Source organism: Pempheris klunzingeri, chromosome 13 (assembly GCF_042242105.1).
Source record: "Pempheris klunzingeri isolate RE-2024b chromosome 13, fPemKlu1.hap1, whole genome shotgun sequence".
In the NCBI taxonomy this organism is placed as follows: Eukaryota; Metazoa; Chordata; class Actinopteri; order Acropomatiformes; family Pempheridae; genus Pempheris; species Pempheris klunzingeri.
This window is the reverse complement of record NC_092024.1, coordinates 11,072,226-11,329,975: the sequence shown is the minus strand read 5'-3', so window position 1 is coordinate 11,329,975 and position 257,750 is coordinate 11,072,226. Positions and strand designations below refer to the sequence as shown.

Genomic DNA, 257,750 nt, shown 5'->3' with positions numbered 1-257,750 from the left:
ATATATCGTATTGTTTTGGTTATTAGCTAATGCTAGTGGCATGGTTCTAGGGATGTCGATCTATTGGTCGGTCGGTCCACTAGTTTGGTCCTGCCTGAAACATCTCAACAGCCACTGAATGGATTACCATTAAAATTTAGTGTCATCATGAGGTTGAAGTGTTTTAACTGAAATATCTCAGCAATCATTGCCATGGAATAGAGTACAGATATCCATGATACCCAGAGGATTACTTGTACATGCTTTTACACCCTGACCTTTCATCTGACATTATCCGGTCAAAATTTCTCTTTGTCAAATTAGTATGCTAACACGCTTAACTCAGACTATAAAGATTGTACCAACCAAACAACAACATGCTAGCATTACGAGCTTGATAGCATGCTGATGTCTTAGTCTTGTTATTATTTACATTTTTACTTTTTTTGATGCACCTGCAGTTTGGACATAGTGTTTTGGCCTCTTTGGAGCACTATTAGTTGTCTCATGTTACTGTTAAAAGAGCTGATGGCTGGCCCATTTTAGCACACGATGCTGATTGGCATTCATCCTGTAATATGACTAGACCTTGCACCAGTGTTTTGTAATTGTTTGTAATTGCCCCTTTTTCATATTTTGCTTATATTCTGTCTATACCATACTTAAGTATCCAATAACAATGTGCACAAAAATATGTTATTGTGGCTTTTCAAATCTAGTGCTCAAGGCCACTTTTCTGATTATTGTCTCTTTTTTTGCATATTACTTTCCTCTGCTCCTTCTGCCTCATTTATTTTAATATGTTGAAATGCCACTGCGGTTGTTTAGCTGAAACTGTCACCTCAGCAAATGCTTCATTAGAAGTCTCAACTCAATGACTGCACTCCAGCTACCATAACAGAACAGCACTGTGGTATAAGACTCTTGGGAGTGTTTCTTTCTGTGTGTGTGTGTGTGTGTGTGTGTGTGTGTGTGTGTGTGTGAGAGACAGAGAGAGAGAGAGAGAGAGACATAGAGTGGCTGACAAATTATCCTACTGACACCCTCATTATCTAAATAGCACCATTTGGACTAGAATTTAATTCAGCCACCATGTTATGCGACAGTTGAAAGTAATTTTGACAAGTATCGCAGTGTTATGCTCTACAGGAAAAGCATGTCCCATGGCCTTTTTCCATTTCCAGTTATACAGACATGCATTATTACCACAGATTGTGTGAATCTGTGAAAGATGATAAATTATAGTACAAACAATCATTTGCAATCTTCTTCAATTTGTAGTATATTTACTGTGTGTGTGTGTGTGTGTGTGTGTGTGTGTGTGTGTGTGAGTGAGTGTGTCAGTAAATGTCAGCTAAATGCAGCACAGAAAGGCATTGCATAATGTATTATAGTGTACACTCCCCTCCAAAAGTATTGGAACAGTGAGGCCAGTTCCTTTATTTTTGCTGTAGACTGAAAACATTTGGGTTTGACATCAAAAGATGAATATGAGACAAGAGATCAACATTTCAGCTTTTATTTCCAGGTATTTACATCTGGATGCGATACATAACTTAGAAGATAGCATTATTTGAAATGGAACACCAAATTTTTAGGCGAGCAAAAGTATTGGAACAGATAGACTTAAAATACATTAACGTGAAAAGACTTAATATTTAGTTGCAAATGCTTTGCTTGCAATAACTGCATCAAGCCTGTGATCCATTGACATCACCAAACTTTTGCATTCTGCTTTTGTGATGCTTTTCCAGGCTTTCACCGCAGCCTCTTTCAGTTGTGGTTTGTTTTGGGGGGTTTCTCCCTTCAGTCTGCTCTTTAGCAGGTAAAATGCATGCTCTATAGGGTTGAAGTCTGGAGATTGACTTGGCCAGTCTAAAACCTCCCACTTCTTGCCCCTGATGAACTCCTTTGTTGTTTTGGCAGTGTGTTTTGAATCATTATCTTGCTGCACCATGAAGGATCTCCCAATCAATTTGGTTGCATCTTTCTTTAAATTGGCAGACAAAATGTCTCTGTAGACTTCTGAGTTCATTTTGCTGCGGCCATCATGTGTTACATCATCAATGAAGATGAATGAGCCCATCCCAGAAGAAGCCATGCAAGCCCAAGCCATGACATTACCTCCACTGTGTTTCACAGATGAGCTTGTATGTTTGGGATCATGAGCAGATCCTCTCTTTCTCCAAACTTTAGCCTTTCCATCACTTTGGTAAAGGTTCATCTTTGTCTCATCAGTCCATAAAACTTTGTCCCAGAATTTTTAGGCTTGTCTCTGGACTTTTTGGCAAATTCCAGCCTGGCCTTCCTATTCTTCTTGCTAATGAGTGGTTTGCATCTTCTGGTGTGGCCTCTGTACTTTTGTTCATGAAGTCTTCTGCGAACAGTAGACTGTGACACCTTCTCTCCTGCTCTCTGGAGGTTGATGCTGATGTCACCAACAGTTGTTTTAGGGTCTTTCTTTACAGCTCTCACAATGTCTCTGTCATCAACTGCTGCTGTTTTCCTTGGTCTACCCGTTCGACATCTGTTACTTAGTACACCAGTGGTTTCTTTCTTCTTCAGGACATTCCAAATGGTTGTACTGGCTATGGCCAATGTTTGTGCAATGACTCTGATTAATTTTCCATCTTCTCTCAGCTTCACAATTGCTTGTTTTTCACCCATGGACAGCTCTCTGGTTTTCATGTTGGTCACACCTCTAACTATAAATGCAGTCTGCACAGGCAAAACCCAAATCTGAAACTGAACGTAGACATTCAGCGCTATTTATTGTTTGAAAAATCAATGTAATAGGACACACCAGGGCAACAAAACACACCTGTCAGTCACATGTTCCAATACTTTTGCTCACATGAAAAATGGGTGGGTTCAAACAAAAGGTGCTATCTTCTAAGTTGTGTATCAGATCCAGATGTAAATACCTGGAAATAAAAGCTGAAATGTTGATCTCTTGTCTCATATTCATCTTTTGAGGTCAACCCCAAATGTTTTCAGTCTACAGCAAAAAAAAGGAATTGGCCTCACTGTTCCAATACTTTTGGAGGGGAGTGTATATAATACATTACAGCGAGGAGAATTATTTAATTAATCTAATGCACTTTACAGATTGCTACTATATGAATCACACTGCTATGTTCTTATAGTGATGTTTAAAAAAATGGTGATCACACCTTAAACATATTCTAACATCAAAATATGTCTTTGCTAACATTAGATCATATGGTTATTTTGTGTGTTTTCATGTTGAAGTGGGAGAGTTGATTTAAGTGGGAAAAAAATACAAGCTTGTAATAGCTTATAAAATTAGACCAATTGCTTTTGATGCATTGAATATAACATTTATTGATAACTATATATGTTTACTGTTTGATTAATATTACCATTTATCCTATTGTTATTTTTATAGCTGCTTCTCTCTACTCTGTGTATACAAGACAGCTGTAGTCTCGAGGAGGGATCCCTATTCTGTTGCTCTTGAAAAAGTTTTGGTTTAGTTTTTTACCTGTTAAAGTGTTGATGATGCTGCTGGTTTAATTTGAAGAAATCTGCAATGTGTGTATCATTGTTGATGTTGATTTGGGCAAAAACAAAATTACTGAAAAATCAAAAAGCAATATTCCAAAATTGTTAAATAAGGATTTAGCCACATACATATGGTCCTCAATTCAACTAGTAATACATTGCTGTCAATAATGGTTTTAAGGCTTTTATTATAAAACCAAAAGAGCCTGTACATTACGCATAGTATAATTGTCATTCTTGTAATTAATACTATTCAATAAGACTTAAAATTATTACTCTTATTTATACAGCTATAAATAAATATCATTAATAGATATAAGATTGAGCCAAACTGGCCCTGCAAATATTTATATTCACAGAATACAGTCCGCAGAGCAGGTTAGGGGAGGCCAGTCAGCTCTTGGTTTGGGTGCGTGCGAGGAACGGGACTGAACGTGGCAACTTTTTCAAGAAAGTAAATAACACTTTCCACCCTTTTTATTTGCAAGATCCATAAAAGTTCTCATTTTCCCCTCTGAATTGAAGTATCAGAGACAGGGATGCATCTTCAGAGTGAAGGTTAAAGTTCAGGACAATACTGTACTTCCTGCCTTCCTCGTAGAGAGTCCATGTGGACCGAACATCCCACCACACCTCCTGTGTGGGCAATGGAGGAAGATGAGCAGACAGGGCTTCGAGACAGGTTAAAAGAGGCTATTAGCAGAGCTGAGCCACATCATGCCAAAGGAATGGAGACAGCGCCGTTTGCTCGGCTGCGGCTTCGAGTGTGGACACTGGACTCTGTGAGCTCCTCGCCGTGGTCCTCTGATTTCTTGTCTGCGATGTTGGCCAGAAAACGAAGTGTGACCGAGTCCCACTCCTCTGGCAGCAGCAGGAGCAAGAAGCCTAGGCAGATGATGCAGGTGGCTGCCAGGCGCACCACGCTGAAGATCACCTCATGTTTCAAAACATCTACGGCTACAGCAGGTGAAAGAAAGGCAGGAACGAAAGAGAGAGCCAAAGACCAGGACAGGGAAGGAGGGTGGGGGAGAAACAAAAACAAACTGAGATTAATTACATAAAGTAAGATAAACCACAGGACACTGCGGCTGTAGGGGATGAGTGTAGCAAATGCGGTTTATAATCAGCACAAGTGATCCACTTTATCCCTTGTGTCTTTGCGGTCTGGGGCCCAGGGACAAGTTGCCGTAACCCACTGACCTTCATACAGTCCATTGTGGTTAAAGAAAAGAACTCGTCTGCAGGCATTTAGTGTCGCCTTGGCAACCTGATCCTCCCTCAGCGAGAGAATAGTTGCAGGGTCTGTTAAGGCACATTGATGATTGGGTTTCGAGGACGAAAGTGGCAGACTTGCTGTGTAATCTGTTTGCTACAGTGGCCCCAAGTGCTGACCTCTCAATACAAAACCACACTATGTGTGTCCATTCACTCACATTTTCAAAATCATGTTAATTTATGTTTATGTTAATTGAACCAATAAATAATTACCAGTAAAATGGGGGTAATACTTGAATTGCATAAAGAAACCCTACCTGCATTCCCCGGCACACTGAGCAGTGTTCCTATGGAGATGAGAATGGGGTATGTGAGCACCACGCCAACATGGACCAAGATGTTAAACACTGTAAAAACATGAAAGAGATTGAAAACACTGAAACAGAAATCAATTAGAGCTGAAACGATTAGTTTTGGGAGAACTGGCAATTGTTTAATGTACATTTTTCCAGTAAACATGCAAAAAATTCACCAGCTTCTAAAATGTGAGAACTATAATATATACAGTGGGGCAAAAAAGTATTTAGTCAGCCACCAATTGTGCAAGTTCTCCCACTGAAAAAGATGAGAGAGGCCTGTAATTTTCATCATAGGTATACCTCAACTATGAGAGACAAAATGAGAAAAAAAAATCCAGAAAATCACATATGCCCTTTGTTGGCAATGACAGAGGTCAAACATTTTCTGTAAGTCTTCACAAGGTTTTCACACACTGTTGCTGGTATTTTGGCCCATTCCTCTATGCAGATCTCCTCTAGAGCAGTGATGTTTGGGGCTGTCGCTGGGCAACACGGACTTTCAACTCCCTCCAAAGATTTTCTATGGGGTTGAGATCTGGAGACTGGCTAGGCCACTCCAGGACCTTGAAATGCTTCTTACGAAGCCACTCCTTTGTTGCCCGGGCGGTGTGTTTGCGATCATTGTCATGCTGAAAGACCCAGCCACGTTTCATCTTCAATGCCCTTGTTGATGGAAGGAGGTTTTCACTCAAAATCTCACGATACATGGCCCCATTCATTCTTTCCTTTACACGGATCAGTCGTCCTGGTCCCTTTGCAGAAAAACAGCCCCAAAGCATGATGTTTCCACCCCCATGCTTCACAGTAGGTATGGTGTTCTTTGGATGCAACTCAGCATTCTTTCTCCTCCAAACATGACAAGTTGAGTTTTTACCAAAAAGTTCTATTTTGGTTTCATCTGACCATATGACATTCTCCCAATCCTCTTCTGGATCATCCAAATGCTCTCTAGCAAACTTCAGACAGGCCTGGACATGTACTGGCTTAAGCAGGGGGACACGTCTGGCACTGCAGGATTTGAGTCCCTGGCGGCGTAGTGGGTTACTGATGGTAGCCTTTGTTACTTTGGTCCCAGCTCTCTGCAGGTCATTCACTAGGTCCCCCCGTGTGGTTCTGGGATTTTTGCTCACCGTTCTTGTGATCATTTGGACCCCATGGGGTGAGATCTTGCGTGACCAAATACTTATTTTACTGAGGAATTTACCAATTAATTCATTTAAAATCCTACAATGTGATTTCCTGGATTCTTTCCCCCCATTCTGTCTCTCATAGTTGAAGTGTACCTATGATGAAAATTACAGGCCTCTCTCATCTTTTTAAGTGGGAGAATTTGCACAATTGGTGGCTGACTAAATACTTTTTTGCCCCACTGTATGTATAATAATATAATATATATGTATATCAGGATGTGCATATATATGTATATATATATATATACGTGTGTGTGTGTGTGTGTGTATATATATATATATATATATCAGGATGTGCATGCACTCTCACCCAGCCACAGTCCTGCCAGTCCACACAGGTATCCCCAGGGCAGTGAGGACAGTGAACCCCAGTGCTCTACCTTGGTGAAGTAGAGAATGAGTGGCACACAGGAGATGAAGATGAGATTGAAGAAGCCCATGGTGGAAAGGAAGTGGGCCACTTCTCCGAGGTTTGCGCTGCCCAGGAACATCTTGAACAGCACCTGAATGGTGAGGAGACATCTTTTACACCTGTGACTATACAAGTATCCACACTCAGTGCAAAGCCAATCACAAAAATGGTTCAACCGATAGTGTGTTTCGTTGTCTAACCTTGTAAAGAGCTGATGTTGAGGCTGAGCCCACAGCTAATGCCACGCCCACAAAAGAATCACCATGGAAGCCGTCAGCATAAGCCATCATGACTATACCTGTGATGGCCATTATGGCTGCCACAATCTGCAGGTAGAGATTCAGACCCATCAGTGGCATTAGTACAAAGTACAAAAAAAAGTCTTATTTAGTTTTATCATTGTTGGTGTTTTCATACAGACCCGAACACCCATGAACCGATCCTTCAGAACAATCCAGGACAAGAGAAAGACAAAGGCCTTGTGGCAGCAGTAGAGGGCAGAGACATCAGTGGCGGTTAGCTTCTTCAAGGCCAGGAGGTACAGGTAGTTGGTCAGTGTCCACAGGATTGAGAAAGGTGCCGTTCTCTTTACAAACAGCTTGAGGGTCATCCCATCCTCCCCAAACAGCTTGCTGCACTCCCTGTTAGAGAGAAGGGTAGAGAAAGCTATACGAACTTGTTTTTCCTCATGGAACATTGTCTTTGTTTGTCAGTTGCATAGGTGCCTGGTTCATCGGCAAGATCTCTTGGAGCCACTAGTGAAGCATTAATGGTAAACTGGCTTACTGTGAAAAGTCTTGATCTATTTGGCTTGTTCAAGTGGGATTATTACTTTATTTTGCTTAACATATTGGTATCTGACTTCACCAACACATCTGTAAATGCCAATTATAGAATTAGCATTTTTATTCCATAGCAGTGACAATACAGCAAAAAGCTTTCTATTGTCCGTCTGCTATAGCTCAGTAGAAACAGTAACACTGGCAAGCACACGTAAAAATGTTTGCAAAAGGTTCCCAGACATCAGATTGGAAAGACACTGTAATTTTCTTAAGTAAATGTTTTGTAAAATCTTTATTTGACTTAAATTTTAGTGGTAGTTTACCTGAATTTCTGTATGGGGGTCTGCTTCTCCCGTGTGATAACTACATGTCCAGAGTAGTATATGGGGAAGAAGAAGATGTTCCAGTTGCTGCTGAACCAGGAGATGAAGAAGGGACAGGAGAACGACTGGAAGGTCAGCTTCACCACCTGCGTGGTACCCACCCAGGAGGAGGAGACACACAGCACCATCAGCAGACCACCCAGCACCTTCAGAGCTGTGTTGGTACATGTCTGATAGGACCGGCTCTCTCCGCTGGTCTCGCTGCCTGGTGTCTCTGCATGAGACTCTGAACCGTCCTCTCCTGATGGGAGAGAATAGGAGAAGAGACAATAAAAGAATATGATTTGTAGAATCAGACATTCTGATGTTCAGATATTCATTGTTTCCATAGAGGATGAATTCTACACAACCCAACAACAATGAAGTTGCCATTTCTGGCTTTTAGTTTAACCTCCTGACAACCTCCAGATGAACTGGAAACTGGTCCAGCCCAGTGGCTTCACCTGAGAATCAACTGATTTTTCCACCATGCCACCATGTGGTTCACATTTGTGATTGTAATTTAATATGCCAAGAGTTCTCATGAATTTTTATACTTTGATGGCTCCTTAACTTTTCATGTAGTGCCTTAATTGGAAAAAAAGCAATTTGTCCAGTGTAAAAGTTAAGATGGTGAGCATAGTACACACTATAGACTACCTGCTTCATTAGCAGGTTAGCATTGTTATTGTGACCATGTTAGCAAGCCAAGTTCAAAGCCCCGCTAACACAGCTGTGCATACAGGAAGTACAGCCTCCCAACCTTGTTCCTAAATCGTTTATTGCAGGGGTGTCCACACTGCGGCCCGTGGTCCAATTTTCATTTGCCCGCAGGAAATTCTAAAAATGTATTGTACTACGGCCCACTAGTGATGTGTGGATCAATCCTGAAATATCGATACCTCCGATACCGGATCTTTATGCTCTAAAATCGATTCTCAAATCAAAATATCGATAGTTTTGATACTTCAGTCATTTGAGGTAATGTATATCCTTAACAGGAACACGGTGAAAAGTAACTAAACTATTGAGACCTTGTCTAAATGACACGCGGTTGGTGGGAACTCTCTCAGTCAGTCAGTCAGTCTGTGTATTGTTCCTTAACAAACACCTGTGAATGAGGGAACAACAGTGTCAATGTTGGATGCTGTGTTATTTACATGTTCAGTATTTTCATGTTAACATGTCCATGTAACATGAATTAAGACGCAAGTTTGCATCTTTATAGTGGTTCTTCATAATTAAAGAAGAATTTATTTTAATGTTTTTATAATTGTACTCATTTTCTTTTTTTCAGAGAAACACCATTTTCACATATTTTGTATGATTGTGTCCTCCGTTTGGTTTTTCTATTGTTGTATTAACTCGGCTATATTGTAAATGAGGCTGCTACCTCAATATACTTCAGAGTTTAAAATAAATAAATAAATAAACAAATTACTCTGCCTTATATTCTTATGGAAGCTATGATTTGAAATACACTTCTTTTTTTAGATTTAAAAGACAAATTAGGTGTAGTCGCATAAAATATAGGTATCGGTATCGGTGTCGCCGATACCAGCCTGAATTTTACTCAGTATCGGATCGGAAAGGAAATCAGTGGTATCGAACATCACTACGCCCCACACATGGAACTTGCGCTGGACTGTATTGTACTTCTTAGTCTCACCGCTAGGTGGAGTAACTGTCTTGAACGAGGCAGCTTCTCTATAAAATAAGTAATCGAAGAAGAAATTTGCTACAGGTGACCCAAAATGGCAGAATTAAGGAAACGTAAGAGAGCAAGTGAGTGTAGAAAGTTTCGGACGCGGTGTGCGATGAGAGCACAGCTAGTAACTAATGACGATCACTCTTGCATTACGGAGGAGCTGCTTGATCTTAGCAGTCTAAAGAGCACCACGACGGGTGAGGATGTTTTTGAAGCTGTGCCAGGTGCAGTTGGCATGATGGGACTTAAATGGGACGAGCTGTGTGGAGGTACGACGGATGGGGCTCCAGCTGGGACAGGCGAATGCAAAGGAATCTACGGTGTCTGCCGAGGGGCAAGAAAGTGGAGGTAAGGCTGTTAATTCGAGCACCAGGGCTCTAGCACAGACTATTTCAAGCTTCCCTCTCTGATGCTGATGCTGATGCTGGTGCTGATGCTGGTGCTGATGCTGATGCTGATGCTGATGCTGATGCTGATGCTGATGCTGGTGCTGGTGCTGGTGCTGGTGCTGATGCTGATGGCCCAGCCCTTTGTATGTTTTTCTGTATGTGGCCCTCAGTGAAAAAAGTTTGGACACCCCTGGTTTATAGCAACCAAACTTCACATATTCTGTATGGTTTGTATTGGACAGCATACAGTAAGGTGTAGCTTGTGTCTCCCTGGCTGGGGTCCAGCACATAAGCATTTATTGATCAATGGCACTTAGAGATCACTACCACCGTTTGCATTTCTTGCTGTAAAGGCACTAATGCATAAGGTAAGGCTTTGTTAAAAATGTGTTGGCCTAGCATTGTGGCTGTGCATGTCATAAATAGCTTTGTCGCCTCATGATGCAGCACGTACTGTACACCCATTGTAGTCAGGTGTGCACAGAAACCTGATGCCCAGAAAGCAAGAGTAAACCTAACCACATGACTTTCCACAAGAAAGTCATGTCAACCTTGGCAGCAACTGTTTTGACTGTTGGTGCATTCCTGCTTTGAAAGTATTTCCTTTGGGCTCATGGGAACATGAAAACAAGTATTTTAAGGAGTAACTGAGAAACAGGTACATAAATATAGATGGTCAGATACACTGATAGACAGAGAGGACCTATTTTTATTCTTCTGCTAGTGACGCATGGTTGATCTGGCACAGTGCCTTAATGGATTGCAGTAGTGAATAGCTATAGCTGGACCTTTACTGTGCTGTATATTATGTGAAGTGCTGTGTGTGTGTGTGTGTGTGTGTGTGAGTGTGTGAGTGAGTGAGTGAGTGAGTGAGTGAGTGAGAGAGTGAGAGAGAGAGACAGAGAGAGAGAGCATTTTGTGAGAGCTCAGATCCGTACTTTAACTTTCAACAGTGTGATCAATTTACACCAGGGCAGGAATAAAAGATGACATGTGCTGAATGTTTGCTGCCTGTGCTGTCTTTGCTAGATCAGCATGTGAAGCTCTGCCATTTCCACCATGGCTACAGACGCTAAAGTCCTGCGAGCTCTGGAACTTACCCGTGGTATCTCCCCTCTACAGTAGCTGGGCATCTCAGGGGTGCTCATTATTGCATCTAATAGTCTTTTGTTATCTGCATGGGACCTCCGCAGGAAGCCCTGTAATGGGTCTACAAGTAGTGTCACTGACACTGTCTAATGAAAGTGGATTGTACCCACGAGTAAATTCTAAAACTTTTCAAGACAAAGTGGGTTCATAAGTGTAGTTTCCACAGCCTCGCTGGCACCGAAAGAAAATATCAAAGCTAAATGATGGCTGTAACTGTTATATCCGAGAAAGAATGGTGAATATAAAGATGCATATTAAAGCCATGTCAGTGCAAAAGAAGTAGTCAGATCCTTTACTTAGGTAAAAAAGTACATCACCATGATGTAAAGATGTCCCATTGCAAGTAAAAGTCTCACATTTACAGTAAGTAAAAGTACAGAAGTATCATCAGCTTAAAGTACACTGCAGAATATTTGCTCCTATGACTAATATTATCATATTTTACCTTATTAGGTTGTTAGAACTGATGTATCAATGCAAGTAGCATTAAACTGTAATGTCACTGGTCATGTTGAAACTTGTTTTAACTATTTTATATGCAGTCAGGCAGTTCAGTCCAACTTGAGATAAATCTGAGGGACTTTTCTATAACCTTTGCTTTTTGTGGTCTCAAACAGTTTTTTTTTAAATAAAACCATATGAGAAGTTGGAAGTGAAATGCATATGATGTGTTTTTTAATGTAAAATCTCCATCTGAAAAGTGGCCAGTAATCTGTCCGATAAATGTAAGGTAGTAAAAAGTACAATATTTTGCTCTGAATGAGTAGAAGTATAAGATAGCATACAATGGAAATACTCAAGTCAAGTACAAGTACCTAATAACTGTGATTAAGTACAGTTCTTGAGTAAATGTAATTAGTTACCCTCCACCACTGCGGCAGTGCAGCACTGGCCTCGAGTCATTTAGTATTTTGACCCAAGAGACCAAAAAACCTTCAACCATAGTCCTCCAAACCACCACCACCTCAAAAAAAACCTCTCTCTCAGATAAAATGTTTCACCTTTCAGTATATCCCAGCTGGGAACAGATCTACAGTTAGTGGTGAAAGCAAAATGCTCAACAACGATACCAATCTTTTCTACGGGATCATCCAGGGATTTGGTCTAATTGTGTTCTGTCACAACAAGGATTCTTAATCAAGCTAATGAGCCTGGCGGTTGCTAACTGGGAAACGGAGATCTGATGTTTCTGCAAGAGGGAAGCAGGTTTTTTAATTCTTTATGCCTGCTTCGGCTCACCCAACAAGCAAGATGGTTCGTGTTTCGTAGCACAGACAAAACTTAAAGCTTTTAGTGTTGGATACGGGCTCTTCTGTCCTGCGGTAGAAGCCACAACAGGCTGATCTGGTGCCAAGATGCAGTAATATTATAACTCTACTATTCCCTTGTCTCATAAAAGCAGCTCTCGTGGCCAAAATTGTACTCTCATAACAGAGAGTCTTGTTGCTGACTAGTATTGCTGCTAAAAAATTGCAAAGGAAACAATAATCCCCGACGTACAGACAGTCAGCACAGTATTGTAGTGAAATACTTCACTAAAGCAGAAAAAGTGCTAATCAAGGTCGATTTCAGCCAGCTCAGAGTAAGTGTATTTGTCTGGAAAATTGCTCAAATTGAAGAGTAGTAGTCTTATTACTGCATAATTATGGACCCAGGGGTGTTTCTTTTACATAAAAATGATTCATTTAGCTTCTAAAGGTTTTTGTTGTTATAGTATCATCACATAAAAGTAGGAATGAATGCCTTAACATTAAAATATCCCCTCTCCACAAATGCATTAACCATTAGTTTGAGTATCCGCTTAAAGTACGTCAAGTACAAAATTTGAAGATGAGACAAGCTCCTTTCCACCTATATCAAACACAAATGCACAGAATTGATACTTTTAAGGTTACGTGTAGGCTATACAATGCAAATCAATACTGTATTTAACTTTTTAGAATTTGAATAATGTTTAAACTCATACATGGAATCAGCTGACGTGCTTACTATGGCTAGAAAGAGGTGTATTTGAAAGCATTAACATCATACCATTTCATTAAAGCAATCACAGTGCTGCATAGGATCATTCACTACTGGCACCCATTAACAGAGTGTATCCAGTCTGTGTGACGCAGTACGCTGCTCGAACCTCACATTTCAATCTATCCTATGTTTTATTTCCCGCCACTGACGCTGCATGCCAGTGACATTGATGGATGGACCTCATGGATGGAATCCAATATGAAGCTCACAGTCAAGGCTGCATCGTTAAGGCAGGTCAAACAACGTCTGGTCTTTATCTAAATTAGGTCAAAAGATGTGGCATGGTTGTGATGATAGGTAGAGGGATTTAGGTGAAAGCTTTTAGGGATGAGAATGCTCAAGAATGCGAAGTAGAAATGCTCACTTAGACGAAGGACGAACAGGTTAACAGATGTGAAAGCAGCTGACTTGGGCCTGTTTGGGTTTTTTTGTACATCAGTGCTGGGCCACACAGGGCAGCCAAAAACAACCGAGCACATGCTGCTGCTACAACTACACTTCCTGTCAGCGCATTTAGCTTCTCAACTCTGCCAGCAGTAAACTGAAATGATACAAATGTGTTTTTTACTTCACCCAAAGGAAAACTGCTCAAAGGTCCTGGTGAAAAGAAGCTCAGTTCAGTAGTTGGTCTTTACTGGTATTATCGTTGATTTTAATTTCTTTTATCATGTGTTCAAAGTGAATGCAGCACACCCCTGACTTCAGTAGAACACACCCACATCGCTGTATTTAATATGAGTACCTGTACACTCTATATGCCACTTTGGTGTATCTGATGCCTGATGGGAAATAATATGTTGTCTGCTGTAAAAATGTCAAAAAATAAATCAAATAAAAGTTTTAGGAAAGCCAATATGAGCCAATGCTGGCAGTAACTAATTTCATGCTAACACATACACAAGTATACACAGTTTAGAATCAAGTGGGCCTCTCTGATTCTTTTGGTTTACCTTCAGAGATGGGGCAGGTCAGGACCTGTGTGCTGTAGGAGCTGAGAGGAGCCACTCGGGCTGAGTGCTTCTTCATCCTCCACTGGGGGCACAACACACTGTCCTTCCTTTGGGATGTGTGTGTATGTGTGTGTGTGAGTGTGTAAGTGTGCCTGGGTTGCTGCTAAAGCTGCACGCTCAGCAGCTCCTCCTGCTAGGTCCGTGCATCCTCAGACTTCTGACTCCTCCGCTTCTTCTTCTGCTCTTGATTGCCTCCCCCTCCTCCTCCCAGATCTCTGTCAACTCCTCTGTCTTCTTCCCAGCACTCCAGTCCTGTCTCTCCGCTCCTCACCGGCCCAGCACTCTGTTACTGGTGCTCTCTCCCTGTCTTTGTCTGTCTGTCTGGATAGTGACACAGCTCAGTAGAGATAGCTCAGTGGAAGTGCAGTGAAGTGGAGACTCTACTGTTGCACTGTCATGCCGGGATCCAGCGCTGCCACTGTCTCCAAGGGAGACTGAGATTCAAGTGTGTGTGGCATGGCGCAATCACTCCCCTCATCTCTTTCTGTCCTCCCCCTCCTCGTTTCTGCCTGTCTCTCTCACTTTTCCCCTCCTCTTCCTTTGCTCCGCAAATCAGCAGCTTTGTTTGGAAGGTAACCAAGCAGCCCAGGCTAATTATGCTGCGTTAGCTGCTGCCCCCTCCTTTTCTCCTTCCTCCTCCCCTCTCTTTTCTACCTGACCACGCTCTTCTCACTCCTTCCTCTCTCTCTATACCTCTGTCATTCAATGACTCTCTCTCTTCTTGGCACATCTCCTGCTCTTCACTACTCCTTGAGAGTGGGATTATTAGTACAGCCCTCTCCTGTTGCTTTCACCACTGCAACATTAATCAATGGTGCTATGAAAAAGGCATAACTGTCACAAAGTTTCAAAATGTATAATATAAACTCTGTCATCCACTGAAGCCATCCAAGTGATCCTAGACATCTAGAATAAGGGGTAAGGAGGCCTGTGCCCACACAGCACTTACACCACTATTACACATGTTCACTTCACTGCAGTGATCTGCCACTCAGATGTTACATCCATCTTCGAAAGACAGCATGAAGGATACAGCAATACAAACCCACTCAAGCATTTTTGGAAGTTTCTTAAACATTTTTCTCCTGGGAATTTGCCTTTTACATAGCAAATACTGCTCTTAAGCTAAATATGGGATGTTTGTGCATAATTGGACTATTTGGGGGGAATATGGTACTATTTATTCAACAAAATCTATCTGGTGGCTGGGAGTAAGACAAAAAGTACATAAAAAAGCTCCTCTAAGCTTGGAATATTTCTTGTGAACAATATTTCAATCTAGCAGCATCTGGATCACCTAGAACATTTAAGTGCTGCCTACCATGTCAACAACATGACATTGTCAAATGTTGAGACCTGTAAGTAGCTGTTATAGCCACAAGGCTTCTTGTTAATTACTCCGGTAACACAGGTAACAAATCATTTTTCCTGTACATGACAATAATAAATGGTTACACACCTAGATTTGGAGGAGAAGGCTCTGTTTTATGGGGGACCTCTTTAAGTATCTGAACAGCAAAAATGATTGTGCTAAAAAAACCAATAAACATACATGGCATATAAATCAATCAACAATACCAGGAAATTGTGCAAAAGTGTCCTGTGTTGGTTGAGCGAGCTGCAGAGGCAAACAGCGTTGGCATGAGCGAATCAGCAAAGTAATAGTGAGAAGTGTCACATTGCGTTGGCAGCGCTGAGCACACCCAATATGATAATATGACGTTACTAGTTAGCTGATAGCCACAGAGCTGTGAATGAGCCAGTGACTGGAAGGCAGGAATAAATCAGCTGATCCCAATCAGCTAATGCAGATGCAGCTTCAGTGCTCTGTCTGAACAAATGCTATGAATCATACTTACTGTGAGCAGTTTCAGTGCTTCTTCACTTTAAACTTAAATCTTCTGCACATGCACAACGGATAATTGAGTGTTTTACATTTAATGTTTACGTTGTGATAACTTTAATAAAAGATTTCAATACTTTTTCCATCACTGTTGTATAATCGGGGAAAACCCTCTCATCTCAGCTGCCACTGTGGACCTGAGAAGGGTCAGTCTGGGCCATGTGAGCAACCCTTGGGACTGTGGTCAGGAGTTTCCATTTCAAGGAAGCCCTCTGGCCACTCTATCTCTAGCTGTGGTTTATCCACCTGACGCTTTAATGGACCTGAATATTGCTTGGGCCTCGACATCAATGACACATCAGTATCTAGCATATGCGGTCAGACACAATGTAATATAATCTTAATATAACCTATGCTATGCAACGCTCACCGTCTCACCAGTAAAATCAATAGTAGCCAAGCCAGTAAAGGAAGAGCTATGACCTGAGAAAGCACGCCATGCAGCTAGTGCACTGACTCTTTATCTAAGTTGGCTTGTTAGGAATACTAAACAAGAGCTATTTTGAAGTCATGTTTGCTCCAGGATTTCTGTCATTATATCAGTATCACCCTGAGCCCCTCCCTTCCTGTCTGTCTCTACTCTCATCAGCCAAGGTTCTGGGACGTCTATAGAGTGCACAGCAGATCAGAGTGCTTCTCTGCTCATTCTTCAGGCTCAGAGAGACAGAACAGTTATTGTTTGGCTGTTTGTCACAATGGAAAATTGCAGGGCCATTCCAGTAACACCATGGCAATATATTTGTTTGAATGCAGAATTCAATATTGAGGAGACGTTTTGAAAGCAACTCTCTGTTGTCATTTTTCAGGGCAATGCCACGGTGCGAGCTCACTTATTTCCCATGGTCACTCAGTGTGACAGAATGAGTGCAGCACTAATGCGAATGCATTAAGTGACGCCGTGAGAATGAGGTTTGATTAAAATGTTTGTGCATTAAGGGTGTGATGCTAGCATGGCTGAAACAAATGTTAGATCAGGTGTAAGCAGGGGATGAGCTGGGGGTGTGGATCCCCTGAGACAAGGAGGGTTAAACTTAAAAATAGCCCTGCTGATGAGCGGAGCCAACAGCTAGACAGGGAGGGGACAGAGAAACCGCCCCGTCAGCAGAGCCCAGGATGCTAATCGCTATCAGATTAAGAGAAATACCTGGAGCACGGGCGCTACAGGAGGCCACCATTCAATTTCAAATATTAGACCAAGGGCTCAAAGTGACTGTTCATTTCTCTGTAGCGTATATTTATATTGTTTATGCATAGGTAACTTTAGCATAACAAGTTGCATGTTCATTGTCAGCTCACAAATGGTGTGATTTGTAAGTTTCCCTTTAAGTCAGCCGCTGAAAAGGCCAGCAGACCAAGTTTCTTCCTCACCACCAATTTTGCAGCACAAGGGCATCATATCTCACACCAAATATCTGACACTTCTTAGTATAACACTAGATATCAACTGCGCCACAAACTATAGTTCTAAAATGATCATAAGGTTGAAACAATACTTCCCTAAACAGTTTCAAAAAACACCAAACATCATCACCATCTATAACCTAGATGGGTGCATCTAATTAACAAGAAAATTAGTGGATATAGCACAATGGTACTATTGCATGCCAGATCAAAGCATGAAATAGTACAACATCCTCTCTCTTTACCTCCATAGCAACCGTTGGGCACCATTGCATGAGTGCACTGACGCATTCAACCAATTCAGGTGCTTTTGTTATTTAGATTAACCATTGCTCCTCGGTTTATGGTGGAAGCTCTTTTGTTTTTAGCCTCATTACATCTCAGAGAGGACGAGGAGCACAGAAGGAGGATGAGAGATGATTTCATCTGATTTAAGTTGTAGTATGGACCGGACAAACCAGTAACTAGTAATCTAGTTAAATGACCGTTAAGGATGGTTGTGTTTCACTGGACATCAGTTCATCAATTCAAGGCAATGTAGGTGGAACATTGGAAAAGGAGGACACCTTGTGGTGAATTGGATGGATTGCATAGACAGAGACATGAGGACAGATGTTCCTACATGTTCCTATACACAGACTATTTACTCAGACCTTTCACCAGCTAACTCACTCACTTCTCACTCATCCTGGTGTTGTCTTGTTCAACCACCAGTTGAAGGGAGAGGAATTTTGACAGGGACATTATTGGCCAGATTAGCCTGTTAGGGCCCCCCAGGGCAAGAGTACCTTAAAATATTTTTCCATATTGGAGTTCAGAACTGCTGACCTGTACTTATGCTACTGTGCTACTGTTCATATGGTGTAGAACTGTGAGTCAGATGACTACATATTTTCATCATTTGCTCAGGTACAAACCAGTACTCCTCTTGTGGAATACTCCCTGGCCCTACCTTTGTTAGTTTGATTAAACACAACTTTCTTTATGGATATGTCCACTGTGAACACAATTTAAACTAAAAATAAGTTCCAAAATTTCAACATATTTGCAATTATTTAAATGACCTAAAAACAGTTGACACACATTCAGCCTCGGCTTTTGGGGCCCCTGAGTGGCCTTGGTACAGTTGCCCGCTGCACCCTGTTCTGCAAAGACAACTTCTTCAGTAACTATATAACCTATCCAAATGTTGCATACCACTATGGGTACATGGAATTATACATTTTTCAGTAATGTGAGTGAAATAACCCTTTATCATAGCCCTGGAAACATAGCGTAGCAAGTATAAAATTATACAGTATTAATACGTTAAATGTTTTGGTTTTTTTTAGAATCAAAGTTGTTTTTTGAATTCAATGAACTGTGGAGTGAACATGAATTTGTCTTTTTATTCTGATTCATACACTGAGGTAGTTATTGGATTAATTCAATACGGAGATTTACTTTTGGGCATTTCACTGGAGGATGTGGAGGGTCACTTTGTTATTGTTGTTGGATTTACAGACCACAAGGGGGCAGTGTTGATCTGCTGACAAGACTGTTGGTGCATGATGGAAAGACCATTACAAACCTTTCACACACTGTGCCTTGTGTTATGTAATATTACCTTTGGATTACAGAAAATTCCTCACAGGGAAAAGCAAATGTGAAAGAGACTCACTGTGGCGAGCCAAAAGTATTCCTTCACCTGACATGCAATACTACAACATGTGACCAGTGGCACAGTGGCATTACTGCAGGTCAGCAGTTCTATAACTCCAGTGGAGAAATATTGCACCCAATACTTGCATGGTATTTCTGCTCATTCCCAGGAGGATGTGAGACTAATAGCACTCCAGGAGTCATTCAGGCAAAGCTCATATCCCATTCGACTCAAGGCTGGTTAAAAATAGCCTTGAGTGAGCAGGCATGGGAGCGGGACAGTCCAAAATAAGAGCATGTACGTACAGGATGTTTGAAGCAATGTTCGAGAAAGAAAGTGAAAGTTACCCTACTGATAACGCTGGGAATAAATCATTTCAAAGCATCATCAGTAATCAGAGCAAGCATAGGAGGATTCAAAGGCATATCTGTTTTCTTCTTTTTTTTTTTGTCTCTCCAGACTTTCTCTGTAGTCTAAAGTACACATAATCATACAGCACATTGTGATAAATGGTTGTATTTCAGGCCCTTCCTTCATAGTTTTCCTCTGAGTGCTCGTGTTTACTGTTGCCTTGCTGTGAATCCAGCGGTTAACAGCACAGGCACAGTGCTGAGCAGGGCTGCCACTACAAGTACCTGTCATTTCTCCTGCACTATACCTATTTACCCAGCAGGGAGCATGTCTGCACTACAGACTTGCCTTTTTCTAAATTATCTATTCAAAACAAGACACACAGCAAATTATTGGTTTTCCAGGAGATGCTGAGAAAGCATTTAGTGCACACACCATTGCTGGCTGCTGCCGAGCGGGTGCTGTCAGAATGTGCTTTTCTTTTTCTGATTTAGACTCTGTCACATTTCACTTTTTCTCTTTGGCACATTTTTGTAGTCACATTAAGTGATGCAATATTGCACCTTGCTTGTTTAGAACTGCATTTACTTTCTTACTGTCATATCTTATTACTGCATATACGCCGTTATATGATAACTGCTCTGTATGTATTAGAGCCCAGACCCCGTCACCAAATGTAGTCCACAATCCCCCTTAGAGGCATCTTCTAATTCAAGGCAGATGGCAAGTGGCAATAATAAACTGGCACCAGAATCTTACTAAATATATCATCACCCCATAGGCTTGGCAGGATGAGCCTACTGTTCTATTTACGTGCTCCTTTGTCTTAACCTTTATGGAAAATTATACTTAACAGACTGAAGGATGTGCGATTCTCAACTTAGACTTTACCAAATGTGTAAACAAAGCAAAGGAAAATAATGTGGTGCTTTCAGACGGCAAGCAATGTTTATAAAAAGTTTATAAAAAGCATTTTCACATCATTGTTCCTGAGAATGTTCAAATACATTTAAGAAGAAGTTGGGTGAACAATTTAGTCCGGCTCCTTTACAGCGACAGCATGTTTAATAGCTGTGCAAGCAGGAAAAATGGTGACAAGTACGCTGCCCTGAGGAATACCGTCTGTTGACTGGCATGCACAAAAATCAGTTGATGGATAGACGGAGAAACACAGGGCTACAGATGGCATATTTTATCAGAGAAATGGGAAATGTCTCTCAAATCAAATCACACCTCCGCTTGCAGATACACTGGTTTTTATGAGCTTGGTATGGATACTATTAGAATCCACACCTGCTTCCTATACCTGAAATCACATCACAACACACCATCTTTTATTTTCCTCTGCTAGAGTGTGGCGTTGGCAAGGAGATGGAACAGACAGGGGCCTGAGCAGTATACTGGGAACCTTGGCTGCAAATAACCATTATTTTCGATATCAATAATTCTGCTAGTTATGTTCTTTATTTATCATTTAGCCTTGTGTTGTATTCGAAGGTCTTGTTTTGTCCAACAAACAGTCCAAAACAGAGATGTGCAGTTAACTGTCATTTATAGCAAAGAAAAGTTGCAAATTCACACGTGAGAAGCTGCAAACAGTGAATTGTTGGCAGTTTGCTTGAAAAATTCCAAAAACAATTAATCAGTTATCAGAATCGTTGGAAATGTTTTTCCTGTCAATAAACTTATAGATGAAATGACTTACATTAAAACATATCTCATGATATACATTGACATTCGCATAGCGTGTCTTGAAATTCATGCATTAATAAAAAAAGCAAACATTTAGAATATTAACTTTAAAAAAAACAATGAACAGCAGTGGACTATGTGTCAGTACTGAAATGATCCATCCTATCTTTGATTGTGGCTTTGTTTTCAACTGGCTTCTGTGTTGGAAAAAAATGTAAACCTTTTACAATATTAGAGGTCTTGATTTGATTTATTGTCACATATGGTATCAGAGCCACAAATCTTGTGTATGTCAAACATGATATAAAATGTTCCCTTGAACTGCTACACTTGCTCAGTCTGTTTTCACTTTAAACCTTTGGGTGTCCCTCGCTCACCAAGTGCTCTTACAATAGATGAATTTGGACGAGTTAATATACTCTCAAATGAAAGTATGAGATTGCATTCATGGTTAATCTACTGCGACTGACACCCCTGATAAACAGGAGGCAGTTAAGGAGAGACAGGCTCATTTCTTTTTCCTCAGCCTCTATCTGAAAACCCATCGAGGTGCGAGAGCTCGCCCCAAAGAGCCTCAGCTGGAACTGCTCTTGATCGAATGAGGTCCAGTCTGCATGCACACATTTCCTTTGAGACTTAAAACAAGTTTGTCAGAGTAATGAATTATGTCACAGAGTACAAGGGTTGAGTAGTAGATATGCAAAGGAACATCATAACACTGGGAGTGCATCTCTTTTCCAGATGTGTATCTCTAAGGCATGACTTTGTAGTTGAGCTTTTATGTAACAGCCAGAGGAAGACATTAGGGAGCTTACGTGACATGTCCAATTCATTTGGGGTGAAGTGCATCACCATCTGAAACATAAAAGACTCACAGATAGATGACCACTTACAGTTCTGGGTGATTTATTCAAGATCCCCTCTTTTAATATAGAACGATGTCAGTTACGTAACACAGAGGTGAGATCCTGTGACTATAATGCTACAAACCATCATCATTACCATAAAGCTGTTTATAAAACCCCTAATTGGCCGTGCACAGAGCGTTGCAATGGTTGTTCTTTTCCCCTAAACTGTCTCGCGCTGGCAATACTGGCAATACTTTTACAGAAGTGGAGGGCAAGATTTAAAAAATCATCCCTGACCAAAGTGCATCATCAGCTTTCTCCTCCAATCCCAGTCATTGTCTCTGTGTCAGCAAAAATCCTATATTGCTCTACCAATCAAAACCACATTGACAAATGAAAATTACAGAGCAGCTTAGCGTATAGAAGCACTGCTATAGCTCAAGCATGTCGGGAGATGTGTGGCAATATTCACATGCGTCACGGGAAGAGCTGCTGTATTTGTCCTTTGAGAGATTGATTGTTTTAATCAAACATTTGAAAGTCATGTGAAGCTGCCATGTAAGTGATTGTTTGAGTTCACCAACATGAGTGTTTAATGTGGACAACATTAGGTTACAGTGTAAACAATTAACTTTGAAATTGAATTAGAAAATGCCAGCATAATTTGTGCATGACACTTTGCTGTTTAATTTCATAGCCTGATGGTGTTGGATTTGTTTCTCTTTCTCTCTCTCTCTCTCTCTCTCTCTCTCTCTCTCTCTCTCTCTCCCTCTCTCTAATGTTGTGTCTCTGAGATGGATGGGCCAGCATCACCCAGCCTCCAGCTGATATTGGCAGTGATTGACATCATGCTGCTCCATAATAGCCGTAATTAAAACCCAATTAGCTGAGTTTACAATAGCGGATTTTGCCACTGCCTAATTAAAATGAAAACTAATTTGCATGGACAGAAGATTCGTGCTTTGTTTCCTGATCCACAAGCCGCTGCCACCGCAATTACTGCATTTTTATTTTCGGTACTGGTGTAAAATCCCTTGACATTCATATTTCTATCACAATATTCTCATAAAATTGTGGTCTCTTTAATTCATGCGATGGAACACCTGGCAAAGAAAGGCGTGACATTGTCGCATCATCTGCTGATCCATCAGCATACTTTGTTTTCTTTTCACTCACTTCTATGACTGGAGTAGCCCGGGTGGTAGCCGTAGTAGCCGGTGATCCTCAGAATCCGGTCCTCTATGTCGTGCACCCCGTTGGCTGTCACTTTGGGGCTGCTGTCCATGAACACAGCGCAGCTGCCACCGGTCGGCGTCGCCTTGCCCGGCAAGTGCGTGCTCTTCAGGGGCTCCAGCCGGATGCAAGCCTCGTCTCCACTCTCCAAAACACTCTCGGTGCTTATCATTGTAGGTCCGAGCGAGCAGTGATCGGAAGAGACAGGGGATGAGCCCTGATCACCATGCGAGAAGACCCTCAGGGCTGCATCAACAATTAGCAACAAGAGGAGGACATCCAAATCCACATTCACATTCCTTCAGTGATGCTCCCGGACGCAGAGCAAGGTTATCAAAGTCCAGGAGCATGGCAGACATGAAACACTAGGGGGCGTGTCACTACTATCACATGCCTCGATTTAGATTAAATCAAGGGGAAACAAACTTGGCTGTGAGGAGTCAACGACGTGTATTACAGCCATCATAAAAACAAAATGTATGGCACGTCTAAAATATCCAGTCACATAAAATCTCTGTGGTTTCATTATGAGCCCCTTTTATTCTCTATAATATCCCTGTAATATTCTATACTGTGATCCATAAATCATCACTGAGACAGTTAAGTGGCATTTTTTAATCTTTTAGGGTAGCAGTTGTACCTCTGTGATATTCCTGTAATATTTTGAAGTGAGCTTTATTGATCTAAAATAATCTTCAGTGAGCTACCTTTTGCCTCCAAAAATCAATCATTGGAGGACAGTCAGAAAATAAGTGTCTACGTCTGCAGCTGTTTTTAGGACAGAAACATCAATAAAGACACAGATGAATAAATCTTAACTTAACTCATTTAACCCCACTCAGAAATATCAGAAAATATCACAAAGAATGTATTTTTAAGACGCTGTTTTTAGCATCCAGTCACTGCTCCTTCTCTGGTCTGTGGTATTTGTAGCCAATGCTTTGGACCCCTCAGTGATGCTTCTACTTGTTGTTAACAATAAATGATGTGCCAGAGAGTTAAATGTGGAACAGGTTTGTCTCACACTGGTTCACAGCTATTGCCTCCCCTCTACGTTTGAATGAGTAGTGTTGTTTTTATTATCTTCACTTTAACTGTTTCCTGTAATATAGCTTACAGATTATGAAGTTTGTGCACAGTGTTGTATGTCATACTGAATAATGTTTTTTTCTTATCATTTTTAAGCGCTTATGAATTTTATTCTAAAATAAAACCCAGAACAATCTCTTTTTCTCTTCCCTCTCTTTTCCTTGGCCACTGGTTCTCGGTCTGGCTCTTGGAAGCCCCACTTGACTGGATCCCCCAGCTTGCAGATGCTGCACAAAAAAAAAAGAAAAAAATCTGAAAACTGGGCTCCAAATCCACTAACTCAAGATGCAGTATTTCAGTGTCTCTCCGATATGCCTCTTTCCAAGTCCTCCACTCTCTGTGTGAAATCGATTCCCAGTGTGTGGAGAATTTGCGCCCCTGTTGGCATTGTTGTGCAGACACATGCTGGGGTTTATGATGCCCTTGGACGCCAGAAGTGCTTCCTCCCCCTCTCTTACTTTACTAAACCAATCTCCACCTCATGTTCTTTTGTTTCACTTTGTTTGTGCTCCAAAGCACTTATCTCACACATTCAGTTCAGGGACAGCTTTGTGGATGCAACAATAAAATGCCAATGCCCAGAAAGTTTCTCCACGCCTTTTGGGAATTGTTAATTTATTATTGGACACTTTCTTACAAGTCTGTGCAGCTACAGTCCAAAAAAAGTTTTCCTCAATCGCCCACTTTTGTTGTGGTTCTTTATAGTTTATGCAATACAAAATGTAAACAGCTACATTAGTAGAATGTGGGTTGATTGCTTTATTTCATGCCTGAGGTACTTGTCTAAGTCATTGTTTTCTATCAGCTGCTAATGCATCAAAGAAGAATTCAGCTCAAAGGGAAATTTGCTCCCTGACAGCAGAGGGCTCATTAGAAGTCTGTGCATCCATAACCCACATTAAGAAAACATTTTATGCACGAGCTGTGATAATGCAAGTTGTGGCTTTTTAGATTTCTTTTTAAATGCACAAATACAGCACTGTAGTGCATCAGTGTCATCATCATAAAGTGATCTCCAGACAAATCATTCCATCCTTGGAGCAATATCTTAGAGGCCCTTATGACAGGAAGAGTCTAGTATCTTTTTTTAATATCATCTCTAATTGTCCCCCAGCCATGAGGATGGAATGAGTCTGACTCCAGTCTCAATCTCAGACAACATGATTAGCAATCAGAGCGTCCCCAGACACATATCCTCTGTGCTTGATGAATATTGCCTCACCTTTTCCTCTTCTAACCTCTGCTATTTCAAGACAATATGTCAAAGGACCTGAGATTCAAACTCCAATTATCAGGTTCATTAGGCCCTCAAACATGTTGTATTTTTTTGTGGTGTAACGTTTGGCTCTCCGTTTCTTTCCAGCAGTGCTTTTCTGTGCAGCTTGTACAGTAAATGTGTGTTCTATTTTTAGATCACGGTTCTGATTTTGATACTGAGTGATGATGTATTTTTGGAGATTAATCAAATTATGGTTTGTCCATAACCGGCTCATTCTAATAGCTCATTGACTTTTCTCCTCAGTGCTTGTGGTAGACATCCAACTATAAAACATAATCCTTTGTCTAAGTGGAGTAAAAGGACACACTGAGGAGACAATATGTCCCATGTGACTCCATCCCAGGCCAACCCCAGTGCAGCAGCACCCCCCACGGAGGCTCAGCAAGTCACCTTAGAGATCAGTGACCGACTCCCCAGCCACCTGCTGTATAAATATTCAATGTGCACTAAAGATAACCTGGCCCGTGCAGCAAGGAGAGAGAGAAAGAGTGCTGTTCAGCAGGAGAAGGGGTTGTCATTTGAATATAGTGAGCTCAACCGTGGCTGCATGGCGTGTTGGCCTGCAAAGGTCACGTTTGAAAGCCTGGTAAATATTTCATAACTTTGATCAGCAGGTCTCAGCGTTAATGTATGGCCTTAATTAGAGCGAGATACAGGAATGTGAGTACAATGAAGAATAAATAATCCTATCAGGGCTCATTTACAGGATAAATAATACATTTTTAGCCAAAGAATGTATCACGATGCCAGAAAAAAATGTACATTTGTATATTTCTCTTCTCTACTCTCTACAGTAGAGGCCATTCTCCTGCACAACAACTGAGAGTGTTGATTTTACTTTCTCTCTCTATCCATTGTGGCTGTGCACAAGATAAAATATCATAATGTCCTTTGAAGCCTCATATGACCTTTCTTTGTTGTCTCCATGCAAAGAAACCTGCTTATGAAGTCTCACAGAGCACTGAAAGGCCTATAGGATTTCCTCTCCGTCTCTCTTCAGAAACAAAAGTTGATTTGCCTCGAGGAGCTAATTGGCAAACAAGTCCACTTGCTCTCTTTTAAGGATGCCAGTCTGCATATAAATAAAATATACAATGACCAGACTGCATTTTTAAAAATAGACGATCCACAGAGCTTAGCCTCTCATCCTGCCAATTCACTCCCTGCTATGTTTGAACATGCTTGTTTGAACATGCTTTTAGTGGAGAACAGTTAAATACTGTATGTGCAACAACCAAACTGACAAACTCACTGTCACATGTATTGTACATCAGACCCAGGAGGCAATTAGCCTGAATATGACATAACTGCTACATACAAGTGGAAGTGTTTTTGCACATAAAATTTTCATAAGCAACAGTCTAGGTGTCCACTTTTCTGAAGGTTAGCATCTCCACATGTGGCCATGTATGTGGCATGTACACATGATTAAATGCTGCCTGACAGGGGACTAAAAACATCAGCAAAATGGACGCCTAAACATTTGGCCAATACATGAGACGGCACTTAACCTCTAACCTTATACTATGGTTAAAGAGCAATCAATATACCAATCCAAATGATTGTGGCTATTACCGTAAGTCACTCCATCTCATAATTAGGAGACTGCCAAGAAGAGGCTTGGGTTTATAGAATACTAAATGAGCTCTTTAGATATTATACAGATTTTTTTTGTTCTTAGTCATTCCTGTATAATTCTCTGCTCTGCATATATTATTTCAAGTTAGTTGAATGCAGAGGGGAAGAACAGGTTGAAAGGCAACAACAATCATTAAAAATCCCCACTTGACATAGAAATACTCTATGATACGATTTTTCCACAAAAAACGTAAATACAGAGTATGACACCTACTCTCTTCTACCAGTTGAAAACTGGAGAATCTATGAATATCTAAATATAACTCATTAAAAGTTTCACTACTGGAACCAAGAAAAGTCCATATATGTGCTGTAGGCTTAAAGGATTCCACATCACATGCATCACCCAGGATTGGCTACTAGTTGTGATGTCACAAAATCAATCCTCGTAATATGTCATCTTAAACTCAGCACAGAGAAACGTCCCCCCTTTAGCAGATGAACGTGAAAACAAGCTTTCAGCGTCAAACTGTGCACATACGCAGTATCATTCTGCACATGGAGGGGGTTTTAAGTTGTAAGATACTTCAGTGTATAAATGTGTCCATTAGGGCTTGGCTGAATGCTTTCCTGTTCATTAGGGCACACTGTTTATCAAAAATTAATTGACCTGATAATTCTTCGTAACCCTTAACATAAGTTCTGAGCATCAGTGAAAAGCACATCACAGCAGCATCACACCCTTGTGCATCATAGTGCTATTTTCTCTATGATATCTATACATCCCTTATGCGATGCCACATGTGTAATCAAATTATTCTGATGCATGATGGTGTTTTTGTTCTCATTTTATAAAAGTAGACAAAGACTGTGTTCCTTTGGGTGAACTTAACTAAACTCACCTGCTGACTCTGCGAGGCGACTGCTGGAGATTTATGGCCTCTTGAGATAACAGAGTTAAATCCCTCAGCGTGGCTTTTCTGCATGCTTCACCCCTCCTCACTGCAGTCAGGATGATGGATTGGGCCGCTGGTGTGAGGGGGCTGAGCTGCAAATGCTCGACGACAACAGCAGGGACAAGACATTTAGTGTGATTGACCAGGTGAGATTGTTGGTAATGGTCACATCGATATTAGTTTAGGGTCTGTCTCCCCTCTAACCTGCTCTGAATTTAGATTATTTCAGGATGTTTATTGTAACAGATGCTGTTCAACAGATTGCATCTACATATGTTTTATTTCAATTGCACCTCTGGGGTGGTGACAGGAACATGACTGTATATAATAATAAACAAACATGTATATGCCGTTTTGAAATACAGCAGAAAATCTGGTTCTGCTCTCTCATATGGCACCCTTTATAAAGGGTTGGTAAATTTAATGGTTTTAGCAATGGAAAATAACTCATCTATCTATGCTTTGTAGATCACTGATGAGCCATTAAGAAGAACAAGTTTTGGGTTGCTAGACTGTGAAAAATCCCCTTGGTTTTTCGCTTCGTGCTTTTACAAATGTTGATAAATTAGTAATGAAAATTTTTATTTCTAACAACCTCAAAACTCTCCAAATTGGCTTGTAAACGATCTGTAAAGCCTCACTAGAGGATTTTGAACCAATAGCAAAACCACAAGTTACAAATTATCACACCTTTTGCAAAGAAGAAGTTTATGAGACACATTAGCTAATCAGCACTAAACACAAACACATGGACCAAAGTGGTGGACCAGCCACTACATCCTATGATCAGGATCAGTGGGACTTCAACCCCACAGCCAGGTAGTCAAATGAGTATAACTTGACAGACAATCATTTAGGAAAACAACCACACCCGAATGCACAGCACCCTTTGAACTACAGCTGACCTCGCTGTGGGTGGTTAGTTTTTGTTTTATTTTGTGACGTTAACACTGTAGTATCCTCCACCCGGAGCACTATATCAGCTCCTTTACAGTCGAGTTGACGGTCAGTTGATGGGTGTCTCTGTTCTGCTCCACAGGCAGATTAATGGTCCTATTGAACTCTCAGCCTAAAGCCACTCTCCCCACAGCTCATTAAGTACGATCTAATACGGGGGGGATATCAGCCAGGAGGGTCAATTCTCAGAGTCAAGAGACGCACGCTGACACTGGGAATTCAAGGTCGAATTGACTGAGATCTATTAAGGGATTTGGAGATTCTCCACAGAGCCCTCTGTACAAGTCCCTGTCATTTGTCCTTTAATAGAAGAGGCTGCCATTGTTCTAGCTGATTTGTCTCCAGTGGCCGGTACCCAGGGTGAAGTGGTGGAGGCGCGTGGCTGAGCACACAGCCTAGTGGGTCAGAACCAGTGTTGCTGTAAATCACCTTCTCCCTGCATCTCCATCCTTTACACTATGTCCACTTTCATTCATTAAACTCTGGTTATTTATGGCTCCTCACACACTGAACCACTGACCCAGGCAATAAATGTAATCAGGAAGCACTAGTCAGCAAACACCACCTAAATACTGTAATAAAGCAGCATTTTGGGGTAAAAGCTTTAGAATGGTGCAATAGTTCATATTTACCTTATTTAGTTTCATATACTGCTGTCTTGCTCAGAATTTGATGAGAAAATCAATACCGCTTACATCAGTACAGTAAAGGTGAAAACTGCAGTCGGCAATTGATTAGCTTAGCACAAAGACTAGTAACATGGGGAAACAGCTAGACTGGCACTAGCATGGTAACTTCCTGCATTCTGCTCAATCTGAAAATAAGCGTTAAAGGTGCTGTCTTTGCAAGCTGCTGGCTGTAGCTTCTTATTTAACATACCGACATGAGATGTTCTCATCTAAATCAAGGCAAGAAAGCGTAAAAGTGTATTTCCCAAAATGTCAAACTGTCCCAGTTTTCTATCTGTGTGAATGTTGTCAAAATTGGCATTTACAGTCCAGGGTTCCTGGATTTCAGTTTTTTAAAAATATTGATTTTCATTTCCTCTGATCCTGTGCATCCTTAGGTCCAGTTTGATTAAACCACTAGTTCATCAAAATGGTAAGAGTGCAGGGTCACACTAGTCACCATCTCAGCAGAGAGGGGTTTACTGAGAATCAATGCTCGCTGATAGTTTAGTCCCTAAGGAGTTTTTAGTAACGGGGAACTGACCAATGACACTAAGTGACCAACGCTGATGAGGTTATTGATAGATCATTTGCTCTGGCTGTGTGCAGTGCATGTGCAGCATTGATTATGTTCCACGCCTAGATAGTCAATGTGTAAACTACCACTTGAGTTCCAGCTCTGGTTTACCCTCACTACCTCATATCTACCAGGCAATATTTAAGGGAATATTACTTTAACATCTTGTTGTTGTTGCCCTCAAAGAAAGTCTTTAATCACTGAAGTACAAATGCTGACATTTAAAGAGAAAAGGTGAATCTGAAACCTTTACAATAGAATTTACTGACACAGTGTATAAACTTTACACTATTTCACAGTAAATGTCAGAAAATGGATGTAGCACAAATATGGAGAGCTCTTGAACACAGCTAGAATCTCTAATTCAAGCTGAATGAATAATAGATTGTAAGGTTTGTTTCTTGTTTCCTGCTGAACAGCATTCACACTATTGTTATCCAGTTCTTTATTATTATTGATGTGAATGCTGAGTGCATTCACAACATATGTTCGTCTACACCCGGAATTCTTTATTAGTGTGAATGCTGTTCAGCAGCATTACTCCACATTACCACTACATTACTATTATCAAACTTTTCAAGACAAATATCATCTAACACATGTTATTACATTAACTTTGTTCAATTTTTTTTGTCTCAGTTAAGAGGGGCAGAACTATGGTATAAAAAATAATTGTGAGCTGCTAAGAACATGTGTGACAGATGTGGCGTTTTACAAAAACAAATGGCTGCACGCAGCCTTGCAGAGTTCATACATCCAACTAATGTGAGATGGATTGATTACAGCAAACATTTGGCCTTCGTGAACACACTGGGATAACAATAATAAAGGTTGTCTCATTGTCTCATCACTATATTGGTCAAGCTTTGGGTGAAGTCAATGAGGTGATGCTGCTTGTCCTTGAACAAACCAAGTAGATCCCTCCTCACCTTGAGACTCCAGATCAGACACAGTCCTCATCCATTGATCAATGTCCACCCCAGTGATCCTCCCATGCATGGCAGTTACATCCAAGAGCTCCTCAGTGACAGAGAGGTCCGCCTTCACGCCTCTTATATGAATGGATACATGTGCTGTATCTGTGTTATCTGTGCTTTCATCAACAGCTGAAGAAAAAGCCAATTAACTGCATGTCTCTTAGGCCAGCTGCATTGCCAGATTTTCTGCTAGTTCCTTAACTCGATCTGCGATGGTGTTTCCTGACAAACTGACATTTTAAAAATCTGGAGCTGGTCGGGGCACACCTGCTCAAACACCTTTTGCATGCACCGCTTCAAAAATGCACCCTCTGAAAACAATTAGATTTCTTCAGCCACAATAAAGCTAGCTTTTACTGCTACATAATTTTTGACTTCATTCAGCAGACAGCATTCCCATGGCTCAGCACTGTTCTGGTCCCAGATACAGTAAGCTGCTGCTGATTGGCTGGTTGGACCCCCAGCAGTTTGGATTACTACTACTAGTGCTGCATTCATAGTACTACAGCTAGTACTACTGTTACCTGTACTACTACTAGACAGAGACAGAGATACAGATTGAGGAGAGCAACAACTACACCACTGATAGTTTCAGTAAGTGTTGTTTCATGATTATTTAATATGACCAGTGAATGGGAGAAATCTTCAAATTCTGAGCCTTTTAGGGTGACACAGTTCAGCTTCCAGTTCTGCCAAGTTAACATTTCTGCTACTGTCCTTTGTAACTGTTGATAAATTCAAACCTTCTGCTGTTTCAGGGTTCGTTAACCATTCAAATCTACCTCTTTTTCTCACACACGTCTAAGGACATGATTCTATTCAACTTTGATTGTGCCATTTATGCTTTTTAGATTTTTTCATATTGCGCTGTATTAAACATTTCTTTCTATCTGTCTCCCTATTTTGAGTCCTGTTCAACCTATTCCACTGTTTTTGAATTTAATTTTCTATGTATTTCTATAGCCCAGCTTTTGGTTCTTCTTAAACACATCCTGTTTCCTTATAGTCAGTTAAATCTTGGTGCTATATTTACCCTCTCTTCCTACACGATGTTATGCTGTTTGCCATCATTTTACAGCTGTTACCAGAGTGCCACCCTCTGGTCAGTCTGCTAATCACACAACCAGGAATGTTCCCACAGGCACTGAAATACACTGAGCAGCACACAGAGCGGACCTGCTGTTCAGTGAGCTTGCACACAAATGTTTAAATTGAAGGAAAAGCAGAGTGAGTCGTGTCTTGTTATGGTCTGGTGTGTTTTGAACTTATTTTGGACTGAATATATTCTTAATGATGTAGATATTCTCAGCTGGGTTGAGTTGCACATTACAGAAGGACCATCAAAGGAAAACTCAGCCAGTTTGTGTGATGTTTCTCTTAACTGCATTCATTTGCACTAATCATAGATATGAATTATTAAATTCAATGTCCACTTATGTAAGTTACATCAATGCATATATACATATATTCACAGATGTTTTACTGTTTTTTTTATGTAGGTTATGTTTTCTATGGATGTTTTGATGCCAGGAAATGCCTGCCTCTAGAGGGACACAAGAGTCATTTTATTGCCTAAAACTAAAACTGGTGGCTTCTAACAGATCCTAGTTTTGCCTTATCAGGTCTTCCAAACACTCACTGTCTTTTGTAAATTCTTGTCTTTTCTTTTGTTTCTTGACTTTATATATTCAAACATGACACTTTAATCACTTCAAGAGTAAGGCGCAGCATGAGAGAAACAGCAATGAGAAATGAATATCTTTTTTTCCTCTGTTAAGTGTGATTATTATTCATGAGAATCCTTTGTTCAGAATCCAAGAGAAATACTGCTTAAAATAGCATAACTGCCTTAATAAAAACACCTTTGTCTGTATCTTTGTACAAATGACTTGGTGCCTTTCTGTTGCAAACACCCATTATTTTAGGTATTTGCCATTGTCTAATTAGACATGTTATTTTGTCAACACTGAATATCTCAAAGAAGTGTGATATACACTACTATGCTGAGTTATTATGACTGGACTTAAATGTAGTAAATAAGGCTCACTCGACTGTCTCAGAGATGTGAAGAGGTACAGTGCAGAATGCACAGGCAGCTCTGTGCACGATCTCTCATGACCAGCAGTGTGAGAGGCAGCTTCCTTACAGTCGAGACTCAGGGAACACATGCCCATTTAAATCTGGTCATACTTGACTTTATTATTAATGCCTACTTTCAATAATCATGCAATCCCTCCTTTAACAGTACAAAGAGGAAGAATCGTGATGCTACTGAAAACTCAGTGTGGGTAAATGATCAACTCTGCAGGACATTGCTTCACAAGTTGTTGTTTTTTCAACAATAGTACAACAGCCAGTGTTACTGAAGTCTATGCCACCTTTATCATGCAGCAAAGAAATGTTCCTATGACACAAATAAAACATGCAAGTCAAGTGAAGGTCAATTTTCATTCAAGGTCATTCTTTTAAAACAACTTAATGCAGAATAGCAAATACACTCTATAAGACAGACAACATAGTGCATTTATACTTCCCTTGGGGGATTTAGATTTAAAGCTTTCATTTTTCATTTTATGAACTGGAATCAAAGTTGCATAAAGGATGCATAAAACATGGTATTAAAGATTGGATTTAAGTGAAATTCCTGTTCTGTTCCTCGAATAAGCATCTTCCTCGGGCTTCTTCAATCACACATTAAGGAGTCAGCAGTATTTCTTTCTCAGAGATGTGCAAGTATTTACTACCAGCTGAATGTTCAATTTTACTAAATTAACTATGAACCCCGTGGCCTTACATTCAGAGGCAGATCTGACTTATCTGACTTGCATATCCAGAAAGAAAAGTCACTCCTCAGCCTGCAGTGTCAGTATTTACTGTGAGTTGACCAGACTTCCTTTTGCATGCCAAAAGTTATCACATTGGCACCTCATGAAAACACAATTTACGAGCTGAACAAGTAAGTTGCTCCAACTGCAGTGCGAGACGGCATTTCCCAGCCACTTTCTGGGAATGGAGATTAGAAGTAATTTCAGATGTTACAGGTGATTGCCAAGTCTCAAAGCGCCTTACTGAGTCCAAACCCAAGTTTCTGTAGTCAGTCAGTGAGAGCAAATCTGTCTATAAAGCATGCTACATGGGGAGCACACTGATCAGCTCAGAATGATCAATATTACTTCTGACAGACTGGGACAGTTGCATGTAATATATCTGTGTGGCTGTAAAAATGGCCCAGAAACACTTTATAAAATGGTCATTTGAGATAAATTATATAATCATATAATTGAGTAAAATGTACCCAAATGAGAGGCCGCAATTATCCAACATAGCACAATTTCTCAAATCTCATTTGGTGATTTATGTGTGACGCATTTGGACTGTAAATACATGTTCACATGATGGATGACATTCAGTCTGCTGACCTCATTTATGTCCTTCAGTTCATGAATATGCAGAGACTACATACCACTTGTCAAAATGTCTTTCTTTGATTGGCACCATTGATTTCCCCATTGCATTGTGAGTCTCACAAAACAACACAAATATAATATGATATAGAATATAATAAGCTACAGTATGTAAATGTTCATGTTTCTTAAAGCTTCAGAAATGTCTTACGTCCAATATGACCATTCTCTTCAACTCTAATAGTCTCAAGACTATTATTTACGCAACATTTCTTTCTGAATAGCATGTTATTAGTGCTTTTTTTCCCCCGACCGGTTCTTGAACAGTTTGTGAACTGCTGAACTTAGAGATGTCTGCTGTCCCTGCTGGGTCATTCTTAATTCTGTTAATAAAGTAGACATTGATGATGAATGTTTATTCCATTTATTGAAAATGTGTTGAGAGAAATGCTTCACCGATCTGATAAGACTGACTTCACAGCTGCTGGCTCTCAAAGGCTTTGAAGCTATTGAATTCATTATACTACTGAGGTCACATGGATTATGTGTCTGAGACAGATGCATGTGATACAATATTCTTGATTTTTATGAGAATTATAAACATGTCACTGAAGCATTTGTGGAGATTTTGTTCTAAATAAAAACACACAAACTATAACATCAGGTACACAGAGATATTCAGTATTCCTATTTTATCTCATGTGTTCCAAATTTCAACCTTATTTTAATTCATTAGCTTTAAAGTCTTACAGGACAGTGGATGGTGTACTGTAACAGATGTTTCTCATTCTGATGTCCAGTTCCAGTGTTTCCCATTTTCTGCTTTCTATTCAAGTTACACACACACACACACACACACACACACACACACACACACAAAAACAAATTATGATTGCTGTTATTTAAACTGACAGCAGAAAACAGACCAAGAACAAGTGCCAAATTGCATAATTTTCTGAGCCAGTTCATGGCACTTATTTCACATATCTGAAGTGATTTGCTCTTGGCTTGTACGCACCACATCATTTCACATACCATGTGCTTTGGACAAGACAATGAGTACTCTCATCTCTTCCCTGCTCTACTTCCCTCAACTTCCATCTCATTTCCACAGCATGAGATAAATATGCATTAAATGTCAATTGTGTCTGTTTTGTGGGTGTAGAACATGCACAGAAACAGTAACAGTGAAGATCAGTTCCACTGTGCCTCTTCACTCTAAAATCCAATTTGTTCATTTCATTTTGACGATTCATACAGTAGCACTGTACTGGCTATTAGATGTAAAACTCAGCAGCATGAGCAACATACTATATGTAATGAGTATTTATTTCCCATGCACTCATATCTGATGTCTCACAGCTGTTCAACATCTGCAGATTTGTGTTTCCTGCCCAGAGTAAAAAGGTCTGTCGATTCATGAGCACATTTCCCATGCTTGCGTGCTCAGCCTGATCCTGTTGCTTCCATGCTATGTGCCTCGTCTCAGAGGCCTGTAATCTGATCCCAGACCCGACAGGGTGCACAACAAAGATCTTGTAGCTCACCATCCACAGTGCCACAAGGCACTCTGCCTAATAGTTATGAGACAAGCCGGCCCCTCTCGCAGCTGCAAATCCCTTGTCACTGTAGACAGAGGATGAACAGCAGTGTGCAGGCTCCTCAAGTTAAGTTGGCATTTCCTCCAGTGGCCTCTTCACATTGATAAGAGCAGTCACAGGAGACACAGGGGGAAGAGTGCGGAGAGGAAGGGAGCACCAGTGTAATTGCTGATATCACGTGAGTGTGTAAAAACCACTCGCCAGAACCCATTTGTCAGAGTTTATCTGTAGAGAGCTGGGACAGAGGTGGGGGAAGGGGGTGGGGGTGGGTGTCCCATGAGATGGCGAGCCCCTTACCCTTCTAACCTCGCCCCCGGCAGAGTCATAAAGCTGCTGGGTATCTCTGCGGTGAAAGTGGACAAAGTCACGACAGAAAAGACACAGATTCAGTCTGGTCACAGTGTGGGAACATGTCCTCTCAGGAAGAAACAGGAATAATAAGAAGAGGAAGAAAACCATGGGGAAGAAGAGAAGGGGGAGGGGGGAATCACTTGTAACTGCACCATCAAAGGCGGTAGATGTGGGACTGCTCCTTCCCCTCAGTTCCCCTACTTAGGAGTCAGGGAACCCCCTTTGGCTTGAGTCCTAGCGTTGAATTCCAAATAATGGCCCATTTGGTCTCCTGTCATACCAGGCCATCCCGCATACACACTGCGGCATGTTATGACCACATTGTCACAGTTCCCCATAAATCACCAGCATTCGTCCTCTGTGTGATTAATCTTTTCATCTACAACATGCTGGCTGCGCAGGTGCCTGTGGGATGTTGTTTCTTTACAGCCAGGTGTAGTCAAGTGCGAGTGGAGAAACCCCAGAGGTTAGACGGTGGAACATTAGAGCAGAGTGGCAATTGTTCAGTTCCAAAATATGTCAAAATGATGGATGAGGTCAGTAGTAAGTGCTTGCTTTGTATGTTGGGAGAATACAGGATCAAGTGTAAAGAAAAGACTGTGATTTCTCTCTGATCACAGGCAAGATCCCTGTTGACTGTCAAGTTTACATTCATTCTGCCAAATTATGAAATCCTCCCTGTTGTATCCAGTTAATGTCATTCGTCAGGTGTTTTGTCTGTATATAAAGCTCTAGTGTGTCACTCACTGTTTCTTCTGAAGTTGTACATTAGCATCAGTTTGAGAATAAGGGTCAAAGCCACATAAAGTCACTCTATGACCCGTTTGTAATGACAGCTAGCACAAATAATCAAAACTACTCCTGACATCCTCCATTTCAACTCACGGCACTAAATTCACACACCAAAAATTTGGTCACATTGTTAGTATGTGAATCTACTTATTTGGGCAATTTTTACCGCTGATGCAGAAAGTATATGTTCGTAAGTGGTAACCGCCAAGTTCACATAACACCACATTTGTGCATTTCAGGATTTTGACTTTGGATTTTGACGTCAAAATATGTTGTTTGTGAGGAACAAACACCATCTATAATCAAACCTGTGGTCCTTGTTTCTGTTCTGCATTGGTTGAATTAAAAGCAGGAGATACAGCAGCAGTGCAGTTGTTCATTGTTGATAACTTAATAAGGTATGAGAGTTGGTAATGTGGCTTTTACTATAAACCTAACCATGATCAGTCTAACTAATGAGGGAGCAGTTCTGTGTCTGATGTGAACATGCATACCATTCTAGCAATCCTGCTGATATGAAAGCCCTCAGTGCTTCCTGAACACAGCCTTCAAACCCTCATCGGCACCACTTTGTCATCTCCGTCTGTGTGTGTGTGTGTGTGTATGTGTGTGTGCTTGCATGTGTGTGTGTGTGTGTGTGTGTGTCCACCATCGAGCCACCACTAGCCTCCTTTTAATCCCAGGTCATTCAGGTCTACTTAAACAAGGAGACGCAGAATGTAAACACAGCCTTATTAACACTGCCAGACTCAGTAATCTTCCTCAGTAACCTTCAACCGTGTCTCAGGCTTTAGCCTCAGATGTGCATTTTGCTCATTATAGCACAGTACAGCAATTGTAGTTTATAAGGCTCACTCAACATTTTTCTACATTTGATTAATTTTATTTTTAATTGACACTTCACACTGCACTGAGATAAAACCGTCATCAAAAAATGTAAATATTTGTATTTCCAAAGGGATTTGAATGACTAATGATTGGTGAAGAGAAAGTTGTAGTGTATTTACAAGCTGTTCAAAAGAATGTAACCAAAGGCCTTCTTTGTGCACAGATGATGGTAAGGGTTGCAAATAGATTATTTTGCTTATAACTCCAAACATTATTTGTAAAATGTCCAGATGTTCCCTGATGTTCTGCTGAAAATGTTGACTGTTCTCAGGATCACATGGTCATTTTCTATCTGTTTGTAATGCACACCTGTTGTCACACTACCGAGGACCGCACAGCTCCTAAAAGTGAAAAGACTACTGCACACACTAAGCATTGCATTCACTTTTACATTGTCAAACTCCAGTTTTAAAAAAAAGTATAAAATAAAATAAAATTGTGAGGAATAGTGCAGACAAACAGATTTATTTGTCCCAAAAGGGTTGCTATGTTTCAGCTTCAGGGATTCAGTGTCTTGCTCAAAGACACTTCAGGAGGTAAATTTCATGTTAAATTGAGACCTTTAACCTTGTTGCTTTGGTTGAGGGATGATCTTTCTAACCACTAGGCCATCCAAGATCCTTGTTGCCTAAACAATTTCATACCAAAAACCTTATCTTGGACGATGGCACAGCAACTTGGACATTTAACAGGCACCCTTATAAGCCTTATATCTCATCCCTTTGCTCAGCCGCCTCAGGATAGTCGGTCTCATCTCCACTGGGAGCTCCTGTTCCTCCTCTTACTGATCTGTTTACAGACCACGACCAAACACCCGGTGACTGGCCCACAGTTCGTCTCTGTCTGTTTATGCTGTAAGCCAGAGAATGCACGTCAGAACAGAGCCACAGGAGCCAAGGGGTTGGGCTCTAGGGAAGCCAAAGCCAGGGCCTGAGGGAGCTGCAGGTGCATGAGGCGGAGCTTAATAGTCTGAGGATTCATGGAAAGTACCAACTCCAGATGCATGATGAGAAGAGTGGACCAGTCTCTCCAGTCTGGCCGCCATGATTCCTCTTCCTGCCAGAAGTCAGGGGTCAAACTCTACATCAACACTGGGAACAAAATAGTGAAGAAAATATCTCCAGTCCACCTACAAAAGCCAGCTAGCCAGCGCTTGTCCATCTTAATTTGGAATTGCCAGAACATGACGTTTTTATCAAATCTTGTTTGTGTTTTTCCATGAGAAAGTTGGGAGCTCTTGGACCAGCTCCATGTGCTCACAGCTCTGTACCTAAAGCAGTGCCTCCCACATAAAGCGCTCCTTCGTCATGTGATCGGGCTCAGGGACAGCCACCCTTCCCATGGTGCTCATGTTCCTCCCCTGTCCCCGGGGGGCCAGGTTTGACCGACTGAGGGAGGGAGACAGAAACAGAGTCGATGCGACAGCACAAGAGCGAGACAGAAAAAAGAGACATCTGCTTCTCATCTCGATGGGAAAATTCCCTCGATCCCGGAGATTAGGATGGAGTCCCCCAGACAGAGCACGCTGGCTCCTCCGAGGCTCACCATTTGTAAGCCGGCTCCCTCAGGCCTTGTTGGCTTTAATCCAGAGTAACTCATTTGACTGAGTGAAACTCTGCTTGCAACGCAGTGACTTACCCCCAACAAGCCATATGCAAATACAAAATCATAATATCAGTGATCAACTGTTTCAATGTATGGAACATGCAGCTGGTCTCATTTTGTGCTATTCTTGTAATTCAGGAAACAAAACTTGAATATGGGTTTATTGTGTGTCATGCTGTCTCGGCCTCGTCATCCTGCAGTCGTTTCTCTTGTTACCATGATGCCCGGGGGTGCTGCTCTGTTTATTTTCTCCTGATTAGCACTGCACATTTTCACTCCTTCACAGCTCGGGGTGTTGGGAGTCAGTTCGTGGTCTGCGTTCATTCAACACCACTTCTTTCCACTATGGTGGACACCTTCCAACCCCACCCCCACCCAATGCCAGATCTGCTCCTGGACACCCACACAAGACCCACATTCTGCCTTTGTTGATCTTACCGCTGAAATTGTCAAACACCAGCTCTCAATCATTTTCCCAAACTAATCATTGAGGAGATGAAAAGCATTTGCGTTTTGTTTTGTGTAGTCCAAAAGCAGTCACGCCTGTAATCACACTTGATATTTCTTGGATGTCACGGTCTTACAGACAGGATGGATGTCCTGTTCTTCATCAGAGATTCATACTGGAAGGACCTCACAGTTGATTTCTTAAGAAAAGAGTCTCGGCTGTGCTACAGATCCTTCAGCTGAGCATGAAATCTCTGGCAAATATAATATAATAAAGGAATTGAAAGGTCTTGTGGTGAAATTTAGGAGCCGTGAATAACATGGCATCAGTGATCACCTTTTATTTGAATATGGAATCCAGCTTACACATCACTGAAATGTGATCACTACATCAGTAAGAACGCAGTACTTCATGTCTGTATACTTTATGTTGTAATTATCTTCAATCATTTCCAAATATTTGAGGGATGTGTGTGGATTAGTTTTCCTGCCCCGTGTAGCTGATATCGGAAACTGTAGAGGAAGAGAAGAAGTACTTCTAACTGCAGGGCGGACAGGCTCCTCCTTTCTCACAGCCTCAACCTCACCATCCTGGAACTTGTGTATTTATTTGATTATTTTCTTAAATGGTAATGGAAAATTAAGCTTCAGCCAATGTCACTGAAAATGTTTCCTTTGCAAATTGAAAGTCATACTGATTTTGTCACGGAAAACCAAATGAGAATACCATTTAGGATGCACTGGACTTCTCTTTATCTTTTGCATTTGCTTAAACTTCAGTCCGGCTGTTTTATCCACCCTGGTGGTCCTCATTTATCTGTCCCCTCTGGGCACAGCTCCATCTGGGACTGGTTGTCTCCACCATCTCACTGGCAGCAACACTTGAGACCATACACTTAATCGCAGTAAAACAACAAACATACACATTGTCTTGAATAATGAAATCTCCTGCCCCAGCAAGTGCACGGTAGCCACAGAGCAGAGAAGAGCACAGACATTTAGTTTGAAGCGAAATGAATTACCCGATGATCATAAATGGCGCTGCTGCCAAATTCCCATCAGTCGGCAGTGTAATTTATTATTTCAAGTTATTAACTTTCCCCAGCTCTTTGACCTCCACCCACCCTCTCCCTGCTCTGCTCCCATTTTCTTGTCCCTTGTTCTACAAGCTATAGCTATTTGAGCAAATGTATTTATCTACACATAAATAAATCTGTGTGCACAATTTTGCTTGGCTGCGGTTTGTGTAAATACTTGCGCACAGATGAACTTCACCCAACACTTGCTCAGGCCATGGCCTACTTCTGTACTTTTCTTCCTAGGGCTCCTCTACTGACCATCGACTTCACCACCATAACTTGAAGCCACTGCCTTTCAAATTTGTTTCTGTGGGATATGATTATTTGAGAAGAGCTGCTGAATTGTCGCTATTTTAAAGATCAGCCTTGTATAATCATAATTATCAATCCTCATGTTCAGGACCCAAGCATAATTAAATACCAGGTATGACACATTATGTAGTGACCTTTAGGGGCACTAATAAGTAGATATTGTTACCTTTAAACAGAATCAGGGTAGCTTCACTGTTTCAGGTCTTTATGCTAAGCTAAGCTCACCTCTGCTGTCGCCACAAAAATATCGCACAAACATAAAAGTGGTGTTGATCTTCTCATCTAGAGAAGAAAGCAAATAAGTGCAAGTGACAATATATTCTTTTGAAAAAGTGATAAACGTGCTGTGTTTGAATACGATTATGCTGCATTCGAGAGCAACGGCACCAATCATTACAACATGTTCATTTCTGTTCGTGTATAGGCATAGATCTTGTTCATTGTTAATTTTTGCTTATAAAAACTTTTAATGCACAGACTGTATAAAAGAAGTAGACGTAGCTTTCGGGTCTGAAAAAAGAACCCAATACAGAAGTGCCATAAACCTGCAATCTTTCTAATGGCCAGCAGGGGACGACTTTCCTGGCTCGTAAAAGTAGACCAAATGAATGGAAGTTTATGAGAAAATGGCCCGACTTATTTATTACCTCAGTGAACTCTTTTCTAAAAGAGAAAAGAGAAAAGTTTATGGATTCAGTCACTAGTTTCAAGTCTTCTCCAATATATTTAGTAAATGAACCCATTTAGAGTAAAACAGACAATAAAGCAGAGTATGCTTTAGGCCTGGACTACTTTGTGACTAACCAATCATAGGTGGGCCTTTGGGGATGTGAGTGTTTAAATGGCGTACATCAATTTTGGCTACAAAAAACTAACCAAAACACCAAACTCGAGGCTTCAAAACGGTAGTCCATAAACCAATGGGTGATGTCACGATGGCTGAATCCAGTTTATTAATCTATGGTTTAATGGTATCTTTATACTAATTGCACAAGTGTTACATGGCAACTATCAGTTAACTCAGGTTTACTTTATGAATGTGGCTGATGTGTGTATTTTTTGAGGAAACCTTTTAAAACTGTTACACACAGCACCCGAGGGAGGATAAACTAATTTGAGGTTTAAAAAAAACACTCAGTACCCTGAAAAAATATACAGCAGCACTCAAGGGTGATTGCACTCCAGTAAATCTCGCTGCCTGATTGAGTTCATGTTTACTTAAGTGTCTCTCATTTCTAGGAATAAATCTAATCTCACTGCCAATCGATCTTAGTGCAACATTTACCATTAAAGGTATAGTCCATTAGCCTCTGCCTCCTTTATCTCTTTTAACAACATGTCAGAGGGCTAAAAACTCCTGCAAGTTTACATGGAAGCATGTTTACAGAGAAAACTGGCGATTGGTGCAGTACACCTGCTGGAGCTCACTGAAGTGAACATTATATTTACGTTAAACGTAATTTTGGGGTTATAACTTGAGGAGAATGTTATAACATGAGAGGGATGTTAAAAACATCTCATTTATCTGTTTAATGGCCCTGGCTGAACCACCACCAACAGTGTCCACCCATGAACCCATGAATGTGCTCCACATGTGGGACTTCTTAGCAGAGTTTAGAGTATCACCACAGGCCTGAGTTATAACCTGCTCTCTGACTGCGGGACCACTTCCGCACAGTTTGCACTGCCTCGCTCTTCATTTATAAAGCTAACGGCTTTTACAACTGGCAGTGACACAAGCCGTGATAACTCACTCTCAGTGCTGTTTTTCCTTCCCTATATTACTGACCGCAGGCCCTTGTCCCCACAGCTTTTGGAGGTGATGAAATTTTATCTTAGACAAACACTCAGTTTCCTTTCCAAGTGCTGCTGCTGTGCTCCAGGTCCTCGGCATTACTACTTGGGAGTGCACGGCCTCATGGACAGACACAGAGATCTTAAGACTGGATCTATCTGTCTGAGGATGCTAGCAGGGGTGAACCAGTCTGTATGACATCATAAGAATAAAGAAATGAAAATTACTTTAAAGGTGCTGGTCTGACTAAATGTAATTTGAAGGAAAAACATTATGACTCCATCTGTTAAAGGAACAGTTCAACGTTTTGGCAAATGACCTTATTGCTGATGGAAGAATTGGTACCACTCTCACATCTGTACACTACCTATAGGGCTGGAGCTGGCAGGCAATGAGCTAAACTAAGCTTAAAAACTGGAAACAGCTTCGTCCTTAAAAAATCAGCCTACCAACCTCTCTAAATCTCTCTTATGAACACTTGCTGTTTAAGCCACATACAGACAGTTAAAACTTAATCTGTTGAAACTGAAAAACTACAATGTGGTGGCGCTGGTAGGGGTATTTTTTAACTTTGGACAGAGTCAGGTTAGCTGTCCTCCCCTGCTTCTAGCCTTTATACTAGTGCATCCCACCATGTCTTAGCTCTGGCTTTATGCTTAACGCACACACATAACAGAAGCATCAATCTTAACATCTAAATCATGGGGGGAAAAACAGGTTTATTCAAAAAAAGAAACTTGTGTCCAAGCTTAGAAGCTCAGAAGCATATCGACTGTTTTCCACAAGCATTTCTCCCAGTGGAGGCTCCGCATTAATTGAAGGCCATATGGTTTGCAATAATTGCTCCTCAAATTAAACAGAATAAACGTAGCCGTATTTTCTTTTGACATCAAGAATCTAATCCTCAATTCGGCTGTGGTTACGACAGCCAAGTGGCATTGTGATGTCTAAGACGCAGCTGCGTGAACTGTATCTGATGATTTCTGCAAAGACTGATTCATGGTACCTCCAGACGAAAATAACTTCCAATTGTCTGTTAACATGTTGACTGGCTTCCTAAAGAATGAAACAATGCTCACACATGTACAGACTGGGCATGAAAACAGGATGACACCTGACAACCTTGGAGCAAAAATGTGTCTGAGACAAAAATATGTCAATGTAGCACGGAAGTGTAAACAGGATTTGACATGTTTTAAATGAAAGAACTTGTTGTGATATAATGCTAATCACCTTAGGCAACAGTAAGCAGCTTTTTACTCATGGCTGGAGCATTTCCTATTTACCCGTTATTTCAAATATAGTTTTCTCCACAATAATACAGTTGGTTGGGGAGGAAAAGATTCATGGTTTGTCACGTCCAATTAATGACAGGAAGAAAGGGTCTGGATGTTAAATATTGTCGTATCCTGTTTGGGTCTGCGGTCCAGGTGGTCCAACGTGACTGAAATCATATTGCATCATCTCCCATAATCCTTCTGTTCAGGTTGTCCTCTCCATCCACACATTTGCTTTTTTGGTTAGCGTCAAAAACATATACATTCAACAACATTCACAGTTTTGAGCCTCATCATTTAAATCAATAGTGATGCGTATAGACGAAGAAATAAATCTATAAGTACTGCACTGACACTTTGACTAACTTTGGTCTCCCTGTAGAGCTCTAACTATTGTTAATGAGATCCTTCAAAGTAAAGGGGCTCTCTCGCTCTCCACCTTCCCCTTAAAGGCCCCACTGTGGAGGAAACCAAAGCTGCCCCAACAATGATGAATGGACATCATTAATGTTGTTCATCTGTTTACCTTTTACTCGGCAATCTGGGAAAATGAGGGGTCAAAAGCAAGAGGGAAATGTGCTTACTTTGGCACTCCAGTTCCTGATAGCCACCCATTTGGTCTTCACAACATCAAGAGACGTGAGGGATTCATTTATTCGACCAGCTGGCCTTCCTTCAATCATGAAGCCTTATTGCAAAACTCAATTCAAGAAGAGGTTTAGTTGACATTTTCTGGATCATAGATAGATAGATACATCTATCTGCATAGTAGGCTGGAAACAGAAGCCTTTCTCTCCTTTGTAACTTTGTAGTATCTAGTATCTTTGAGAAAGTAGATGTCAAACCTAAGATGGAATTACACAGCTAACAATATGGCTAACAATATCATGCTTTGTGATTTTAGCAAAAGCATTGAGGGCCTCAAGGTTGTTTTTACGATCTGGCAGCACAGAAATCCATCTGCCCTGAAATGCGCTATCACTCGAGCCAGGTTTGCTTGTCTTGTCAGCGTGTATTTATTGTGCAAACAATTTGAGTCATCTTATTAGGCCCTATCAGCTGGTTGCACCTTTAAAAACACAGATAGATCACTGAGCAGATGGCCAGACGGTGGTAAGAGTCTGGCTCTGTCCTCTGAGCAAACAAAGTCTGTGTGGCAAAGTCTCTCCTAATCAAAATATCTGAAACGAAACATAAAAATCACTTGAACTATACCAAGACATGGTGGCTTTACTTCAGCCTGAGGTTGATGTAGAAGGAATAAAACAGCTTCTGGGCAGTCTTGGGTCCATCTGCAACAAGGTGGATAAATAGACAGAAAAATAAGATCGACACTGTTGCAAATGAAAACGTTCTCCACCCAAACAATGACAGCACAGTTAGTGAGACAGGGCAAAAACAGAATAATTGTAGAGTCCAGTTCCCTGAAGAATCACAGTTTGTTTCCATTCTGTCCTCACCCTGAATTTCAAAGAGCATCCATCATTGCCATGTAGAGATACAATTTAGTAAAAGACTACTGTGATATTGCCCGGTGTAATTAGAGGAAACGTCTTTCAAAATCCCCATTTGTCTGCACTTACTGATGCTCCGTCCGGGTTGATGGAAATGGGGGGATGGCTTCCTCTGCTTTAAGTGTCTGAGTTGTTAAGAAACACCACACTCCTGAGTGTGGTCTGCACAATAGCAGGAGGCATTGGAGCTATTCAGCACTGTTGAAGGAATGTGTGGAAGCCCACAAGGAATCCTTTCGTTCCAGGGTTTCTCCAAACACAGAAGTCCCATACTGAAGATTAACTCTGTGTCAACAGTAATAGAATCTCCGTCTGTCTCTGCAAACTTGACTAAATACTGAAGCCACAGAGGAAAAGCTCTGTGCATCCTGGAGCCGGGGCCAGCGGTGCTCATACCATCCATGTCACCGCTGAAAAAGATCTCTAAATGTTTACCTTGCCTGAATAGCTTTTGCAGAAAGTCCTGAGTACTCAGAGGAGTGTGTACTCTTGTGGTGTAAATCACCTGTGGTGTATAGTCTACAATTCAGAAATAAAGCCCCAGCAATAGAGTCACAATCTCTATGATAACCATTTATAGCATCAAATAAATTATTACTTGTTGCAGCTTAAAAGGGCAATGAATGAAAAAAAAAAAAAAAAAAGCTTCATCTCATGAGAGTGAGCCCTGTGGAGGCAGATGAAGCAGAGAGGAGGACAGAGAGGGGGAGGAGATTTAAATGGCCAGCTTGTGAAAAGGTGGTGTGGGGCAATTAGAGGCAAGTGTGCCTCTCTGCCGACTGGAGCTCAGAGCAGCACTGAAAACTGAAACTCTCGATGCAACTTCACGCACGTTCTTTTTTTTTTTTTCTTCATTTGGAGCGGATCATCACTTCTGGACTGAACACATTCCCGTTTTTACTTTGTGCCCTGAAATATGCTTTGTCAAAACTTGCTGCCACTATTTCTCATTAGAGTCGTTTTAGGCTTTTTATTTGGATTTTAGATGTGCTTATCAGAAGAAGTATTTTTGACTACATTAGCCTACCTTATTGCCCCAGCATCTCTACTTCGCCTCTGGGGCCTTATTCATTAGTAAGCACAATCTCCTTCATCAGGTTACACGAGGCAGCGGAGCTACGTGACCACACTCAGCTTTACTAAACCGGGAACGGATGACTCGAAAATTCCCACTCAGCATCTTTTTTCTTCTCGGGGCAGTTTGGTGCTTTTTGTTGGATTGTTTCATCGTGCGCATCGGGAGCCATCACCTCCTCTCCACTCGCAGACATCGCGAAATGAAACTCGGTTTTGTCATCCAGGCTGTGGTGGCACTTCATCTGCTGCTCTCACCTGCACAGGTAAGAAGTTAACATGCACTGAGACTGGATTTTCTGTCGTTTTAACTAAACACAAGACTGATCGCATACAGATTCACCCTCCATTTATATTAGTCTATAATTAAAACAAACTAAACTAAGCTAAACAATAAAAAGTAATGATACAGATTTTGTGTATTACACTACGTGCTTCTTGTTCGGTATGGTGATTTCCTGGTGAAAGTCAAAGATGTTCACAGAAAACAGTCAGCAGAAGCCTGTTTTATGAAGTGGTTAACAATCACTTGTGCTTTTACACGTTTATACTGTTTTGAATGGGCGCCATCCTGCTCACTTCATTCATAAGGTGAAACGTGACAAACTGCATCACTCCGTCTGTGGAACACATGATGCAAAGTGACTTACTGTTATGTTGGGGGAAGATCACTAAGCCCATAATTACAGACACACCATTCCTCCAAGGCTAGTTTGGCAGACATGGATAGAGAGATTTTTTTCAGTGCTCTGATTTCCATGTTTAATTACATTTTAAATAAGGCATTTGCAGTGAACATTTGAATGGCAATAAAAATAGTTTTAAAACTCTGTACTGGAGGTAACAGAGCTTGGTGAGTTAACAAGCTGCTTAGTCTGTCAGACTGGAAGTGTTGGCAGCGTGTCAGGTAAAACTGGCCAGAAAGTTTACAGTCTCTAAGTTCTCTTTTCTTTTGCACCTGCAGGTTTTCATTCCTGTCTTGTTTTATTTCAGCATATGTCTGCATGTTTTAATGGGTGCATGCGGTGTGAATAATCACAAAGGAGAAGATGAGCCATGTGTACGTGTGCAAAAAAAAAATCTATTGAAACTTAATTTCAAGCCAGTCATATCACTGTCAGGCTGGCAGTGGATTAGTACAAAGCTGTTCTGTTCTCTGTTGCCGGGCATTGCCTTTTAGTCTCATAATGAAAATGTGCCAGAGCAGGACAGAGTGAAACTGGAGTGAGAACTCATTCAAAGGTCTGTGTTGCGCTGTAAGAACACTTGTAAGAGGATGTGCCATAGGACAGCGGGACTTGTGCCAACTAACGCTCAGGCTCTTGAACCCATTCAGTCTCTGATTTCCTCCCAAGGTGGCTGTGGGCTGGCAGCTATCTCTGACTGCGCTCATGTTTAATGCAGAACCAGTCCAGAGCCGCTGTCATACTTCATACACTGCTGCTGCCTGTTGAACAAAGTAACACTGCAGCAGTTTCCCTTTTAGCCGGGCTGCAGTCCACATATAGAAGTATTACACTCTCAGGCTCTCAAGGCTGGAAAAAGCCCCATGTCGCACCAGATTCTCGAGCCGGAGACTTTGCAGCTGTTGCTGAGTTGAGAGTGAGTGGGAGAGGCATGGGATCACCACATCTCCACTAATCCTCATAATCAGCTCATGGCCTGCTTAGTCAAAATAGGAGTGACAAAATCCAGGGCCCTCAACATGTAGCAGGTTAAATAGCCCCCCGCTGCATAAAAGACTGACAGTAAATGTAAACTGTGCAATTCTGAGATTTAGCAACCTATCTGTGTGGTCACACAGACGGTCTGTGCGAACCTGAGATTCTTCTCTCTGAGGTGCTTCTCTAACTCCTCAGTTGCAGTTAATTGCTTTATGTTGAAAGATCAGCTTAAAAAAGTTGCTCTGCTTCCTGGCTTTAATTTCTGCATATAAAGATACCATTAAAACATCTGAGGAATTCAATATTATTAGCAGACTTGCAAAACTGATACTAGCAGCTCTTCTCAAGCCATAGTGACAAAATGAGGCTCTCCTGGTAGGTGTCTGGTCGTGCCAGCGCCCACAGTAAACTGTCAGACTGGCATGCCGACGTGGAAAAAGCAAACATTGGCCATGTGGTTGGGAACACTATGTATGACTGCCTGTCTTTGGGATTCTCTACCGATGAATATGCACCACTAATTTATCATGATGATTTCTCATCACTGTCACAGCTGGAGCTGCCATTAGCAGCCTTATGACTCATGCAGTCATTGATGTCCGCTATGAAACGTGGAGTAGCCAAGAGAGGGTGGGGTTAACTTCAGTTTTGCTCAATAATTTTGCTTTACTACCAGGGATTTACAGCATACTGCAGCTGTGTGTGTGTGTGTGTGTGTGTGTGTGTGTGTGGTTGAACCATGTAGCCACTTTTTATCAAAGGAAATCCTCTTTTTGATATGTTTAATTAAACAAGGCAGAGATTTATTGTGGCCCTTGCAAGCTCTTTTCTTCTTCCTATCATCATGATGACTTCGGTTTGTTTATCAGGGCATTGCAGGAGTACCTAACTTTTTCATTTGCGACCTCTTAGATTAAGTAATGTCCAATGTATGTCCCATTATCACTGATTGGATATGTCAATAGTTAATTACCAGGTAAACCAAAGAGTGATATTTTTCCTGTTGTTTTTTATTAATATTTAATGGCCAGAAGAGGTAGAATTTTCAGTTTTCTCATAAATAAGCGACACTATAACAGACATGAATATGAGGAGACTATAGGTTAAAACATGCAGTTATATGGAAGGCACCTTAAGCAAAAGGCTACAAGCTCCCCCTGTATTCCCCCATTTAAGTTTTGATTTACTACGTAAGTAGTAAGTAGTAGTAGTAGTAAGTAGTAAGTAAGTAAAAAAAACAAAAAATTGTTGGCAAGTGTAAAGGTCAAGTACAGGCATGTACATGGTGAGATTTGTGAATTAAGCACCTAAACAGCACAGATGAAGATATAAAGTATCTTTAAAATATCTGGCAATCATTAGACTATGTTTTGATTTATCAGTAATTGCTGATAGAACTCACAGAATTCATGTTTGTCCCAGTTCCTGTGATTCCATATCTGTTTATGTACAGCTGTGATTCTCTCTCCAACACACATACAGTAGATGGCTCTCGATAGAGGGTGGAAACACCTGGGTTTCCCTTTGGAACAATGGTGGCCTCTTGGTCACCCTGTCACTAGGGCTGTCTAATGGAGAACATGATATAACAGCCATCCACCACTTATTTTGTTCACACTCCTCGACACTCTCCATATCCTGTTCAGTGTATTATTGGTACATCCTGCGCCTATAAACGGTATACTGTGTATATGTGTCTGTGTGTAAACTACAGCACTGAGTGTCATTGCTTAGATCCAGCCTGCACTTAACTCTGCATATTCAAAGAGCTTTGCCAAAATCTGCAGTACCTGTTGCCTCCTGCCCACCTTGTTAAAAAAAAAAACACTGGAATGGTCTGAGTACAATAGCTCCTCTTTACTGTCATACAACACAACACAATGAACCCAACTGACATTAATCAGAACTCCTGAGTGCTGCACAACTCAGGATTCAGCTGTAAAAAAAAAAATCTCTCTTTTATATTAAGAAAATCAGTGGAGGATAAGAATCGTAAGCCTCTTTGGTATGCAATTATGAAATTCTTTGTCTGTTGGATAAAACCATAGAAACCTAATATAGGAAAAACTTCTTGCCTAACTCATTTCACTTTGCCACCAAGTGACTCATCACTTCACCAGTGAAGCATGTTCCTCACGTCTCTGAGCGAAAAAAACAAAGCAGTGAGCCTCAGCTTCTCCTCTTGTATCTGTGTGTGTGTGTGTGTGTGTGTGTGTGTGTGTGTGTGTGTGTGTGTGTGTGTGTGTGTGTGTGAGGACATGACGTTATGCAGGTGTTTCCTCTACGCCATCACCAGCAGCAAAACAATACTTGAGTCTGACCATCTGCATCACACACATGTGCCTGTGTTTGTGTTCATGGCGTGTGTGTGTTTTTTTTGTTATTCTTGTCCATAAGTAACCAAGTGTAGATGGTGTGATGTCACGTGTCCAGTTACAAAAGAGTTTCATAAGCGAAAGGCTTCTTAGATTTCTGAAACATCAACAGTAAACATCAGGCGAAGGTTTCAGAATCAAAGAACAATTTTTGTCAACATTCAGCTCAGTTATTGACAATCAGATATTAAAAGATGTCCCTTCTCTCTCATATCCTCACACATCTATCTAGTTCTATTTGTGTTGTTGTGGTATTTCTAGTTGTAATGCCCTGGCCCAATGGGGGGTCACAATCACAATCAGGAAATATGGATTTCTCCTTCCTCCTGCGGAGGAGGAGGAGCGGTGGTGCTCGGGGCAGCCGTCTACTCAGCAAGCTTTAATCTCCCATCTGGATGTAATTTACTGTGGTTTACACAGGGAGAACAGCGTTTACTGTAATAGAGACCACAATTACCACCGGTCAGTCTTATCTCAAGACCTGTGTCGTGTGTGTGTGTGTGTATGTTTGCGGACGGGGTGCATGGTTTATTCAGTGGTTGTGTGTGCGTTTGTGTGTGTGTGTCTTTAGGGGGACATTTGTGCATGCATTAATGGACTTACACTGAGGAAATGGTGTTTATCTAAATCAACATTTATGGACCTTTACCTCTCCCCTGTCACTTGACCCTATTTTAAGTTAGAAAAAAAAACAAAAGCAAAAAAAAACATGATTGCTTGTAATCTCACTGCACTCACACTCACTGCAGAGGACAAAAAAAATACTGTTAAGGATATAATTACCTTTGTCTTAAACGAGTCGTAGAGGGAGTCTTAGAGGAATTGTTTAACATTTTGGGAAATGTGCTTATTCGCTTTCTTGCTGTGAGGTAGATGTGAAGGTCGATACTACTCTCATATTTGTGCATTAAACAAGCTTAGCATGTGCTTCCTTAAAGACTCTAAATGAGGGGAGAGGAGTCTGTAATGCGTATAAAAACTGAAATGTAAAATCAACAAGTTTTCATTTTACAGGGGCTGCTACCAACCAAGAAATAGTACAACACATAAACCCTCTGTAAAACCATAACATGTGATTATTACACTTTTGTTCAGATTAAACAAACCACATATAACATGTCAGTGAGGTGTTGGTTTTTATGGCCTTTATGCTAAGCTAAGCACACAGCCTGCTGGCAGAGCTTTCTATTTAACAAACGGATTTGTCTACAGAGTAGGGTATCTAACTTTTCCTCCAACTCTCTGCAGGAAAGCTAATGAATGCATTTCCCAAAATGTCAAACTATTTTACTGTTAAGCTACTGGACTTACTTCAAAATCATGCAGTAACACATTTGTTAATTTATGCTACTTTCTGGGCTCTCAATCTGTAGGATGCTCAGAAGAAAAGTGGGTGTTTTCTAATCTGTGGAATAACTCTGCATTTCAAAGGCTCCATTCACCCAGATAACTTGAGAATTTCCAACATGCTCTGTTGAAGTTCGTTGGTGTTTTGGAAGTGCTGTATGATCACAAGCCCTGGCCTGACCACCCTAAAGACCCAGCTGGATACTGTCAGACCTGTAATAGCACCGCTGTCATTGTAGCTTCACCCACCGCGTGTATACAAAACAGAACCTGGCTGTAGATAGATGCAGGGACCTGCAGGCCCCGTGAGAGGCCTGAGAATTAATGTCGCAGTCATGGTGTTGATGATGTGGAATCTGGCTCTCGATAAAGGATGGATGAGGAAGATCAGTGAGGCAGGGAAGTTGCTCTGTTTCTCACTTGTCTAGCTGTCTCTGTGTTTGTATTCACTTGTTCTGCTTTACTGCTCTCTGTCCTGTGTGGTCTCCTGTGCAGATTCAAGCTGCAGTCAGACCAAAATCAGGACACAGTCCCCCCCTGGCCTACATGTTTTCAGTGAGCTGGAGATACAGGTGCTGTAGTGGTCTGGATTATGGCTGGGAAGTCTGCCAGCTTTGGTTTTTAAATGTTGTTAAACGTACCCTGCATCTCCCAAATCACCAAACTCTGTTCAAGAGCACACTTAGCTGACAGATCACCAAACCACAAGACAGCATCTCATCTGTAGTCTGTTTATCTACACCGTCACCCTTACCCAATAAGTTAAGTTTGAAATTGGATCCGTTTGGAAACCAATGTAAATAGTTGCATTATGCCAAATCTAGCTGGAGTCATTATTTGCCAGAGTCAAGAGGAATTGAAGAGGGGTTTTTCAAAAACTCCACCACCCCCAAGCACATAGCACTCCTGGTTATCTGTTATTTATTTCACATTTTTTGTCACTAGTGATTCTTAGGAAAGTTCTTTCATGATTCAGTGGTCAGTTTACTCAGCTTGAAAGGGATCAGTGTTCATGCTGTTGTAGTTTGTCAAAAATTATCGCTATGACTAGAAATCTGTAATCTGACTGTAGTAACATCAGTTTACACCTTTTACTCCTACTGGATAACATTTATGTGCTTAAGGTAGGCTAAGACGGATAATCTGATGTTCATGATTTTTTTTTTTTTTCTCATCTAATAAGGATTTGAAACTGAAATCCCTCTCCTGGTCAAACTACACCAAATATGGGGACGTTGTCGTGAAATGATGCTTGTTTGTGTCGTCATTGCCTGTTGGAGAGTATGAAATTACATCTTTATGTTATTCCACATTGACTGTGGATATATAGTATGTTAAACTTGTAAAGCCTTTCTCATCTTTTTGACCAGTCAAAGCAGTTTAGCATTACAGTCAGCCATTCACGCGCCATTCATACGCTGATGGCAGGCACTGCCATGCCAGGTGCCAACTTGCTCGTCTGGGAGGAACTAAAGCATGAGCACACTTGCACTCTGAAACACAGCAGGATTTCGATATGTTGCACAAGGATACTTCCTCAAATATCTTTGGTTTCAAATTACTTGAAAATGTGGCTCACCCTGATTGTCATTGTGTTGCAACCCAAAGAAGAATATAAACGTAAATAAGAAATAAGAATATAAACGTCATGAGAAGTTGTCCTATCTATTTAGGATTAACTGGAAAAGCAACCTATCTGACTTGATTTTCATAACTTTCAAAAGTCTCCATTTCTCCTTAAGAAAAACACTGTGGAATAAACTGGCTGGTGTCCAGATCTCTTTGGCTATTAGCCATAGTACCTGCTGTTGAATTGCCTGCCACCCCCTCCCCAGCTTGACCCTCAAAGATGAAAAATCTTTTATGACCATTATGCTGGGTCCCCATCATGTTTTGTTTTTGCTCCCTACGCATGCTGCCCTTCCTCTGACAGATGGAGTTAAGCAAGGAGGTTAAAGATGACGCAGTTCAGCTGTGTGGGAGTGGAGAGTAATGAGGCCCGGAGCCTCTGTGGCCTGACAGCGGGAGCCCAGGGACACAACAGGTCCTCTGATCTGACCCAGAGGACAGAGCCGACTCTCAGCCAGCAACTTACAGGCTTTCACCAGAGACTTCAGAAACATAGACTTGTCTTTAAAGCGCTTTGCAATCAAGCATGTCGACGCCTGATTGCTACAGTTAGAGCTGTAACAGCGAAAGATGTTTTAATTTAACCCCTGTTGCTCGAACTAACTGCCCCTCACTCTGCAAAACATTCTGGTCACAGTCATGAGATACACTGGGCTGTGCTCTCTGAGAAACATATGTCAAGAGCTGAAAAAAAAAACGTATACAACTATGGGACATCGACCAGAATGGGCTGGGTCGCGTGACCCTGATTTCATATCCATCATGTTAATTATCCAGTGAGAATAGAGTCTCCACAGACATAAGGTTAGTACTGAAAAGATTCGCCAATTGATCAAGGCAATCCAATTTTCAAATGTATTCAAGTATAAGTGGCACTTGTTAAAGCTTTTTTATGCTATAGTGATCAGAGTATTGAGCAAATTTAACATGCCACTTTTTCATTTTTACGAGTGGAACTATACTACACAGTTAATTCAAAAAGTAACCCATAGAATTTTTATTTTATAATGAAATTAAGTGTTGGTTGCTGGCCAGTGATTCTGCAGCCGATGATTGATTTAGATCAGTGAAACATCTGTGAGCTGCCCACTTTTTAGCGTATCACTCATCCATTTCTTCCTCACTCTAGCATCCATTTCTTTTCAATGTAAAGCCAAATAAGTTGTAATAAAATCAGCCTCTAGCTGCAGTTTATCAGTTATATGTTTTCATTTCCCTCCCTAGCTGCTTTGTAGGCTGTTTTCTTGTGTATGTCCCAGTCCTTGATGTTTAATCTACCATCAACAGCAATATATTTTGCATTTGATTGTGCAGGGAATCAAGCATGCATAACTCAGCAGAGTGAAAATGTTTTTCTTTTTGTGTGATGGTTAAAATGGATGTTTTTTTCTTCTTGTTTTTTATTAGCATTGGAATGTAGCTTTTTAAATGATTTCACAGCACTTTTTGTATTTTCCAAAACCCAGATGTTGCACGTAGCCTACATTGCAGATGACACAGAGTAAAGGTACTCCATCATTAGCTAAGAGTAGAAGAATTTATAGTCAAGTCAAGTCAAGTCAGGCTTATTTGCTTAGCCCTTAATCATAGTTAGTCTCAAAGGTCTTAACACCCACATCATGAAAACAATAAATGAAAATGACACAGACACTGACTGAAGACAAGTTAAAAATTCCCTGAAAAAGGTCGGAAGGGAATTAAGTGAAAGAAAACTTGAGAAGATTACTTAGATTTCTAGCTTCTGGGATTTATTAGACAAGTTTATACACATTTACTGATATGAAGTGGTTCTCCCTTTCCAGCAGAGCTGAATTACCTCTCAGTCACCATTAATCACTCAGTAATACTGCAAGTGCAAAGGGGGGAGAGAAATGGCTACGTGAGGAACTTCATGCAGCCTTTCATAATCTGGCAACTTCTTGTGGGCAGCTCACTCATCTGTTCTCAAACACAGAAGGTGCCAAAGATGCTTCCCCGCCATGTCAGGGCTTAACCCATAACCGAGGTCAGAAAATCCTCCCCACCTCACCACAATCTGAAAGGCAGCTGAGACCAGAGCCAAAAAAGCCCTTGTGATGTGGAGCAGCCTAGTGAACACCCATAGACAAGAAGAGACAGCAGATCATATGCCAATTAACACTGGAAAAGGATTTGTTTTATCTGCAAGAGAGGATAAAAAAAAGATGATCAATGCCCCAGAGAGTGGGAGTGACTTTTAACAATAACTTAAACTGAACTGTGACTTTCCCATGCTGCGCATGAAGCAGATTCTGCAAGTGGAGCTCATATCCTGTGGTGCTGATGTAACGCCGGCACAGCTCAATGAACGCCACTCTATAGAACAACTCTTCTGTCAGAGGAGCAGCTGTACATTTTGGCCAGATGACCAGCCACTTTGGGACAAAGAGGGAGATGCCTGAACAGATCCCCCTAGCACAGGGAGGACCAAACCTAAATGGTTGACTGGAAGCTCTTGTGTATCTATTGATATGAAGTCTGTCATACAGTTCGTTCTGTTGCAGAGAAGACCGATCTGTCCCAAATACACAGACATGCCACTTATGTCAGTGACAGTTTTACAGGAACCTCTGAAATGTTTATGTGAGTGTGAATGCATCATCATCATCAAAGCAGGACATTCCTCTTTAATCACATTGTTTGGGAAAAAACGACTGAGTGTAGCACTGCGCTGACAGATGCTATCCTCACCGACAAAACAAGAAATTTGGCTCTTAACAGGAAGTAGATGCATTTTAGCAACAGACAGATGGTGTTAAAGCAACAGTCCTTATTGTCGTCATTTGGGAAAGTTCTGTTAGCTATTACATAACTTATGTTCCAACACTTTCACTCAGTCTCACTTCGAGTGCTACAGTATGAATGGAATCAGGTGTGTGTGTCCCACTAAAACTGCAATGTAACACCCGTGATGAGGAGAGATTGCAGAAGCAGGTTGTCTGCCGCCGGTCCAGCTCTTCTGCTGGAGGGTATTTTATCAAACGTAGATTTCCCTTCCTGAAATGGAGTCAACTAGAGGTTTTGTGTTTTCCCAGGCGAATGAGAAATGCATTCTGTTTATCATGGGAGTATGGGAAAAATCAAGACGGAGGGGAAAACCATCAATGGGAAAATAAATAGAGAGCTGAATCTTACACCACAGGAAACAGGTTTTGAACCTAAACAGTTGGGCACACAGAGGAACGTGATCTATATGAGAGACTGGATGTGCTGCTTGTCAGACAGACTTTTCCACTGCAGGGTAACAAAAAAAGGTGTGTGATCGTCTGCTGTATTTCACTGTAGTTCCAGACATCACCACTAGAGGACAAAGATACTTACATTTCTGATTTTGGACTAAAACTGCAGGCTGATGCCGCCCTTATGTGCAGGATATTTTGTCTGTAATACACGTTCAAGTTTGAAATGCATGTATTAAGGTACTAGGAGGTGTAAAATGCGAAAGTGTCCTTACACCTTTAAATGTTTGCCATTATCTTTGTTCTGCTCTCAGCCGTTTAATTTGGATGCCCATCCAAAAAGATTAAGGGTTTTACATTATAATATGTAGTCACAGCGTTCCTGCGTGAAGGATCAAAACTGGTAATTTAGATAATGACTTTTTTTCTGTTTCAGAGCCTACCCTTGTCAAGCATAAACAACACAACTCAAGGTAAGAAGTTCAGTCTGTTTTATGTCTTAAATCTTCTGTGAGTGTTGGGGATGTTTCTTTTAAAACAATGCTTTACAGCAAGCAAATCAACAACAACAGTTACTCAGAAAAAGTGCTTCCAACTATTTTGTCAAACCAAAATTGTGTTGTTTGTAGATTAAACTAAAGTCTGATGCAACCCAAATGAATGTATGCCAGATCTGGTGAGATACCTTTGAACAGGAGATTAATCTATATTGTGTTTGTCACGCATCGTCAACTTCTTGAATCTTGCATGTAAGTTCAATGAATTTGAACTGAATCAAGAGAATAGCAGGATATGTCTGGGCTAGCAATGATTACTCAACTTCTCGCTTTCTTCCATCATATCTTTTTGCTCCCTCACATCACTGTAAATGAATACCGCTAAAGATTAAATGATTTGAATGCTCAGCCATAGGATTAGAGGACATATAGCAGAAAAGGCCAGATAAGCAGCAGCCATACAGTCATCTCAAGGAGCTGTAACCAGTGAATTGGCCCTTTGTGCTTTATAACATTATAGTTGTTGGCCTCGTCTCCCTACCGTAGATGCTTCCTCCGAGCCCGTCTGCTTTTATAAACAGCTGTTGTGGTGTCAGGCTCCATTCGGTGACCTCAGGGGTCACTGCAGTCCCAGAGGTGCCTGCGGGGCAGCTCAGCTCCACCTCCAGCCGGGTTCTGTTCATGGCCATGTTTCCAATGTTTGTTTTCTCTTCCTTCTCTGTTTGTTCGGCCATAGTCGTCCCTGTTCCTCCCCCACAGACTGTGCAACTGGGACACTTTCACACATATACTCCCACAGGAAAGCGTACTGTACATTAAACAAACATTTTTACTTCAAATTGAAAACAGGATACACACTGGCGTACCGCAAGTGGTTTTATGTTTCTGTGCAATGTCACTGTATAAGGTTGCCACAGTTGGATTATTGAGGTAATGCTGATACTGTTTATATAAAAGTATCATTAACAGTGCAGTTTTTTTTCCAAGTAGCATAGTTTTTTGGCAATTCTGTTTAAGCTTCATAGACACAAACTCAACAAGTCTGCACTGTGAAAGTAAGCCAGGCAGACGAGAGCTCTTAAACAAACATACACCTACATTATTAATCCTACTTTTTATCCACAGTGTTGATGTTCCAAGAGGTGTGGGGCCGCAGCTTCTGTCGGACCATTGAGAAGCTGGTGGAGGTGGTTCAGGAGTACCCTACAGAGGTGGAGCACATCTACAGCCCCTCCTGTGTGCCTCTGGTCCGGTGTGCTGGCTGCTGTGGGGACGAAAACCTGGAGTGCCACCCCACCCACACCACAAACGTCACCATGCAGGTAAGACAAGGGCATTGTGCAATTTAAAATATATATATATATTTTTTTTAATTTGTGTTTTCCATTGCTGCATTTACTGTAATTGCTTCTATTGACAATCTTAACTATTTTTTGAATCCCTCAGCTGTTGAAAATCAGGCCCTCAGAGCCGGGTCAAGAATATGTTGAGATGACGTTTGTGGAGCATCAGACATGTGAATGTAGGTAAGAAAACAAACCATAATTTGTGACATGAAGCATTCATAAGTATGCAATTATCAACCCTGTCTCCTAGAAATTATGTTTATACACTACTATATAACAACAGCAAAGTTCCATTTTATCAAGATTTCTAATAAAAATATCTGCCAAGTTATAAAATGTTCACAATAAGGTCACTGACAACATATTTCATTTCACAATAACTCCAAACATTTACTTTATAAGCATTTAACCAAAACCACTATATTTTCCTAGCTTCACAACAAATGCTTTTGTTGTCCAAACCTAACCACATGACAGATGGGAAACTCAGTCTCTGGGTTCACTATCCCCACCACAACCTCCATATGACCTCAATAGAAATGTAGCACTTCTCTCACAAGAAACAAAAATGCAAGTGAATCTTATCCAGCAGTTATGTTTTCCTAAAAATAGTTTTGGAAAAATAAAATGGTAGTATATAAATGTCATTTTCTAAGAGACAAGGTTGGCAAATACCTACAATGACTATTAAATATCTTCTTGGATCTCCTTTCTAATTCACTGAAACATCTGCTCCTCAGACTCAGGAAACCTATTATGAAGATTGAAAGGTAAGAACATGAATATTGTTATAAGATAATATCAGTTTTGTTGAAAAGAATAACAATTTTTCATATCAGAGAATGGAGGCTATTTCGTAATTTTGTTCCTCTTGTAGGAAAAGGCAAAGAGGAAGAGGAAGGAAGAGAAAAGAGCGACAAAAAACGAAAGACTGTGACAGGTGACGACGCTCTCTTTGGAGAAGGATTTCATTTACCCTTCAACTGTCCATTAAGAGCATTAAAGATGCATTATTCTTTCTTGTGTTTGTCAGGTGCCAGAACCCTCGCAGGTAACTGCAGCGGCGACCCAACCCGCTGTTGCAGTGTGTCTCACTATTTATTTCCAACCCAGTGACGGCATCGAGTCTCCTCTGCTCATCTATCAATACTGTGGCTGCAGTCAGAGACTCAAGCAGCTGGGTTGTTTTGCTGACATGCCCTCGTGCTGATGGGCAGAGCGTTTGTAATGACCAACTTCAGAAGGAAGTGTGTTTTGATTGAAACACTGCTGTTACACACCTGACACAATGGACATGCCTGGGAGCCAGTGCAATGTTGAACCGAATAGACGATGCCTTCTCTCTTTATACTAATTATTACTGTACCAGTTATTGTGATTTGGTCGTTTCTTTTGGTATTTAAAGGTGGTTACACTTGTTTAAAATCTATATTTATTGATACAGCTGAATATATTTGGACCAGCAATCTTTTAAAAGTTTGTCATCCTTTGTTAAAACATTATCCTATAAGCCCTGCCAGCATATGTTGGATGGAGTGAGCAAATTCCTTATACATGCAATAATGAAATGTCTCCCTCTAGTGTTTCTGGAAAAACTGTTTGTGGAAACAGTGTTTAAAAACTGCACTGTACCAAAGTACGTTTTTCTAGATCAACTATACAGTCGAGATTAAACACAGGACAGTGTTATCACAATCAATTCCATCATCAGCTTATATTATTATTTCTGAATTATTATTTATGAAAGAAACAATTCCAACCAACTCTTGCTCCGTATGATTCCTCTGCCTCCGCAGTGGCACATGACCAGACATGAGTTTGAAGTGTTTTACTGTCAGTTCAGACCTAAATGAAGACAATATTTATCAGAAGAGTATATCAACAGATGATACAGACGTGTTAATAAATCGCGATGTTATATAAAACTGTCAAAAACGTTAACTGTTCTAATCCACCTCTCTTTGTGTGTTGTTTTGGAGGTTTGGATTCAAAGTTAATTGCATTTGTTTTATGAATGAACAAAACTTTTGCTATATGGAATCTAACCATTGCTGAATCAATTTTTAAAAGGCAACAGATCGAGATAATCGAGCCTGCAGGGAGCAGTGTTCCCATATTACAGTCACATCTTTTTATTTCAAATCACACCAGGAAGTGTGCATCAGGCTGCAGAGTGGACGTGGCAAGCTGAGTAGGAACGGACAGATCAATACTACAGTAATCAATACACTTAATACACCACAGGTGTCTTCCTTTGTCTGTTTTTGGAAACACTGCAGTAAGGAAGGGATCATTTGAAGTAATTATGTAAAATTATGTCCTTTTGTATTTTATTTTCATGTACTACACAAAGAAAACTCTATGAAAATGTAAAAGTAAAATTTCTAATGTGTTAGTATTTTTATTTCATTTAAATATTTATTTTGTAATTAAATTGTTATGGCTGTCAGCTTGTCTTGTGTGATTTCTTTTATTAGCTACAAATCATGCTAATGACCTGGGTCATAACAGTAATTATGATTTTAAAGTTCTCACACTTATAATATAATATAATATACAGCCACATTTCACAGTGTAATTTCCCTTTTTGGTGTTATTTCATCATATGAATCAGAACATATGAAATACTGCAGTGAGTGGGTGAAGGCTGAAGATGATCAAAGCAAGTATCACTGTGGTTTCATTATTCCTGGGAGGAATGTCATTGTGGATAACTGAAATGTTCTTATTGACGAGGAAGAACTGGATTACAGACATCTGCAATATATATCCAGCCTAGTAATTTAATGTTATGCTGCCATAACAGCCTTAATGATGCAATAGAAGCTACGAGTCTGTAGGTAAAATAATTCCTGGACAGGATTCATCACTGATTTACAATGAACAAACACAATATTACACCCACAACTGTTAGTGATACATGTAAATGTAAATGTAAATACACAATTAGAAACAAAAATGTGACGATACGCTGTGTGGATCACACATAGATGGTGTTTTGACATCTGTAGTGACTGATTAAAGCAGAAAATGTCAGATCAAGGAGTACACATTGCATCTGTCACAGGCATTAATGGCATTGTGGGTTGTTGTTATTTAAGGAGAAGACTCCCTGACAGTCACAGTGATCTTAAGGGATGAAATCTGCTGTGATCAAATCAACCTGCCACTCATTTTCTAGCTCCCTCTCTATTATTATGATCTCTATAAATGGTCTGTTTATCTCGACAAATCTTCCTTTTTTAGTGTCCTCGAGATAACGAGATAAATCACTATCGGAGAATAAAGATTAAATTTATGGAGGCCACGAAATCTTTTACTCGTAATCTCAGGATAACCAACTTTGTTTTGTTAGATTATTAACTCGTTATCTGCAGGTAATTGCATTAAAATAATATTTGGATGCTCGGCCTGTGTAGTCGTCTGTGAGTCCAGAAGATGGCAGTAATGTGACACCACCGACGTCAGCTGCTTAACGGCAGCCTCAAATAATGAAAGAAGAAGAAGAGGAGGCGGAAGCTGGATCACATTCAAGTGCAACTGTAGGAAAACAACATTGGATGATACTTTAAACGGACATTTGTTTTCATTCAAAGGGCGCATTGGTAAGGTTTACAAAAATAATACTAATCAGTTTAATAGTAGCTATCACCATTAGCTGAATAGTCAGTCGATAGTCCCGTGATGAGCTGGATGTCGTCATGAGCTAACATTAGCTAGCCGAGCTCACGGCGCAGGGGCAGGGCAGTAAACAGACCGCCGTGGATACACAACACAGCTAGCGTTAATGTTGTAATAAACACACTGAAATCATATCTGACTGTGTAGCAATTTAGTTGTCTAAACTAAAGTTGACCAGTGTAAAGTTATGGCGATTATACTGGGTTAACTGTCGTTTACAGTTAGCTTGTTTTGATAATTGCTCTTTTCTAAGCAACGTGACGTTACCATATTTGAGCAATGTCGGGAAATGGTAAAAACAAAAAAATCATCTTTTACAGCATCTCTTAGTAATCAGACAGGCTGTGGGAGACGCAGGGGCCTCAAACGTCAACCTCAGTTCAATAAATTGACACAACTGTTATGATTAATGTGATATTATGTTAATGTCCTGTACAAAACGCAGTGGGCATAAATTAGGTCGACAAAATGTTAGAAACACATTTCAACATAATGTTAGTACCATAGCAGTACAACGCACAGGGTTAAAACGGTGTTTTACAGCTCAGACAACACAGCAACAATGTGACTGAATATGTTAAAGAGGGAAGTATTTGTATCAGAGCTGTTGGATTGCATTACATTACATGATGCAGATGTGTGTGAGTGGCACACAGTGTAGAGAAGGCTGATCAGGGGGGTGGCACTGAGTCTGACCCATAGCCTCAGGTTACATGTTGATAATTGATGTATGTGCATAAACAAAGTAGTAATTCATTCAGTGAAATGTTCTCTGTGACCAGATCAAAATAGACTAATACAGTGTAAACAATGCTAAAGCAACTTTATGCTTACAAGTTGACTCTTCAGGTCTCCAGTTGAAGTCTGTACTGTGTGCTAACCAATCTCTAGTCTTTTCCTCTGCCTTTTACAGACCTTGAACTCATGGCTAAAGCATATTGATTCTCTCAGAGCCTTGCAAGGCTTTGTTCATGTCAAATTCAGGCTGCTAGTTACCTCTCTGCTCTTAACTCTCATTTTTTCCAGAAGGGGCAACCATGAACAGTTTCAGTAAACCAAACAGACACAGGACACCACTATTCACCAGGGCAACACACCTTGGAGCCTCGAAGCCTGACCTGGAGAGAGATTCAGGCTTCTCAGGTTTGATTCAGTTACATTGTTCTATAGTTACAGTGTTTTTAAGTTTTGTGTTTAGCCCTATGTATGTTTATGTTGATACAGTGGTGTGTGGCATATGTTATGACCAGGATATACCTGTGTATAATTAGAATTAATTTGATCGGAAAGACATGACTATCGAATCATAAAACCCTCATAAATTGTAGAAATGTAGGTCACATTTTCTATGTAGGCTATGTAATTGGGTCAATTTTTCTTATTAGTTTTATTTACACTGTGAAGGCTGACCTGGATTTGGTTTTGGCCCTGTTCATCAGGTTGATGGTATCCTTTCCCAGACACTCTGGAGATGCTTATCTACATCTGTCACTGTTTTTGTACTACTAATGTTCTGATTCTGGTACACAATAGAGAGTTAAAGGCGTGGCTTTTAAACATGGTGAGACCCATATGCTTGTATTCTCTTCTTCAGATGCCAGCTCGGAGTACCTCAGTACAGTTGATCTGACTGACTCTGAAGAGGCAGGAAGGAGTGGGTTGATAATCGGCCAGGACCAGCCTGGTCCCCAGGTGGCTGTGATGGGAGGCTCATACACTGGACTATCTCCAATGATCATTATGAATAACTTTGTTGTAAAGCAGGTAAAATACTGCAGTGTGTGTCTGCTACTGTCTTGCACTGTTTATTTTCTCTTGTAGAGTTTTAACTGCCTCGCTACCTTTTAGCTTTTTAACTTTTAACCCTGACTTTAAGTAAGTGTTTTACTTTGCTCATAGACTAGCTGTTAAGTCTGATTTTTTTTTTTTTTTTTTTGCTCTAAAATGTTATTGAAACAAGGGAAAGCAGTTGCTAATGTGAAGAGTTGCATCATTGCATCACTTTTTTGTTTCACTAATCCCCGCCTTGATTGTCAATGAAGGGTGAAATTACCTTCAGATGAGAGAGTTTAACTCTTTTCTCTATGGATAATACTTATATTGTTTTGTTTGTTCAGTTTGTATTTGTTTTGTGTATTTAGTACTTTAGTACTGTTTTATATTGTGGAATTAAAGGATTGTTTTTTTTTCCTCCAGCCATCCCAGATGGCTCCAGCAGAAAAACAGTGGGGCTTTCATTCACCCTTGGAAGTGATGCCCCAGTCCCAGGTGGTTCTCCTTCAGCCCATGGTATCAAATGGCAGCAGCAGCAGCAGCAGCAGCAGCAGCTTTTCAAAGACTGGTTCAGAAAATATCCGACAATCAAAAGGCTACATGCCCATCCTCAAGTCATATCCCAGAATCGCCCCACAGCCTGTGGACGAGCCCACTAAGAGGGTGGGGTCCTCCAGGGTGAGGGTGAGTTCAACGTCAGGATATGACCAGCGACAGAGGAGGCACCGCCACAGCCACAGCCACAGCCACAGGCTCTACAGCTCCCCCAGCCCACAGCCAGCTCTGCAGACTACAGTGAAACCCATTTCCAACTTTGAAGCAGTGGCCAACCAATCACAGGCACCTGAGGGTGACAAGTCTCTCCCCCCACTGGCAGAGATCAGCTCTTTGCCCCACTACACGAATGAATTCAGGACAGAGATTGACGACATCAGTGCACATGCTGACCAATACCAGGATGCCTTCTCAACACACGATAACAAACTGAAACGTTTCAGCAATACTTACAACATTCTCAACAAATCTGGCTTGCTGGGGATCACCATGCGCACAAAGCAGCTGATCAAGGAGAATAAGCGCACCCAAGGCGAGCTGCAGCAGCTTCAGGAGCAGACGGCTCTGCTGCTGGAGGCTCTCAGCAGCGGAGACCCGCAGCTCTGGACTAAACTTCAGCTCTCACTGCAGCACACAGACAAGGAGCAATGGGGAGCTAAAGCTCAGAGAGCCCCATTGTAATATTTTGATGGACGTGGCCAGCAGTTCTTAATGAGAGGTTCACATGATGGTTTATTGAATGTGAAACCATATATCTCAAATCTTAACAATAAAATCTTTCATCATGTGACATAGTCAGTACAACATCGGGCATCATAATTAAACAAGCTCTAACTATAGTGTATATAGTTTCTATATACTTTAGCACTTTTGTCAGGAAGTTGTAAGTACAAACCATCTTAAATTTGTGTAGAGCCAAAAACATTCAGAACTGCTGGCCCAATATCAAGCTGAAGCACACCTACTAATACCAAGTGGAAGTTGAGGAGCATGCTTACATTTCAAACCCTTGCCTATAATGAATATTCCTGCCTCTCCTGCTTCAAAATGACAACTATGACATGCTATGGCTGTGATGCCAAATCACTAATTGCATAAAACGCATGCCTTACAGCACATGTGAGGAAACATGGGGTCAATTCCTCATACATGCCTTGAATGTGATAACTGTAGAGAAAATCTAAAAATATTTTTACTTTTCAATTTCCTCTTTACTGAGAAGCATTTTGAATCAGTAGGGCAATGTCTTGTCCATCGTTTAGTTTCCTTTGCTTTTAAATTGGAGGGTAACTGTAACTGAGTGAGCAGATTCCTCCTTCATGAGGAATTGATATACTAACAACTGTCAACAACAACAGCAGTTGGATAACATGCAGTGAGAGTTAAGAGGGCTGGCAGAACCATAACTTAGGTTTTTTTTTTTATGTTTCTATCTGAAGAAGCTGGGTGAATAAAAAAACAAAGCACATTGTGACGAGTGACGAGGTGAAGCAAGCTCTTTTTTTTTTTCCAAAACATACCTTTAAGAACTACGAAGGAATTGTGAAAAGCTTAAACTGTAGCAAGTGAAGTTTTGTAGCCATATGTTTAACTTACTTTGCACATACTTTCTATATGTTGCTGCCATGTTCATTCCTGCTACTTAAGCTTAGTGTGATGTTAGTATTAATTGAAACGTTAAGGCAAACACGGCTAAATTGTTTGTTTTGGTTTGATATTACAGACTCTTGCACTTTAGTTCTGAGATTACTGACGACATCTGTAGACAAAAAGAGCATTCTGTCTCGATAAAACGATGTGAATATAAATGTTTATCTGGATGCCTGTGCCTTTTTGAACATGCCCATGTTGGTACTTCATATCGATGCTTGGGCAGCTTAGCTTTGTGAGCTTCATGTGAAGGAAAATTGAATGTACCTAAAGGTCTCCAAAGAATTAATATTCTTCTATGAAACAAAACAAATCATGCCCTGTCAAGGCAATACAGGTGGAGTCGCTGGAGAACGAATAGCATGAAGACAGGTCAAGTCATAAATGGATCCATTTTAAAGTCAAGGTTATATGTTGTATTATTTATTGTAGCAACAATACACTACTGTTGCATTATTTTCTAATCATGAGTAGTTGTAAAACTAAGAAATAAGTCAGTCTTGGTTTTAAAAGGTTAAAAAGGATTACTCTCCAGAGATGTTTTTTTTTTCCTGTGAAATGTTGTGAAATGCGCTTTTCTGTATCAGTTCTTTAGCACAAGTTACTTTGGATTATAATGAACTGTCATAAAACTCTGTTTGAAGATCATTTCCTCTCAGTCATTTATTTCACTTTCCAAAACACAAGGAATGGCTGCTTGTTGTGATTTGAATACTTTTATTGGTATACCAGGAATAGACAAAATAGCTCTAAAAAGTATATTTATTGAAATCCAAAACATCTTTGACATGATGCTGAATATGTCAGTGGCTGAAGCCACAGCATAACAGTGAAAAGTCCTTACTATTATTATACAGAGGGTCCCATCATTAGCAGTGTAGTCATTACCTCCTCTTTGGGGTTATCTGTAAGCATGTGGGACATGAATTTATGGCACATTGTGAATAATACCCTTCATCTTCACATTTCCCCCACCCATACCTATAAAGGAGCCTAGTACTGCCCCTACAGACTGAGTCACATTCATTTGGGTAGAAAACATCAGGCTCGGCATGTAACAGTTAATTGTGAGCACAATGTTGTCAAGCCTGGCAGTTTACGCTGTAGACAGACACTGTTGTTTCCTTGTCTGCTAGCCCTTAACGACAAAGTAAATTATTGTTGCAAAAACTACCTTAAGTTTCCTGAAAGTCACACTGTAGCATCCTACAAGGAAGTGTGGAACAGCAACACACTTGACTGGTAATCTCAGAGCACTGCATGGTGCAGGCGTTCAGATCTACAGCATAATATAAAAATGCAAAGCCTTGAATGCATGCACTTATGCAAAGTCTAATTTGATGCAAGCACGCAGCAGTGCTGGATGTCCCAAACGACCAACTTATTAGTCTTAATATTGCCTTTTGAAAAGCTACTTATTCAAAGAATACACTTAAACTATGCACTTATTCAAAAGTTTCACACTGATATATGGCTCCTGTCCTTATTAAAGGAATGTGTGCTAACAGCTAACTATTTCATGGACTACTTTAAAGGCCTTAAAGCATCCATTTAGTACTTAAAATCAATCACCACATGCATCCCAAGAATTTTCTACACCTTGTGCTGCTTGTGTGACCTATTGGGAGCTTTTAATGTGGCACGTGGCTATCGCTCAGTCTTGTTTATGTGCATCTGTGTCCTCAGAGCACGTCTCCACTGTCTGCACAGGCAGGATAAGGCCAAGTATCCAGCGGGTACCAAAAACATCCTTAAGGTTGGTTTTCCAGGGGCTGAGGTTCCCTACGAGCTGTCCCCTTTGCATCTGGCACCAGGTCTGTCCCCGCGCCACCAGCAGCACTTGCTGACAGCAGAAGCCTGCACAGACCAGGCCGATCCCCAACCACACGTAGAGCATCAGCACCAGGAACAGCTGCAAGCCTGAGATTGTTCCTGCAGGGAAGAAATGAGAGGGGAGAATGTAATTCTCAGGGGGTCAGCGTGTGTCTCAAATGATCAGCTGTAACTGCAATTATCAAATAACGCACCCATGAAGAAGTAGCCAGTGGAGAGGGGGAGAAGGGTCAGGAAAGTCAGCGGGTTCTCAAAGGAGATGTTGTACTCCACTGTTAGAAAAGCCACACCGAGAACCAGGGAGTACAAACAGGTGCATGATGTGTAGATGCAGAACATGATGAAGTAGCGCATGTTTTTGTTGCCAATGCAGTTTCCGGTGAAAAAGCAGTGGTGGTCCCTCTTGAGAATAACTTTCTTACACAGTTTGCAGAAGTGGCGACCGTTTAGGAGGTAGTGTGCATCCACTTTGTCCGAGCAGTGCGGCGAACACACCGGAACCGCAGTTTCATTGGCGCTCTCAGCAGGATATTTAATAGTCATTATGTAATTTCCCAATGCGTTAAACATCAGGAAAAGGAACACTGCCGTGTGGAGAGTTGTGGACCCTCTGAGTGATGTGTCCGGGCTCGGGAAGATTGTTGGGATGAAGAAGCCGAAGTGCAAAATGAAGGTGACTGCTGTAGCCAGGAAGAAGTACGCAGGTGCTACAGCATTGAGAAGTCTCAGCTTTAACATCCTGGTGAACATATCTGTGTGAGAGTGAAGACACAGGAGGTAGAGTGTTACTGAGACACTCTCAGAGGAGTGAATACGTAGCAGCACTTTGACACGAAATAAATGTCCATTTCAAAGGTTTTTATAAGAAAAATGAAAAGTTTACAAAATCAATTTGTCTTGTCTGAGTCAAAAACATGCTTTACATTATTAAAATTATTATTCAATACTCAAATTTTCCTGAACATGTAACAATATCACCCAAATGGCAGAATTTCCAAGATGTTATGCATATTATAATATACTACATCACAAAATACACTGTATATTCTTTTCTTATCAGACTACTTTAACAGTTCAGATGAAAATAAGCAGATAAGAGGTCAAAACACTTCTAAGAATAGGTTTTGGTTTAGTACTATTTACATGGAGCATCTCATTAGGCGAGGTAGATCACAGAGGTTGTGTGATCTCATTAAATAAAGAGAATGTAAGTCTGCTGCTGAGAAAAACTAATTTCTCTGCAAAGCAGGGTCCTGGGACTCGGAGGGGCCACTGAGAATACCAAGAATATCTCACCCTTTTCACTGTGATCTCCTAACCTGTACAGCACTGACACATGAGGAAATCACAGAGAATCAACTACAAAGAGGAAGGAAGGAAGGAAAGAAGGAAGGAGCTCCCACAGACTAAACCTCAGTCAGGGTCGTCACGCTCTTATATGAGGAGCTCCGCTGCAGGCCGATGAAGATGATAGAAAGCACATTAAGCACAATAAAGGACTGTCGCAGTTTCCTCCTCGGAAAGGTGCTGATGATGATCGTTTAATTTCCATGACGACGCGGCTGAGACGATCCTACCTGCGGGTGATGGAGAGGAGCTGTCCCTTCAGCACCACGGAGCCTCGGAGCTCAGCAGATCCACGGAGAGTGTTGGTGGGTCACATCGACGGGGTATTTTTTTGTTCATTATTGGGGTGTCTGCTGCTTTGTCTACCGCCACCTGTTGGTCTGGATGCGTCTGTTATCCAACTGTTCTGATTTATTTCCCCTAATACTAATATTAGGAAGACTAATATTACAAATACAGGATTGGATGGCCCACGTTATGTGTGAATATAGTGTTTAATGAAAATGGCTTTTTTTTTTTTTTTTAAAGGTATGGTTCTTTATATTGACCACTCACTGGATGTGCAGTGCTCTTATTTTGTACACTGCAGAAATGTGATTGTTGGCAGTGAAGGAGGAGGTATTCAGATCCTTTACTCAAGAAGAACACACTCTAAAAACACTTGTTTACAAGTAAAAGCGTCATTTAAGTAAAAGTACATATTATTAGCTGTATGAAAAGATGCTTTAAATAAATTATTTAAAGATAAATGTACCCATTGAACAAAAGACTCTCTGTGAGTGTGCAGTTAGGTATCATCTTATATTATTAGATTGTTGTAATTGTTATTTATGCGATAATGTAGCATTGTTGTAGTTGGTCGAGCTTATTTTAATTAAATGCATGGGTTCACTGTTGGGTAGTGAAAATGCATAAATGTAACATCATATTTTGTAAGCTATAAACTGTGTTGGAAAAATAGAAAATCTTAATATAAAATGTGATTACAGATTCCAAATGAAGGCAATGGAGAAAAAAATACAATAATTCCCTTTGAATTGCAGTGCAATAAAATTAAAAAGTGGTAAGTACAAGTGAATGCACTCAGTATCTTATTTTATACAGAAAAGGGAAAGAAAAAAGACTGGAAATAGCTTTATTTAATATGTCTGGGTTAATGAAAGACAGTAGAAGTTTGAAACAATACAAGGAAGACACTTTTCCAGTAGGTGGCGATGCATCCTTGATTATTTGACCTCTTAGTCTAAGTGTTGTTGCTGATTGGTGATACAGATTTATTATTTATTTATACTAAATCCACACTTTGATTACCTTGTGACAAAAATCTGAAAAATAATTTTGTCATCAAAATAAATAATTCTACTCTGTATCGCTGGTCAGATAATTGTACATGCTGTGCCAACAACCAATAGGTCCGTCCTAAAATTACATACGTGCACAGGATTACTTGACGCTCCCTTAGCAGCCGTAAAGGCAGGTGTTTAATTGTCAGACGGCCCCTGAGCAGGTGGGAGTTTCTCTGGTTTCTTGGTGTTGGAGGAGAAAAAGAAGCTCAGCAGCGTCCAAATCATCTCCAGACGCCAGCGATCAGGAAGCAATCTGAGGTGAGAGGTGTCGATTTTAAAACTCGTGCATCCGTTTGTTGATCCAAACGCGGGCTGGACGGGTTTATGTCGCTAAGGATGGCGTTTCCATCAAGTTACAGAGCTGGAGGGAGGCGGGTGTGCAGACTGTTGTGAGTGCTGCAGTAAGCGGGGGAACACACAGTCGCCAAAAAAATCGCCTGTTTTGATAGAGATCCACATTTCAACGATAGCGCCTCGATTTTTAAAATGAAGTGACATTTAAAGGTTTAGACGCTCCCTGCATCAGTGTTGTTATGGGTTGGTTAGGATGAGGATGTTGCTCCCTGTTACTCCCCAATCAGATGCATCCCTCTTCCTCAGTTCAACACCTATTGTTCCTCATGAAATCAGTTGGCTGGGAGACCTTTAATGAGCACCCTTGACAGTAATTTGGGGTTCCCATTGTGATATTAATATTAGATCAGGGATCTTTTAGGAATGCTGCCACCCTGCTGTCTTCCCTCTGCTGTAATCTGTTGTTGTTCAATCTGAACTCTGGTGGATTCACACACACACACACACACACACACACACACACACACACACACAGAACCAATTAATTGGCCAAGTAAGCAAGTAGTTTGACCTGTTGCATCCATGCTAATTCTTTTGCATATTCACTAGGATTTAAAACGCTCTAACTGACTCTGTTGCCTTCTAAAGTAGCTTTATAGAAGATCCTCCTGAGGTAAACCGAGGTCGTAGCTGTTTGTATACCACTAAGTACATTTTCCTCTGGTGGTATTGATGTTTTTGAGTATGCATTTATGAATCTTTTATTCATAGTCTTATCACTTTCAAAGCTAAGCAAAGCTCTTAATATTGACTCACAACTCCTTCCATTTGCACCTGACTATGATGAAAGGAAGTGGCCTTTAAAATGCTGCAGTCATAATGGGTTTTTGACATTTTAGTGGGTCACTGGGGCACAGCATTTGCACTGTAGTATGCTGGTGAATATGTCATGGCATATGGTGGAGTTAAAAAAAAGAGAATTTGATGGGGAGAAAGGATTTAACGTCTGTAGTGGAGAGTCATATTTAAGTACTTAAATGGATTTTAATGACGACACAGAGAGTCCTCTTGCATTACCAGTGTGTGTAGTGTGTTTGTGTGTACGCAGCGCATCACGTCTGAAGATAAATGACAGCAATTAGTGTCGCTCTCTAATTAAAGAGGAGCCCTATTGTGTTTCCAGGCGTGCATGTAGGAATTTTCCATAGATGGAGGGTAATATTTTTGAAGGCATCTTAGGATTTCAGTGAAAGTCCTTAATTACTACATGTGTGTGGCTTAAAACTCACTCTGTGCAGTTTGCCAACCCCTGCAGGTTTAAAATGTCGCTTTAAGTTATTAGCTTTTGAAAGCTGGTCACCATTGGAATCTGTTGGACAGATGGACTGACACAAATCTGACATGACCGCAGATGCTTTAAGTGAAGGAATCAACTCCAACCATTTACCTCAAACTTTTAATCAAAGAGGTGGTGAATGTTTGAACATTCCCACTTGTTCAATATCTGATGCATATCTGGTTGACAAGAGCATCTACAATGTCTTTGGGTGATAATGTCCTGCACAATATTAAGTGTATGTATTTTATCAGTTATTGAAAGTGAAAATGACACAGTTGTTTGTGGTTTGACTCATTCAGTCTGTGGCTCAAGTGTGAGATTTCTTCAATCACCAACAAAGGTCTGAGACCAAAATGTGCTGACCGTTTGCAGGGGTTTACATCCTCTCGGCGTGTGATAATCAAAAGCTTCTCAGTGGGCTACATCTTTAAAATTTGATCCAAATGCAAAAGGAAAGTGCACAGCGGGTCTCGCAAATGGTTGCAGGTCATCTTGGAGTATCACACAGCCGTTAATATTTCAGGAGCCTCTAAGATGAGATTGAAAAAACAGCTTCAGTGGTGAGATGGATAATGCGTGCTTGTACGCCGTCAAACAGCTGCTGAACAGGCGGGCAACAGAAAGTGACACGTAAACAACATCTCTGTCTGTGGGTCCACTTTATTTGGTTAGCTTGTTTCTGTCTGTGTTTGTCTCAGCACTGTGAGCAGGTGGACAGCTCCAGCTGCACTGAATGATCAAACAGTAAAAACAGTGGAGTAGGTGGAGTGGTTTTATTCTCATTGTGCAAAGCAGCAAAATCACACACTGCACAGATGGATGATGTCTACTGCACGGAGCTTTAAGCTTCAGCAGTGTCAAACATTAAACCTGTGGGAGGTTATTCTGTTGAGCTCTGGACTGTGGATAAGACCCAAAATTACTTTTCTATCTATATTTGCGTATTAGTGTCCTTTGTTGCTTGTCATCTTTTGTCCCATTTGTGATTTAGCAGTGCTAATATACATGTGAAGTTGGCAGAGTTAATCAAGTCTTTAAGTCATTAAAATCATTTGAAAATCTAGTAATACCATAAACATAGTATACCCAGTAAACCCAGCACACCCAGAGAGTTAAAAGAATAAGCTATTAAATTCTCTTGGAATACCTCATCACATCATCCACTCTGAGCACTGCAGGTAATACAGTAATGAATGAGACTTAGCTCTACACTTGAGCCCAGCCTGAGAATCTGAGAGGAACAGTTTACGCTGTTAACAGCTTGCACTCACTCCCCTGCCCTCTCTGGTAGTGATGATGATGTTGAGGGTGGTGGTGGTGGTGGTGATAGCGTAAGATGTGCAGCACAGGTGTGTGTGTGTGTGTGTGCGTGTGTCCGTGTGTGTGTGTGTGTGTGTGTGCAATACATCCCAGATTGCATCATAAGTGAGGTGTATCTCTGTGAGTCATCTCCCCTGGCACGTCACAGGCTGCTGGGTATGAACAAAGTGTGTCAGAAAACACTTTGGTGGAAGCCTCCTGACAGCAAATCGAACACAAACAGAATATCAGAACAAAGCAGCAGCTGATATTATGGTTAGCTGTGAAACCTCCATTTGTATTCCACCTGCCGTCTAACCACCACAGTCATGTACCATGCGCTCCGCTTTATTCTGTCTGTGTCTTTGGCGGTGTGTAGGCTCCCCGCTATTTGAGATTCCTGCTGTGAACTTTCCTGCTATTCCACAGGGGTCCATCACAGTGACACTGACACATGCAGCACTGTCACTATTGTACACAGATACTCCCCGGCAAAGGGCATGCTGCCGCAAGCTTACAATAACAACAGGAAGCAGCATTTCGTATTCACAGCCATACACAGATGTCAGACTATCTTATCCTCTTACTTGTCACACTTTTTATTCTGCACCGTAGGCTATAGTCCCGTCTGATATGCTTGCATGTCCTGTAGGTGCATCAGATGGTGTGATATGAGCAGGCCTTGTCTCCTAGTTGGCTGTGATCCGGATGCTCAGTCATCTTTAAATGACCACACCGGTGGCTTTGCATTTTAGTTACCTGTTAACAAACAAACAAATCACATATACCTGCTAGAGAAGAAACAACCAGTCAATTAATCTACAGCAGCAAATGACTGGTTTGTGTTAAATTATGTTTTTTTTAGTCTTTTAGGATAATAGATTAAATATCTCTTGGTTATGCACCGTTGGTCAGACAATAAAAGATATTGTCTGAGCAATGGTGACTAAATAGACTAAATGATTATCAGAAGTGAGAAAAATAACTGGCAGAGTCACAAATGATTAAATTTATCATTTCAGCCTTCACATTATTGCCTTGCATTTTTCTAAAGCTTATACTGTGCATTTTTAGATTGATTTCCTACCATCCAAACATCCATCCGCCATTACCATCAATTTCATTACAGTATGAACAGACTGTTGAACTGCTAAAGCATTAAACCACTGAGGCATTACCACACATTTACAATGTAGGCAGATAGTGAATGTGATGCTGCCAACTACAGGTGACTCCATAACACTCTTTTTTTGTAATTAAATGCATGTTTGACTTAATATCAGTATGCTGAGACACTTTGTATTATCATAGTTTTGTGTTTTCATTGATCGAATGTTCCTTTTTTAAATATGGCTCAGATCATTACTGACAGGGGAGATTTCTCTGAAGGAATTTGTTATGATGAGTAGTGTTTTTTGTAGATGTGGGGGTGAAAGTAATTTTGACTCACAGGCCCATTCTTAAGATGCGCTCCAGCAGGCTGTGGGTGGAAGCATCCAGAAACTGGAAGATATGCAGAGAAAACACTGATCAGGCAGGTTCTCGTTACTGAAGCCGTCATACTGATGCCAGATGGGTTCTAATGAGAAATGGCCCAGTCCACACAACAGCAGCAGGGCAGACACACAGCGCTTCCCTGGGGGCCTACTGAGCATGTGCAGCCAGACTGGAGGCAGGTGTTTGGTTTGTTTAGCACAGCCCATGTGTGCAGTCATCGCTCCAGTCATGCTACGGCTCATTCAGCCTTCAGAAAAAGGCTGGTTGGGGGTGCTGCATCAAGTGTGCGCTCTGAGCAGACACACCTTGGTGATCTGTGTGTTCTGTGATAGAGAGTGAGGTATGAAAAGAGTAAAGCCCCCACCCTCTTCCACTGAGCAGGTGGTGAGCAGATTGTGCTAAAACCTCCACCCCCTTCTTCCCCTCAGGCTGAGTCTGATGAGGGTTGCCCTTTCACACCTCTCAACACCACCCTCCAATGAAAAACCATCACAGCAGTGGTCTGTAGCTCCTGTGTAGTTGGAAATAAGATGCACTCATACATGCCCAATAAAATATAACAACAAACTACAGAGAACATACGATATGGCCATAAGTATGTGGACACTCCTGTCCACAAACTGGGGCTGACTTTCATTGTTAGGCCCCCTTAATTCCAATTTAGGGGAAATAAATCTTGATGCTACAGCACACAATGTTATTTTTAGACACTAGTGCGCTTCCATTTTGTGGCAACAGTTACTGAAAGGCCCCATGTGACAATGCCCCAGTGCACGAAGCTAGGTGCACAAAGAAATCCAGCACTGATGGGAAGACTTGTAGCCAGGTCTCATAGCCCAACATCACTGGCCAACCTCACTACAGAAGCACAGCATTGTAGCATGGAGCAAATCCCATCAGCCACGATCCAGAATCTTGCAGAAAACCCTCCCTGGAGAGTAAATGTGGCATCATGTTAACGCTCAGGGTTTTAGAAGGAGACGTTCAATAATCACATGCAGGTGTAATATTCAGCAAACTTCTTGCCGTGTAACGAATGCAACTGAATGAGAGCATTGATAACCTGAACAAGTCTCATTACAGAGCTCATGTTCATGCAAGTGCACTGTCAACTCCAGCTATGGTTATACTTGAGCTGTGCTTTGATTAAGACATTATTCACCCTCTGGATTATTGGACGGCTTACCTGAGACCTGCAGGAAATAGAAGATTTGAAATCCACTTTTGTATGTTGATGGAAGACCACAGGGGGTAAGCAAAATAATGTAAAGGCTGAGTGTCAATTTCCTGCATTTGTCAGCCATAGAGGAGGTTTTTGATGTGGGAATTTTCAAACAATGTGAGACAACCAGCAGAGCTCCAAAGAGACCGAATGATTGGTGGTGTAACTGCAGGTGCACTGCTGAGAGAAAATAGCACAATTATTTCTAATATGTCAGACGGTGCAGTCTTCAAATTTGTGACAGCGTATGCTAATGATAAACAAACTGTATCAGCAGTGAGAAGGAGAAGCAGTGGTTAAACCTGTTGAAACTAACCAACGGAGACCTGACGTGCATATACAGTGAATAGTAGATAGCTAATAATACTAATTGGCATGAAGCAACTAAGTTCAATTGCTTTAAAGCTACACTAATAACCATATTTTTATATTAACAATGGATCAAATCACTACATGTGATATCAATGGTTCTGTTTGTTGTGATAAACTCAACAGGTAATTGTTCAGCCAGTTTTGGGATCTTTCAGCTCATTTCAAAGTTTTGGCCGCTAAGTTCTCTTTCGCTGTCAGCATGTCCTGCTGCAGCAGGCAGCTATTTAAAAAAGTAATAATTTAACACTACCTACTCCGCTCCAAATTGCAGACAGAGAAAGTTAGTGACTAGCCGATGAATATTAATAGAACATCTAGCAACTTAAAGAGAGATATTTCCCTCAGAAGTTGGTGGAGACCATAACAGAGCTGAAAGGAGAGTGAACATTGGTCTTAACATTTGTCAGGTGGTCGGAAACACGCCTTCAAATGAATGCCAATGTTGCGCAGTATCTGCTGGATGTGTTGAAAGACTGTGATTTGCTAATATGTTTACCATTTTAACTTTATAAGGTGATGATATGACAGTGTTGTGATTTCAGCTTGTTCTCTTGCCCAGTGGCCAATAAATAATTCATTCAATTTAATTTAAAGCTTAAATTCTTCATGTTAAAATATGCTAACATTAATTTGCCATAACTTTTTACCAGGCACCCAAGCCTCTCAGCATACAGCAAGGGAGAGGTCACCGGACATTTTTTTTGTCTTGTTAACAGTTAATTAGAGAAGGGTTGTTTTAGCAGAATACCTTTTAAACACCAGGATTTCCATAATTAAGGTCTCGGTTTTAGATTCACATGCTGAGCACAGCTAAAAATCACTCATGCATATTCTACCAACTCTGAGCCTTTGAGATGAAGGGGACAATGACAGGGGAAACATCAAACCTCTCCCCTCCGTGCAGGTATTGCTGTGTCAAGCAGAGAGAACAGTCTTTGGCAGCACAAACAGAGCAGTAGTGGGGGGGGGGGCGGACTGCATGTTAAACAAGGCCGCAGCCAGTGTAGTCAAGAAGAGAACAACAGCTCTGAAGCCATTATTCTTTCATTTACGGTGATTGCAAGTTGTCCTTGAGGATAGCTTTTATCTCACTGTAGCTAGCAGTTGATAAGGTGCAGAGGTTTGGAAGTCAACGCAAGTTCACATTTTATTTATGGTTAATTTCTCTGGAAAAACAGGGCCATCCCTCTGTCCTTCCCTCAGGCAGGTAATGCATCTTGGTGCAACTGAGTGTTTGACGATGGGAGGGAACGCTCTTCCGGTGCTGTCAAACTCATGGTTTATGTTGCTGATGAGGCTTCGGCTCGGCTGGAAATCCAGGCCCCTTTAAAACATGTTTAGATGTAAAGATGTCTCCTGCCATGTCTTTTTATATGATGCCTAGATTTAGCTTCTCATTTCAGCATGACAGAGCACTTGTTTAGGGATCTGGTGAAGTGATTTAAAGGATGGTAAAAGCGTGCAGTGGATGCCAATATGCTTAGATTAAATCTTGGCAGGTAACTTTCTTGCACACTATCTGCCTCTATCTACCCAGTGTTTTTTAGTCTCGCTCACAGCATTTTCCTTTAGCTATTTCGGTTTTTTAGTGACATGGTTTAACTGTTGGATGGATTACCGTTAAATTTGGCAGAGGTATGTGTAATGCTGAGAGAATTAATCCTAATGGCTTTGGTGATCGCCTGACTTTTCACGGTCAGCATTAGGTTCACTTTTGTGTTTTTGAATTGGATGACTCGGGGGAAAAAAAAACATTGGATGGATTGCCATCAAATTTTCATTCATTCATGTCCCTCCCAATATGAGTTGTAATAACTTGTCTGATCCTTTTGCTCTTTATTTAATGTCATCTTTTCGAATGTATTCAGTGCAGTCTGTTTCATTGCCGGTTTGGAGTTTGGAGCCTGCTTAAAACGATCAGCCGTGGCTGTGTGTATTTATTACACCATAGCCCCTCCCAACAAAGCAATAATGACTTCTGCAATGAAAACATTACAAAGAAACAGGACAAACATCCAACAAATGCGACAAGTTAGAGGAAACATGACAAATTCAGTTCTTAATTTAGGCCAATGGGCTCCACTGTGAGTGTGAGGGAGTGTGAATCCAGCATGCCTCTCTGCGGAGCACTGAGTTGATGATGTCTCCACCTCTAGCAGAGGCTGATGCGTAAAATACTTGGTGTCTGATGAGTTTGAACATTTAGACACCAAGTACCTCACACATCCACGTACTGGTGAAAAATACAGCGAAAAATCCCTCATTAACTTCAGCAGCACATGTGTTGTCTACAGGCTGAAACATCCCTGTGGTTAGCAATGTGGCTCTTAAACCTATTCTTGATAGCCAAACTTCCTGTAAAATGTCACCTTTCACCCCAAATGCAGTATAAAAGGACACTGTTAACTATCAAATGGATAAACGAGACACCATTCATTTTTGCCATAGGCAGTAAAAAAGGAACCAGAAGTTTGGATTTTTAGATTTGTTAGAGGCCATTTTTGATTGTGAAGTGAAGAGTTGGCACGTTTACCTCCTAATTACCTTATTCTGCAGGAGGCAGTGTGATTGCAAACAAATACTGAAAGTATATAAAGTATAAAAAAGAAAATACATTCAAAAGGTTTAATGCTGCCTTGACTGATCTCAACAGTCTGTCTGTGCTGGAGGTTTGTGGGACTCAATTATCTGTAAAACACCACAAAGAACATTAATCATCCTATAGGTTTACCATTGTCTGATCATTTACCACATTTTCTCCAAATGCACCTTGTGGTGTTCTTGTTTGGTTTGAGACAGGAGTGTGGTTGTGAGTGAGTGTTGGGAGGAGAGGGATTAGACAAGGAAATTACACGTCAGCCTTGCATCTCTGCAACGCCATCTTTAAAGATCTCTACATTTCCAGATCTACATATCTTGTGATGCCTTCGCTTTCCTGGAGTGCTTCTTTTTTAGACTAGAGTATGGCTGGGATCCACTGTTTAAAACACAGTAAAGGTTAATACGCACCATTGTCTGGTCACTGTTATAATTGATCAAAATGAACCTCTGACAGGAGTGCCGACACAAATCCACTGCTGTTGAAAACAAAATAAAGGTTATTTCACATATTTCAGCTCAAAGGTTTGTGAACTGTGGAGTGTTTTCTCTGAAGTACCATTGGCATGTTAGTTCTTGCTCTGATAGCAATCTACTGAACAAAAGCAGTGAAAAATCAACATCCTGACATTTAAGATTTGCAGCTTCTTTCCATTAAGATATCTTGTGCTGTTCTCGTGCTGTACTTTTCAGGATCTATGGCAGAAAAACAGAATGAAGGAAATTAAATCTCATGCGGGTTGGGTTTGACATTTAGATTCACAACTAGTTTACTTGAAAATGGGCTGAAGGGTGAGGGATCATTATACAATTAACACAGCTTTTAAGCAGATGTGTGCCAATCATGGAATTCTTCCATCATAATAAAAAACCATCAAGGTGGTTCCATGATACAATTAGGGCTTTGTGGTGTACCAAAAATATACTGAGACATTATGACTCTCTCACTGACTAACTTACGTTATTAAAACATACAGTTCTCCAGTGTATAAACCATCATTTTGTAGCCCTTTAATTCAACTAAAAGTGCTAGTAACCAATCCAAAATGGCGTTCCATTATCATGGTTCCTGAGCACAACTTTCAAGAATTTATGTTGTACTTCGGCTAATTTTGAACTTACACACAGTTGGTTCCAGAAGCTCCTAGAGATTATAAGTGCAGAGTTTAATTCAGATGCACATTTTTTTTCTTTTGACCTTTTGTGGTGTTAATGACTTTGACTGTTAGCTGTTAGTGTTGTTCATGGAGCCATCAAAATTCAACGCATGTATGTCCACTTTATGGTGCAAACAATGCACATTAGTATCCAGTGCTAATGCTTTTGATCAGTGTTGTGCATTTACAGATCTGCATTTGCACTTTTGTTTGTCAACTTCATGGTCACAGCAATGACATGCAGTCTTTGTTCAGCAAATGTCTTGATATTCTGAATCAGACTTGTGTAGGATTGACATTTTTAGTGTCCCTTAGCACCGCTGGCAGAGGGTAGAGTAGGGACTGCTGGAAGCAGTGTTAAGCTTGTTTTGTTTTGTGTAGCCCACTTTTAGACCAATCAAATTATTATTTCATATAATGCATCTCCAGACATTTATAGTTGTTTCAGTGATGCTATATGTAATAACATTTGTGTGATATGTGTAAAGACTTTAATAATGATTCAAAGTGTTTTGGCATTATCATTTTACTCAGAGTTAGCTCCAAGGTGTTATTATTGTAGGACATGTTTCTTTATGACATATATCTTTATATCTTAAGTAGTCGGTGACAACACTAACATAATGGTGTTTTTAAACAAGCTACAGCAGGAGCCGATTCAATAAAAACATCAGAGAGTGATGAGAGACATGGATTGAATCAGGGTTTGTTGCAGGTCATCGATCTTCTGACTCACAGTTTAATTGTTTTGCATCAGCTCAGGGCTGATGCCTTCTCTCACACACATGCAAAGACACACAGATACCATGGGTGCTTTTTCTGCTTCAATGAGCAGATTAGTTGACCTGAGTTTACTCTTTCCAATTTACAGCTTGCAGTTTTTTCTGCTTCTCTGACTCAAACTCAGGTATACAGAGCACTCTTCTGTACAAACGTCAGCATCTGTGGACACGAGAGTCTAACTGAGCACAGAGGAGAGAATTCACTCATGCTGCCAGCAGGAGGCACAACGCTGCCTCCCAAACCAAACATCAGTTTGTAATCTGCAGCATTGGCTTGGCAGCCTGATTCAGGGATGAGGGGGAGAGAAATGAGCAAAGGGAAAGGATTAGAAAGACTTTAGATTTGCAGAGTTCAATACGCTGGAGAGGAAAAGGACACAATGGGATAACTGTGAGCATGTTTGTGTGTTTTTGTATGAGGGGTGAAACAGAGAGAGAATATCCATGGAGTTTCATGGTTAAACTGCTGATTCATGCTGTGACGTTTGTCCAAATGTTGTGTGAAACCACTCCATACTCAGCCTGTATCTTTCAGCGTCCTGCTTTGTTCTGGAGGCTGAGAGGAAGAGTTTCAGTGTTAGCATCAGCAGCCGACAGCGTTCAAAGTGAATTACTCGTCTGATGCAGGGCGAAGAACAGCTCAATGAGCCGATAAAGGTCTGTTTAACCTTCTGCATGTCAAACTCAGTATGCTTCCAGTTTACAGCTCGCTAGTTGTATCTTCTTCCACAGGAAGGCATCGTTTCTGTTTGATTTAGCTCCTGTTGCTGTGTCACAGTGCACACAGTTGCTCTCTGTTTTTTTTTTTTTTTTGCTCTCATCAGCTCATCTCAGCAATATAAATTTTAACCTTTTCGACATCATGATTAAATCATATACTGGTACTGTTGCCATACTGCCAAGGTGTTATGTTAAAAAAAAGAACAAAAAGATCTGAGACTCGATGCTTTGGTTGATTTATTGTTCTGTTCATCACTTAAATCAGTTTGTTTGTCCATCCATTTGTTTGAAATTGTGTTTCCGAAACTAGTTTATCCTAAAATAAACAAAAATAATTCTGTTATCAAGCATATAATGAGAGAAGGAGTCTCTGCTTTGTTTTCCTCTCAGAGGAAACTGGATGCTCTATCCATGTACTGCAAGTCTGTGTGGTTATTAATCCATTTTTAGCTGTAAAATCATCCTTTTATGGATGGCTTAATTCATCATTGGCAGAGAGAGAAAGGGTGATGTATGGTACAGCAGCTTTTGTGGAAACACAGCTCTGCAGACTGTGTGCGTGTGTGTGTACGTTATGGATTTGCTTTGTGATCCACCCTCAGGGAATCTCCTCCCCAGTTGTCTCCACAGGGAGGCTCAGATGCTGTGTATCTAACAGCATCTCAATACTGACTGCAAGATACCTATTTTCACAACAGGAAGTAACAAAGAGACTAGAGTGGCGCAGAAAGAGCTGCTAAAAGATTATTTTTATGCCTTACTCCTGTACATCTCCGGACCTCACTGACAGTGTGATGTACAGCAGTCCAGCAGCGCTGCCATTGATCCGCTCGCCTCCTACACTAGACATACTACTGTGGCTTCTGTTGCACCATAAGCGCTGTTTGGTAAATGCCTTACAGAACTGTATTGGAGCCTCTCAGGAAGTGACATCATTGGCGCAGTGATAAATCTCACCGGGGTTGGGTTCAGAAATGTGTGCCAGTTAGGAGGCCTTTAGCTTCCTCTTTGCTTTCTCACTTATTTCTCATGTTACCTCACAGCTGTTGTGAGAGTTGGACAGCAAAGGGTTGTGATGCAGTTTTGGCTGCCATTTACTGCTGCAGAGCTCTTGGCATGTTTACTACAGAGCATGCCCTTCTGTCACAGTAACAGCATCTCTGAATATATTCTGGATTCCCATATTTCCCACAAAGTCTGATGATTGATGTCTTTCGCTCAGGTGGAATCGCAGTATTGATGGAAAGCTTTGTCAGCACTATGTCGCCGCTTCATTTCCTCAGACTGTTTATTCAGTGAGGAGCACACACAAGCAGAGCAGCTGGGAGTTGGGACCGTATTGATCGAGAGTGAGGAGAGTGTGTGCTGCTGGAGGACAGATGGTTCAGGCGTCCATTCTGTGGTCATGGCAGTGTAAATGATCCAATCCTGTGCATGCTTCTCTAGACAGCAGGGAATACACAGAAAGTGGAAATAACTGTCAATCCTCAACAAGCTGTTCAAAATTGCAGCGGAGTACACAGTTTAAGCTTTTACTCGTGTACTGTTAAACTCATTCTCACTGCAGAAATATGTTCCTGTCTATGTAGCTAAATGGACTCGTTAGCATCTTCCTGTTACGCATTATGGTTTATTTAAGACGGTGAAATCTATCTGTCATTTAATCAGTCCATGTCCAGTCCAGCTTTCATGTCGTGGCGTCTCCACTTCCATTTGTCAGACAAAGAAACCGACACAGATCAATAGCTGCTGATGGACTGTGATTGTCATTAGGCTGATCCCTGGAAGTGCTATCATAAATGCACTCAGAGTGAGTGAGATTAGTCACAATTGTATGTTGAAAAAAAGTCACAATTTCATTGCTTAATACCAACACCACACCCTAACTCTCTGTCTCCATTGAAATACACAAGCATTGTAGTTTTCAATCTATGTAAATCCAGGCTTGTGAGCAGGTATTGAAAAATGGCCACTGTTGAGCGACAAGTGTCACTTGAATCTCAACAAAGAAACTTCAGATTATTACAGAAATGGTAGTAATTATCAGTAAACTTAATGTTGATCAGTCTTGGCTAATGGTCTCTATCTTTATTTCTCTGTTTTTTCCTTCAGGTATGTGCTGATGGCGCACTCTGAGCTGTTTGTGACGAGAGCGCCCCCTGTGGAGGGGAGAGACGTGGAGCTAGATGTTCTGAGCTTCCTGAATTCGTTTGGGGATGAAAACAGCACCGCAGAGAGATGCTACCGCTCGCACTCCCGCAGCAGCGTCCTCCAGGGTCTGCCGTTTGGAGGGGTGCCCACGGTCCTCGCCATCAATGTGGTGCTCTGGATGGTACAGTCTCACACACACGCACCCATTAAATTAATATACACAATTTTACACAATTAACTCCACAAAAGCCACCGTCAGCTTTCACCCCTTTAATTCCGCTTTTAAATGATGTAAATAGAGCGACGTTAGAAAAAGGGCTGCAACTAACGATTATTTTATTACTGATTATTCTGCTGATTATTTTCTGTGATTAATCATTTGGTCTATAGAATGTCAGCAAATTGCATAAATGTCCATCGCAAGATTGCTTCAAGACAATACTTAGATGATTACGTAATTAATTAAATAATCTTAATTAATTACTTAAAGAATCTGGTATCTAAATAGTTGCCAGTTAATTTTCTGTTCAGCAGCAAATTAATTAATTAATCGATTATTAAGTTCAGCTCTGGTTGAAACTGTGTTTGCTCTCCTGAACAAGACGTTTGTTGTCCATCGTTTGAACTTCGCACTGCTGCACATCAGAGGGCCTTGACAACAAGGTTTCTGAATATAGCTGCCAACACCGTGTTGAGTTATCAGGAAGCGCCGTGATACAAACAGACAACATGAGGTGAGATATCATCGGAGGGCAGTTTCTGTAAAAGCACAGTATCTAATGGACATTCAATCACAGACACTTCACTCTGCTATTGATGATAATAGAGTACAGCAGTGTTGGAAGTGCTGGACATCACAGTGCCCCAGGTCCTAACTAACTTTAACCATTGCTGTCATACTAACCTGCACCTAATACTAACTCTCAAGTGTGTACAGTATATTATATTAGACTTTGAATATGCTATGCGTCTCCATTAGCTAATGAAAGTTGAATCAAAGCTGCAGATATGACACCGCATCTGCAGTGCGCAGTAGGGTTATATTATGGGAATTGATTATTCACTGCTTTAGAGACTGAAAGTCCAGATTATGGGTCAAGCTGCTTCATTTTTTTGCATTCTTTTTTGCATTTCATTCTCCCAAATTCACATAAGTACAGTACAATATTGGTGGAGAACCCCTTTGATGCAATGACTAAGACTAGTTTAGACAACAAAATCTGAGTTATTGATGATTGCTATTAAGAAGGAAAACATGACTTTTGTACTTCAGATGTCATATTCAGTGCTAGGTGGTGAAATGGTTATCATCACAAAAATAAGGTCAAACTCTGGCCTGGAGTTTGTGTCCTTCCCCCTGCATGGATTCCCTCAATATAAAATTGGATATTGCATTCAAAATGTGTGGTATTCCTCTGATAGTCCAGAGAAATGCTGTTAGGTTAATTGGAGACTTTTAACTGCCGAACCAAAGTGTGAATGTCTGTCTATGTGATCAACTGGTGACCTGACCCCTCCTCTCTCCCAATGCATGTTGGGAAGGCTACAGCCCCGAGTGACCCTGCTAAGGATATGCTGGTATAAGTAATGGATGATAGGACGTACAGTCCCATATATCCTTGATTGTTTTTAACAATTAAGGAAACAGTAAGATGAGTGGTGTTGCAATGGAATTTGGATTACATGTGGAGTGAAAAACTTATATATAGCATATTTAGTATTATAATACCACAACAAGGAACTTTCATTTCTAGGGGAAAGTCTCTAAAAACTAATCCAAACTTTAAATTAAGCCGTTGCCTTGCAAAACACAGTGGGGATTTTTATTTGTCTCTTCGCTGCCTGGGCTTCTGGATCTCATAATGTTGTCCACACACAAATGCATACAAACATTATGTGCATGTCATAGATATGAAATTACATAAAATCTTCATGTTTTAGCTTTCCTTTCACATAATATAATGCATTTATACATTGTCTACAAACATAGTTTCCTATTTTTCCTCATGTCTCCAGATAATAAAGGGCTTCTGATTTCACTTGTCAACTACGTCAGCTCGACTGTCAGGCCTTGTCAAGCTTGATATCTGCTCTCATATCAGTCTCAATCTGCCACCATCATGTCTTAATTGGCTCATTTTATCAGTGCCTGGTTGTCAAGACAACAAAGAGGGTTGAGCGCTCTCTCTTAATGACAAGCATGAGTCAAAGCACGCTTGCCCCCCAGGTGACGGGAGCACGCCTCTGCATCAATGCCATCGTCATACAGAATAAATCATCTGTGGGACTTGAGGAGAGCATGCCCACGCATCAAGACGAAATAAAATAAAACAACAGGGAGGAGACGGACACAGGGAAACCAGCCAAATAGAGGAGAGATTCATATTTAAAGGAGGAGTTTGGGCTCTGACTGCTAATGTGAACACGCACTCATTATTCATCTACAAGCCTCAGTCAAGGATGCCCTGATTGTCTATGCACGGATCTAGATCACTAAAGAATGAATCATTTGACATTCATGGGTCTTATCAACATGGCTGTCAATCCTTCCCTCTACACTAAGCGTCTTCTAAACTCAAATCAGTTAATGATTTAATGCTGCAATTAAAATCAAACATTCATCAGCACTTTTACTCAATTTGCATTTGTCAACATTCATCCATCATCGCCCAGTTATGCTCTTAGAATGCTGCTCAGCATGGATCCGCTACTGTGCACTATGATGAACAGGCTTTTTTTTATACTTCATTGTAATGATACAGCTTAGCTCTCCATTTGTGGCAGAATGGAGGCTTTTCAGATTTATTCCTCTTGCTGTTGACCACACTCATTCGTCATTTGCGTGTGCGTGCTGACCTGTCTCTGGTAGTTTCCAAGACAACCACGTACTACTCTGAAGAATGAAGATGGCTCATTATTGCTGCTGCATGTGGAACCTTGTATTCAAGTCAAGCAGCACAGAAAGTTTTTGGATAATATTATGAGAACATAGAGTGTGTGTGCGTGTGTGCGTGTGTGCATGTGTGCGTGTGAATCAGATCAGGAGCTCTGCATTCATGTTCTTGTTTTGTGTTACAGTTCCTGTTGCTCATCTTCTCCTGTCTGAGGAAGGCTGCATGGGACTATGGCCGCCTGGCTCTGCTCATGGAGAATGACAGGTAAATTATACACTTACACTAAACATCTGATATGCACTTGATGCTCTGTTAGCCGTGTCAACAGTTAAGATGCAGAAATAATTCTCAGAGGAACTACTCCTGAGTCCTGATCCTGAAGCCTGCAGCTCCCTCTGCTGAGTATAAATGGTACTGCATAGGAAGCAAATTACTGCAAAGAACTGCTACTCTGCCTATGATTCTGATAATCATTTATTAATTGCAATCATTTATTAGTTTATTAATTACTGATTCATCAAGGTAAATCATTTTTCAATTTTTTTCACAATTTCTCTAAAATTCCCTTTCTGACTAACAGTCCAAAACAATAAGACTCTCAATATAAAGCAGTATGAAGTAGAGAAAAGCAGCAAAATCCTCACATTATAGCAGCCTTAACCAGTCACAGTCTGGCACTCTCTCTTAAATCACTTAATCACTTAAAATCACTTAAATCACAAGGCTAGAGGGCTGGAGGTTTGCATGTAAGTGCTGACGGCAATGAGATGTAAGAAGAAGCTTGTTTCATTGTTGGCTTTCGTGTTTTCATGCGATTTGAGAATATCACCAAATTTGTTCTTTAAACAATTAATCAGTTATTTTTTGCCAATCAACCACTTGAAAAAGTGTTATAGCACTTATTCAGATACCTTTAATGTTACAAAATGAGTCAAGGTCCAGCCCACGGTCTGCATGAGTCTGCTTGACCTGAGTCTCCTCTCCAGGGAATTGCAGTCTTGATTAGTTCTGCCTGACTGGCAGCGGTTTCATAGCACCCAAGGGCAAGCAGCATCTGTGTGTTTTGCCAAGCGGTCCTCTCTTGTAGTAATTCAATTATGCTGCTTAATTTGACACACTGTTGAACTGTCAATGGTACAGCCCACAGAGAAGTATCCACAAATTCAATCATCACACTGGTTTCATTAGGTTTGACCATACTGAATGTGTTGTATGTCTTCTCTGTGCGCACACAGACGGGGGATGATTTCAGACCGATACAGTGGGACTGTCTGCAGCAGTAACATTATGTCGTGGTTGTGATCTCCTTTACAATACTGTGTTAAACATTGGATGCATTTGATAAGATCATAACAGGCCGGAAGCAGTATGATGATCATTGCTATTTATTTGTTTATCTTGTCCTCCCAATTCAGTCTCACATCCCTGTTTTATGGAGAACCAAGTGAGAAAGAGAAGTCTCCATCAGAGTCCAGCCCTTCTGACTCTGACACCAAGGACATGGTGAGTTTTGATCAGTTTTCATCCAGAGAAGACCTAGCACAGTTTTTAACAGCTCCTGAAAGCACAAAGGAACCCTATGATAGCATTTTCACATCAATTAAAGGTACCCTGTGGAGTTTATCCTGAACAAACACTGATTTGTTTACACCCAGCCTCAACAAAACACATTTTATGTCTCCTAAAGGTCATACAAAAACGTTGCATGCATTTCTTACCTTGAAATAGTTGCATAGTTTCTATTTTATGTGTTGAAATCGGTATTATTTACATTCTGAGTTTCCATCTTTTATGTGGCTTTATTTTAGCAGCACTAATTAATATTTTTGATTAACAAGATATCTAACTATGTGTAATGTGAAAGGAGTCACACATAGTGACGAAACCACAGTCTAGTTTCCAGCCGCAGCAGGCAACAGTTTTTAGTGAAAAAACTCAACCCACTGTGTACTGTCTGTCCTGCCCCAAACGGGAGGCAGTCAGAATTAGTGACTAGCTAGTGGAGCATTTGGCAGCAATAACAATTTGATTGGTGGAGACAAGGCCAAAGCTAAAAGGAGCGTGAATATTGGACTTAAAGTCGTCGGGTGGACACAAACACGACTCCAAATGAATGCTAATATTGCTCCTTGTCAGCTGAATGTGTAAACAGGCAAATGTTTGCCACATTCACCACATTGACACGAGGAAAATAAGCTGTTATGGCGAACTGTGCTAACCTGGTAAAAACAGTAGTCTTTACACTGTAAAATATAAAGGAGAAGACATTATGGGAAATGTAGAATTACATCTCATTTATAAGAAGATTATCAACAATACCACTGATGTAAGACAGTCTATCTCTCATTATGATCATGTTCTCATTTATTTGCAGCAATTATACCCAAGCTGTCACAGTTAATTAGCCAATGATATTTTGTTGTCCAAAAATGCAGCATGCTGCACTTTTATAATACTTATCTAAGATGGCACTGCGTCAGCTGTAGTAAGAGGAAAGTTTGGGTCATGACTCAGCTGCACTGTCTGTGACTCCTTGACACCTGTGTGATAGACTGAGGTCACTCCCTGCATGTTTATAACGGTGTAAGACAAAGAGTCAGACTGGAGTCATCGCCCTGTGCCTACACAAAGCTGAGGCTGCAGTAAAGTGGTTACTGCTCCAGGCTAGACCTATTAAATCTCCATCTCTATGACACTCTGCAGACCTTATTAGTATGCGAATAGTGAATGCATGCAAGTAGCCAGATGTGGTGTGCACAGACTCGCATACATATGTAATTTATTATCTTTAATAACAAATCCATTGGATGTTTTACAATTCTCCTCTCCTTCCAGGGCTTCTGCTCGTGGCTCTCATCACTTTACCATATGAAGTAAGTACACAAAGCATTTGCCCTTGTAATTATATAACTCTTCTCTCATCTTAGCTTCCATCGTTTTATTGGCCCTCGGTCTTCAAAGCTGATGTCACTGTCAAATGTAAAGTCTCGTGTTATATCTCATTTAGCAGGAAAAACAAATGAGTCTAGGCTCATGTGCCCACTGGTGCCATGGTTTCCCGTTGAATATTTGCTCTTGCTCAAGTCTGACTGCACACAACAGATTTAGGTCTGTAAAAAGGCGATTTCCACGGTGTCCATGGTTTCCATAGTATTGTGGTGGAGTTTGGGTGCATCTGTTTTTAGCTCTCATGCCAGTGGCTCACCCTGGGATCCCTGGGAAAGCGCAAACCCACCCTGCAAGTTCGCAATGTGTGGGCTGCAATGAGACCAGCGTGCACCTCTTTTCTCCTTTTTTTCATGGTTTTTTTGTTCTATTTTATGACACTGGGTTTCCTGAACCTCCTGCCTGGTAACCACAGCTTCTGGCTCCAAAGTAGTGGTGCCACAGTTTTAGTTGTGAGGTATAAGCTGTAGACCCATTTCTCCTGGCAATAGATGGAGCTGCATACACATTCTATATTAAGGTGACGCTGCTGATTATCATCACATCTGCATGTGTGGAGACAGTGTGCAGCATCCCTATTTTTCATAATGTAGCATAGAGAGTTTTGGATTTCTTGGAAATGGGATTAAAGGATTCTAAAAGTTTCCACTCTTGCTCTCTTTCTGCAGGGATGAAGAGATCCGCAGCAAATGCGGCATTGACGCCGTCACATACCTGTCCTTCCAGCGCCACATCATCCTGCTAATGACAGTGGTTTGCCTGCTGTCTTTGGCCGTAATCCTGCCGGTCAACTTTTCCGGGAACCTCTTGGGTATTTTGGTCCCTACATGATGGTCTAGCTAGCCGAGTGTTTGAAAAGCCAAGGGATATCCTTAACCACAGGAGAGACACATGAGGCACCTCGCTGAGAGAGAAGCCAGGCCACACAGAGACGATCACGCATCCCCACACGGTTAAATGCACGGAAACTTTGGCTGAAAACAATCTGTGGTGAAGCGGAGTCTTAAAAACGTCAAAATAGGTTACATCAATCAAATTAAATCAAAACTTGAAAGATAATTTAAACTTAATGACACATAAAACATTAAGTACTACTATTTACATACACATTTACACTACATTTCATCTGATGGTAGTTGTTAGCATGCCAGTGATTCAACAAATGTTTCCCAAGTGGTATTATAGAAATAGAAAGTGCTTCATTTCCTCTTAGCATACACATGTAGGTGTCAGGGGTGGGATGGTGCATAAAATTAGCTGCTAAATGGCAGCAGAAATGCTTTTTGGCAGTTGTGTGCCCGTTTTCTAGGAAGTGTTGAGTAAGCCCTAACAGGATGAACGAAGGAGCCATTAATGGTTCCAAGGGGGGCTGGGCTGTCCACAGAAACTTTTTTATTACTACTGGCTGTCATCTTACAGACCAGTGTGTCACCCGAGTCATTAAATAAACCAACACCCGTCGACAGGCTGCCATGGCAACAGCAAACAAAGGGTGCCCAAATTAAAACAGCGGAGTTAGGCATGTTTGAATTTTGTGTGAAATGTCATTGAGATGAGAGAGATTTCATTAAAGTGGATGGAAAAGGTTTTCTTTGAATAGTGACATTGCTTCACCCTCCAGACAAAAGAGGAGGGTTTTTCTCTAAGTCATTTTGAAATTAAAAAGTCTCGCTCTCTGTCATGTTTCATTATTCATACAGGGGACAGTCCTGAAAACTTTGGAAGAACAACACTGGCTAATGTTAGCGCAAAGTGAGTCTAACACTTTACGAATGACATCAGATCTCATGAAATAACACAGAACTGTGAAAAAAACACTGGACTATCTATATTCATTTAAATTACCACAGTGTTTTTTGCCTCACAGGGACAGCTTTCTGTGGCTCCACAGCATCTTTGCTCTGGTCTACTTCATCATCACGTTGCTGTGTATGGCTCACCACTCCATACGGCTGGAGTACAGAGAAGATGAGAAGGTCTGTCACCATCACATTATACTGTTCAAACTGTTTTCCACTGCAACATTATCCATCTTATCTAGCCAGTATTGCATTTTTTTAGTTGAAGCTGACGGGAATGTCATTAGTTTTATAGTTATTTGCTTATTAACTAAAACTTAAGTCACATTTTGCTCTGGTGGGTGCTTTTTGAAAAGTTAATGGATAATCAAAGTAATGAACATTCATCCTGAGGGGAACATGAATGTGTGTTCCAATGTTCATGATGATCCATGAAATAGTTGTAGAGAGAGATGTTTCACTCTTAATTAAAAATGTTAACCAGCTGACGGCACTAGAGGAAAATTCAGAGTATCACCCTAGTCATTAGGATTCAGCCTCTGGGGACAATGAATGTGTTTCCATGTAATTGTTAAGATGTACACTACTGTGCAAAAGGCTTAGGCATGTAAATACTGTAAAGTAAGAATGCCTTCAAAAATCTTATTGAAGAAAAATCTAAATCGAATCAATATTTGGTGTGACCACCCTTGGCCCTCAAAACCCAATCAATTCTTCCAGATACACTTGCACAAAGTCAGGGATTTTGTAAGATCACAATCAGGCGTAAGATTAACCAATTATACCAGTGATCATCTATTTCATATGTAGGTTGAAACACAGTCATTAACTGAGACAGAAACAGCTGTAGGAGGCTTAAAACTGGGTGAGCAACAAACTCTGCTACCAAGGTGATGTTGTGGAAGACAGTTTCATGTCACAGGTCATCACAGCAAGACTGAGCACAGCAACAAGACACAAGGTAGTTATACTGCATCAGCAAGGTCTCTCCCAGGCAAAGATTTCAAAGCATACTGGAGTTTCAAGATGTGCTGTTCAAGCTCTTTTGAAGAAGCACAAAGAAACAGGCAACGCTGAGGATCGTAGACACAGCGGTCAGCCAAGAAAACTTAGAGCAGCAGATGAAAGACACATTATGCTTACTTCCCTTCAAAATTGGAAGATGTCCAGCAGGTCCATCAGCTCAGAACTAGTAGAAACCAGTGGGACCCTGGTAAACCCATCCACTGTCCGCTGGAAGAACTGATGCTGTTTTGAAGACAAAGGGCGATCACACCAAATATAGATTAGATTTAGATTTTTCTTCTGTTCGCTCACTTTGAGTTTTGTACATTTATAAAATAAGCAATTAAAGTTTATATTTTTGACTAGGAGTAAAGGGGAGAACCAACAAACCAGCATCTCTAGCGTGGTTAATATCTAATGATAAGATGGTGATTTTTTGCGGTAATTCAGTTTAATTTTTGAGGTTAACATAACTATACTACCACCCTAACCCTCATGGTGGCTGCATTATGTGTTGCAGGTAGCCCGGACACTGATGATTACCTCCATACCAAGAGAGATTTCTGACCCAGGACTCATCACTAAACACTTCCAGTACAAATGTTTTTCTCTTTATTTCACTCTTGAGTCCTCTCTGTGTGTTTGATTCGTGTCACAAGGAAGACCTTTTTCTTTTTTGCAAAAACACTTGTACACGCACACCTTCATTACAGTTAACTCCTTTTGCTCCATTCACTAGTGAGGCCTACCCCAGCTGTACTGTCACTGATATCCGTTTCTGCTTTGATGTCCACAAGCTGATGAGGCTCGACTTAGAGAGGTACAGTAACTGCTACAGATTGAAGTGACACAGTTTGTGATCAGCGTGAAGCTCTTGTCTGAGGATGCTGTGTTTTGCAGGCGCAAGGCAATGAAAGGCAGGCTGTACTTTGCTACAAAAGCCCAAAAGGAGGGGAAGATCACAATCAAGACTCATCCGTGTGCTCGGATATTCTGCTGCGACATCTGTGGCTTTGAAAAGGTGCTTTATTAGTAGGTGACTGCATAATTCTGCTGCACAGAAATGTGTTGCCACTGGATGGCACTGCAGTCCAAAAGTAGCCACATGCAGCAACAACGTGTCTTGCCATGCTAAATCTAGGGATCTCTCTGAGAGTGAAAGATGCTGCGAGTAATGTGTGCTCTAACTTTTTTTTTTTTCCACAGGTGGATGCAGAACAGTACTACAGCGAGTTAGAAGAAAAGCGGACAGACGAGTTTAATGCTGAGAAGAACCGCATCTCCATGAAGAGGCTGGGCATCGCCTTTGTGACTTTCCGTGATGAGAGGATGACTGCTGTGTAAGTAAACAACAGCATGACATCGGGGGTTTTATGTCTCATAAACTCTGTCACAGCAGCGTGCAACCATAAAATTCATGGAGTGCCATTAAAGAGTGCTAATGCAGATTTTTGCGGCACTTTTTCTTGTTCACATCTTGTTTTGTTTTCCAGCATAGTGAAGGACTACAGTCGTGTGCTCTGCCGTCGCAGACCCCAGCAGTCCAGCATCACCACTGTGGTGCAGTCGCACAAATGGGGGGTCAGCTATGCACCTGCTCCCAGTGACATCATCTGGTCAGTGCTAACATCACCGAAGCTCGTCGCCTCTTAAACCTCAAGGCTCCCACTACTCTTATTTTCCCTTTATTGGTCTCAAAATCACCCATCATACTATTTTGGTGGCGATATCCATCCATCCATCCATTATCTATACTTATTCTGTGCATGGTTTCAGGTATCTTTAATGCATCCCAGCATGCATTGGAGGAGAAGCACGGTACACCACCACCATTAACTAGGAGGAAACCCTCACAAACACATTTCCCTGTAATTAAGCCTGGCATATTGGATATCTTTGGAAACCTCTGGCTCATGACTAGACTTTAAACCAAAGTTCTGTGGGTTTTAATAGTACTTGTCAAGGCAGCATTAGCTTATAATGATGATCCTCAAAGAGTTTATTTATTTAGACAAGAGGTAAACATTATGCAAATTATGCAACTCAGTTTTGTGGTAGTATCTGCAGTAATACTATTCCTATTTTTCATTCATCTCTGTGCTCTTCTTTAATAAAAACAAAAAAAAACTAACAGCAACATTTAAGATGTATCAGTATGTTGTTGCTTGTGTGTAACAGATCTCAAACACCATTTAAAGCTTCCCTATCCGTGATTGGATTAGCCATAATGTATGTTTCATATCTTGGAAAGCAAATGCAGCAGTCCCAGCAAGATTATGTAACAAGGTAGTGATGCACATGTATGGGAGATTAACCAAAGACATGGTAGCGCTCACTGTTTGTGCTCCACGCCTGATTGGTTGCAGTGGGTTTGTATGCGAGTGTGTTTTTGCACTAACTAGACGACTGGAGCAGTCACAGGTTGCGGGGTTGAGCAGGCACTTCTGTTCCTTCATTAAAACTGAGCGTTGAAGTGTGCTGTTCCCAACTTGCTCTCCAGCGGAAACACGCACCCCAACTCACACACAGGAGGTGGCTATTTCAGGCTTATGTCAATACATGCAGTACAGGCGTGTCAGGGGAGAGTAGTGTGTTAACTGTCCTGTCTGTCCTGCTGGATGACTGTGAACTGAGGCTCATTATTTCTCCGGTCACCAGGGAAAACCTGTCCGTGTGCGGATCTCGCTGGTGGCTCCGCTGTGTCCTCCTCAACATCCTCCTCTTCCTGCTGCTCTTCTTCCTCACCACTCCCGCCATCATCGTCAACACCATGGACAAATTCAACGTCACGAGGCCTGTGGAGAGTCTGAGGGTCAGAGTTTGAGATTGAGTTGACCTGTGTGACCTTAATGCTGCATTTTAACCCCCTTCGGTTTCATTAATTAATCATCTTGCTGTCCAATCCAGAGCCCAGTTATTACCCAGTTCTTCCCAACCCTCCTGCTGTGGGCGTTTTCAGTGCTCCTTCCCTTCATCGTCTACTACTCAGCTTTCTTTGAGTCCCACTGGACCAGGTACTCGCCAACAATCGGCCACCACTCTCCTCTCTCCTGTGTAATGGAAATGTCAATCCTTTGCCTCTTCAAACAGACCCTTCATGTATAGCTGCCTGTCTTCCTCTCAACTCTCAGCTTTTCTTTTTTTTTTCATCTCAATTATTTTTTTTTTCTCTTTCACCCTGTTGCTCTTTTTACTCTCTCCCCTCTCTCCCTCCTTCTCCCTGTCACTCTCCCCGCACTGTTATTCTGGGCAGGTTGTCATAGAGATCTCCATGTGAGGATAATGATATGCACAGTAGTCACCATGCGCAGAGGAGCTCCACATGGTGACTAGCAGGAGGAGGAGCAGAACAACTGTGCATAGGGAGACAACCTCACGCAGCACCTATGAGCACCCTTTCTTTACATAACTACCCCCACAAACGTGTTGTGCAGGCGTGATGTGCGAAGGACCGAATGCAAATCAACTGTTTACTGGAGTGAAAAGCGTAGTTCATGCTAATGAGCCCAACAGTCCTGTAAATGTGGAGTCAGCCGACTTTGCATTACATTATTTCACTGTGGATTTATTATGTCGAAGGGAACTGTGTAGATATGTTTAAAATGTGCATTACATAATAATCCCTTGTTCATTTAATGTCTCAGGTCTGGTGAGAACCAAGTAACGATGCACAAGTGTTTTTTACTGCTGGTCTTCATGGTCATCATCCTGCCCTCACTTGGTCTGTCCAGGTACATTTACAACAGATCCACGCAAATCAAACATACAACATCCACTTTTATGCTTATATTTTATTTTTACCCACTTTTGCTACTTTTTTAAAGGTGTGTCCTTATCATATTATATTCTTTCTGTAGTCTGGACCTGTTCTTCACATGGCTTTTTGACGTCAACTTCCTGGATGAGAAGGAGGTCAAATTCCAGTAAGATTCATCTATTTGTTCAAATAAAATGTACCACGAGTATCATGGCGGCATAAAAGACACTTTTCAGCCAAACACTCAGGCTTCATTGTTTTCTCGGTGCAGGTGTGTGTTTCTTCCTGACAACGGTGCGTTCTTTGTAAACTATGTGATTACATCCAGCCTGATCGGCACATCCATGGAGCTGCTTCGCATTCCAGCTCTGACGGTGTACGCCCTCCGCCTCTGCTTCGCCAAGTCCCAGGCTGAGCGCATTCATGTCAAACGGGTTAGCTGAGCCTTTCATGCTTACCTCACTGTTTTCATGTCAGGTATATTAGATTGTGTTCTGTTTTTAAAGAATGTGACTGTGTTCGTGTTTTCATCTGCAGAGTCAGGCCTATGAGTTCCAGTTTGGCTTGGAGTACGCCTGGACCATGTGTATCTTTGCAGTTAGTATGGCCTACAGCATCACATGTCCCATCATTACACCCTTTGGTGAGCAACATACAGTGACCCTCCTTTACCCTCCTTTTCGTCTTTTTTCTTTCCACCTTCTGTCTTTCATCTCTATCCCATCACCTTCCCTCTTAGTCCTCTGTGTGTATGTGTTGCCGCTCCTCATACTGTGACCTAACTCTCCTCTACTGCCTGCCAGTCCGATGCAGACTGTGTGAATTTGCTGCTGTAGTCCCAGACACCCAGACACAGTGAGTTGCGAGCCAGACGCCCACTCTGCTCCTGTCTCTGCCCAGAGCTGACCAAGCTTCTATTTACTTCTGTAGTTAAATCCTCAGATTCCTCAGAACAGGCCCTTTCATACATAATACCCTGCTGCTCTGTGCATTTTACCTGAGTTGGTTTCTGCAGGTTGGCATTTTAGTCATGCAAATGTTTTTCCTGAGGCAAATAATCTCATTGGTTGAGTTAAACCTCATTTGGTGGAACCACAAAGAAGCAACACAGGAGCTCATTTAACTGTCAAACCTGAAGGGCAAAATATTCATTTGGAAAATAAATGATTTTGATACTTCTTTTAAAAAAAAAATCAGGTCACACTGTAGCCATGTCACAATAATTTATTTGCTCATTGATCCTCAGCCACTTATATATTCAGTGTTTGAAGCCCTGAAGCCTTATGTGTGGGGTTTGATGGAGGTTGGGAGAGAACAACACTATGATATTAAAGGACCATACTGCATTTTTCTTTCTTTCCTCCTTAAATTCTCAAAGAATCCAGTTTTTTTTTTTTTACCTCACAGCCCTCCATGGATTTATTCTGCCCTGGAAATAGTGTCCACTGTGATGGATTTCCTAAATGTCATCTCTCCTCCATACTGCAGGTACTGATCAGTCAGTTTGTGTGTTTTATTGCGCCCCTCTAGGTCTGCTCTATGTCATCCTGAAGCACATGGTTGACCGATACAACATCTACTATGCATACGTTCCCACTAAACTCAACCAGCGGATCCACAGAGCAGCCATCAGCCAGGTCATCTTGGCTCCCGTCCTCTGCATGTTCTGGCTGCTCTTCTTCTCTATGCTCAGATTAGGTACCTTATCACTTGCATTTCTATCCTGTCATAGTTTCCATCATTATATTGTGAGAGTGCATGATAACATTGTGATATTACGTAATTTCTCATAAGCTCCCTTTACTGTCACAGGTCCAGTGCATCCCATCACCCTCTTCACCTTAGTGTCCCTGCTCTCCTCTGTTGCCTTTTCCCTCTTCCGCTTGTGCCTTAGGAAGCAACCAGACAAGTCAACAAGCTACCAGGTCAGAACCACCAAAAGTCACAGAGATCAAAATGAGCTGAAGCTGCTCTAATACTGAATGAATAGTATTCATTCTCGTTGTTTCAGATGTCTGATCAGCCAGCAGAGGGGACGTTCACTGATGCAGACAGGAGCACTGTGACATCCACTACTGCCTCCAATGTACAGTATCACATTATTCTCCTATTAGCTCGACAGTACGCCATTAAAACATACTACCACATAGTAGCAGTATTTTTTGATGTTTTGAATTTGTTTACTAAGCATCACATATACTTTTCATGAGGGAAAAATACTTATGAGTACTGTTCCAGACTTGATTCGTGGCACATCAGGCTCTGTCTTATTTGTGTAAAAGCTAAATTAGGTGTTGTTGTGAAAGGAGTTTTCCAGACTGGTGCATTTATTGTAAATGAGCATGAATGTTAAAAAACATGGATGATGATGATGATGATTTGAATTTGGTTGCGTTGCTCAAGTCTTGGATGGGTATCAAAACCCCCACAATAAACTATGGTATGTTTTGGAAAATGGGTGCAAATAATGTAAAGTATATGTGATTTGTAATAAGTGGCCTAAAATATGCAAAGCTTCCTATATACAGTGGGGAAGAACTTTTACTCCAATACTAAACATAAGTACAGTTTTGAGGTAATTATGCTGCATATTGTGAGGAAAATATTGCACCTTTATCTCAAAGTTATAGTTACTAGTGACTTTACAGATTTAGTATTTAAAATACAACCAATACTTTTCTACTTTCACTTCAGTGAAATTATTAATGCAGAACTTTTACTTGTAATGGAGTATTTTAACAGTGTGACATAGCTACTTTTGCTTAAATGAAATCCAAGCACGTCCTCTCTCACTGAGTTAAATCACTCCTTCCAAAAACTGGATTTATAATCTTTACTTTATTTTTTAAAAACTGGATCCAGGATATGAATCGTTATTTCTTAACTTGGTGCAAAGACATTATGATGCTTTAACTTTGTACAATGCAATAATCATGATACACATGTACAGTAATGCTATTTACATCTTAAGTGTAGGCTGGGAAACAAACTCAAATTTAAAACAATACTTGTATCTCATACACTCCCATTGAATTGAGTGATTTACTGTGTGAGATGATCATAAACTACATGTTGACCTTCCTCCCTCAGCTGTTTGTGGCGTCCGTTCTGCTGGAGCCAGAGCTGGCTTTGACTCCCATGCCCTCCCCGGCACACCACAGCTACGGCGCCATGGCCAGCGCCCAGAGTTCAAGCCACGGCCCGGTGGAGGAAGAGGAGTGTGAAGAAGACCACACCCAGACCCATGAGACTGAGCTCCAAGACCCCCCAGACACCTACTGCTCCAGCCCACTCATGGACAGCCCAGTCAGTTACCAGTAACACCAAATCCCCTGAGCTGATTCCACGTGTCCTTCACCCGGGGAACACAGATTGCTAAATGCCGCAATGCTGCGATTTTGCCACTGACCTCAAACTCCAACTTAGCTGCCTCAGACCCTGAGACTAGACTGGGCTTGTTAGAAAAGTTAAAGAACGTGAGGGCGAAAGAAGCTTAAGAATACAGGAGCAGGATCCACGTAAACTTCACTACAAAAGTATAGCAGTTTGCCAAAACATCTCCTGAACCTGTTTTATGGACACAAACATCTATCTTGATAGAAGATACATCCACCCTAAATGTACAGATTACTTTAGCCGAACTATTGAATGCTCCTCGACGGGGATTCCATCTTCTTCTATGGCTTCATTTGCAAGTTAAAAAGGTTAAAAGTAATGAAAGTAACTGGGGTGGAGGCGCCTTTGGGTTGCTATCGTAGATACTCTGTCCATGCTGTGCCACCAAGACATGAGTGGAGGTGAAAGTTCCCATCAGAGTGGGTGGTGTGAGCAGGCTCGCCCTGGCAGACTGACAGTGTGGTCTGGGCACGGGTGATATCTGGTTCCTTGGCAGCAGAGCTCGGGGAGGCTGAGGGTGAGGGCAGCTAGTTGTGAAGCCATCTGCACTGAGAGAGCAGACAGACGGAGGACCGAATGTAACTCAGAGATGTACTGTAATATATGTACACTCTCTCCAAGGAGGCACAAGCAGCTTGACTGTACCTGAAGCTTGTTGTAATTATTACCAATTTAAGGTTGCTATTTTTGCTACAGTATTTTTGGTGTCATTGATATTGTGCTTTGGGTTGGGGACAGGCACCACTGGAGATTGGTTAAGGATTTGCAGAGCTGTCCCGTCTTAATCAGAGTATTCCCTTATTATAATGTTTTGACTGTGTATGTGATCCAAGTTGATTTTTATTTATTTGCTTTAAAGGAATAGTTCAACATTTTGCATACACTCATTCACATTCTTGCTTAGATGAGAAGTTGGACACCACTTTCATGTCTGTACAGTCAATATGAAGCTAGCTTAGCTTAGCTTAGCTTAGCAGAAAGTAAAGGGGGATGGCTAGCCCAAAGCCAGAGAACTATTTTTTTTATCTGGCCTCAGTAAGGAGTCTTTGTGTCACTGGTGGATACTCCAGGAAATATTATTGAATAAGTCTCTCTCCCAAAATGTAGAGCTATTCAGATGAATTGTACATGCTATGGGAAAATTAGAAGCACATCCTGGGATTACAACAAAAAAAATGCCATGGAGTCTACTTTCTCTCGTTGCAAGACAACACAAGATAATAATTTGTCAATATGATGGCTCAAAATCATTGATTTATTGTCTAGTGTTGGTCAAATATTTCTGTGCTAAAATTGCGTTTTGTTGTGTCCCAAATATAAATACAAGCAGTAAAATTTGAGCTCTACCATACTTTTACATATTTTTCAGTTGCATTAACTTATTGTTTGAGACACTCCACTGCATGTTGACTATTGTATGTTGTATAATTGCATCCATACCTTATCCTTGAGGTCCAGTTTCACATGTGCCATATTGTCTTTAATTTACAGTCCGTCTGTATATTTGTAAATTTTGTCTTTTGGGGTTATTTTTATTTCTTTATGGTGGGATGAAACTTTTTTTTCGTGAAACTGAATGTAAACTGATTGCAGTTTGTTATTCATGTCTCTTGCTGTGCCTTGAACAAACACCCTTTTGTGTGACAATCCAGCATGGCCTGAAATATGCTGCATGGACTGAAAACTAAAGAACAGGAAAACATCGAAGAGATCAAAACACAACAACAACAAAAACAAAAACTCGACAACCAAGAGTAGCAATTTTCATTCCACTGGGTAGTTCACTCTGTTTGTCAGCAGACAAGCAATGAGCTCATTCCACCACAATATTGACATAACAATCGACTTACTATCATTTTCTGGAGCTTTCAACCACATCACATGGTCTTCATCAACAAAACAGTTTGTTCAGTTGTCATGAAACTGCACATATTCAAACCTTTTCACTATTCTGTGCACTTTTAGGACCATGCTAGTTCAAACGTTGAGCTGAAGTTGAACTGAAAACAATCTCCAATCAAGGTCCACTTACTCTCTTTTTCTGGACCTTTTTGTCAATAAACTATAACCACTATAACCAGCATAATGGAAGGTTTGAATGTCTACAGACCAATGACATCTAAGCAAACTTCATCTCCCGATGAGGACCATGTCAGACGATCAAAAGCTCCAGAACAACCTAGTAAGTGGTCTTTGTTAGTGATTTATTTTTTCTCAAGGTCAAGAACTGTCAAGCTTAACACTAACCACTAACAAGTAAACCTACTGTGTGTCTTTATGTCACAGCATCTCTTTTTAGATGTTTTGTATCGTGGCCTTTTTGGTGCCTTGTTGTTGATTCCAATCAATATCTTTTCAGTTCTCAGCTGCTCTATACTTTGATCATACAGATCATAAAAGATGTACAGCCTAGCTCGCTGTAGAGGATAAAAACATCATCCAGTGTCAAAGCCTTGTCTATGATTTGTCTTAATGTGATTTTAATTTCAACATGTTGGTTTAAAAGTGACAGCACTGTTGCTGAGCAGTTTTGCATTAAATCTTCTCTTAGAGCAGCTGAAAAGCTTCTTGTTGCCCAGCAGAGTGAATTTCAGTCCATTTTATGTTGTGTATGAGATGGTTTATTATAGTTTTAACAATATAAAATCATAGGCCTGTGATATGATATTTTTTTCAGTTCTTTTATAAAATTGATGGCATATTATTTCATAAAATAAAACATATTTGCTCCATTTTTACAAGGAATCTAATTCCAGTTCTTCATCTTGTATAAAACAGATGAAAGCTGGCAGCAGAGAGAGTATGAAGTGGTCAGTGCAGAGAATCAAAAAAAAAAAACCATCAAAGAGCATCTCAAAATTTGTCTGAACTGCCAACATGCCCTGTGGGTTTCTCTTGCAGAAGCTTGTTTCACAGATCATTAAACATACTTTCCTTTGAAAAATACAAAATAAAACATATTAGGGTATTCTTAGCTCTAATGGCCATGCAAGGAAGGATTGTCCATTTTCATGCTTAACTAGTTTTATTGTATCCTGTTATGTCTGTTCATATACTGTCAACATGACCATCCGAGGTCTATTTGGAGAGACATTAGCTTTCCAGACATGTCCACTGGTTCTTGCTCTTGGTTATGAAATGTGTGTATCATACACTAAGTACTTTATTTCATCTGTGACCAGCCTGCTGTAAATGTAGGTTGTTATATCTCCAAGAAGGTTGAGGTTAAGGGACAGACTGTGTTTGAGATTGATCTCTGTCAGGCTAACGAGTTTTCATCTGTCAAAAGTGAAGTGCTGTGACCAGAAATTAAAATTAATTCAGCTCAATCCACTCATCTTGTGCCATGAACTCCTCATTGCTCTCCTCTACTGTGGTCTATGATGAAGGGTTTTTGAGTAATGAGTCATACTTCATGTGGTAAGTAGTAGTGCAAGTGAAAGTGCACATGATGCCTTCAGGAAATGTACAAAGGGTCACACACAAAATAGGTTTATTGATAATGTTGGGAAATGTGCTTATTTGCGTTGGTTAGCATAGCTTAGCACAAAGTTTGAAAAAAAAGTCTTATTATTGAAAATCAATTTTTCAATATGTACAAAAACTGAAGTGTAAAGATTATAAATTTTAGTTTTATGGGTGTGACATCAACCCTTCTACCTTTTTCTACAGAGCCAGACAGGCTGTTTGATTCCAGTCTTTATGCTAAGCTAAGCTAACCAGCTGCTGGTTGTAGCCTAGATGGGACAGACACAAGAGTGTCTTATTGATCTTATCAGGGTTCGAGATTACAACTCGAACCCTGATATATAATATAATCTGAGATTTGTGGGGGGTCTCCAAAATAACTACCATTCAGGGCAGAAATGAATGAATGAATGAATGAATGAACTACTACAAGAGAATATGCTGTGTTGTTCTTTTGGAAAACATGTTTCTTTTAGCCTATTTATCTTGTAAATGATACTCATCTCATTAAAAAAAAACATTACTCATTAATAACACAGTATAGATAGTTGTTAGTTATATATTAGCGACCTCCACAGATGTATGATTTTAGTGCTTACATGGGAGCTCAGCTTCCACTGACTTGATTCCTGAATCGTATCATCTAACTCTCTTCTATAAAGAAAATAAGTGTTTCCCAAATGTCAAACTTTTCCCTTCTGTCTGACAAAGTCTCCTGCTGATGAGAGTAATTCTTTTGATCAGACAAAACTCTAATCTAATCTAATCTAATCTCAGATCAGGTACCCTCATTAAACGAATGCAGGTGCATGTTAGTGTGGTGTTTGAGGCTGTGTGTCAGCATAGCTGACTAACTAGACAAGCCTGTAAATACCACAGGCCTCACTGATCCCTGAAACCACATCTGAGGGTGGATGGGGCAATTAATTGTACGAGCATCTGCTTTTATCCAAACCACATTGGAAAGCGGTAGCACTAGTGCCAATGGTAGATGCGCTGCCAGCATATTGGTGCACAAGTATGTTTTTTTTTGCTTGAGTAACATCTAACACTAAACTGGATGGGTTTCATCTTTCTGCAGTGACAGGGTTTGTGAAAGAAAAAACAAAAGAACATGTCTGCCATTATATACAGTGCTTCTTAGTTGCTAAGAGTTAAGAAAGAAGAAAGAAAAGTGCCTGACATTTCCCCTGTCACCCATGGCAACTGCTGAGAGCATGCTTCTCAGTGAAAGGTGAATTCCTCTGGGTGCGTGGCCCGCCGCTTGCTCTCTCCTGCCCAGATGCTCAGAATTAAAAATGTCTCTGCCTCCTGCAGCAAACATATTGTCACTCCCATATGGGTTAGTTTCAGCATGCAAATTTAGCTTAATAAGATGGTGTTGTTTAGTATTTACATAATATTGTGGCTCAAAGAGGGGCAATTTTTTGTAATCTCCCCTAAACTATAACATACTTTATCAACAAACTTATATAAGAGAGTTTATCCTTGACCTTGGAAGTAGCAACTGACAAAACCACAAGGTCTATTTGGCAGCAGTTTGCAAACCTTCGATCATATCACACAATCTTAAATTACTTATATGATATAAATTGCATCTGCCTTATATCTAAGCAACATGTGTCAAGAACAGTTATGTAATGCGGCACACCAGGTGATTGCAGGACATGTAGCCATCACTGCTGTATAGCTGAACTGCTGCATAACCTTTTTTATATTTTTGGACCAGCAGTTGAACAAGAGAATAACCTCAGGACATCAGGTATCAGTGGATTTAATTAGGTGCCCTGTTAGCATTCTATATTGTGACATTGTCAGCAAATTGCATTAAAAGATCCTAAGTATTATCTGTGGACCTAAAGCCTGATAGAGCACATTCTTCTGTGCCATAGAGCTCCATTGTTGTCCAAAAACGATTAAAAACACATCAGTGAGCGTCACGGTTGCACTGGGCGATATGTTCCTTCATCACTATGAACCTGTGCACTGTAGTTAATTTTGAGTCAATCTCATATACACCATCCCGCTGCCATGAATACTTTCTAACACTATGCCAGCGTATTGAAAGTAGCAGAGGAGCAGCAACTTCAGTCCCTCATCTGTGTCTGTGTTTTGGCAGCACTCAGAACCCAACATGCAGTCACTGTAGTTACATGCTTAAAGCAGAAGAAAATATACTTGAAGCATTAGAATATGTTTTAGGTCACTAGTAAAACACGAGCCATTACACAGCCTCGTGCTACAGGCTGTATCACATGAGACAGATGACTAAAAACAAAGCTAAAACACCTCCTTTGTAGACAAGCTCAAACATGCTAAATGTGTATTAATCCGCAGCTGAAAATAGTCCTGAACAAATACATTATTTACTCTGGTTTGAGTTATGTTTCTTAAAAGCTACAGTGCCCACCTGTTTTAAGAAATCACAGAGCCTTTTTTAATGAAATGATATAATGTATTTGTGACTGTTTTTTAAAGATTTACATCAAGCCACAGACAGGATATGAAATTCAAATACTTCATGTTGGACGTAACTGACAGACGGCTCATTCCCTCTGAGGTGGTTGTTGCTTGGCAGGCTCATGTTGCAGACTCCAGCCTCTGGAGCAGTGATCAGAGCAAACCTTACTAACCTGACCCTGCACACGTAGTCACTGTCCAGTCCTCAATCCTCTCCACAGTATGATTTAGGTTGAGTGAATGATTGAGCAGTGCTTTGCTTTCGTCTTTCATCAAAAACAAATGCACACACACACACGCATACACACATATATAGGACTCTAGGCCATCACTTAACAGTTGCCATGACAACGTTCAATACCCCTTCATTCCAAAACACATTGCAGACTTTCTAAAAATAATGTGTGTTGTCTTTTCTAGCAGACTCCTCTCCAGACGAGGGTCTTCAGATTAAAACCTCATACACTACAAGGTAAGACTAGAACTGTAGGTAACAGATTAATGAATTTCCACGTGGGAAATAAACACTCACTGTATAGTCAGTAGATTATTGGATTTTGTTGCAACCTAAACATTGGTTGTGACCTGAGAGGTCGGGTCAGAGTCTCCGTGAAGACCAGTGACTAGACAGCTCTGGCACAGTGTTGATCTGTAGGCTGAAACGAGACATGGAGCATGGAGCCAACATAAATACAGCAGACTCTCAGTGGGACAGAGAGAGTGAGGATACTGTTGGAAGTGCAGAGAGACAGATTAAGGCCATGTCAGCCACGGCTCCAACAGCAGAACAGACAGCCAGCTCATGGATGTGACTTTTACAATGATACAACTAAATTGTATATGCGGATGAGAAACGAGCCCTGTGTCTTCAGATAACTCATTACAACAACCCTCCTCTCTCCACTTCGCTCATTACTGTGGCTTCACCTATAGGATGCACACACAAACGGATATTCAAGCAGAAACACATGCAAACATCACAAGGATTTTACTTGTTTTTGGAGGAAAAGAAAAACAAGAAGAAGAGAACAAAATGACAAATTTGTCAGATTCTTGGCAATTTTATTAAATTTTGTAAACAATCTTGATGTGATATTGTGCAGTTGCATGAGTAAGTGGGCTGATGTGCCTGAAGTCGCCCTCGTCTCTGTAGCCAAGAGCGATGAGCCATTCGGCGCTTGGATCTTATGTAACACTAGGAGATGGGCTGTCAGTGGGAAGGAAATCAAGCATCGTGTGATTGATTTCAAACGCAGACCATTGTGTTGTAACCATCATCAGTCTGTGACAAACAATCTGAGAGCGAGAGGAAAACACACTGACCTTGTTCAGCGGTAAAATATCCACAGAAGATCACTTTATTTAGTCTCAAGTGAGCACACAACATTTTTTTTTTGAGTGTAGGATGGAATCCAGTTTACAATGAGTGCGTGCTTGCATTAACTCTAATAATAATGTGCGTTTTTGGTTGAAGGATAACTAGGTGAAGTCATCGCTGTTCAGTAGCAGCTGATAATGATGAGGTAGACAGTGACACACCCAATATGTACAGAACTGGATGTTAACAGGATAACATGCCAGTTGTCAGTCATGCCTGCTAAAAAGACCTAATGTCGGGTAATTGAAAACAGAGACATGGAGAACAACAGCCTGCATAGGGCTGTGCGCTGACACTAAGAAAAGAACCACTATAAATACACCACCTACACAGTCAGATAATAAACATTACACCTGTGAGCTGGTAAGTACAGACTGAACATACTATGCAGGGATAAAATTGTTCAATAGAAAACTCTGCTTTTATAAGTTTCTGTAATTCATATATAGAATATTTCTATTATTTTGATCAAATGAAACCCAATTTAAAAGCATTCTTCTTGTATTGGGTTCATTAATTGGAAATCCTCACAAGGTAAACACATCTGGAGGATATAGTGTATAGTACATCACATTTAACAACACACATACATTTCAGAATAAAAAAATAAACTTTGTAAATGTAAACTTAGACTAAAGCGATAATAACCACATATCAGCAGCTTGGATTTACAGTAGTATGGTGTTATTATCTAATACTTGGCGCACTGTTGCTAAGTTACTTGGCATTATGACCGTGAATGTAAATAACAGCTGAGGATGATACATACAGTGTTATGGCAGCAATAATAATAATCATAATAATACACACACATTGGACAGTGTCAGCACACAGTATCTCTGTATTATTGTTCTGTGTTAATAAATTAAAAGGAAATCAATTACGTTTGTCTTTGTTTCACAACCCAAAACAAATGTTCACCTCCAGCTTTACTTCCATGGATAAGCTCTGTGTTGAAGAAACACAGGCCACTCTGCTGCTCTTCACCTCTAAAGCTGAGGTGACACTACGTTTGTAGCCACAATAACATTTAATAAGCATTGCTGAGATAAAAGACTCCAATACAACAAAACTACTTTACACTGACAATGACTGGAAACTGATAGCCAAGTGACAAAGATGTTGTAATTCCTCTAAGATGCCCTTGTCTTTCAAACTGTAAAGGGTCACATAACAGTCTATTAGTAAGAGATTAACAGTCAGCTGAAGCCTATTGAAATACTCACAACCTCTGCTGAGGAGAACATCACACAACATGTTGAATGAGGTGCACATGGCCGCCTTAACAGTCATATATCTCTGAAGAAAGCTGTCAGAGAGTATAACAGTTCTTGTCAGTATCTATTGAATATTATTTTTAAATTTTGCTTTGCTTATTATCAATAGGTTAAATGTTAGATAACAAAGTCACACACAAAAAGAGGTGTAATTATGTATAATATCAATAGAAAACACAGTAATGATTAAGGTGATAGGATTCTGCTGTAAAACCACATTGCTTTGTCCCAAAACATGTTTTGTAAAGAATCACTGTGTTCCCGTTAGAGAGCTGCCCGTTCTGGCCACAGTAACCATCACAGTCTGAGTAGTGTGTGATGCCTATATATAATATCTAGTGTTTCACAATTGTGCAACTCTTTTAAGATACATCACAAAGACCACTACAGTCACTGTTATCATTTGAGTAGATAAATCAAAGCCATTATATACAAAGAGACTCAACAGTTATCCTTGTTCCTTTTTCTCAGTGTGAGGCGCTCAGATTACAGGTCCAGACTTAGAAGAACCAAAGCAGGCTGGCTCAGATCCTCACAGCTGTAAGGCAGCATTGCCAGGCAGCTAAATATCCACAGCAAAGAAAATAAACTCTGCGATTGGCCGATTCGATTGTAAAGTGTAACCACACCATACATTTTGCTACGCTATGCGACCCCACTCACAGAGCAAATGTACAGCAGCCAAACCCACAATGCTGCAAGTTACACAATGTTATTCCATGGCAACCATGTTGAGCGATTTGACAGCAACTGCTCAGCAGCTCCAACTGTGTGCCTCAGTCGGCCTTGTCTTCGCTGTTCTTGGCCCACCCTCGGCTCATGGCTGCTACCACAATGCTGTACATGTTGAGCCAGGCTTGACGCAGCGGCGCCGTGTACGCCTGGCCCAGACTGCACTGCAGCATGTAGAGAAGGGACTCACCGACCACCTGAAGTGGTCCAAAACAAACACAAACACAGAAAAAAAAAACATTTTTCACAGCTCATTCACTTGTGAAATTGCTTTTTGAGAGTTGTACTATGAAATGTTGGTCCTACAGCAAATGCCTGTGTGTTTACTCCCACTGCCTGATGCTTCCTCCCAAGGTTGAGCAGAAAGTCCTCCAGGGAGTGAAGGTCGTCCAGGTGGCTGACTGCTGCATCGATCACAAGCATCACCTGGGATCAAACACACGTACATAGTGTTCAAAACTGTGCAACAGTACGACCTGTATACTTGTAGTGGTTGCCACGGTGAAAGGAGCTCACCTTGGTGACATGTTCCAGGAACTCGGGGCTGGAGAGGCAGTCTTGTGTGGAGCCACAGTTTGTACTGTAGTGGAAAAGACTGAGGAGCGCAGGGTCCAGCTCAAACAGTCTACCACAGACAAATACCACACTGTTCTATAGGTGTATACACATGGCACAGGTTGCCAAACATCCACACAGACACAAAATCAATCAATAAATCATACATCTACAAATCTCTCCTGCTAGGTTCTGATTTAGCGACAGCTGTCTCAAAGTGAATTGTGGATTATTGCAGTCTGTCGCCAAGCAACAAGTCAAGCTTACAGTCCCTGCATGGTGAAAAGTGTGCAGTGAAGGATCTAGCTTGATTCTCTCTCCACATCTGTGATACATGTTCTTACACCACAGCTATAAACACAGCAAGATCCTATTACTCTTGGTTAAAGTGTTAATAGAATAGGATAACACAGAATAACATTTTTTTCTCCTCTAACAAGTCACTTTACTGTCTAATTCCATTTGAATTGTGCTGATTGTGTAAAACATTACCTGGAAAACATGATGACACCATGAGGAACTTTGTTCTTGCCCAGGCTCTCCCAGCTGCCTCGTATCAGCTCCTTGTCTTTCCCTGACAGCTTCTCCATCCTCCCTCAGGCTGTAAACACAAGACAAGTTCTTCTAGAGGGGAAACACACAACTCCTCTACAGGACAAGAAGGTTTAGTTTGAGGAAAGCCATAATATTCGATTTAATCCACGGACGAAACTTCTCCCAACCGACCTGGAAAACAAAGTAATCGTGAGACATCTGATTTGCCAGTAACGTTTCAGATATAAAGGAGGGGACATGGCTGCAGGAGATGCTGTATGATTCCCAGGTTAGAGACACACAAACATACTGTACCTTCTTGAGGTCAGTCTTCTCTCTGAACTTCTTCTGGTGCAGCCGGGCTGAGGGCTCTGTCTGTGTGTGTGTGTGTCTGTGTGTGTGTGTGTGTGTGAGAAAGTGTGTTTGTGTGTGTGCAGGCAGCAGCCTTGCCTGACACTGTGGTGCACTTGCTCTCTCTTTCCACGGCCCACGGTGCAGTCAGGGAGACAAGTTCTGCCACGCTCTTATCTGTCACACTGGCTGCTATCTCTCTCCCCTTCCCGTTTGCCTCTTGATATGCTCTCTCTCCAGCACTGGGGATATTATTCATGCCACTGAAGGAGAAAAAGAGGGATCTCTCTCTTCTGCTCCAGAGAGGCTGCAGCGAGCCACAGCTCCTCCTGCAGGTGAACCAAGGACTGAAACACACAGAGACTATGCATCCACACACAGTGTACACTACACTTAACAAAATACTTGGCCTTTGCACTTTTACTCTACAGTCGAGAGAATTCAGATAAATATGAAATTAAGATATGCAACAAAATAACCAGAAATCACAACATAAGAATTTCAAATGCATTTTGTTGATGTTTTAATGCAGGTGAATGTAAAGGCTTTGAACCCACATGCACAAGTCCAGAATGTTAACTTGAAAATAGGTAAAAGTCAAAGTCAGGCAGGCAGGGGAGATGAAGCAAACATATCCAACAGGGGATCAGGCCTAGAGAGCAAGAGTCCAAAAGGTAGGAAGGAGGTCATTAAAGACAAAACTCAGCAGGAGGAAAAACATAGCTGGGCCGCTAAGGTAGAGGAAAAACAGACCATAGTGAGGAAAGAATGGAGGTGGGCTGATACATAAGCTGATGAGGAACTGGGAGCAGGTGTAAAGGCGAAAGCGGGAACACAGTGATTACTGTGGGACAGGTGGGAGTGGAAGGATCTGAAAGCACAGGAGAGTTAGTATATGGCAGGGGAAGAAGGAAGACATTGTGACAGTGAAGTCCATTTGAGGCCTTCATCATCTATTTGAGGGTTAGGGTTTGTCCTCAGCTGCCTACATTTGCACATGTATTTACAAAATAAATTGTGTGGGAATTTTTATATCGTACAGCATCTGGAATAATAAAAGACTTGAACGCACCACCTTGGTGAAATTATATTGTTTATCTGCTTAGCAGAGCCACTCCTCAAACAGCATGATCATAACATTCGGTGGCCAAGTGCACAGCCTCTCATTAATCTAAATGAGATATGTTTGTTCCCTCGCCCAGCTTCCACAAACAGCCGAGGCACTACAGTTTGTTGAAAGAGATGTCACAGGTGACTGCTCCCCCACGCATTTCACAGGATGCAGGCTCTCACTCGGATATTATCTAACAGGTTGGGAGATATTGGCTCTGTTTTCAACCGTACACCAGGGAATCAGAGGTGCACAGCGCTCTCCTGAGGGACTACCAGGCAGAGTGGGGACGGATACGTGGTTCCCATGACAACCGGACAGGATGGAGCCCTTGAAGCTTCGTCATGTGATGTTTGAGATCTCAAGGAAGGGACTATGTGATTATTTATTACCTCTATAAGTACTATGCAACAACATTTTGGATTTTCTGCTTTTCTTATCTTTTTGATTAGGCAAAATTAACCATATGATTATTTTAATACTCAGACAGCCACAGCTGTCAGCTGTTATAGTCTCCTTTTCTCTGGCATTCTTTGTAGAGATGCATGTCAGTCTGGCACCACAATATTATATTCTTATTGTATGCAACATATAGAACTCTTAGTCTTACTTTAGGAAGAATTACTTGTAATTTTTAATATTTTGGTCTCAACTCATGTATTGCCTTCAGTTGCTTCAATGCATGACACAGTGGCCTACAAAAAGTAACTATATGGTATGTACTGGTCTCCATGATGACATTTTGATTATGATAATATACATATTCAGGCATTCCCATGTGGTTTGTGAGTAAAAATGATTTCTAGAATTCCTGGCAGTCAGCTGTCTAAGTTTACAGTGGAGGCCAGTGTGCAATTGCATTTGATGTGGGTCTATGGGCTCGGAGCAGACCACTGAACTGGTCTCTGTGAATGCACATGCACAGGGAGGGCTGTTTATTTAGGTGGCAGTGTGGCTGCCGAAACAACTGGGAACTTTAACCCAACCATCTGAGAAAGGCCCATGTCAGTCGTTTGGTGTCCTTATGGGACCTGACCGATTAAAAAATATACATTTACTTAATTTTTATTAAAAAGAAAACACAACAAAAGGCAGCAAAAGAGATAAAATATCTCACTATGAAATAACAATATTTTTTTAATATTGCAAACTGTTTATTCTGGAGTGTTCATCATTCTCTACATTACAGTGTTCACATTATTGTCATATCAAATATAGCTTTTTTAGTTTAATCTGCTTAAAATGTCATGATAAATATATATATATATGTGTGTGTGTGTGTGTAAAATTCAAAGCATATAATATTACTCAATTACTCATAAACATATACAGCACCATAAACTAACCCTTTTTTCTCACAGATGTAATCCAATCAGACGTTTCTGATTGTAAAGTCCAGATGTTTTGTAGTTTTATGATTTATAGTTGCACATCTTAAACTATCAAACGCTTGGTGCGGATAGTTAGCCATGACATGAATCATTTTTTAGGACAGTGTTGTTTTCTAGCGGAGAGGCCACAAAAAACTTTGTGCCGACTGGACCTTTTTGATCATGGCATATCCTCCCCTTTGGACTTCACGCTCTTCTCCTCCACATCTTCAATTTTCTCCCCGTCGTCTACATTTTCTTCCCTAAATCAGACATGTTGGGTTACAAAAAGGCTATATTGTAATTAAATCGAACTTTTACTTGGCTACAGTATTTGTCTTTTCTTCACTAAAGACTGCAGGGCAAGCTCAAAAAATTATGTAATGTAATATGACCAAACCACATGAAGTCCTTGGCTCTCCAGCACCAGTGCTATTCATAATTTTACCGGACACAGTGGTATTACATAGCGAATGAACAAAACTTGCTATAAATTCTCAATCTCCAAACCTGTTATGAAAGTTGTTCTTGTCTGTATCGTCCTCAGATCTGGATGACGTTGATGTTCCTTCAACTGCTTCTCCATTTTCTTCAACAAATTGCTCCTTTAAGCCAACTCTCTTCAGCTTGTTCCTGTATGTCTGCTCTGCGTGAGCCTTTGCATTTTTCTGTTGGTAAAAACTCAAAGTTATGCTGGAGCGGTATGTCATTTACATGTGATGTAATCTTCTCAGTTTATAATGCCACTTACCTGTTTCACCTGTTCGAACAAATAAGGTCGTTCACTAACTCGTCCCTTCATATCCCGTAACTCCCTCATGTACTGTGTCATCCTTTGTCGGTCAGCCGCCCTTGATGTAGGAGAAGATTATAGTTTGAGTTACTGTGGCAGCTGTGTTTGGCTGTTTTGATTTGAGCTGCAAAGATTGCAAAATTGGACAATGAACAGCCTTGCTTGTCCAGTACTCACCGATGGTGCTGTAGCTTTTCATTATATACTTCTTTCAAGCTGCTATGTGGGTCCAGCAACTTTGCATGTAATGTGACTGTCTTCCTCATGGCCTGGGACCTCATTTGGTACTTCCTCAACCAGTCTTCACTCTGTTGTTTACTGCTATCCCGCATCTCCATTGACTTTCTGTGAAGGTGAAAATAGATGTCAGAGGACTGAACTATTTAGAGTGTAGAAAACTGTAAAGAGAAAAAAATCTACAGCCTAAAGTTCCATGCCAAAATAATCCAAGTCACCTGATGGCAATGCCGCGCTTCCTCGCAGCATCTGTAATGTATGTGGGGAGTGTGTCGGTGGACAGTGATGTTAATGCCCCAAGTGACTTGCTTCTGCTGAGATTGCTTGATTTTAGAACCTGTAAATGAGGGAAAAAATAAGAAGTAAAGTATACAAAGTGTACATCAGTTTCACTGGTGGACTCATGTGAGGTGCATTCCATGTCTGAAAAAAAACAAACAAAAGTGCCTTGGTAATAACGTGCCCTCTACGGTGGAACAGTGTGCAAGAAAGCACAATAAATTGTAAAAGTACTGTAGGACCTACATTGCCTGTCAATAAATTAATAAATTATGTGGAAAAACCTTTGATAATTCCTAAATAATATGCTCAGTAATAATGGATTTCTTCCTTTCTTCCTTCCTTTCACTTTGATGTTGATGTCTATGAGGTTACTCATAGAATAAAGTTTTTGTTTGTTTTATTTTTTTTAAATCTGTATGTTTCTGTAGATATACATTTAGTAACTGTCAAGAAATTCTGTAAAATCACCTTTGTGATGTTATTCTACAAATAATGCAACTATGTATCTACAGTAGCATCTTTGTGTGCCACACTTTCAGCAACAAGGCTAAACATATCTAGATATAGCATCAGTTAAATCATCCGGCCCATAAAACTTTGACATGCTTCATAAAATAGACTTCTGCTAATTGTATAATTTTGGGCAGCGCCAAAGATATATTAAAAGAAGACAGGGAGGAACTTTCACTGATCACAAAGCTCATTCTACCATGTTTGATTTGTGTAAATTACTGTTATTCTTATTTAATTGCTGTTATAAATACTTTTACTCTGTAATGCCCTCATGTCAATCATCTACCCACACAAATGTCAGTGAATATATAAAGGAATAGTCTTATGAAATATAGAATGACTCTCAAAAAGAATATTTCTGCTTAAAATTAAGAATTCAAATCGAACAAATATTATATGGTTGTATACCAGGCGCTGCAGAAATGGGGCTTGGGTTAAACTTGATAAATTATGAGGTGGGGAAGCTTGAAATATATCCGTTAAAGGGAGGAGAATATTCCCTCTATGAAGAGGGCACACTTTACATATTTGAAATAGCTTTACAGTTCCACAACTGACGGGTCTGGTCTGAGTGGCCTTGAAAATAAAACATTCAAGAACTTAACCCATGCAATAAATCTTTTATGATCAAACAAATTTCTCCCAAGGATGCAGAATAGAAAGTCAGATGTGACCAGGTCACAGCCCTTTGTCACATCTTATGTCATAAACACTTGTGAGTGTTGAGACACCACAGGAATACATGATGATTGATGATATGATACATTATTGCATGCCAGCAAAGATTTTACTATAAACTTCTGTTCTTATTAGACCAGTTATTGTACATTTGGTGCAATCAAAGTGATATAATGAGCAAGGATTTAGGTAATCAACACTGTTAGAATCGTTGAGAACATTACAGGCTTTAAGGAAGGCTGGTGGTTTCCTCCCCCGCTTAAAAAAGAAAAATGTATTGACTTGATAAAGTGGTGGGTGGAAGTGTCTCGAACCATCCATCAAGCAGAGAAGTAATGTAAAACTATAACGTGAAGCCATCTGGTGCTTTTTAGTGAGTCCTGGATGTCTTTTTCTTATGTAATTACTCTCAAAACACCAGCTCTTTCATGGCAGACATCATTTATTGATCTAATATTCTAATAATCAGAAAGTCATTAATTATCAGATGCCCTCCTACCATAATTACTACCACTGAAAAATCTGTTCCGTAACTTCAAAACAATAGAAATTAAACTAAAATTAGCTCATATTCTGAGAAGCAGCTAAAACCAAACCAAACCAAAATTAATAACAGCAACTAAAAGAAATAAAATTAGACCATTTTAACTTAAATAGTAAACAAAACAACAGGTAAAGAAAACGTTTTACCTGTGAGTTTTCAGGGCTCGTCCTACTTTGCCTTGCAGGGAGGGCAGATGTCCGCAGACAGAAGGGCTTACATTTTCTCACATCTTTACTCTGTGCTTTTCTCAGTGCCTCCGTCTGCAGGGCTCTGTGCAGCCTGCTGAAATCAGGGACCTGATGAATGATTTTTGGCTGGAAACTGGGCTTCTCGTCCAGGAATCCCAACTTTTCTTTCCTGGTGCGCTCAGCAATGCAAAGTTTCGGGCAGCCAGACACTGTAGGATTCTCATGCTCCACTGCTCTCTTTGCAGGGACTTGTCTGCATTGCTCCTGGTCTGTCGGGAATTACAATAGGATAGAGAAGAGGATGACGTTACGTTACTGCATAAAGTGTATCAGACACATATATATTCAATGTGAGATGAAACCCACCTTTCTGCTTAGAATGTGACAAGTCTTTTACCTCTTTGTGGGGAGGTTTCTTAACAGTAGCAGCCTTGTTTTTCTCATCGTGTGACATTTGGTTTAACATTGCTATCAGCTTCTCCCTTTTCTCCTCTTCTCTCTTCTGGAAGCTAAAAGGTTTCTGAATCGAGAGCAAGAAGTCCCTCCTCTGCTCATGGCCCTGCGTCCTCTTCTTCTCTCTCAGCTCCATCATCTCCTGATAGAGGGGTTCAAAGACATGGCTGGGAACTGGGAGAGTGCAGATCTTTTTCTGACACTCAGCCCTGTCTTCCTCCTCTTTCCTCATCTGAGTTGTTTTAGAAGAAGCTAGCCGCTCACACTGTTGAGTCCCGACTGAACAGTGCTTCCAGTTTGTTGAAGATACCCAGACTGGAGATGATGAATTAAGCCTCTCTGACTGTCTGGGATGGTGCAAAGTCTCTTTGTTTGAGTTCAGAGCAGATGTAGAGGTGGGTCTTCTAATTCGCTCAAGTCTGAAACAGCAGTATAAACAGTTGTTATATATACTGTTAACAGTATTAAGCAAATAGATATATTGCAATTATGAAAAAAAACAACATAAGACATTTGAGGAAACCTACTTAGACTCATGCTTTACTGCATTTTTACCACCAGACTCTTGGCCTACATCTGATGAAAGTACAGCATCCTGATGAATCCTCTTCTCCAGCTCGTTTCTCTGTCTTCTTTCTGTCTCCTGCAGCTGCTGCCTGAGGGCCTTACTCAGGGCCTTCAGCTGCTGCTGGAGCATCAACTCTGATCTCAGTCCATCCTCCACCAAGGTGTCCAGCTTTGACATATTTGTCTGACATGTGACACTAAGTGAAACAAAAGAGAGAAAAGTTCAAGGTTGTTTATTCCTGTTTATTCCTTCGTAATCGTAATTGTTGAAGTTCTTTATCAAGCATGAATTCCAAACTTCATATATTTCCATATTATTTACTTTATCATTATATATAATGTTACTTTTTAAACTTGCATTGCAGAGTATTACAGTGCACGTCCAACAAAACGTCTTACACAAAATGATAAGATGTGATCTGTGGCAAAACAATACATATTCCATGATTGATATACAGTACTTCTCAAAATAAATAATAACATAAATGCTTTCAAAAACTGGTGCTTGCACACAAAGCAAAACATTCACATGTACAATAACAAAAAAAATAAACCTTATTCGCAAAGTTCACATCGCTGAATGTGCTGTACATTTTCTAAAGTCAAATGATAGCTGAACAACATTTTAATAACACTGAATTCATTTTATGTAATTTTCTTAAAGCAAAAACGACAAAAATTCTCTGCTTTCAGCTTCTCAAATATGAATGCATGTTTGTTTTATTAATTGTAAATTGTTTTTTTGATTGTAAAACCTCCGGGTTTGGATCAATGGTTGAACAAAACAAGAGACATAAATATCACTGTCACCCTGGGCTCTGGGAAGTTGGGATGGACATTTTTGACTATTTTCTTTCACATTTTGGAGACAAAATAATGAATCTATTGCGTAATGAAAATAGCGATTAGTTCTAGCTCTAATCTTCCTCTAATCGAGAGGAGTTACTGTTTTCTCAATGCTATATCATTGTAAATTGAATACTTTGGTCTTTGGATGATTGGTTTGGACATATCAAGCAGTATGAAGACGTCCCCCTCGCTGTTTTATAACTTCTTACAGCAGCAATTGTAAATGATTAATAAATGAGTCCAAAAGTAATATAACGAATAATAGATAATGATTTTAAAAGGGTTATTTGCCCTCTTTTGTATTTCTAATATATAAAAGTTACACACATCAGACTTACTGTGAACTCCACTTCCCGTCTGCGTAAACAGGTTACCACGGCAACCACGCCTCTCCGCTGTAACACAGTGTTAGCAACATGTATTTAGCGTTAGCTAAGCTAAGTGTCTCAACGTATTTACCTTTATGCTTGTTTACAATCCTGCTGTATGGTTTCTGCCGCTTAGAATATTCAAATGAGAAGTAATAATGTACCGCAAACCTGGTAAAAGATGAGATTTAGGAAGTATTTTTTGGCGTCGAAGCGTCTTCCAAACTCGTATATGTCCACTGTGGAGGTACACTACAGCTTATTCGGTAAGTCTGTAGTTGAAATAAAGTTAACACAGCCTTTATGTTACACCTGAAACGAAGCAGGTGTCTTTTAATCACACTCTCTCCTCAGTCGAGGTAGCATTAGCACTGTTAGTGGACACAAGCGGCAACGCCAGGGGCGACAGACGTCTTCTGTGATTGGACAGCAAACCGGAAGTATTTCCTCCGGAGCGCTTGTCAACACAACATGGCTGGATCACAGAAGGGACACCGCTGCTGCTATTAGGACACATTCAAGGGGAAACGTGTGTGATTTTCACACAGACGTATCCAGACATCAAAATTGGAGTGCTTTCTCCTTTTTAATCCGGGGGTTTTCTCATATGAAGGCAGAGTGAAGACAGAATTATGCACAAGCTCACAAAGGCGACGCTGGCCATAAACGGCCTTGGCCGGTGTTTTACTGCAGAAAAGCATTTATCTGCTATAAATATCATCAGCCGGGGATTAGTGTGTGCAGAACATGGAGACGACTCTGGCAAGAGTGATGTTTATGATGTTATTATATCCGGAGGAGGAATGGTTGGATCTGCAATGGCATGCTCCCTAGGTGAGTGATCCCAACACTGCTTGAACTCACTCTGTTTTGTGACTTCAGCCATTATTATCATTAACCAGTCACATTTCAAATAAAAAATAGTGTTATCAAGACTGTCCAAACTTGCATGTCTTTAGATAAAACCACAGAAACTTGTGATAATTACTATGAAAGCTTCTAAAATATCAACTCTGAGATGTCATACAATATTAAAAAACATGTGGAATTAAAGGTTATGATGCCACAAATTCTTTAATACTCTCCGCTACACTACAATATGTAAGATCTTATACATGTGCTGGTATTTTTATTTAATCTTGAGATGATTTTTTTTTTACAGGCCTGGATCCTAACTTGATGGGTAAGAAGATTCTCCTACTTGAAGCAGGCAACAAGAAAGTGATGGACAAGGTCCCAGATACCTATAGCACCAGAGTCAGCTCCATCAGTCCAGGATCTGCCACCCTCCTCAGTGGTACAGTATACACATATACAACCTGAGACACACGCAAAAATCACTGTCAGATGGTTTCTTTATTTGGTCATGTCCTTATTGATAGGCTTTTTACATTTAAAAGGGAAGTTTCATCTATGACAGAAACTAAATCAAGAAGTTATTTCAAAGGCGGTTAGCTGCCTTACTGTGAGAAGCTTGTGGTGCTACACTTTTAGATGACTCTCACAAGGTGAGCCAGGGATCAGACACTGTCCAGTCACACAGGCTTAGCAGTAATCAAACTTGGCCTTGATGTGATAGGTCACCTGGGATTTTAAATCACTCTGTATAAGGATGTGAGTTTCTACTGCCCAAACTGTAGTTAAAAAGTATCTCTCTGAAGATTAGAGGTTTTGGCAGTCAGATGAGTCTAAGATATCAAGCTGTGTAACCTTGATGGACTCAAATGTGAAACACGTTCTATGTCCTAAATCTGCCATTGCTGGTCTTGAATCCATTAAAAGTTCATCTCGACCTGTGCATTTTGTTATTTCAAGCTTTCAGGCTAACTGCTAACAGTCTGTGCTGGCACATACAAACACTGTTTTATAAACATACTTGTCACAAATGAATCACATGACAGTTTACAAAAAAATACACATTCATTTTCAGTTCTGTCATCAAATATTCAGCCATGATTAATTGTTATTTTCTCAGAACAGCAAACGCAGTTTATAAACTCTAAACCTAAACTCTTTTCATTTGAGGTGGTCAAAATAGACACAGAATAACACAGACAATACTCATTTGGCTGAATTATTTACCTTTTTGAGCGCCAAACAACGGATGTGTGGTCACAGCACGTTTTTGCCTCATGTGCCTTCCATTCGTCCGCTTCTCTCACTCATCTCATTTTAGTCGTGGTGGTGTTATGCTCAATGCACTACATGGGAAGTGCGCTCCACGCCAGCTGGTTTCAATGCAACCCAGCTCTCCAATCACTGAAAACCCATATTTGACATTTGTGTTCAGGAACCAATCATCCACATGCATCCTGATTCACCTCTTGAAATTACATCAACTATCATTATGTGGTCAGCTAAGCAGTTCGGTGATGAGAGCATGCACAGCAGCAGTACCTGCACCTGTGCAGTAGATCAGACCTTCCAATGCACCATGGTAATTTAATTTATTAACAATAATCTTTGTGCAGATGACGGTGAGAGAACGATAGGCTACATCATGCATACATGTGCACCTCCACTCAGCTTTACTGAAATTCACCTAATATGCATTTTGACTTTCAGACAGTGATTATTTGTAATACATTGGTATACTCTGCTGCATTCAATTATTATTGCAATTGTTTTGAATGTGTTGTTTTGCATACACAGGTCTCGGAGCGTGGGAGCACATCGCACAGATGAGGTACAAGCCCTATAAAAAGATGCAGGTATGTCAATCTTCAGCTCGCAATCACGTTACGTTGCTTTTTAAAATCAGTGCAACCCGAGGGTACAGTAGCTACCATTGCACTGCCATGTCAAAAGTTCAGAAAAGTTACAAAAATAACTAGAGCCGTACTGAAGTACTGGGCATCTCCCAAAGTCCATTTGTTACACAACTAGTGTTTCTTCATATGTCCTCCAGACTTTCTCATGTATTTCTGTCATCCATCAATCATAGCACTATACAATTTGTGGAGAGAAAAATCTGACACTCAACCTCTACCCAGTCATTCATCTTAATGAACAAGCAGCACAATACTGAATCATATAATCATGTGTATGGTAGGCATGTGTGCATGGTATGGTATTTACATTAAAATGGCAAACAGTAGTTTCAAGTAACATGCATTTTGTTCATTCCCTTGTGCAAGTTATGCCTTTTCAGTAGCTCTGCAGGATCTGTGACACAAGGAATGCCAAAAAGCACAAGGTGCATTTAAAAAAAACACCCCCATCTCCCAGCATATTCAAAGCACTGGATGGTTCTTTGGCCATGCAAGTTTTATTTATTAAAGCCATGTTTTCTATGAAGAGTAAATCATTTTGACGTTTTCAAATTGGTGCTCATTCCCCACATCTTATAATTATGAAGATTCATGTGAACAACGGGAAGAGGATGAAAGATTAGGAGAGTGGTTGTTTGCTGCAAAGTGAACCCGCTTTACGGCTGTGGGTGCAGGCTCAGTCCCTCTTGTAAGATGTGGTCGGTGTGTACGAAACACTCAACCACAGGGTTTCTCTCTGGGCCTAAGATGTCATCATGCTGTGCCTTACAGTGATTATGGTAGTGTACCTCTCCTATTATACCTTCACTGTGCTACCGCTGTTTTGGCTTGTTTGTCCATTGAATCTCAGTCATATACATCTCAACCATTGCACCAAATAACATTCTTTCCCAGCACCACTAAAATGCTCCTCCACCTTAAATATCCAGTAAGCTCTGAGGGTTTAGATTTGAAACAGACGGCAAATAGAGTTTTTGCCGTCAAGGCGTCGTTTCACCCACATTTTTCTCTATAAAGTTTTAAGGAAGTGTATTGTTTAAATGTTGCACAGAAAGTATGTGTGACCAATTCTACCCCAAAGCTGCGTCTCAGTAAATCTCTCCCAACCACTTATCACAAGTTGCAAACCCACTGCCATTAGTGGTTTTCTCTAGGGTATATCCCCCAACTTTATGGCAAGTTGGAAAAAAGTAGTACAGCAGCATACTACTGCAGAATGATGGGTTCTGGTTACCATAGTTACAACCTAGGAGGATTAACCTTGTACAAACACTTTTCACCCCCACATGTTTAACTCAAATGGTGCTTTCTGGGTTGGAATTACAGGAGCCTAAAACTCTGCCACTTTTGGTTGTGGGTAAATATTGACCTACTCTTTATGTTCACAAACATGTCATTTGTTATTTGTGTTCCCAAGAAAATGTTTGCAAAAATCCACATCACAAAAATGTCATTTGGTCCTCCACCTCAGAGAGCGCCATTAAGCTGAAGTCAGCCGTCCACCCAGAGGGGTGTTGGTGACCCTCATCGCTCTGGGTTTGATGTATGTAGGCTGTGCCAACCTCCAACAGCAGCTAACGACTTTGATGTGTTCAGCGCAGTGAAGCGGCACTTCTCTGCCCAGCTATATATAGGGAGAGGGGATGCATTTAAGGATAGACTCGTAGACCGCAGGCATAATGGGTCTCTCATTTAGGTTTGGGATGCCTGCTCTGATGCCCTGATCACTTTCGATAAGGAGAACCTGCAGGACGAGATGGCGTACATCGTGGAGAATGACATCGTTGTGGCTGCGCTCACTAAACAGCTGGACAGTCTGTCCGGTAAGCACAGCGCTTATGATTAAAACATGAGTCCCCACACAGTAACAGTGCTTTATAAGACCTCTTGATTCCTGTTCCATCTGCCTAATGGACGCCGAGTCTGGCAGCTAATGCCACCACATTTATTCCATCCTGTCCCCAGGTTTTGTTTATTTGTGCTCTCTCCCGGTGACTGCTTTTAAAGACAAGTTAAGCTCTTGGAGCCGTTCATGTTTTTCCTGCAGTTTCAATCAAAACCTCGCATTTTGGGAACTGCAGAGCACCGGCACCCTCTGAGGACACGTGAAGTGGTCCAGTGACCTATTTAAAGCTGCCATGTGCTCCCAAGCTTTGCCACCTCTTAAGACACTAAAGCGCTGACAGTGTCTAGTGCTCTATTGCTGTTGACATTAAACCAACTTTTGTGAGGTTCTCAAATAAAACTGAGCTCTGCTATGTGCTTGACAGTTTAAGTGGCATATTTATAAACAGTTCAGCATTTTGCGCCAAACAACGGATGTGTGGTCACAGCACGTTTTTGCCTCATGTGCCTTCCATTCGTCCGCTTCTCTCACTCATCTCATTTTAGTCGTGGTGGTGTTATGCTCAATGCACTACATGAGAAGTGCGCTCCACGCCAGCTGGTTTCAATGCAACCCAGCTCTCCAATCACTGAAAACCCATATTTGACATTTGTGTTCAGGAACCAGTAGCCATTCTGTGGATGGGTCCTGCTCCAAGTCGGTATGCGCCAGTGCAGCTCAGGATCCTTTCATGTTTGGGATGAACAGCTGCTGATATTTTTGGAAGAGGGACAGTTTTTAGTGCAAAATCTAACAAGCTGGCAGCATGTGCAAAGTGTGGTGTGGTGTTCTTGTAGATAAACACTATTAGTCAGTGCAATGTGGCAGGCCAAGACCATTAAGAAGATTGTCAAATATGAATTTCTGCAGCTACCATGTTCCAAGAAGGAAAACCAGCGGTGTTTTATGAGGTGGTTTATAGATCTTCCACTGCTTTGGCTGCAGGCAAGCCATCCAATCGTTTTGACGGAAAAACACTGATTTAGTGTGATGATACATACACAGGACCAAAAATGATCCCTTTGTTGTGAGAGAGTCACACCAGTTTCCATTTTATTTTAAGAACTTCTGCTTTTTTCTTTTCTGCTGCCTTTGTAGTCACCAGTTTTATGTCCTTGTTGTCTGTCAGATAACGTGCAAGTTAAGTACAGGTCCAAAGTGGTGAAGTACACGTGGCCCATGCCCCACCAGGCAGCAGACTCCATCCCGTGGGTCCGGGTCACGCTAGCCAACGGAGAGACTCTTCAGACCAAGCTGCTGGTCCGTTTGTTTCCATCACACAAACGGTAGTTATTTTTCTGTCCTCATCCTGGTTGTCTTTTTTTTTTACTGCTTTTTTCCTCATCTGTTTTTCAGATTGGCGCAGATGGACCAAACTCAATGGTGAGGCGGGAATTGGGCATACCCACAGTCAAGTGGAATTATGACCAATCTGCTGTGGTCGCTGTGCTGCACCTATCAGAAGTGAGTATTACATTCGACATATAAATACAGTTTAACTCTTGATACTTTATTGTAATGTGTGCTAAGCCTTACTTTCTGAATACTGTATGAATTACTGAATTTACACTGTTTTTTTTTTTTTTTTATGATAGTAATTTTAATGTCACATCTGTCATCATGCAGAAAACAATACACCCACCCAGAAGCACCCTTTATAATATCTTGTTTTTATGTGAAATATATATAATTAAAATATATGCCATTCAATGCAATGCCACAATGTTTCAGTATAATATTTAATTAGATTTAATTTATGCTTTGGACAGCCCACGGAGAACAATGTCGCATGGCAGAGGTTCCTCCCAACAGGACCCATTGCAATGTTACCGGTAATATATCTGTATTTGTGCTGCTCTATTTTTTTCTCGCAAAATATCCATCTGTCACGCAAGTTTTTGATAACACTTCAGTGTCCACGCTCTGTGCACTGCAGCTGTCGGACACAGAGAGCTCTCTGGTGTGGTCAACCAGCCATCGGCTTGCGGAGGAGCTGCTGGAGCTGGACGAGGAGAGCTTTGTAGATGCGATCAACTCTGCCTTTGTAAGTCTGACCATTAAACTGAGTGTGAGATGTTGCAACATTTCTGTGTCGTGGCAGGGGTTCTCCAAAGACCCACTCACGTGTTGAGCTGTTTTTAGTGACTCATGCAAACAATATTGTCATTGTTTTGCTCAACCTTTATACAATACTAATATTTCACTATCCATTTCTTTATTGTTTGGAGAAACTCCTTTTTCCCAAGCTGGCTATTTTTACTGGGCCTGCTGATGGACGGGGTCACCGCTTTTGAGTCACGTTTGGTTTCAGGCCTGGTTTGCTAATTAAACCTGTGGTCTCCCAGTGTCGACCATTACTGCATGGAATGTTTTTCAAACAGAGCTAATTCAACTGCATAGCCTGGCCGGCATCTTCTTTTAATTAGCCCAGCTCCCGAAGCCCTGCCAAACCATTTAGTTAGGGAGGGGGAAAAAAAAGCACTTTCGCTGGCCTGGAGTTCAGCTTTGCTCCTATGTCAGCTAATTTCTTTGTCCACTCGAAGGGATAATGTCTGTTTTCTCTCTCCTCTGGCCGTTTTTCATTCTCTGTGTCTCTGTCTTCTTGCCTGTCTGCGTGTGCACCAACAGTGGAGTAATGAGAACCAGTCAGAGCTGATTGAGACGGCTGGCTCCCTGTTCCGCAACGCCCTGTCAGCCATCATCCCGTCTGCAGGTTCACCTCGACAGCTTCCCCCAAGTGTGGCAGGGATTGGCCCAAAGACCCGGGTCATGTTCCCTCTGGGCATGGGTCATGCATCAGAGTACATCAGGCACCGGGTAGCTCTCATAGGGTAAGACAGTCACAATGGAAGTAAGGCTCTGCACATTAATTCTTGACGTAAATGAAAACGTCCTTAAAATAAGCTCGTCTAATAGGCTTACTTAATTTTCTCACACATGTAAGAGAATGGCACAGTGATCTTCTACTGTGAATTAAATGGTCATACTGTAAGTTGGATGTATTTGGACAGAGAGGGTTATGTTTGTCTCTGTAGGGATGCAGCCCATCGTGTCCATCCTCTGGCAGGTCAGGGAGCCAACCTGGGCTTTGGGGATGTGGCTTGCCTCACACAGCTCCTGAGCCAAGCAGCCTTTAACGGGAAGGACCTGGGTCAGTGAGAACTCTAAACAGACACAAGCGCTGCAACTATAGCACGGTGGTTTCCCCTAAGCTCTTTTCCATAGCCCCGGCTCAAACGCACGCTGTTGATCTAAATTATAAAAAGCATCAGCCTTTCCGGTAACGTTTATTTGATGTTTTTTCTGTTCATTCTGCCAAGAACTATATGTAAGTTGCTTTTCACAAAAAATGAAATCCTATTATGAGATATTTTGTTTACTCTTTCCGCTGTTGAATGTTCTGGAGTTAAAATAGCACCTGTGTGTTGACTTTGTGTTAATGCAGAAAACATGGGACAGACATACACAAGCTTAAACTATGTCCTCAGTTTTTAACCCCCACTCTCTGTTTCTTTGTGCAGGAGCGGTGCAGCACCTGTTAGAATATGAAACCGAACGCCAGCGTCACAACCTGCCCATGATGGCCGCCATCGACCTCATGAAGCGCCTCTACTCCACTAACGCTGCTCCTGTTGTCCTCCTACGCACCTTCGGTCTGCAGGCCACCAACATGCTCCCAACACTAAAAGTAAGTTCCCTCCCGTCTAGGAAGTAGAACTCCAAACATATCCTCCTGTACATCTCAGCGAACCTGGCCATCACTCTGATAATATCAACCACCTGTCAAACCTAAGCTCCACCTCCACCCTGACCCCACCCGCCGCCCTCTTTTCTGATTACACGGAGCTTTACTTTAGCAGTGTCTATAATTTCCAGGGTTCTGAACCTACTACTATGGCATCTAAGTTTAGCCCCAAATTTAGTGTTACCAAAACTGTGTGGGTGGGGTGCAGGGCTGGCCCTGGGGCAGCGGACAGCGGTGTTGGCTTGTGTTTTCACACCCCTTTTATTACCAACCACTCATGTGAAATGGCTTTATTCCCTACTAAGTGATTCAGACCAACACATCTATAACTGGTTGTAAAGGCATTTCACTATGGAGAGAAACGTGACATTTTTTCCATATTAAATGTTGTGAGTTCACTGGTTTACAGGTCTTGTATAGAGGTCTGCAGTGACAGGCTTTTAGCGAGCATGACTCACAGGTTAGAGTTTCTGAGCCGTTGTATTTCTCGCCTCTTTCAGGAGCAGATCATGGCGTTTGCAAGCAAGTAATGCATCAGTCATGCAGTGGTCCTTGGTGGATCTCCACAGACTGTGAGCTTTGAAAGCTGTAAAAATTGTGAATGTAAAAAAATAATAATAAAGATTTATTTTACTCTTTTCATTGTTTTTCTTGTGTGAGATAGACCAAGTTCTGAATTGTCCCAGAAGTACCTCTTTTGGATATAGAAAGGCTTGAAGCCATTTGCAAATGGAGGAAACAATCACAGTGTTTGCACAGTTTGATGCAATTATTTTACATTCATTTGAATTCAAATTACTGCTTACATGGGAGACTAAGGGTACTAGTGGACCCTATAGCATTTCATCACAACAAGTCTGTCTCCACAGAAATGGAGAATACACAAGGTATATTTATCATGTTTTATTAAAACATACATGTATAGTATACACTTATTTCACTGGATTTAATAAAAACAACAATTTACATATTGTCAGTCATCACGTTATTCATACTGATGAACATAGAGGCATTTCTGAGAAATTGTGCAGCATAATGTTTTTGCAATGTAAAAGCAATTCCTCTCAAAAGAGTTTACTAATTAAAGTTTACATTATGTATATACAGCAGTAGTTATTGAACTTGTTGAATACTGAAAAGACGGCTATGGCATGGCTTAGAGAGTAGTTACACAGAAAGTCCAAGAGTTAATATTGGATGAATAATTAAAATATTCTACATTAGATAAAGTTATTTAAATATTTGTACAGTTCAGAAGAAAAGAATTCAATATTACTAATGTTTCGCGTGACAAATGAAGGGTTTCATATTTTCTACATAATTCCTGTTTACATCTTTCCTGTATTTAATGGATGTAAATTATGTCGATGGATGCACTATCCATCCTTGATGAGAGGTTTTTCTACTACTAGTGTTCAGACCTTGGGCACCTGCAATTTAGCCATGCTTGTTAAGGTCTTTTCCACTGTAGACACAACAAACAAAAATGGCTGAACTTGATAAATACAGGCATTAACCTCAAACATGTAACAGCTATACAACAAAGTCTGTGAGAGGCATCTCTCCACAGCGCTCTCTTCTCCCCCCTTAGTCATGGTGAATGCAATGCTACTTGATGATTATGTGCAACTCTTAAGTCAAAACAGTAAAGCAACTGATCATGTCTTAGCTACAATATCTGCAATTAAAGTGTTATGTGCAAAAGTTGAAGAAAAGAAGCTGTATGGTCGTCAGCTGTTCTATTTCCAATGATGTCTAATTAGTCTAAAGCTAGGGGCAAATGGATTAGGGTCCTGTAAAATAATTTACTAGAATAATTATAGAAAATTGATTTACAAGCATTTAGAGAGACAACTATGGTTGCACTTTCAGCAACTAGTCTGTAAATAAGTTCCACTGTACTGTACAGTGCACACCAGGACCACAGTAAGCACCAAAATACCATGACTGGTTGTATTACCCCAAAACTACCCGCTACACATTTAACAGGTAGGTGAGAAAGACATTTCAGATCAGACACCCACAAGGAATCAAAAATGTAAACGCTTTACAAAAATAAAGTCAGCCCACCAGTCATGAGCTCAACATACAGTAGAAATAGCTGGCCTTATAAAAATATAGTGATTTCTTTTTTCAACAGTTCGGATAGTGTTCGCAGGGTGCTGAGGTTGAGGAAAAGAGGAGGGGCGTCGTGGGAGAGGAAGCGTGGTGGGACCGGTTGTGTCTGCGAGGGTGGACGGAGGAAGGGAAGCCCCGCAGTGACAGACTGTCCCTCTCAGTGCTGGCTGCAGCGACAGCGAGCTGTCCTTAGTGGATGTTGAGGTTTCTGAAGTAGTCAAAGGTTGCCCCCAGGGCCCAGCTTGTCTCCACATTATTCACCTTCTTGGCTAGCTGTTGATCAGAGGAGAAGCTCCATTCAGATGACAAAGACGCAAACCCTTCCCTACACCTACCATCATATTGTTCTCCTCTTGTGAAATATTGTACAGATAGAATATGTTGTGGAGCTTTGTCATGTAGTTTTTCATATATTGTATCTCTTTGACTCCCCGCAGTAGCCTGGTTTATCTGATTCGCTCACCTGCAGCACCGTGCTGTCCTTGAAGCCAAAGCCTTCCTTTAGCAGACAAGTGATATATGTCATATCCATGCAGAGGAAGGGGCTGATAGCACGGTATTTGGTCATTTTGTTGCACACTGCAAACACAAAAAGCCACAGGTTTCAGACATTATTTTAACAAGGTTTTCGGATTCACATAGCTGACAAAAAGAGCATTTGACGGAGACACCTTGTTCCATCATATAATTCAGTCATGTTCTATGTATCAATAAAAAAATACTCCCTTTCTAACCACTGTGCTACATGATTAAAAGATGACCTTTCTGTTTTGTTTGGCTGAATAAACAGGGAGGTGCGAGGAGAACGGCTGAGGGTCAGCGCAGGGCTGTGGGTGGGTGGCGGTGTTAAACGGCCTAACACACAGTTTGTGTGTTTCAGTATGTGTCAGCCCCCAGGTGGTGTGTGGCTGTCAGGTGCCCTCCTGCCCGGGTTAGACAGACATCTTCAGCTCAGCTGCCAGCCCAGCCTGAGCCAGAGTCGTTCCTCGAGACCGTGACAGTGTTCTCACAGCGCAAACAGCCTTACGCAACACACCAACTTGTTCTTACTTGCTATAAATCTGGTTCTACATGAGCATTACCAGTGCCACACACTGGAGCTGATAAGCATGGTGAGTATTGGTTAAACACATTAAAACACATCATTGTGATGTTAACATATATTTACTCTCCAATAAACTACATTTGTCTTATAATCCATCTCCATTACACATTTTAAAACACAATCATTTACATTTTATGTTGTAATAAATTCTTTTTTGACAGGATAAGCTGTCCCAATTTGGCACAAACAAGGTTTAGTACTTGTGCTTGTTTAAAGCACAGAATGTGTTGCATGAAGTTTCAGTGGTTAGAAGACTGATATATATATAACTTGTAAGATTGATGGTTTCATACACAAGTTTATTCAACCCTAGAGAAGATAAAAATGTAACTCTTACCTTCCTTGGCTCTTTTCTTAAAATCCCTGACTTCAACTGCACCACCTCGATTGCCATCTGTGCAGCAAAAACAAACGTGCAATTTGAATACCAACTGTGGGAAGATGATAATTAGTATGAAAGATAATGGGACTGGAAGGTGACTCTTTGGTGTGTGCCCACTCACCGATGAGGCCAGACTCCATAGCTCTGTCAAAGTAGTAGGAGAAAGCGTAGAAGACGCTGCTGCCCTTCACTTCATAAGGCTGGTGCACTATCCCTTTGATTACCTTCATCACCTCATAGTAGCAGAGCTTATAGCCCGCATAGCCTGAAGAGAGAGAGAGAGAGAGAGAGAGAGAGAGAAAAGGTGAATGTGGTTTTGTCAAAGAATCGCTCAACTACTATTGAACATGGTGGAGTAAACAATGGGTTAAAGGTGCTTGGAGGCAGCGATGGTTGGAATGCAATCTGAGGAGTCTGGCGCTTCAGTTTGAGGTGAGCCAGGGGCTGAATCTGGGGGCTTACCAGATAATATACAAGGAAAGCCCCAGAAGGACAAGTTTCGCACTGCCCCATGGGTATGGTTGGCTCAATCATGCCGGCAAAACCATGTGCTGACAAGAGCGGCAGTTAGCGCGGCCCTGTTGGGCTGTCTATTTTTACCACATAATTGTGAGCGGTCCAGATCAAGCCACTCGTTACACAAAAAAAATAACAACTCAGGGACAAGCCCAGCATCTTTTGGCTACTTGACTGTGGTATGGGAGTGACTGCCTTATTTGTGAAGTTAACTGACAGTTTTCTTTTTGTTTAAATACAAGGTTGACTCCAGTATAATTGTTCAAGAGGGAGGACAGAGAGAGAGAGGATGACAAAACATGAGTTTGGCGCCAAGGTTACAGAAACTTCAGTGGATAAATGTTCTCATGTGTGACTGTATTATACTGTACGCTATTGTGTTCCAGAGTTGAGAGAGGAATGCATGGATCGCTGGATCCAAGGCACTGGGAAGACAATCAAAACCTCAGGGTGCTTTAATCTTACCGTCTGGAATCCCGCTAACTTTGTAGGTGGTTCCTCCAAAAGTCACATCTTCTCTGAACTTTTTCGGGAGACAGGAACTAGTGAAGACTTTCCAATCTAAACCTGGGGAAGCAAAAAAAAAACCAGTTTGCCATCTCCCTGTGAATACACTTATGAAAGAATGACACAAAGTGAAAATAGCAAGGTAATAAGAAGTGCTAAATACTCTACCATCAGCTCCTAGTGCTCCAAGAGTTGCCAGTCGAGCCGCATACAGTCCATTTCCAAGGTAGCTATGTGATGGTGACATATAATTATTGTAAGGATTTAGAAATACATATATGTTTTACTCTACAGACTACTAATATGTGAGAATATTGCATCTTCTTTGTCTGTTGTTTACCTGTGTGTGTAGAGTTGGTATGTGTGGTTGAAGAGGTTGAATTTGGCAACGTAACTGTTGGGAGCGGACTGAATTGTTTTCTGTTGAATAAACAACAAATGTTTAGTGGAGTGTTTTTTTTTTGTTATAAATGAATAAATAAATAAATTCACTGAGTTTAAATAAAATATTTCATTTACCTTTGACTTGGGAAGGAATGTGATCTGAGTAGATCCTCCACCCAAATCCAGGATGCCGACTGTCCTCCTTGTGTTGGAGTACAAGTGACCTATGACAAATTCAAAATTAGACAGATCACACTGGGAGCCATCTATCATCAGTGCAACAAACAGAGCACACTCTGTAATCTTTATCACCAATTTCAGTTACAATTTATTCCTTTTAAAACGACCAGTGTCAGAAGAATGCATGCTTACAGATCATGTCTTTCCCCACTAAGACTGAAAATACCTTTATGGTTTGAAGGTAAAGGTTGCTGTTTAAAATAAATGTAATGGCCATAGCTATGTGAAAAAAGTGAGGAAATATTGCTTGTTTTTGCAACCTGTTTGGGGCCAATGAGTCAAGCTCATAACCTCAGACTGGAGACAAGAGTCTTTCACTGCCGGGCTTCTGTGTACACTGGAGCCTCAGATATGAGCCTCCTGACCACTAACACCACCATAGCAAAACACAAGCAATGTCTTACCTGTAAGGAAGTTCACTGTGACCCAGGCGAGGACTCCTAAAACAGCACATGGATGAAAATGTCTGCATTAGTGAAAGCCCCAGAAGTGATTACAAATGACCTAAATTTTCACATTTGTGCTCAAACAAGAATAAACTTTGGACTGAAGAAGACTTTTAGTCCAGCTCTCCTTCATTAAGCTGATAATAAAGTACCAGAGTTGGTGTAACTAATATGCAGGATTACAGACCAGCCCAGGTAATTACAATTGTCTCAGATCTCAAGTTATTGCGCTCATAAAGTGAGGATAATGAATGGCACACACTGCATGATGAAACATAACATGGTGAGGGTGTCTTAATGAGTGATGTGGAGGATCGCACTAAATTATTGGGCGTGGGGCAGAACCTCACAGTGGCATATTTATTTGTCTCACTGAGGTAGAAACAGACATCTTGTAAAAAGAATTATGAGAGCAGGATTGTTTAATACATCCTCAGTGAATCAGGCAGTTAAAGCACCTGGTCAGACAATATCGTGGTCAAAAATCATCATTAAAAAAAATACAAGAAATCTTGTGTTTTGTGTACTATATGTAGTACAATTAGGTTACACTGTATTAAAAGCTTAACCTACCTTCTTTTGCTCCATTCATGATGGAAACACTGTTGTTTGCCACAAAGAAAGGGGACTCATCAAATACATCTCGCACCTGTGGAATAGATTTATCACCATTTCACTAAAGTGATCCACTGGATATGTGCTAAAGCAATACGGTGCTACTAGACTACACCACAAATACTGTATTGTTGTTAAGAGACAGTCTATTCAGGCTCCAGAAGACAAACTGCGTCTGTTTTAGAGTTTTAGAGTGACAGATAGCTCAACCACAAGCACAGCGGGAACAGTAGCCTGGATTTAATACTTAAATGACAAATATGGTTACTCCACTCAACCTCACAACAGCTGTTTTTTGCAACATGATAGCCACCAAATGGGCAGACATGCTGCTGTTTTTTTCAGTGACACTTGTAAGCACTTAGTGGTTTCTCATCCTGCTCCTTGGCGGGACGGGTGGTGTTTGTGCCAAACTGTCTGAGGGCAGAGAGAAAACGGGCCTCACCTCCTTCAGAAGAACATTGGCCTTGTCTTCAGGCAGCAGACGCAGACCTGCTGTGGCCTTCAGGACCACTGGGGTCCTCTTCCACTCTTCCTCTGGCACCGTCTTCTTGGCAATCTTCAACAGCTGTCGGATGGTGTTGCCACCCTGCAGGAGAGAAGGCAATCATTGACAGGCAGCATATAATCATCACGAGATATTTCACAGAGAGACGTTTCATCATCAAACTGAGACATTTCTTCAGTGATCAAAGTTTTTGCAAATATGTGTAAGTCAGAGGCAGGTAAACTCCGCAGACAGGAGTGGGCAGCAGTGACAGCATCGGCAGGAGGCATATTAGTAATTATACAGTGTTTACAGCACATGAACCCAACCCAAAGAAAATCCCAGTGGTTTGGCAGTTTGCAGACAGTGAACAACTCCCTAATTTACCTGCAAATTAATAACAAGTGACAGGGTAAACACACATACACACCTCCTCAGGGTTGTCCTTATAAGCAGACAGTCCGGGCTTCACTGCGTGGTACATTTCATTGTCCAGAACTGGCAGCTCAACTAAAAAAGAAGTCAGTGTCAGCGAACAGATCATAAATCAGAGTACAGTCTGTGATATTCTGGGATAGAATACATACTTGAGTACATGTAATTGCATAGCTTTTCTTTTACAACTCATGATATTTAGACTGCAGCACATCAACTACATCCTGAATCAGTTTTAGAGGTCTGCTTCCTACACAGATGAGTCAGACAGACAAATTAAAAGTCCACCTCAGCTACTTTTAGAAGCTGTATTGCCCGTGCATTGCGCCGGCCGGTGCATATTTGTCCTTACACCGCACAGTGAATGACCTAACAGCAGGCAGACAGAGTGGGAGCCAGCAGCATGTGCAAAGCCCTGCTATTGGTTTAGAGAGAGAGAGAGAGAGAGAGAGAGAGGGAGGGAGAGAGACAGGGGGAGAAAGAGGATGAGAGACAACGTGGTTCCCTTACCAGGGTCCTTCTGGATGAACTTATAGATGTGGATCCTGCTGCCGGTGCTCCCGGCGTCAAACATGATCCCGTAGAAAACCCGACTCATGTTGACAGGGGAGGAGGCTTCAGCCACCGGTTGGACCTCAAGTGGCTGGTAGGGCTCAGGTGCAGGATGCACGACCTCGGGCACCGGGTGAAAAGCCTCTGGTATGGGGTGGATGAGTTCAGGTGCCGGGTGGAACACCTCGGGGATCTCGGGGTAGGTCGGCACGCCGGGTTGCGAGACTTCAGGCACCGGGTTGGAGACCTCAGGGAGGAGGTTTTCCGTGTTGGCGGAGTGCTCCCGGTAGCGGTAGAAGTGGGGGATGTAGCGGTGGTGCCGGTAGTAAGTTGCCTCCGCTAAGAGGCTCGCAGCCAAAAGCCACACTGAGAAAGTGAGGAGCAGGTTCGTTGCGGCCATGGCTCTCTCAACCGGGGAGAAGACACAGCTGGAGCAGAGGAGAGGGAGCTGAAGCCTCGGTGGATGCTGGAGCACAAGATTGACAGGAGCCCCGGAGACAGAGCAGTTGAGATGGAGAGAGGCAGAGTGGATGCGATGCACACTCAGGACTGTCCGGTCATCTGTTTACAGTATATAAAGACATAAGGGCTTGGCATGGGGCCACACCGACAGCAGCCATCCACCAATCCTGTGGCGGTCCATCCCAACTTCATCAGGAGTCCCCCCTCCTGTGAGCTGAGCTGGAGACAGACTACCTGCCTACCAACACCAGTTCCTTTTTTTCCCTTCTTTTTTTCTTGGTAGGAGGAGAAGGAGGATTATTTTTGGTTATGTTTTTCCCCTCCTCATCTTTATTGGTTATTGTGGAGCCAAAAAATCCCCTAAGGAGAAAGGGGTTTATAAAGAAGTCAAAATGAATGGCTCACACTGAAAAAAAAAAACTCAAAAGAAATGGTCTTGAAATACATTTTATGGGTGTATTTAAGGCTTACACAGTGACTTGCCTCTGAAATTCCTTCACCCTGCAACTCTATGGGCTTTCAAATCTTCACAAGCGCTCAGATTTGGCTAAAGTAAGAGTGATGAAAGTTTCTATCTGGCACAGAGTTTTGAAATGATTTATTGCAATATTGTAACTTAAACTTTACAATGTTTGCAGTTTTGGAATTAACCTTTATCATGTAGGTACTGGTATGCTTTTTATTTAATTCCATTTTCAGACTGAAAATGTGACTCATTATGTATTAGGTAGTGATGGATTCTGCCTGTGTTTTATTAGGTCTGACTGCCTCTACTAAATCATGTTCAGTAGCAGGAATGAATCATTCATGTCTTAAACAAACTCCCTCGTCATGATCCTACAATAAGCCCCACATTAAATCAACTGCAGCCCTTTCACCAACCTTAAAAAATGCAAATGTGACCTGCACTCCAGCTGGCATAAAACTTAAAAGAATGTTAGCAATCATCTCACTCCCACTCATCCCTGTGTTAACCACAGGCTTTCCAAGGGAAAAATATTTGGGCAAGGCACGTTTCACGAGAGAATGCATGAAAAGCATGAGTGGCTGTTTCTCTATTTTAGGTGGGTGGTTGGCACGGCATCATAAGCCATGCTGTAGTGTATCAGCTAATGCTTTCTCATGTAATGTTCAGAGTTACTGGCTGTAGTGCAGGATGCAGATGCACCAACGGTATCCCACAGAGGTGCAGCACAGAGGCACAGCGACTCAGAGACCTCACATGAACTGAGATTTGTACCGGACTGTGATATTTTCCACCCACTTTGTATCAACAGAAAGACGACAGAGATCTGACAGGAGGCAGTGGTAGTCTAGCAACTGAGCGTCCCTGGGGGACTGACCCTGCCCCAACCCTGACTTTGCATGTGCTTACACAAGACTGTTTCACCTCATGCAGCAGGCGACTGAGGCAGAGACCGAGCTGTCGTCCAGCCCAGTCAGGAGGGTAAGGGGAGGGCAGAGGTCCTGCAGATGGGCACAAGAGTGTGCGGGAAGTCCACGGAGAGGACAATGTGGGGAGGGTGGGGCTTGGCACCAGTGTACACCCATCATGCCATTCCACTCCCAGGACACTCGACTTTGCAAAGCACTGTTCCAACACTGTAATTTGGACTAAAAATATTGGACTTTCTTTCCTCCTTCCTTTTTTCTAAATACTGTGGCTACTTTTTTCAACCCTGCGGCTCACCAGAATGGTCATTCGCCCCTATCAAAGCGTACATGTGCAGGACCTCTCACTGGCTTGTGCCCATAGATGTCTTGGTTGCATGTTAACAGTGTGATAATGTGACTAATAAAAGTTGGAAAAAAATGTCCCATTAGAAATGTTGAAGAAATGGTATTTTGCCTTGAGTGTGTTTTCATTTTGAAATCATACTTTCTTGCTGTTTGTGTTCAGATACTTCCTGTGGTTAATGTAGCAATTAATTTAGATAATCTACGATGACAGCTCCAATCCACCTTAGGCCATTTGATGCATGAATCATTGTACACACCTACTTTTATATTTCTATTATAATGTGATGCAATAGGAACTGCCCCTCCACTGAATCAATTTAGATTTTACTAGAGAAATTTTGAATATTCACCACAGAATAAGATACAATAAGCAAATCTACTGGAAAACCTGTGCATTGCAAAATCATATTAGGATGTCGTCCAAATGCACACTGCTACGGTCTAAACTGTGTGTTCAGTGCACCTCTGCAGCATGACACAGCACATTACAAGCAATGTTTTAAAGAAGAGGTAGTTTCAATACAATTTTGGTATTTTGTTGCAAGTTAACTGAAACCGTAAAGCATGAGAAGGGACCCCAGCTTTGTAATCTGCACTGTGCAATATATCATTAATATGCTGCAATGTTACCCTCAGGAATGCCATGTTTGTGGGTGTCCTACCCCAAAAAGTCCATTGAAGAGACCCAAACCTTGTCATTACAATTCCAGTGATAATGACAGCTTTGAAAAGTTCAGGGTTATTTAAGTTTTCTCTCCTCACTGTCATAGTAATTACCTTTAAATTTAGTCTTCAAACTTTGTTCATGATGCCAGAGCAGAGAACGACCCTATATGATTCAGTTTACAGTAGCTACACCCAACACTTTTGCGATATCTACTTTTTCGTTTGATGAATAATCCAGACTGGATGTACACCCTCAGGCTCCTGCAGAAAGCTGAACAAGATACTGTAATGTAGAGAATTCTGTGGTTTTGAACTTGAATTATGACCTGCACTAAACTTACATTGTTTCTTTTGGGTGAGCTTCTTCGAAGATGTAAGCCAACTGCGTTTACGTTGATCTTAGTGGTTTTCCCATAACTGCAGCAAAAAACAAATGTGGGGATGGCAGCGAGTTACACATAGTTCTTTTCAGGACAACATGGACAATACTGCTGACAGGAGCCAAATGTATCTCATGTCATCATGTGGGAGGAGATCATGTGCAAACAGATCTTGTTTGATAGATTCCAGCTTGAGAAGACTGTAATTACAACACAAGTGACAAATACAGCTATTCTGCGTCAGTCCAGAGACTGCTGAGCAGAACAGACATCTGATCTTATCATCTCCAACGCTGATTGGTTGTTTGATTGATTAAAACCTTTATTTATACAAGACAAGCAGTCTTTGCAGGTGGAGAGATATTAAAAACTGCAACCAAAGAAAAAAATGTGGACAAAACATGGTGATATAATAAATTCTGTGTGCAGTCATCTTTTCCTCCAAATATTTACATTTTGTTTTATGAATTTTGTTGTTTTTTTTACCATCATTATTATCCAGTATCTTACTGTTGCTCTCTGCAGTATGCTTACCTATTTATTTTATGTGTACATATTAATTCACAATACAATTAGCATTAGTGCTACATTAATACAACAGAAGACAGATTTGTACTGAGCATTTTCAGAAGATGACCAGGCACAGTCATTGTATGTGTTTACAGTTAAAGCCTGGTTGTAGTTTCAAGGGTTAGTTCAGTTTGTCATTTCTGTTTTTATTATTCAATATTCTTGTGTACTTCTTTGCCCTTTCATTGTTTGCGAACATGGATGATGTGTTGTTTACTAACCTAAACTGTCTCATGGGGCAACTTAATGTATTTTTTAAGAAAATAAATATACATTAATGGGTATGTTGTGTTTTTACAGACATTAAAAGTGTATTTCAGACCCCACAATTTGCACCAGCCCAGGCTTAAATGCACACTAGAGGTTGCTACGGAAATTTGACCTGTTCCTTGGCTACAGCGTCTCCAAGGCAACGCAAACACTGACAGCAGGTGACACAGAGCTGGTTAGCGTTAGTCAAACTGTAAAAAAAAAAAAAACCCCAAAACACGGGGGTGAAAACTCATCTACTCGTTTTTTGTTTTGTGTCGCATTTTATCAAAGACAAGCAGAGATGCCGAAGAAGAAAGTGGCCAAAGTAAAGCGGGCTAAAGCCGGGTAAGAGCCTACCTTTGTAGTTAAACTGTACACTTCTCTGCTGCGTTGACGTTCACGCGTAAACTCGAGGTGTATTTTTTATTTTTTTGTCACAGAAAAGGAAAGAAGGAGGGCAAGCCGGAGTCAAAGGCGGACAAAGAGTCGGACATCGAGAAGGCCAAGGCCGCCGCTGCCCTCTGGGAGCTGAGGCTACAGGTCACGGACCAGTCGCTCGCGCAGTACCGCGAGGCTTGCCGCAAGCTGGCGCGCGCCAACGAGGAGCTCACCAACCAGCTGTACCGCGCGGAGAAGGAGACCATAGACATGACTGGTTTTCTGAAGAGACAGGATGCAGCCAAAGAGGAGAAGGTCTGTGGGGTGACTTTAGTGTGTGTGTGTGTGTGTGTGAGTGAGTGTGAATGATGAAACTGTATGTCACTAACTGTCACTTTTCTTCTAACAGATCAACGCGCTGCAGAAAAGCCTCAAAAGTCAAGCCGCACTTGCACGTGACGAGCAAAACAAAGTGGTGAGTTCGTTTTAAAACAGCCCACAAGAAAAGAAATGCGACTCGAGCCCACAAAACATGCTCAAGCTAGCATGTTGATGGTAACGTGATGTGATTTACACAAGTTAAACCTGCAGCATCTCAAAAATGTGCTGCGCTGTGTCTTAACAGCTGTCTCGTGTGTAATTATGTTGACACTATGTAAGAAAAAAACAACCGAACAAAGCGACCATAAAGCAAAAAAATAATTGAAAAAAAACAAACCCTCACATGCCAAGTTGCATGGTCTAATGTTATTTTAATCTATGTCAGTGCCCGCAGGGAAAAAAAAAAAAGCATAATAAAGTGCCTGGTCGGGAGAAGGCAGTCACCCTATTGGTCCTGACTGATGTGTAAACCATACCTCACATGTCACACAGATCCTACTTACTCTGAAATACCAGCTTAAGTTGCATAACACACACCAAAGGAACTTATTTTGACTCCTTATATCCACATTGTAGTTAAGATCAAGCTATCAAAATGACATGACAAAATTCAAGTGGCTTTACTAGGCAAATATAAGGTATGAAAAAAAACGTTTGCTTCTTTTGCTAGCAGCTGTTTTCCATCTCCCAGCTCTTACTTCATGCTGGTAAAATGGACTTCAATAAGCTTCTGAGGAGGAAAAAAGAGGCATGGTCTGGACCAACTTGAAACATCTCTATTTTAGACATGTATGGAGTCAGTCACATGTCACATATGTCCAGTTTTTTGGGGGGGTGGGTACTGTTGTGTGGTTGACGCTGAAGATGTGACTTCAAGCTCTGAGCCCCTTTCTCATTGTGAGGTAATTAAATGTGCGATCTTGAAAATGGGCTTAGCTAATGGAAACGGCTCCATCAAAGGCACTCAGAGGGAATGAATGCGCTGACTTTTGTCAAAGGAGAGACATGATGAAACTTTCTGAGCGTGGACAAATTCAGTCAGCCAAATCGTGATTCCATGAATACTTTTCTAATTGTAGTCTCTGCATAGCATGAGGAAAAGGACAGATGCATCCAACACTAACAACACTAGTCACTTTTGACTTGAAACTGATGGATATGTTTTGGAAAGCTGACCATTTGATAGAGCACACAGATTGAAAATGACACATAATGCAAACCAACTTGAAATAAATGAATAAATACTGTAGATTGGTGCACTGATGTAGATGAACGTATACAGAGTTGTGAGAAGAATAACGATTAGGCCTAAAGTTGTAATCAGACGGTTGATAACCTCTCATTTAGTCGTCATGTACATGGTTGTGGCTGCGTGTTTTGCTAGTCTCTCATGACTTTGGTCATTTTGTCACATTCTTGCTCAGACTGACTTTTCCACAGTAGCATCTTGAGGTATTTAGTCTGACTGATCTGTGCTTCTGCTGGTTTGCCAAAGAGCTTGGACTGTGTGAACTTTAGTGTAAAAATCTTCTTCCCTACCAGCTGCTCCTTTGGGAACTTTGCAGCAGAGTGGATACGTTCTTTTTTACAGTTAAGACGCACATTTAATACGCGGACAGTTTTTGCATTCTATTTGTCTAATTGCACTATTTGTTTCAACAGGTTGAATATTACACACTTCAAATCAATGAGATGAAGGAACTGTTCAGAAAGAAGTCGAGTGACTTTAACATGATCCAGGATGGAATGAGGAAAATTAAGGAGTTTGAGAAGAGGAAAGCCCAGATGGAGCAGGAGCTGAGCGATGTGAGGAAAAAGAAAACACTGTAGAAAATGTCTCCTGTTAAAGAGTGGTTGTTTCTTTTTGCTTGGACGTTAATAACCATGACCTATTTAATATGTAGATCAGAGAAAGCATGGGCGCTGCTGACAAGGAGCACAGGGAAAACCTCAACAAAATGGAGTACAGATTCTTCAAAGAAAAGGTATTGTGTTATTATTATCTAAAAATGTTTGATCAGTTTGGAGAATAATGACTGATAATGAGGTTTAAGCACAGTAAAAGTGACCTTATTTGAAAATGTATCCGTCAAACCAGCTGTGGAAGGGTGGCCGCCTGTTCATGGGCAGATGAGGGAAGATGTAGTTAGGCGCTGATTGTGTCCATCAAGGGAGTTTTGCAAATCTCCCTGCAGGCTCGCCTGGAGAGGGAGGCTGAGCAAACAATATCCGTGGTGGTGGAGAAGGCCCACAATGAAGCCGTTGTGTGAGTTTGTTTCCGCTGTCCCTTCACAATCTAATTTTATTCTTTAAACTGCTCTTTGATGTGCTCAGAACGCAAAGAAAAAATAATTTACTCACACAAGTGTTTATGTATATAAATATATATATAACTAAAACTAATGTTATTTTCCTGACCACACTGGTTGGTCGTGTTCAGATAGTGTACATCACCGAAGCCAATGATCACATCTTCAGCCGCCCCAGAACATCCTGCAGGGAGGAGAGTCTAATGTGTGTGTGTGGATGACCATAGTTTATTACTTTTGAGGCCATAAGATGTATGTTTCACTCCTGCTATGTTTAGTTATTTTTTACCCCTCATAAAATATCAACATTGATACTGGTGTGGTCCTGCCGTTTGCTCTTACCGTCCATAATTGATTTCATTTTGAACACACTTGGCCTGTTTTTAAAAGTCGAGTACGCTGACCCAGTAAAGAAAATGAGAGCAAAAATGTGTGGTATGCTCTACGTGATCACAACTCGCCTTCACAGCTTTTACCACCTTGACTGATAAACAGTGTTTAAATATTTTATAAAGATTTTGTTTTATTCTACTTGGAACACTCCATGCAGGGGTCTGGCATTAAACTAAGATTCATATGGATGAGTTCAGAATTAGTGTTTCAGTTCTTTTTTTGTTTGTATTTAGGCAGTTGGACGATGCCTCGCGATCTGTGTTCAAGGAGAATGTCCGCCTCAACGAAGCCCTAAAATATCACATGAAGGAAGAAGAGGACCTGCAGAAATTGACAAATTCACTGGCTAAGGAAAATGCCTCCCTAGCACTGGACAGGGTATGTTTGAACCATAGGATAGCAAACAGCAGTGTTACTATTAGACACCAACCGGCCTTGGATAGAGACCATTCACCTCCATAAAGTCATTTTCAATGATTTTAGTTATGAAGCACTTGTCAGAGCTGTGCAGAAGGTATTTCAGATGGTTTTTCCCTTGTGTTGTTTACTTGTGCTGACCCTGTGTATTTTGCTTGTGGTCCTACTCCTACCCCCCTCCCCATCTCCTGACTACTACCCAGCCTCTCAGTGGTCAGTGGTTGTGGTGAGTTTCCACTGGTCTATGGCTTCAAATTTAGTGGCTTTTCCTTCACAGGTTTCTGGCACTGATTCTTTAAGACAAATAAATATTGGGCACATTAATCTTAACTCTGATGATGACAGTAAATGAAGGAAGTAAATCTGCCTTGTTGAAGCTTCGGCCACTCACTCAGCAGCACAGGCTAGCACACAAATCATTATGTGTTCCAGCGCTATGTTGGCATGAAAATGAAAGGATTTCCCAATGTTAGCTCAGTGTCATAGATCTCACTACCTTGCTCTTCTGTCTACTCACCCAGAACATGTTTGAGTTGACCATAAAGAAGAATGCAGCTCAGATGGACGCCCAAAAAAAGGAGCTATCTAAACTGAGGGCCAAGGTAGCCTCCCTGGAGCAGGCCCTAGAGCTAAAAGCTGGGAAACTTGGACGAGAGAGGGAGGAGGACAAAGAGAAAACACTGGTCAGCATCCAGGCCGGCCAGGTAGAGTTGGAGAAGTTGCAGAAAGTACTTGCCATGCGGGAGAGGGAATTGGGGAACATCAAGCGGCTAGCGGGCACCATTGTGGAGCAGCGCACAGAGCTGGAGCAGTTCTTCCATGAGGCGCTGGCTCAGGTGAAGCAGGAGATCAAGGCCAGCAGGCTGCAATACAAAAAGGAGGCACTACAGGCTTATCACTGGAAGGTTAGAGAAGCCACAACAGGAAAGCTAAAGTTCCCACCCATCCGCACCTTTCATAAGAACCCCCACAGTACCAACTCTGTACATTCGGACATGGAGGCAGCTGCAAGGTGGTAGGTCCACCTCAAATAATTTCCATAACTCATACAGTGTGTCTGTGTGGTATTTTTAAATTTACGTTTGTCAGCACCAAGTCACTTGCAGCTCATTCAGTGATTATAAACCAGAACACTCTTCATGGTTCACGTATACAGTCTATATATGTAACAGAATTTGTGCAAAAGCAGAGAACATTCATTTTGATGCCATCCACCTGTTTTAAAGGACTCATGAACCAGGCAGCAAGGTTGAAATCTCAGATCTCACTTGGGAGCAGAAGGAACAAGTGCTCAGGCTTCTCTTTGCTAAAATGAATGGACAGATGGAAAGGTAATAAAACCTCTCAATAATTGTATTTTGTTTGTCTCAGCAAAACACTTGCTGTTGCTTGTCTGTTGCTCATTGACTTCATCTTAAATAATACTGTACCATCCACTTGTAATCCCTGAAAATGAACTGAAAGTTCTGGATCAGCTGCCTCTGAAGACCAAAGTATGGTACCACCAAGCAGTCGTTTAGGCTGAACTTCTGGTGACTCCTCCCTCTTTTTAATGTTTTAAACAGCCATTTTCTCAGCAGAAGAGGATACCATAAAACATCAGTTAGGCTTCAACCAATTTTCTTTTCCATCCAGCTGCTTAAAAAGAATGAAGAAAGAGTCTGGGCACAATAGTAAAAATAGGCCCAGCCGCAGAGTCGTGTGCTTGGAAACAAACATCTGGTCACGTCGATTTGCTTTCAGCCTATTGGTCCCTCTTCACGTGCACCAGCAGTTTATTTTGTTCTTTGAACACTTGTGGTCAGAGAGCAGCTGGTAACATGATTTTCAGAAAGGAGTGCGCAGGGGATCTGGATGTATGGGGGTCTGGCATGCAAGAGGAGATGTATATTCATGTTAACAGTGGTCTGGCACCTAGTCCAGCAGAATAACACAGAACATTTGACCACTCGAGAGTCTGTTAGCTGCGTCCAAGTCCATGTGCATTATGTTGACCCAGAGTAACCCCTTTCCAAGCGAGGCTGCAGGCCTGAGTGAATAGACACCAGTGTCTAAAACATGTATTTTCACTACAAGGTTCTGTATTTGACTGCAACTCTGCATTTTCCTGATAGGAAGTCCAGCAAACATCTGGCTTTGTCTACCTCCTCTGAGAAGAAGAGCCTCATTGACAGCAATGCCACCGGGTAAGACACTAAAGGAATGTACCAGAATTTAAGTTCTACCTCATCCTTGCAATTACGAAGCCTGTACAGATTTATTGGTCCCACATTCCATGTTTAGCTGAAATGGCATTGGCTGTGAGAACATGAGTGCCCATGTGTGATTTATCAGTCAGTTGCATTTTAGTGTTATAAATGCTATATAAAAGTGTTTTATTGTTATTTAGTGCATAATGATGACTGTCTTCCAGAATTAGAGAGGAGTGCTCCCCAGCCACCTTCATCACACAGGCGCCTGAGTCCGTTCTGCCCTCCAACCCAAACACCCTGCCTGATGTGCACACCGCGTGACCTCTGTGTGACCACTACATTGCACATCACTTTGGATTGTTTGCCTCTACTTTGTGCACTTCCCACAGTGTCGATCATGTGTATAGTGGGATACTACATGTTTGTTTCTTCTCATTATAAATATCTTAACATGCACGTATATGAGACTCGTGACTGTTCTTTTATACATGAAGCTTGTTTGAATTTGTCAAAATCCATTTAAAAAGAGATCTGTTCCCTCAACACAAACCCACAGAGCACTGATAGCAAAATGTGCACTAGATAATACAGGATCAGTCATTGGATGGTGTGTCAGGACTACACAATGCAGTGTGTCCAGCTGCCACAACATTCATTCATTCATTCATGGGGATTATACACAGACATACACATACAGTTTCAATACTGGCTGTATTTGATAAATTAATATTGGGCCTAAGCTGTACAATGTTTTGCATAGTTAAAATCTTGGCCAGTGGTTTAAATGTACAAAGTATCTATACACACATATCTAATATAGTCTTTAAAAGGAGGAGCATTAATTAACCCCTTGCATTAGTGTACTATTCACATGGACATAATGCTGTTTTCTATGCGGAAGAATGGCATCTAGGTCTTCTGGTTTCACGGACTGAGCAGCAGCACTCGGACGGAGTATTTAGCGTCCCATAGTCGGCATGGTAACTGCAGGACTTTTCAAGGTGGCATCTTCAGCTTTCCACTGTGAGGTTACCGTTTTGATCTGTGTGTAGAACTGGATGCCCTGGAGATGGGGAGGGGTGAAAAACAAACATTTACATCAAAACCTATAACCTGCTTCATCTGTGCGTTCCACACACCACTAACAAACGGATGCGTGTTTGTTTCTTACTTGTTTTCCGTAGAAGTTCATGTCCCCTCTGAAGGATCCTCTTGATCCAGTGAAGGAGAACATAGGCAGTGGAACAGGGATGGGGACATTGACCCCAACCTGCAGAAAACAAATATTTTCCCTTTTCATTTCAATAAGTGTAAGCTTTATAATACATGATATATAATTACATGATCGCACTAACATCTAAACCTGCGGCTTATCTTTGCAGCTTCTAAGGCATAGCATGGTCTTATGAAAGGGAAGAGAAACTAAACTAAACATTTCATCGTGAAGGCAGAAGAAGCATGGTACGGTTGGTTTAGAATGTTTCAAACAGTGGGAATAAGTTTGGACACACTAGGGCCTTTTGGCGAAGGTGCAGGGACAGGGAAAAAAAGGAAAAGTAGATGTTTGTTGCATCGAGGTTTGGAGAGGAGTACAGCACATGGCCTGCACAGCATTCCCCGACATGTGAACAGCAAACACTGAGCATAACTAAGGCTCCACAGGCAAACAAACAGGGGAAAGGCTGGCCATATTTACGCCTCAACGTTGAACAGGACCCTAGGAATCCCTTTTGAGTTTAATTTAAGATTTCCCTCCTCGAATACTACCCGGAAAATGTTTCTATGTCCCCCTGTTTTCATTAAACAGACACATATTTGCTGTACCTATTTGTAGTCTTGACTGGTGGGGAAGTGGAGGGAAGGGGTTGCCGAATGTGTTTATTACAAGTAAACAAGTCTATTCTTGACATGGAAAATAATTGCTTTTAATGTGTGTGAAGGTTTTCAAAACAGAAATGTGATGAACTCCCTTCCTGAGATGCTGTATGGACATGACAGAGGGATGTGAATGTCTCCTTTCTCCCAAAACAGAGGAGGAGCACATTTGGAGGCTGGAGCCACTCACCTGGCCCACGTCCACCTCGTGCGTGTATTTGCGTGCAGTGGCGCCATTTGTGGTGAAGATCGCTGTGCCGTTGCCATAAGGGTTACTGTTGACCAAACTGATGGCATTATCCAGAGTGTCTGCCTCGAGCACAACCAACACAGGCCCGAAGATCTCTTCAGAGTAGCACTTCATCTCAGACTGTGAGGGCACAAAGGAGAGCACTTTCACTGGCAGTTTAGTTTTTGAGTTCTTAATGGCACTTGGATGGAAGCACATGAGTGCTCACCAGAAGATATTCAACCCACGTACTGTGACACTCCCGATGATGGTGGGACCCACAAAATTGCCATTCTCGTAACCCTTGACCTTGACGCTTCGGCCGTCCAGGAGGAGCTTTGCTCCCTCATCCACGCCGCTCTGTATCAGGCTGCAGACTCTTTCCTTTGCCTGGGGAGAGATCAGAGGCCCCACATCTGCACCAGGCTGGTCTCCTAGCAGGGCCCCAAAAACAACCAGCTATAAGGTTTCATCATGTGGTAGTTGCATGATGTGAGCACATTAAGGGCACTGACATTCAAATGCGTCTTTTGCCACAAACACGCAAAAGCCAGGACGAGGGGCACCCTGCGGCACTCCCTCAAAAATGGATACTTTCGGGTTTCCTGTGTACTACACAAATTAGAGTCCATATCACTACGAACGGGGAGAATCATTTCACTCCACATCAACATCCTTTCTCAAAAGGATTTGATGCTCTGAACCGCTTTTTAGTTCTGGGCCGCAGATCTGGCCACAAATTTGCAGCATGGCTGACTCAACAAGCCCTCTCTCCCAGCTGACTCCAATGTGAAGTTACAACAGGGCAAAAGGCGAGAGGTGTGGTTAGGGCGGCGTGGGTGGCCCCCGAGATGACTAAACCAAAAGGCCCTCGGGGGCTCAGCACAGGCGGAGGTGAAGGGCGTGGTGACGGGGCGCTGTACCTGCGTTCACGCGCAGGGCCTTGGCTCGCTCCACCAGCTCCGGCAGCCAGCTCCGTGCCTCGCCCACCAGGATGGCTGTGGACAGAGCCATGCAGCGTTGTCCCGCTGCCCCGAACGCAGCGCCCACAAGCTGGTTCAGAGTGTTCTCCTTGTTGGCATCAGGCATCACCACACCATGGTTCTTGGCTCCCTACAATACATGAGAAGGGGTTAGCCTTCTGCTGTTTGATCTCCACATGACAGCAGCAGGTTAGTCACATGTGAGAACATCATATCAGAAATTACATACAATCTACACATTTTTTATAGTTAGCATTAACCCATATGGGATTGATGGGAAACGAATCTATTATAATTCACAGTCTGTCTCTACAACAGGGATGCGCAGCTGCCGTCTCTGTTTTGCACCCTCTCACATCTGTACAGCTGGCAGTGAGGAGGAGGAGGGATGAAGGTCAAAAGCACAACAACAATCTGTTGGCCAATGCTGCCACCTTCTGGACATTTACGTCAAACTTCAGCTTGTTTTTATCATCTGATACTCACCATGTTCGACTGAACCCTCTTGCCATTTTTAGAGCCCTTCTCGTAAATATACTCCCCAGCTTGATTTGAGCCGACGAAGCTGATAGCTTTGATGGCCGGATGGTCACAGATGAAATTCACAGCTGTGGCAGAAAGATGGTTATAGTTAGTGATTTTAAATCACCCACAGTTACTAATAATCACTGGTATATTTCAAATACTGTGTGTTGCTGCATTACAGAGAACAAACAACCATGACATGACGTGCTATAATGTCTTGTTTTGTCCAAATTACTGTCCAAGACCCAAAGATATTTAGTTTGCCATCGTAAAAGACAAAGAACAGCAGAAAATCCTCACACTGGAGAAGTTGGACATAGTAAATGTTTGGTATTTCTATCAGAAAAAAAACCTGACTAAAACCATTAATTTATCATAGAAATATATCAGTTCATTTTCTGTCTATCAACTACTCGGCCAATTGTTTTAGCTCTACTTGAAAGTTAGATTAAAGAGGAAAAACTGGTGTATTTGTCAAAGAACGGCTTTGTGGTAGCTTCACATGTAGCCTGTCTGTCTGATTTATAAAACTGATTTGTTTTGATCTGCTAAATGCCAGAAGGAGCACCACTGGTTTCAGTATGCTCTTACAACTCTTACCAGCATGTTGGCCGTGGATAATGTTTAGAGTCCCATCTGGAGCTCCGGCATCCTGCAGCATTTTTGCCAGCAGCATGGCGCAGGTTGGCACCCGCTCCGAGGGCTTCAGCAAGTAGGTGTTGCCGCACACCATGCCCATGGGGAACATCCACAGAGGGATCATGGCTGGGAAGTTGAACGGGGCGATTCCCGCACACACCCCAAGGGGCAGGCGGTAGGTGTAGGTGTCCATGTCCTTGGTGATGGAGGGCAGGGTTTCACCGAGCATCAGAGAGGTGATGCTGCAGGCATGCTCCACAACCTCTGCAAAAGAAAAAAAACAAACAGCACGCAATACATTGTTAATCCGTTTTCTTTTTTGCAGATGTGTCAAGCTGTGAAAGAATTATTTATGTGTGGTATATTTATAATCAGCTAATCTGAATCAGACTGATTCGTTTTTGGAGATGACTGTGTATATACAAGCTGTCGGTGTGGTGTGTGTGTGTGTGTGTATGATCCTTAATGGAATCATTTTTATGGTATCAATACTGATCTTGTGTGGAAAACAGTATATTTACAGCTGCATCAAAATAGTTATTAGATATCTTTTCTTGAATAGGTAATTGATAGGTAAAAAGAAGAAGAAGAAGAACAGCAATAATCGGTGGCAATCATTCAAAGGGCTCATGAAGAAAACCGCCCTTTGTTCTGGTTTAGTATAACTCATTAACCATTTGTGCAACAAACCAAGTTCAAGCCTACAACCCAGGCAAACGTTTACCTGTTTGTTGCCCTTACAAAAGGTGTGTGTGTGTGTGAGTCTGAGATAAACTTACGTAATCCTCTGAACACATCCCCCTCTGCATCAGCGAGGGTCTTGCCCTGTTCCACTGTGATGGCCTTGGCAAGTTCTTTCTGAAAGACGCCCCTCGTGTCAGTCCTTTGATTTCACATTTACATTATGTATAATCTGAACTAGAGTTTAGAATCTAATGTACACAGCAGGCTTGTAACTAATGTGGAAAGGTTTAAAGGCAAATTTTTTTACACATTAGGTCAAATGTGACAGTTGTACAATGGAATAAAATCAAGTTGAACAGAGCTAAATAGTAAACTAGTTTTCAGTTGGACCTTTTACTTTGTGACCCTTTGACTTACAATGTTGTCCTTGATAAGCTGCTGATAGCGTAGAAAGACCTGCTGCCGAGCCAAGATGGAGGTCTCGGACCAGGAGTGAAAGGCTCGGGAGCACGAGTCCACAGCAGCCAACATCTCCTCCTGGGTGGCTTTGGGTACACGGGAGATCACCTCATTGGTAGCCTGCAGAGCAGAGAAATTTTACATTAATACAATATTAAGGTTGGGTAAAAGGTGAATGCTTAACTGAGATCTGTGGGCTTCCACAAATATGCAGGTCAGAGTTTATTATAAACAACAGGAAGTAGGTGATAATTCTCATTGGCAATTAGTGCAATTTTGTTATGATTAGATGTATTTTACACTTGTGTTGGTACTTGAATACAAATTTCTACATTTGCAATTTCACGTTAACAGAGGGCACAGGCATTAAACATTATGTAACACATAACAGGTTAAGCAACTCTACAGAGTTCTGAGCCATGTAAGAGCTACCAAATCAGAGCGTGGCATCATCAGGCACCCAGGTCCAGGCCTGGTGAAATACTTACAGGATTGTGAATGTCCAGCCATTCTGAAGTCTTGGATTCAACAAATTTCCCATCGATGAACAGCTTGGTGGTGGGCTGAGAGGACAGGTGTTACACCACATGTGCATTTAGTCAGCAGGTGGATTATTACATTTGTGTATGGCATTTGATGTTAAGAGCAATAGCAGACTGACATGTCAGCCCGAGCGTGCACTGTTCTGAACTCACCACAGAGGAGGAGTAGCACATGCGGCCCACTTTAAGCGGGACCTGACGAAGAAACACAGATGGGAGTCTAAAATCATCACATTGCAATAAGCTAAAACTGTAGGTTTGGTTAACATGTGTGGTAAAATATTAAATGTACAAAACCAGCTGGTTCCAGCTGCAGCCTGAAGGCCCACAAGATTAATGAGCAACTACAAAGTGTTGAGTTGTGAAGGCCTGAAGGGGACAAAGTCAAGCTGACAGGAGGAATGTCTGCAGTCCAATCAGCAGGTGCACAGTGAGTTTTCTGTGTTTTGCATTAATAATCACTAAACTTGCTTCATACTGTAGATCAACTCATAATGGGCAGTGCCTTATTAAAAAGTCTGGGCATATAGAATATCCTACAAATTCCTCTGAAGACTAGAAACAAGTGAAGCTAATCCCATCTGTGAGGAATAAATCGCTGTTTAAAGCAACCCAGACATAAATCCTGCACCACATGACACTTTGTAAACAATGTGAGCTGTCAAACCTACCTGCGTCATTTGCATCTAAGGAGAGTTATAACACTTTTGAGTCTCACCTTCGTCTTCAGCACGGACCTGAGTGTTGCTGTCGCCATGGTGGAAATGTTATCAAGTGCAGCCCGACTTGATGTGACCAAACTCCGCAGGTAGGACGGTGGCCCGTAGCAGACAGCATCCAGCCGTCACGGAGATGTATTCCCTGTGGGCGGGTTCTGAGGAGATCCGAGGCTTGCCATTGGCTGCAGGTTCGCACTCCCTATAAATAACGCAGCCTGATTGGCTTACTGTGGGTGCACTCTATCCAATCACCGGCTGAGTCTTTAGATAAACCCGCCTTAGCTGTGGAGCTCGGCCAATGATTGGATAAGAGGCTGGAGCCGTCTTCCGCTCACTGGCTGGAAATTATGCAACTCGGAGATGAACTGTGACCAAGTGCTCTGCTAAATATTAGAAGAACTAGCTAAGTCCAGGCTGGGGGTGTTGCCTCCTAGCCGAGCCACGCTTACGTGATTATATACTTATCGTAGAGGACAGGAAGAGGGTCTTTGCTGTGAAATGTGCAGGACATAATAGTTTCTGTTTAAGCTAGCAGCAGAGCTTGTCCTAAAGAGGCGATAAGGTTATCGCAGCCACAACAATGCACTTGTCCTTAGTTTGCCTCGCTAAGGTACTGTACTAACACTGCCCGCTGTTTGCCAAGTGTGTGTGTGTGTGTGTGTGTAGCAGGTCTCTAATGTGAAGCATATGAATCCCAGATGTTGCTTAGTCATGGACCAAAGAGTAGGTAGGAGGGGTTTTAGCAGCACATCCTATTGGCTGCTGGAGGATGATGATACTATTAAACTTTACGGAAACCGCTTGCTACATTTAGTTCAGTCTAGTTGTTGAGAAGTGGGAAAAGGCTATGGCAACCCAAACCAAGGTGAACCAGTGGGCACAAGAAAAGTTAAACATGTCAAGTTAAACATGTGATGTGTTTTCAAATGGACTGAGCGTTTTTGTTTCCCCCCCATGCAGCCTGTTCTTCATGGATACTTCAGAAGTTCCTGCTCCTGGAGGGTCCGCATTGGTAAGTTATGCCACAGCTTTTGACTAACTTTGATTTGAAGTGATTCAACAAGATGATAATTAAGTTTTTGTGCAACAGCTTTTGCTCTCAAAGGTATTGAATATGACCAGGTTCCAGTGAATCTGATTAAGGACGGAGGTCTGCAGGTACAGTATATTAACAGGATCCACATGCAATGCAAAAATGACATACTGCACATGATGATTAAATAGTTGATGGATCATATAGCATGATAAACTTATCAACTACTATGGCTACTTGTGTTTTTTAAATGTTGCATGTGCTCCAGTTTACACAACAGTACAAGACATTAAACCCCATGCAACAAGTGCCTGCAGTTGAAATTGATGGCATCGTCCTCTCTCAGTCAGTGAGTCTCCAAACTCTTCACCCGTGTCATTCTACAAAACCACATTTTAGTGAACCCACTGGAATACTACTGAAAATGTTTCTCGTTTTTGCTCACACAGCTGGCGGTGATCCAGTACATCGATGAGACCAGGCCAGGGCCTCGGCTTCTCCCAGCAGACCCACAGAAACGTGCCCAGGTCCGGATGATAAGCGATGTCATTGCCTCTGGGATACAGCCTCTGCAGGTGAGAACAGTCCCAATTATTACAAAGTCAAACTGAAGCTATTCTGGATTACAAAAGTCAATGGCTGCAAATTTAGGTGTGACGGTAGAACAACTTGGATGTTTCAGAATTTGCACGTGATTCAGAAAATTGGAGCAGAAAAGCTGCAGTGGGCTCAGCACTTCATTGATCGTGGCTTTCAAGGTTGGTGGATGCTCTTCTCCTTAAGTGTCCATCCTGAGCTATTCCAAGACTTCATCACACCACTTCCTTTACAGTATTATTTATGTGCGCCTTTCTCTTCCAGCTCTTGAGCCCATTCTGAAGCAAACGGCTGGGAAATATTGTGTAGGCGACGAGGTAAGAGCACAACTGTCACATTAATGACATGACAGCAGTCATTTACAGCAGAAACTCTTCATCTGACTCAATTCTTTCTGTTTAGATATCCATGGCAGACATCTGTCTGGTGCCACAGGTCTACAATGCAGAGAGGTATGTAATCAGAAAACGCATAAAAGCTGCAACATCAACATAGCCCTGTTGGCATAAAATCCCTACAATCTCTCTGTCTTCAATCATTACAGGTTCAAAGTGGACGTTGGGCAATATCCAACTATCAAAAGGTTAAATCAAACCTTACTTGAGATTGAAGCTTTCAATGTGAGCCACCCAACTCGCCAGCCAGACACACCTGCTGATCTGCGTGCATAGAACAACAACTCAGCAGCTTTGGAGCAACTTTATTAAATAACATTTTTTGAAAATAGTTCTACTTCAGTGCAGTTTCTTTGAATAACGAGTAAACCTTGAGTCAAAAATATTTATTAGCATTTTTACTTTAGCCAGTCCATCATTTTACCCTCAAATACATACTGATATGTGGGGACAAGGTAAAGAACATAAAGTGATGTGTAAAACATGCAGATCAGACATTTGTTATGCAAAGTGCAAAACCTCTCCGTTCCCTGCTCGCAGCATATTGCCAGTGTGGATGGTTATTAAAGAGACTTATAAAGGAGTAAAAAGGAAGCTGCAGTAAAGTCTAGGCTGTATAATACACCAAACAAAGATCAGAAACCATTTAAAAGACAAACAAGTAGAAAAGGGACTTGTAAAGATAAACACTTAGAAATCCCATCTTTCTTTCACATTATTAGGTCAGCAGATCAGAGCATCTAAACAGTTTAACAATGAGCAAAACAACTGTCCCTCCCTGTATGAATCCATCACTTGTCACCAGGGACGTCCACTGTGCATCTGACTGTGTCATTGTAGAAGGTACCGGAGCAGTCTGACCCACCGAACACCAGCAATGTGCACTGGACGCGGACATTTTCACCCCGTTGGTGCTTCTCAGCGTCCGTTAGGATGGAACAGCCCAACGTTATCATGCTGTGTCCCGCGCGAGGCTTGGAGCAAAGTGGAGGAGATGACACTGAGCTCCACATGTTAGTGTCTGAGGAGAAATCAAAGCTGATATGTGACACATCAAAACAGGGTAAAATTGTCTGTTTCTGTTCCAAACAGACCTTACTGAACAATGATGGACTTAGTTTTATTTACCATTTTTCTTATTAAATCAGATAAAAGTGGCACAAATTACGCACTCACCAGTGTTGAAAATATGAACATCCTGCAGGGCTCCAATGGCACTGCAGCCTCCACTGACTAAGATCCTGTTGTCTGACACTGGTAGAGCTGCATGAAACCTGTCCATGTACAAGCAAGGAAGTCTTTCATATGTACCATTTTTGTTCAAAAGCCGTAATATTCAAACCACTCACTGTTTCAGATTAAGCTAAAAAAAAAAAAATTCAAATTTAATTCATTAAATTCAAATGCATTTCTATCTGCCCAAGATACCAAAAATACCAGATGGCTACAACGATGACATTTTTCAAAGCTGATTAGTTCTGCACTCACCCCCGAGGCAGTGGTGCCATGCTCCCACACTTCACAGCTGTGTACTCCATGAATCCTTCCCTCATTAAGAAGAAGAAAAAATTATGAGTTTAAATCTGGACACAAAACTGTTACCTAATCCAGCCACCAAGTCTTTCTTACCCAGATCCAGTACGTGGAGATCATTAAGGTATGTAGCGGTCTTCCTTCCACCAAATATTATCAACTTCTGTGATATCAGCGTGGCCGAGTGTCTGTTCAATACGATCAGAAGCACAGGATCAATATTTAAGGAATATAAAAACAGGATTTGGGTGACCTGTTCTTGCTTTGAAAAGAGGACTGACCCGAAGCGAGGCAGAGGTTTGTCCCCCTCCACAATCGGCTGGTACCAGAGTTCAAACTCTGGGTTGAAGATGTACAGAGCGTTACTGCAGGGTTTATCGCCAGAGGAATGGCTCGGCTGAACCCCACCAAAGACAAACAGCTCCTTCTTGTAAAAGGCCGCAGAGTGATACGCCAAATTTGGAACGTTCCCTCGCGCCTAATAAACCAAAAGAGAGCATTTCCTATACGTTTGCTGGAGTATTCAAGAGGAAGATGGAGGACTGCTGCAGAAGTCGTGACAAACCCACAGTGACAAGCTTCCACTTCCAGGTCAGAGTATTGAGGATGTACAGCTGGCTGTAGCACTGACCCTCCCTCAGGCCGCCGTAAACAAAGACTGACTTAGAGTCGGGGTCATAGGTCGCAGAGTGTCCCCGGGCACACGGTGGCTCGGGCCCGGAGGCAGAGGAGTTCATGGGGAACCAGAAGTCATTGTCTGGAAAGTGGTAAAGAAGAAACTTAATGTGGGAAAACACATGAGTGAAATAATTCATTGAGAAACTCTAAACTGACCTAACTCGAGCTTCCACAGGGAGTCCTTGCAGTAGTTCTGATCAGCCGTCTCCCCTCCGATGAGGATGGCCGTGTCCGGGTCACTCAGACACATTGTGTGGCTCCAGCGCTTTGATGGACACACTGAAACTAATGGTGATCTCCGTCAAAACCCATCCTGTGCATTCAGATACGACCACAGCGGTTGTAACGTTCATTTAGTGCTCGTGTGTTTCTGACCCTCTCTGTTGTCATTCTTCATCTGCACCATCATTTCCTCCTGACTGTTCATCCTGGACAGCCTCCTTTTCTTGGGCGTTGAAGCCTGGTCGATGTCCTCCGTGAGGCTGTCCATGTCCTCGGAGCTCCAGGTCAGGTGGCCTCTCTTACTAATAACCGTCCGTCTGGGCGTCTTATCCTGCGGGGAGACCACAGAATGAGCTGCTTGTCTCACACTCAGACTTGAATGTATTCTTTAAGCGTGACTCTTACCGTGGGCCAAGCTGAGGATTTATTTCCCACAGTGAAATCACTGGTGTCAATTTTATTTACTTGAATCTCCGAAAAGCAAACACTATCACCCAAGTGTGAGGAGCTGGGAGTTATCTGCAAAAATGACCAGGACAATAGTGAAATATTGCAACAACAACAAAAAAAAAAAGCAGCTCACTGCAGAACTGTTTTACTTCCATGTATCTCACCGTGTCATTTCCAGCACTTTGGTGTAATGCACATGAGAGATCGGTAGAATTGTGCTGTTCTGGAAACAGACATTTCCTTTGGACCAGAGGAGTGCTGCTGAAGACGCTGGTTTTATCCTGTGGTAGGTCACAGGTCATCGCATGAAACAAAGCAGGGAAAAGTAGAAAATGTCCCAAAGAGTCCACGGAATGTGCCTTTAAAACCTGGAAAATCCAGCTCGAAACCATGTTAATAACCATCATTGTCAGCTGTATGGAGTCACAGTGTATGTTACAGAATACTTATGGTTGTTTTCCTTATGCTGAACCACCTCCTACCTCCCCACACACTGTCAGCACAATCTTGCCACAAACTCCTCTCCTGCCTCTCTCTGCTGCCACTGCCACAAAGTCAGAGCTCCAGTCACCCTCCCAGATCAGGCACCTGGATTCAAAGTCAATTCGACCAAGTTAGACTCGAGTTTTTTCGGGGTTTTCCGTAAAAGCTATAAACCCCCCTCCTCTCTACACACCTTGCCTGGGCTGACAGGGTCCCAATCGTCTGTGGCGGTACTTCTGCACCGACCACCACCTCAACAGTGATCGTTTTCTCGTTGCATTTCCATTCTCCAAGACCAAAGATGACCAGCTGTTTGGGCAGAGGCAGCGGCATGTGGACCTGAAAGCACCTTCGGTCGGACTTGCTGCGCAGGGTGAGATCATGCTTCAGCGGCTGCATCAGTGTGTGAAAAGTTTCCACATGCGGCTTTTTTTTTTTTTTTTCTTACCTGATGAACTGCCGAGGAGCGTCACGCAGGGACCAAAGGACATAAAAATTCAGCCTCCCCATGCTGGTCCAGGGTCTCATCCACAGGATCAGGAAGCAAACAGCCAGCTGAACTTTGGTGCAGCCTAGAACACCTCTGATTGGCTGACTCCAGCTCCAGGCCGCAGTGAAACAGCACACGTGAAACCGCAGCACAGTTAATTTATTGATTAGCAGGAAAAGACGCGGTCACTCTGTTCAACACCTGCACTGTGTGTGTGTGCGTGTGTGTGTGTGTGTGTGTGTGTGTGTGTGTGTGTGTGTGTGTGTGTGTGACCGCACCAACATGTGTGTGCTGGGGTGTTTTGAACAAGCAAAAATCGTCTAATCTCGTCTAATTACTGACCTCACCTGTCTAAAGTGGAACAAGTGAAGTCAATACAGCAGCTAGAGTATATTTTTACCACTAGATCTCTTTTCATACTCTTTCTGTCGGCATAACAGAAATTGATTCACCTCAAATTTGTGAGGCTGCTTTGTTAAAGTGCAGCCAAAGGTTTTATACTGAATACGTTTTTTAAGGCTAATGATAGATAGATAGATAGATAGATAGATAGATAGAGATTAGATTAAGTATTATTTTTCATTTGTCTAATAACTTTTACATGTCAGTTTCAGTGTTGTATTGTTTTATGTAACTCTTCTGCCTCCCTCGTGTACAATTACTGTTGTAATTGGGGTGATGGACTGTATAAATGATTTTCATCCTCTCTGGAGGTGAAAGCACCTTCATTATGATGCAGTTTAACACAACAACACCTCAGACTGCAGTCTCAAATATACCCTCAGAGTTCAATCAGCACCAAACAAGAAATAAGCACGGAGTAGATTTGTCTGGCTGGTGTGTGGAGAAATATCGCAGTTTATCTCTGAAAACAAGATCAATGCATGCAATAAGTTGCCGCATGTCTCCGTTCCACATGTTTTCACCATCAACGTCTAACTGACTGAGTGTGGTACTCACAAGGTTCGTTTGTTATTGTCCAACACAGGACTGCGCCACGAAAATGCAAGCTGTAGACCCACTGGCTGCATACAAGGTGGAGTTACAACTAAAAACACAGCATATTTGGAGTAGCATCACATAAGAACACTTTAAGAATGTGTTTATCCTTCTGCTTTATAGAGATCCAGTTAAACATGAGTGACTGGATGCAAGTGTGGACTGTGACTGGCCCTTTGGGGACGGCTGAAAATAAAACCTGGTTTCATCAGCACGTCTAATTACATCAATCCCCTAATGCCACATTTTAATGGAAACACAGGGGACCCTCCTGAAGCGCTTTCTAATCGTGCATCAGCAGTGAGACTGCTATGAAACGATGGCGTCTCAGGTGGAGAGGACTGCGCACGCCGTCGGTCTTAATGACATCTCTAAAGTGTCATATTGCAACATTTACCTGCTCTTCAGTGGCTGAACTATCATCTACAAACTGCAGTGTTCATATAGTGGATCCAATACCCAAATGAATCACAAGGAAAGCTAGACAATCCTCTCTTTATTGTGGAATAAAAATTTCAGGAACACGTCATCATAACTTACAGTAAAGGTACAGTACAGCAAACGTGTGAAGCTTTAAACTTGTTGCTTTAAACTGTATGTGGCATTGGCAGCCACATCTGTGACATCTTTGGGAATATGCACACGGAGAGCGTGAGTGTGGTACAAACGGCGATTTTAGAAACAAAATGGAACAAAGCTAGTCGACACACGTATGCCCAACGCACTGAGGATATTCAAAAACAAACACACTGACCTTTACCTACATAGACCTGTGCACAAAATACATTTAGATGAAACGTTACAACCGCTCCCTGCCTACGAAACGGCAAATTAAAGAGTGCGTGGGCAGATGAGGCAAATGTAAATATTGAGTCTATATTACATAATAACAGCTTTATGTGATATGGGATGACTTATTTGTGTCATAAAAAGCACACTTTGGAAAACCACTTGCTTCAGTACATTCATCTTATATCTTTTGCCATTATGACAGTAGACAGCTCTGTGCACAGAATTTGTATGCTTTGTATATTTGTATAATTATATTCTCCTTTATCACGTGATTCAGTTTAACACATAAAAAATAAGTTATGCTACGAAGCAGGAGGATAAATACAAGTAACAACAACAAAGCAACGTAACCACAGAAGGCGCACACACAACAGAAAAACCTCCACTTCTTCAGAACTCTGAGCACCGGGCGAAATATATTCTGTGCAGGTGTTCCCTGATCACTGCTACCATAAAAATGTTACGGCCGAAGACGATATATCTTTTAAGGTCGGGCACTTGACCAAAGAGCACAGTGCATACATGGGAACATGGCACATATTCTTCAAATATCTATCGGCGAGACATTGGAGCAAATGGTGCGTTCAAAACTATCTGAGCATATATATTCAACACAGGGTGATAGTGATAAAAAATAGATATGCCTATATTTAACCTTTTCTATTATAACTTCATTTCCCGCCCCCCCCCCAAAATATGGAATCAAAAATAGTTCATCGTTCTTAAGAGTAGTATTCTTCTGTAAAGTATACATTCATAAACAATAAATTGGCATGTCAGGCACTGTAATAAACCCTGTAGTAAAGAGTTTTGTTTCGCCATAGTGAGTAGGAGTTGTCAAACTTCAGGAGGTAGGTGCCTTCACCTGGAAAATCGTGGCTCCCCCCGTGGACGGACAAGTGGCTGTCCTGGCGGTATACAGGTAAGATCTCAGCCAGGTTTGAGTTGGTTTGAGTTTTGGAGCCCTTCTCCACGTCTCCGTTACCAACAGGCCCTGCAAGAGAAATCACATGAACCACAAAGTTATGGTGCGTTTGAAGGTACACAGGGACTGATGTTTTTTTTATAGAAGATATGTGCGATTTATACATCCAGCTAAACAGGTTTAAAAAAAAAAAAACCTTCTGATTTACAACTGACCTTCCAGCTCCTCCTCTTCGTCTTCGTCATCACTTGACTCGCTGATGTGCACAGTGATTGCCCGGCTCGTGACAGGAGTCCAGTCAAAGTAGATGCCAAAGCCAATGTCGTAGCCGTCTGTGGCAAACTCCCAGCACACTTTTTTGGCCTCTGGTACGATGGGCACGTGAACTGTCATGATGTCGCCCCGGTACACCGTGACCACGCTGTCCTCCTCCGTTCGGAGCTTCGCCTTGAGCTCCTTCAGCGCGGCAGATGTCCACGTTGTTGGGGGTTTGAGGGGAGGCATCTCGGCTGCCATCAGGAGGCACGAGTGGCCGTGTGTCCACAGAGAGCACAACAACGACTCATTTAACTCGCTTAGATACAATTCATCAAACTGTAGATTTGTGTTTTTAGAGCCAAGAGTGGCACATTTATGAAATCCCTGCATCCAAGTGACAGATAAAACAAAGCAGCAGTCATTATGGCTTGCTCGGAGGGCGCTCACCTTTCATCTCAGCGGAGAGCTGACAGCTCCCAGCACTGTTGTTCTCCTGGCCTCCCTCCCCCAGGGCCGGCTCAGCAGGGGCCTCTTCATTACCCTCAAAATGCAAACACATATGCCTCATTGTCACAGCTTAGAGATGATATTATGTTGCACTTCCCTGTTTATTGCCTCTTACTGACAGCTCTTCCAACACACTTAAATATTAACTACCTCAGTGTGCTGTCCTGAGTCCTCCTGCTTGGTTTCCTCCATGTCTGCTCGGCTTTCGGACTGGGTGCAGCTCTGTGAAAGCTCTGTATTCTGGAGCCTGAGGAGCAGAGAGTACAGCAGCAGCAACACAACATCACAATATTTCATTTGTTAAGACATCAGGGCGCAACAAGCACAACTGGCAACACGTTTGCTTACAGCAGTCTTACAAGCAGCACTTTCTGCAGCAACAGGCTACCTGTCCAGCGGGCGGCTGTCGCACTGCTTGGATGTTATTCCGGGGAACGACGAGAAGGACAGGGAGGACAGCCGCGACTGGAGCTCTGATGTGGTCTCTAATCTCTCCATGGCTGTAAAGACAAGGCAAACACCTCAGCCTGCGTGGCTGGAAAAGATGAAACCCCGCCCCTGCCAACCACGGCGAGGGAGAGAGGTGACAGCACTGAGACTGGCAACCCAACGCAGATAAACTAACTAAACAAGCCTGGTTTTAATGGACCTCTTTCACAACACACTGGGGAGCTGAAGCCGCACAGGCTAAATGTGTGTGTGTGTGTGTGTGTGTGTGTTATGAGCTCCGGTCCTCATCAGCTGACGTTAGCTTGCGGCTAAGAGGCTAGCTGGTTAGCTTCCGTTAGCTAACGCTGCCCGGCAGTCAGAGAGCGCAGCCGAGGAGGCTGCGGGCAAAGCGGACACAAACTTATCTTACCACGACGTGACGCTGATAATCTGATAACTCGGTCTGACTCCAGTCCAGCTCAGGCCATCAGGAAAGACGCCTCCGTATCACTGCAATCACGTGACGGGTCCCTCCACGGTGCTGCTGCCGTCTGACGGGAAAAAATACAGACCCGTTTCTGACACTTCCGTGTTTTCTCGAGAGTTGGCGAAAATCCGCGAATCTGAAGTTCAATAAGTTATGATTTTACCCGCAGCTGCTCCAGATGCTGCACGATTACAGGTTAATAGTTCAACTGTGCGGCTTAGGTTTTTAAAACAACATCCAAACACCAACCCTCAGCAAACACTCCTTTATTTCTGTTTTTTTCTTCTTTCGTCCTTTCTTTGCGCACCTCTGTTCCGTGTTGAATTGAGTCTGCGTGCTTTTTCTTCTTCTCTTGTGTCTGTTAGATGGTGTGTTTTGCTGTGTCCTAAAATAAAGCAATAATCAAGAAATCATGTGTGGACACGTGCATGTTATCATGAACTTTTTATATTTATGATGCATTCACAATATATTACAGAAGATAAATGCTGCTTTTTATACAGTGAAAAAAAATCACAAAGTACACAATTTAGTCCTGTTCATTCAAATGTACAGTATAATTTTTCCTTTAAATATACGTCTGTGGTGGACTCACAGCAAATATACAGTTACGTTTTACATCAGACTGTAGCTGCCTAATTTGCTGGTGTCTCTAGCAGTGACTTGTATGCAGCAGACATACAGTGTTGCATTGATTTGCTGCTTGACAGAAAGCACTGCAGTGGTGTCTCCTTGGTCTGCACATCAGTGAGAGAAATCCACGGAAAAGGCCTTTGGGGGAAAAAAGAACAACATGTCAAAACATAACATTATTTTTAAAAAGTGTATTTCTTAAATCAACACAAGGAAAAGTAACGGCTTGATCCATGAGTGGATTTTGCAGTGGGATTGGGCCTTATTCCCTGGACAGGATTACATTAAACATGACACAGATATGTCTGTTCTTGAGCTTTGCAGTGTTGCACTCACTCCTCTGCCAGAAGGGAAGATGCACAAGATGCACTGATGAAACTCTGTGAGTGTAACTCCACAGCGTGTGGCCATTTGTCTTTGAGGACGTTGTTGATCAGACAGATGGCATCACCGGATCCCAGACCGGCAGAGGTGCAGAGGTTTAGCAGGCTGTACAACACTGCACACACCCAGTTCAGACCCAGAGAAATGCCACCTAAACATACAGGAACGTAACTTCTTTGATGTAAACAAAGTCAAATCATGCAATCCCTGAGAAATAGGCCTGCAGTAATGGCAATGACGTACCACCCATTGTAAGAGGGCTTGATGCCTCAATCAGTACAGGATCGGTCAAAGCCGAGGTCAGGCGAGTGCAGGACAGCCACACATCTGCAGTGTCACAAGCCACAAAGTCATACTGTGGTCTGAGAATGAAGTCGTGTCCAAGAAGCCGCGCCAACCTGAATTAAAAGATGAAGAAATTGATTCGTCGAGTAAAACTCAGCAAACAGGAATGCTGTGTGCATGTGGTGGTACCTGCTGACAGGCACGGCAGAGGTGAAGCTGTACACAAGGCAGCGCTTCGACAGCTGAGAGTGGAGATCAGAACAGACTTTGGGGAGGTGAGAGGGCAGACAGCAGATGAACAGAACGTCTGCCCATGCCGCCAGTCTGCGATTGTCGAAGAAACACTCCACTCCTTTCTGGACAAATTCCACTGAAATGAGGAGGAAACAAGGAAAGCACAAGGTCAGGATCTTGAGTATGAATTTTTCACAGTACATGGAAGCAATTAATGGTGAAATATTATATTTATATACGTGGAGGTCATATGTAGTATGTATGTATTTACACACGGTGCTATTATAAATTATTTTCTATTTATCATTGCATCAGCTGTTTTAGGATTATTATTGACATCAGGATTATTAGTGTCTGACTTGCAAGAAAACACAATGCAGTTTAATAACTTTCAGTTGGACTTTTGAGTGACTTGGAGAGTTGGTTTACCTGCTAATTCTGGTCTTCTGCTGGAGATCTTAATGTTTGATGGTTTGATGTCAGACTTCTCAAGGAGGGAGAGGAGCAACTGCTTCCCCATGTGACCCATCCCAAGCATCCCAACGCAGAGGTCACCATCTCCTCCTGAAGCCAAAGAATCTCTGTTTGCCAGGTGACTTTTGATGATACATCTAAATAAAAACAGGCAGCCCATCAATTAGCAAACAGTATAATTTAGTATGTCTAGTCTATTTCTCAAGTAAAATGTAGCAATGCTACAGTGTTACAGTGTTAGTGCTACTCTGTTACAAGAAAAAGTCCTCCATTCATATTTGTACTTTCACTTGAGTGAAAGTACAAAAGTAAAAGTACTCTTTATGTATCATCATTATATTATCAGAATAATATATATTTATTATTTACTTCAATGTTGACGCTGGTAAAGGTGGAGCTCATTTCAGCGCATAACTGGGCTGCTTATAGTAATCTATAATAGCTGATCATTTTTTATTAATAATCTGAATTATTACTCTTGTGGAGCACAAGTATCAAGTTGCATAAAATTGTACAAATACCTCTAAATTTTACTTGAGTACAGATTTTGAGTAAATGGATTTGGTTACATTCTACAACAAGCTATTGTAAAATTCGCCCAGTGTGTCATAAGCACTATAGACAGGCCTACAGGTACAGGTACAGGTACAGGTACAGGTAAAGGTGAGTCACCTCACTGACTGCACGAGTTTACACAGGAAAACTGCGTGCGCGCACCCGCTGAATGTCAGTCCAGCCGAGCGTGCACGCAGGTGGAGCAGCTCCCTCTGATCCCCAGGCGGTCCGGCCTCTAAAGAAAAACTGCTCAAGTCTGCAATGACGTCCACCATCGCCTAAAAGTCTCAACAAGGGCACGACCAGCAGAGAGTGGACAAAACAAACTTTAAAACATGGTGGAAACATAAGGCTCCTTCTCCTGTTTCCATGGCAAAAGGACAACTTCCGACTTACCGGCTTAAATATTTCAAAATAAAATTCTTCCGTCAAACGCTGCGTGTTCAGAATAAAAGCGAACTACAATAAAAATGTTATCCTAAAGACAAAATCTGAAACAATATTAAAAAAAAAAACCCCACTGTTGACAGCTTACAAGAAGACTCCCCCATATTAAACATGAGGCTGTGACTGTACATTGTAAACATTATAGATATACATACTAAGTCCATCACATTCATTAATGAAAAGAAAAAAGTACACAGAACCGGTGGACTTAACCGTTTTTAATTCCCTTTCATGCTTTTGATACAAATTCTGTACTGTACAATTATGTACAAGAAATATCCTATCCACAATAACAAGAAAATGGGCGAATCAAATGTCAGCAACACAACATATCACGGCAAATTTCAATATTCAAACACACTTAAAAAAAATCAGTTGTGCAGGATATTAAGACTTTGCTTCAATTATTTGAGTAGTTTCTTGTCAACAATTTGAAGATGAGCAGCAGACTAACAGAATAAAACATCTGAAACTTTTTAAGTTCAAGAACAGCAGCTTTTGCAAAAAAAATTACACAACACTGATCACGGCTCAAAATAAAATCGTGAAACTTTATAACAAACCTGGGTAATCTCCCCATCTGTCATTTAACTGAGCAAGTAACCTCTCAAGTGACTTAAAAGTGCTGATTACAGAACTTTACACGGCTGTAACACATTCAGTTTCTATACTTGTTCTCTTATTTGCATGAAATGTTACACATTAGGAATATTTACAGTAAATAACAAGGCCCACATAGAGTGCATGTTATATAAATGAAGGGTAATTACACCTATAGTATTAGCGTTTGTTGACACCAAGTAGGATAAGAGAACATAACACACAACTTGTAAACAGAGCTGTTTGAGAATGAAGCAAATGTCATTGACTATCTCATAACAGAGCAAAGACTATGTGGCTCACAAATTCATCACTCCTCATACATCCCTTTGATTGAACATACAGTTGGACAATGCTGATAACCATGAAGGCACTGTGAGGGAACTGGTAAGCTGACACAAGCTGAATCACGGTAGCGAAAATTGCCACGAGATGAAGTGTTTTATTTACACCAGGGCTGTTTCTGTACCGCTGAGATGGTCCTCTTAAAAAAAAAAAAAAAAAAAAAAAAAGCTCTGGAGAAATGTTTCCAACACATTTACTAGCTGCTGCATCTGCACACTGGTGGTTTCTGGTATGGCAATAAGAATTACTCCTCGCCCTGCCTCCATTTCTGAGACTCCTCCTGGCGTGCGTCGGGGTGAATCTGGTTCCTCATTCCACCCAAGACATTGGAGGTGGCTTCAGTGGCCATGATGAGAGGCTTGACCACTGCTGGTGGCAGCTGGCGGAGAACTCCACCCACTGCTCCCGTCATGCCGCGCTGCTCGTGCTCCCGGGTGGCTGTGTCGTAGATGGTCAGTGCTGTGTCTGTGATCCCCTGTAGATGGAAACACCGTAAAATCCTCTTTCGAAACAGAGTAACTTTCCCTAAATGTAATAGAAGTGAAAATATTGGTCATTTTGGCTTCATTTTTTTTTACCTCCTTAACCACAGTATAGGCTTTGGCTACGCCTTCTCTCAGGTCAACGGGCTGATGAGCCAGTCCATAGTGGGAGAACCGTTTTATCCTCTTTGTGTCTCTCTCATCAGGTACTGGAGACACCATGTCATAGGCCGTCTCAGCTGCTGCCTAAAGATGACACACACACCAGAACAGCTTTATCTGACGCCTCGTGAAGGCATTAGTAGTGAATGCAGACTTTGTTGTAACAGCTGAGTTTACCTGGATGGTCCGCACCATCCTGTTGGTGAGCTCCAGAGCAGCCATGGCAGTAGACGTCCCAAAGGAGGCGGTGCCGCGCTGAAACCCGCGGACAATCCGACCATCCTTCCTGTACTGCTCAATCGGAAGCCAGACCAAGTCCCTGAATCCCTGAACTGGAGAGAGCATTCAACAGGGTAATGCGTTGTCTGAGAGATACAGCCGAATCAGCAAGCTCACGCTCTGCTGTCAATTTACCAGTAGTTTATTCATGTAATTGATGATTTTAGCATTTATAATTACCATTAAAACACACTGTGAAATGTAAGTTCATCTGGGTTCAGATCATGTCTTGTACTCACCTAGTTGCACCAGAGAGTGAATAGGTCCCACACCACCCAGTAGTCCTGGAAGCTGGTTCTTCTTTATGTCATTCAGCCACTCATTTATTGCATAGGAAAACAGTTTATCCACACCTAATAATCTGAAATACAGACAAGTCTTAGTTTCCAGGGAAACTAATTACTGGTTCTCTGTGAATAGTCATTTCCACACTTGATAGGGATGTATCATGTACTGTGGTGTGTAAAAGAAGTGTGCTCTATTATTGGCTGAATCCAAGATATTCAATAATTACCATCATATTCATGGATGTAATACTGAGATAAACGTACCCTTGTCTGTAGCACAAGCGCCTCAGTTTCAGCTCTGAACAGTTCAGTTGTGTCAATCCAATAATGATCCCTGCAAATGTTCCCTGAAACAGAGCAGTCATTAGATGACTCATTAAACACAAACAAAATGATGTGATATCAACACATCTTGGAGCCCTCTGAGATCAAGTACCTGCTCCATTGAAACATGTTTCCCATGATAATCCAGGCGAATAGGAACCTCAGAGGTAAATCGAAACTCCCTGTTAAGGAAAACAAAACATTACCAAACGCAGAAACAAAACTCTTTCTTCAAATGAATCTCTTTCTTTCATTTAGTTATTTAGCGCTGACCTAAAGAAGATCGGCTGGTCTGTGAAGGAAGGAGCAGAGGCTTCATTGTCATTCAGTTCCTCCCTGCCAGACATGGAGAAGCCATTGTGACTCAAACGTCTCTGAGCAGGCACTGAGATGATGGGGGCTGGGTCCTGGCTGCTGCCAGCGTGCTTGGAGAAGCTGCAGGAGATCTCTGGGATGGCCGCTTTTTTTGTAGAAACGCAGACAGCTGTAGAGCAAAATATTGTCCAGAACCATTATTTGAGAGTGAAGGCTATGTTTAAGTTTATGTAGGTTGAGTTAATTATGTTTAAATTTAAGTTTAAATTTTACCCTCTTGAACAGGTGGTGAGAAAAACTCAACTTCAGTAGTGAGACTGGTAAAGAAGTCCTTCAAGAAGAACAATGCATCCTTCCAACAGACAAAAAACAAGGCTGTCACTTAAATATCTTACTGTGGATACAGATCTTTGATACACTGGAAAAATCATTTGCATCTTTTACCTGATCAATATTGAGGCGTAGAGGCATCAGGGAAACCCGTAAACAGCACTCCTGGGGAGCCTGGCCTGACTCAGGACACATGTGAAGTGCCTTGACTGTCAACTAAGAGCAAAAGCAGACAAGAAGTTACACCAGACCAAGGCTTGACTCGGTTAATCTGAGCATGTTGCCTTCCTCACCATGTTAGAATGGGCTTTCCGGGGCATTTCTTTGCTAGAGTACAAGTACAGGAACTTGTTCATCTGTGAGGTAGCCAGTCTGTCCCGAATCTCCAAGTCCTGCACAACAAACACCTGCCGGGAGACAGGCTGATCCATCGCTGGCCCAGAAGCCACCTGGGCCTGTGGGTACACTTCATGCTGAAATCTCACCTGGTAAAAACAGCGAAGCAATGCTGGTAAATGGTGAAAGAAAGACCCAAGGCATTTATGTGATCAGTATGAGAGCAGTATAATAAACTTTACCTTGCTGAGCTGTATCTCCATCAGGACGTCAGGGTTCCTTCCCCTTCCACCTCCTGCCCGTCCTGAAGCCTTAGCCTGTCTGACTGGCGTTTGAGAGGGGGAACTGTGGGGTGTACCCCTGCGAGGTGAAGCAAAAAATAAAAATGAAACTAGTCCATTTCCCATCGAGCCCATTTAAAACAATGAGTGCACAAAGTTAAGGGCTCACCCCCGGCTTCTAGCAGGAGAGGCTGTGAAAGTCGCACTCCCAAAGTCTTTCCCACCATAGAGGTGCCAGATGACGGAGATCTCCTTGATGAGGTAGCGCACCTCGGGGATGGGAAAGTTCATGGTTCCACGGCTGGAATCACTCCCATACAGGGGCTGACTGAAGTGATCATCTTTGATTTCCACAGGATCTGAGGTAAGCTGTTTTACCACTGGCTCCTGATCAAGATCCTGAAACACACATTGCTTACAGTGAGCCAACACAGATTTTCACTCTTGTTATGTAGCCATAACTGTGTGAATAAGTGTATCCCGACCTCTCCTCTGGAGCCGGGTGTCTCCAGGATACAGAAGTCGTCCGTCTCTTGGGCCAGGTTAGGGACAGGAGTGATGAGAGGTGAGTGAAGCATGGGGTAAGTGGGGCTTGAATCTTGGGTGAAATTCCCACTTTCATCCGGGAACAAGAAAAGGTCTGATCGAGGTGGGTCGTGGTCTTGATTCAGCTCCTCCTGTGCACCTACAGATGTGTGAAAAAGTTTAAAATCGAGTTAAATTATGCTATATCATTCATGGTGATAAAACAAAACAACAAGCTCGTCACCATTCTGCTGCAGCCCTGGTGCATGCTGCCCGTCAGTCTCCTCCATTGCTTCACTCATCAGATCTTGCAGCATCTGCTGCTCAGTCTCAGCGAGCAGGGGGGTCTGAGAGGTGGGACGGCTAGGAAGCTCCGCCTGTCCAAAAATACACCAAATACTAAGCAAGTACGACCAGCAGAGCTTTTAAAACATATTGTAAATCGCAATTGCAATACTGGCTCATGGTGGTGTCGCTGCTGACCTTGGTTCTCTGTGCAGTGCTGCTGTGCTTTGTTTCTGGTTCCGCAGGGGGCAGCAGGTCTCCGTAGCTGGCTACATACTGGATAAGGTTCATGAGGGCGGCGCAGGAGTCCGAACATGTTCTGATGTGAATAACGTCACTGGAACAGCGCAGCTCAAATCTGGGCTCTGACTATCACCCGAGAGACAGTGAGAAATTATGTACACATTTTTCACCCTTATTTTGAAGAGAAAACATTTCAAACATTCATGTCATTTAGAGAGAGATGACTCTTACCAGCTTTCCATCAACTCCAGGTTTGACAGCGGTAATCCTCAGCTCCAGTGTTCCCATGTCTACCACTTGGACATAGTCTGTGACAAAAACCGAAAGCAAACATTGGCCACAGCTGCATTTAATCATTTCAAGCAATTTCTTTAAAAGCAATGAAGTACACTTACCTCGTGCTAGATTGACAGACACAGCATTACTCTTGTCTGAGAGAAACAGAGCTGCTTCATCCAAAATTATCCTGTGCACAACGTATTATTATTAGCAGAGTTCAACTTCTATAACTCAATTTCATTTGCATCTCTCAATTTTGTATCCACGATGAAACCATTAGGCTTTTCATACCTGAGTGTCGAGGAAGAGTGGTCTAAAGAGACGCTGCTGGAGATGCTGAAGGTCTCTACAACCAACAGTGATCGGAGTGGCAGGTAAAGTGGCCTGTCAAGAGAAAAACAAATGCCACATTACAATACACACATAGATTATAACTCGCTATTAAGTGGGAGGCCCAAGTCTACTTTACCTGTAGTCTAAAGAGCAGCTCCACAGGTGTAAATGTAGGGTGGTGACAGAGGTAGGAGGGGCGTAACCCAACACAGGCTCATCGGAAACATTCAGAAAATCAACAATCTGTTGCAAATAAATTGGAAATAAGATTACAAATGTATGACTTTATCTCATTATACGCCCTGCAAATGTTCTCTGAGAATTTATGTGAAGGCAAAAAATTAAAAGAGGTTTTGTAAGACTTAGTGAAGCGGCAGCTCCATCTTGGCATACCTGGTCATACCAGCCAAGGCTGGGAGGGACCACTCTGTGCTGAAGCGTCGCTCCTCTCACTCCAACAGCAACCAGAAATTCCTGCAACAAAAAAAAAGACACACAAAACAAGCTGATTTACTTTAAACACCAAATCTGCCAAAGAAGGGACTGGATGTGGTTTTACAGGACATCTGCATTGAAACAAATGTTACTGCACAGGTGGTTTCAGGTATGATTCAACAATCAGCATGTAATCATGCCTGGTATTTCCCAGCAAAACTATGTTGACTCAGCTGCCCATTATTTGACTGCTATCACATGAGTGTGAAAGCTCAATGGGCCTCACTTACAAAACATAGGTGTTTACCAAGTCCTCGTGTGGCTAGATCAGGGTTTGGGTCAGAACAGTGTTTTCTCATCCTGGTCCTGGAGGCCCACTGCCCTGCATGTTCTAAATATTTCCCTGCTCCAACACACATGATTCAAATGCAGGGAAACATCTAAAACATGCAAGACAGTGGGCCTCCAGGAAAAGGTTTGGGAAACACTGGGTTGGAGAACGGAAAAAAAAACAACTGTTGGACAACAGCCCCATCTACAGTGACAATGTGGTCACTTTACTGAGACTCTGTAGTCGGTTGATCTCAAACAATTGATCCTTACGGGAAATATCGAAGCGGTGTATGAAACAACTATTTTAACACTAAACCACTGGTTCCTAAATTCTACCAAGGAATCACAAGGTTAATCTAAAGGGTGAAATACTGCATAGTTTTTCAGTCGTCTGAAAACGAATCAAATGTAACAATCTGAAAATTGGTGAAATGTGGTGAAAATACTGACAATTGGCTGACCTATGTAACATGTCACGCTAGTGTTGCAAGCAGATGTCGCTTCATTTGAAGTGGTCTTGGCAATCCACACAATCCAAACACAGCTCAACAGACACAGAAACTATACCAAGGTGAAAGGAGGCTGCTCTGCCAGCCAGCATGGCCTTTTACCCATTTCTGATTTGAGTGCTCTACCTTGACATTGCGTTCTGCATTCTGTGAAGAGATTTTGACGGCGACGGACACCATGCTGCGTGCCTCCAGACCAATACCCTCTGAGGGTGTTGAAGATCTCTCAGGAGATGTCTCTGATTGGTAGATGGTTGGCTCCAACCAGTGGGGGTGTGTCCTGCACGGCAACTTGATGTCTGAGACAGAGGTGCCTCCATCCATATGTCCTGAGCAGAATGAGTGAGAAAGGCATAAGTACACCAACAACAGTGGTGTTGACATAGTATAGTTGTATTCTGGATATGTTTAGGTCACATGACACACAACAGCATAAGAGTAATATCACAGTGAATTGGTGCAGTTGGTTTACCTTGATGATACATGCAAACATTGCTGGTGTGGAAGCAGATGTAGTGTTGGTCTTTATAGCCTTCATACTGCGTCACACTGAACAGCACAGCATTTTTCACCTCTAGCCAGAACTCGCCATGTTTGTTTTTCAATACAGTTTTATCCTCCATCTGGAAAAAAGTGGAAATGTAAACTCATTCACCTTATCTATAAACAGGAAATGTCTGAATAAAGCTGTGAGGATTGTAAGTGACATAGAAAAAACTGTGAGTTTACCTTGGCATTAGTTTGAAGAGCCACCAGGCAGTGATTGACACTGAGGATGACAGAGAACAGGCTCTGGGACGTCTTGTTCTGGGCTTTGGGCTTTTTCTTCTTGCGAGACCTGAGGCCCGGGTCAGATGCAGGACAGTAATAGTGCATGGTCTCCTCCTCTGAGCCGCTGGTCTCCTCTGAAAGCACACCACACAGCATGTTATGAAGTTTAAACATGCCTTCACATTAGACACTGCTACTACATTTGTTGCAGTCTGACCCAATGGAAATTCATGTGGGAATGCCTTTTGTTGCCTCACCCTCTGGGCCAGTAGAGCGGAACTGGCTGAAGCTGTCTTTGGAGTAAGTGTTGATCAACTGACTGGCGACAGAGAGTCCAACTCCATATGGCATGCTCTCCACGGTCTCCACCGGAGACGGAGCAGTAGGCTCCCACAGTAGCAGGTCATTGTTTATCCTAAATTATTCAGTGTATACAGTAAATGTTATGAAAGGAACAGGCAGTGGTTAAGTACCTTAACTGGAGTCTTATCAAAATAGTCTTCTATGGATAGGACCACAGTTTTTGGTCAGTCTTAACTGTAACAGTGAAAATTTTAGCTAACTGTTAACCAGACCTGTCTCGACTGAAATATATCATGCACTCAAACAAAACAGGGAAACTTATTTTTATTGTTAAAAATTCCTTACCGGTTGTGTAATTTTTCATAAAATGCCTTGCTGGGCAGCACTAATTGGACATTGGGGAAGCACAACTCAAGGATAAAGCGAGAGTTGTTCATGGTTTTTTCCTGAAACTCCGTCATCTCAGCAACATCTCCAGGAATGACCATCTGGATAAAAAAAAAAAAAAAAAAAGATTTTCTAAGCATTGGCTTGGCACCAGGTGCTCTGTCAACAAGTCTGGTATGCAAAGCAATGCTCATGGCGCTGTTTGCATTAATGATGCATACATTTTAATACATCAACCAAAGCATACCCTCGCTCCTGAATGCAAATATATCCACCTGCCCAAAGTTCATCTGCTTTGGATCAATAACAACAATTCTTCAATTAAACACATTTAAAAAGGAACTTTTTCCATATATGAGGAAATGAGTGGACATCAAATGAGTGTTTTCCTAAAATCAACCACATCTGTACATTGATGAAATGTGTTATTAAAAGCTCCCGGTCCAGATTGAGCTAATTTTGAGATTGACAAGCTGCAAAAAGAAACCAGCCTCGCATAAATTAGTCAGTTAATATTTCTACACCTTGATAAATTCTATCAATATGCAAATATGCCAATACATTTAGCAGTTGCTTAGCAGGCTCCAGTGCATTTACTTATTTTAAAGGACAAAATACTGCACCTAAACACTAGAAAATATAATAATAGATACAAGCTGTATATTATACAAGATTTTTGATGAATGTGGCCCATTAGCCATGACCTACCTCTTCATTCTCATACATAACCCTTCGTGATGAAAAGGGTGATGGCTCTGGTTTCCCAAAGTCACACACATCTTTCAGTGAGTGGGCAGCCCCTTCCTCCTCTTCCTCTTCAAGGGAATGGTCCTCAGCGCCTTCGTCATCTTCAGTCGTCACCCGCTCAAGGATTGAGTGGACTGCAGTGGGATTCATTTTCAGCACGACCCTGCTCCGAGAGACTTAACATCATTAAGATGCCCATGAACAGACAGAGAAGTTTGAGGTTGGTTAGCTAAACGTACCTCGGCCAATCAAATTTCACACTTTCAGATGTTGTCATGTCTCCGTCCATGGTGTGGGACACTCTGAGGAACCGGCCAGCTGGTTGATCCGGCTCCTCTTGAAACTTCCCTGTGTGAAGCAAAAAATAAAAAGCAGTTAAGGACCAATTCCTTGGTGAAAAAAAAGAATCTTCAAAGAAAGGTTTTTGTTTTTCTTTAGACCACATACCAATAAGCTCCCTAAAAGTGAGCTCCATTTTGGTTTGGTCAGGAGAGCCTCCGCCCATAAACTCTGTTTTCACTTCCAGGTCTTCCAGTTCCAGATAGAGTACTTCCTTCTGAAGGGACTTCTTGAACCAAGGGCCCCTCTCCTGATCTGAGCGCAGGTCAGGGATGGGGAAGCGGACTGCAAGGCCCAGAACTGGGGCATTGACAGTCAGCGATACATGACAGTTGGTGGGAGTATGGCTGTCATCAAGGAAAACCTCTGTAAAGGCTTTATGCTGTGAAATGAGTTTTAAGAGACAAAGAATTAGAAAACATAAACTTTTCAGAGTCTATAAATATGCAACTGATTTAGACTGACGATTTACATGATCAGTTGTGACTGTAATTTCCTCGGCCACAACAATCATTATTATATTACTATACTAAAGATATACATATTTTAAAACTTTTAATCTTCATTGAATACTTCTTGGGACTCCCCTTACCAAGCTGACATGTTTATTATAGGATGTATACAAGTGGGAGGCCATCAGCTCTGTGGTGGCCAGCTTCTGAGGTTGTAGCAAAGAGTTGAGACGATCTACGATGCTGATGTCCAGCTCAGAGCGAACAGGGCCCAGCTCCACCTGGATCTCTGCTTTCCTGGGAATGGTGCTGAGGCGAACCTGGCCGCCCTGCAAAGAGAACCAAAAGGTTTGCTAAGTAGGATCCCGACAACCATAGAGATAATACGTTTGAGTGTTAAGTGTTAGTGCTGTGGTTTCATGCTGGACTAATGAATGCTGTTACCTGAGGGCCTCTGCGCTCAGCCTGTTTGTAAAGCAGGTGAAGGCAGCTGGAAAGCGACGCATCAGCACTGGCTGTGGTGTCAAATGTCAGGAGCTGAGGTGAGACAGATAAACACTCTTAATGTCATGCCAGATGCAACTTTCAGGTGTACAGAATGTATATGCAGTGTTTAACCAACCAAAGCTCAGTGCAGTGCAAAATGTGCTTAGCTCAGGCTTGAAACTCTAACCTCAGTGTACTGAATGCCTCTCTGGGAGCCACCACTGACAGCCTCAGAAGGGAACAGACACTCCAGAAACTCCATCTGGTTAAGGGAGACGTCAGTACTAAAAGTCCGCAGGCTGGATCCCTGACAGTGCTCATAGTTTATCTTGAGGCCCTGGCCCACAAACCTGCAAGTATAAACCCAGATCAGACAGGCATTTAACACTTACATGACAAATCTGTCCTACAATCTGTTTTAACAAGACAATCAGTATTGCACAACAGGATTTAGTGAAAAAAAGAGCACCTGAGATGGTCATGGGGGCAAGCCTGGTTAAACACTGTCCGAGACTGAAGGAAAGCAGCTGGGATGAGATGACCTGGGCCCACCATGCTGAAGAAGTGTGCTGCCATGGGGCCAAGGGGACTGGGTGCAGCATCTGGTGGTGGCAGTGGGTCGATGTGGAGTACAGAGATAGCCAGGCTACTCAGAGTCAAGGTTAACACCAGCTCAGGCCTCGACTCATCACCATGGGCTTTGGATGGGTGGGCTGAAACACAACATTGACAAGTGCACACACAGATATTTCATACTTACTGTGGCGAAATGATGACCATGTGCAACAGAGGGCTGGGTGTTAGAGCCAAACACCAGCTGATTTCACTGATTATCACTCCTTCAAATGCAGATAAAGACCTAGCTGAAGATATGCTGATGCAATCTTTGCTTGGAATGAAAATCTGCAAACTCATTTCCCTTTCTAAAGCACATGACCACAGTGGGAGTTGTATTCAATAGTTCAATGTGTATCAAGTATTTTACAATATAATGACTGAATGTATTGTGATACTTACAAGTCTGTCTCAGTAATTTTTGAGGGAGCTGTGAATCCCGTGATTGCACGGGAGTTTCAGTAGTCTGCTTCTCTTTTTGTCGTGGTACATCCATGTAATCATCCCACAGAGCCTTCAAACACAGAAACGCAGATAGGAATCAATGGACAAAAGGGATTGAAGCGCACTGATTTGATTCACAGCCTTTAATTGTACAAACTGTGCAGCTGTTGGCACAATTAAAGGCTGTGCTCCAGTCTTTTTCATTCTTTGGAAGTTTGCTGTCCTCTGGTTGAGAAGCACCTGATTCAACTGCATATTGCCTGAAGATGTCCAGAGAACCCTGCGTTAACATGATGCCAGATTATGTAAGAGCAGCACTTATTTTGGAATAAGTTAACTACACAAACCATTCAAACACTTAAACACTCATTTTGAAAATAGCCATTTGTATACTTGCCTATTTTGTCAGTGTAAAGATGCAATTACTAAGTACTACATTTTGTTTTCAGGATCTAGTGGGGGATCTAATGGATTTTCAGGATCTAATGGGAGTAACCAGACCACTGAGAACCCTTTAGCTCACCTACATTAGGTTTCAGTGTGTCTTTGTGACTGTAGTAAAAGAGGCAAAGACTTACTTGAGTTGCATTGCCAGAGGGAGATTCTCCAGGGGAGACAGAGTAATTGCTATTAAGTGACAGATCCAAGTCAACAGTGGGTGGTTCACCCAGAGGAGGAAGTGATGATAAGCTGTGAGACATGTCCATGTCTGCCATGGAGAAGAACACGTCATCTACACCACCCACAGATGTGTTTTTAAAAAAAAAGTAAAGAAAAGGAAAAAGAAAGAACAGATTTCATTAGGTAGATGTAACTATGACATCTGATTTCTCAGAGAGGTTGGGGGTTAAAGGAAGGTGTTTCAGTCCAACCTCGGCTAGACACGGTTCTGGTGGTCTGGCTGTCAAAGAGGTCGGAGTCTGCTCCTGGCACAGCGGTATCCTTCTTCAGACAGCGGTTCAGTTCCATATGGAGCCGATACTCGTCCTCTTGCTGCATGGGTCGGCTCTTTCTATCCTTAGCCCATTCCTGTGCACCTTCACACAAACAATAAACAATACTAGAGTGACTCTATTTCTAATCATCTAATTTGGTGACACTGATAAACTGTTTGATGCAAATATTTTCTATCATCTATCAACAGAGGGGCGCTCACCTCCACCAGAGAAAGCACCAAACAAATCCAGAAGAAGATGAACTTGGCGCGGCGACAACAGAATAATAAGTGTATCAATTTGTCCAACAACATCAAGCTGAAAAGCAAATCATGCAAAACACACTGGTTAACAGCAATCACCCCTAGATCATAATATGTAGCTAAATAATCAGGATTATTTTTTCTAATCATATTTTGTAATTAAGAAGTGATTTATTTACCTTTGCACCAGGCATAGCCAAGTTGTTTTTCAGGGTGAGGGACAACTCTATTTTACCACCAAGGCTCCCGACCTGCACAGGTTCAAAGGGTGTTGTAGAGGATACTGGCTCTGTGAACTGGGGATGAGGCTCACATATTATCTTGGGATTCCAGCTAGGGGAGAGCTTTGGCTCTGTTTCCTGCAAGATATGTTATATATATATGTATATATATTATTAAAAGGCTTATAGATTTATACAATGTTTGTATATACACTATGCCTGCCAAATTTCAAAGACTCGCTGCACCAACCGCTGGAGTGGGTGAAGATTTGCAACCAGCACGAGACACATCTGAGAACTCGTCCCAAAATACGGTGATGCCTTCCATCTGCAGGTTTTTATGTGCAAATGTAGTTGGCTGATGCACATTCACATTTGAGCTCTCCTCGTTGGTTTCATCGCAGTAAACAATCCTGAAAGCACAAAACACAAGTACCTGCAGTATGACAATAAAAACGAATGCATCACATGCTTGTTGTCCCACTGACAGTCTAAACTTACTTGTTAATTCGTATCTCGAGGGCAATTCCAGTTTTAGAATTTTCTGGAATGTGTTCGACTCTGAGGACAGTATCCAAAAATGTCACCTTGACTCTTCTCAGAACTGCAAGATAAGAAATTGAAATTAATTACTTAACACAATACCAGGCTAGTAAACCTCTGTAAATACTGTATAAACAGAATGTACCTGTTTCTATCGTTTCTGCAAATTTCTCTAATCCCTCAAAAGGCTGGAAGCTCTCTCCCATATCATCGGTGAGTTTCTGGCTCAGACATTCTTTGGCAAGCTGCATGCTGCTTGTCATGAAACTGGACCAGTACATGGGCTCAATGCCAGATGCTAAAGGAACAGCCAGTGATGACACAGTTATTTACTTTTCAGTAAAATTACTTCTCAGCTTGTACACATTTAACAAAATGACAACACGTTTTCTTAACCTTTTCCACTGATGGTGTTGTAATCACACATAATGCAGTCTCCCCTTACCCGCTCTTGGTCTTGGTCTGAGCACCATCTCCAAACCTTTGACCTCTAGGGCACAGTTTTCCTGCAGCAGGGCTGCCCATGGAACCGTTAGAGAAATTGTCTGGATGAACCCTGCGATTACCTCAAAAGGGGCATCTGCCGTCTCTAGGAGCTCATTGAGTGACTGAGGAACAAGACATATTGCTTAAGTTTCTTTTCATTCATTCATTCCAACTGTGTGTTTAACTTCTTAAAAAAATGAATTTGCTGCATTCCCTGCCACAAAGGTAACACCACACATACCCATTTATCCAATGGCACTTGTGCAAGTGATCCAGTGCCCTGATAGAGGTCTAAGCTGAGCTGATCCAAGCTCAGCTTCTCCTGCAGGAAGTTACCAAGGTAACGGTGCAGGAGGTATCTGCAGGCCCGCTTCTTGATGGACTCCGAAAAAGGCCAAGGCATCTTAACTCAATGGGTAAACAGCACACAGGCGATGAGTGGGATCTTGAAGCTCTGCAACTGGAATGCTATAGCTACTCAAACAGCTACGAAATAGTCACTGGAGTTACAGTCGTGTCATCCTGTCGACTTAAAGACATTGAGAAATCGTGAGCTCAAACACCCTTCATATCCCAAGATTGGGGACACTTTGGAGGATGTGTTGACACTCGGGGATGTGTGCGGGAATTGGTCCGACTCCAGTTTGCTGCGCCTATAGAAAGACACATGGTGCCCCCTTTGTAATTTGACACTTGACACAACATGAGACTTGACACAATATGTTTACAAGACAGCCGACAACAAGCTCCACAAATACGTCAGTTAACGACACAGACAGGTTTAAATTGCTCCTGAATAGCATGATAACATATTGCAACATAAAATCCCCAGATAATGTTTGTGTTATTGTAAGCACACATTCTACAGCCAGAGTAAACTGGTAAAACGCACTTGCGAAATAACTGTTAGCATGCCCCAGACTTGCTAGTCAAAGCTACTCTTAGCGATGTTTACTTGGACAGAGCTGTCATCGTAGTCAGGAGACGGGAGCTGCGCTTTGACTGCTGGCGAGACAAAGACAACTAGCCGGCTAGCAAGTGTGAGGCTAGCGCCGCTAGCTAGCTAGCTAGCCCATGAACCACTCCTACGGAAAGAACGAAGCATCTTTAGCACAGCCGGCTAACGTCAGGCTAAGCTTGTAGCGTTACATGCTTGCTAGTTAGCTAGAGAAAACCCAACATTTCTCAAGTTATCTTTCCCTCACACGTGAAATGTGCTCTGACGAAAAACACAGCACGGATATAACCCAGTGCGATGTGCCGACACGCATGAATAAGTAGGCAGAGTTGAGGATATTAGTGCAGCTCTTAAGTTACCTTCTGTGTGAGTTGTTTACAAACACTTTCATGACTCCGCACCAACTGAGCCGAACACACTCCGGGGTGGGATTAGTCACAGACGTCACAACATGGCGGACCTGTGCAGTCCACGAGACAGCAGTAGGGACAACATTAATGCCAGCTAGTTATTTACACACAAAGCATTTGAACTGGAAACAGGGCGCGGCTGTTAAAGTTAAGGTGACTTTAGACTCTGGCTGTCCGTGTATGTGAGGCTCAGCAGTCATCTATCTAACGAGAGTTGGCGCTCATTTGGCTGCACCTTGTCCACGGAGAGCACCGAGTGGGCTGGAAGCTTCCACAAGCCGGAAGAACACAACCAGCGAGCAGGTGAGAAAAATTAACGCAGTTTGGTTAGAAACGATTATTACAACATAACCGGATATCAAACGTGTGATTGACGATTTTAATAGCATGTAATATTAACATACATGTTTTAGGAGAGATTGAAGTAGGTGGGTTGGGCACAGAGCGGTCAGCTATGTGGACATTAACCAGTGCTGGGGCTTAGTTTACCCACAGTTTAACCCTAAATGTAGCAAATGTTAGCCATGTTAGCTATCCAAGGCTGCTACAATACATCAGTCTAGCCAAATATATGAATCAACCGGACTGTGACATTTGCGTGAAGTGAATACTAACTATGATATCTGTAGGGACATTAACTATTAGACATGTTTAGCCTCAGTCAGCTGCAGTAGAGCTGCTCTCAGTCCTCAGGATGTCGCTGTGATGTTGGTGTTTTTAACTGTATAAATTAACATGTAGCCTGAATGTAATAACATGGGCTGTGGAAGGTAATACCCGTGTAATATTAGAAGTACTGCAAAGTAACTTTATACTCATGTACTGCATTGCCGTACAAAGTGGAGTGGTATTTGAGTATTTCTATTTCATGCCACTTTATACTTTCACTCCACTGCAATTGAGACGGAATTCGTCTTATTTTTACTCCACAACCCTTATTTTGAAACTTTAAATCTTCTTTTACGCTAACTACATGGCCATCTCATAACATATCATGCACATTTATAGAGTAAATTGCTCAACACCGTTTGAAATATTTAAAATAAAAAAGTCACGCATATAGTAGCACTAGTAATACATATGTAGTAGTTCTATAACGCTCACAGTGGGGCATTTTTCTGCATTCAAATCTCACTTTTGACACTTACATCAGTATAATTTCTGTACTTTAACTGCAGGGCTTTTTCTTGTACTGTGGTATTGCTGCTTTTACTTTTAAATAAAGCATCTAAATTCATTCTGAACTACTGAATGGAGGTGAATGTGATGGTTGGACTTCAACTATTGCTTTGCCTAATTCTTCTAATAATTTGCCTAATGCAGCATCAATGGTTCATGTCTATTAATACCATTAATTCTTGTCTGCCCAGTCTAATTGTAAGAAGTGGTGGTGGTTCAGTGAACTTAGAGTCTACCCTTACTGGTCCAGTGTGCTGATTTAATAAACAATTACAAAGGACAGGGACAGGTTATATTAACAAGGGCTCGTTGCCCATAAAGGGATCCAGCCAACTGAGTGAATGCTGATGAAGCAACAGACTGCAGCAGACAAACGGAAAAAACTGTCATAAAGCAAAAAGGTCCTTGACACAAATGGGGCAACAAAAATATAAAAAGATTCAACTTCTTTAACAAATGCCAAGGAGCAATGTAGAAATGGAATCAGTATGAATACTTTGAGTAGTTTATTTTCATTGTACAAATACGCCACCATTGATTTGTCAGCATTTAGCAACTTGTTCAGAGGGATTTCTTCAATAGGTGGAGCACCATCTGAATGGCAGAGGATAGTTCAACACTAGTAGGAGCACACTGAAGCACCATATTCTATAAAATGCTGTACCACACAACTGAGATTATATGGCAAGAAATCAGCAAACTGGAATTCATCTTACACAGCAATGCATTCAGCCGTCAACTAACTCTCAGCTGCTTTTTAGCACTTTTTAGAAAATGGAGAAAAACCGAGCAAACTCAGCATTAGGAAGCATCAGAGACATCATTAGTCTTCGTCTCTGGGAGCATGTTGGATGTTTCTGAGAGTCCGTGCCCAGATGACTCACAGCTAAATCACGTAGGGGCCAACTAAACCAATTTGGAAGAAGGAAGTAGCTCTAGAAGTTTTCACTCAGCCTGTGTTAATTACCCATAAATGGTTGGGAAATACCCATTCATCTGTAATGTTGTCTTACCTGCAGCAGCTATATTTAGTTCAGGAAGTTAACGCAATATTAAAGTGCAACACGGTAGTTCAGGTTCTTCAAAATTTAACATCGGTGTAACCTTTCCTCTCACAATCATCTGCTTATGAACGATGTTGGATGTTGAAAATAGTCCACTTTGCACTTTAAAAAAAGAATTCACAGGACAGTCAGATGCGCGTTTGTTTCAATTCTCCTTTTCTTCTTCTTTTTAGAGAACAGGCCTTTAGGAAACATATTGTAATCTACCATCTCTGCAGCTAATGTTATAATGCTGTGTAAAGGTGGACAAATACATTTTTAAATGTTAAAGGTGCAATTTAGAAGACATTCTCTTAACTTTTCTGCTGTCTCAGTATAGATAAGACTTAACAGGGGTGTTAAATCCAATGAATTTAACTGGTTGCCATAACAGAGGACACTTCACAGCTAACTGTGTCAGAACAAGCAGTTATCGACTGTGATTGTGGACATCTGCAAGTTTTAATAGCATGCAGTAACGTCTGAGGTTCAGATGATTCAGTTAGTGATGTTGTTCTGTTGCAGGGGATGGAGATAGACTGCCAGCCCGAGGAATCCATCGTCTCTTCATTTGATGAGGACTGTGTTGAGCTCGGTGACGTCAAGGACATGAGACTGGAGGCAGAGGCGGTGGTCAATGACGTACTGTTTGCCGTCGCCGAAATGCACGTGTCACAAAGTCTCAGCAGTGCGTCAGATGTGGCCTACATAAACGTGGAAACAAGAGAGGGAAACCGGTACTGTCTGGAGCTCACAGAGGCAGGACTAAGGGTAAGATGCCCTAAAAGTTTCTTGTTTTATTACTCACCGTTCGCCTGTTTTCCAAAACCATGAGTTTTTCACTCGAGTCGAGTTCTAGTTTGACATTAATTCACTCTACCAAACAGGTGGTGGGCTATGCCTTCGACCAAGTGGACGAGGATTTGAGCACCCAGTATCATGAGACTGTTTACTCGCTGCTGGACACCCTGAGTCCTGGGTACAGAGAAGCCTTTGGCAATGCTTTGCTGCAGCGGTTGGAGAGGCTGAAGCAAAACGGACAATAAAGAGGACCGAGATGCTGCATAAAGTGTTCAAGTGGAATAAAGGTTGATGATGTGGCTGTATTTAGATATGAACCAATAATAACCAAGTTTGGTCAAATATTATAGCCTGTTATGTGACATCCACCTGCCTAGCTACCACTACAATAAGGGGTACCCTGCCCTATCAACTCTGCTCTGACTTTCATATCATTGAGTGACTTCATGTTAGTTGAGTTTGGTGACTGATAGAGATTGGCTGAATGGGGTCTGTTGCAACATCGTGTTTGACTTTACTGTGGAAAGATCTTCCAGCTGCCACGTTACAAATTTGTAACTGTGCACCTTTTGTACTCATCAAAATGATCAAAGCAAGCAAGTTTGATCCATTCTCCTCTTCTGCCTTGCTTGCACTAAAGCTGTGACCTAATAACTGCTCAAAACATTTCTAACTAGTCTTCATTCGCCAGGTATCTCAGTGAAAGAGCCAAAGCTATATTCTTTCAGCATAACTCATATCTACTGCCTTAATGACTGATGTTTGGTTAGAAAAGTACAAAAAAAACAAAAAAACACTAATTAAGTTGTGCTTTACTTGGTTTGTATTTACATAAAAAATGTATTTTGGAGGGCTGTCATTTCACATGTAACTGGGTCAAACAACTGCAACTCATTTGAAAAGTTGTCAAATGAAGCTAGCATTGTATTCAATACCAATTATGTTAATTATGGACAATTCTCATTGTTTTTCCTCCATACTGCACAGTGCATTGCAACTCAAGCTTGCATTTCAAACTTCTGCTGTGACAGGTAAAGAAATTCATGGGGAGGTTTAAATGTTTTGTGGTCCTTAAAGTTTTGGTTTGTTAGAATTTGTATTAAACAAGGACTAACAGTCCCTTTAAAATGTTGGTTTATTGTACATGTGACCTGGTTATGATCCTGCTTTAAGAAAACATGTTAAAACTTTCAGTCATTCCTTGCTGCTGGCCTTTGCTCAGACCAATAAAGTCTCAAATATGTCAGTCTTCATTTTTACCCCATGAGTTATCTACAAATATTTAACAGGATCATATAGCTATGCACAATGCAAATTTGTTCATCGATATAGTTCAGCCACATGTATTCAAACCCCAACTTGCTCTGAATCAAGGCATCAAGTGCTGCTTTAGGGGAAATTAAAGTTAGACCAAGATATTCAGAGTATCGAGTGTCTGACACGTATTGAAGTTAAGATTGCAGGAAGTTCTTTTAAAATACATACAACAGCTCATGAGTCACAATACAAGTTGGGTACATATTAGCTCTCTTTATTAGAATTTAATTTTCATATGTCTTACAGTAGGACATGGTTGCAAGAAATATTACAAAAGTTTTAGTAGAGAAAAGTATAGTGTGTAACTTGACTACACAGCAGCCAGTAAAAATATTTGCACTGTAGTGGAGCGGAATGTAATTCAGGGTCAGTCACACACACACCAACCACGTTATTTCATTCTCTACTCTTAAAATTGACCGTTAGAAAGATGGCGGCAAAAGTCAGTTTGATTTATTTCAGCAGGATTCAAGGTGTGCGCATGTCAGAGTCTTGCAAGCTTGTAAAGACATCTTAAAATCAATTTGATGAATGAATAAAATGAGATCTTAGTCATTTACATCTTTAGGTTTTTACTCAAAACTGAATCCCTTTTTAAAAAAAAAAAAAAAAAAAAAAAGTCAGGAGGTACAGTTGCAGGTTTAGCTCACAATCTGAACTGGAAACTTGATGCAGAACAAGTCATTTTTGTCGTCATCTCTCAGTTCCCACTTGACGACCAGCTTGATCTGAGAAAGCAGAAGAGTTGTCAGTGAACAGTGAGGTTTGAAGCTTACATTTTAAAAGATTTGAGGAAGTGGCAGAGAAACAGTCACTAAGAAAACCACGATTCATTTAAGGACAAAACACTCAAGTGAAACAAGTCACATTTGCCACTTGAGTCAGTTGATTACTGTAGTTAGTGAACTGTGTGGAATTTAAGTGCAGTCATTCAATTGTACTTTTCCCCCCCAACTAAATTGATTTCATGCCAATTTATAGATTACACTTCAATCCATTATTTTTACAACCAATTGTTCCTTTGAAAATTAATGTCAAACCTTGACTAACAGTTGTGTCAATTCTCATGTGCTGTTTTTCCTTAAAAACAAAAGAAATAGCACTTTGCCAATAACCACTCCTTTGAGTTGTAATGGTGGATTTTACTTTAGTAAAAAATTAACCCAATCAATGCATTTCTAGGTAGAATTTCATACATTTGTCTAGTGGAATTGCACAGCCAGCTTTGGTTTCTACCAGAAGCATTTGATACATTTAAAAAAAAAAATAAAAAAAAAATCTGAATTTTAGTCCCCTGGCTACATTTAAAATAAATTTAAAAAAAACAAAAACACAAACTGCTTTAGCACTTACAGCAGGATACTCTGACTTCACAGGAAGAGTGTTCAGATAGTGGTACTTCTGCTGTGGCTGGATGGGACACTGGATTCCAGACTTGCAGCCATCTTCTTTGGGGATGGGGAAGGGGACCGGAACTCCAGCAATAACACCGTGAACCACTGCCGTGCTCGTCTGGCTCTCCACAGCTACAACAGATAAAGCATGGCAGTGAGAGCAAACCTTTAAAACGCCACACACATTTGTTCTGACCATTAGGAGCACTTCTAATACATATACACCAATAAAATAAATAAAATAAAATGGCACCTTACCACTATTGAAGGTCACATTGACGCTGTAGGACTCTCCTTTACGCAACTGGCATGGCTGACTGGAACAAGGCTTAACATCCACCATGGACACTTTGCCAGTAGAAGAGCCTGAAGAGGAACATGGGATATACACCCATTTATAAAAGTAGAACTTAAAGATATAAAGAACACTGAAATCACACTTTAACAGTAAATCCAGTTGGTTGAGGATAAAAATGACGACTTGCTGAAATCTGGTCATTCATTGCAAAAAAAAAAAAAAAAATAGTAATTTATAAGATGATATGGTGTCAATGTGTTAACATATGAAGTTCAGTTCGCCGCTCTAAAGCCTTCAGAGAAACGTCAAAGAATTAGACTTTATGGTGTCTCTGGCTTACCCCCTACAGTGAAAGGGAGGGCTTCCTAACTTCATTACCCAAGTGTTTTAAGCATACAAAAGGACATTGGCTCCAATGTCAGACAGCACTCAAAGTACTTAAACAGGGAAAATATAAATAAAGTTCAGCTGGAAGATACAGACTTAGAACTTAAAGTCAAAAAAATCACTTTCTCCAGTATTGTAGAAGAACCCATTCTTGCTGGAAAAGCTTGTAATCTAAAAGTAATACGAATTAATTGAGAGCTTATTGGCATTAGAGTAAGTTACCTCACTACTGATCCTACTCAAAACCCACTCACTCATGGTTTACATTCCTACAGTGATTAGGAATAATCACAATTTAAAGGGGCATGCCGATGAGTTTAGATTACTTTTCAGGAGTCCTATTCATCTCAGCTGTGGCTGGAGGAGAAAGATTTCCAGTCTGACACCCCTCATGATGCCATCAGGCAGAGAGTCCTGCAGTTTTGGGACTTGATCCATACTAGAGACCAAAAGTCTGGAGGTCTTAGGACTCTCCTGCTGCATTTAAGACCACTTTAAAACTTGTGGAATCCCATTACTTAAGGAGGGCTTAACAAAATCAGCTCCAGGTGGAGAGCCATGTCTAACCACTCCCAATTAAAAACACGAAGACGAGCCCATGTGCAGTCAAAGATTGTAAATATATTGTGCTCAGGACAGGTGATAATTAAATTAGTCATTTAGTCTCGAAAGAAAGTTAATAGACCAGTTTGATAATTTGGTTTCGTTAATGACAAGTGTCAAACATTTGCCACTTCCTGATTCTGAAGTACAAGTGCTCCTGTTTTCATTTTGGACTATTTGTCGAACAAAGCAAGCAGTTTGAAGAAGTCTCATTTTCCCAGGATAGTGTATCTCTTCATTAGCGCGGTCGACTGAAACTTACCACAATCAATGTACTTGACTGGCTCCGCACAGGTGAATCCCATCAGACACAACAAAACGACGAAACCAGTCCGGACATCCATGTTTCTCTCTCTCTTTTTTTTTTTTTTTTACCGTGACCCTTAAACACAACACACAAAGAAATATCGATTACGCAACAGATGGGTAAACTTTATAAAAAAAAAACCGGCCTGACTCCGAGCAGCCAGCTCTCAGGGTAAAATCATGCGACTTCTTATTTGTTTCCCAAAGTGAGGAACTGATTTCAGAGCTCAGAAACCCAGAGAGGAAACACTGTCAGACCACCGGGTCCTCCGGTAAACAGCACAAACACAGCGAGTCTCCTAAATAGAAGAATAATAATCCTAGTACCTTGAAGAGCCTCCGTCAGTCTTCGGTGTGTATGTGTGTGTATTATCCACATCCGCCGCCACCGCCTGGCACCTTTTATTCCCCTCTATCACGAGATCCGGGTAACGCCTATTTATGGGCGTTAGGAGTTCGTACGCCCGAAATTTAGCCTGTCAGGAAGCCTCCTCTGTGTAAAACCCGGCCTACTGCGCCATCATTGGCAGATCAGAGCCCGAGGCACCACACAAACCCAGTAATGTGTAATCTAAACCTCAGTACAAACACTTAATGGATGGATCGTATTGTGGGTGGCATACACAGAAGGATAGTTGTACCTGAGAGGCAAAACCAAGGTAATAATCTAACAAACCCCCAAACATGTAAAAAAAAAAATTATGATAATGATTGGCAGGTAAACTGACGAATCAAATGACAGTATTGTCCCAATCTGGGCGTGTCTATTTGACAGGCACCAACTTTGGCCAATAAGAGTGCGAGCTGGGCCTCGTCATCGGTTAGAGGTGGAACTGATCGACATTTGTTGTGAAAGATGTCATTCGTGAGAGGAGCTATGATATCTGCGTCAAAGTCAAAAGTAATCAGCCTGGCAAGGTAACTTGAGTTTTCTGTAAATCTTAGACACCGTTATACGTCTCCTTGATCAGAAACATAACCTGTAAGCAGCTTGACTGGGGGAAAACCTGTGTTTTTATAGCTAACAGCTAGCCGGTAGGTAACAAGCTAGCTAGCTGTTAGGGCAGTTACGTTTCAAGTTCTTCTGCTGTCCTGTGATCTGATCTTAACGCAACGTCAATGTTTTGCAGGGCATCTACTCTCCTGAGCAACCACACTGTGAGCCAGCAGTTACACCGGCTCCCTCCGGCCCCACTGCCCCTTCACACAGCGGGGCTTCAGCGCTTCAGCAGCGCCTCAACGCAGGAGAAGCCAGCGGTGTCTGGTCCATCTGAAGACAAAGTGAACCTCACTGAGTCGTGTCTGAAGGTCAGCAGATCCCCAGGATTCAGCAACATAGTCTTCCAGTGCCTGAAAATCCACATTATGTATTCATTATGTAGTATGGAAAGCCAGGGAGGTCAAAAACTGAAGTACATGAAGCTGTTTCTGTGACAGATGAGTTGGTGAGGATAACTGTGGGGTAGAGTTCAGTTCCTTGTAGAACCTCAAACATTTCATAAATCTGAGGCAGTGATGACAGTGGAGCAGCTACATTACATGCTAACTACATCATGTTGCTCATGTCCTCTTTTTACTCCAGAGACTAGGGGAGATCATGGAGAAGGGCGAGTACCTGAGAATACACGTGGAGGGAGGAGGCTGCTCCGGGTTCCAGTACAAGTTTACTGTCGACAGTAATAGGAACGAAGACGACTGGTAAACTGCAACTCATCGAGCTCTCAAGTTATTGTTTTACAATATTGTTTTCCTTATTGTCTGTTAATCTGGTCAACCCCTTTCCCTCCTGCACCCGCTCTGCTCTGCTTTCAGTGTGTTTGAGAAGGAAGGAGTGGGCATTATCGTGGATCAGGACAGCCTGGAGTTCGTGAAAGGATCCACTGTGGATTTCAGCCATGAGCTGATCCGCTCTGCGTTCATTGTGCTCAAGAATCCTCAGGCGGATCACGGCTGCTCCTGTGGCAGCTCTTTCTCTGTCAAATTATAACCCTGCTGTCAATATTACTTAATCCCCTGATTTACCAGTTTATTAGAGCATTAGATACATTTCTTAATATAATGTGTTATAATCACCCCAGAATAACAATTACCATAGAGATGGATCAAGACCTTTCTGATATATTAGTTTATATTTATTATGTTATATTATACGGTTTACAAATATATGATTTATTGCAGGGTTGTTTTATGTGCTTGGTTTTAACATTGCAAACACTCCTTATAAACTGGGAAATCAGAGGGTTATATTATATTTGACTATATTTGATATTTTGAATTCCTAGTTCAGTTTACCAATAACATCATCAAGTGTCACACTGAAACCAATAAATAATACATTTCCTTTTTAAGGTGTAAACCTGCTTGTTCTGAATGAAAAGCAGAGGTACCGATTCGTTGTTGTGCTATTTTGCAGACAATAAAAGTCAAGAATGCTCACTGACCGCTGAGTTCACAATATTCAACTATAATTTGTCGTGTACTTGAACAAAACAAAGGCTCAGCTGAAGTGTTCACTGCTTAGATTTGCCTTTTTGTGTAAAATATGTAAATAGACCATATCTATGAATAGAGAGGAGAGCTGAACTTTATTATATTTGTTGCATCAAAATAAAATTTGGTGAATGTCAGATGTTTGCATCTTCAGTCCATTTATTATATGCTATTTGGTGTTATCATGTTAGCATGGCTGTCCTGTATATATTTTACTAAAGTCATGTGATGCACTTCTTGATTGATGAAAGGGCAGCCAGGAAATGTTTTTATTTATTGATCGTTACAGTATTTGAATTATTATTATGGATACATGTCACTCAGAGTTTGAAACTTAAGTCCATGGTCGCCGTTTTTAAATTTTTTTTATTAAAGTGGTATTTAAGAAACATCTCACAAAAAATATACAAAAAGAATATGTACAAATGATATTTACACTGGTATAATGTAAATCAAAATATGCAGCAACATTTTTGTTGTTAGTCAATACAAGGAGCAAAATGTTTTGCACTTTTCATATTTTCTCTCTGATAAAACATTCCATTTAAGCAATATATCTGATTACACAAAACATTAACTTACAGTTGAAAAAAGTCACACCGTTCAGTCATTAAAATGCAACAATAGTACATCATAGCAGCACACTGAGAAGTGACCGAAAGAATTGCAACAGTGCATTGAAACATCAATTTTACAGCTGTTCTTTTTGTTTTCTGAGGAATTTGGTTCAGACAGATTGTCTTCCAGTAAGCCATGCACACCCACTGACCACAAACAAATCCTCAAACAAGTATGCACACGGTAACATGTCATGAGGGGGAACACTGCCGAGGGAGGTTTGAGGTCAACCAGTCAACGACACGACCACATAAACAGACCATAAATGAACCATCGGGGTAACACAGTGACCAGGTCAGGTGTACAGTGCATAGTATGCTTTGGCATGCTGACATCCAGAACATAACAGTGGATGTTACATTCAGGAGGAAGGCCACAGGATTTGGAATTACCAGTAAAAATAGAACAAATAAATGACTACATGGTCCAAAAAGTAAAACCAACAGAATACAAAAAGAATCCAAACCCTCATAAATTGAACACTCAGATTAAGGCTAATTCAGTTTGCTACATGTTTTAAAAAATGGCATTGTCAGTAACACAATTTCATAGGCCTGCCAAGTGGCAAAACTGCCATTTGAGACACAGTTAAGCTCATTCTTAAAAAAATAATCCATCACTGAAATGATATGCACGTATTGTATTAGACAGATGTTTGTGTGTTTGTTTGTTTTTTTCAATAATGATGTGATGTCGTGAGAGCAGGGCAGTACGCCCTCCGTCTGTGTTCACAATCAGGACTGATGCAGTGATGAAGATGAGCCTTGCACATACGCATGCACCTAGTTTTGAGGCAGTAAGTCAGATCACCACTCTGACTCATTTACAAGCTGCCAGGTCCGTCCTCCTCCTTTTGCTTTAAACGCTGAATATTTCCCCACCATGCTGAGAGACGCCCAGACTTTGGGAGGCAGGATGGTGAAGATGTGATCCTCAGTGAGGGGCGTGGACACACCTCCACACAAAGAGGCTGGAGAGGACATAGAGGAATGGATGCATCGCTTAATATTCGACTGTGATAGCATTTGTGAACAATTTTTTTGGAGTCTCAGTCGTACCTTCTGTCATCTCCGCCGGCACTAACGACGAAGCGATCTCCGTTTGTGAAGCGTACATTAGTCAAGTGGGCAGAATGGCCCAGAAAGCGTTTGTGTTTGGCCTAAAACAGATCACACACAAATCATCCAAGTGACTTTTTCTTTTTCAAACCACAGTACACAGGTTGATCTGACAAGTGGAATTGTTATTAGGTTTGGTTATGTGAGGCCACAGACATACACAGTACAGTGAAGTATATTAAAATGCTGTACATTACAATAACTGAAAATAACTTTATAGTAATAATCAAATTATTCAGATGGCATATGATTGTGTTAATAGACTGGTGCTGTAGATGTGCTGTTGTGAGCCCATTCATGTCACTGTTCCTGGGTCAGATTCATGGTGCTTTGTCTTTTTTTGACATCACCACTGGAGGGCGTCAAAGTCAGGAATTCACTAATTCTACACATAGTGGCTTTATGATTTCAGCTTAGCTCAGAAAGGTGCAGAAACTAATCATTATTATCATCAGACATATGGCAACAGTGTAAATGTTACTGTCATAATAAATCAGACTTATAATAATAATAATAATAATAAGGACTCATACTTACAAACTTCTCTGGACATGGAAAGTCAAACAGCTTTACCATTCCAAAGTCATCGCCTGTGACGATGTTAAGGCCTGAGTGGGACACACAGGCACAGGTGACGTCTGCTTTGTCAGTGTTACGGGACCAGATCCCCACGACCTCGTCTCCAAGGACACTGGGTACAGAGAGGGAGAAATTACATTTCCGGCTCAGACTCTGCTGCTCACCGCTACCTTTCCAACATACCTGTGTCAGTCTGAACACAGAGACTCTCACCTTGTCCAAGTGGCCCAGGTAATCCTGTCAATATGGGACTGCTCTGTGACCTGCTTCCCAGACGGCACCTCATACACCAGCCGTTTATAAGCACCTGTGGATATCTGTTTCAAGGCATCAAAGGTTAGGGATCATACAGCCGGCCACCAACCCATCCCAACATGCCCTCTCACTGCAAAGTTGATGAGCCCCAACGCAGCCCGTACCTGGACGTAAGCGCTGTCAGCAGAGAAGTCCATCTGCATCACGAAGCTGGGGATGTCCCTGCAGCAGTTGATGCGGTTTAGCTGTGGGCCGAGCGTCAGGTCGTAGAAGTCAACTGCACTCTCCGTAGAGCCCACGGCCAAGTAACGGGAATTTGGACTGAACCTGTGAGAAAGACGAGCAGAATTACAACACAGCTTTGACCCATTTCAGTCTCTTAAGACAAACACTGATTCTGACATAACAATATTAATCTTTCCTAGATAGTTACAGATCATTTCCCATATGTTCCAGGTCAATATACCACTTTTTCCATATATCAGCGAACCCAACTGTACTTCGTGTAAAGTGCCACACTCTGTCAACTGTCATCACCTGATGTCCTGGATAGGAGAGCGCCGGTCCCTCTTCTTGCCCCAGATTTTGAGCGAGGCAACCAGCAGGATGATGAACTCTCCATTCTTCATACCGATGGCCACCATGTCTCCTTCAGGACTGTAGCTGATGGTGCGCGCTGGGTGGCCCAGGTTCACTTTATTCAGCATCTTCTGTTTCCCCCACAAGGCCGTGCAACATCAGCACATACTTGTTAGTGAATGAGGTAAATCGTGTTCATTTCCCTTGATAAAAGCAACAGTGAACATCTTGACAGAATGATAGAAAGATGGAAGTACTGAGAAAAAGTAAGATAGTTAGAGATAGATGTGACTTAATAGGCCTTTTTCACATCAGACATTTTGACTTGTCATAGTAGGAACAGCACAGGTGTTACTGCTAAAATTAATGGTGGCTCTGTCCCAGTAAGTCATGATAAACCAGCATGGACTATGCCAGTACACAAAAACTAAAGCAGCTGAATGGAAACCAGCCATCCATCCATTATTTACACCTGTGTTTTTCCTACTGTGACAAATGAAAATGTCCTCTGTGAAAAAGGCCTAGGGTTCTGTAGGGTTGGGGCTACTGTGTCCGACCTTCTCCGGGATGTCCCACAGACGAACGGTGCCATCCTCTGCCGCAGACAGAAACACGTCTCTGGAGGGATGGGTGCCCAGGCCCCAGATCGGTCCGTCCATGTGTCCGTTCACCAGGATGTTGCACGCTGCGTTCTTCTCTCCGACTTCTATGATCTCAGCATTCCTGGTCCCCACTAGGATTTTACCCTGACACAGCGACCAGCAAAATGTGTCAAAATACAGATGATATGAGGAGAATTAGCTGGATAATTTTACTGAGTGCAATATAATCTGTAACCTACCTTTCCTCTGCATACAGAGCGAACACAGTCTATGATCTGCCCAGTTTCTAATCTAAATGCTCTGCAGCGTTTCAGCTCCTGGTCCCAGAGCTTCAGAGCGCCTCCTTCTTTTGACCTGTGGCGGAAAACAAGTGTTTTTCATCCCTCAGCTGATGAAATTCACAGCTTTATTAATATGTCTATACTTCCAGCTGAGATGTATCTAGTCTTATTGATATTGCATTCATAGTGCATTCATGTAATACAGTGTAGAAAGGTAATAAGTAGCACTTACGGTCTTTCTTTGCCTCCGGTGACAATGAGGCCGTCTCTCAGTGTGGTGTACATGGTGAACACAGGGCCCGTATGAGCTTTAGCCACAATTCTTACTAGAATGTGTTCCTTCCACACACACACATCCCCACTTATGGTACCTGTAAATGTCAAGTTATTCTGAAAAGAAAACAAATCTGCACTAATCTAGTGGCCTAAAACAGCAGCACAAGCAATGCAAGAACAATTCACAACACATTTAAGAAGACAGTTTAAATGATTGATGAAATTTAAATGTTAGCTGTGTCAAATTATTCAAGAACCGACACATAGTAACAGCAACCAACCCCTTAGATTTCATAAAACTGATTTCTAGGTTCAATTAACACTTAAAACCAAAAATAAACACTGTATATGTTATATTGGTTGGAAGTCACTTACAGCTCCAAATGCTACAGACAACATGGTCTGCATGCGGGCATCATCTATGGAGCTCAGCACACCTTTTTTGCTGAGCAAAGCTCGACCAGCTAACGTCCAGAACCGCACATGCTTGATCCCCACAGACACAAAGTGTGTGTCAGAGTCTGGACGAAATTCAGCCACAAAAATCCTCTGGGTGTGACCTATCCGGCTGGCCACTTTGGCACCTGAAAAACAAAGAATGATCTCTCAACTGTGGTGGGAAATTTCTAAAATCTAAAATCAGGTCAAATTTTTAAGGGACGACCGGTTAGTTTTACCTTCCTGCCACTTCCAGATGGTGACGGTGTGTTCGGGGTCCAGGCCCACAGACAGCAGGAGTTTTCCTGTGGCACTAAAGCTGACAGAGCAAACGCCACCAGAGTGGAAACAACGTAGCACCGACAGCGTCTGCTTGGTCATGGCGTCCCACACATGGATAGATGGAGACGTGGCTGAGGGAGAAAATAATCATTTGTCTAAATTTAACTACTGTTATCATTTATGCTTTTTTAAATTGGATTTCCTTACTGAAATTTAACAAATCTTATATTGATAAGACGAGAATGTGATAGAATTTATAACAAAGCAAAAATACTTGATCAAACATGATTCGTACATTTAACCAAGTTTGCATGAGGTGAAAATCACATGGCCACCAGATGGCAGCAACATAAAGAATGTAATGAGTGAAACCTTACAGATTTTCTCTCAATAGGTATAACATATAATAGGTATTAACATCATGTTTCCCGTCTTACATGTGGACTAATTCTGAAATGTTCTTACCTGACATGTCACCAGTATCACCTGAAAAGAAGGAAAATCTGATTTATTCACAGAACGAACTGATTTTTTGTGACTTTCTGAGCAATAGTGGTTTCTTGCATAGACAAAAAAGCTTCTACCTTCAAATTTGTTTCGGTAACTTACAGACATTTATGTAAAAGCTATATGTGTAAAAGAAAGTGAGTTATGTTACCACAAATTCTCTGTAATTCTATTTCTGCCAGCACAGGGTTGTTTGTGTGTCCTGTGTGACAGTCTCACAACTATTCATGTGTTAATTGTGTGTTAATTTTGCACGTTAGTTGCTTTATAATAGAGATAAGCTTGTAGGAGGGGGGATGTCATGTAGAATACTCCCCCTGCACAAAGCACAACACAGGATACAGAGAAGAAAAATGAGGCGGCTGCTGACACAGGAGGTCAACTTCTCACAAACATACCTACTTGGCCAGTTGCCACCACGTTGGGGAATTTGGGATGTTGATTGATTGTCAGGCACAGAATGTCGTCACTGTGTTCTATATAGAAACTTTGGCAGGCTGTAAGAAAGCACATATATACACACACACACACACACTCAAGAGGAAATACATAGATGTTATTTTTGCTTTTTTTAGATAGTAAATAGAAACACAGTCAGAGCGTCCTCTAGACTGTTCTGTCTACTTACAGGTTGTCAAGTTCAGCACGATGCCAACTGAGGCTGTGTGGTAGATGATGTCCGCCCCCTCGTTCAGGTAGTGCACGTTATTGCGGCAGTCATTGCCACGGTAACCAAACACCAGCTCCAATACCAGGTCCTGTGGGAGAGTCACAAAAAGACCGCCAGAAAGTCAGAAAGGTCAACTCCATGACAACTAAGATGTTCAGAGCCAGTTGCCAGCTGAAATGGTCCGTTATTATTCGATTACAGCATCATCAGAGTCCCTGGAGAAGCTGTCTGGACAGAGTACGAGCACACAGCTGAAATAATCACATTAGAAACCAGCATTTTGAATTTTTTGAAGCTCGAACAAGACTCCATTTGTACATATCTATTAGTTTGTCGTATGTTGTGAGGATGTGAGCTCCTTCTTACCTCAATGGGTCTCTTCTTTTTGCCAACATTGTTGGTCTGCAGCTTCTCCGGCTGTGGCAGCGCTCTGCTGACAGGAGGCCTGAAACAGACAGCTGGGATAAGAGGGCCGCCGCAGAGCTGCTTATCATGCTGATGATAATGATAATGATGATGACTATAATGATATTACATTGTTGAATAAAAATATTCCACCATATCTGTTCATGTGTGCACACAAATAAGAGATGTTTTATTGCAGAAGAAAGTCTTTTTTCTGTAAAGACGTATAGACTTTGGGGTGGGATGACATTTTTATAAAAGAAAATGAGAAAAACATCAAAAACAATATGTTTTGAATGTCAAGGCTTCTTGTATAACAAAGGTGTGCACAGTTTGTATTGCCAGCAAATCAAAGAAAGGACAGGGTTTGAATAAGGGGAAGATGTCAATAGAAAGTGAAATTACGTAAATTATCCACAGTAAAAATAACAGTCATTGTCCATATGAAATATAACTATGACATTTAATTAATGACCATCAATACGTTTTTAAAAAATTAGAAAACATCATTAATTGAATATATATCTGAATAGTGGCTGAATGCAGGTGTCTGTATTCTGGGTGAACTGCTCATCAGATGAGATAAATAACAGAAACAGAGGGAAATGTTTCTATGAGTTTTGAAGAGCATATTCAAAACACTATATTAGGATAAAAATGATTAATAATTCAAAGACTATATGAACAAACTGTTACCCTGACCTAAAAGACGTCTGAAAGATGTCTAAAAGACACCAAGACACCATTTACTTCATATTTAACCTACAAACATCTAAATGATGTGAGATGTGAGTATGTAGCTACTCTATAAAGTAATAAAAAAATCATCTGAGAAGCAGAAAGGAAGCAGCTTACCTTGACCCTCTTCATGACAGCAGTAACAAAAGAAAAAACAAGAATTAGAATAAAAAGTTTCTTACAGCATTCACTGCTGCCCCGAGGACACACACGAAACACACCTCAGCCACTGAGGACATAAAATACAGAGGTAAGCGCTAATATGTAACCATGACAACTCAAGTCCATTTCCATGACAACTGTTGCCCAGAAGCTGTTGCGGTCGTTGTCAAAAAAAAAAAAAAGAAAAAATATATCTGGATATCAATAAACCCGGAGCACCCAAAGTCTGTCACATACATCTAAAGACGGACTATGATGATGGAAAATTTTAAATGCTTGTAGACACTGTTCACGACGAGCCATATAAACAGCACGTCCTTAAAAAGACTTTGAAGGAAGACATCTTACGAAGAGTGAATTTTGAATATTACTTCTGGTTTGATGTGTTGTTTCATTTTGTTTCTGCCAGTTTTAACAGCAGCTCACCATGATGAAGTGAATTAACATCCAAAACAGCATCTTAGTTTGTTTGTGAAGAGGGGAAAAACAGAAAACTGGTGGATTTTTACTGCGGAAACTTAGGAAACAATAGGCGGTACAGTCACCATGTGATACGTTCTCCCCACTGTAGCCCACAGATTAAAGCCACAGGACTTACAGCTTCAGATAAGCTGTTTATCTTTTTCTAGGTAAGTATACATGTTTCAACCATACCCACAGCTTAAACTTTTGTTCAAAATAAACATACACGAACACAAGAGCTTACCTGACCACCCCTTGTCTTCAAGTGGAATAAAAGAACGAGGCAGGATAATGACAGATGGACAGCCATTAAAGGAAACAAGAAGAGCAGAAAAGGCTGAGTTATTTCAAAAAGGCAAGGACAGAGCAGGAAAAGAAAAGATATGCTGACTGAAGAACGCAGGTTTGGCTTCATCTCGACGCAGAGGTGTTATTTTGAATTCGAAAAAAGTTATTTTCTGACTGCTCGGGAGCATCTTTCTGAGCATCTGCGAAGCTTCGTCATAACTTCACTGAGGGATACCTTTCATCCACTGATGGCTCTTTCAGCTGCAAGTGGGGTTTCACACCCGTCATTGGTCGCATGTTGGTGGATAAGGCCTTGATGGTGTAGTTGATCTCGTTCTCCCTCGTCACATCACTGTCATAACCTGGGCAAGGAGGAATGACACAGATATCCCTTTAGCAACAGAAACACTTGATGAATAAAAACCTCAAAAAGACGCTCATCTCTCACCTCCATCATCCTCACTCTCGATGTCAGACTCCTCACTATCACACTGTTTGAATTCTCGGTGGCCCTCTGGCTCATGGGTCCAGATCATGAGGCACGTGTCACTCCCACCGACCGTCACCAAGAGGCTGTCGTCATGGGTCCATCGCACATTGGTAACATGCGTGCTGTGAGCCACATATCGTTTGAACTTTGCATACTTCCCCTGGGGGAGAGGGACAACATTTGTTTAACATTTAAAATTAACATCACATTTACATAAATCTTAAACATAAGCCACGAGACAGAGGTAAAACAAAGAATTGTGAGTTGTGTCTTACTTTTACAGGGTATCGGAAGAGCTTGACGTATCCTAAGTCATCTCCTGTTGCTAGCACCTTCCTGTCGTTACTAAGGCAGGCAGCAGTCACCTCGGTGACCTCACTGATCAAAGGCCAGATGCCCTCAACAGACGTTCCCAGGACACACGTCCACGTGCTCCAGTCGATCTTCTCCACCTGAGCCAAATGAGTCAGTAAGTAAAGATTAATTTCTGTGGCATGATAGTGACAAACAATTTTGTATTAAATTCTGAAATCAGCTGGCAGTCAGTTTTGAGAGCCAACACTGCAGTATTGTGTTCTCTGTCTTTATTAAAAGAGGGACTGCGGCATTTTCAAACATCTGCGGACGAGCTGAGGCAAGATGATAATGAATTACATAATCCAGCCGTGAAGGCATAAAAGCATGGATTCATTTCTCTGTGCGCTTGTGCTTAAGGTCACGAACTGATGGCCGGACATTCTCCTTCAGGATCTTCTGGTAGAGAGCAGAATTCATGGTTCCATCAATTACGGCAAGTTGTCCAGGTCCTGAAGCAGCAAAGCAGCCCCAGACCATCACACTACCACCACCATGTTTGACTGTCGGTATGATGTTCTTTCTCCCAAATGCTGTGTTAGTTTTACGCCAGATGTAACGGGACGCACACCTTCCAAAAAGTTCCACTTTTGTCCCGTCAGTCCACAGAATATTTTCCCAAAAGTGTGGGGAATCATCAAGATGTTTTTTAGCAAGTGTGAGATGTGCCTTTGTGTTCCTTTTGGTCAGCAGTGGTTTTCTCCTTGGAACTCTCCCATGGAGGCCATTTTTGCCCAGTGTCTTTCTTATTGTTGAATCATGGACACTGACCTTAACTGAGTGAGGCCTGCAGTGCTTTAGATGTTGTTTGGGGTTCTTTTGTGACCTCCTGCATGAGACGTTGATGCACTCTTGGAGTCATTTTGGTAGGCCGGTAGTCCTGGGAAGGTTCACCACTGCTCCATGTTTTCTCCATTCGGGGATAATGGCTCTCACTGTTGTTCGCTGGAGTCCCAAAGCCTTAGAAATGGCTTTGTAACCCTTTCCAGACTGATAGATGTCAATGACTTTGTTTCTTGTCTGTTCTTGAATTGCTTTAGATCGGGGCATGATGTGTTGCATTTTGAGATCTTTCAGCCTACTTCATGTTGTCTATTTAAGTGATTTCTTGATTCTACAGCTCTGGCAGTAATCAGGCCTGGGTGTGGCATGTGAAATTGAACTCAGCTTTCAAGCATGTAGTTAATCACAGTTAATTCATGATTTAACAAGGGGGGCAATTACTTTTTCACATAGGGCCAGGTTGGTTTGGATAGCTTTTGTCCCTTCATCATCATTTAAAAACTTTTTGTATTTACTCAGGTTATCTTTGTGTGATATTAAAATTTGTTGACAATAAAGCAAAAACAGAAGAAATCTGTAAGGGGGCAAATACTTTTTCACAGCACTGTAACTGGGAAAACATCATTGCACAAGTTTCTTTATATGAACAGAAATCCGTTTCCCTTTCTTTCTGGTCTTCATGCTAAGCTAAGCTAAGTAGCCATTGCCTCTGGCTTCATATTTACCATACTGACATGGTACCAAGTGATCATCTAACTCAGCAAGAAAGCAGATACGCATATTTCCCAATATATATATATAAAATATACCATTCCTTTAATGGTCCTAGAGACTGCTGAAGGGTATTTTGATCACTCTCAGGGTCAATAATAAGAATCTCAGTTTTATTTTAATTGTAAATGAGAATGTTTTGGGACATCCACCCTCTCAGTCCTTTTGTTAGTCTGCTGAGATCACCACATTTGACAGACAAGTATAGCTGAGTGTCGTCCACATAAGTGTGACAAGAGAAATTAAATAACAACTGTAGCAAATAAATTCAGAATAAAATGGGGCGAAAACAGATCACCAAGGGTAACAGAAATTGTCTGTTTGCTATATATATATAGCTGTGTATGATATAAACTAGCTAAGAGAGGAACCAGATGGCTCTACCCACTGTCTCAGCCTGTCAATAATGATCCTGTGAGCACAGCGAAATGAATGGGAGGGAAAGAGGAAAGCGAATGCATCACGATGAGTTGGAGAGGTCATCTGAGGCTTCAGTGTAGCAGAATTTAACAGCATCTATCATCTCTGACTCTTATTTTCCTAACGCTCCCCTCTGCTGTGTGTCTCGCAAGGTGTCTGAATGTCACGCTGTATGAAAGGGACCCTAAACACTACCCCACTTTCACTGCCAAAATTAGAATGATACTGGTGAAAAGTGGGCCGTGTTAATGTTTCACTGCCCTTCCCCGAGCCTCCTCTGATCCCGAAGGAAAAAAGTGGGCCAACAGCATCATAACTACGGCTGCTCCTGGGCCTCCTCTCCCTGCTTACCTCTGTAGACGGGATGGTCTGCCTCTTGCCGCGAGGAGCTTCAAAAAAGAACTGCTCTTTAGCACCTGTGTTGACTTGGAGTAGTTTTCCTGTGAATGAAAAAGCCCAGTGGGTAATGGTGCTTAACTGTTTTGAGTCATTTTCAATCCATAATTGGTTCTTTTGCAGTCGTTTGCAAGGATTTACTGAGATAGTATCATTTCAGGATGTTTACCTCTCTTGTCCCAGTCCAGATGGGTAATGTAGTTGAGACATCCTTTGCACACCCCTACTCGTTTACTGCTCATTACATTGTAAATATCCACAAACGTGTCTCCTGATGCTACTGCAAGGTACTTCCCAACTCCTGAACAAACAAAAGAGAAAGGAGTGTCAGTTTCAGTCGGTTTCAGGGATCAACACAGTTGAGGATTGTAAGCTGGAGGAGTCAGTCTGTCACTCTGTCAGTTGGTCCACTCTTCTGGCCCTGACTGAAATTTCTCAACAACTATCGGATGAATTGCCTTGAAATTTTGTACAGACAATCATGATCCCCAGAGGATGCATCCTACTGATTGGTGGTCCCCTGACTTTTTCTCTATTACAGCCAGTAGGTCACCATTTGTGGTTCTGAGTGAAATGCCTATTCAATGGATTATGGAGCCTTTATCAAGTCAAACATTTCATTTGTCCGATACTTTGGTTACTGACTGCAAAACTATCCTGCTGAGCATTACACTGGTCACTACAATGACTTCTACTCTAAGACGTACACTCTCAAGGACTCATGGGTGTTAGGTTGAGAAACAGGACACCGTGCATTGTGGACCAAGGTTAAGTGTCCAGGAGAAAGAGAGTTTAGTTTCTTGCTCTCACTTTGTCCGCCCCCACTGTTTTTCATTCCACTCTTGCTGTCTCTGTATGGCCCTATTACAGAAAGCCATTAATTTGGGTCAGGCCTGCAGCAGTATCTCCCTGACTCACAGTGGGGGTGAAATATGTATACCTGCTGAACTTCTGCACAGCTTCCTACGTACACTAAGATGCTTTGAGGGGCACACAGATTTTAGAGGCCCACTTACTTCTCAGACAGGATTTGAGGGTAGTTTTTGTAATTTTCTCAGACACATGGAGGTGAACCACAAACCTGGAGAGAATCTAATATCGGAGATGATGTCCTTGCGGTGGTGAAAGGACACCAGGTCCTCTAGGGTGTCTGCGTTCACAATGAGGAAGCTGCCATCATTCAGGCCCACTGCCAAGGCTTTGCCATCAGGGGAGAAGCAGCAGCAACGACCGCCTGTGGAGAATAATGTGTTTGTTGAAGCCCTGGGACCAGAGTACTTCCTGTCGGAAAATACACTCATGCGTTAGCGTCTGAGCTGTGACTCACCCTTTCTGAGCTTGCGTACAGCCAGCATGCAGTGGCTGGGTGAGAGGTCCCATATGCGCAGGGTTTTGTCATCGCTGACGGTGGCACAGAGAGGGAGATGAGGATGAGTGGCCAGGCCCCACACTTCACCCTCCATGTGACCCTGCAGACACAAACATTGGAAAATGTATCTGTGACTAATAAAATTCATGTAACTAATAAAATAGTTAACCAAGATTGCAGCATATAAATCTGAAAAATAGATTCAATACTTAACTACATGGGAGTCAACCCATCATCATAAGTTTGTTATAATTTTATGAGATCGTTTGTTATTCAAATTTAAGTAACTATATTTAAATAATAACTCATATTTACCAGGGTGTGCTCATCTACATATTTGTCACAGCAACAAATGTCAATGTCCACTTACTCTTTTTCTTTGTCTTTTACTCTCTTAAATGTGTAACTATATGTCTAAAGTTATACAGTTTACAGGACTATATATGTCCACATACCTCAACAAGGTTTATTCACTATTTGTATTGGCTTCCAATTATTAGTTCTCTTACTATAGAGATATATACTATATCTCTTTTTGAAGATTTCAAAGAAGAGCAACAACATCTGCAAACATCAGCAATGCGTTTATCCTATCAGACTAACCATGCTGTACGTGTCCCACATTATAATTCTTACAAGTTACCTATAGAACAGTTGACTTAGGGCAACCTTTGGCTCTCTCATCAGTTGATCCCATCCATCAGAATGTGCCTTTATATTTAATGCGTTCGAAAAGGGCGATCAATAGCATTTGCTCTGTCTGCCTACAATCAGGGGAGCCGGGGAGACACTGCAGGACCACTTAACTAAATTAACAATCTCCCGTGGAATAGCAATAATTCATTGTCATTTATAGCCACCTCCTTGGTGATTCTGTATTGCTGTGTAAAAATAGACAGTAGTGGTGCTATAATAACACTGAAGGGCAATTGTTGCAATGGATATGCATCTACTCCTTTTCCAAATTTCTTTTTTCAGTGCCTCTGGAGGTAGATATCACTTTTACGCAAACCTTGAGGCACATCTCTAAGATACAGGGAGAGGAACATCAGTCAGACATCAGTCCTCCCACCCCATATCTTTGACACCAAACATCTTCTCTGCAAAACATAAATTCTTACATAAATTTCCTTCCATCCAGACAGCCACTGCTTTCCATTCATTTTACACTGAAAATCAAACCGCACTGGCCTGAAACTAAATAATCTATCACATCAACATTATGTCACCTTGTTGTTGGTGTGTTAAAGGATGCTTCAACTTTGCGACACACCACTAACTTCCACAACTTTCCTGCCCAGGCAATAAAAATGGCACTGACAAAAAACAAGTCAGATAAAATGCTAACTGTCATGTCAGACATGTCACTTGGTGCACCTTCAACCTTTTAAATCTTTGCTAACTTAGTACGCATCTGCTTACCGACAGCTCATCCCACCAGCTCAAGTGTCCTCATGAATACCCTATGTGATGTGCTATATATTACTAGTTTTTGACAGGTTTAGGGGTTATTTTTTTATCGGTATCTTACCTGGACCAGCAGAGTGATGGGGCCACTCTTGTCCACCTCCAAGATCTCTCCGTTCTTGGTCCCCACCAGGATGTGTCCATGGCCCAGAGATATGGCACGTATGGAGGGGTTGTCCTCCAACAGCAATCCTGTGGAGTTGATGAATTACAGCATGAAGTCAGAGAACGTAGCTTGAGCCACAACACCAGGGTGAAATCTTCAATCCAGCTAAAAGCACTAAATGCTTTAAGTGGATTTGTATGTGGTAGCTGTATGACATAATTTGGGGGCAATTGAGAAGAGGATGACCTTTTTACCTTTAGAGCCTGGAGCTAGGACTGCTCTCTTGATGGCGTAGGTCTTGAGGCATCTCTCAAAGGTGTCGTCCCACAGAGCAACGATGCCATCTTTTCCTCCAGTCACAAATCCCTAAAGGGACAATATATTGGCACATTTAACGCTGCAATGATCTCTTGTTTGTTGAAAATGTCAATCTCAAAGCCAATTTAATATTACATCCTATATATAATAAAACAATAAAAAGAAAGAAAATCCAATGTGCATCACTTATTTTATTCCAGTGCAATAGTATCATGAAACAACAACAATTAAAACAAAAATAGGTCTTTACATAACCACACAGTTTAATGTGATGAACTGGTCAGTGAAATAGCCTTTTTTCCATGTGCTACCTTTTCTAAAGCGTGCACACTGAATACAGGGCCGTCGTGAGCCTTGACAGTCTTCATCAGGAACATGTCCCTCCAGATGCAAATGTCGCCTGTGCACGTTCCTGAAAACACCATCTCCTCCGACCAACCATAAACAGCGCACATCATGGTCTCCGTCTTCCCCATGTTCCCCTTGCGTCCAATTAGACCACCACCTGAAAGAGAAGCAGACTCGCAGTAGGATGTGCCACAGCTGAGCCAGAGTTCTGCTTGTTAGAGTCTCTGCTATTGAATAAAAAACACCCTTACCGGCCTTATGCCAAAACTTCATATGCTTCACACCAGCTGTGATGAGCTTGTCAGGAAGGTAGGGATTTATTTTGACAACGAATATCTTGTCCTTGCTTCCCCTGAAAAAACAATATTCACATCACCAAACATGCATGGAGAAATACATTAAATAGGTACAATATTTTATGCATCCACACATTGTTATGCTTTGGTCCTTTTGCTTTTGGTATTTTTCATAATTTGAATGACAAATAAACTCTAATGGGGCTGTACATAATAATTTAGGGGCAGGATGCATAGAGCAGGCTACGCTGAGGTTTTTTTAACAAAGGCAAAGAAATGCAGAAATATGCCTCACTATCCCTTTTTGTGTTTAAAATCAAAGTGAGTTGCATGTTTGAAGAATCCAAATGTTTTTAAATAGACATAATCCACCCCCCAGATGTGATGTGTTACATAGCATCAGTACTCAATCAACATGGTACAAAACAGAAAAAGTAAATGACGTACATCTAAACTGTTAACTGAATTACCTCATTTAAAAAATGTTGCAACTGAGGCTAGTTTCATATTTTGTATTGTCTTGTCACATGTATAAATTAAATTGTTTAAAGCATGTTAGTTACTGTTTTCATTATGAAGGTTAAAGGATATCCAGATTGCACTGGATCAGTGGATGGGAATTATTGATTGTAACTGGGATACAGTGATCTACGACCTAAAACAAGATCATATTGCTTTGCACAATATGAACATTAAGGATCAGTCGCTCGTCCTGTCTGATGCAATGGACTGTCTACGACACTTTAAGTTCTCTAATCGTTGGCCTTTGTGCTCCCTGTAACACCCGCTCCTCCTCCTCCAGCAGAAGACTAGACAGTTGCGGTGCACATGCTAGGCTCTGTCAGGCCCCATTTCCCTCTGCCCGCCTCACTGCACTGCCCACCAGGGTCTGCAAAGGAGATTAGTGGAGCTCCAAGCTGTCCCTGAGCTGCAGCGAAAGCACAACATGCAGGAGAGCAATGCACTGCTCTGAGCTAGCCAGAGGGAATTTCAATGGAGTAGACACTAAATATGAACATCAAGTAGAACTAGATATTTTGGGATGCGGATGTTTTCCAGTTAGATACTTTTGGTTCCTTCTAGTTTCTGGGTTATATAATTTTACCTTGAAACTGAAAATCTTTAAACATTATGTTAAAAACTTTATGTTCTGAACAAATGAACACCTCTCATGCTTTGTAGAAATTCATAATGCAGGTCAGGTAAGGTAATCCACTTCAATTGTACAAGTCTGGTGTGTGTGCCCCATATCTGGTCGCATGTATCATTTACATCCTATGTACACCGCAATCACTGACTCCAGCAGTGAGTCTGTCACACTTGAGCTCAGGATTATGTCGCCTTGGACACTCTAAGAGTAAGTCCTCTTTTACCTTGGTCAGTATTTATGGAGCTATTCATTTGAGCCATCAGGACAAACTTAAAGTATGTGTGTGATTGTTTTCACTAATTCCCTGTTACTACTTTTAATTTATCTCTTTTTTCACCAGGATAAGCCCATGGAGCATGTAAATTACAATTATTTCTCTCTAATTTTGGATCTACATATCAGGCTCTGGAGCAAACTCCTATTGTCTCCATTAAGACTCTGGCAGGGTTAAGTGTTGCAGTGAAGCAGCCTTGTAATCTAAAAGGTAATTCCCGGTCTTTCCTCTCCTCCATCAATCACCCTGTCAGCCCTGCACAGCAAAGTGGCTTCAATTTAACCCTCATCCATAAGTGTCCATATTTAAACTAAAAGCCCTCAAACAATCTTTAGAATTAACAGGAAGGTTTGTCAAAGCTTTCAGGATGCTGCGTGCTGAAAGGCCGACCTGCAAGAGTCTAATATGACCGTACTAACCGCATGGCAGACAGCTTCTCCCCCTTCCTCCAGTCCCACAGCACAATTGTGTGATTGTCGTCCAGGCCCACTGAGGCCAGCCGTTTGCCATCCGCTGAGGAGGAAACCAAAACCAAAACCCATCAGTACAGCACAGAGAGAGCCAGCTCCTGCTTCGGTTCAGTGAAGTTTGACCGTTGTTAGTAACATAAAAGCAGGCTGGCGGGTTTGATCTACGGCAGGTGATTCACTGACTCTGACATACAGATCACGGAGCTGCCTCTGTCTAGGGCCAATTAAAGAAAGAAAGATGAACAGCTCTACCTTGATGCTGTCAGACTGTTGCAACTAAAAGACAGCAGGAATAGGATTTCAGTGCTGTTTGAAAATTAGGTGTCTTGTGAATTTGTCCGTTTCTTTTATGTGTGAAAGAAGGTTTTTGTTCCCCTGTGAAAGCAGGATGTCTGGAAGAATTTGTGAATACAAATAGTATATTATGTTGAATCTGTCTGGATAGGAGAACTAAAAGCAGTCTGAAAAAACAGCACTGAGTGTTACCAGAAAAGTCCACAGCACACACTCCGAGCTGGTGGAAACCCCTCAATACGGACATGGGCTTTAACGTTTCTGTGTCCCATATGTGGATGGAGGAATCTCTGCCGACCTGGAGGGATAAAAACATTCAAAGTATCTAAATAATTTATTCAACTGAAACCATTTAATCATGAGATTCTGATATGCTAAAGAATCTACATTGTCTCTCAGTTCATATCTGAGCAGCCATACACTACACTAAACTTAATTTGACTTTATTTGACATTAGAAGTTCTGGCAGCTACCTGGCCTGTGGCTACAAAGTCCTTCAGGGGGTGGATAGCCAGACAGAGGATGTCATCATCATGGCCCATGTAGAAACGTTGGGTATTCTGCTGTCTGTTGTACACAACCCCAATGGCAGCTACATGGTAGACTATCTCCCCGGTCTGGGTGTAGAACAGGTTACTCCTGCAATCATAACCCCTGTAGCTGCAAACAAAAAAAAACACAAATGGTATAATTTGTCTGGAGAAAAAAGTGAGACATCTCCAATGTGGAAAAGCGTGGCCACTTTAAATTCATCTTACAATATCGGCTTTTCCAGAGTTTCTCTTTTATGATGCTACACAGTAAGCCTACCCATGAATGAAGTGCAGCTTCACCCCGCTCCCCGGTGCTCGCTCTCTCTTCTTCATGGCAGTTGCTCGATGCTTCTCTTTGCACTGCTCTTTGAGCTGAGGTAGATCTTCTTTATAAACCTGGACAAATTTAGAAAAGAGTGTATCATCTCTGTTGACAAATATGATTTTCAGGAAGACATGTTTGCGAATTGTCTCTGATATGATCACAAACCTGTCGACGATACGTGAGCTGCGTCTCCTGCTCGATTTCTGAGTCCATCTCAGGTACGTCTGACTGATCAGAGTCTGACTCTTCACTGTTAGAGTCAGCCAAGGTCTCTGCAAGAAACAAGGCTGCATCACACATCGGCAGTAAAACCCCTGACTGTCCCTAAATCAGACAAATATCCCATTGCACACACACAAGTAAAATAACGCACCATGTTTCAGTAGAAGTGAGGGTGAGGGCACGTAATAATACTTTGACATCTCCTACTTATCAGGCAGTCGTGATTCACAGTGACATCGCTCAAGACAAATGTATAAAAATGCTGATGCAGCACAGTAAAGCCGCGCCAAGACAAGGCAATAAGCAGAACTGGCAGCTAAGGGCGGCTACTCACAAGATCCATTAGGAGAATTAAAAGGAAAGGCAGTTAGTATGTGCTTTAATTTCGGACAGCACAGCTGCGCTCTGTCTCTGGAAGAAATATGACTGGGGAATGACAATGCAATTATACTTTCCAAGCTTCATTCACTTTTATTGGATTTGTCTTAATTAATGTGATGGCCGTTCCTTTGCAGAGCTTTATGGAAATAGCAGCTCACTAAGAAAAGTACGGGAACGGAAAATGTAGTGTATTGTTCTCTGGTGTTTCATGAGGCTGCATTACGCAACCCCTAACAGGTAACTAACAAATGTACTGTGACATATTATTTCTTTAAATGGGTTGACATTACCACAATTACAGTGGAAATAGTCTTACTTTACAAATGATACATTTCAGGAAATATGTTTATGGTATTTGCTTTCTCTGCTTTTTTAGTTTGACATTTTGGGAAAAACACTTATCTGCTTTTTTTGCTGAGAGTTAGACTAGAGATAGAGAAACTTGATACCTGTCTGTGAGGGAAATATGTGGCTGCAGCCAGCATCTGGTTAGCTTAGCTTAGCATAAATGCAGGAAACAGGGAGAAACACCTATCCTGGCTCTGTCCAGAGTTAACAAAATTCCTCTACCAGCACCTCTAAAACACACTAATTAACTAATTATATCTCAGTTGGTTTAATCCATACAAAAGCTGAAGTGTAAAAACAGAAATTTGGGAGGTTATGTGCTGGACAAGAAGTTACTGAATTAAACAAACAAAATATAATGATAATATTAATATAAAGGTGCTGGTAAATAGATTTGGATACTGAGAGAACTAGGCGAGTTCTCCTGGCTTCGACTCCATAGTTAATGCACAAACATGAAAGTGGTGTCGTCTAAGAAAGCAAACAAGTGCGTTTCCCAGAAAACACTGTTCCTCTAAAGGATTTTTGCAGCACACTCTGTTCTGCAATATTTCAGTGGGAGATTGAGTAGTCATCAAAATTTCCATCAGGGTTCCCCACTTAGCCTGATTCGATAATGTCTTGTTGGCAGGAGTCACTGATTTTGCGAAATAAGTAATATCAGTAATGCAAGTCACTGCTCTGCACACAGACATAAATTAAAATGTAACACTGTAATATTACAAATTGGATTGATTAGAAGGTCAAATGTAAATCCTCTTTTTTGAGAAAACATTTTCCCACATTATGGTTAAACAGTGGCTGTGGCTGTGGTATCGTCTCACCTTGTGGCGCTATATGTAGAGCTTCTTTAGACTTCCTTTCTGGAACAAACTTCCACTGGAACACTGAGTGATCAGCACCACCAATAGTTATGACCCACTGGTAGTCATGTGACCATCTGACATTGGTTATGTGGGCTGAATGACCTAAATACTTCTTAAATTTTGCACCTACAATCAAGAGGAAACATGTAAGCAAGACAGTGAATAATAATATCAGAGCTTCTGTACTTAATGCTCCCAAAGAATTAAACAAAGCTGGTCTTCTTTACCTTTTTTAATACATGGATATCGTAAAAGTTTTACTAATCCATAGTCATCGGCTGTTACTAAGACTTGATTGTTGAAGTTGGCATCCACAGAGTTGATGTCATTGATGTCCGAGTACTTGGGCCATATTCCATTAACCTCAGCGCCCAACACACACGTCCATGAAGCCCACTGTACCAGCTTCAGCTCCTCCCTGTTAGTCACCTCCTTCGCACCTCAATAGAAGACAGAAATATTTTATCTCACAAAGAAGTTCTGTGACACTATTATATCAAACATTGCTTTTTGACTTTTCAAATGCAGTGTTTTACAGAGAACATATTTCAAATGGTTGTAGTAGCTAATGGTTGAAAGTCGCTCAGGAGCGTGGACTTACTTGGCATCCTGTAGAAGACTCTCCTGCCGCTACCATCATTGGTCTGCAGGTATTTGCTGTCCGTGGACCAGTCCATGTGTGTGATGAAGCTGTTGGAGCCGATGCACTCGCCCACTTTCTTGTACCTCTGCACCACACCATAGATGTCCACTGAGTTGTCGTTAGAGCCAACGGCCAAGTGGGCCCCATCGGGGGAATACTTCAACTCATGGATGGCCTCCTTCCTGTCCTTGATGTGGACCACCTCTGTCATATCTCTGGAGCGAAACAGAGAAATGTATTTTGAACGAGGAGCTGGGCAGGACACAGAATGATTAAGCTCTTCATCATAGCCACCATTCTCAGAGCATCAAAATGTCCTATTTGAACTTTGAATTGTGTACCCACCTGACTCTGAGAACAGTGAAGGAGCCATCCTTCATCCCCAGCGCCAGGTGAATGCCATCAGTGCTCACGGCCGCACAGCGAATAGGCTCCTCCATGTTACAACGAGCTATCAGAGCATGATCTATGAGGCTCCATATCCTTTAGACACAGAGGAGCAGGACAAATGAAGAGGCAAACCAGTGATGAGATTACATAGAGTCATGCCAACGATGTTTGTGGCATCTGTCCTGCAATGTATTGGGTTTATGGCTGCATACTGACAGTCGCAACTGCATCATTATTGTATACAAAATGCATTGTGCAACACTGTTAGCCCAGGAAGACCGGAAAAGAGAGAGTGTGCTAAAAAGTTCCTTGAACTATGTTAATATATTACTACATGTACTCGAGTGATGATACTGAAAACAGTGATTTTGAATAATTCATCATATTCACGGAAAAAGGTTTTTGTCCCAACACAGTTGTCAATAATTGTTCTTTTACACAGCTTAGAAACTGAATTTAAAAGATATTCCTGGAATTGAACCAAGGTTGAAGCTTCACCTCACTGAGCGATCATCACTTCCTGTCATGGCTAGAGGCTTGGTGGGGTGGACAGCTAGAGCCCACAGCTCGCCCTCACAGTGACCCTGCATGATGAGGAAGGGCTTGTTGCGGTCGTGGACCACCACCTCGAAGATCTCACTGTCTTGTGTGCCCACCAGGATGTGATCACCCCGCCAGCACACGCTGCGCACAGACAACCCTGTCAAAAACACATGCATATGCTTAAAAATCCAGAAAAAAAACCCTGAAAAAGCATGCAAACATGAAAGCAGACAGACATTTGCCGATGCTTATACAGTCATTATAAGAGACACGACAGGGATCATAAAGACAGGAGGTGTAAATAGCCATCTGCAGGCTCGCTAGGATGGAGATTTTAACAGGAAGATACAATGACAGCACATGTTGTCAAGCCGATCTGCGACTGACTCCAGGTAATACAGCGAGAAAAGGATGGAGGAAGCATATGCTGTATACATATGTGAACATAACATCTGTATACGGCGTAAAACTGCAACAGAGCTTAGACTTACTAACAACAAGAGGAACAGCAGAACAATATGGGGACTGCTACAAACAGACTGACATGGTTACTAACTCCGCCTGCACATTACCCACCTCGGCTATTTTCACCTCTAGCTACTGTTAGGTCCAAGATTACAAATACAAGAGATGGAGGAAATAGAAAAGAAGAGAGAGAATGTTAGTAAGGAGAACAGAAATGGTTTAAAGGGTGTTTTTTTTTTAATAGATTTATAATTTTTCTTCCAGTGCTCTAGGAGACCACAATTTGGCCTTCAACCTTTCTGTAATCAGATTAAAGGAAAAACAAGGCAGTTTGACATCACCTTTATATCCTTGGTCCGTTTCCCTGAGATCAATGACAGTAATTGGTTTGAAGTTGAGATCCCACAGCCGGACGCAGCCGTCCCGGCCCCCGGTGGCAAAGCCCTCTTCACAGACATTCATGCTGAAAATCCCTGACTGGAGGAAATAACAGGCTGTCAGTGAGGATCTGCACAACAAATGAGCAACGACAGAACCAGCCGCAGCTGCAGACCGCATAGTGCTGCTGCTCAGCCAGGCATTTGTTTAACATGGCTTTTAAAATTACAAACCTGCTACTGTGGCCTCAAGATAGCACAGAGCAAAGCAACAGGAGGTGTTTTTTCTTATTGCTGTAAAGCTCTACTGATATTGTCTCCTTTGGCTAAGATTTTCTCTATACACATGAAGGTACCTTGTTAAACCCTCAGTGAGACATTTGGTGGTACAAAAAGCAGGAATGAACATGTACTGTAGTTATTATCCCTTCCCCCATCCACCCATCCCCTCACCCAGCTGTTGATCCAATAGATATCATTTAATCCTGTGGAGCAAAAGGCTGATCCTTTTCTACTGAGCAGAATCAAACGAAGCCCTCTTTGCTCTGCGCTTTGACCCTAGTTAAGTTTACTAGATGCTTTCACTGTCATTTTTTGTATATGTTGTAGCAGGGTGGTTATGCAAAATGAAAATGCTGATTATATAAACTCACCCCATGAGCTCCTTGCACCGTCCTCATCAGGTTGATTCCTTTCCACACATAGATGTCACCATTCAAGGCACCTGAATATGTGACCTCGTCCTTGGCGCAGGCAAGGCAGAGGATGGTTTGGAGATCCCCCGTTTTGCCAAAAACACCACGTTTGGGTGTGAGAGCATTACCGCATAAGCTCCAAAACTGCAAACACAAACAGGAGGAGTGAAAGAGCGTGGTGGCTAATAATCCCCCCTATAATCCTGTCCTGAAAGAGCAAATGGACAATTATGGAACATTTGGATACAACAGAGTGAAAACCATCAAGTCATTTATGGTTTGACAGCCACACACAGAGCAGCTCCATTAAAAACACACACACATTCAGACCTTGAAGGAAAGCAAAGTCAAATGTAAATGCTCCCCCTCCTCTTCATGTGATACTGGGAACTCTTGCTGGGGGTCAGTGTTGTAACCACCTGATCAGCATGCACAGACACATGCACGCATACACACAGGCTCATTATTTATGAACAAGGTCATCGGGATGCACAGGCATGGCCTCGTCTGAGGGCTAAATCCATCAAACAGTAGGGGGAGAGAGCGAAAGAGAGACGCTCTGTCTGCATGGAGATGAGATCACAGGGAGAGAGCTCCAGGAGGGCGTCTTGAATGCTGAGACACAGCCATCGGCTCGTGAAACGGAGACACACTCATCAGCGGCAAGTAGCAGGGAAATGACAGAGTGACAGCCCCTTTTTCTGGTCTACCTGAGGGAGAATGTTCCTGCGCATTACTTGAAATCTGGTATATTGCAAAAAAAAAAAAATCTTTAAAAACTATCTTAACCTTGAAGCAGATTTTGCTCAGAAAAGACAGCTGCTTTTGACCACACAAGAACGGATCTGCAGAGGCTTGATTGACACTCACACAATGAATAAATGAGCTCCTTGATAGTGACAGTCCATCACACCCTCACTAACAGCTATCCTCCTGACTGATAGGGCTGCTGCGTGCTAACAGGAGGGATCGATTATCAGAGACAGGTATCACAGCCTCAGATACAGCCCTGACATCATAGATCTGAGGCTTGTTCGCATTTTAACAGGACAGGTCTCTCCTTATCCTGAGCTCCTAACTGAGCTCTGAGTATTTGCACGAGCGTGAGCTTACGTGAGGGGCTGAGGCTGAAGGTTAAGCAGTGAAGATCATAGGCCTGTGTAATCTGGGAAGGTGTATATGCAGGTGGAAGTGTGTCAAGTGCTGGGTCTGTCTAAGGGTTGGCTGAGATGGGGGTGGGTGGGGGTTTTTGGGCCAAGCCTGTTGCGGAGGCAGCGGGGATGGATGCGGCGTGACTGCACAGCCCTCCCTGCCCGCAACTGATAAGGCAGCGAGACACGGGCGTCGGCTAATCCCTTCGCTGCTGAATTACTGAGAGGAGACGAGATGCTGGAAGGGTTTATGATGAGGCCAGGAGCAGAGGAGAAAGGCACAGAGGAAGAGGGAGAACACAGTGGAGAGTGGGAATGTGCTAGAAAATGAGACTGCTTTGAGTTAAATCAGGGCCCGGGTAACAGTGTTGCTTTCTCTAAATAACACTTTTATTTTCCTTAACATACTCCAGAGAACTCCTTGCATATTGGAGGCTGTTCCTCTTAACCCAGGATTAGTGCTTTGTCATTAGCTCATCACTGAAACCCAAGGAAAACCTTTTAAATGCAATTAACACAGAGAGGGTTGTAACTCATCATCTACTGCGCTGCATCATCCCTCACCCCTCTCATCTCACTCACAATAACCCCCCCGACAGACTACCCTAAATGACGACAGAGCGATAAAAGCTACGCTAACAGAGGTCAACTCTTTGGCAGCTCACTCTAAGGAAAACTGGATGACTGGCTGTCAGCGTTGCTGGAGGCTGGTTTTCTCAAAGCGGCTGTCACGGTCATGGCTACCTTAAAGGACAGTGCTAGCATGTTAGCAAATTTAAGCTGACCACTTTGAAAAGCACGTTCAAATGTAGAGATTGTGTCCATTCATTTCTGTGTGATATGAAAAACTAATAATAATAATGTAACTACAATATTATGAACTATAACAATATATTTTTTCGTAAGAGACTGTGCACAGCTTTAAGTTACCTTTTAATAATTATACTTATCTGCAGTCTGTTGGTGTTTCACAATTATACATACATACAATAACAGAACAGCACTAAACAAATTGAATGAAACAGGACAGGGTGATACAGATGATGCAGAGCGTCATACATCAGTGTGTTCACTATGATGGATCACACAACTCAAGCAACTGATTTTCATATCATATAAAGATGAATAAAGAAAAATACATTAAAATGCCCAAAACATTGCAGCATGGTTTAAAAATGTTGCCTGTGATGTAAAATATACCAAATTTGTAGTAAATGGAATACAACAATAATTCCCAGCCTGTTGGTTTTGCCTCTTCAGGCTTCTAGAAATACAGTAAATGATGAGAGGTTGTAAGCACATAAAGGTCAAATGCCAGAAAGGTCAGGAGCCACTGGGCTACAACATGCAAAACCAGCTGTACAGTCATTTAAACATCCTCTAAGCAGCAGTTAGTCAGGCAGTGGGCAGATGATTGGTAGATGTGGTGTTTCAGTGTGTGGGCTGACGAGGGGCGCACTAAGGTCTTAGCTGTCCTGAACTAATCAAAAGACAATTGACTGTATAATTAGCTAGGAGGAGCTGCGTGAGGAGGAGAGTGATGCCAGCAGCCTCGGTCCTCGTCACAGAGGTTGTGTTTTCCTCAGCCTGCTAGTGAGTGGATTACTGGGACTAAATCTCCTGGATGCTCTGAGTGCTATAATCGCTGAGCGAGCACAGAACCGGGGAGCAGATGTCACATGGTCTGCAGGGTGAAGGCTGGGGAATTATGTGGGACAATTGCTGGATTGCCTTGGCATCAGGGAAAGAGAAGTGGAGGAGGAGGGGAAACACTGGAGGATTCAACTGGAGGACTGGGGGGGGTTGGGTGCGGTGGCTGGAGGGGGCTTCTGTGCCACGGTGGTGGGGGAAGAGTTCAGGGGGGAGTTACTACGAGAGGAGGGAGGTCAAGCTGGACTGACATGAGGGAATCATCAGTGAGATGTTAGAGCACCGGGAAACACTTGGCTCACTTGGCTGGGCTGGTGGGCACATTTCCTTTCTGAGCATTAATCATTCAGCTCCCCCTGTTTAGGAAATAACCTTCCATTGTGGCTGCGAACTCCTTGTTATTTCCTAATGGCCGTGTCTCTCAAGGTACACTACTACATAACCCAAGGGAAGGCTTGGCGAAGACACCCTGCATGAACTCATAAAAGATTTATGAACGCCACTCTTCTGTGAAAAAGAAGTGATAGGGATAGGCCCGAAAAGGGAAGCATGCACAGCTGCACTTTGTACAGTAGAGGGTTTTTAAAAGCTGAATGAGGAGTTCTGAAAAGGGGAGCCGAGTAGCAGAGTCATGGTTCCCTATAAAAAGAGAACTTTATTCCTCTCTGCAGTGCAGATTACTACAAATTTGAGAGAAGAGACTGTGAATCATTGCCTGTCCTACTTATGTTAAGTGCCTAATAACCATGCACTCTGGAATAAAGTGAATTTGCATACATCTATTTTAAGACTTTGATATGGTCATGGCGATAAAGCGGAGAAGGCAGGGAAGAAAGGGGCATGGAGGCAACAGATTCTTCATACTTCCTAAAAATCATAATCTGTTTTCAGATATTATGCAAATGAGGCGCAAGAACTCAAGCTTTCAAGAGCCGGCTGTAATCTACTAGATGTAAAATGACCAGAAAGTGGCTGTACCTTGATATGTTTGACACCACAGCTTACAAGCTTGCTCGGCTGGTACAAATCCCATGATATGTCAAATATCTGTGGGAAGAAAACAAGCAATGCAGTAAATATTGACTTATTGTTACAGAGACACTTGCATTATATTATGCATTATGTAATAAATTGATCTTCCATGTATCTCTTTACTGTCATATTTATCTAGAGCAGAAAAGTGACAAAAATATAACATGTAACAACAGAGGAAATGAAAAGATAAAAGTGTGTGTGTTTGCCCTGGCTGTGTTATAATGTGTGTGGGCTGAATTAGAAAACAACAGCTGCTCGTATTTCATCTTTTTTAAATTCCTTTTCATTAGCCATCCACCCTCTCAGACGGGCTCTGGAAAGCTCACAATCAATCAGGCCTAACTTGTTTATGTCCCCTTTGGGCAGACGCTCCATCCTGCGTTTATAGCTAATTGAGACGGTCGATACTGAGCTTGTGATAGAGACAGGGGAGGAAGAAAGTGTTTACCCTGTCTGTATGACCGGGAGCGGCTGCCAGAACCTTCCCTCTCCTCCAGTCCCACACACAGATTGTGTTTTTAGAGTCCAAACCCACGGACACCAAACACTGCAAAGAGAGCAAGGAAAAAGAGTCAAATCACAGATTGACCAGACTCTGCTCTGTTGCACTAATCACTGCAAACCAAACTTAACCACCTCCACTGTAGCATGGTGAGCCACAAATGAAAGGGCTAATAACGGCTTCAGAGCAGAACAGAACAGTTGTCCAGCCCCTGGCACTTCCAGTGAGCACATTTGAGTGCTTTTTGCTGGAGGAGCCTCCTATAGCTGACTGAGTGAGTAGGCAGCAGCAGCAGCAGTGGAGCAGAAGAGCAGCTCTTATGGAAATCCTTCTCCACTCTGTAGCTTTCCTTACATGGCAGAGGATGTCCTCTTTGATCCACTGCTGAATCAATGTTCGGCTATGGATAGAAGTCTCTGGTGAGGCATTTTTTTTATTTTTAACTTGTATTAGAGAAGTCTGTATTCTACTGATGAGCAAAGAGGCCCAGTGTGACGAAATCTAGTGAAACTGTGTGTTTGAGGAGGCTAAAAAGTATTTTTCTTTTAGCCATGCTAAATTAATCATGATGTTGATTGGTCCACCACTTTGGTCCAGACTGAAATATCACAACAACTTTTTGATTAATTGTGGTCAATTTTTCACAGACATTCATGGCCTCCAGAGGATGATTTTTTTTATGGCTTTGGTGATGCCCTGACTTTTCCTATAGCATTACCATGGTGTTTTTTTTGGGTGGTTTTGGTTTTTGGTGAAATGTCCCAACAATTATTTGATGGAGTGCCATGAAAGTTGGTGCACACAGTCATGTTCAGGATTAATTGTGATATCTTTGGTGATCCCTTAACGTTCTCTAGCACCGACAGCAGTTTCGTCTAATACTTTGGATTATGACCAAATACCTGCAAAACATTCATTCCCATCAGCCTCAGCTGTACTTTAGCACTAATTAGCAAATGTTAGCATGCTAACATGCCAAACTAAAATGGTTAACGTGGTCATCATAATACCTGCAAAACATTAGCATGTTACCACTGTCAATGTGAGCATGTTAGCACAATGGCAGTGTTGCTGAACTAAGCTGCTAGCATGGGTGTAGGCTCTTAGTGTGCCTAGTCATTACTAAATGCCAATATATCCCACTTAGAAGTTGACATTAATTAAATGTGACAGCCGATATGCCAGAATAAAAATACAAATTTGAGGGTTTATTTTTTAGGGTTAACGAGAGTTTCATGTGGAAATATTCTGTGCAATCTTGTGTACAGCCAGGTTTTTAATCAAGACATGAAATCATGCAAAACCATGTAATGTTAATATATCTTCAATGTAACCTCATCTGCAGCCTAATGTGGCATGTAGACAACTGGCTCGTATAGTCAGAGCAACCACAATAAAGTAAACTAAAAAGTCATGAGTTAAACTCTAAGGTAGCAGACAGCACAACTGCAACTCATACTGAAATATCTATACGAGTTGTCTCAAACATCAGTGTATTTTTTGATATTGCTTTAATAGATGGACAGGGTAATGGCACATGGGTTTCCTCTGGATTGTCCTGAGTTCAGCTCTGATCCAGGAAGGAGAGGGATGGAGAGTAAATAGAGCTGCTAAACTGAGAAGCGATGGAGCCTCCTCTGGCTTTAAACACTGTCACATTCCATCTAAATCCCCAGCTCTCTACCCGAGCAGGAAAATAGCACGGGGTCATCTCCCTGTCTCTTACTGCAAAATACAGGAGGTATAACTCCGCTCTGAGAGCTCCTACGGGAGGAGGAGAGAGACGCGCAAAGATAAAAACATAGAAATGGTTCAGTACAGTATTGATTTATATAGTCAAATCAACACTAGGTGAAAGCTGCAGGTGTAAATATTAAGTGGTGGCAAGTCTGCTGAGAGCTGGCTCGAAACATAACATGAAAAGGCTTGGTAGCAAGTTATTTGAACACATGAATAACTTGATTTTTAAGGCTTTTCTCACTTGAACACAACCATGTCTTGTCAAACTCTGCTATGCAAAGTACCAAACATTGCAGCTGACTGTTTTCCTGTAAAATCTACCAAGTAGAGCATGTCTGAGTGCAGCTGTCCAGCTAATACTGCTGGAGTAATCACAGATGTGTCATTCAGAAAACTCAGCCTGGCTTGCGTGCTGCAAAAGTCAGCCTACGGCCCTCGAGTGAAGTTTTGATTGTTGCTGCTGTGCCTCTCAAACTGAACTTTTTGGTTGACACTTTCAGCTCCGGCTGTGTCCTACAAAGCAGAAACTAGTGCTTTGTAGCAGAGAAATAATAAAAAAACTTGGTTACAAGTTACAATCCTGGGAACAATCATTTTCTCATTATTTGAACATTAGTGTTATTATATAAAACTGTACCTGTCCCTCAAGGTCGAAGGCCAGGCAGGCAACACCGTGTGTGTGCACATCCTTGAGGATGGACACAGTCTGTACGGTGTAGGAGTCCCATACACAGATATAAGGCTCCTTGCCCACTTGTCCTGTGGCCACCAACACACGCTCCGGATGCAGAGCTAAACTGTACCAAGAGAGAGAGAGAGAGAGAGAGAGAGAGGGAGAGGGAGAGGGAGAGAAAACATCTGGTTAGCATGGCCATTTTGCGTGCTTGTGTTTGCCGGGAGCAGACAAGGGATTCACCCTCCCAGTGGAAACCACTGGGATGAGATGAACACATTAAGTCATGATGGCTCTGAATGTGGAAGCAGGGGGGCAGCTTGACGAGGTGACATGGTTCAATGCTCAAATACACACACGCAGCCTGGCTTCGTGCATGCCTACAGGGGGCTACTAGAGGATAAAAAGCAATATTGGCAAATCTGTGAATTAGATTTTTTACCATTCTTGTTCTTTTTTTCAGCACCCCTTGAACTGTTCTCTGCCCCTTCCACCTTTTCTAATTCATCTGGGGTTTCCTCGCATAACCAGGCATATGTTTGTAACACTGTTATATAATCCCCTCCTTCCACTCCCCTCCTCTCCACTCGTACATCCCCCCACCTACAAGCATTCCCACTCTACAGCTGAGCAACAGCCTGCTGTATAAAGCTGTCATCCCCCACACCCCCATCCTCCGCCCGCTCCGCCCATCCTTTCAGTGGCCGCCAGTCACGTTCCAGGCAGGCCTGAGTGATTCACTGGGCAATTCTTCCTCTTGCCTTGTCCTGGCCTATATATTTCATGCTGCGACGGAGCTCCCTTCATTATAATCAGGCTGCCTGTTTTGCCAACTGCTCTCCAGAATTTCTAATCCTGGCTTGTGTACCGACAGCAGGCCAGAGAGGCTTCACAGGCCGGGCAGCATCAACCTGCTGGGTCCAAGCAGGTCACAACAAGGCTCATGTCTTCTTCCACTTTTACTTTCTCACACTTTGTACCCATCTCTCTCTGTCTTTGTCCTTCCAAGTCCTTTTTAGTATGAATCTTTCTGTCTGACTTGTGACGTCTCATCTGCATTCAAAATGCGCTGTCCCTGTGGACCTGACAAAGCTTTGGTGGCGTACCGTCTCTAAAAGCTGAGGTGGGTTAGATGTGACAGCGCTGATCTTTGTCCTCCCTCAAACGTCTCCCCTTGTTCTCTCTCATCACCTCCACTTCCCCACCTTCTTTGTTGAGCCGCTCTCCAACCTGGCAACCAATTTCTCATCTTACTTTTTATGAATTATATAATCAGAGCAAAGCAGCTAAAAATAGCATTCAGAGGAAGAGAGAAAAAAAATGATTGGAACACTTTGAGATGCAGACAGACACAGCAGAGAAAACTGCTTTGGCACAAGCAGGTAGTGCACAGCAAATCTGTCTGGTTTGATGCTGGACCAACATGAAACATGAATGCTGAAGAATAAAATCTCTTACAGCTATGGAGTCAGTCTCAGGCCAAAAATATTTGCAGGAAACACTGACACTCAGGTGGACTTCCACTTTAGTTATGTCTCATATCCTACCTGAGCTGCTAGCTGTAAAACGTATGTATGTACATGTTACTGCTTGGAAAATCCAATGCAGTCTTTGAGCCAGCTACAACAGGATCACTGTTTCGTTTACATTTCTGTCAGGAGCTTGCTAAATGCCATCACTAATGACTTAGCCTGCAGTGCATCACTACAGTTCTCCTGTTTGAAATAGGCTACGGCTGTTTGATGCGGCTGTCTTCCATCTGGCAAGTCCTGTAGTACAAACGTAACTAAATACTGCAGCAATTAAATAGCCTGTTTTCATGTAGATATGAGGCGAATTAACAGCCTTAAGAGATGATCTCTCACGGTGAAAACGCAAAGATGCACCACAGGAAGAGATGAAGGTCAACTAAACAACATAGAATTGCAGGGAATACACTTTTATGATGCACTCCAGCATAATTGTTTTCCCTTTTTCAACATGTATAAAACGAGCTACTGAGACAAATTTCATTCCCATTCCCCTGTTGTGGTATCCTTTGTCTGGTTTTGCCTACAGTGGATTAAAAAGAAGTAGAGGATTAGTACATTTCTGAGGGTCTATACAGTACAGGATATTTCCCAGGATTCCACAAAGTGCTTTTAATCCAGCTGCCCATCAGACTCCATCTGAAACACCTGCCCATACACCACACGCTTAAAGCCAAAAATAGCAAACCTGAAAGTAAGTAAAAAAGCAATAGATGAATAGGTGGTACTCTGCTTTATTAAGGGACAAAGAAGAAGAGGGAGAAAAGACGGCGACATGGGCTAATGCCTCGGGCAGAATTCTGGCTGAACATGCTGTCCTCTCACAGAATATTAGCAGGGTTTTAGTGTTTTAGTGCTCAAATACTTCAGGAAATTAATATTAGCGGCTCTGTGCACTGGAGACAGTGGTAGAGCTGGTAGATTAGTGCATCAATTAATTAATGGGTCAGTCAACAGGAAATTAATTTATTCAATTATCAAGTAATTGGCTAAGTAATTTATCAGGCACTACTTCTACATTTTAGCATTTAGTTTCTCAAATGTGAGAATTTTTCAAATGTCTTAAGGCTTTGGTTGACAATGCCACGGCATCATTTCATTGACTGTCACAGTCTCCAAAGTGGTGTCTTAAAATTGCTTCTACAGTCAAAAACCCAAATATAGACAGTTTACTATAAGATAACAGAAAAACAGCAATTTAAAAGCTAGAGCTACATCATATTTTTGCTTTATAAGTGACTCAAACAATAAATGATCACAAAAGTTGCATATCATTATTCTATCGATCAACCAATCAATTAATACGGCACCGATTTTTTTCAACTCAACCTCTTATACCTTTGATTGTTAGTTGAGCAAAGTTAATAGGAATAATTCACAATCTAAATTAACGTTCAACAATGTAAATATCTTCTGAAAGCATCTATATTGCTTCCCAAAACACTGCACATACAATATATGTAGTATCAATATTGAGGTATTGAGGTAAAAAAAAACGTAATATTTAATTCAACTCCTATATGCACTGTAATAATCGTAAATAATAAAAGTTTGGCATCACTGGGCTGTCTCTGAGTGAGGGTAAAGAGAGTACAACATCAAAGCATGTGTACTGTAGCTGCATCCACCTCATCTGTGTAAAACACTCATAACACCTCTTAAATGAGACGTCTGTCTGAGTTTATTTTTCCAATACCAGCGACGACAATGCTGAATCATGCCATTGTGCTGAGTAACTGTACTGAACTCTGGGGGACGCTAATTGGGGAAGACAGATCTGCTCTTTAGAGACCACGCTGCCTTTCACAGAGAGGCCTGGCAGCTACACACAGTGATGATGGGACCTAAGGCCTCAGCATCTCACTGACGCTCTCCACAGAGCACCTGAAAATATGTGTAAAGGTAAGAGGTGAACGGAGCGGACAGCATTGTCACCAACACTAAAGGTTATTGGTGCGATGTGCTCTTTCTACAATCGTATCATCTAATTAGATCTTCTGTCTGTTTCTACTGTTCAGGGTGAACAGACAACATTCCCATGACTGTCTATTAATCTAAGGAAAAAGCAAAGGAAGATGAATAAAGGGATATTCAAATTATATCTATTAGTTCTATGTATTAGCACATTCCCACACACACACTCACTCCATACACTGGAGTAATTTGTTCGACATGCAAGGCTTTAATTTGTGCTACAGTAATATTAAAAACTCAAGCAAACTATATTGCGTTATATATCAAACCCACTGTAATGACTTTACAGAACGTGGTTGTCAGTTTTGTGCTTCTGGCTTTAGATTGCTCATTAATATGCAGAGTTAGTTCACATTAGCAGTTCACAGAGTGCAGGAGCAGGACACTTCTCTGCAAACCTGACATATTTATCATAGGCACCTCCGTTCTAATTCTAATGAGAAAAAAATAATTCATTAGGAGTTTCTTCGGGGATATTAATAGAAATGTGTACACGGCGTCTTTTCAAGCTCACTGAAACGAGACCAGCCTCCGTCTGGCAATGATAATCCATAACTCTGGCTGTGGTCCATCATAAGGTTAACACGATATTGTAATCTGAGACAGCCTTTTATTCCTGTGTCCACAACACATTCTCATTAACTCTGACGCTCTATCATAACAAAGAACATGAACAAGCCAAGACTTTGAATAACAGCAGAAGATAAAGCTAGGATCGGCTTTTTCACATTTTTAGATACTGATGCTAATGTAGCGCCTGTTTTTTTTTTTTATCACAGAACGTGACTCTACCTTAAACAAATTTTTCAACAAAAAATGCTTTTTAAATGTAACTTTTCAAATGCATCAACATTTAACATTGCTGCAAGAACTTTGCCTTGATAAAAAAAAATACAATTGGTGAGTTTTGACACAGAGGCAAAAACTCAACCTTTGAATTAATATGTAGCACTTTACTACACTTATAAATGATGACACAAATATGTTCCCTCCCCACCCTTGTTCTCTGGATTAATTGTGCTTTTTTGCAGTGGGCATGGGAACGCAATGGGATCGCACAATCAAAGCACCTTTTAGCAGTTCGGCTTATTTTTTTAGTGTGCATATGTCTGTTTTTTGAAAGCGTTCATGCGCAAAGTTCAGGCCAGTGTGTGCATGTCCTGCATGTCAGCATAACTGCAAATAGGAGAGATCAAGCTTTGCAATATGGACAAACTCCTGCAGGATTTTAGCACTAGCCTCAGGTTCTTTGAGTTTTAGACTGGAATAAATATGTGCGCTGCAACAGTGTGGAACAATTACCATAAAGATGTGAATAAAGAACAACAAATAACAGCTTATTGTCTACTCATTTTACTAACGTGGCTTGAGGGGGATTGTGTTTAAACACAGAATATTAACATCCTCTATTATGTTATTGCCCAATAACCTGTGAATTTACATTCCTCAAAAAGCACAACTAAAGTGCCTGACTATCTTGCATCCTTGTCCGCTGTCATGAACAGCTCCGCCTTCATTCATTCATGTGAAAACCTGCCTTTTAGCTCCTCCACATCAGACTGGGAGACCAGTTAAAAGCCGCTGCAGGGCAAGATAAAACCAGGAGGGAGAAACAAGGCCGGCAATTAACTCATGAGGTAAAACATCAATTTATATGTAGCTCACACAGAAAATATAGCAGCAGCCAAAATAGACCAAAATATCAAAAATAAGAGCAACAGAGATAGAAACAGACAGAGAGAGGGATTTGAGCCACAGTGCTATCTGAGGGGGCTGCATCTATTCCACATGAGTTAGTGCAACGTGAGAGCAGTGCAGCCGTTATTCAGCACTGAGTCTGCTGAGGATTGCTCCTGGTTGTGCCATAGCAGTCTTAGTCAAAGGAAGTGTTTATGAGAGCTTCACAAAAACTCCTCTGAGATCTGAGTTAAAATAACTATTACCTGGTCTGTGTCAACAAAACAGACAGCGTAAGAGATCTGTATAGCTTGTACAGACCAAATGACACCACGAGAGGCCTGATTTTACTGAATCCTTATAAATGGCCGTGCAATTAGCACAGATGACCACTTTGCTCCAAATGCTGTATTTTTGCATCAAACACCACACTGTGGTTCAGTCAGTGACTCCTCCGGCTAAGTGTTTGAACTCAGGCACTTCACCCACAGGGCAGCGGAGGGTTAGTATCTCTATTGTCCCATTAATAATGGAGCAGGAGCCCAGCTGACGACCGACACAGTATATAATGCTAGTCATCTCCAGGCCACACACACGTCAACACAAGCACTGGAGCGTTGGACACAGGTCGTTGTTGTGTGGCATGCTGAGAAACTGTGAGAAAGGCAGGAGGATCGTTACATGTGTGATGCAAGACTTGCTTTGCTGTGTTTTTATCAAAGAGCAGGTGATTCAAGGTTTGTTTGGTCACACAGAGCTGAGTTAATGCAACCCGCAGAAAGCTGTCCAATCTACCAAACCCGTCAAGGACAGCTTTGCTGAAGTGTATTTTTCAGACTTGCACATTAATATTTTTCTTCCAACTGCAAGAAATACAAGATGTGCAGGCTGCTGCTTTGGAAAAGCTTAAATTCTTTTAAATGTTAGGAGTAACAGCAATCTGAGAAACAGTATGGGCAATCTAAAGATAATTAATAATCAGCTATTATGATAATAGATTAATCACTTAAAGCCAAATATTTTCTAATAACACATTCTCTGATGTAAGGATTTTCACCTTCTCTCAGTATGATGTTGTTATAAATGTGGAAGTGAAGGTGACAGACAGTCTAGTACTAGGACGTCAAGCAGGACCATTTAATGAGCCCTTGCACCTCAGCAAGTGTCAGCGTACCTATCACTGGTGCTGCTTCAGTACAAACACAATTTGTTCATGTTCCAAAGGAGCAAAGGTGTCCAAATTTATCCAGTAACATTGTCTGATGATTTGATAACTGCTGGCTCTGTCTCTGTATGATCATTTGGATGGGGGTGCTAAAGCAGAGATTCATATTCATAGTCCAACAGACAGAGGCAGTTCAGAAAAGATATTTTCAGTTTTTCCAGCGCAGTCAGAGGGAGGGGGAATGACTCAGAGACTACTGTTATGTTTTTAAGTTACTTACAGATGTGGCCATTCATATAATACCTGGTGTCATTCCTAACTCTGACCAGATCTTGTGCAATCAGTTCATTTTGTTCCGGACATCTTTGAGTTCCCCCCTCTGAAATCTGCTGGTCCAGGCTGGAAAGAAGCCATGTCAGAGTGACACACCATGTACACAATTAATAACTAGGGGCACTTGGGAAAGGCTAAGGTCAAAGGTCGACCTGTGCACCTTCCAGTTACCTCCATGAAATTCATCTATTGTTTGTCTTAGTTCTGCTACCACCACTCTTCCCTGCGTTTTACGTGAACCCCATGAAGATGAAAGCTGTCTGCCTTCAGGCGTACTGATCTCCAAGGCCCCGTTAACTGTATACAGGGGAGCAGTGGAGATACTTATTGTCAATGTTGGCTTACATGATGCATGGCTAACATCCCTCTGGGTGACCTGAGTGTGGTTCAAACAGAGTCTCCTCTGTGTTTGGTTACTTTGGATGACGAGGATAGAAGCCAGGTGGCTGCAGGGCAATCCATTACTACTGACGGTAGCTCAACTTTTGATCTCTTTAGTGCCTCATGGCCTTCCCTCTTATCAGAGCAAGATCAGCAAGGGAAGGCCCTATTGGAGAAATATAAAGGAGTGTTCAGCCAAGGAGAGGAAGATCTGGGTTGCTGTGATGGAGCATGTCGTACCCTTGACATGTAGGACATGGTGCAGTGTTGTCTCAGGATCAAGATGGCCAGTGGAGATCTATTGCTTTTGCCAGACACTCAGAAAGTAATATATCTAACTACAGCTCAAGAAGGTTGGAGCTTTTGGCCCTTAAATGGGCAGTGACAGATACTTAAGGGAGTACTTGCTGAGGAAAAATCTCACTGTCTTCACTGATAGTAATCCCCTGAGCTACTTGAAAACGGCCAATCTTAGGTCAGGGTTTCAGAGCTGGGCGCATTTGACTTTGAGGTCAAATATTGTCCAGACACCAGAAACAGGACCACCAAAAACAGGCAGAGAAGTTTTTCAGCTCCTCCTCCCTGAGTGTCTAAAGTGCAAGGTGTTCAAACATCTCCACGACGACCATGGTCACCAAGGGGTCGAATGCACCATACACCTGGTGAGAGAGAGTTGCTTTTGGCTCAACATGTGGCAAGATATTGACAAATACTGCCACTAATGTAATCACTGCCTGGTAGCTAAAGTCAATCAACCCAAAGTTAGAACTCTTCCTGGTAACATAATGACGTCACAACCAATAGAGATTCTGGACATTGACTTAACTGTCCTGGAGAGACATTGTCCTTGTCATCACGGATGCTTTCTCCGAAGTTACCAACCTTGGACCAGAGAGCTAGCACCACAGCTCGGATTCTAACAGAAAAATGATTTTAAGTGCTGCTGAAACAGTTGTGCAAAATATCTGGCACTGAAAAAGAGCAGCACCACACCATACAACCCTGAGGGTAACGGACAGTGAGAGAGATTCAACTGGACCTTGTATGACCTACTCCGTAGCCTCCCAACTGAATAGAGAAGTCAAATGGCCACAGTAGCTCCCTCAGACCCTTTCTGCATACAACACAACAGAAAATGCTTCCTCTCCACATGAGTAAATGGTTGAGCAAAAAGCCAAACTACCTGCTGATTTTTTGCTGCGTGCCACAGATGACTTGGCCCCAGGCTCAACCAACGATTGGGTAGCTGAGCATCAGAAAAGGTGTGTGCCTATCACACACACAATAGAATCCAGGATGTCTCGGACAACACAGTTCATGAGATTGTGCTCTGTTCGGATGATAAAGAAGGGTTTATAAAAATCTGGCCAAGGAACAGAGCTGGGCCAGAGAAAATATTAATAGGACAAAGCTCTTTTACTGCCTCTGTTGACACTCCTGACCCTCTTTCACCTGAACCGCACAGTTTGCCCCACGGAGACAAAAATGACCTTGCTTTGCTTGGTGATGAAAGCAAAATAGGCAGCGTAATAATAGTTAACATGCAGCCTGCCACACCTCATAACTTCCTACCTGAAGACACAGCAGCTACAATGCAACCAGAGCCCCAGTTTAACTGCCTAGCAGACACATTATGTGATGAGCCTTCTATTACCGCTCCTGTTCTTGCGAGAGGTTCCCACAGGACTACGGCAGGGCACCACACAAACCCTTTTAATCTGCCACGATCTGTATGCAGGCCAGTTGAAGTAACAGTGAATATAACACTCCTCCCTCCAGCATCCAGCCAATATGCAGCGTTCAGACCAGGGGTTTAAAACTAGCAACTCTATTTTTTTCTCACTGGGGTGTTGACCTTTCAAAGTGGAGGTAGATGTGGAAGGGAAGGTAACAGGACATCTAGTCCTAGGATTCACACAAGGGGCAGAGTCTATAAAAAGGGGCAGGAAGCTCACCTGAGCCTTTCTTCCTGCACTGAGATACACCTGAGAGAGCAGCCGGGGTCAGCCTTTGTTTGGTGTTTGATTTGGTAGACTCCCTTTTTAAAAATACCATGAAGCATTTCTTTTGGCTCATGGTATTAAATATTTGTTAAATAATTATTCAAAATGTTTTATTTGTTAGATTCTTCATGTTTGGTGGCGGACTGATACGTGGAGTGATTAGACACATCAGCCGAGAAACAAAGCATGCTCAAGCTGAATGGTTTGAAATAGGTTTTTAGTCCCTTTGTTACAATATTAACATGGACCTTTATAAATACAGATTCCAGTCACCTGCATGTCTCCGACTGGGGAAGGGGACCGCGTTCCCGTCAAGCAAGATAAATAATTTATTTTTACATTGCACATGTTTTGTAAAATGTTTCTTGTAGAGTTTCCTTTTGCATATTAATGTGCTTCTGTTTCTTTTATTTCTTATACAAAGGCACTACTGGAGGAGCAAACCACTGTTTTTCCCGCACATATGAGATTTTAGTGTGGCTTTAACTAATCAACTGAAAGCGCCATTTTCTGTTTTATTTTTCTTGTGTGGCTATAGCTGTGTTAAAGGGGTCGAATAGCCATCATGCATGTGTGCTTTTTTGTGTGGTTTGAGTCACTTTAGCTGGCTGTGAGTATGTACATTTTCTTCAAACAGTTTTGATGTGGTTCAAATTGGTTTGACTTTAGTGATAGTTTATTCATAATTTTCCTGCATATTTTGTGACATTGTCCTCTTTCTCCACATAACTCTACACTAGCCTCCCTGACGGAGCAGTCTAGCCCAACACTCTTGTTGCTTGTTCATTTATTGTTGATTTGATTTATATGTTACCTGCACAATGCACGCCATCCCTAGTTTATTATGACCTGCATTTGAGCTTTCCACTGAAACTCCCTTGCTGCAACCTAGTTGAAAGTCTTTTCTATTGTCTATAAATTCCATATTTTTGGTATCGCAGTCTGCGGCTCCAGTTTATTCTGGGTCTTGTGCATTGAGTATCATCTGGTCACATAAATGAAATATCTCTGAGTTTTGGAGCGTATGCTTACGTAAATAAACAACATTTTTAAGTAACCATTTTGAACCCTGAAAAATTCAAAGTGACATTTTGCCCTATTTTACAGATTCAATTATTAATTCAGGTTAATGATTAACTCTAAGGTTATAATCTTGCAGCCCTGCAGCCCTACTGGAGGTGACATGAGGAGTGGCAGCAGTGTAATCTTCAGCAGTGAGTGAGAGAGAGACAGAGAGAGAGAGAGAGAGAGAGAGAGAGAGAGAGAGAGAGACCACCTTTCAATCTGAAGTCCTAGTTAAAAGCATCTGCCCTGCTGGAGTGACACTGAAGCCCCTTTACAAACTCTGGGGATGCTGCTGAGTAGGCGTGTGCTGTCTTGAGCTCCCTATGGACCTCAAAAATATCATATTACATTTCACAAGGTGACACCAGCACCTACAATGACAACAGCAGGGTATCAATTCATTTTCTGTTATGAGTCCGCTGCTGTCCGAGGTGCTGAAACAAACTGCTGTGCCGTGTGTGTCATTACCTGATTATGTCGTCGTTGTGCCCCAGGTAAAATTTCTGCTTGTGCTCCCGGGTGTTGTACACAACTCCCACACCGGCCACAAAATAGACTATTTCCTTGGCGGCGGTGTAGTACAGGTTGTTGCGGCACTGATGTCCCCGGTATCCGTACACCCACTCCAGTCTCAGGTGGCAGTTGGGAGCAGTTCTGTCAGCCATGTCCGCACTTCCGTGTGTGTCTCTCTGTCGCTGTCACGTAGGTTTTCTGATGTAGTGTCATTCACCAAAAAGGATTTATTTTAAGCCCGTGTGTCCCATTAGTTCCGTTGGATTTCCACCCGTCCGGGGAGAGCGTTGAAATTAGGCATTTCCGAGGGTCATGTGGATTTCGAGTCTTGCTGTGTGATAAAATGAAAGCCCTCCGTCTCTGTTTTAGGACACGGGTTCCTCTAAGCGGCTGTCTTCATTGTGAGAGTCCACTTGTACTTCTTCAGCCCCGGGCTGGCGGTCCTCCTCGGCACAGGTCAAAGCTCCTGTCAAATCCTACAAAGATGGAGCTGCACTGTTATTCTGTAAGCACCGCCCACAAAAGATGACGGAGAAGCCCGCCGTCCAATCAGAGGCCTAGGCTCATCCTCGTGGGGAGTAAAGCAGGAGAGGACAATCCGTCACAAAGATTATGCTAGGCTAACATTTCAAGCTAACTAGCAGAGTCTAAATTTAACATTAACTCTTAACATTAACTCAAATAGAGCAAAGATATTCAGCTAAAAAATATTTATTTTTAGCAGTATTTCACTTATACGTAAGGCTGTGTTACGACAACTTATATATATATATATATTTATTATTTTATTTATTTTGCATTGTATTGTCACCTAGTCCTATGAACCTATTTAGTGCAACAAGTGTCTATCTCATGAAAACTTTGTTGATACTGTTTGATTTACAATAAGGAATAAAAAGAAAAAGGCAATCCAATAATGCTAATAATCATCTTCATCCTCACTTTAAACTGGAACGCTTGTCGTCTTCCATTGTAATGTTTCTTATTAAGAAATAACTGCACACCAAAAGATTTGTAGATGTCCTAAGTCAATGTGAGATTTGTAAAGATAAGGAAGATGTGTTTTATGACTGTTCATGCTCAGCATCATGCCAAAGGAGTCGCTAAGTATGTTATTTTGTGTAATGGTGATTAGCATTCAAAATAAATCTCTCCCATATTTTGAATTATTCATTATTGACTGTGGATGAAATTACATTGAGTCTGTTAAGCTGTCTCCCATATGAGTTTGTATTTCAGAGGTTATGTGGTTAAAGACACTGGAACAAGATGACTCAGGCACTTGCACTTTGTTTACCTAATAAATTGTAGGCCTGATAATTTCATTTATGAGGTTTTATTTTTTCAATTTGATGTCACTTTTTGTGTATTTTGTCTTATTTTATTAATTATTTTATTAGGGCATGATTTATAGACCTATAACTAATAACATACTCACTATTTTGTTGTTTTCATATTTCAATAATGATATAATGATGGATTTTTAGAATTAATTTTATTCAATCTTATTTTATATTATTTCATTACAGGAAATTACGTCAGTGACGGACCGCCCTCCTCCGCCGTTGCCGAGTAACAGAGGAAGCTTCGTTCTCGCCTTCATCCCAGCTTTGCACAACAGCTTGGCAACAGACTTTAAGACCTGTTTCTCCATCTAAAGCTATGGAGGTGACGATGGACCCGTTGTTTCTAGCGTGGAGCTATTTCAGGAGGCGAAAGCTCCAACAATGTTCCGATATTTGCACAAAAATACTACAAGACAACCCGTACGACCAGGTACTGTGGTGTAGTTAGCCGAGCTAGATTAGCATGCTAGCGATTATGCATTAAGGAAAGCCTGCTTGTGTGCTAACGCAGGGAAGAGGCAGAACCTGGTGCATAATCCTGATTAGTCGAGTCCTTGTACTTTATCATAATTTAATTTAGGTTACGTTGTATTTACTGGTACGTCTTTGAATCAACATATATCTTATTCTGGTCATTGTATTGTATTTCTTTTTCATAATTCATGCAATCTGTTCTCTGTTTATTTTCTTCATTTCCTCATTTATTCAGATCTGTCCTTTACTTTCTTCCTCTCTCACTAACGCACTGCATGCTGTCTTAAGGACTCCCCCTTGCCTATTTCAGAGGTAATCATAACTGCAGGCTGTTCCTCTCTGTCACCCTTTTCCGTGTGAATAGTTCCTCATAGGTCCTGGCTATAACATGTGTACCTGCAAAGCCATCTATATGATTGAAACATTGTGTATTTCATAGGCTGCATGGAGCTTGAAAACCCGTGCTCTTACAGAGATGGTATACATAGATGAAGTTGATGTCGACCAGGAGGGGATTGCTGAGATGATGCTGGATGAGAGCTCAATTGCACAAGTTGCACGTTAGTTCAACTCCTCTCAAAATGTAGCAACTCCTACATTTATTCAGTGGTTAAATTTGTTGGACTGATAATTCTTGACTTCCTTTCAGGACCTGGTACATCACTGAGGCTCCCTGGAACAAGTCAGGGTGGAGGTCCCACAGCAGCTGTCAGGTACTGTATATAAGATAATGCTTGTATAATGCCATGAAACTTTACCATTGGTGCCATTTTCAACAAAGTAACAAACACCTGATATGAGTTTTCCTGAATCTCTGAATTCAAGGCCCATGACTCAATCAGGGCGTCCTATCACAGGCTTTGTGAGACCCAGCACTCAGTCAGGACGTCCTGGGACTATGGAGCAGGCCATCAAGACCCCACGCACTGCAAGCACTGCTCGTCCTGTCACTAGCGCATCAGGCAGATTCATTCGTCTGGGAACGGTAAATATATATGCCTGAAAATGTGTTGGTTTGAGACTGAATGGCTCTGTGTGAAGCACAGTTATAGTTTTCCCACCAGGGCTCTTATATTTGAAACATAGACTCTTATTTTTCAGATTACACTTTTAAACTTGTTTGATTAAAAAAAAAAAATACTCTGGGATATTTGTGTTTCATTTATCTTGTGTTTGAAACATTTTCTCCATTTCTTTTAGATTGTAATAATGTTAAACCACCTATTTATGTAATTGTTGTAAGAATAACAATAATAATAGTATTATTTTGCTATCTTTACTGTGAAGTAAGCCTTTAACGTTTAGCATGTTTTGTTTCACTGTTTCCACAGGCTTCTATGTTAACCAATCCAGATGGACCATTTATAAACTTGTCAAGACTAAATCTGGCCAAGTATTCCCAAAAGCCTAATTTATCCAGGGTAAGACTGAGACTGTGACTTGCAAAAATTAATCAAGAACATTTTTTTCTCACGTCAAGTAACCATAATTTCCTTTCTCAGACACTGTTTGAATACATCTTCCATCATGAAAATGATGTGAAAAATGTGAGTGTGGCACTAATCTAAGTTCTAAAGAATTTTGGATTGTTGACTATTATTCATGCAACACACACACTGTATATTTCTTTCCCAGGCTTTAGATTTGGCTGCACAAGCTACTGAACATGCTCAGTTCAAAGACTGGTGGTGGAAAGTTCAGTTGGGGAAATGCTACTACAGGCAAGTATCTCACAATAATCCTCGTTGTTTAAGATCAACATTTCCGATGTTTAATGTTGCACATGTATAATCCCTGTGATAATAAATGTGTCTGACCTTGTAGGCTTGGTTTGTATCGAGAAGCAGAAAAACAGTTTCGATCAGCTCTCAATCACCAAGAGGTGGTGGACACATATCTCTACCTTGCAAAGGTAGTGATACAGACATCATAGCATTACATCTCATTACCAGCTTCTTGCACAGTGGAAAATACTCCTTCTATGAGCCTAATGTTTACTGATAAATAAAAAAAACCCTGTGTGTGTTTCCCCTTAGGTGTATCAGCGCCTGGATCAACCAATAACAGCACTCAACCTTTTCAAGCAAGGCCTGGACCACTTCCCTGGTGAGGTTACCCTTCTAACAGGAATCGCTCGCATACATGAGGTACAGTTTTTCACCATGCTCCTTACTATAGAGTCCATTTAGTCCTCTATCCAGACACAAGGGAAACATACGTACTGTCTGTACTGCGATATTGTCACAGGAGATGAACAACATTTCATCAGCCACGGAGTACTACAAAGATGTCCTGAAGCAGGACAACACTCACGTGGAGGCTATAGCCTGCATAGGCAGCAATCACTTCTACACTGATCAGCCCGAGATCGCCCTCCGCTTCTACAGGTCACATTAGCTTTTATGCATAATTAATGTAATGTGTTGTTACAGTATGTTTAATGAGAAGTTATATTCCATCTGTGATTTAATAAGCTTCTCCCATTTCTAGACGGCTACTCCAGATGGGAGTGTATAACTGCCAGCTGTACAACAACCTGGGCCTGTGCTGCTTCTACGCCCAGCAGTACGACATGACTCTGTCCTCATTTGAGAGGGCTCTGGCACTCGTGGCCAATGATGAAGAGCAAGCTGATGTGTGGTACAACATAGGACACGTGGCTGTGGTGAGTTAAAGGAATAAAATATCCCAGAATGTGAGGACATAATTGTAGGTAGCCTCGCTTTATACGGTTTACACTTCAAATAAATGAAATATTTGTAGACATACAAACAGAAGCTGGTACAAAGTGCATGTTTTCTATGTTTTCAGGGCATAGGGGACTTAACACTGGCCTACCAGTGTTTTAAACTGGCGTTGGCTTTTAATAATGACCATGCTGAAGCGTACAACAACCTGGCTGTGCTGGAGCTGCGCAAAGGTCGCATTGAACAGGTGAAGACATATCTTTGAGTCGTATCGCTTTTACACAGTTAAAATATGAGGTGTGAGATCATAATGGTGTCCTTTTATACCCTCTAATATAAGGTAATACAGCCCATTATTTAAGAACCACTAAACTTTTATTACCATCAATAAATTTAAATGTAGCCCGCTTTACCAAAGAATATTTCTCAAATACACCCACGGTAATGATTGTTTGAAAATACAAAACGGTAATAATTTGAAGATTACACTAGCACACCATAAGTCATAAGGCTATAACCCACCAATTACACCATCTAATCAATTTAGCATTAATGACACAAAATATTTTGAGACATATTCTCTGAGACTGGATATCCCACAGCGGAGTGTGTGTCACATGCGGCTGGGTGCCAGCCATCAGCTGAATGTCAGTGCTGCTGCCATATTAACACAAGCTGAAAAAAAGTGCAGGATTAAGAAAACAGACATTTGTTGACAGTATTAATGATTGTCCTCTCTTTGATCCAGTCTAAAGCCTTCCTGCAGACTGCTGCATCACTGGCCCCTCACATGTATGAACCACACTTCAATCTCTCCATTCTCTCTGAAAAGGTAATTTTAGACGTCATCTCGACATCTAAACTGCTCAGTAGTTGAAGGGACAAAGTATAACCTCCGTGATACAGACTGCCAAAGTGATGTTTTTTTCTGTGTCCAGATTGGAGACCTTCAGAGCAGCTACACCGCGGCCCAGAAGTCTGAGGACGCATTTCCCGAGCATGTCGACACCCAGCAGCTTCTTAAACAACTTCGGCAGCACTTTGCGCTGCTGTGAGCGTCTGACCAGCATGCTTAGGAACCACGGTGTGCTTTGAATTATGCAGCTGTCAGAGATCTGAGACACGGCGCTGCAGGCTTCAAAACACGAAGCTGTTAAAATGGTAAAAGGTTGGCAGGTTTGTCAGATGTGGAAATCAAATGGGCAAAAGGGCGTTAGTTTTGGGTTCTCGTTATTTATCAAATGGTACATATACACTAAATTGCCAGTTTATTAGGTGCATTTATAACATTGTGTTGCAGAGTGTGTTGTTGTATCCCATTGTGAACAGTCTTTAATCTTCAGATACATTTTCTGCACACCTGAATAGAAATTGGATGTAATTGGTCATTTGCATTTTTCTGGACATTCTCCTTTGACCCCTCTGATATATAACCTTACCGGCACTTTAAATACATACGTTTTTAACCTACAGAAGCCGTGGGTGTTTGCTTTTTGCACCATTCAGAGTCAAAATTTTTGCAACAGTTGTTTGGGTCTATGTACAGCTCAACACTCTAAACACTGTTTTGTCATCCAACATCTGCGATGAATGAGCAATTTATGTGAGGGTGGGTGTTTCCCTGATAAACTGGTGACATAGTGTACCGATCGGTATAGTAATAATACAAATGTACATAGTAAAGGTAAAGATTGTATTTATTAAAGTATAATAATTAACTTTCTTATAGTTCATTTCATAAATCAGATGTATTTTTTTCATATTCTACCTTCCTTGCCATTTTTGTAGACGTAACAAATACTGATGTGACAATAAAAGGAACAATTCAGAAGATGCAGGCTCCAAGCCAGAGTTCATTCTTCATTCAACAAAGTAAATATAACTTGAAAAGAAGCATATTAACTTGCAGTAGTAGATGGTGTCATTTCGCAAATCCATTTTAGTTCATAAGTGCACGGGGCGTCATTCCAGGCCTTGAAGGGGTTGCCTCTGGGATATACAGCTGCACAGTCCTCATTGCCCTGGTTGTTTGGCTCCCCATCATTCCAGAACCTGAAACAAATGATAGCCGAGCCATAATAACTTCATCATCCCTGTTTATTTAGACAAACTTAGTAATTACTTATTAATTTCAAAGAGATGTTTTGCAAATGATGGCCACAACTGTGAGTCACACTACTTGATGATGCTTTTTCTTGAGTGTAAACGTGTAATTGTTACCCCTCAGTCAGTCTTGCTCCATCCAGCCATTTCCAAGTCCCTTCCTCCTCCACATCTCTCAGTCCGATCCAGAAGCCACTATGGGCTATGTGTCTTGAGGGGTCTTTATAATTATTTATCAGCTCACTTACTGCCAGCTGACAACACCGAATATGCACACACACACACACACACACACACACACACACACACTAGTTTATCTTGTGGACACCGACCTCTTTTACTGCTCAGAAATAAGATATGAAGCGTTATAAAAGAGAATTACAAAAGTGGAATGGCAGATTTTGTCCAGAAACATGACTGTGTTGACTAAACGTTGAGTCTTACATGTTTCTCTCTGGTGTCCGTCACTGCCAAGTCGGCTCCTTGCTTTTTGCAGAACTGTCTGGCTTCCATCCATGATCTGCGTGAAATGGCATCAGAGAGAGCGAAGTAGTAACACAGTGAGTTTATGAAAGTCCATCCTGGTAAACAGTGTCTGCAGCCCTCTTCTGTTGCCAGAGAAAATGGAAACATGATGTGTTGTTAGTTGGCTCACAATAATTATGTATTCATACTTAAATAGCAAAAACAATCAGTTGAAAAAAAAAAAAAAGCTCTCACTAATCATTGGTATGTGGGATTTCAACGCTGCAATTTCCATTTTAATTTGGTCAGACCGCTTTTCGTAGTCTTTGGTTCTCCTGCCCTCATGTTCAAGCTCCCACTTGGTAAGTTGCTGCTCACTTATCTCTCTTGCCAACTGTTTCTTGGCTTCATCCCTGCTTTGGATTGCAGTGTTGTAAGAAGCCTGCAGTTTGGCCACCTCGCTGCTGATGTCCATTATTGTATGATACCCGTCTGTAAGTCTGTTGTCTGTAAGCCGCGAAGATGAGGTGTTACTCATGGAATGTAGTCTCAGTTTTTTTTTTAAAAGCATTGTTATTTAGATTACATCTACACTTACCTAGATCAAAGTCAAACATGAGCACAGGAGCAGGAGCAGGAAAAAGTCAATTGGAAAGCATTATGTAGTAACGTTATTGGTTCACAGGCATTTATAATGTTTTCATAAATACATTTAGCAATTTCGAGACTGTGAAATATTTACGGGTCACTAGTGACTTACAATAGACTCCCAGGCCAATGTCCACGGCAAGTAGAATGACAGCGAGCACCGCCAGGCTCACTGTGAGCAGTTTGTAATGATTCAAACTGGATTCAGGCCTCACCATGGACATGGACACTACAGAGAAGTGGTGGATCAATATCAGAGCAGTAATCCTTGTCATAATATTGTAACAATTCAGTATCATCAAAACAATATACAGAAAAACCCAAATAAATGAGTAGAGGTCCTTCTAACGCCTTACTAAGCAGCTTTTTTCTTAACTGTTGCAAAACACACATTTAATAACTTATAGCAAAGCATTTTTTACACTTTTAATTCACTTTTCATTTACAGTACCTTGTTGCTTCTCTTGGTTTGGGTAGAGAGGGTTCTCATCTGAGATGGAGTCCTCTCGACTAACCAGTTTGTTATATGTACGATCAGAAGCGCCACCTGAATTTTCTTCGTCCTCCATGATGACTGTTGAGATGAGACCAGTCTGCTGTGTTTGTCCAGGAGAGATTATTTGTCAGGACATTGCCCTGATGTCCGTGTGTGTGTGTGTGTGTGTGTGTGTGTGTGTGTGTGTGTGTGTGTGTGTGTAACATTACAAACAGAAAATCAAGTTCATTTGTTAAACATTTACAGGATGTGCGGGTGAGTTGAAAAGCAGATTTCTAATTCATGCAAACATACAAGCTTTATAAGTTTCTTTAAGCGTCACTTTTTATTTTATTTAGCCAAACATGATTTTTGTAAAATCATTACATGGCAGACACTTCCATATATTATCAGACTGGTTATTCAGTTAAAGTTATAAACATTCAGGACAATCAACAAGTTAATGAAAATGTACCATGAGCAGCGTGTTGTAGAGATTTTAGGTATTTTCGCACAGAATATTGCTATTTTTTGCAAAAACATAGCAAGGAAAAAGACACTGCTGCTGTATAACTACTGCACACAAATGTCAGTCGTTATTCCACATGTACCTTAAGAAGTGTAAAACCTTAAAAATTATGTATCAAGCTGCAGTCTGCGTTTTTTGAAAGATTTTGCATAGACACAAACGTGAGAGGTTTCATGTCTTGCTTGATTCCATCTCACATATCCAGTTATACAGATGGTCCTGGCAGTTTCCATTGTACCATGTCCTCCTGGTATCAGCATATTGAAAAACAGCAGCACAGTTCCCACTCTGAAGCCCAACATGGTTCGGCTGTCCACTTCTCCAGTACCTTGAATAAACCAGAATCATTCATAGAAGAAATAAGGTCCACTACATTTGTTAGTCCTAATGATATTGCCAAAATAAAAAAAACGATCAGTGTTAACAGTCTGTGAGATGCTTACATTATTTCCACCTCAGTCACATTGTTAACCCAGACCCAGGTTCCCTCTGTCGCTACATCAGTGAGGCCGATCCAAAATCCGTTCTCCCACCACGTACTACTAGTGCTCTGCTTTGGAAGGCTGTTACTAACCAGTTGCTGTAAGAAAGTATACACATGCGTCTTATATATTGTATGTACGTGCTGTAAAATCAAATAGACTTTAAAGTGGCCCAAGTATTTGGATCAAGTGGACCGAGTTACATTGAACCTATGAGATCAGACGTTCTTTATTCATTTTTTCTTTTTTCGTCCTTTCATCCTTTTATAGTATCTAAGATAAAAGCTTCCTGCGTTCAACTGTGAATAATTTAATCTAATGTTATATAAGATAACCTCAGGAAATGCAGGTTGTGAAATGGTTACTTTTGTTTTGAATGTGTACAGTGCTGTGGGTCTACTGGCAGTAGTGCTGATACTGTGTAAAAAGGTAAACGTAAAGTGAATGCCGTTCCTTTTATTCGTTTTTGGACCCACCTGCTCCTCCAAGTTTGCGATCACAAGCAGGTCAGCCCCTTGTCTAATACAGTCTGCTCTGCTGTCTGGCCAGTTCTTTTTGGAGTTGGACGCATTGCGAGAAGAAAAATAATAGCAGGATGATTTAAGAAGAGTCCATCCTGGTAGACATTTGCCACAGCTTTCCTCTGTCACAAAAGGAGATAGAAAGCAGGTTATTTTTCCAATAGAACACATTTTGTATTGTATTTTTGCAGGTTTATAGCAGGTGTTCACTTGGGGAAGAAGGTTTGACCATTTCAACCATGATATGCACTGGACCACCAAAGAAGTCTGCCTTACCAAAGGTATTTTTATCAGACTGCAGGTTCACCCTCTCTGTTTGCAGCGTCTCAATCTGTCCCTGAATGCTGTCAGTGAGGGTCCTCTGCTGCTTCACTTTCAGCTTTAGTTGCACATGGCTGGCGCGCTCTTTCGCTACTGCTGCCTGGGCCTCCAGTTTAGCTCTGATGATACCACTGTGGTTGCGGAGGTAGTTCATCTCAATGATGAGGGGTGTAGCAGCTGAATTAGGAACCTGAAGGTAATCAACTTTGACACCTGAGGCATAAAAACTCGTATTAACAGAGAGAAAGAGGAATCAGAGGATAACTCAAGGTTATTTTGTTTATTTCCGCCACACAGTCGGGTCACTACTGTGTCTTCTGACTGAAACAAGTCAACACCTGTTGGATGTTTTGGCATGAAGGTTTGTTCAGACATTCAGTGATTCCCAGATGATATATGTTGCAGATGTTGGTGAGGCTATGATTGCAAAGTGAATATTTTTGGTTTGACAACTTTTTCTTTTTTTTTAACAAGCAAATCAAGCAACACAAGATACACTTTTTTTATCCCCAAAAAAAACACCCCGCTGTAAAACGCTGCAATATGGTAGGCTACATAGCTGCACAATACCATATATTAACTGGTGCAAGATATTCATACCTTATATAAAAGAAACTGAGAGTACCATTCATTTCTACAGCTGTGAATACAATCTTGCACATCTATATTTTGATATTGTGGTAGTAAATTGTGAGTGTGAGATTGTGTCAATTCACATTCTGCAGAGGAGGAATTCAGTTACAGGATATCTGCAGTTGTCTGTGAACGCTCATACTTACAGTAAATCCCAATGACGACAGCAGCTATCAACAGACCAACATTCAGCAGGACCAGACCCAGAATAACCAGTCGGTAGTGTGGAAACGCAGACCCACTTCGCTCTGTAAGCACACCTTGGTAATGTTCAAGTTAATAGTATAAGTTAATAATGTATTTCATCTTAAGTTAGACCCTCATGGACTTTTGCCATGTAACAGGTTACACAGAAATGGATATGATTAAGGGGTTATAATCAAGTTTTTAAACCATAGCGTATATTTAAACAATGTTTTACATATATTTCAAATCTGAATGACAGAATGAACTAAAATCACACTGAGGCAGTTCGAAAGAGAAAAGAGTCATTGGTAGAATGAAAGTAGGACTTTGGTCAGAAACTGCAAAAGATTTGATTTTTATTTAAAGTTAGTTGTACCTTGTCCAAATGTTTGATGACGAGAGCCCAAATGCCCATAAGTGTTGAAATCTTGAGAAATCTTTTGTTCAAATGACATTTCGTCCCCTGGTTCTGGCTGCGAGTTCTCCATTGTGCTGGTGCAAGTGGTGCCTATTGATCTGTTTGTCTCCTGCTTATAGTGATAAGACGTGCGTGCATGTGCGTGCGTGCGTGTGTGTGTGTGTGTGTGTGTGTGGACCCTAGTCTCGAAGCTCCAACCTCTGTGTGTATGTGTGAGTTCTAGTTCGTAAAACATCAGTCATAAGGATGTTTGTGTGGCTTAACCTCTGAGTCAAATTATGTTTTAAAGATGGAATAATACCACAGCAGCACTGTCATACATTTTTATATTCAAATGTTGATTATATATATATATATATATATATATATATATATAATATTACACTGTTGACGCTGTTTTTGTCAGCTTAGATTGCTTCATCAGTGGACATTCACATTTTCCCATTCTGTCCAGAATAATGCTGTATTAGCACATTCGCTCAGAGATGAAGCTCTGATCCATCAGATGCTGAGTCATAGTTATAAAACACACAATTATCCTCTGTGATTGCTCCCTTAGTATTCTGTATTTCTTTGCTGACTTTTTACAATTGGCCATTTGAGAAACTTTCCATTTTTAAAGGATTATTTTGACATTTTAAGAAATACACTCATCAGCTCTCTCGCCAAGCTCATTGAGAAGACTGATCTTTTCTTAAATGAACACATATTAGTCTAACACAGGGGTTCTCAACCAGTCTAGCTTCTGGACCCACCATCACCCCAAAAAGGACCCAAATCGGGAAAAAAATTCTCAAATGTATTTAATGAAAAGATGGTGCAGTTTGAACCTGAGACAGTCCAGAATATCACAGTATGCCAACACAAAAAAGTTTAATGATAAACCAAAACGACCAGCAGGTGGCGCTGCTAGAGAGACACTCAATAAGCTGCATTTTAATTCAAACCAAAAAGTGCATCTTAGGGACACAAGGTTTCAAGAATATTAATGTGACTGTAGCTGTGATAACCCTGCATCAGTGGATCCACACTGAACAGCCCTGGATTCATAATATTCAATCAGTAGCACTTAATAAGCCGTTGACCCTGAGGCTGTCACAACATACACAACACTTCAGTAACTTCAGCCTGTTTTAACAGACTCAACAGTGCTTTCATGCACAAACATGAAATAAAAAAGTGCAACTGCTGAGAAGTATTTTGAATAAGACTCAAATTCTGTAGCTTTGGCTGAGAATCCTCACTCACTGAATCTATTACAACCAACACTGCACTGTGGAAACATTCAGTTTCTTCAGTAGCAGTTTTTAATCCACAAACTCAAAATAAATTAAACAAAAAGTGCAATTCAAAAAGATTCAAGTTTACAAAATTAACTTTTCTTCTGATTACCTTCTCAGTACATACTGAAAAGCACTGTGCTTTGAAGAAAATTAAGCAGCACTCACTTCAACCTTTGGTGAAACACCTCGCAGCACAAAACTGAGGGTTTTGTCCTCCTTTGTCCTCATCGTAAGAAAATCCATATCTCTTGTAGTTGGTGTCCTACTTGCTAATTAGCGTGAAAACAAACTTTGCGGGTCGTCTTCTATACTGTGAAATGGCGGGTGTCGATTAGCATCACAGGGCATTATCGCCACCTACTGTTCAGGAGTGTGAACAGACGGCACTGCGCTGCATAGAAAATCCCCTTTTTTTTTGCCCAGGCAAAGACCCACTTTTGGGTCGCGACCCACCTGTTGAGAATCACTGGTCTAGCACATAAGTCGTAGATACACTGTGAACTTGTTAACATAACACACATGACATACAGACTGGAATCAGGGGGAAACAGCTAGCCTCGCCAGCTGTGCACAGCAGTAACAAAAATCCACCCACCATCACCTCTTAAAATTGACTGACTGTAAATTCACAGTGTAACAACAACATGTCATGGTATTGTGTGGGTTATGTGCTGGATTAATCATTTAAAACAAGATATAACATGTTAGTGAGCTTTAGAGGTGCTGATAGCCTTTATTTTACCGTCAGACAGAAACAGACTGTGGACCCCTGTCCCCAGTCTTTATGCTAAGCTAAGCTAATGTGCTGCTGGCAGTAGCTTCATACATGAAATATATAAAACAGGAAGATCATCTAGTTGTTTAACTTTTCCTGTTTTGCTTACATGGTGTTTTCAGAGCCACTTCATTACAAGTCAGAATAATGTCATACTTAATGGTTCCTCAATGAATAATTGGTGAATTATTTTACAGATCAGTAGTAATTTTTAAAATGCTGTACCACCTGATAACATGTTGGAAGAGTAACAAAAAGCAGACACCATGCAATATGGCTATTCGAGAAATTAATCTTTATTGCATTGCAGTACGAGCCATTAGGCAACAGTAACGCAGGTATTAAAATGCTGAACAAAAAAAGTAAAAAACTAAAATGTGAGACTGTCAGGTAGTACCCATGCATTATTTCTCCTACAGTGGACACCTGTTAATACACCAGGCTGGTGTAAAGATTCTTTTCTTCATTACAGAAAGTTTCAGAGGATGTCTAAAACTCTGTCAGGTGGAGTTAACTAGAAGTTGGTGCTTTTTCACAAATCCATTTCAATGTGTTTTTACATCCTACGTCATTCCAAGCCTTGAAGAAGTTTACTCTGGAATAAACTGCTGCACAGTCCTCATTGTTCACGTTATTTGGTTCTCCATCATTCCAGTACCTAGAGAAAAGCATAGATTACTTTACACAGACACAGCTTTAGTGTCTAATAAGTCTCTTACACCCTAGTCTAGTTTGCCTGTCTAGTTAAAGCGAGCTAGTAAGTACTCAAGCACAATGTCTGGCTCCTTTTATTCCAAAGGATTATTATTGTTCATGAACATCATGTAGGTATGGTTGCATTGCTGTTTTAATGCTTTCTAATTCTTTGCCACAAGGTCAGAACACAGCCTATGTTTATCAGTCTTTCAGTGTCTGCAAGCAAGGCCGCTCTCTTCTCCCCAGCTCTTTCACGCTTGTAGTCTTCACCTGGCAACAGTTGTCATGCAGTAAGATACTTTTACACACACTCACAGACACAAGGAGAAGCCGAATACTTCTCCAAGGATTCATCCTTGCCTAACGTCATTACAGTTTCACATCATTTCTAGGTTACACTTCATTAAGCCTGTACTTCATTAGGTGATGGCAGCTACAAGCACATAAGCATCTTTCCATAAGACAGGTCGGAGGTCAGGTATGAGAAACTGACCCAGCAGCAGGACATCATGCTGAGAAATTTCAATTCTGTTATAAATACAATTACATGTAACATAATTAGCTCTTACCCTTCAACCAGTATCTTTCCATCCAACCATTTCCAAACCCCTTCCTCTTGCAGATCTCTCAGTCCAATCCAGAATCCTATATTGTTTTCTGAGGCATCTAGGTTATGTATCAAGTGAGTTACAGTTGCGTTCTAATAAATAAGAAATAGAAACAATTTTTTTTAAAAAAGAAAACACTTTCATGAACACAGTTGCAAAGAGATACGAATTGAATGTTGAGAATCCACCTCTTTATCTTTGCTGTCTATGACTGCAAGGTCACCTCCATGCATCTGGCAGAACTCTCTGGCTTTTGTCCATGTTTTTCTGTCATCTTTAGAGAAAGCGAAGTAGTAACACACTGAGTTCATCAGAAACCATCCCGGTGGACAGTGTCTGCAGCCGTTATCTGTTGCCAAATAGAATTAACAGTGAATAATGTGAACATATAAAACTACAAAATCATATAATTATGCTTTTACCATTTCTATTATGTACAATAGTAGTAAAACAGGTCTCACAAATCATTGGCAAGTGGGATCTCAGCACTGTAATGTCATTTCTCATTTTAACAATCTGCACATCATATTCTTTGATTGTTTTCGTCTGGTGTTCAGCCTCCCAATTGGTTTGTGTCTGACGACTCAGCTCACTGTCCAGCTGCTTCTTGTAATCCGCAATGGATTCCATTGCAGTCTTGTAAGTGTCCTGGAGTTTGACCAACTCATTGCTGATGCGTTCTGTATCATCAGGTGTAAGGTGAGTGTCTTTGAGTTTGTTGTCTGTAAGTATTGAGGACAAACAATGTTACTGTAGCAAAGTGTTCTCTTTCTTTATTACCAACCCTCTCTAAAGGGATCTTCATACCACCCAGAACACTGATGCATATTTATATCTAACCCGGCCTTATAGGTGACCTAAACATCAAGCTCACAAATAAACAAAACCACATTATTCATGACACATACATACAATGGGCTTAGAGGTCTAATATGAAATAAATATAATATGAATAAAGATGGTGGATTCTGCCATTCCTGTATGCCAGTTCATTACAGGTAGAGCTGAATCTAATAATTGATAATCAGAAAACTGCTGCATATATTTTGATAATAAGTATAAGTAAAAATTAGAAAAAAATATCTGGTTTCACCTTCTCCATGTGAGGATTTTCTCATTTTTGTTTTATGACATTGTAAAATTAATATTTGTGTACTGGACTCTTGGTCGGTTAGACCAGGCGTATCAGCATCAAAATAATTCAACATTTTACGATTTCTCTCCCTCACTCGGGAGAATTTGCTGCATAGGAAATTATGATGAACTCTTTTTACTATTTTCTTATGCTATATACAAGCAATTACTCGATAAATTGAGAAAATGTTCAGCAGATTATTTGATCATGAAAATAATCCATACCCACAGCCCTAATGAATAATTCACCCCAGCAACTCTTGACTTACAGTGGACGCCCAGACCGATATCTACCATCAGTAGAACAGCAGCAAGTAGCACCAGGCTCACTGTAGCCGGCTTGCTATATCTCCAAGATGTCATAATATATCTGGACACGAAACAGAGAGACAGTGAATTATGATTGGATCAAGCTGTAGTAACAATACACTTTTATCAAAATGGTACATACTCTAAAAACAGTTTACTGTTGATGTGATCACCAGTAGTTAAGCTTTACATATCCTTGTTACATAGGCTTTACATGTGAAAAGAAATCCTATTAGAGCCATTCGAACCATTCACTCTACACTAACTTATACCAGACATTGATGTATGTCATTGTTTTTCAGTTATCATACTTATTACATACATATTATATCAGCATTATTTTAGAGCCTGACACCAGTGTTAAAGAATCAAAATCAGACACCTGTTTAAATTGATAACTTTGAACTTGCTCTACCTTGTTGACTGTCTTGGTTAGAGTGGAGGTAAAGAGGACGTTCCTCGCTGTGCAAATCCTCCTCAAAAAGCAGTGTGTTAAATCCACCATCCACGTGACAGCCAGGGATGTCTCTCTTCTACACTCTGGTTGTTCAGCTGAGATCAGTTATGCAAGACCTGATTAGGTCTGGACACTGCCCTGAGTCGACATGTGAAGCTACTATTGCTACTATCAATGAAATATTCATGATGATCAAGTTCCAGATAACTGCTCTCCATAAGAAAGGAGAAGTGAGATTCTTATCAGCACTAGCTAGGGTGTGACATATATTTTTCTCAGCTAGTTCCATATAAACAGGATATGTATTACTTCCCCTTTTTAAAGCAAAGTCCGCAGAGCAGTAGAGACCATTATGATTTACCTTGGTAAATCTCTACAACTTTTCTCTTTAACAGCCCCATGTTTATGGCTGTTTTCTCAAGTGAGGCCATTGACAATGGCTGGATTACCAACCTGGATTGCTAAACGTTCACCATATGTTCACTGAGTTAATTGGTTTCTGGTCATTTGACCTTGAACTGTAATTTTTTGGTGATATCAGAATATGTGCTACTAACTTTGTGGTGGTCTTTGGTGTCTTTGGTCAGAAAGCCATAATAACCTTTCAGCATGTTGTAGTTCAAGTGGTCTGAGAGAAAACCAGACTTCAGGACCTCCTCCTGGTTTTCAGGCTTTAGAAAATCTAGTTTGGCTGTTTTACAAACGAAGATGCATGTGCATGCCGCATAATCCTCCTGCATAACTAGTTGCTATTTCAGCTTTAGAACAACTACCAACACTACAAAGAAACCCAAACAAAGGAAGATGTGCTTATCAAAAAGACAGTCTATCAGTAGAAACAGTAAAACATGGGTCAATGTCGGCAAAGCATCTCACAGATGAAGAGATGGAAGCTGTTAATTTCATTTTCCTGTTGTAGTAAGTGTGTTGCATTGGTTTGTAGGTTGTGTCATGGAGGTAACATTATTATAAGATATAACATTTTCCTGTGTGTATGAAGGGACTCAGAACAGGGAAGGGAGTGCTGCAGGAACAGAGCTGCATTTTTCAAGTTCTGGCTTTTTTTTTTTCTCTTTCCAGATTTCTGCCTCCTCCAGCTTCAATGTGGGACGTGCCTCCTTAATCAGATCATGAGGCCCTGTGTTGTAGAGGGGCCCTGTGTCAGATAGGACGATATTAGAAGAACATGCTCTACAACGATGCCTTTTTAGCCCTTTATCGGGCAAGGGACCATATTTGGTAACTTAAGTGGGAGTTCAAAATGCCCGCCCCTTGCCTCACCATGAGGCAGTAGAACTACGAGATTTCTCCAAGCCAATCATCGACAATCAGGCTTCATGACAGACTGGCAAGAAACCATGTTTGGTAACTTCATTGACCCTGATTTTCACCATTAAACTGAATTTTTTGGTAAAAAAGTCTTGTAATGACCACCAGTAATGGTCTAGGGTTGAATTTTTGAATTTCTTGGTATTTCAATGAGTGCCCTATAAAGGGTTAACTGTAGACTTTGATCAAATTCATAAACTAACTTTTGTGTTGTGTTTTTGTGTTTTGTGTTGCTGCTGACATTAGAGCTGTGGAAGAGTGGAACTGATTGTATTTGCACTAATATATAACCGTCTGTTTAAACTGGATTACATTTTGTTGAAAAGTTTACATTTTATGGATTATAACCTGTATTTTAATGAATTTGATGGCCGTATTTTCAGCAAACAACTGGTTCTACAGGGTCCGCTTGACTTGGAAATATCAAGGTGAAAAATGTTCAGAAACATAACACACGTCTTAGAGGGACTGTAATTTTTATTTCAAGGCAGTTCCAAACATATGCTTGTGTTTTCTGCTTGAGCGGAGCTTCAGGAAATGTATCCTGAGTCTATCTTGATGGCATTTCACATATCCAGTGTAACACCTTCCAGTGGCACCTTCCATCAAATCGGGTCTTCCAGGGCGTAGAAGATGAGGCGACTGCAACCCCACAATTTTCTCCTTCTGGTCCGTTGTTGTTTGGTTCTCCATTCATCCAGTATCTTAGAAAAATCAAAATCATTCACAAAATACAGCTACTCCATTTTGAAAAGGAATGATAACATCATGGTTATATTCATCAAATAAAGGTGGCAAAATCAAGTAAAATTAAGCAATAGTATTTCCATATTAATACACATTTAAAAATTAAATTCTGCAACTCTTACCTGTTTTCCACCTCAGTGACGTTATTAATCCAAACCCATTTCCCCTCTGTCTCTAAGTCCGTGATACCAATCCAGAATCCGTTATCCCACCAGTTTGAGCTTGTTTTCTTATTTTCAATGGCATCACTCACAAATGTCTGTGTAAGTGAAAAAAGGAATTGACATGTTCATAGGGCCCAAATGTAACAAATATACTTATATATAATATTGATCTCAGCGTCATTTGTAGCCATGCTAGGGCGTGTGCCTCTCAGTTTTTCAGTCAGTCACTCCAACCCACCTGCTCCTCCTGCCTGTCGATCACAGTCAGGTCGGCACCACGACTAATACAGTCTGCTCTGCTTTCTGCCCAGTTCTTTTTGACAGTAGTGGACTCAGTGTAAGAGAAGAAATAGCAGGATGAGTTGAAAAGAATCCACCTGGGGAGGCATTTGCCACAGGTTCCCTCTGGAAGAAATAAAAGATCTCTTGTCACTTGAGGTGTTTTTCAGTATTCTAAATTAACACATGAATTAAAACCTGCATTTATAAACTTTGACACTTAAAGCTCTGTCTCACCCAAAGCTGATATATTGGACTGTAGAGTTGACTTCTCTGCTTGCAGTGCCTCAATCTGTTTCTGATAGTTCTCATTGATGGTCTTCTGCTGCTCAATTTGCACCTTTAGCTGTGCATGATTTTTGATGGCGCTGTCTAACGTGTTCTTGGCCTCCTCTTTGGCTTTGATCACATCACTGTGGTTGCTACGGAGAAAGTTCAGCTCGTTGATGAGCTGTGCTGCAGCCGAGTGGGAAACCTGGATGGAACCCTCTTTGACTTTGGCACCTGAAGACGTGAAGACACATTGTCACAAATAGAGCGAGATCTGTGTCAAAGTCAAAGACATATTTTTACCGCACTGGACAATGACGTTGTATAGTGTAATTCATAACTTCTTTTCCATAACATGCATTTTAAAAAGTAAAGTGTTTTTGCACTGTTTCGTTTGTGCAAAGATAGATGTGCTAACATATGTGAACATTTAAAACATTTCGATTTCAGTTGCAATACTAGAGAGGGAAAAAAAAGAGATACAACTTGTAAATCTTGTAAATCTTTAAAAACCATGAAAATAATCAGGAATGTGCACTTACATATGAACATTTTAACAAATGTTACCATATAATTATCTTGTTCTGAATTGAATGTACCTTAAAACATTTGCTGTTGAAATAGCATGTTGAAATGTATATAAGATCTTGCAGACTTCATGAAAAGGTGTCTATTCAGCTATCTGGTGTGTTGAGCTTCCAAGATGGAAATTGATTTTTTTTAAATCAACTGTCATACTCACAATTTATCCCAATAACAACAGCAACTATCAGCAGAACAACGTTCAACAGACCCAGACACAGTAAAACCAGTCGGTTGGATCCATATCCACCTGTGAATATTGGAATTTGTAAAAATTACATAGAGCTAAAAAGTATGACAGGTGATGATCATGATGAATATGAGTGTAAAGCCGGAGTCATAGAGGCTTGATTATAATGCCTGGCCTGTAACAATGCTCTTCATTCAATAACATCTGAATAATGACAGCATTAGATTACTCAAAATCTCAAAAGGATAGTGACAAAAGAAAGCAGTGATTGAAAAGTGCAGAGGGCATATAAAATGTGTCAAACACTGTAGACTGGACAGACAGACTGAAGATCTTAAAGTCTCACCTCGTTCAAAAAGTTCAGAGCGAGTGCGAAATTGTCCCTCGGTGCTGAAGAAAAGTTTAGAAAACTCTGGCATGAAAGAGACTCTCTGCCCATCATCTGTTCTGCTTTGTGGATTCTCCATTGCAGAGCTGCACCTCTGCTCAGTGATCTGTTTGGCCGCTCCTTTAGTATCGAATATGAATCAGGGCAGGGTTTCCAGGTCTGTGTGACACAACCAGCCCCAAACAAGCTCAACAGCCAAATCTCCTACTTCAAAATTTGCCCCCTGCCCAACCATAGACACTGCTTTGAAAGTACAATCGCATTGCTATAATTGCCAAATGTATTGTAATATCTACAGAGTAACACTATAAATGTTCAGTGAGCCAGCATTAAAGGTCCAGTATGTAACTTTTATAAAAAATAGCTCTGTGTTGTATTTGCTGAAACTGTCACTGTATGCTGACAGTAGTACAACGCCTGAATGAAAACAATCAGTCAGAGCAGGAAGTGTCAGTCACTGCCTGTGCACATGCTGCACAGCTCCCCTCGTGATCTCTCTTGGTCGAGCTCAGTATCTTCAGCGGCGGCTTTGGGAGTTGCTCTGCAAACACTGTGGCTGAGAGACAACCACCAGCAATGACACAAACATGTTATTTCTAGTTCTGTGGAGTATAGTTTGTGTTTTGTTTTTACTTTGGGAACACACAAGAGGCAGAAGCGCCACAAGTCTTGGGCGAGCAGCAGCCTGGCTGTACACACCAGTAGTGCATTTCTCAGCTTGTTTGTTAGCTCATAGATCTGATTTCTATCAATGACATCATGAATTTATGACTTCGTAACATTCTGTCTGTGTCTGCTTGTGCGTGTGTGTTGTCTCTCTTGCTCTCTGTTTAGTCATGTGTTGCAGTGGTTTGTGAGGTTGTTTATGCAGATTCAACATGAAAGCAGGCCACGAGAGGCTATGTTGATTATTACCAGAGGTTTATCCCCCTGCTAACCATGTTTATGTGGATAATGCTAGCTAACATTAGAGTCTCGAATCACAGTAAACCATCTCAAAAGACTTTACAGATCCACATGATTGCAAGGAAAACAGCATGATAATTCTCATAATATACAGTATAATGGCACTTGGATCACAAACACGATTGGTTAAAACTGGCCCATACTCGACTCATGTAAGCCCCTGTAAGGACAATGTTGTACTTCACAAGTAGGCGTACTTTAGAAATATGCAGTACAAAAATAGGTTACGGCCCTACGGTACGTTGCTAACAATACACTTTTCCCTGTTCTGAGATAACAACACAGATGTACTCTGTGCTTATTTAGGAACTATGTGATCCCAACCTTTGTGATCATCTTTACCCTTACAGCGTTACTATTTGCACCCTCGCATGATTGCGGCCCTGGCTAATCACTATTAGACCATTAGGATGCTAGTGATATCAGCTTAGCTCTCAGTGTGGTAGCAGCCCATCCCACCGTGTATCTGTAGTGTTTTTGGTGTTGTTAGCCAAGATCTGAAGCTAAAAATACCTCAGTATGAGAGTTTGGGTGATTGAAGTGACATAAGAGACACGCATTTGTACCCAACAGACAGGAAACTCTTCTTGGACCCTGTGAGGAGTAGGCGTCCTGCCTGCTTCGTTAGAGCACCGTGTTGGACTGTTGGGGAATCCTGAATAAAATCCATGGGATGAACATCATGCCTATGGTGACCAGATGGCCTGGTTTGTCTAGGACTGTCTCAAGTGGGATGTCCATAAAACACTGAAATGTCCCGATTTTCAAAATTCACAACCAAATTTCACCACAATTAAAATGATAATTATAGTAATATACATGTTTTCAGTGCTTATATAAACATTAAACTGTGTGCAGTAATGTAGTCAAGGATGTGTTTTTACTATAGTGGACAATGATGAGGGGTGAAGGGTGAAGAGTTTAAAAGGAGGAACATGTGAATGTTGAAATTGGTTTGACAGAAAGTGTCTATTCAGCTATGTGGTGCAAGTGAAATTTCACAGAGGGAAATTAAACTTTTTGCCAGTTTTCATCCTCAGTTGATTCCAGTAACAACAGCTGCTATAACCAATTGATTCTATTTTATTTTTCACTTAGTGGTATCTAGCCATGCCAAAACAATGAAAATGAAATAGGCTGCAACATTGCAACTGCAACATTACTTTAAAAAAATGTTTTGATTACTGTAGTAGTAATCCACAGAAAATCATTAGTCTTCTGACTAATGACATGCACATCACACCACTACATGCAGACTGATTACATGCATGATTACATTGTTAGATGGTGTGGATATGTGGATTCAAAGCTGCAATTGTCAGGGCATCGTTGCTTGTTAAGCATATATTCAAGATTTATCTCGAGTTCAACAGTTTCAATTCACTAACACTAACATTTTAATAATGACAACAAGCTAATTGAAATCACAGAATCACGGAGGGAAGGTATGAAATGTGCCAAATGAAGGTTCTCCGATGTCACAACTCCCTGTGAACTCTGCACCTCCAGAGAGGAAGCAAGATGATTCTGACACACCATAAGAGCTTCATGTCAGCAATGGTGTGTTTCTGCTGATGTCCAGTATTTGGGCTTACACAACATGTCCTTTTTTCTAGGTTTTTCTTTGCATCAGTAATTTTCTCTTGGCCACAGAGTTTTTGAGGACACCCTCAGCTGTGGCATTTTTCTGTCCATTGTTGACTGGGTCATTGACTGACCTTACTGTACCCTGAAGGATATCTGTTAGGAATGCTTTGATTATATAAATTGTATAGGTGTATTTAACATAAAAACCTCTTCATGCCTTCATTGCCACATAATTTATTAATTTCACGTAATTTTAGCTTATGTGTCATGCATAGGACACTGCCCAGTCAACGTGGGTTTACAAGACACCATGAATTCCTCGAAGCTATGGGACCAGAGAGCAGTTTTCAAACGAAAAAGAAAACCCTGAAATAGAAAAGCAATTAAAGCATTTTAATAATCAGTTTTATATGTGTGTGCTGGCTGTTCTGTCAATATTACAAAACTGTGATTGGTTGCATTGCTGCCATCCTTTCTTTCTTATGTGTTTTTTGAAAGTCTAGAGGTTTTATACACAAAGCCAGTTTTCTTTTTTGAGTTCTGGTGTGCCACCCATGTAGGGAAAAGATCTAAACAAATGGGTGGCTGTGGTTTACTGCACATCTGGAAATCTGAGTTGCGACCCAGTGTGTTGAGAGATTTTGAATGGGCAGCCAGAGATCACAAATAAAAAAATTTCACCAGTGTGGTCTGCTGTAGTTAGTAGAAATAGCTTATTTGCACCCCCTGCTGCCCACAATTCTGAATTATTTATTATCCAACTTCTATCTAAATACGTTTTCACTGGCATAACGTCTGTAAAATGACACAATGCTGCACTAAACACTAAAGTAGTACAGTCACAAAAATGAATTTATTCACTCAACCTTTATTCACACTCAGAAACAACAAAACAAGTTACATACACATTCACACCATGTTACACATGTTCACATCAGAGTCTACAGTCATTTTGTGCTCTGTGAGGTTATTCTTAGGCACAGTGGTGTTTGGAGCTCAATGCTATTGTCTGCATGCACACAATGACAATTCTAACATGCTTATGTTTAATGTTTGCCATTTTCACCAACTTGTTAGCATGCTAACATTTGCCAATTAGCACCAAATGCTAAGTCTAACTAATAATATTGCACGAGAATGTCATTGGATTTGTAAATATTGAACAAATGAAAATGTTGACCGGATGGTGGGGCTAAAGAAAAAGTCAGGGGATCACTGAAGTCATTTGGATTCCTCCTTTGGGAATCATCATGTCTGTACAAAAAGTCATGACATCCATCCAGTAGTTATTCAGCCTGGACCAAAGCGGTGGACTAAACCAATTCACAAAAACATTGAGCATTGAGCTGTGATGGAGCATATCTAAATAAAGGGTTTCCGGGTGCAGTACTGTCGGACCATATAGTTAAAGTTAAAGAAATAGTTTGATGTTTTAGAAATACATTCATTCACTTTCTTTCCAAATGTATTGATACCGCTCTCATTCCTGTCTGTTTAATATGAAGCTACCAGCAGACGGTATGCGACAAAAGCACAACTGCATTGAAGAACGACTGTGCTCTCCACAGCTACTTGGGTTCCATTTCACATAACCACTCCTTGTTCTCTTGGCAATTTGCTTTAATCCACGTCCTCCGGGGGTCCTGAATGTTCATAAATGCCGCACAGTTCTCACCCACTACTCCAATGTTGTTGGGCTCTCCTTGTATCCAGTACCTAATGCAACCAAGTTATACTTTGAAATGCATACAGACACACACACACACATTTGATTTGTCCACTTTAATACACCAAAACTAATTTAATCACATACATTTTAGAATCGCTTTCAAATCCACCTAACTCATCTGAAGCTCACAAATTAGTACATAAGAAGTATAATTCCTAGAAATGTCAAATGATTCTTTGAACACAGCAGCACAGCATAGTAAGTGTTGTCTTACCCTCCATCCACCACAGTCTCATTATTTAACCACACCCAGCTGCCCTCTGTCTCAGTATCTGTGAGGCCGATCCAAACTTCATCCGACCTGCTCCTCCATGCCCAAATGCTGGGATCCAGTTTTGGTAGGAACTCAAAAAGATTTAGCTAGGCAAACAGAGGGTAAACGTCAACACATCTCAACACTATACTGTTCCCACCTGTACTTCATCTTCAACCTTGCCTTATTAGTGTGACTGTGAAAGTTTCCACAGCAGTATGGGCCTTTGTTGGCATTCCGATGCGTGGTGCAACTCATTATGAAGCCTCTATGCCTTCAGGTTAACCTAAATCTAAACGTGGAGCACTCAGCCCCTCTACAGTCCTGCAGATAAACTAAGGGGATAAAAACGTACCTAAAATATACCAAATCGGTTTATTTATTGTGACATCTTCCAACTGAATTTATTTGCTGTTCTTTAAGCTTTTGAGGGGGTCTGTTATTGACATGAATGACTAAGCCCTTTGATTATGCGACAAAAAAAAATGCGACTTTACGCAAAGGCTCTAGCTCAGGGGCCCCCTCTGCCGTTGGGCCCCTAGGCCTGAGACCAGCAGGCCCAGTCACTTATTCACTCATGACAGAAGGAAAAGCATCTGTGTTAGTAATAACACTGATGATGGCTCTGTTGTATTCGAGTGTCCCAGTCAGCCATGACAACAAGATGACAATGACAATACCAGGATCCAGAAACTGAAGCAACTAAATGGAACTGAACCATCATTTATTTTATTAGTTACACCTGTTCTTGTCAAAGTGTCTTCCATGATGATGAGGAAGCTTCCTGACATATATAAACACATATACTGCAGGCCCATAAATATAAAGCTCTGCTGACAGTCGTGCTGCTACCTCACTGAGACTTTGGTGTGTATGTGTCTTGTTTTCCATTTACAGCAGACTGTACTCACCTGCTCCTCCCAGCTATCTATCACAGTCAGATTGGCCCCACGGCTGATGCAGTCCTCTTTACTGTTTGGCCAGTTCTTTAAGGTATTGGATGCAGATTTAGAGTGAAAGTAGCATGATGTGTTCAATAAAAGCCATCCTGGCAGGCATCGTCCACAGTTTTCCTCTGTTAAAGAGGAAAATGAGTTGAAGTCACAACAATAAGTAAAATGTTTGATTCCAAGATGCGTGAAAAAAGAAACCGAATGCAATGGCCTCTCACGAAGGGCAGATACGTCGGACTGCAGCGTTGCTCTCTCCACTTGTAGAGTCTCAATCTGCCTCTGGAGGCTGTCACTTAAGGTCTTGTTCTGCTCT

The 257,750-nt window shown here is 41.5% G+C and overlaps 25 protein-coding genes across 28 annotated transcripts; 9 read left to right on the top strand and 16 right to left on the bottom strand.

Moving 5' to 3' along the window:
* Positions 1 to 4,219: 4,219 nt before the first annotated feature.
* On the bottom strand, positions 4,220 to 23,347 carry slc35f4 (solute carrier family 35 member F4). The gene is made up of 7 exons (XM_070842296.1): positions 23,119 to 23,347; positions 7,786 to 8,086; positions 7,102 to 7,321; positions 6,881 to 7,006; positions 6,579 to 6,771; positions 5,037 to 5,126; positions 4,220 to 4,461 (listed from the first exon to the last, which is right to left on the bottom strand). The coding sequence occupies exons 1-7, from the start codon at positions 23,345 to 23,347 to the stop codon at positions 4,220 to 4,222; spliced, it is 1,401 nt and encodes a 466-aa protein (XP_070698397.1).
* A 23,893-nt stretch (positions 23,348 to 47,240) lies between these two features.
* Positions 47,241 to 61,888, top strand: pgfb (placental growth factor b). Of its 2 annotated transcripts, none has more exons than XR_011585297.1 (7): positions 47,241 to 47,661; positions 58,044 to 58,080; positions 59,230 to 59,426; positions 59,551 to 59,626; positions 60,191 to 60,220; positions 60,328 to 60,390; positions 60,484 to 61,888. XR_011585297.1 is itself a non-coding variant. In XM_070842301.1 (7 exons), exons 1-7 carry the CDS (start codon positions 47,476 to 47,478, stop codon positions 60,503 to 60,505), a joined length of 615 nt encoding a protein of 204 aa, XP_070698402.1. In that variant the 5' UTR covers positions 47,241 to 47,475; the 3' UTR covers positions 60,506 to 61,888. The 2 variants fall into 2 exon arrangements, 1 of the variants encoding a protein (XP_070698402.1); XM_070842301.1 differs by having other exon boundaries at positions 59,551 to 59,630.
* A 1,076-nt stretch (positions 61,889 to 62,964) lies between these two features.
* cipca (CLOCK-interacting pacemaker a) lies at positions 62,965 to 67,730 on the top strand. Its single transcript, XM_070842190.1, has 4 exons — positions 62,965 to 63,055; positions 64,158 to 64,274; positions 64,726 to 64,895; positions 65,328 to 67,730. The coding sequence occupies exons 2-4, from the start codon at positions 64,169 to 64,171 to the stop codon at positions 66,138 to 66,140; spliced, it is 1,089 nt and encodes a 362-aa protein (XP_070698291.1). The 5' UTR covers positions 62,965 to 63,055; positions 64,158 to 64,168; the 3' UTR covers positions 66,141 to 67,730.
* A 1,033-nt stretch (positions 67,731 to 68,763) lies between these two features.
* On the bottom strand, positions 68,764 to 69,692 carry zdhhc22 (zinc finger DHHC-type palmitoyltransferase 22). Its single transcript, XM_070843014.1, has 2 exons — positions 69,137 to 69,692; positions 68,764 to 69,041 (listed from the first exon to the last, which is right to left on the bottom strand). The coding sequence occupies exons 1-2, from the start codon at positions 69,690 to 69,692 to the stop codon at positions 68,764 to 68,766; spliced, it is 834 nt and encodes a 277-aa protein (XP_070699115.1).
* A 15,345-nt stretch (positions 69,693 to 85,037) lies between these two features.
* tmem63c (transmembrane protein 63C) lies at positions 85,038 to 101,385 on the top strand. The gene is made up of 22 exons (XM_070842484.1): positions 85,038 to 85,247; positions 88,145 to 88,224; positions 89,376 to 89,463; positions 90,796 to 90,833; positions 91,575 to 91,717; positions 92,607 to 92,658; positions 92,774 to 92,882; positions 94,231 to 94,304; positions 94,450 to 94,530; positions 94,611 to 94,731; positions 94,917 to 95,050; positions 95,204 to 95,326; positions 96,369 to 96,522; positions 96,618 to 96,724; positions 97,355 to 97,441; positions 97,568 to 97,633; positions 97,739 to 97,901; positions 98,005 to 98,110; positions 98,998 to 99,165; positions 99,280 to 99,392; positions 99,479 to 99,553; positions 100,558 to 101,385. The coding sequence occupies exons 1-22, from the start codon at positions 85,038 to 85,040 to the stop codon at positions 100,786 to 100,788; spliced, it is 2,523 nt and encodes an 840-aa protein (XP_070698585.1). The 3' UTR covers positions 100,789 to 101,385.
* An 8,837-nt stretch (positions 101,386 to 110,222) lies between these two features.
* ngb (neuroglobin) lies at positions 110,223 to 111,323 on the bottom strand. Its single transcript, XM_070842913.1, has 4 exons — positions 111,226 to 111,323; positions 110,695 to 110,803; positions 110,485 to 110,604; positions 110,223 to 110,375 (listed from the first exon to the last, which is right to left on the bottom strand). Exons 1-4 carry the CDS (start codon positions 111,321 to 111,323, stop codon positions 110,223 to 110,225), a joined length of 480 nt encoding a protein of 159 aa, XP_070699014.1.
* Positions 111,324 to 114,280: 2,957 nt separating this feature from the next.
* On the bottom strand, positions 114,281 to 120,088 carry fam161b (FAM161 centrosomal protein B). Its single transcript, XM_070842407.1, has 9 exons — positions 119,919 to 120,088; positions 118,315 to 118,554; positions 117,701 to 118,206; positions 117,293 to 117,603; positions 115,348 to 115,466; positions 115,070 to 115,237; positions 114,851 to 114,950; positions 114,610 to 114,767; positions 114,281 to 114,362 (listed from the first exon to the last, which is right to left on the bottom strand). Exons 1-9 carry the CDS (start codon positions 120,086 to 120,088, stop codon positions 114,281 to 114,283), a joined length of 1,854 nt encoding a protein of 617 aa, XP_070698508.1.
* Positions 120,035 to 128,580, top strand: coq6 (coenzyme Q6 monooxygenase). Its single transcript, XM_070842245.1, has 12 exons — positions 120,035 to 120,405; positions 120,734 to 120,868; positions 122,224 to 122,282; positions 124,039 to 124,165; positions 125,357 to 125,487; positions 125,584 to 125,691; positions 125,997 to 126,059; positions 126,164 to 126,271; positions 126,856 to 127,058; positions 127,263 to 127,378; positions 127,749 to 127,915; positions 128,473 to 128,580. The coding sequence occupies exons 1-12, from the start codon at positions 120,204 to 120,206 to the stop codon at positions 128,500 to 128,502; spliced, it is 1,449 nt and encodes a 482-aa protein (XP_070698346.1). The 5' UTR covers positions 120,035 to 120,203; the 3' UTR covers positions 128,503 to 128,580.
* A 1,663-nt stretch (positions 128,581 to 130,243) lies between these two features.
* Positions 130,244 to 136,159, bottom strand: entpd5a (ectonucleoside triphosphate diphosphohydrolase 5a). The gene is made up of 13 exons (XM_070842601.1): positions 135,718 to 136,159; positions 135,203 to 135,282; positions 134,731 to 134,874; positions 134,244 to 134,319; positions 133,629 to 133,664; positions 133,120 to 133,208; positions 132,941 to 133,020; positions 132,769 to 132,830; positions 132,559 to 132,660; positions 131,699 to 131,842; positions 131,533 to 131,589; positions 130,554 to 130,669; positions 130,244 to 130,363 (listed from the first exon to the last, which is right to left on the bottom strand). Exons 1-13 carry the CDS (start codon positions 136,157 to 136,159, stop codon positions 130,280 to 130,282), a joined length of 1,512 nt encoding a protein of 503 aa, XP_070698702.1. The 3' UTR covers positions 130,244 to 130,279.
* Positions 136,160 to 140,130: 3,971 nt separating this feature from the next.
* Positions 140,131 to 146,278, top strand: LOC139211508 (basal body-orientation factor 1-like). Its single transcript, XM_070841705.1, has 11 exons — positions 140,131 to 140,174; positions 140,270 to 140,522; positions 140,617 to 140,682; positions 142,251 to 142,394; positions 142,493 to 142,573; positions 142,784 to 142,854; positions 143,524 to 143,668; positions 144,229 to 144,722; positions 144,934 to 145,038; positions 145,822 to 145,893; positions 146,121 to 146,278. Exons 1-11 carry the CDS (start codon positions 140,131 to 140,133, stop codon positions 146,218 to 146,220), a joined length of 1,575 nt encoding a protein of 524 aa, XP_070697806.1. The 3' UTR covers positions 146,221 to 146,278.
* A 217-nt stretch (positions 146,279 to 146,495) lies between these two features.
* On the bottom strand, positions 146,496 to 152,679 carry LOC139211507 (methylmalonate-semialdehyde/malonate-semialdehyde dehydrogenase [acylating], mitochondrial-like). The gene is made up of 12 exons (XM_070841703.1): positions 152,554 to 152,679; positions 151,989 to 152,030; positions 151,782 to 151,856; positions 151,252 to 151,413; positions 150,930 to 151,008; positions 150,112 to 150,414; positions 149,473 to 149,594; positions 148,927 to 149,116; positions 148,256 to 148,437; positions 147,965 to 148,144; positions 147,071 to 147,169; positions 146,496 to 146,962 (listed from the first exon to the last, which is right to left on the bottom strand). Exons 1-12 carry the CDS (start codon positions 152,590 to 152,592, stop codon positions 146,858 to 146,860), a joined length of 1,578 nt encoding a protein of 525 aa, XP_070697804.1. The 5' UTR covers positions 152,593 to 152,679; the 3' UTR covers positions 146,496 to 146,857.
* Positions 152,680 to 152,973: 294 nt separating this feature from the next.
* On the top strand, positions 152,974 to 154,889 carry gstz1 (glutathione S-transferase zeta 1). 2 transcript variants are annotated; one of them, XM_070841706.1, is made up of 9 exons: positions 152,974 to 153,164; positions 153,515 to 153,566; positions 153,645 to 153,712; positions 153,856 to 153,936; positions 154,037 to 154,162; positions 154,270 to 154,345; positions 154,449 to 154,501; positions 154,587 to 154,636; positions 154,729 to 154,889. In XM_070841706.1, the coding sequence occupies exons 1-9, from the start codon at positions 153,135 to 153,137 to the stop codon at positions 154,853 to 154,855; spliced, it is 663 nt and encodes a 220-aa protein (XP_070697807.1). In that variant the 5' UTR covers positions 152,974 to 153,134; the 3' UTR covers positions 154,856 to 154,889. The 2 variants fall into 2 exon arrangements, with proteins under 2 accessions (XP_070697807.1, XP_070697808.1); XM_070841707.1 differs by lacking the exon at positions 152,974 to 153,164 and adding an exon at positions 153,190 to 153,419.
* A 457-nt stretch (positions 154,890 to 155,346) lies between these two features.
* On the bottom strand, positions 155,347 to 158,473 carry LOC139211972 (rab9 effector protein with kelch motifs). Its single transcript, XM_070842405.1, has 13 exons — positions 158,394 to 158,473; positions 158,139 to 158,309; positions 157,945 to 158,050; positions 157,627 to 157,743; positions 157,418 to 157,531; positions 157,166 to 157,343; positions 156,947 to 157,069; positions 156,682 to 156,869; positions 156,394 to 156,590; positions 156,209 to 156,300; positions 156,068 to 156,122; positions 155,756 to 155,853; positions 155,347 to 155,600 (listed from the first exon to the last, which is right to left on the bottom strand). The coding sequence occupies exons 1-13, from the start codon at positions 158,471 to 158,473 to the stop codon at positions 155,371 to 155,373; spliced, it is 1,749 nt and encodes a 582-aa protein (XP_070698506.1). The 3' UTR covers positions 155,347 to 155,370.
* A 1,436-nt stretch (positions 158,474 to 159,909) lies between these two features.
* tmed8 (transmembrane p24 trafficking protein 8) lies at positions 159,910 to 163,154 on the bottom strand. Its single transcript, XM_070842254.1, has 7 exons — positions 163,076 to 163,154; positions 162,776 to 162,889; positions 162,305 to 162,416; positions 162,067 to 162,163; positions 161,857 to 161,950; positions 161,367 to 161,660; positions 159,910 to 161,220 (listed from the first exon to the last, which is right to left on the bottom strand). The coding sequence occupies exons 3-7, from the start codon at positions 162,412 to 162,414 to the stop codon at positions 161,003 to 161,005; spliced, it is 813 nt and encodes a 270-aa protein (XP_070698355.1). The 5' UTR covers positions 162,415 to 162,416; positions 162,776 to 162,889; positions 163,076 to 163,154; the 3' UTR covers positions 159,910 to 161,002.
* Positions 163,155 to 163,446: 292 nt separating this feature from the next.
* noxred1 (NADP-dependent oxidoreductase domain containing 1) lies at positions 163,447 to 165,672 on the bottom strand. The gene is made up of 6 exons (XM_070843033.1): positions 165,515 to 165,672; positions 164,798 to 164,979; positions 164,324 to 164,504; positions 164,093 to 164,247; positions 163,802 to 164,000; positions 163,447 to 163,603 (listed from the first exon to the last, which is right to left on the bottom strand). Exons 1-6 carry the CDS (start codon positions 165,670 to 165,672, stop codon positions 163,468 to 163,470), a joined length of 1,011 nt encoding a protein of 336 aa, XP_070699134.1. The 3' UTR covers positions 163,447 to 163,467.
* Positions 165,673 to 166,064: 392 nt separating this feature from the next.
* atg2b (autophagy related 2B) lies at positions 166,065 to 180,892 on the bottom strand. The gene is made up of 43 exons (XM_070841768.1): positions 180,837 to 180,892; positions 179,761 to 180,172; positions 179,479 to 179,641; positions 179,179 to 179,331; positions 178,992 to 179,094; positions 178,741 to 178,903; positions 178,449 to 178,628; positions 178,228 to 178,324; positions 177,944 to 178,108; positions 177,650 to 177,804; positions 177,030 to 177,141; positions 176,482 to 176,725; positions 176,200 to 176,362; positions 175,971 to 176,063; positions 175,667 to 175,855; positions 175,183 to 175,456; positions 174,975 to 175,083; positions 174,697 to 174,898; positions 173,947 to 174,089; positions 173,556 to 173,713; positions 173,257 to 173,432; positions 173,000 to 173,150; positions 172,654 to 172,856; positions 171,644 to 171,724; positions 171,387 to 171,493; positions 171,209 to 171,301; positions 171,034 to 171,104; positions 170,870 to 170,946; positions 170,594 to 170,764; positions 170,355 to 170,487; positions 170,071 to 170,270; positions 169,755 to 169,984; positions 169,547 to 169,664; positions 169,262 to 169,453; positions 169,083 to 169,184; positions 168,912 to 168,990; positions 168,597 to 168,807; positions 168,436 to 168,505; positions 168,264 to 168,346; positions 167,952 to 168,073; positions 167,611 to 167,765; positions 167,368 to 167,517; positions 166,065 to 167,264 (listed from the first exon to the last, which is right to left on the bottom strand). Exons 2-43 carry the CDS (start codon positions 179,920 to 179,922, stop codon positions 167,034 to 167,036), a joined length of 6,234 nt encoding a protein of 2,077 aa, XP_070697869.1. The 5' UTR covers positions 179,923 to 180,172; positions 180,837 to 180,892; the 3' UTR covers positions 166,065 to 167,033.
* A 97-nt stretch (positions 180,893 to 180,989) lies between these two features.
* gskip (gsk3b interacting protein) lies at positions 180,990 to 185,159 on the top strand. 2 transcript variants are annotated; one of them, XM_070841769.1, is made up of 3 exons: positions 180,990 to 181,190; positions 183,635 to 183,880; positions 183,997 to 185,159. In XM_070841769.1, exons 2-3 carry the CDS (start codon positions 183,638 to 183,640, stop codon positions 184,153 to 184,155), a joined length of 402 nt encoding a protein of 133 aa, XP_070697870.1. In that variant the 5' UTR covers positions 180,990 to 181,190; positions 183,635 to 183,637; the 3' UTR covers positions 184,156 to 185,159. The 2 variants fall into 2 exon arrangements, with proteins under 2 accessions (XP_070697870.1, XP_070697871.1); XM_070841770.1 differs by lacking the exon at positions 180,990 to 181,190 and adding an exon at positions 181,290 to 181,311.
* A 667-nt stretch (positions 185,160 to 185,826) lies between these two features.
* On the bottom strand, positions 185,827 to 188,604 carry LOC139211861 (NPC intracellular cholesterol transporter 2-like). The gene is made up of 5 exons (XM_070842281.1): positions 188,543 to 188,604; positions 188,172 to 188,291; positions 186,880 to 186,987; positions 186,581 to 186,753; positions 185,827 to 185,955 (listed from the first exon to the last, which is right to left on the bottom strand). The coding sequence occupies exons 2-5, from the start codon at positions 188,251 to 188,253 to the stop codon at positions 185,869 to 185,871; spliced, it is 450 nt and encodes a 149-aa protein (XP_070698382.1). The 5' UTR covers positions 188,254 to 188,291; positions 188,543 to 188,604; the 3' UTR covers positions 185,827 to 185,868.
* A 408-nt stretch (positions 188,605 to 189,012) lies between these two features.
* On the top strand, positions 189,013 to 190,842 carry isca2 (iron-sulfur cluster assembly 2). The gene is made up of 4 exons (XM_070842538.1): positions 189,013 to 189,133; positions 189,346 to 189,523; positions 189,798 to 189,913; positions 190,028 to 190,842. Exons 1-4 carry the CDS (start codon positions 189,072 to 189,074, stop codon positions 190,200 to 190,202), a joined length of 531 nt encoding a protein of 176 aa, XP_070698639.1. The 5' UTR covers positions 189,013 to 189,071; the 3' UTR covers positions 190,203 to 190,842.
* A 286-nt stretch (positions 190,843 to 191,128) lies between these two features.
* On the bottom strand, positions 191,129 to 231,602 carry eml5 (EMAP like 5). The gene is made up of 45 exons (XM_070841920.1): positions 231,406 to 231,602; positions 220,775 to 220,934; positions 218,344 to 218,442; positions 217,839 to 217,907; positions 214,018 to 214,203; positions 213,329 to 213,464; positions 213,099 to 213,122; positions 212,478 to 212,679; positions 211,935 to 212,072; positions 211,548 to 211,804; positions 211,174 to 211,386; positions 210,905 to 211,072; positions 209,295 to 209,401; positions 209,082 to 209,200; positions 208,745 to 208,931; positions 208,464 to 208,569; positions 207,927 to 208,020; positions 206,039 to 206,139; positions 205,751 to 205,944; positions 205,376 to 205,487; positions 205,080 to 205,207; positions 203,507 to 203,648; positions 203,261 to 203,413; positions 202,349 to 202,480; positions 202,135 to 202,223; positions 199,731 to 199,907; positions 199,414 to 199,615; positions 199,201 to 199,327; positions 198,922 to 198,936; positions 198,171 to 198,179; positions 197,277 to 197,355; positions 196,869 to 196,998; positions 196,639 to 196,737; positions 196,199 to 196,219; positions 195,691 to 195,864; positions 195,389 to 195,597; positions 194,970 to 195,127; positions 194,696 to 194,810; positions 194,412 to 194,600; positions 193,813 to 193,985; positions 193,440 to 193,602; positions 193,234 to 193,337; positions 192,979 to 193,132; positions 192,382 to 192,482; positions 191,129 to 192,293 (listed from the first exon to the last, which is right to left on the bottom strand). Exons 1-45 carry the CDS (start codon positions 231,600 to 231,602, stop codon positions 192,257 to 192,259), a joined length of 5,949 nt encoding a protein of 1,982 aa, XP_070698021.1. The 3' UTR covers positions 191,129 to 192,256.
* Positions 231,603 to 233,085: 1,483 nt separating this feature from the next.
* Positions 233,086 to 237,736, top strand: ttc8 (tetratricopeptide repeat domain 8). The gene is made up of 14 exons (XM_070842315.1): positions 233,086 to 233,226; positions 233,710 to 233,830; positions 233,920 to 233,983; positions 234,096 to 234,255; positions 234,602 to 234,691; positions 234,773 to 234,817; positions 234,906 to 234,991; positions 235,095 to 235,182; positions 235,307 to 235,417; positions 235,518 to 235,657; positions 235,761 to 235,935; positions 236,082 to 236,204; positions 236,706 to 236,789; positions 236,896 to 237,736. The coding sequence occupies exons 1-14, from the start codon at positions 233,113 to 233,115 to the stop codon at positions 237,010 to 237,012; spliced, it is 1,518 nt and encodes a 505-aa protein (XP_070698416.1). The 5' UTR covers positions 233,086 to 233,112; the 3' UTR covers positions 237,013 to 237,736.
* Positions 237,737 to 237,814: 78 nt separating this feature from the next.
* On the bottom strand, positions 237,815 to 239,742 carry LOC139211896 (C-type lectin domain family 4 member G-like). The gene is made up of 6 exons (XM_070842316.1): positions 239,625 to 239,742; positions 239,286 to 239,402; positions 238,781 to 239,032; positions 238,505 to 238,668; positions 238,178 to 238,314; positions 237,815 to 238,009 (listed from the first exon to the last, which is right to left on the bottom strand). Exons 1-6 carry the CDS (start codon positions 239,740 to 239,742, stop codon positions 237,856 to 237,858), a joined length of 942 nt encoding a protein of 313 aa, XP_070698417.1. The 3' UTR covers positions 237,815 to 237,855.
* Positions 239,743 to 240,135: 393 nt separating this feature from the next.
* LOC139212473 (perlucin-like protein) lies at positions 240,136 to 242,346 on the bottom strand. The gene is made up of 5 exons (XM_070843021.1): positions 242,281 to 242,346; positions 241,457 to 241,714; positions 241,136 to 241,302; positions 240,621 to 240,757; positions 240,136 to 240,505 (listed from the first exon to the last, which is right to left on the bottom strand). The coding sequence occupies exons 2-5, from the start codon at positions 241,653 to 241,655 to the stop codon at positions 240,349 to 240,351; spliced, it is 660 nt and encodes a 219-aa protein (XP_070699122.1). The 5' UTR covers positions 241,656 to 241,714; positions 242,281 to 242,346; the 3' UTR covers positions 240,136 to 240,348.
* Positions 242,347 to 245,074: 2,728 nt separating this feature from the next.
* On the bottom strand, positions 245,075 to 248,159 carry LOC139212093 (CD209 antigen-like protein E). Its single transcript, XM_070842551.1, has 6 exons — positions 247,959 to 248,159; positions 247,504 to 247,604; positions 246,562 to 246,822; positions 246,289 to 246,449; positions 246,062 to 246,192; positions 245,075 to 245,454 (listed from the first exon to the last, which is right to left on the bottom strand). Exons 2-6 carry the CDS (start codon positions 247,595 to 247,597, stop codon positions 245,307 to 245,309), a joined length of 795 nt encoding a protein of 264 aa, XP_070698652.1. The 5' UTR covers positions 247,598 to 247,604; positions 247,959 to 248,159; the 3' UTR covers positions 245,075 to 245,306.
* Positions 248,160 to 249,788: 1,629 nt separating this feature from the next.
* LOC139212180 (CD209 antigen-like protein 2) lies at positions 249,789 to 252,093 on the bottom strand. Its single transcript, XM_070842659.1, has 6 exons — positions 251,908 to 252,093; positions 251,532 to 251,621; positions 250,757 to 251,023; positions 250,479 to 250,645; positions 250,199 to 250,335; positions 249,789 to 250,033 (listed from the first exon to the last, which is right to left on the bottom strand). Exons 1-6 carry the CDS (start codon positions 252,026 to 252,028, stop codon positions 249,880 to 249,882), a joined length of 936 nt encoding a protein of 311 aa, XP_070698760.1. The 5' UTR covers positions 252,029 to 252,093; the 3' UTR covers positions 249,789 to 249,879.
* Positions 252,094 to 257,750: the final 5,657 nt, after the last annotated feature.

Bases quoted from the DNA above. Each gene is read 5' to 3' on its own strand.
- slc35f4 (XM_070842296.1), bottom strand. From the start codon at position 23,347: ATGATAAGCACCGAGAGTGTTTTGGAGAGTGGAGACGAGGCTTGCATC. The intron at 8,087-23,118 runs GTGAGTGAAAAG...CTCTCCCATCAG, and splicing joins GGGCTACTCCAGTCATAGAA to GAGAGGACGGTTCAGAGTCT. The intron at 5,127-6,578 runs GTGAGAGTGCAT...ATGTTTTTACAG, and splicing joins ACTGGCAGGACTGTGGCTGG to TGTTTAACATCTTGGTCCAT.
- pgfb (XM_070842301.1), top strand. From the start codon at position 47,476: ATGACTCGAAAATTCCCACTCAGCATCTTTTTTCTTCTCGGGGCAGTT. The intron at 59,631-60,190 runs GTAAGAAAACAA...TCTGCTCCTCAG, and splicing joins CATCAGACATGTGAATGTAG to ACTCAGGAAACCTATTATGA. The intron at 60,391-60,483 runs GTGACGACGCTC...TGTGTTTGTCAG, and splicing joins AAAACGAAAGACTGTGACAG to GTGCCAGAACCCTCGCAGGT.
- cipca (XM_070842190.1), top strand. From the start codon at position 64,169: ATGAACAGTTTCAGTAAACCAAACAGACACAGGACACCACTATTCACC. The intron at 64,275-64,725 runs GTTTGATTCAGT...TCTCTTCTTCAG, and splicing joins GAGAGATTCAGGCTTCTCAG to ATGCCAGCTCGGAGTACCTC. The intron at 64,896-65,327 runs GTAAAATACTGC...TTTTTCCTCCAG, and splicing joins ATAACTTTGTTGTAAAGCAG to CCATCCCAGATGGCTCCAGC.
- zdhhc22 (XM_070843014.1), bottom strand. From the start codon at position 69,692: ATGTTCACCAGGATGTTAAAGCTGAGACTTCTCAATGCTGTAGCACCT. The intron at 69,042-69,136 runs GTGCGTTATTTG...TCTTCCCTGCAG, and splicing joins CACTGGCTACTTCTTCATGG to GAACAATCTCAGGCTTGCAG.
- tmem63c (XM_070842484.1), top strand. From the start codon at position 85,038: ATGGCGCACTCTGAGCTGTTTGTGACGAGAGCGCCCCCTGTGGAGGGG. The intron at 92,883-94,230 runs GTCTGTCACCAT...TATGTGTTGCAG, and splicing joins AGTACAGAGAAGATGAGAAG to GTAGCCCGGACACTGATGAT. The intron at 94,305-94,449 runs GTACAAATGTTT...TCCATTCACTAG, and splicing joins CTCATCACTAAACACTTCCA to TGAGGCCTACCCCAGCTGTA.
- ngb (XM_070842913.1), bottom strand. From the start codon at position 111,323: ATGGAGAAGCTGTCAGGGAAAGACAAGGAGCTGATACGAGGCAGCTGG. The intron at 110,804-111,225 runs GTAATGTTTTAC...TGTCTGTGGTAG, and splicing joins GGTGTCATCATGTTTTCCAG to ACTGTTTGAGCTGGACCCTG. The intron at 110,376-110,484 runs GTAGGACCAACA...GGACCACTTCAG, and splicing joins TAAACACACAGGCATTTGCT to GTGGTCGGTGAGTCCCTTCT.
- fam161b (XM_070842407.1), bottom strand. From the start codon at position 120,088: ATGTGTCCTAATAGCAGCAGCGGTGTCCCTTCTGTGATCCAGCCATGT. The intron at 118,555-119,918 runs GAGAGTGTGATT...TTTTGTTTCACT, and splicing joins AATGCTACCTCGACTGAGGA to TAGTGTCACATGTCAGACAA. The intron at 114,363-114,609 runs GTTTGGAGATTG...TGTCTGATTTAG, and splicing joins AAGAACAACTTTCATAACAG to GGAAGAAAATGTAGACGACG.
- coq6 (XM_070842245.1), top strand. From the start codon at position 120,204: ATGCACAAGCTCACAAAGGCGACGCTGGCCATAAACGGCCTTGGCCGG. The intron at 125,488-125,583 runs GTCCGTTTGTTT...TCTGTTTTTCAG, and splicing joins CTCTTCAGACCAAGCTGCTG to ATTGGCGCAGATGGACCAAA. The intron at 126,272-126,855 runs GTAAGTCTGACC...GTGCACCAACAG, and splicing joins ATGCGATCAACTCTGCCTTT to TGGAGTAATGAGAACCAGTC.
- entpd5a (XM_070842601.1), bottom strand. From the start codon at position 136,159: ATGGCCGCAACGAACCTGCTCCTCACTTTCTCAGTGTGGCTTTTGGCT. The intron at 131,590-131,698 runs GTGAGTGGGCAC...TTTGCTGCACAG, and splicing joins TATGGAGTCTGGCCTCATCG to ATGGCAATCGAGGTGGTGCA. The intron at 130,670-131,532 runs GTAAGAGTTACA...TTGTGTTTGCAG, and splicing joins TAAGAAAAGAGCCAAGGAAG to TGTGCAACAAAATGACCAAA.
- LOC139211508 (XM_070841705.1), top strand. From the start codon at position 140,131: ATGCCGAAGAAGAAAGTGGCCAAAGTAAAGCGGGCTAAAGCCGG. The intron at 140,523-140,616 runs GTCTGTGGGGTG...TTCTTCTAACAG, and splicing joins ATGCAGCCAAAGAGGAGAAG to ATCAACGCGCTGCAGAAAAG. The intron at 145,894-146,120 runs GTAAGACACTAA...ACTGTCTTCCAG, and splicing joins ATTGACAGCAATGCCACCGG to AATTAGAGAGGAGTGCTCCC.
- LOC139211507 (XM_070841703.1), bottom strand. From the start codon at position 152,592: ATGGCGACAGCAACACTCAGGTCCGTGCTGAAGACGAAG. The intron at 151,414-151,781 runs GTAAGTATTTCA...TCTGCTCTGCAG, and splicing joins GGCTGGACATTCACAATCCT to GCTACCAATGAGGTGATCTC. The intron at 147,170-147,964 runs GTGAGTGGCTCC...TGTTTTCTGCAG, and splicing joins ACGAGGTGGACGTGGGCCAG to GTTGGGGTCAATGTCCCCAT.
- gstz1 (XM_070841706.1), top strand. From the start codon at position 153,135: ATGCACTTGTCCTTAGTTTGCCTCGCTAAG. The intron at 153,713-153,855 runs GTACAGTATATT...CATGTGCTCCAG, and splicing joins TTAAGGACGGAGGTCTGCAG to TTTACACAACAGTACAAGAC. The intron at 153,937-154,036 runs GTGAGTCTCCAA...TTGCTCACACAG, and splicing joins GCATCGTCCTCTCTCAGTCA to CTGGCGGTGATCCAGTACAT.
- LOC139211972 (XM_070842405.1), bottom strand. From the start codon at position 158,473: ATGAGACCCTGGACCAGCATGGGGAGGCTGAATTTTTATGTCCTTTGG. The intron at 158,310-158,393 runs GTAAGAAAAAAA...CACCCTGCGCAG, and splicing joins GCTCCTCGGCAGTTCATCAG to CAAGTCCGACCGAAGGTGCT. The intron at 155,854-156,067 runs GTGAGTGCAGAA...GTACATGGACAG, and splicing joins ATGGCACCACTGCCTCGGGG to GTTTCATGCAGCTCTACCAG.
- tmed8 (XM_070842254.1), bottom strand. From the start codon at position 162,414: ATGGAGAGATTAGAGACCACATCAGAGCTCCAGTCGCGGCTGTCCTCC. The intron at 161,951-162,066 runs GTAGTTAATATT...TTGCATTTTGAG, and splicing joins ACTCAGGACAGCACACTGAG to GGTAATGAAGAGGCCCCTGC. The intron at 161,661-161,856 runs GTGAGCGCCCTC...TCCTGATGGCAG, and splicing joins GCTCTCCGCTGAGATGAAAG to CCGAGATGCCTCCCCTCAAA.
- noxred1 (XM_070843033.1), bottom strand. From the start codon at position 165,672: ATGGTGGACGTCATTGCAGACTTGAGCAGTTTTTCTTTAGAGGCCGGA. The intron at 164,248-164,323 runs GTACCACCACAT...CTTTTAATTCAG, and splicing joins TCTGCCGTGCCTGTCAGCAG to GTTGGCGCGGCTTCTTGGAC. The intron at 164,001-164,092 runs GTACGTCATTGC...CTGTATGTTTAG, and splicing joins AAGCCCTCTTACAATGGGTG to GTGGCATTTCTCTGGGTCTG.
- atg2b (XM_070841768.1), bottom strand. From the start codon at position 179,922: ATGCCTTGGCCTTTTTCGGAGTCCATCAAGAAGCGGGCCTGCAGATAC. The intron at 170,765-170,869 runs GTAAGAGTCATC...CTCGGGTGATAG, and splicing joins CTGGAGTTGATGGAAAGCTG to TCAGAGCCCAGATTTGAGCT. The intron at 167,518-167,610 runs GTAAACTCAGCT...TGTCATCTTTAG, and splicing joins GGATGGTGCGGACCATCCAG to GCAGCAGCTGAGACGGCCTA.
- gskip (XM_070841769.1), top strand. From the start codon at position 183,638: ATGGAGATAGACTGCCAGCCCGAGGAATCCATCGTCTCTTCATTTGAT. The intron at 183,881-183,996 runs GTAAGATGCCCT...TCTACCAAACAG, and splicing joins TCACAGAGGCAGGACTAAGG to GTGGTGGGCTATGCCTTCGA.
- LOC139211861 (XM_070842281.1), bottom strand. From the start codon at position 188,253: ATGGATGTCCGGACTGGTTTCGTCGTTTTGTTGTGTCTGATGGGATTC. The intron at 186,988-188,171 runs GTAAGTTTCAGT...GTTCCTCTTCAG, and splicing joins AGTCAAGTACATTGATTGTG to GCTCTTCTACTGGCAAAGTG. The intron at 186,754-186,879 runs GTAAGGTGCCAT...TATCTGTTGTAG, and splicing joins CAATGTGACCTTCAATAGTG to CTGTGGAGAGCCAGACGAGC.
- isca2 (XM_070842538.1), top strand. From the start codon at position 189,072: ATGTCATTCGTGAGAGGAGCTATGATATCTGCGTCAAAGTCAAAAGTA. The intron at 189,524-189,797 runs GTCAGCAGATCC...TTTTTACTCCAG, and splicing joins TCACTGAGTCGTGTCTGAAG to AGACTAGGGGAGATCATGGA. The intron at 189,914-190,027 runs GTAAACTGCAAC...CTCTGCTTTCAG, and splicing joins AATAGGAACGAAGACGACTG to TGTGTTTGAGAAGGAAGGAG.
- eml5 (XM_070841920.1), bottom strand. From the start codon at position 231,602: ATGGCTGACAGAACTGCTCCCAACTGCCACCTGAGACTGGAGTGGGTG. The intron at 211,805-211,934 runs GTGGGTACACAA...GTTTCGCTCCAG, and splicing joins TTCACTGTTCTCAGAGTCAG to AGATATGACAGAGGTGGTCC. The intron at 194,601-194,695 runs GTAGGTTACAGA...TCGCTGTGTCAG, and splicing joins GCTCTGTATGCAGAGGAAAG to GGTAAAATCCTAGTGGGGAC.
- ttc8 (XM_070842315.1), top strand. From the start codon at position 233,113: ATGGAGGTGACGATGGACCCGTTGTTTCTAGCGTGGAGCTATTTCAGG. The intron at 233,831-233,919 runs GTTAGTTCAACT...ACTTCCTTTCAG, and splicing joins CTCAATTGCACAAGTTGCAC to GACCTGGTACATCACTGAGG. The intron at 233,984-234,095 runs GTACTGTATATA...TCTGAATTCAAG, and splicing joins GGTCCCACAGCAGCTGTCAG to GCCCATGACTCAATCAGGGC.
- LOC139211896 (XM_070842316.1), bottom strand. From the start codon at position 239,742: ATGGAGGACGAAGAAAATTCAGGTGGCGCTTCTGATCGTACATATAAC. The intron at 239,403-239,624 runs GTACTGTAAATG...ACTTCTCTGTAG, and splicing joins AAACCAAGAGAAGCAACAAG to TGTCCATGTCCATGGTGAGG. The intron at 238,669-238,780 runs GTGAGAGCTTTT...CTCTGGCAACAG, and splicing joins ATCCCACATACCAATGATTA to AAGAGGGCTGCAGACACTGT.
- LOC139212473 (XM_070843021.1), bottom strand. From the start codon at position 241,655: ATGAACTACCTCCGCAACCACAGTGGTATCATCAGAGCTAAACTGGAG. The intron at 240,758-241,135 runs GTGGGTCCAAAA...ACTTTCTTACAG, and splicing joins TCGCAAACTTGGAGGAGCAG to CAACTGGTTAGTAACAGCCT. The intron at 240,506-240,620 runs GTAAGCATCTCA...GGTTTATTCAAG, and splicing joins GTGACTGAGGTGGAAATAAT to GTACTGGAGAAGTGGACAGC.
- LOC139212093 (XM_070842551.1), bottom strand. From the start codon at position 247,597: ATGACATCTTGGAGATATAGCAAGCCGGCTACAGTGAGCCTGGTGCTA. The intron at 246,823-247,503 runs GTAAGTCAAGAG...CAATACTTACAG, and splicing joins TATCGGTCTGGGCGTCCACT to ACAACAAACTCAAAGACACT. The intron at 246,193-246,288 runs GTGGATTCTCAA...CTTATTTATTAG, and splicing joins TAGACAGCAAAGATAAAGAG to AACGCAACTGTAACTCACTT.
- LOC139212180 (XM_070842659.1), bottom strand. From the start codon at position 252,028: ATGGAGAATCCACAAAGCAGAACAGATGATGGGCAGAGAGTCTCTTTC. The intron at 250,336-250,478 runs GTGGGTTGGAGT...TCACTTACACAG, and splicing joins TCGACAGGCAGGAGGAGCAG to ACATTTGTGAGTGATGCCAT. The intron at 250,034-250,198 runs GTAAGAGTTGCA...GATTTTTCTAAG, and splicing joins GTCACTGAGGTGGAAAACAG to ATACTGGATGAATGGAGAAC.